Source organism: Carassius carassius, chromosome 41 (assembly GCF_963082965.1).
Source record: "Carassius carassius chromosome 41, fCarCar2.1, whole genome shotgun sequence".
Classification (NCBI taxonomy): Eukaryota; Metazoa; Chordata; class Actinopteri; order Cypriniformes; family Cyprinidae; genus Carassius; species Carassius carassius.
In genome coordinates, this window is record NC_081795.1 from 14,312,571 (window position 1) to 14,514,576 (window position 202,006).

At 37.2% G+C, this 202,006-nt stretch overlaps 7 protein-coding genes across 19 annotated transcripts; 4 read left to right on the forward strand and 3 right to left on the reverse strand.

Annotated features, from left to right (window-relative positions):
• The first annotated feature begins 11,226 nt into the window (after nt 1-11,226).
• LOC132122816 (endothelial cell-selective adhesion molecule-like) lies at nt 11,227-48,145 on the forward strand. Of its 4 annotated transcripts, none has more exons than XM_059533243.1 (8): nt 11,227-11,525; nt 36,975-37,158; nt 40,810-41,011; nt 41,093-41,248; nt 44,017-44,061; nt 46,226-46,348; nt 46,858-46,987; nt 47,113-48,145. In XM_059533243.1, exons 1-8 carry the CDS (start codon nt 11,422-11,424, stop codon nt 47,573-47,575), a joined length of 1,407 nt encoding a protein of 468 aa, XP_059389226.1. In that variant the 5' UTR covers nt 11,227-11,421; the 3' UTR covers nt 47,576-48,145. The 4 variants fall into 4 exon arrangements, with proteins under 4 accessions (XP_059389226.1, XP_059389230.1, XP_059389227.1 ...); XM_059533247.1 differs by having other exon boundaries at nt 37,013-37,158; XM_059533246.1 differs by lacking the exon at nt 11,227-11,525 and adding an exon at nt 36,165-36,445.
• Nucleotides 48,146-53,723: 5,578 nt separating this feature from the next.
• On the reverse strand, nt 53,724-58,166 carry acad8 (acyl-CoA dehydrogenase family, member 8). Of its 2 annotated transcripts, XR_009426436.1 has the most exons (12): nt 57,978-58,166; nt 57,127-57,227; nt 56,872-57,041; nt 56,556-56,665; nt 56,224-56,300; nt 56,015-56,152; nt 55,720-55,855; nt 55,407-55,504; nt 55,153-55,305; nt 54,956-55,058; nt 54,285-54,406; nt 53,724-54,239 (listed from the first exon to the last, which is right to left on the reverse strand). XR_009426436.1 is itself a non-coding variant. In XM_059533248.1 (11 exons), the coding sequence occupies exons 1-11, from the start codon at nt 58,099-58,101 to the stop codon at nt 54,351-54,353; spliced, it is 1,266 nt and encodes a 421-aa protein (XP_059389231.1). In that variant the 5' UTR covers nt 58,102-58,166; the 3' UTR covers nt 53,724-54,350. The 2 variants fall into 2 exon arrangements, 1 of the variants encoding a protein (XP_059389231.1); XM_059533248.1 differs by having other exon boundaries at nt 53,724-54,406.
• A 93-nt stretch (nt 58,167-58,259) lies between these two features.
• Nucleotides 58,260-60,689, forward strand: thyn1 (thymocyte nuclear protein 1). Its single transcript, XM_059533251.1, has 7 exons — nt 58,260-58,483; nt 58,574-58,767; nt 59,179-59,247; nt 59,707-59,799; nt 59,889-59,984; nt 60,073-60,223; nt 60,469-60,689. Exons 1-7 carry the CDS (start codon nt 58,435-58,437, stop codon nt 60,513-60,515), a joined length of 699 nt encoding a protein of 232 aa, XP_059389234.1. The 5' UTR covers nt 58,260-58,434; the 3' UTR covers nt 60,516-60,689.
• Nucleotides 60,690-60,793: 104 nt separating this feature from the next.
• Nucleotides 60,794-63,932, reverse strand: vps26b (VPS26, retromer complex component B). Of its 2 annotated transcripts, XM_059533250.1 has the most exons (7): nt 63,829-63,932; nt 63,348-63,703; nt 63,108-63,264; nt 62,753-62,917; nt 62,145-62,320; nt 61,886-62,028; nt 60,794-61,801 (listed from the first exon to the last, which is right to left on the reverse strand). In XM_059533250.1, exons 2-7 carry the CDS (start codon nt 63,568-63,570, stop codon nt 61,670-61,672), a joined length of 996 nt encoding a protein of 331 aa, XP_059389233.1. In that variant the 5' UTR covers nt 63,571-63,703; nt 63,829-63,932; the 3' UTR covers nt 60,794-61,669. The 2 variants fall into 2 exon arrangements, with proteins under 2 accessions (XP_059389233.1, XP_059389232.1); XM_059533249.1 differs by having other exon boundaries at nt 63,348-63,883.
• A 1,266-nt stretch (nt 63,933-65,198) lies between these two features.
• On the reverse strand, nt 65,199-73,620 carry LOC132122820 (junctional adhesion molecule 3B-like). The gene is made up of 9 exons (XM_059533252.1): nt 73,467-73,620; nt 68,874-68,942; nt 68,677-68,790; nt 68,435-68,587; nt 67,833-68,035; nt 67,229-67,328; nt 66,670-66,799; nt 66,524-66,575; nt 65,199-66,204 (listed from the first exon to the last, which is right to left on the reverse strand). The coding sequence occupies exons 1-9, from the start codon at nt 73,516-73,518 to the stop codon at nt 66,169-66,171; spliced, it is 909 nt and encodes a 302-aa protein (XP_059389235.1). The 5' UTR covers nt 73,519-73,620; the 3' UTR covers nt 65,199-66,168.
• Nucleotides 73,621-84,058: 10,438 nt separating this feature from the next.
• LOC132122821 (protein turtle homolog B-like) lies at nt 84,059-145,991 on the forward strand. 7 transcript variants are annotated; one of them, XR_009426437.1, is made up of 22 exons: nt 84,059-84,358; nt 102,158-102,355; nt 108,846-108,992; nt 115,751-115,902; nt 124,009-124,126; nt 127,619-127,760; nt 129,299-129,444; nt 131,154-131,296; nt 131,396-131,536; nt 135,448-135,567; nt 135,660-135,810; nt 137,560-137,683; nt 137,954-138,129; nt 138,225-138,451; nt 138,938-139,022; nt 139,604-139,765; nt 139,994-140,039; nt 140,663-140,749; nt 141,294-142,940; nt 143,521-143,566; nt 144,149-145,021; nt 145,262-145,278. XR_009426437.1 is itself a non-coding variant. In XM_059533254.1 (21 exons), exons 1-21 carry the CDS (start codon nt 84,295-84,297, stop codon nt 145,480-145,482), a joined length of 4,428 nt encoding a protein of 1,475 aa, XP_059389237.1. In that variant the 5' UTR covers nt 84,059-84,294; the 3' UTR covers nt 145,483-145,991. The 7 variants fall into 7 exon arrangements, 6 of the variants coding, with proteins under 6 accessions (XP_059389237.1, XP_059389238.1, XP_059389240.1 ...); XM_059533254.1 differs by lacking the exon at nt 143,521-143,566 and having other exon boundaries at nt 144,891-145,021; nt 145,262-145,991; XM_059533255.1 differs by lacking the exon at nt 143,521-143,566 and having other exon boundaries at nt 139,622-139,765; nt 144,891-145,021; nt 145,262-145,991.
• Nucleotides 145,992-150,854: 4,863 nt separating this feature from the next.
• On the forward strand, nt 150,855-180,599 carry arhgap32a (Rho GTPase activating protein 32a). 2 transcript variants are annotated; one of them, XM_059533260.1, is made up of 22 exons: nt 150,855-151,046; nt 153,098-153,215; nt 161,202-161,289; nt 161,391-161,485; nt 161,589-161,673; nt 170,143-170,229; nt 171,291-171,428; nt 172,446-172,538; nt 173,027-173,149; nt 173,237-173,314; nt 173,681-173,762; nt 174,094-174,243; nt 174,338-174,440; nt 174,649-174,793; nt 174,872-174,954; nt 175,280-175,387; nt 175,499-175,644; nt 175,758-175,959; nt 176,059-176,204; nt 176,629-176,703; nt 177,001-177,651; nt 178,159-180,599. In XM_059533260.1, exons 2-22 carry the CDS (start codon nt 153,127-153,129, stop codon nt 180,426-180,428), a joined length of 5,037 nt encoding a protein of 1,678 aa, XP_059389243.1. In that variant the 5' UTR covers nt 150,855-151,046; nt 153,098-153,126; the 3' UTR covers nt 180,429-180,599. The 2 variants fall into 2 exon arrangements, with proteins under 2 accessions (XP_059389243.1, XP_059389244.1); XM_059533261.1 differs by lacking the exons at nt 150,855-151,046; nt 153,098-153,215; nt 161,202-161,289; nt 161,391-161,485; nt 161,589-161,673 and adding an exon at nt 167,598-167,903.
• The last annotated feature ends 21,407 nt before the right edge of the window (nt 180,600-202,006 follow it).

Here is a 202,006-nt window from a genome sequence, read left to right on the forward strand (position 1 = left end):
CAACAAATTGAAATTCCTCTCACCTTGGCCGAGAAATTGCTCTGAGTAATAGCAAACAATGTCTGAGAGGTCCAACACTGAGATCTCAAGTCTCAACAAGATCTCACTGCATCAATAACAAATATTTTAAAAGCATGAATTTACTGTCCACACACGTTGGATTCACATTTCTTTGCTCAAATCAGAAACAATGGGCCTGTCAATATTCTAAAAGCAATGTTTTATCTGGTAACCTTATATAAAAACTAATTAACATAATACCTCTCTCAGACTGAGACGAGATGCAAAAATGCTCATTTACTTTAAGCCATTTCTCTGATACTTTCAATGGCATGTTTGTCATCAACATCCACCTACATGTCAAAGGAGATGTCAGCTATGATTGCCTTGCAGATGACACACAATGATGTGTTTAGACATATTCAGACCACTGCTGTCACAAACAAATTATCATCCTGCTATCCTGTAATCAAAAACGGATGAGTCATAATTTCTTTCTGCCACAGAAACTATATGGACTAACAATGTGGGGCACATTAAAAAAAAAAAAAACCTGTGTGTCATCAAACCCTATACTTGTTACTTTTAAACAAAACCTACACTCCCTTTCCCCCTCCCATCTTTCCTATGTAGTATCCTCCTCTCTTACCTCACCCTCCCATTTCTCATCTTTGGATGTGAATGCAGCAACTGACACTTCATGCTCTACTTAAATTTTACTTACTTTCACCTTGTCTAGACAATATTTTTCCTCTCTCCTTTAGGTCAGCATGGGCTGCCCCTTCTAACCCATGGTTATCCAATGTTCTTCGTGAGCATAGACCAAACTCAGGGCAGCAGAGAGAAAATGGTGCAAATCATAAGATCTGTCAGATTTGAATATTTATCATTCTTTGCTTTCATCTTTCTCTGCTGAAGTCCATTCTGCCAAATCTTCACACTTACACAACAATATCAACTTCACTCCAGACCCACATAATCTCTTCAAAACATTCAATTCTCTCCTCTGTCCCCCTTCACCACCTAACAGCCGATGATTTTGCCACATTCTATACAGAAAAAAACAGAAATAGTAGTCATTTATCAGCCCCACACACACAGGATCTCAAACCAACCACACCCACTGCTAAAATTCCCATTTTCTCATTCTGTCCCCTCACTGAGGCAGAAATATCAAAACTTCTCCTCTCCAGCCATCTTACAACATGACCTCTAGATCCAATCCCCTCACACCTTCTCCAAGCAATCTCTCCCACACTCTTACCAGCACTCAAACACATCATCAGCACATCTCTGCTCATAGGCAGCTTCTCCAATGCATTTAAGCAGGCTTGGGTAACCCCGCTGCTCAAAAAACCTAAATTAAACACTTCTCTTATAGACAGCTGCAGACCTATCTCTGCTTCCATTCATGGCAAAAACCCTCGAACAAGTTATTTTCAACCAGGTATCATTGTTTCTTTCACAGAACAGCAAACTGGATGCTAACCAGTTAGGTTTCAGCAGTGGCCATTCAACTGAGACTGCGCTACTGTCAGTCACAGAAACCCTGCGGATTGCAAAAGCAAATTCCAAATCATCAGTTCTTATTCTGCTGGATCTATCGGCTGCTTTTGACACCATCAGTCATCAGATCCTCCTGTCTGCCCTCTCATCACTGGGCATCACAGAGATTCCATCTTGCTGGTTCAATCCTATATCACTTATAGTTCTTTCAGGGGGGCTTGGAGGAGGGGAGATATCCAAAGCACATCAAATGGTCAGTGGGGTTCCTCAGGGATCAGTTCTTGGACCCCCTCCTTGTCTCCATATGCACTACATCACTAGGTCCCATCAGACAGGCACATTGCTTCTCCTTCCATTGCTATGCTGATGACACACAGCTCTATCTCTCATTTCAACCAGATGATTCAACAGTAGCTGCATGGATCTCAGGCTGCCTGCAGGACATCTCGGCATGGATGAAAGAACATCAACACCAGCTCAACCTAGCAAAGACTAAGCTTCTTGTCTTTCCTGCCACTACAACTCTACAGCATGAATTCACCATCCAGCTTCTTTTACAATTACCCCATCAACTTCGGTTAGAAATCTTGGTGTAATCTTTGATGACCAGCTGACCTTCAAAGACCACATTGCAAAGACTGCTTAATCTTGCAAGTTTGCACTGCACAACATCAGAAAGATCAGGCCCTTTCTTAAGGAGCATGCTGCACAACTTCTCATCCAGGTCTTTATCATTGCTAGGCTGGACTACTGCAATGCTCTTCTGGGTGGACTTCCATCAAGCACAGTCAAACCTCTACAAATGATTCAGAATGCAGCGGCACGACTGATCTTCAGCGAGTGCATGTTACACCTCTCTTTATCTTCTTAGTGCTAGTGAAACTATCTGCTAGTGAACGACGCCTCGTGGTACCATCACAGAGAGGCTCAAAATCACTTTCCAGAACATTCTCGTTTACCATTCCTGGCTGGTGGAATGATCTTCCCACCCCTATCCGGAATGCTAAATCCCTGAGAATTTTTAAGCGACAGCTGAAAACTCATCTCTATCGATGCTACTTGAATATTTAAAAAAAACTTTGGATTTCTCTATTTATTCCTTCCCTTTCTAGCTTGTACTTATTTGAACAATGCCTGAATCTTGGTATTACGAGCACTTCCTGTGTCTGTCTGTGTTTTGAACTACAATTCTGGACTTTCTTTTAGTGTGGTTCTGTAACATGCTAGTTTTTAGTGAACAAACGTATATTTTTTCCATTGGAAACTACACATTAACATATGCTGTCTCAAAGGAACACTGAGGAAGTCAACTTTTCTTGGAAAAAGAATGGCGATGCATCACCAGTTTTCTTTCACTGTAAATACTGTTTAGATTCACACAAGACTTTGCCAAAGTGATGCATGGTACACATATATATAAAGAAAAGAAAAAACAAAGCTCAAAGGAGACCCAGGTTATCGTCTGCCTCCTTCAGTGGCTTCCTGTTCTTTCAACACAACAGCACTTGAAGGTGAACATTGACTCATCAGTGCTCTTTTACAAAAACACTAGTTGATGCTAGTAGAACTCTTGATGCAAATGCATTTGAGTGTTTTTGATTAGGCCGAGCACCTGCAGATAGGCTTCCGTGTATTCCATGTAAACACACAGCGAATGAACAATAACAGCACAATGCTAAAAATAACATAACTGCTGCACTACACACACATATGTGGGTTCTTGATGGCCTAAGTTGGCCTATAGCCCAGGTTTCTGTTTTTGCTGTCTACAGTTCCTGTCAGTGGAATGGCAGTGCCATATGGCCCTGGCTCTGAGTTTCTCCCAGATTTAGGAAAGGGATGGGAGAGGGGGGCCGGAGGCACAGACTGCAGGTCACTTCGGGGCAGGTTAAGCTCTTCATAACAAAGGGCCTGATCCCGGGACGTGTGCTCAAGTAGACATGCGTACTGTGAGGACACAATAGACTTGTGATGATTCCTGTGGTGTGGCACAATCACATAACAGCTCTGACAGAAGTGAGGGCATTCATCTGAGTATAAGCATGGAGGATGATAAATGCAGGGGAATTGGATGAGGATGGTGACAAGTGGTGTATTTTTGGGGAGGGGTACTGGGGTCAGTTGGGATAAAAGACTAGACTGTACACCTGCCTGGCAACATAAATAAAACTTCACAGCTGGTAGACACAATTGTGACCTCATCTGGGTAGAGCACAGATGCTTTTATTTATTAATTCACTTGAGGGTGGTGTGGTTTGTCACTAGGGCACAAACTCTTGAGGTTTTCTGTGCAAAATTATGATTAAAATGGCCTTAGAAACTAACAGTTACTGACTCTACTGTAAGAATTGACAGTGGTGCCGCTAATATATACATATATATATATATATATATATATATATATATATATTTTTTTTTTTTTTACTGCCACCTTCTGGAGATATCAATACCTTGAGTGAATAAAAGGTTTGGGAAATACAATTGGGGGCTTGTTGGGTTATTTTAATTAGGCAACTGATATGAGCGTAAAAAGTAGGCTTACTGGATAACATCTTAATTAAACCTGCCAGATCCAACAAAAACCAAGATGCAAGTTCAAGATGCACTGAATCCTGTAAAACACATTTAACTGAGTACCAACTGAGCTGGTCACCATTAACAAAACTTTTTGGCAATTTAAAATGTTATCATCCAACCATTGAGATAAACCTGGTAAAAGGCCTGGTAAACCTGGTAAAAAGGCTTTACAACTAATGTAAATCAATAATTACATAGAATAAGTGGGAAGTTGTGGCCTAGTGGTTAGAGAGTTTGACTCCCAACCCTAGGGTAGTGGGTTCAAGTCTTGGGCTGGCAAGACCACGACTGAGGTGCCCTTGAGCAAGGCACCGAACCCCCAACTGCTCCCCGGGCGCTGCAGCATAAATGGCTGCCCACTGCTCCGTGTGTGTGTGTGTGTGTGTGTGCGCGCACTTTGGATGGGTTAAATGCAGAGCATGAATTCTGAGGATGAGTCTTTTATTTATTTATTTATTATATATTTATAAATTCTTTTAACCTAGCCTTAATTTTTAAACAACCATGTTGGAAGTTGTATTCATTTACATATTCCAGGATATGTAAATGGGTACATCTTCCTACATGGTTGTTTAAATATCACTAGATCCAAATTCAATGTCACAACTTAGTTCATGGAGTGTGCACACAAAACCTGTGTACTACTCAAATACAACAACAACATGGCGGAGAACCATCATCCTTATTGTCTTGATGAGATGCCTGTTGGTGGTGGTGAGACTGGTGGAGGGAGGAAGGAGGGAGTAAAAACAGGAAAAGAAAATTCTGGAGGTGGCCACTTTCCACTTTCCTCACCACAGAGCTGGAAAATATGATCTGGCTCAGGCTGAGAAGGAGTACCAAAATGCCTATTGCATATTGTGGGGCCTGCAAGTCCTGGTATCGTCTGGCACCTTGACTTGAAGCAGAAAAACTTGCATCTGGTGGTATTGGGGATGCGTAAATAATAGTTGTTATATATATATATATATATATATATATATATATATATATATATATATATATATATATATATATATATATATATATATATATATATATATATATAATTTAATATGATGAATTTATCTTACACATTTTTTAATACGTTAGACAATTTTGTAAGAATTTATAAGAAATTTTGTTATTGCATTTTTAAGATACATTTTCTTGCAAATTATAATAATGTATAATAAATTGTGTAAAAATATGAGCATTTATAAGAAATTTTGTAAGAAAACTTATATTGATATTGTACTGTTTCTTCATAGAGTTTCATAGCACATTCACACAGTCACTTCTGTGACCCCAGAGCTTTTGGTGAGGCCAGACGTCTACTGCCATCTGCTGTCTCTAACACTTCAAAATAAACACAATTAATGAACTGAGGCAAGATATTTAAAAACTACACAATAGACGCTATTAATGTGGTCGCCATGAGATCAATTGCCCCTTGAGCATCAGAAATGCATGAAATATGTTATGTTTCTTAAGATTGTCTTGTTTTGAATGTTTTGTGAAGTGTGGACATTGCAGTCACAAGATTAGTCATTACGGGTCAAGTTCAAAAATCATCAGCACAACCAGTGCAGTTTTATTCACTCCTTCAGCCGGACTATATTAGTGGACTGTAATGTGGGGAACAGGGCAAGTTCAAAACCAGCCTTTTAGTGCAATCAGTGTAATATGATTCCCGAACAAACAACTCAAATCATTCGGTTATTTTCAGTAAACATACATCTTACAGCTTAATACTTAAATCCTCTTCAGGGATTGATGAGAATACAGAAATAAGCATCAGGGACTGAATGTTCACTGATATTATTTAAACATACACTCTCAGAAAAGAAAGGTACAAAAGCTGTCACTGGCGCGGTACCTTTTCTTTTTTAATATGTACACTTTAGGTACACATATATATTTTTAAGGTGCCAATATGAACTCTTTAGGTACAAAGGTGTACATTTTGAAAGGGGTACTACCCCATTGACAGCTTTTGTACCTTTTTTTCTGAGAGATATTCAAACTCATTCAGTTCCAGTTCAAAACTTCAGAACATAGTTGGAAAAATCCAAACTTCCACTAAGAGATACAAGTACCCGATGCCTATATTTTACAATATATGTACTTCTCAAAAGTATATATTTATCTATACAAGCACTGAGTAATAACTGAGCACCAATAATAACTAATATTTGAGCACCGACTCAAATGTTACTGTATTTTAATCGAATTAATGCAGCCTTGGTGAGTATAAGAGACTGCTTTCAAAAACATAAAAAAAATCGTAATTATTACAAACTGGTGGTGCATACATAAACATATACATTTATATATAAATAAAAAGTAACAGAGAACCATTGATTTTTGTACCTGGTTGTGACAGAACCACCAGGCGGCGACTGTGTTGAGGAGATCCAGAGGAGGCCAACAGCAAAGCCTTGAACATGATGCTGGCCACTACAGGGTAAACAGAGCATGACCAAACTCTGGAGGCTTCTGCACAGTTTAAAATCATTCTGTACAAGATATCATGTCCTAAAACATTTAACCATTGTCAGCAATGCGTCGACACAGCAATAGTGGGCCCACTGTTTTCCGCTCAGGGGCCGGTTGCGTAAACTGCTTAGACTAGTTAAAAGTTAGTCATCTAATTTTTTTCTACAAGACAGTTAATAACTTTTGATTTTCCATTACAAAAATTATCAACTGTTCTCATTTGAATATGAAACGTAAGACCCCTTGTCTATTGCTAGTTGGTGAAACTAGCTCTTAAGACACAGTCTTTACATAAGATTTTAACTTAGAGATTGCAGAAACTTTTAGGTCCAAGTTGCAAAACATCTTGGGGACGATTTATCAACTCCGGGAGTGAGCTGGCTGTCATAACACAATTCTTTAACATGGTCAACTGCAGACTGACATGGCATATTGTATTAGTATAAAAAATTGTATATACAGTAGCATAACAACAACAATAATAATTATTGATGGAATTCAAAGTATTTACTTAACACAGTCAAGAGCTGATTGTTTAGTGAGCAGAGCTGCCGGGTCAGTTGCTATTCCGGGCTCCTGCTCCATATGTCTATGTGTATATGAGCCGTGCTGGGTCAAAACCTTACAGAGTGAAATGACTGGATTAATGGTTATGTAATACCACTGGCAGCTGAGCTATAGTTTTATATCAGCAGATTGTTCTATGTTATAGAGCTGGTTAAAGGTCAGTAAAGCTGTGTATGCTTGTCTTAGATTTTTAAATGGATTAAAATAACCATTAGCTATAAAGCATTTTACACTGTGTCCTGTCCCAGTTCTGAAGCACTTGTCACAAAGATATCTCTGTGTGAACTGCACTAAATTGACCATATCTTCTTAAAAGACGATGCTTTTTGGAAAATAAATTATTTTAAATGAATGTAATTTGGTTGTATAGTAGTCTTTTTGACCACTAGGTGGCAGAGAAGACTTATATATGATCTTTATTATATATTGAACATATCCTACTTAATTTTTCATTAAAAGCCATTTAGTTCCTTTTTAAATAAATAAACATTAAATCAAAAGTACCACCAGAATAATTTATTGAATTCTATAGAAACCATATATATATATATTCTTATTAATTATATGTATTATAAATTTTTGTCTAAACTACTTTTATATAGAAAACATAAAAATGCCATTTAAATAATTTAAAATGCAATTATTAATGGCTTAATAACAGTGGGCAAACTAGCATACAAATATAGTTCAGTGAAATATCCTCATGCCTAAAACCCTGATCAACAGGGCGTTTATGTAACCTTACTATAGAGGCCTATATAATTCTATATTGAATATATAATTTAGACTCTTAGTGAATTTGCCTTGTTTTCAGAAAGTACAGTACATTTGTATAGAAGAACCTTTGATTGACAATTGGCTTTGACCAAATTATTTCTGAGGTGTCTATGATAAATTACAGACAAGAGAAAAGAAAAGCATAGCATTTGGACTCTCATTCTGATGGCACCCATTCACTGCAGAGGATCTACTGGTAAGCAAGTGATATAAGGCTCAATTTCTTTAAACAGGTACTCCATGAAGTAACAATCTTAATGGCCTTTTCAGCAAATTTTCATGTTTGGTAAACTATTTCTTAAACCATTGTCTTCCCAACATAGCTTTCAATGCCATGGAAATCCAAATGGATATCATAATATTGAATGTGAAGAAAAAGACAAGTCATCTTGCAATATATATATATATATATATTTTTTTTGGCACGCTCATTATGTGCAGGCTTTTATGTCTCCCTCTGTTGCAGACACAACATTGACAGCCTGTAAAATCTTCTTTGCTTCAATTGCTTAAATTTAAAATTGATATTTATAATTGAGTGGTGTGAACGTTGACTGGTGACATTGCAAAAGGTTTTCAATGATAGGATAATGATTAATCCTGACCAGATTGTCGTAGTCAGTTTAATAAATAAGTATAATTTAATATATACTTATGTTGCGGTTTGAAAATCGCTGTCAGGAAATGCAACTCATTTGTAGAGCTGGCTGCAGTAACACTGAATAAATGAAGGGTGGGCCTACAGCACAGGCTTGACTTACCACCAAGACGTCTAGTAGATCATTTTCTCTTAATCATAGTCTTTGTTCCAGACACGTTGTACCTGTAGTTTAAGTTAAGCGGAAAGCTCAGACAAGACAATCAAAGACCTGAGCTCACCAGTTCCCAATAATTGAGCAGCCTTAATACATTAACTTCTGATGTGTTTCTATGGCAACCATCCAGTAAGCTCGGGGTCTGTATGTATATGCTTTCGCCTGTACCCTATTAGCCTAATATCACAGACCAACTCCTGTCACAATGCATATGTGAGACAGTAATAGGTCGTCGAACTCAATCTGATGGAAACTTACACTGAAAATGATTCTTATATGTCAGATATAACCAGTGATTTATCTTTTATAACTTTACCTTGAGGTGGCTTCTATATTTACTCAGATTTCAACAAGCATATCAAATGACAATATTTTTGTAAATTTAAATCAGCCTTCAATAGGAAAGAAATGGTTTCCTAGTTTAGACTCATTCACCATTGTACAACAGGATTCACCATGCATGAGTTATTAATACGCTTTCACTGTGCATGTTTTGTTTTTGGCTTGTTATGTCAGGATGAGTTTGTTCCACTGCTAAAAATGATCAGTTAGTTCATTGTGGGTGTGTGTGTGTTGTTGATTATGTGTTTTCTTAATCTAAAACAAAAACAACATTAAAATAGAAATACTTTTGTAAAAACTATTGTAATCATAGTATTATCAAAGGAAATAAACAGAAAAAAAGAAAAAAATAACCAGGGAATAACTCTTTCAGAGTCTCAATATATTTAACCCTCTGGGCTTCTTCGCCCGAAAACGGGCGAAAACTTGAACGTTTTGAAATGTTTAATTTTTTTGCTTCATCGGATGGGGATGAAACTTGGTGACTTTTGTTGTATTACCTATATGAACACACAAAAAAATCAAGGAGATGATTCTGATATGTTAAAGGGTCGTAAAAAAAAAAGTCACACCTAGCTTCCTCCCGCCCGAAAACGGGCGACATAGGAAATGAATGGGAAATACGAAAAAATAGGAAAACTCAGAGAAACTTTTGGTGGTACAAGCTACAGATCAGCAACTGTGCTGAAAAAAAGTGTACAGCAATGAAGGGGTGACACTCTAGAACATCAAGAGTGCAAATAAGATCCCCCCCCACACACACACACACACACCCACGCACACAAACACACACACACACACACAGATAAACTGGCGACTGCAACAGCAAATTTGTAGAATATTCCACATAAAATCAATAAATGAAAAAAAAAAACTTGCTCAAATGCACACACACACACACACACACACACACACACACACACACACAGAGAGAGAGAGAGAGAGAGAGAGAGAGAGAGAGAGAGAGAGAGAGAAAGAGAGAGAGAGAGAGAAAGAGAGAGACTGGTAAGACTGCAACAGCAAATTTTTAGAATATGCAAAAATAAATAAATAAAAAATACAAAAAGAGACTCTCGCTCAAATGCAACACACACACACACACACACACATTCACTCACACATACACACACACACACACACACACACACACACACACACACACACACACACACACACACACACACACACACACACACACACACACACACATTGTGTTCCCTTTCTAACCAAATGCTATAGTTTGATTCTAATCATAATGCAAAACCTGATACTTATCTAAACATTTTTGTTAAGAAAATAAAGTAATCATCTTTTAGAATATCTAAATGTATATCTAAATAAAAAAAACGAATAAGATAGAGAAATCATGTCTAAAACAACAAAAGGAATCAAAAAGCCTTTCTATATAGGATATATAGGAAGCTATAGACAGCCTACAGGCTGGTACAGGACATTACACAAAAGTGGCTATTTTTTAAAGCCACTAGATGAAGTTCTTCTCCTGGAACATTTTTTTTTAGGCTGGCACTCTATTTTGATGTGAAATGCTGCATTTATTGAATTTTTTTTTTTAAATAAATATAAAATAAAAAATTATATATTAATTCTAATGGAAAAAATAGCTCATAAAAATTATATAATTAATGCAAAGTATCATAAAAAAATCTAAAAATTCTAAATAATAATCAGAAAACATTATAGAACAAAAATATATTTGATTGGTTATCCTGGGAAAAAGTAAAGTACAATTTTAAGGCTTCGCCCGTTTTCGGGCGGGAGGAAGCTAAGTGTGACCCATTTACGAAGAAGCCCAGAGGGTTAAAAAGTTCAAATTTAAACAGTGTGATGTTCCACTGCATGTGATAGGCTATTAATCATTATATTGAATCATTATTTTTTATATACTATGAATAATTTATTCATATTATATATTTAAATTTTTTATTATTATTATTAATTGGCTATTCGTAAAGAATAGTAGCTACAGAGAGGAAATGTTTGAGGAGCGCTCGTGACACCTGTAGGCTGAAAGGGGCGTGGCTTCAGCACACATTGCGAGGGGATTCACGCTCAGATGACAGACGCGACTGGTACCGTCCAACAACAGCCAGAAACTTCACTTATGAGTGTAAATCCTAGCGTAACTAAAAAAAGAACCTCCAAAGAGCCCTTCTCCAGATGCCGTCCGCTGCACGGATGAGAAAAGAGGAGGGAAAGGGATTACATTTAAAAGCTGGAGTCTAGTTCTTCTGTCGGGGTTGAGTGAATTGATACACAAAATATTAATTGTAACAACAGAGGGAAGGCAGGAGACAGCTAAGAATAAGAAGAACGCGGAGTGACTATCACTGGATGCTGTATGAGGTGTCGCCCGAGCGGCGGCTTCATGACGGGCGATGGAGATGCTGATGGACTGGAGACCTCCAACATTTCTGCTCCTCGCCTTTCTGTGCGTGCTTCCAGGTAAGAGAAATTGGAAGAGAAATATCAGCTAACTCTGTGCAATACTGCATTCTCAAAATCCATGTAGGCAACGTATGTTGTGTTGAGCGAACTGTGAGTTAAAAGGGACTGTGTCATAAGTAAAGTCTCAAATCAAATACTTTTGTATATCTTAGATGATGCATTCATTTTATACAGTTAGATAACTGTTTGATATTGTAGCTAAATGTGTTAGCATTCAAGCAAAGTTGGGGGAGGGACCCAATAACAATAGAATCAATAAGAGAATCAGTAATAATTAAATAACCCATGTAGAAGTCCTCATAATTTATTTGTAGTTATTAAATATTATTTAAGAAATTGATATTTATTCCTTACTAACAGATGTTATCCTGATGTACAGCCATTGCCCTTCTTTGCTTAATGGGAAGTCATCACATTAACCCTTACTATCTTGAATCCTGATTTTCCCTTATAGTAAATCAGGTGGTACAATGAAGATTGACACAGTAGAACCATTTGTAGCCAACACCTAAAAGTAGTTGCAGTGTATTCAGGTGTCGTGATATGACTATTGTCCTGATTAATCTCCAACAAGCTTCAAGTCAGAGGATCTTGTAATCCGTTGAATTACTCTGGCATTTTTACAAGCAAGAACAAGGTACGAATACACTCTCAGTGCTGGCTGACAAGTTAAAACTTTGCCAATTTGCTACAGTTTTTCATTCCTTGAGCTTCAAAACTCCCAATTCATCGACAAAGTAGAATATACTAAAATTGCATTCACATGCCCTCATAGCCTCTTGGATGTTGTGAAACGTAGTGAACCTTATTAAACTGGTATTGGTTGCTTTGTCAGGGTTTTGGTCTGTGTTTCCAATATGGCAAGTTGCTGATGTGGTACTGTTTCTGTTCCTCCAGGGAGGCACCGTTATTGCATTATATGGAGAGTGTGCCATATAATGGGGAAACTGGCAGATGACATTGCTGTAGCCTGCAAACATTTAGTTGTTTTGTTTGACCTATCGTGTATGACCCCAAAAGGATATTGCCACCATACATGCCGCCTTGCAAAATTAATACATTGCACAGTTCATTATTATTATTATTATTTATTTTTTTGTGGTAGCCTGTAGAATACTATGCTTGATACTGAACTTATTTATAATTAAATAATTAAATTAAATATTTAATTTTTTGAGAAACATTAAAAAACTAGTTCACCCAATGAAATGAAAATGATTTAACAGTTTACTCACCCATAAGACTTTGATCTTCGAAACGCATATTAAGATATTTTCAAAAAATCCTGAGAGATTTCTATCTTCAGGTAAGATATTACTCAGGCAAGATCCAACAAGGTTATAAAGTCCATGGATGGGTTAAATGCAGAGCACAAATTCTAAGTATGGGACACCATACTCGGACACACGTCACTTCACTTTTACTTTCAACAAATGTCTGAAGTGATAAGAGATATTCTCAAAATGTGTAGAGCTAACTGACTGATCTAAGTAATGTAATGCGATGTGATTGGTTTATATCAGTGGTTCTAAACCTTTTTCAACTCGCGGCCCACACAACCGAACACATATGTTTGCGCCACCCACTACAAAAAAATTAACTGACCCCGCTATTGTTGGGTTAATAACTTAGCACTCAGAAGCTAGATTGTTAACTTATCTTTATTGAATGAACTGGCAATGAACAGAAAATAACTCGGGCTGGCACCGCTTGGCACAACTGCTGTTGTTCTGTAGCATATGCAGTAAAAATATCTAAGATAAATTGGTGATTTATTCTTAAATCAGCGAGCTTGAATAGTGGAAGCAAAGTTACAGTATAATATTTATTTTTTCTTATTTAATTTATATATATATGGAATGATGTTATCATGTTATGACTTAAGACATTTTTACATATATGAACAATATTATTATTTCTTTTAATAGTAATTGGCGGCTCAGCTGCAATACCATAGGCGGCCCACAGGTTGAAAACCACTGGTTTATATGATTTGCAGATTTAATATCTATTCAATCTTTTATTCACATATAGACACACAAACATAGAGCACATTATATACAGTTTGGTAAACATGGAAGATCGTTCACATGCTAGAACAAAACTTATTGGTTTTTGCACATCACGCACCCATGTTTGAGCTTCCATGTTTGGTTCCATGTTGAACCAAACTCTTTTGTTCATTTAAATCATCCCTTTAAGTCTTGAAGGTGGTCTGAAGGTTACGTTCTGTATGTAGACTGTAAATTTAGACACAACCCCTTATTTATTATTAACAATGAAACATCAGTTTGGCTTATTAATTCCTGCTGTGAACTAAAATCTTCTGAAAATGAAAATGCCCAGGTTTTGAATGCCATTTATCAAGCGCTTTTTCATCCATACAAGCTTAAATACACTCCATACCGATTTAAAGGAAAATCCCCTACATCTTCTTGTGTTCCTACAACCTTTGTGCAAATAGTGTTAGTGTAGATCCTTTCCTAGAATGTACAAGATCAATTGTGTTTGTACTTTAGAAAAGATCATAATAAATCTAACATTTAATACTTTGCTAAATTATCATCTTTAGCAATTAAAATCGAATCAAATAATTGGTTACTCCAGGCACTAAATCACCTGTAGCAAATTGCGGCATGTTTAAACAAACTGTTTCATCCTCTGTGATAAGCCAGAGGTGGATAATCAATGGCTGCAATTGAGTGTGGATCACTCGGCCTTCACAACAGAGATCTTTAGAAATGGTAATGCTCACCTACCAGAGGCAATTATGTTTGCCCCCTGCGCAGCAAAGAACATTCAATAGTGGCAAAAATCCATGTTTCAATTCATTAACCCTGCCACTGTTCTATTGTTGAAATCAGTCTTTTGATTTGTACTGGTACAGATATTATACATATGATGAAATAAATAATATTGGACCACAAAACCAGTCATAAGGGTCAATTTCTCTAAATTAAGATTTATACATAATCTGAAAGCTGAATAAATAAGCAATAAGAATTGTTAGGATAGGACGATATTCGACTGAGATACAACTATTTGAATATCTGGAATCTGAGGGTGCAAAAAAATCTAAATATTGAGAAAGTCACCTTTAAAGTTGTCCAGATGAAGTTCTTAGCAATGCATACTACTAATCAAAAATTAAGTTTTTATATATTTACGGTAGGGAATTTACAAAATATCTTAATTGAAGATGATCTTTACTTAATGTCCTAATGATATTTGGCATAAAAGAAAAATCAATAACTTTTGGCTATTGCTACAAATATATCCCAGCGACTTGGTTTTGTGGTCCAAGGTCACATATAGCAAATCTCACCTGGATGACAAATTTCTGCTGTTATACTACCCATCCCTATTTAAATATATCTTGAATTCGCTTTATAGTATATCTATATCTCTATATGTGCAGTCCTTATTATCTCCAGGGTTTACCAGGAAACTATACGGCTGACAACCATTAAGCCCACATTCACCTGTCAAGAAATATACAGACAAATCTGAGACGAGACAGATTCAGCTCTCATTAATGCTTTTGAAGAGATACAGCATCTCAATTAAGTGCTGCTGTATCACACCTGCAGCCCCGTTGCCCTCCCCCTCTCTCTGGCCCCTGCGGGAAGTAATGCAGTGAAAGGACAGACACCCCATCATAGAGTTTTCTCAACATGTATTTTAAATAATTATAATTGCAATCTGTTTATAAACTTGCATGCAATTTCAACAGCAGATCAACATGGCATTATAGTTGCACTTCCCTCGAGAGCCCGCTGTGTGTTCAAAGGTGCCGGTGTGTCTCTTTCTGGAGCGTAGGCGAGGGCGACGCTGTTTTACAGCAGGTGTAAGTTGAGAGAGTGGATACAGTAATGAGGATCTCCGCCATCTAAACGAGGCCATGGCTCCTCTGGGCACAAAGCTGTGCGCCTATGTGGGCTTCAGAGACACCTGGGAAACTGCAAACTAGCTGACCACACACTCCAGCATTTGACAAAATATGTCATAGGTACTTCTATATAGTGTCATTGTATGCTAAGAGTGTGTTTTATGGGGATTATTGGGGAGAAATAGCTATTTCAGCAGGATTAGATACGGAGAAGCTTATCCTTTCATTAGGATGGACGCATCCCTGGCAGTTGGATCAGCTGTCAAGGGCTATATTGATCTAAGTACCACAATAACACGTGTGATATTACATGAGGCAGGCGACCCAGAGCTATTTTTAATGTGAATACCACGAAGTATGTGCTTTATAGTACCAGGGCCATCGCTAGAATTTCTGGGCTTTGTGCACTGAATTTGCTATGGGGCCCCCTCAAAATCACATTCTGTACGGGGTGGGGGTCACGATTGAAAAAAAAAAAAAATTTTTAGAATGCTCGCGATTGTAAGATCATGTTCATTGACAACAAGCCCCCCCTCGCCATGGGCCTCTGTTACTCTGTTCCACTATTACCCCCTGTCCGGCACCCCTGTATAGGACTAATGTACAGTAGTGAAATTGTACAAAAAAGTTACGGTAAAAATGGCACCTGTGGTTCCCAGATTTTTACTGTAGAACTGTAGATGCAGTTTAGATTTATCATACATTTACAGTATGTGTGTATGTATAAATGAATGAATGAATGAATAAATAAATAAATACAGACATACATACATAATAATGCTTAAATACCAAAAACAATGTTGATATACCATATTACTAAAATCTGATCAATAATAATAAAGTAAATATAAAAATTATATAACATTTTTCTTTTTCCATTATAGTATAATATAATAATACTAACTAGCTTACTAGCTTACTAACTGACTGGCTTAAAAACACAAGTGGTAAAGAAAGAGCCACTTTATGAATCAGAGTTCACAAGAAGTTTTTCCACAAGCTGAGGGAAATCCTAATATACAGACATACACACAAATACAAAAAAAAAAAAACAAGAAGAAACAGTTATTTCAGTGAAAAACCATCACATGTGAGCTCACTCAGGACATTTTAGGAAGGTCAATTTATGTTTTTTTCACTGTATATTATGACTTTTACTTTTTAATGTCCTACAACTTTAAATTTCACAGTATTTTGCTGTAAAATTACATTGTCAAATTAGGCTTATTACAATTTTTTTTATAGAGTAAGGAAACATACTATTAACCAATTATCATTACTTTAGCATTTTACTGTTGAAATATGTTCATTTTTAAACCACCTATTATTATAGTGCAATTTTAGATTTTTGGCTAGTAGTCTAAACCATGTTCATGTAACCTGCTAAACATGATACTAGAAAAGGGCAAGATTGGACCTGAAGGCACATAATCCTTTTTACCCTGGATAGTCCGAGGGTACTGACAGAAATCTTGTTTTTTTTTGGGAGTAGTGACCTGGATTTAGGCAGGCCAGACCTGGTCGAGTGAGGCCAATAAGGGCCTAAAGGATCTGATCCGGGCCAGCCACCTCAGAATACACCAGGAGCAGCTGTTGCACCTTGCAGATTAACGCCACTGATTGTTTTAAGCTTTCATCTGCCCCCCTCCTCGCTCTCACTCTTTCTGATCTGCGACAGAGTCGTCCGTTCCCTTCTCACTTATCGTGGCGGAGCATAACATCTCTCCCCCATCTCTCCTGAGCTCTTCTTAAGTCTCCCCCTGCCCTGGCGCTACATCTGTGCAGCTGATCCACATCCGTCTGTCCATCCTTCATCGCACTGATGCTACATGACACACATCTTGTGAGGAGAGCTGTGTGTGTTTAACTCTTATCTAGGAGAGCTTTTTATTACGTCGTCCCTCTGATAGTAGTTACTCTGATGTGCCCGAGGATGAGAAATGGTCATGTGAGATAATATCAAAGGTGGAAGAGGTTGGCCACGCTGTGCACCCATCACCTGCAAATGTAATTAGGTAGAATAATCAGGCATGATGTGGCTGATCTCACAGTAATCTGTGTGGGGCAGCATTTCTGCAGCATGAAGCACAGCAATGATTTCATTCTGAATCCCCAAAATAGTAGTTAAAGATTCAATGACAGTGATTATATCTGAAATTTAGCAATATCACACATGCTTATGTGCTCATATTTATTACAACATCATGTTTGCGAGTGAGATATTGCTTCTAACAGTTATAAACAAAACATTTTCATACTATTGAAGGTTTAGACGAAATATATATTGAAGAATTGGACATAATATCAGTAGGTCAGAAAGATTTTATTTTTTAGAGATACACACACACACAGAATTTAATAATTAAATGAACCGATTAAATACAGTACGTGAAATTGACCAAAATTCAGCTTTGTTATCACTCTGGAATAAATTACAGTTAAAATACAAAGCATTCATTATAACCTGCAAAAATATTTTACATAATTTCTAATTTTACTGTATTTTTAATCAAATAAATTCAGCTTGGTGACCATAAGAGACTTCTTTCAAAAACATTTAAAAAATCTTACTGACCCCAAACAATGTGTAATTTTATAAAGACATTTGTGCAGAATATATATATATATATATATAAATATATACTGTATTTTAAAAAAGGCAGTCTGCAAAAAAAATTACCTCAGGCTCCATAGCCAATGCGTCCAGCTGGAAATTTGTTGTCATCTTTAAAGTTGTGTTACCTTCTGATTTCTATGTCAGGCCTCAATTTTCCCCAGCTTGGTTGCTAAATTGATGTAGTCCCAGTTCCACGCACAGAGCAGCATCTGTGAAACCTGCTTGGACCTGATAAGCTCGGCATCCTAGTCTGTGGAGGTTTGGAGTGCTCTACATTCTGATGTGGAAATTGTGCTATGTACATTGGGCTCAGTGCTGTTTATTAACCATTTGCCCTTTATAATAATGATTGTCAAAGTTTGTAACATAAAGCCTGATAAAAAGCAGTAAAATGCTGCCATCAGTTTCAATAGTTACATGTTCCATAAGCAGAGCAGATAAGAGCTTCTGTTATGGTAAAGAGCGGCTCTCTATTGTGCTTTAGAAATGAGAAGTAAGCAGGCTACTTGGTAGTCATTTTTCTGCCTACAGATTGAATTGCATTTATCTTGCTTATAATATAAATAGCTTCCACATAAACATGAAGTTCACTGGAGTTCTTTATCTTTTCTTCTAACACATGCACAGTTTCTATTGATATCGATTTTGGTGTTTATCTTATTTCAATGATAGTTAGAGTGGAATAGATATATGAGATATCCATACCAAATTAGATCCTTCTGTGGAAAATAACCCATAAAAAACACTTCCTTTTTTGTGCTATTTTGTGCAGTTTTTGCAGTGAAAATTTACCTTTTTATTCTTCTAAATTTTCTAAATTCCTTGTGATTTCCATCCCAAATTGAGTGTGATTTTAGGATTGAAATGCATTTCTCCTCATGCTTCCCTCATAGACTTTCTTTGAGGCAAATGAAGTAGTGTTTGAGCATCTATTATTTCTGAGCAGCAGACTGTTACTGTCAAGTGGAGAAGCATGATGGTAATACTTGGGAAAATGTGTGACTACATTAAATGCTCTCTAGGGCATTCAGTTATAGCAAGACCCCACTTTTATGTTATAGTGTAGGGCTGTAGCTATCAAATATTTTAGTAATCGAGTATTCTACCAAAAATTCCATCGATTATTCGGATAAAATGTGTTTTTGCTTAATTAAAATGCAATATTAATTATGCAAGAGAAAATAAGACTCCTGGGTCTCTTAAAATGAACAACTAAGTTTCCTTTTTTAGAAAAAATATATTTTTATTTTTTAAATGCATAGAATGCAATGCATACATCAAAAATAAACATTTAATTACTACCCATTGTTTCTCTCTTGTACTGTGAACAATGACAATAAAGTTGACAGATGAAAGTGCATTTAAGTGCCATTCAGTTGGGGTTTTAAATAAAGCATTTTCTGAGATGCACATTTAACATTAAACACATAAAACATTAATTTAATTTATCTTTTAATTATTGAAATTGTTTAATTATTGTTTTGGTAAACAAAGGGGATTTACTATTAAAAATAAAACATGGAGGAAATATTGTGTGATTTAACCTTAACAAAAATAATGTTTGATTTTTTTTTAAGTACTATGTACAGGGATGCACATAAGTGGTCCGCTGGTCCGCATGCGCGACCAAAATTAAAAATGCGTAATATAAATAAGTACTGACAGCGCATTTGCGTACCGACATGGTTGACCGCTGTTAATACACAATTACCATTTTAGATCACAAACTGTACTATATAAGTTTTATTTTCAACCTGAAAGCATAAATCTAGGCTATGCCTACCGTTTCAAAGCAGAATAAAAAACTGTGACATTCATCCACTGACGCTCTTTAATCAGCAGTGCTAAATCCGGAAGCGCCACCCGCCAAAATAAAAGCCTGCTTATTTTAAGTTTGTATATAATAAAAACACTTGTTTATTTATTTTTAGACACTTTTTTCCAAAGCGATTTAAAATTGGGGAATAGATAAAGCGATTCTTCTTAAAGAGGCAAACAAAGTACTAGTAAATATTAGCATTTTATTTGTAAGTTTATTTACAGTACTATAAAATAAATGCATTTGTATTTAATGCTAGGACTGCTTTTTATTTTTAATAATATTTTCACACACTATTATTTAGTTTATTTACTATTATTTAATTTTTAAAAAACTAAATAAATTGTAATAATATTATAACTATTATTAATTAATTTTTTATAGTTGCATTTAATGGGTTACGCTATATGCAGTGTGAGGACCAAACCAAATCTCCAGGTTCTCTTATGAGAACCAGGCTGAAAAAATTATGTGAACCCCTGACTATGTACATTCTGCTGAGCAATAATCTTAAACCGGACTTTTATTTTGACGGGTTGGTGTACCTTTACAGTTCTGTGTATGTGATGATGTGACGCTAGTTTTACTCAAATCAAACGGTCAAATGCTCATGAAGTGTCTGACAGAGCAGTTCTGGAGATGTTGTTCATGTGTTCACGTCCTTATTTAGTGAGATAGCAGACGCTGAAATCACCGCGAGCGTCACGCGCGCTTCAGTGTGTGTGATAAAGGAAGATGCGCTTCTGTTCAATTCATTAACAGAGACACGCAGAACATGCAGGATTCATATTTAAATAGACTGTTCCGGCTTAATATTTACAGATATTAGTCTATATCGTGATTTGATGTAAGTGCAATGACATATGTTTGATTAATTCATTCAAAATTTGGCAAATTCTGTGCTATTCCGTGTTGAACTGTAAATTCCGTTTTTATGACTGGATTCCGCGATTCACTCCACGTTTCCTGCATCGCGGAAATCATAGGGTCCTAGTTGTGGTATGCCAGCTCTATCTTGCAATGGAAACACGCCACGACGTTCTCTTTACGTTTGCCCGCGCCCTCAAATCAAAACACTGCTGACTCCTTGCAGTATGCGATTTCGGGCGCAGCGCTTGTGTCTCCTTCCGCTTCGCGGGTGACGTAAACGCGTTGTGTCACATAAAAAAATAATTGCGAAAGAACCTGACGTGAGATTTAAAATAAATTAAAAGAGGCTTCGAGGCAGAGGAATTTGTCCCGATCATTTTTTTGTAATCGAGTTACTCGAGGAATCGTTTCAGCCCTATTTTAGTGACAGTAACCCATAGTGTCATTGTTTAGCTAAGGTGAATATGTCTCATGCAAATATATTGTGAATATTGTACATCTTTCATGCACTAAGGAAACATTGTAGAATTTAAAGTGAACTGATGGTGTGATCAATTATTTAGGGGAACATGTTTTCCTCCTCATCAGACCCCCACATTTAGGCCTGTAAAGAATTTGGTCATTGGAGGGGAAGAATATTATTATTCTTTAAAAAAAAAAAGTTTTCCTGTCCAAAATATATGGCAAAGGATTTCCTTCTGACAAAACAGGATATCTATCCACCATAGCTGGTGTGATGAAGTTCCATTTTTTTCAATACAGATGGCACTTAACGGGTAATTTTTATAGACAGCATGCATCAGACTTGTTTAGTTTAACAACTTCTGTGTTTTCCTCTGATCTATTTTTGCATTTTTATTGTGATAATTCCAGGTAATAGATGTCTTATTTTAAAATGTTGGCTGGTAACCTAGATAACCAAAATTAGATCTGCTGAAATCCTCCTTGTAGCATGTGAAAAGGGGTTTCCACCCACTGAATTAATAGCAATGCCAAATGCAATTGTACTGGGAATTGAAAAGTCACAGATTAAGAAATGTTGTTCGTTAAGGCCAGAATCGGCCTGTCTTTTTCCTCGTAAAGACAGCTTGGGCTGCTAATGGGATTATAGTGTGAAGAGACAGCTTAGCTACATGGACTAAGGAACATTGTCCAATCCCTTAAGGATCCATAGAATGCCCCAGGAAGAAGAAGTCGGGGGAAGGGTCATCGTTTCTGAGCAAACTCTTGCATAATGTAACCCACTTACTGTAATCGTACTGGGCGCTAATTGCAGTATCTTTCACACCACAGAACGACAACAGATCCCCGCTCTAATACTTACGGTAGCAGAGCTGACTCTTGGCAGCTTTATGAAATAATTTGACCAGCATTATTTATGTATTTAGTAATCATTATATATATATATATTAATTATTATATATATTATATATTAATATATATTAATTTCAGATTTTTAATTTTAGTTTAAGCTTTAATGGTAACACTTTAAGGACCAATTCTCACTATAAGGCATGCATATTACTAGCACTAGTTTATTAGTACTTATAAAGCACATATTAATGCCTTGTTCTGCATGACCATATTAGATCCCTTAATCCTACCACATACTTCTATATTTGTATAAATGTATTTTCCTTTTAAGTAATTGTAATACTATATTACATTTCAATTCAATAAAATTCCAATTTATAATTTTGAAGTTTTTCATATAATATTTATATTTTATGTTATTACAGATTTATTTCATTTACTGAAAATGATTTTTAATGGAAGCCATGGAAGGCCATAAATATTCTGAAATCCATACTGGACTAATGCATGTGTGAAATGTTAGCTTGATATAAAGGCTCAGAGAAACCACCAGTTTTGTAGCAGCATTTTTATAGTGAATCATGTAGAGCACAGAAAATGTATGTTTTTTTATGTTTTAAATTTAATTCTTTGCAGCTTTCTTGAAGAATACATGGCAAATGCTCAAAATGGACTGAGCATGTCTAATGAGACAAGGTTAATGAGTCAGAGTTATTGTGTCTGATTTAGTATTTATGGTTTTCAAATCCATGATTCAGTAATGATGCGCATGCATCATTATAAATATTTGCATTCATTTTTAGCCTCCTCGTTTTATTGGCCTTGTGTACTATTGAGGCACTATTTTCATTTTCCTCAAAATATCTACATGTTATGGTCTGTTATACATTTTAGTCAGGAGTAGAAACAATATGTAATTCAACATGAATGAAAACAAGCTCATATAGAAAGGATTGAAAATATTCCTTGCACACATCGGCAGTAAACAAAACACTTTGTGTAGTGAAAAAGTAGACGTGGCCTAGGTCAGTATGTTAAATTGAATGCACTCGACCACCATCCCTCAGAGCGTTGTTCCCTCAAATTTAATTTTGTGCTTCCTGACCAAGGTCTATTGCAGGACATATAAACCTATTGTACATTCATAGCTTTGAATGAGAGTCTAAAAGGAGCTGAGTCTAATGTCCTTGATGTCCATGTGCGTCAGTAAATGAACACCTGCAGATTTCAGCAGATTCCTTCAGTCTGAGACAGTGTTGCATTCAGAGAATAAATAGTCTTGTGTTTGAACATAATGCAGTAATTCATATTTGTAAGGTTATCATTTAAACAGTAACAGGTTCTAATTTGATATCAGTGTTGCAGACATTTTTACATTTGAATAAGCTCAAGGCACTGACCAATATTCAACTCATTTTCTTATCCACACATTGCATACTTTGTTCCCAGTTTTGTTTCCATGTCCTGGCAATGTGCGTGCTTACGAGGAAACCTATTACTGTTGTGCCCTTGAGCAAAGCATTTAACCTCAGGTTTGCTCTAGGGAGACTTTTCTGTGATTGGTGTACAGTGTGTTTGCTGGATATCTTAGTGTACTAACTAAATAATGTGTGTGACACAGTTCGAGGAGGGAAATGTATCCTGTGCCACCCTGTCCTGATTCATTCATTCAACATTCTAATATACTGATTTGATGCTCAAAAACACTGAAAAACATTTCTTATTATTTTGCGCAGCCTAATATTTTTGTGGAAACCATGATACATTTTTTTAAGGATTCTTTGATGATTATAAAGGTCAAAAGAACAGCATTTTTAAGTGCGTAACGCTTTATTAATCCTAATTTGCCGCTTATTTATAGCAAGTAAACTGTTGTAGTTGTTAAGTTTAGGTATTGGGTTGGGTTTAGGGGATCTAGAATATGGTCATGCAGAATAAGTATGTAATCATTGATTTACATTTACATTTATTCATTTATCTGACGCTTTTATCCAAAGCGACTTACAATTGCTATATATGTCAGAGGTCGCACACCTCTGGAGCAACTAGGGGTTAAGTTACTTGCTCAGGGACACATTGGTGTCTCACAGTGGATTCGAACCCGGGTCTCTCACGCCACAGGCATGTGTCTTATCCACTGCGCCAACACCACCCCATATTTGTTTAAGTATTGACAAGCAGTCAATATATACAGTAATAACTCATCATGATAACAGTCATATTTAATCTTAATTGTATTGTCAACAGGCTAGCAGAAGTGATGTGGAATATCGGTCTGTTAGTTTTATACTTTTTTCTTTGTTTGTATAACTGCAAAGCACTTTGACAATATGCCTCGCTCCGGGCATCCTGAACTGTCATTTCAGCACAGTCATAAACATGTCAAGTATTTAATGAGATTCATTCATCTTCCGAACTCATTCCTATAGGAAGCTCATTCCAAGCTCATTCATATATGATTTATCATCAAAAGGCAGTATGTGTCTCCAGAAGAAAAACAAAAGATTTAGGGTCCTCACATTAGTGTGTTTCTCAAGTCCTGTTAAAGCCTCTTCACCTGATTTGCGTCTGTGTTTCCCAGTGCAGTCAAATTGTAACCTGCTTGTTGCTGACCTTTTGAATGATTATTGAACAATTTGTATAGTGTTTGTTGAGAGGTGCACTGCAGCCGTGAGCCGTCACACAAGTCATGAAAGGGCAGTGTGACGAGAGACATTGTGTGCGAAAATGCTATGCTTTGTATACATTATGGTTGACGAGTCCCTTTTAACATAAAACTGTTTATGGTTTATTTTAAAACGTTACAATTTAAACCTTTTGTCACTTTAAACTTAATGGGCCACATGTACAGGTCAGACTAATGATTTTAAAAATCTTTTTATTATACACATATCAGAACAGATGCAAAACCATACAGTCTTTCTTTTTTTTCTTTTTTTTTTTTTTTAATAAATGAATACTTTTATTCAGCTAGGAAGCATTACATTGATCAAAATGGCACATTTATCATATTACAAAAATTATATTTCAAATAAATGCTTCCCTTTGACCTTTTTAATTACGAATCCCGGGAAAAAATGTGTCACAATTTAAAACAAAATTATGAATATCACATAAAATAATATCGCAACAAAAATATTAAGAACTGTTCTCAATAATGATATTAAGAATTTTTTTTTTGCAAATTAGTATGATTTCTGAAGGATCATATGAAACTGAAGACTAAGTAATTGCTGCTGAAAATTCAGTTTTGCCATTACATGGGAAAAAAATATATTATATTAAAATATATTAAAATACAAAACAGTTATTTTAAATTGTAAGTGTTTTTACTTTATAATTGCAGCCTTGCTGAGCATAAGAGACTTCTGTCAAAAACATAAGAAAATCTACCCAAACTTTTAAACAGTATAGTGTGAACTTCTAAGCTTGCTAGCTACTGTTTTGCATTATGTTGATAGTGTTTTATATATCCAAAATTACTAAATGTTCTTTAAATTTGAAATAATCGCATAGGACTGTGTTGCTCACCATATGTTATCTAAATTCCCATCCCTGGAGAGTATTCTAGTAATGGCAACAAATGAAGGCCGATGGTCTGCTGGTTTCAGATTGGGATGGGACCATATTTTTAGAAGTTTTTCCAGCTCTCCACTGGAGCGCATGACGAAACGCTCCATGTTCTGCATGCTAGCTTTGAGCTCCTCAGCTCTCGCTTGGCAAATGTATAAAACACCTGAGCCTCAGCATGGGGTCCACTCTGTCCCACAGCTGTGCGGGGCAGCCCTGTGGGATTTAGGCACAGACGTCTCGCATTCATCCCAGCTCCCAACGGCCCTCCTCTTCTTCTAGGTTAGATCAAGCGTTTTAGTTTTGTTTGTGAGCCATATGTCAAACTTGCATAAACCTTCGCATAATAAGGGAATAATGGCAATAAAATATTTTCTGGCTAAAAGAGTTGAGACATCCCCACCAACAGACTTTGTTATTGATATGGCTGGTGATGAGTATTGACATACTTTTACGCAGAGACGCGGCTCAATGTGCACACAGAACACAGCGCTTGAGTATTAAATGGAGTTGTCTTATGAGTCTTCTTAACTATGGAAAAAAAATACAAAATTTTATAGGTTAAATTTAGGGTTTAGGGTTTGGAACAACCACCACCCAGTTGTAAATATCCAATAAATAATGATTTTATGTATAGTAAGCTTACTATTTAGTTAAATGTGTTCAAAGGTCTGAAAAATCTGTGTGTAACTCTAAGGAACGTCACTACCGAACAACTTTTTTTCTGCAACTAAGCACAGTATGCAAAAATTCTGTAATGTGATGTAGTCGCTACCAAAGCATTATCAAAAAATGGGCATTCACTACCGAAACATGGGATGTTTTGTCAAAAATAAAGTATACTGAAATATCTACTAAGATGTTTTTTTGTTCAATGTATTTTCAAACTAATGAATCCTTAACTCTGAAATCAGCATGATCAACTTTTTGCCTTTTACAAAGAAAAATTGGATTAAAAATACAACAAATCTCATAAATTACACTTGAAATATTGTTAAAAATGTAATTGTTATTGATTTACCTCTGAAAAAAAAGAATAAAATAGCCAAAAAAAACAACGAAAACGAATACACACACACACACACACACACACACACACACACACACACACACACACACACACACACACACACACACACACACACACACATATATATATTTACAATGTACTGTAGATGTAAGCTAAATCTTAATAGGCCAATATAACCCTTCTAATTAAATGATTATTTCTGAGCTTCGGTAGTGACAAATTTGGGGAGAGGACAAATTTTCTAAAACTTTTTTTCAAGACATTTTTAATGACTTTGGACCAATTTTGTAGAAAGGCCCATATACAGTACACCAAGGATAATAAAACAAATATGATTGGAGTATTAGAGTATGTTTTGAAAGAAATTACTTTCTACTTCTACAAAATTTGCCATTTCTTTGTAATTATTAGAAAATTTTCTGGCAATTTTGTAGCAACTTCTGAGTTAAAATGATTTCTTTTTTCAGTATTTAATTGAACAATGGCCTAAATAACCTCCCAAACTTTGAAAGATGATGTCAGCTGTGAGGTTGCCATAGCAGCTGTCGGATCTCCCTGGAAATGATACGTCCAAGAGATGCAAAGAGTGCATCCATTCCCCTCGCTGATATCTAAATATTGATCCCACTCCCCACAATTTCTGTGATTTAGTTTAAGTTTTATTTTTGTTCTTTTTATAATCCAGACAGCCCACCCTGGAGCCAACCTTCACAGACCTGTGTACGATTAGATGACGGACATCTGATAAGTAATACAGATGGAAGGTGTCTAATAAAGCCAATTTCATTACACATGGACACATTCTTTTTTTTTGAAAATTTTATTTAACTTTTTTCAAATACAATAACAAACATCCAACAAAACACTAATGAAGCAACAGTGACAACAAAAACCACAACAAAAAAAAAAAAAAATGAATAAAAAAAAAAAAAAAAAATACAAATAAAAAATTACAAATGGAGATACAATGAAAGACAGTTAGAAAATTAACTATGAAATCAAGACATGTGGTATATTTATATAATTCAAAAAGGGTTTCCAGATTTTATAAAATAATTCATCCTTGTTTCTCATTGAATATGTGATCTTCTCTAAGGGTACACAGCTGCAAATCTCCGACAACCACATTCCAATAGGCACGTCAGTGTCTGCTTTCCATTTCAAAGCAATACATTTTTTAGCTATTATTAACAACATTTCAGTAAGCTTAATAGCTTGTCTGTTTCGGAGATTAGAATTGGTAAAATTGCCTAATAAACATACCTCTGGATCCATTGGAAAGTCAATTCCATGAATCTGTGATATACTATTACATACTTGTACCCAGAACACCTTAACTTTAGGACACAACCAGGTGGAATGCAAAAATGTCCCTTCTTCTGTACCACATCTGAAGCAGAGGGGTGAAATACTGTTATTAAATGTATGTAATCTAGATGGAGTATAGTAAAGCTGGTGTAAAAAATTAAACTGAATTAATCTATACCTAGAATTCAAGGTTGATGTGACCCCATCTTTACATAATTCACCCCACAGGTCTGCATCTATTCTTACCCCCAAATCCTGCTCCCATCTCTTTCTGGATTTATCTAGGTCGTCTAAAGGCTGATTTGAGATAAGAGCTTCATATATTCTAGAGATAGTTTTATATAGTGGTTTATCGGAGTAACAGAGTTGCTCAATAAATGTCAAATCTGGTAATTTAGGATAAGTTTTTGCTTTGACTCTTAAACAATCTCTTAATTGTAGATAACTAAAGAATTCTTTATTACTCAAATTATATCGATTCTTTAACTGTTCAAACGACATTAAAACATCACCATCAAAACAATGCTCTAACAGTGTAATTCCTTTATCTGCCCATATCTTAAAATTTTTGTTTTGATGACACATTGGTAGCAATCTGTTCCCCCATAAAGGTGTTTTAGGGGAAAGAAAATTATCCTGTCCCAGCAGAGACCGCAGTTTTTTCCAAGTCTGAACTGAATGTCTAATCATGGGATTATTAGTTCTTGTTTTAATCAGTCTATCATCCCATGTATATAAAATATTGGCAGGACATTCTTCTTTTATCTCAGATATCTCCATATTCAGCCAAGAGGGAAAGGGGGTATTAGCAAACATCTGAGCTAAGTACCTGGATTGGGCTGCCCAATAATACATCTTAAAATTGGGAAGTCTCAGTCCTCCTTGCTTATAATCCAAAGACAGTTTATCAAGGCTGACCCTAGGTGTTTTACGATGCCAAATAAATGATCTTATTAACTTATTAAGAGAAGTGAAAAATGAATTAGGGATTAATATTGGAAGAGATTGAAACATATATAAGAATTTGGGCAAAATATTCATTTTAACAGCATTTATTCTACCAAGTAATGTGAGTGGTAGATCCATCCAGTTGGTTAAATCTCTACCCACCTTCTCTAAAAGACTGGCCAAATTGAGTTTATAGAGATTCTTTAAGTCACCATCTACCTGAATACCCAAATATTTAATTCCAGTAGGAGAGCACTTAAAGGAAAAGCCGTCCAGTGCAGTAGAGTCGAACCCTGATAATGGCAAAATGACACTCTTGTCAATATTCACTTTGTATCCAGAGAAAGTGCTATATAATTGTAACACACTCTGTAGATTTGACAAAGAGTCTATGGGGTCAGTAAGAAATAAAAGAATATCATCTGCAAATAATGATATTTTATGCATTTCAGGGCCGATTCCAAAGCCTTTTATATCAGAGTTGCATCTAATAGCCTCGGCTAGAGGTTCGATAGCCAGTGCAAAGAGAGCTGGGCTTAGGGGGCATCCTTGCCTACATCCTCTGTACAAGGGAAATGTAGCAGAAGTAATTCCATTAGTAACTATTTTTGCTTTAGGAGATTTATAAAGTGAATAAATTAGGTCAATATATGCAGCTCCAAATCCAAATTTTTTCAGCACTTCAAAAAGATATGACCACTCAACGCGATCAAAAGCCTTTTCGGCATCAAGAGAAACAGCTACTCCCGGTATGCGTTTTTCTTTAGCAGTATGAATGACATTGAATAGTCTCCTCAAGTTGTTTGCTGAAAGTCTCTCCATTACAAAACCAGTTTGGTCTGGGTTAATCAGCAGAGGAAGACGGGTTTCTAACCTCTTGGCTATCATTTTAGTAACTAATTTATAATCCACATTAAGGAGAGAAATTGGCCTATAGGACGCACATTTCAGCGGATCTTTACCTTTTTTATATATTACCGAAATTATTGCATTGGAGAAAGAGTCTGGAAAACACTTGTCCGTCCTAGACTGGTCAAGTACTTCCATCAAGTATGGCACAAGCAAATCTTTAAAAACTTTATAAAATTCGGATGGGAAGCCATCTTCACCCGGAGATTTATTATTAGGCATTATAAGAATGGCTTCAGTCAACTCAGAGGCAGAAAAAGGCTGATCCAAATCAAACCTGTCCTCCTCTGAAAGACATGGTAAGTGGATTGAGGATAAGAAAGAATCCATTTGTGTACTCTCTGTACTTGCCTGAGAAGTATATAACTCTGTGTAATATTGCTTAAATGCATCATTAATCTCTACAGGAATATATGTTTCCGCGTTACCTGTATTTATAGCATTTATCGTTCGTTTCTGTTCATCACGTTTTAATTGCCAGGCCAAAACTTTATGTGCTTTCTCGCCAAGCTCATAATAACGCTGATTAGAACTAATAATAGCCCTCTCTGCCTGGTAGGTGTTCTACATGGACACATTCTGATACCAACACACTCATGTATAACAAGTAGTGTCTGCTGTGGATGTCATCACTGTAGTAATAATATTCACTGATAGAATTCTTATCCATATTTTACTTTACCCCTTATTGTTATGAAGATCCTTCAGGATGTCAGTTGTGGGTATTTTTTTCTGTGTCCAAACCTATGCTTTAACTGTATTCCCAGAATTCAAAAAGATTCAAAAATGGCAATGCTAAGCAAACAATCTTCTCTTCTGACTTTCCTTCACCAGAACCTGATTTTGATGTTATGCGTCAGATGTGCTGCTAGACTTATGGAATAATTCTCCTTGAGCTCACGCTCTATACATAATTCAAGCCCTATCCATCTGCCTGTTGCATGGATTAATATTTTCTGCACAGATTTGTAGGAGGAGATTGTGGCCATATGCTGGAGGCTACGAAGAGAGTAGCTTTGTGGAACGGCATCATTTTCTTCCCGTGGACTTGAGTGGCAGAGATGGAGAGCACTTCAGGACCATCACATTCAGGCTGAGTGATGCTCTCCTCACTCTATCAAATCAAAACAAAGCATGTTTGCCAATTTGAGAGCAGCCAGACATGTAAACAAATATAATGATCTTGGTGCAGCTCCGATTATTTAAAGCAAGACCGTTTGTAATGTTGCTTGAAGGTTTTAGTGAAAATCTATATATCTGGCTGTCTACTCATGTTTTTATGATCAGTTTTTGACTGAACTTGTAGAGTCTATTAACTCTCTGTGTATCTTGGTATTATTTCTGTTGTTTGGGTTTCTCCGAAAGGCCAGCCCATGACAGCTTGGGTCATGATGACTGAGAGCAAAAAATAGTCACATTGATTTAAGACCATATTTACGGCTGATAAGTTTTTCGCCAGCCCTTCAGTCGTACTATTTTAGCTTTTCCCATAATGTCACGATGTCATGTCACAATATATGGCCTCCATTGTACAATGTATTATTTTGAAGATTAATATTAGCTATCATAGTGGTGTGTGAGTGTGTGTGTGAAAAGAGAGATGAAGAAGAGTCTATGAATTGCTGAGAGGAGAAAAGGGGAAAAAGCTCTACTAACAACTTGTGAACTGACCACAGAGCCGGCATTTTAAGTCATCACAGGTGCACTGCTGACCTTAAGGCAGTTTCAGAAGATAGCCAGTGTCTGATATCCCTCATTTTGGTCAAGTTCAGCTGCATGAAATGCATATTTCATGAACAGGGCAATCCCAGAATGCATTGCAATTGACTTACTGAAAAATTCATCTAGGATGTCAGTATGTCAGTTTTTTTTTCTTTCAAGATATTAATACTTTTTTTTTTTTTTGCAAGGATGCATTAAATTGATCAAAAGTGCCATTTATAATTTAAAAACTAAGATTTTAAAGAATACATAAAAGACCTTAGTAGACCCAGGACACTGTTCCTGATTGTCGTCCCCTGATGATATTCCTGTCTGTGGCCATGTATGCATGAAGAATCAATCTAAACTTGCAGGGATTTAGAGGTCCTTTGATGTGAAAATCGCTTAAAATAGCACTAGAGATTAAACTGATGTAATCCTATTTTAAGGAACCTTTACCAAATGTTTATCATTCAATTGCGATCTGCCAGAAAACTCTTGCTTAACCCACAAACTCCTCCTCTATTTGAGATGGCATTTATATTTGCCCATTTCAGCATTTGCAAACTTCACTCAGTGTCACCATATACCGCTGACCTCACTCTCAGCATTCAAAATAAACCCTCTAATAATTAAACCCTGCGTTCCCGTAACAATAGAGTCTGAAATCAAATGGGAAGGGTCGCCCGTACTCATCAGACACGAGTTGCTTGAAGTGCTTCCTGATGTGCAGCTGCCCAAGCAGGTATTTCAAGGCTGGCTCAGATCACTCATGCTAAAGCTTTATCAGACAACCTTGTGAGCCAGAGACAAGCAAAAGAGGAGATTATATTAGGGGTGCTTTCACATCTCTAGTTCGGCTCATTTGGTCCGAACCAAGGGCAAACAATTATACATTGTAGCATTTTTCAGCTTTTTTGGTTCCTTTTCACACCACACTGATTGATTTGGTCCGAACCAGTTGAAACGAACCAAAATGCAGTCATGGAAATGCGGCTTGAAAACAACGTTCTAATGCACTGCAAACGGCGAGCGGACATCGCTCATAACTTCAAGCGGAGGCGTGCATTAATTCTTCTTAACTCTGACATGCTCATGGTCATCTGACCAAATTTCTATGAGGCTCCGCACCTCCTCACTACTCCAAGTTTGTCCACGAGCTGCCATGCTAAAGTGCAAACTGTCAACAAACACTTCCTCATCCCATAATGCACAGCGCAGCTGTCTACGGCAGCTGGTTTAGTCCAAAAATGATCAGTACTTTTTGCAGTTGGGTCTGTTCGAGGTCAGATCACATTCTCACCTCAAACGAACCGCTCCAGAGTTTGTTTGAAAGCGTACCAAGACCACCTCTTCAAGCAGGTCTCGGTATGCTTGTTTGGTCCGCTTTTGGTGTGCACCCGAGTGCGATTGCTGCTTTCACACCTGCCCAAACGTACCGCACCAAACGGGGAAACGAACTCTGGTACGATTCAACTGAACTAAATGAGGCAGGTGTGACAGCACCCTAGAAGACAATGGGTCTCATTTTAATGAGAGTAGACTCCTATCAACACTCAGTTCAAGGTTGTTGTTTTGTGTGTGTGTGTGTGTGTGTGTGTGTCTTTTTTACATTTCAGGAAGGACATTTGATAAAAGCTGCTTGCCCGTTTTTGAGCACCTGTAACGTGCCATGAGATTTAAGTTTTTACTCTTAGAGTAGGCTTATAAATTGACAATGATGAAGTTAGTTACTTGTAGCCTAGTTGTTGCCTATAAATCCACTTGAATCTTGTACTTAATTACTCACCCCTTTGTCATTCAAATCCAAATGCTGCTGTTTTTCTGTGACACACAAAAGAGAATTTAAAAGAATCTTTTGTTTTACTGTATTCTAACATCTGTCCATACCTCTGTATTGCAAATCTATTGAAGCTATTTGATAGGTTTGTGTGAACAGACAGTTGTTTTTATTCCCCTCCGGGGAGCTTTAAACTTGAGAACTCGATCAAATTCTCTTTCAAGATGAATCAGATCAGTCCGATTCGCTGAGGAAAACAAAACAGAAAGACTTACAGAATCAACTGACTCAGTTGTTGTGTTAAATTATATACACTAATAAAATCAGAAATAGGGCATAATGTAATGTAATGTTTTTTTTTTACAGGTGTATTGCCTGTATTTTTAATTTAGCATTGCATTGTTTTTTTACAGTTAGCCGAAATGTCTGTAAAAATTAATTGATAGATAAAATTGGCAGAAAATTACCAGCACATTCTCATTTATTTTTATAGTACAGTTTGTTTAAAGTATGTTATATACAATTTTATGATAAATTGGAGTACACTACACTACAAATAAAACATATTTACTGGCATTGATGGTTCTATGAAGTATCTTTAACATTCATGAAACTGTCCATTGTACAAAAGTTTCTTAAAATATTCTTCACACTAAGAAAAAATGGTTCTTTTAAAAACAGTTTATTGTGGTTTCTTTGGTGAACCCAGAATAGTTCTTCTATGGCATCATTGTGAAAACCTTTATTTTTAAAGACTCTGGATTCAAATCTGCTTAATAGATTGAGATCTGATGTGGATTCTCTTGAATGCACATGAGACTCAGTGGCATTGATATATACCTTGTTAAATCTTTTAATCAAAACTCATCTGTCACCTTTACTTTTAATTCTCATCCTGCAGTATTGTGCTGCCCTCACTAGGAGGAATATTGTAACTGCAATAGTCTGTACTGTAATTTATGATCTCCATTTCTATTTAGTGTTTAATTTTAGGGGGTGAAAATTTCCAAAAGATGTCCCACACCCATTGCTTTTGTGCAGCTTCTCCAGTCTTCAGCTTCTGAATGTCCACAGTACTACTGTGCACTATAAGTTACAGTGCTGGAAATATAAATCCCAGAGCTCATTGTCAGCATCAGTCAACAACAGCTGATTGTTTTAACAGTACATACTGTGCATAGCTTGCTAGCTTCTTCATCAGGATGAAGATCTGAACTTCATCAGATCTGTTCTTGTGTGTATATGTGTGTGTTGAGTGACCATGCGGTAATCTTTGAATCAAGGTGTCCATGTCAGACTTTCCACCTTGGTGCAGCGTGTGTCTGTCTAGAGCAGCACAGATGGAGTCAGGGATAGGATTAGGGAAGATTTTCCCTGATTTAATAAACTAGTATGGCTCAGAAATGTAAGGGATAAACCTGTGGACACATAGACAGTTGCTGAGCGCAGCACATCAGATTCGCCACACATCGGCACGCTGCTTTCATGAGTCCAGGAGACGCATGTCCTACTTACACTCACTCCAAAGTCCCAGGCCAGGACGAAGGGGAACATTGAGCTTTCACCACTAAAAATATTAGAGATTGACAAAGTGCAAAACAAATCTGGTGGACAGAAACGAGCAAAATACTGTTTTTGGATAATAGTAATATGATTGAATCAGACAGTCTGTGAAGTGAATTTTGTTCTTTTAAATACCCAAGGAAAGTTTTAAATACACTTTTTTTTCATCTTAATTAAATATTTATGTTTTATTTTGAGGTCAGTCATATTTAAAAATATTTTCAAAAGTAGTTTATGTTGCTTACTAAGAAAAAATTCTTGAAAAACAGAATTATTATTGTGAAATATTGTTACAATTTCATATAAATTGATGATTCGCATGATAGGTTAAAATTGATAGCCTGAATGCACTGTAAGTCGCTTTGGATAAAAGTGTCTGCTAAATGCATAAATTTACATTTAAATTTTAAATTTAATTTAAATTTTGTATTTGAATATATATTTAAATGTAATTTATTCCTGTGATGCAAAGCTGACTTTTCAGCAGCCGTTGCGCCAGTTTTTAGTGTCATTGAAACATTTCTTACTATTATCAATGTTGAAAATTGTTCTGCTGCTGAATTTTTGTAGAAACCAGGATACAGTTTTTTTCAGGATTCTTTGAATATTAAGTTCAGAATTTACAGAATTTATGTGAAATAGAAATCTTTTGTAATATTATACTAATTTCTTTATTGTCACTTTTGATCAGTTTAATGCATCCTTGCTAAATACAAGTTAATTCTTAAAATATTTTATAAATAATTATTATTGTTTATTATAATTATTATATTTTATTATTGTAATGATATGTAATTAGAATAGGATATTATATAAATATATAAAAAACTATTTGTATAGGTTTTTACTTTAGATTACTTGTTATTTTTATTATTATTATTTATAATTTATTAACATGCAATATCTAGAAGTAATTTAATATAAAATAAAATGATAAAATAAATACAATAATATAATAAATAAAATAAGCTACTTTTAGTTGATTACAAATGATTTTATTATTTATAGAAAGAATAGAAAATATTTTGGTAACTAATGCATAGCTCCCCCTGTGAGGTGAATAAGGATAAATGATGAGGAATGTGGTTGTGTTTTAGATCAGTTTCCCATCGGATCCTTTAATCCTGGAGGTTTATCTTTCTGTGAGAACATGAATGAAGGCAGTTCAGCAGTGAAAGCGCTTGTCGATGTAGGTTATGTCATCTTTAAGTCCAGCTGAGCTTGACTTGTTTCACGTGAGCTTGTGGAATGCGTCACAAGATTGAGATTGACTTGTTGGAGGATTACTTACTCCAGATCCAAAACAGCAATTAATGGAGAGATGGGCGCAGTCTCATGAGCAATAAGAAAGCAGCTTGAGGGCAGCATTCAGCCTAAAGCAAGAAGTCAGTGTCTTTGCGTCACAGGCGGATTCAGTTTAAAGCTGAAAGTAAAGGGAATATCGCAGCAGTGCAGCGCAGCAGCTCAGCTCAGCAGAGCTCCACCAACACGTCTATCTCTGTGAGGGATCCACCGCCAAACTGGCTGACCAGGATAGTTGGGAATGCTGGGATCAGTTGATCCACCTCCAGCTGAGCAGCTCAGGAGACTTCCTTCCCTGTGAGTGATCGCTGACAGCGGGTTACTTAAATTAGTCTTCTCAGGGTAAAAGCTAGCATGTTTCCTTAAGTGGAAGCTTTGTATGCAAGCAATAGATTTCTTTCCCTTATAAACAAGTCAACTTTGTTTTATACTTTTCTATATTTTTTATATTCAGCTTTTCTTGCACTTGACTTCTTGTTGTTTAATTACATCAACTAGTTTTTGAGAAGTACTTTGTACTAAAGCATACATCTATATGTTTGGATAGTTTTTCCTACTGTAAGATTGCATTGTATGCATAGAAAAATATTGTATGGAATGTATGCATTTTTTGCTACAGAACTGTTGAAAGAAATGCCTTGTATCACCTTATTAATTTTTAGTACATGAGTTTTGGGATCAAAAGGGGTTTTAAAAGTTTGAGTGTGTGTGTGTTTGGATGGATTAGGAATTTTGCGTTCGTAGGATTATTATTATGATGATTTTTGGTCAATGTACAATTTAATGATGTCAAGGCCTGATGCCGGATTTCCCCTCTGAACTTCAGGATAAGTGCCATCACTGGCTGTTTCACTGCTGTCACAGGTGATTCTCAGCGGGTCGAGGTGCCACAGAAGGACGTGGAGGTAGTCATGGGACAAATGGTTGTTCTGAAGGCCTGGTACACCCCCACTACCTCCATCGAGAAGAACGCCGTCATCTGGACTTTCATGGCCAATCACTCCAAACAAGTCAGTATGTTTGGGATTAGCATTATAAAATTATTAGCACACTGAATATTTGTGCAAAAAAAGTATTATATTAATAAAATGTATGTGTTTTTATATATATATATATATATATATATATATATATATATATATATATATATATATATATATATATGTACAGTACAGACCAAAAGTTTGGAAACATTACTATTTTTAATGTTTTTGAAAGAAGTTTCTTCTGCTATTTGAATATACTTAAAAAAAAAAACTTATTCCTGTGATGCAAAGCTGAATTTTCAGCATCATTACTCCAGCCTTCAGTGTCACATGTAACATCCAGTCTATCACATGATCATTTAGAAATCATTCTAATATTCTGATTTATTCTGAGTGTTGGAAACAGTTCTGCTGTCTAATATATTTGATGAATAAAAGATTAAAAAGAACTGCATTTATTCAAAATAAAAAAAAATCTAATAATATATATTCTAATAAAATATTTTCTTTACTATCACTTTTTATCAATTGAACACATCCTTGATGAAAAAAAATATTGATTTTATTTAAAAAAAAAAAGAAAGAAAAAAAATTACTGACCCCAAATTACTGACCAGTAGTGTATATTATTACAAAATATTTATATTTTAAAAACATAGCTTCTTTTTTTTTTTAAATACTTTTTATTCATCAAAGTATCCTAAAAAAGTATCACATGTTCTGAAAAAATATTAAGCAGCAGAACTGTTTCCAACTTTGATAATGAATCATCATATTAGAATGATTTCTAAGGGATCATGTGATAATGATCCTAAAAATTCAGCTTTGCATCACAGAAATAAATGATAATTTAAAGTATAATAAATTTAAAAACAATTATTTTAAATTGTAATAATATATCACAATATTACATTTTTTTCTGTATTTTTGATCAAATAAATGCAGGCTTGATGAGCAGAAGAAACTTCTTTCAAAAACATTAAAAATAGTAATGTTTCCAAACTTTTGGTCTGTACTGTGTATATATATATATATATATATATATATATATATATATGCATTTAACTCAAATTCTTAATATATATATATATATATATATATATATATATATATATATATATATATATATTTAACCCAACATCTTTATATTCGATATTCGATTTCAAAATAAGTCCAATTTATATATGTCTTAAATCCTGTTAATAAAATAAAATTAAATGTATACCAAAATCTTGATGTTGAATTTTAAAATAAGTCCATGTTATATATAGATCCAATGTAATATAAAAGTAATTTATTCATAATTAATTAAGTTTATAAATTTTTAACCCATAATCTTGATGTTACATTTTAAAATACAGTAAGTCCATGATATATATGTTATATATAATTAATTTACTACTAATAATAACATTTGTATATATTATATTTAACCCATAATCTTGATGTTGATTTTAGAGGTCTACATTATGTAAAACTCTTAAAGGGTTAGTTCACCCAGATAGCAAAATTATGTAATTAATAACTTACCCTCATGTTGTTTCAAACTCGTAAGACCTCCGTTTATCTTTGGAACACAGTTTAAGATATTTTAGATTTAGTCCGAGAGCTCTCAGTCCCTCCATTGAAGCTGTGTGTACGGTATACTGTCCATGTCCAGAAAGGTAAGAAAAACATCATCAAAGTAGTCCATGTGACATCAGAGGGTCAGTTAGAATATTTTGAAGCATCGAAAATACATTTTGGTCCAAAAATAGCAAAAATTACGACTTTATTCATCATTGTCTTCTCTTCCGTGTCTGTTGTGAGAGAGAGTTCAAAACAAAGCAGTCTGGATATCCGGTTCGCGAACGAATCATTCAGTTCACCAAATCAAACTGAATCGTTTTAAACGATCTTCATCTCTCTCTTCACAGCAGTTCAGTCAGTGTACTGTTTGAGTGCATGCATTACTCCGGGATATTGGTTTGTTTTAACTCAGAGAGAGTGTCAGCCGCATTAAAAAAGTTAACAGTTTAAGTCATTTGTGGATTAATGCGTATTAGAGATGTGAACCGTTTAAAACGATTCAGTTTGATTTGGTGAACTGAATGATTCGTTCGCGAACCGGATATCCAGACTGCTTTGTTTTGAACTCTCTCTCACAACAGACACGGAAGAGAAGACAATGATGAATAAAGTCGTCATTTTTGCTATTTTTGGACCAAAATGTATTTTCGATGCTTCAAAAAATTCTAACTGACCCTCTGATGTCACATGGACTACTTTGATGATGTTTTTCTTACCTTTCTGGACATGGACAGTAGACCGTACACACAGCTTCAATGGAGGGACTGAGAGCTCTCGGACTAAATCTAAAATATCTTAAACTGTGTTCCGAAGATGAACGGAGGTCTTACGAGTTTGGAACGACATGAGGGTAAGTTATTAATTACATAATTTTGCTATCTGGGTGAACTAACCCTTTAAGACCAGGTTATAAATACATTTAATAATAATGAATTTAATTTATATATATTTTAATCCAATCTTACAATTTTTAAATTCATTTTAGTATTTACAATAAGTCAATTTTATTTGCTAGCTGTCCATTTCCTGGGCTCCTTTGCTGTCATTAAAAAAAAAAACAGAAAAAGAGGGATGAATTACATGGTAGAACAATCTGTTGTCCTCCATCAGCAGACTAATAAATAACATGAACCTGACATGTCAGACCCAGCTTCCCTCTGCATCCTCTCAACAGATGGCTTTCACTTTAATGTCACAGGAAGTGTATGGAACATTTGAAAGGTCAAAGACTGCTTATGAAAACACACGTGATGAATTTGATGGATGGGCGAGAAGTGGATTTACTCAAGCCGTTATCACTGAGGGTTTTAGATGCAGATGTAAATGTCAGCTAATACACCCCGAGGCGTGATAATGTGTATACCATGTGTGTGAGCCAGCTATTACATTTAATGTGTATGAATGATATTTGTGCTGCTTATCGTAGTCTGTAGTTTCACTAGTTTCTCTTTGCCTGCTAGCTTATCGTAAATGAATGGAAATTCAGCCTAAAATTGGAACATGACCATCTGCACTTACATCTGAGGCATGACAGTTTAGCTCCATCATTATCATTGGCCACTTTCTCAACAATCTCAGAAGCTTCTCATTTTAATGTGCTTGATCAAATGAATTTGCTAAAATCTACTCGCATATTAGGTTATTTTTCATATTTTTATATTTTTGCTTAGCATGTTTCTTGAGGATCAAACCAGTGTATTAGAATGATTTCTAAAGGACACTGAAGAAGACTGGAGTAATGATGCTGAAAATTCAGCTTTTCCATCACAGGAATAAACTGGATTTTAAAATAAATTGTATTAATATTTTACAACATTACTGTTTTTACTATATTTTACCAAATAATTGAAGCCTTGGTGAGAGAGACATTCAAAACATTTAAAATCTTACTGACCTTACTGGATTTCTTTTTATTTTTTGTATCATGCTTTTCCTTTCAATATCTCACATTATGATAATTTTTTAAGATGTTGCTTCAGATTAAACTTTTCAAAAATGCCTCTAGACCGTTATTGTCTGAGTGCTTTAAGCACACAGTTTGCAAATATGTAGTACTGTACATACATAGTTGTGTCTTACGGTTTCTCTGTTTATTTTTGGCTGCAGGTCATCTCCTACTTCTCTGGACAGATTGGCATCGGTAGCACTGACTTCCGGAGGCGAGTGGGTTTTGCCATGTCTATGCCCTCTGCCAATCTGTCCATCTATATCAACAACACGCAGGAGTCTGACTCTGGGCGCTATCACTGCCACGTGATCATTCCTGGAGCTCCAGGCCTGTCTGGGGAAGTACACCTCAATGTTAAAGGTACATTGGCAAAATGTGTCTATATTAACATATGGAGCATTTAAGTTTCTTTCTCATTATTTCTTTCTCTGTTCGTTCTAGTTCCTCCGTCCACGCCTGTATGCTCTATGACAGGAAACCCTGTACTGAGTGGCAATGTAACATTGAGCTGTAAATCCAGCTATGGCAAACCTGTTCCTCACTACAAATGGACCAAAGCAGCTCCTCTTTCTGAGGTCTTCTTCTCACCCATGCAAAGTGAGTTTCCAGCATGTTTGCCATTGTCTGATTCTCTTTCTTTATCTGAGAAAAATTCAAGAGCTTCCATGTATGCATTAAAAATCATTTATGATACAGAAAGGTGCGGTGTGACAATTTTGTTTAATTTGCTGTATGGATTTATATTTTTTAATGGTTAAAATGTGTTTAAATGAGACGGTACATTACAATTCAAAAGTTGGAGATCTGTGAGATTTTCAACCACTGCTTATTTTAATCATACTGTAAATGAAAAAATATGCAAATACTATGCAGCACTACTGTTCTCAACAGCAAATCAGCACATTTTTCTTGAGCATATCAGAATGATTTCTGAAGGATCATGTGACACTGAAGACTGAAGTAATGATGCTGAAAATTCAGCTGTGCCAGCACAGGAAAAAATTATGTTTTAAAATATATTTAAAATATTTATATATTTTATTAACGTTTTAAATGATAATAATATTTTCCAATATTACAGTTTTTTTTTAATCAAATAAGAGATTTTCTTTTTTCTTTTTTTAAATTGTACAGATCTCAAAGTATATGTGTTAAAAAGGTTTTGTCTTTGTTATTGTTGTATCATTTTAAAGGGCTGTTTTTTCTCTGTGCAAGATCTATTTATTATCTCGATGAGATTGGTTAGATGCTGTGTAGAGAAGAGGAGCACAAGCATCATTTATCACTTATATAGCGTATCTCCCTCTCTTTGTCCTGAGGTGAGGTGTAAATAGCTCCGTTACCCTCAGAGCAGCTATAGAAACACATTCCCATCAGCCTCTAAACACGGCAGTTTTGACCTTGACTGAGTGCCAGGAAAATCTTACAACCAGTGCCGGCCCATCCAACAGTCGCCTAGGGCCCTGCCTTAAGAGGACGACCCCATGGTCACGAGGTTGTCATTTGAATTTCTAGGTGTGTTTGACTTGAAATGGTGCTACGCAGACTGATCAGTGTATATGACATCAAAGTACCGCGAGAGCTATAAAGAGCCAGTAGCGTATGGCTTTGTCCATATTATGGATTTCCTGGAACATCATATGACTTCTATGAGTTTTACTGCGCAAAGGTCCTCTCTGGGTACCAGTATGAATTAAACAGACATTGCATTACTACGTTTTTCTGTCTTAGTGGATGCATAAGATTTCCTCGCAAAAATTTAGTAATTACTGTCAAAAAATTTGAATCATACTTTATTTTAAAATAAATCCTTAGACCCTGCTAAGCTAATATAGCCTGCTATGCTAACATATAATGATAGAGAGATTAAAGCGAAGTTATGGTATAAAATTAGAATCCAAATGGTATCGTTCGAGAGCTGAAAAAAGGATGTTCTGACTGCTATAAATAATATTTATCACTGTAGTATTAGCACTTGTTTTAATTAATGCAATGATGCCCATTCACAGACAGACTTGTCATATGAGGGGAAAACTGAGCACACATTTTTGTGCCATTCATTGCTGTGGCGCAGAGCACTCCTTATAATTGATAAAAAGCTGTCACTCATTTTACTTCATCGGGATTTCACCAAGTTATGTTATATTTAATGAAGTTCTCTACACAGCACAATGAATCTCTTATTTACATTGCCTCTTCACTTTATAATGAGATGATTCGCAAGCATGCAGAACTCAACACTAAACAAAAACTTTGGCGTGTTGAGCTTCTGTTCTAACTTAAACACTTCTGACTGGTCACTGTGTTCAAGAAATCAACAGATATGTCTGTGATTGGCCACACTGCTCAATGCTGCAAAAACACTTTGTAAATAGAAACCTTTAGCGCTCCACAGAGCACAAACACAAGTGTGTGACAGTATCCTATTCTGTTACAGCTATGTCCCATCACAGCTTCAACTGAGGGTGCTCAGCACCTGAATTTATCGATCCCACTCATCCTTCTTGCCAATAATACAGCTGGAGAGAACTGTATTATTGGCAAGAAGGATGAGTCCATCCAATGTCTAAAATGCAATATTTTTTTTGTGATCATCAATCAGACCTTAAAAACAAGCAGAATAGCCTGTATTCCTAGTCATTTGTGCATATTTATATGTTTATTTTATTTATGCTCTGTTTATTTTATTTAGTTTTCATGTAGAATTAATTTATTTTCATTTTATTTATTTGTTTCATGAATATCTGTTTACTCAAGGTCACTTGCACTCCTATTTTCTAATCTGCTTTAAATCTGTTTATGTATGTTGAATGTGCTACAATTAATACAGATTTACGCTTAAATATTGACACTGTAATTTTAGGTGCTTTCTATTCACTTCTCAAATTGCTATGATAGTTTTTACGTTAGTGGGGCCCATTTGCATTATCTTGCCTAGGGTCCCACAACTCTACAGGCGGGCACTGCTTACAACATTTCTATCAGCATGTTCTCTGAAGTCCATATCAAATGATGAAGAAAGCATGACACATTACAGTTACTAAAATATAAAATGTGCATTAGTATCCAATGCATTTTTGTTGCTATGTCATGATGATTTCTGTTGCTATGTTCCTTCTGATCAGCGTAAATCTTTAGTCCAAATAGATAGCTGTGCCAGCTGTTCAGAAAAGCTGGCTTATACATATCAACCATGCAGGACATTTCCTCCTTGATCCCAGGCACGTGGATCTCCCAGTTCTCCTGATGAGAGTCCTGAGGGAGACGAGAGGTTCAGTAATTCTGTCCTCAAGATAAATGAACGTATCGTGTTCTCCTGGTCATCCGTCTTCCTCTCTCTGTCACTCTCATCTGCACATTCACAGAGTGGAGGTCCTGCCCCCAGCCTGTGCTTGTGCTGGGATACCTGGGTAAGGGAATAGACCCTAGGATAGAGAGAACTCCTGTAGATAGACTCTTTAGAGCCACAGTAAATGTGCGGTTTACTCTTACAGTGTTGCTTAGTTTATTCCTCAACCCTTGTTTTCTTGTACATGTATTGAGTACAGGAAGGATAAAGCTGCTTGTTCCACCATTAAAATGTTTGAGGTCAGTAAAAACTTTACTTTTATTCAGCAATGATGCATTAATTTGATCTAAAGTGGCATTTATAATATTACAAAACATTTCTATTTCAAATAAATGCTGTTTGTTTGAACTTTATATTCATCAATCCTTAAAAAATGTATTATGATTTCAGCAAAAAATATTATGCAGCACAATGGTTTTCAACATTGTTAATAATAAGAAATATTTCTTGAGCAGCTAATCAGAATATTAGAATGATTTCTGAAGGATCATGTGACACTGAAGACTGGAGGAATGATGCTGAAAAGTCATCACAGTAATAAATTACATTTTAAAATAGTTTCAAATAGAAAACATTTATTTTAAATCCTAATTCAATTTCACAGTTTTACTATTTTTACTGTTTTTTTTAAGCAAATAAATGCAGAATTTTTTTATTTTTTATTTTACTGACTACAAACTTTTGAATGGATGCATAATTGTTTTTTAAAGCTACGCTCTGTTTTCTAGTTAGAAAGTTAGAAATGTTTAAAAATCTGTTAGCCCTTGTAATGGGACATTTTTACTTGAAGAATAAATGGCTGACTGTGAATACAATGCTGTTGATAAATTAAAAATGAATTTCACTTTTGCGAGATTCTGAGGTGTTAATTCAAAGCTGACTGGTGCCACATCGTCTTTAAAGATAATCTTTGTAACATCATTAATTGTTAAAATATGGTATGATATGAATACAAAGAAATATGTTTGAAATGTGGCCTGGAATGGTTTGAATCTGGCTAGGGTTATTTTCTGATCCCGCCCATCATGTTTTTGGTATCATTCCCCGTCTCCTCCAGTCAAGACAGTGCTGGATCATCATTCTGTGAAAAACATGCAACGTATATATACAGTATATTGAGTCGCACAGCACCTCTAACCTTCAAAGAGTGAGGTTTACCATCCACACAAAATCTCAGTCAACAAATGAATGCAAAATGGACAAAAAAACAACAAGATTAAAGTTTGATAAGCATTTTTAGCAATCAGCCATTTCTATCAATGTGTGTCAGTGAGATTAGAGTCATTCATTATCCCAAGCATATCAGTCTAAAAGCATATTAAATATCATCCTACCCCTTTCATCTTTTTTGTTACATCCCATTGTTGAAATTATGAATCGTGTGATGCTGTACTGTTTGTGAGTCTTATTAGAGAGCTCCTATATCTCATAGTTCATTCAATGCAGAAGCAACTCAAACTGAAGCAGCCATTATAACATGGTTTTTATAAACATACAGTTGAAGTGTTGATTTTATTTAGCCAATCATTTTAAGTGACACTTCATTAGTATAAAAGTGCCTGTGAAATCTGGAAAGCCCAGACTGGGGTCCCTGGGCGTCTGGCCTGAGCTTTGGGTCACTGAGGAATTTGAGTTTGGCTGCTCATCACTGCAGGCCAATCAGTGTGTGGACAGAAGCTACAGCAGCAGATGGTCCCACTGCCATCTCTGCCAACACTCTAATAATGTTTTGCCTTTATGGTTTTCATTTCTCATTCTTCTTATGCAGTGAAAATAGGCATAGTGTTGTCAACATAATTGTGGCCAGATCTTTAACACATATGTCCCATATATGTGTCAGTCATGACAAAGTGCTCTCATGAATAGGGATTTTCAAAGGATTATAAATTATAAATCACAAAATTGTTTTTTATTATTTTTATTGAAAATACAAGATAAGCTTTTTATTATATGAAGGTCTATTACATAAAAACTATTACATAAATGTTTTTTTAATGCCTTGATTTACCTTTACTGTTTTCAAATGCATTTTATGTACAAATTAGATTCATTTAGTTTTTTTAAACCTTTCAAACTTAACAAGAATGAACTTTCAGTTTTCGTGAATAAGCAGCCACGTGCTTCGGTAGGTCACAACAGCCAAAAGACAAATAAAGAAAAGAAAACTCTATTGAAAAGAATTGATGTTCAGTTATGACGTTATGAATGTTTGATTCTATTTTAAGATGAGAGGCAAGGCACCCTTCGACTTAGCAACCTCACCAAAAGCATGTCTGGCAAGTATGTTTGCCGCGCCAGCAACACGGCTGGGACTGACAGCTGCCACATCAATCTAGAGGTCTCCACCCGTAAGTATCATTCAAAGATTGAAGCAACATTTTATGTTGTACATTTTGCCATTTACTAACTGTGACCCTGGACCACAAAACCAGTATTACGTGGCACTTTTTAAAAAATTGAGATTTATTTATCATCTGAAAGCTCAATAAATCGTTCCATTGATGTATGGTTTGTTTGGATAGGACTATATTTGGTCGAGATACAACTATTTGAAAATCTGGAATCTGAGGGTGCAAAAAAAAAAAGACAATTGCCTTAAAAGTTGTCTTAGCAATGCATATTACTAATCAAAAATAATTTTTTAAAACATTTACAGTAGGAAATTTACTAAATGTGTTCATGGAACATGATCTTTACTTAATATCCTAATGATTTTTGGCATAAAAGAAAAATCTTTCATTTTGACCCATACAATGTATTTTTGCCTATTGCTACAAATATACCCCAGCGACTTAAGACTGGTTTTGTGGTTCAGGGTCACATATTTGTAACTGAATTGTTCCTGTTGTGGCTGCAGCTAACAATGCCTGGGTGATCGCTGGGGCGACGGTGGGCTCTGTGGTGGGTCTGATGGCTCTGGTTTTATTCCTGATCTTTATCCTGAGGAGAAACCATGACACAGAGGAGGAGATGGCCAATGAGATCAAGTGAGCATTTGTCTTATATTTCTAATATTTTAATAGGATCTCTGTGCTTAATTTTTGTGCTTCATTCACCTTAATGCTTCTGATTAGATTTGTGTATTACAGTATCTGCTTTCTGTTGCTATAAGGGAAGATGCACAGGCCCCAAAACGTGTCTCGTGGGCTAAAAGCGGCACAGGATCGGACATCATATCAAAGAATGGCACATTGTCCTCCATAGCCACCAGCCCTCCTGCACAGGACCCTCAGCATCCACTCCAAAACAGCCATTACCCATACCCTCCGGGTGCCTCGGACACCGCCTCCATCCGCACCACCTCTGGTAGCACAACCACATCCCGCCTCCGCACAGGGGAGCGCAACCCACTACATGGCCTGCCCGGATACAACAGCAGCAGCACACTAAATCACACACACCTCCATCAGCATCACACTCCCGCAGTCCTCAATCCCAACAGCTGCTCCACACACAGGACTGAGGGGCCGCAGCCGCAGACCCCGCACCCGCTCAACATGCCTATAAACACTGCCACCCTGGGGGCCGTGCCCATCATGGTGCCCACCCAGAACCACATCGGGTCACTGGTGTAACGGCCCTCAAGACAAATAATGTGCTAATGACTAGCCAAATGTGTATGGGAAAGGGTTTTGACAAAGGTGGTGATAAATGACAAATCTGGGAAACGTTCTACACAGAATAAAGTACTATAAATACAGTAAAATGTAGTTCCATGTCAAAAATCACCTTTGATTTGTTTTTTAAAGTATTACATGTTTTTTAATGAGCTTAATCTGTGCTTTGATGCCTAAACACTTGTCGTTTTTTCGAACCGTTACACTGACCAAGAACAGTATTTGTCATTTATTTAGTCAGTTTTACAGTGTGTTATTCATTATTCATTTTTGTAACAGTTGCATTTATGGATTCATATTTGTCCAGTTATTTAGACATTCAGTTACGTTAATGACAGTAATTTTTAGCATAAGCTGTTCTTGTGCCTCTTGTGCCTCCGATTCTCTCAGGAGTTCTCCGTTTTCCTGTCAAGCTGGTTTCTGAAGCAGAGCAGGTTTTTCAGTATTTCAAATGGACCACTTTCTGATCATTCAGATGAGTTTGAGTGATGACTGTAAAGTAGAAAATAAAATGAAACCCCATGAAAATGCTGTCTTAAAACCTGTTATGATGTAGAGTGTAAAAGAGATAAATGCCAGTATCTGCCATGCTTATTTACTTGAGCAGGAAGGACTCTTAATTTGTAAAACATTTGATAATGAAAGTTACATGGAAGTGTCCATTTGTTCATTCATGTATTCATGAAAAAAATAGCCTTGTGGTTTAATGTTATTGTGAATATTCAGGTTGAAGATAGTGTTTACTCTGTAATTAGGACTTTTCCACTCAAATTGGCATTATATGAACTTGAAAGCATTATATCAGGGGTGTGCAAACTCTCAGTCCTGGAGGGCTGGTGTCCTGCAGAGTTTAGCTCCACCTTGCCTCAACACACCTGCCTGGAAGAATCTAGTATGCCCTTGATTAGCTGGTTCAGGTGTGTTTAATTGGGGTTTGAGCTAAACTCTACAGGACAGTGATTGGACACCCTTGCATTATAGAGTAACTGTCCACATGATGGAAGCAGAGAAGTAAGAAACAGGCTCAAAGTGGAAAATTCCTCAGTGAGGTTCAAGTGTTCAAGTGTTGGTACTTGTTTTGATTACTTACCATAATGTTCTGCTTATTAAACAAATACCAAATTGTATTGTAAAACATTGTTTAAATTTGATATTACAGTTTTTATATTACAGTAGAACTAGTGGTCATAAAAGAAATAAAGGTTTTTCTTGATATCTTGTGAACCAAAATTGCTTTAGAAGTATATATACAATTGATATCTAATTTTTTTAATAATAATATTGGTTGAATATGGCTGTTGAATGGGCAACTTTTTCAAATGCGGTTTTATTATATATTAAATTGAAAAGGTTTATAATTTAGAGGTTTATAAATTATTTTCTATAATTTAGAAAATTCTGTTTCATAAATATATGAGTACATGCAGATTTAATTATATAATAACTATTACACTTCTATTACAATTTTATTACAAGATTTTGTAAAAATGTTTTCGAAAGCCTTGCTCACCAAGGCTGCACTTATTTGATCAAAAACAGTAAAAATGATAATATCGTGAAATCTTATTACAATTTAAAATAACTGTTTTCTGTTTTAATATATTTGAAAATGTAATTTATTCCTGTAATGACAAAGCTGAATTTTCATCAGTCATTTCTCCAGTATTCAATGTCACATGATCCTTCAGAAATCACTCGAATGATTATCAATGGAAGAGTTGAAAACAGTCATGCTGCTTAATATTTTTGTGGAAACTGATACATTTTTTCTGAAAACTTAAAAGAACCGCATTTATTTAAAAATAGAAATATTTTGTACCATTCTAAATGCCTTTACTGTCAAAGAGTACAGAGCTCTTCTCTTTGTACAAATGTAGTAAGGTCATGGCAGGACAGGTGGGATGCCCTCAGTGTTTGTTTGGTCGGGGTCATCAGCTGAGCTGACCTGCACGTATGATACACATGCCTCAGAGGGCTTCACCCTGGAGTGGCCTTACGCAGCTCAAAGAACTCCTGCCATCCAAGCCAAGACCAGGGCTGGACTGGGACAAAAAATCGGCCCGGGCATTATAAACACCACCCATCTTTGCACGCCCTTAATTATATGCATACCAACTCCTATTCATTAAAACCACTAATGCCATGTAATGAGTGAGTATAGGAACGAGTGAGAGTTAACAGATGAAATAAGTCAAAATTTTATATTTATTAATACAGTTGAACTATACTCCACAGCGGTGAATCCTAAAACAAGCTATAAGCAGCTCTGGCATAGCAATACCAGTGTTTCTTACAGGATTTTTGTTAAAACTATGGTGGTGTGTCCTCAGTCCTTCTAGGGGGGTTCGTGGGCATGCCCCCCCTGTGAGAACATTTTGTGCATTTTAATGTTAAATTCATTAATCTGGTGCACTTTGAGAGTTTAAAATTAAAAGCTCCAACCCATATTCAGTATGCTAATTAAACAAAGAAAAATTCAAACCTCTTTTAGTTACAGTGTCTATTTACATTACACCTATACATAATAATAGTTATAATATTAATCCAATGACAGTAATAGCCATATTTTGTAAAACAAATGCACAAAAAAATAAAGAAAACTTTCTTAATTAGTTGTACCAATTTCTATACTTGAAAGCACATGATCTTTTATTTTGACGCAAACTGCATCAAGCTTTTATTTTGGTGGAAAACATGGTTTACAAACGCCTCTTATTAAATTTCTAGTGAATTGCGGTAATCGTCAACTATGCAGATGTGGAAATAATCTACACTCATGACATGGCCTAAGTGTTTTGAAAGTAACGTTAGTTATGCTTACCGCAGGCTCTACACTTTCTCATCTCTCTCCTGATCCTCCGTCCTCACTATCATCATCTGCCACAGGAGCTGATGAAGGTCAGAAAACATATATTTTGACACAGTTTACAGTGTCTGCTTTAAGGCCCTGGTTCTATTTTTTCACGCTATTTATCTGCACATTCCTTGCGTTTCTTCTCCATCTTTTTTTACAGATACACACTGACACTGCTGCCGCTCGCTCACTCGTTTAAAGTTGTGATTGGGCCAGCCCAGTGTCAATCAGGAAAAGAGCCAATGGGCCGCTGATCTACGTGTTTCATGGGCTGGTCTGTCATAAAAAAAAACTAACACTGACTTTGACCAATGCATTACACCGACACAAACCCAGCGCCGCCAATTAAGCAAAACAAAACAAAACGAATGGGCCGCCGATATACAAATTTTATGGGCCGTTAAAAAAAAAAAAAAAAAAAAAAAAAAAAAGATTATGAGTATGAGATATCGGCCCAAAAAGCACGTCGGCCCACCGGGTCCGGTATGCACAATGGCCAGTCCAGCCATGGCCAAGAGGGTAAGAACTGCTGTATGCAGAGTCAGCAACAATAAACCACCACATCAGCGTACCTCAGTATCCTGTTTGACACATGTGCTGTACTACAATGGATAGGATGGTTCTAGTGCAGAACCCTCCAGTGTCAGGCATCGCTTCTGTCAGGATCATCAGTGCCAAAACATCTGATACTGGGCTGTATATATGTGAAGTCACGAACATGAACGACTGGTCTGACATTCGATAAGGTCTGATCAACCTCACTGTGCTAGGTAAGATGGCCTATACATATGGGTTTTCAACAGAACCCGAATATAATAATATACAAGTGCTGGTCATATAATTAGAATATCATCAACGTTTTTTTTTAATCAAAGTTGATTTATTTCACTAATTCCATTCAAAAAGTGAAACTTCTGTATTATATTCATTCATTACACACAGACTGATATATTTCAAATGTTTATTACTTTCCCAAATTCATTATCTCAGAAAATTTGAATATTACATAAGACCAATACAATGAAATGATTTTTAGAAATCTTGGCCAACTAAAAAGTATGAAAATGAAAAGTATGATCATGTACAGCACTCAATACTTGGGGTTTGGCATGGAGTCGATCAGTCTGTGGCAATGCTCAGGTGTTATGAGAGCCCAGGTTGCTCTGATAGTGGCCTTCAGCTCTTCTGCATTCTTGGGTCTGGCATATCGCATCTTCCTCTTCCCAATACCCCATAGATTTTCTATGGTGTTAAGGTCAGGCGTGTTTGCTGGCCAATTAACAACAGGGATACTGGAAACTTTGACACTGTGTGCAGGTGCCAAGTCTTGTTGGAAAATGAAATCTGCATCTCCATAAAGTTGCTCAGCAGCAGGAAGCATGAAGTGCTCTAAAACTTCCTGAGATACGGCTCCGTTGACCTTGGACCTCAGAAAACACAGTGGACCAACACCAGCAGATGACATGGCACCCCAAACCATCAGTGACTGTGGAAACTTTACACTGGACCTCAAGCAACGTGGATTGTGTGCCTCTCCTCTCTTCCTTCAGACTCTTTCCAAAGGAAATTCAAAATTTGCTTTCATCAGAGAACATAACTTTGGACCACTCAGCACCAGTCCAGTCCTTTTTGTCTTTAGATGCTTCTGATGCTGTCTGTTGTTCAAGAGTGGATTGACACAAGGAATGCGACAGCTGAAACCCAAGTTTTGCATACATCTGTGCGTAGTGGTTCTTAAAGCACTGATTCCAGCTGCAGTCCACTCTTTGTGAATCTCCCCCACATTTTTGAATGAGTTTTGTTTCACGATCCTCTCCAGGGTGCGGTTATCCCTATTGCTTGTACACTTTTTTCTACCACATATTTTCCTTCCCTTCGCCTCTATTAATGTGCTTGGACAGAGTTTGTGAACAGTCAGCCTCTTTTGCAATGACCTTTTGTGTCAAGCCCTTCTTGTACAAGGTGTCAATGGTCGTCTTTTGGACAACTGTCAATTCAGCAGTCTTCCCCATGATTGTGTAGTCTACAGAACTAGACTGAAAGACCATTTAAAGGCTTTACAGGTGTTTTGAGTTAAGTAGCTGATTAGAGTGTGGCACCAGGTGTCTTCAATATTGAACCTTTTCACAATATTCTAATTTTCTGAGATACTGAATTTGGGATTTTCTTTAGTTGTCAGTTATAATCATCAAAATTAAAAAAAAAAAAACATTTGCAATATATCAGTCTGTGTGTAATGAATGAATATAATTTAAAAGATTCACTTTTTGAATGGATTGATTGAAATAAAATTTTTGATATTCTAATTATATGACCAGCACCTGTATGTGTATATACATATATAAATATATATATACAGCGTAACCCTCAGAATGACCTGTGAGTGCAACATACACAGCTCTTACTAACATCACCGAATACTAGAATCATTTGACATGCTCTTCTTTTGTTAGATGGAGATACCGCAGCTGTGATTGGCAGAGTATTGATGGAAATCTTTCTCGTTCCACTTTTGATTGGTGTAATGATCACCTTTGTCAATTGGAACAGGAAGAAGTATGTCTAGAAAACATATGCAAATGAGCATATTTAAACCACTGTGAACTAGATGATAAATGGACTGCATTTATATAGCGCTTTCAACAGACCACATGGCCATCCAAAGCGCTTTACAAGTTGCCTCACATTCACCCATTCACAAACTCATTCATTCATACACCGACTGCGGTGTCAGCCAAGCCATCCAGCTCGTCGGGAGCAGCTGGGGTTAGGTGTCTTACTCAAGGACACCTCGACACTTGGTCAGGTGGAGCCGGGGATTGAACCACCAACCTTCCGGTTTGTAGACAAACTACATGAGCCACTGCCGCCCCATGTGATGTGATGTTCAGCATTTTTATTCTTCATGTTACGTACAAGTCAAGTGAAAAACAATTCAGCACTTCAACCACAGAGTACAGGGAACCTACTATCCATTCAGTCGGGTACTGAAGACCAATCAGACTTCAGAATGTCTCACTTTAGTCCAGTTGTTAAGCCTCCTCAGATGCTTCTTTTGCATCTGTCTCAGCTGGTTTAATCTCTGAGCTTAATAAATTTACACTTTTTAACATACCTAGAAGCATACCTTTGTACTCGTATCATAATGTCGGATTAAAGAAATTAAGACTTTTATAGTATTATATAGCGTTGTGATTCTTATCTAGGGAGAACATTATAAATGCATGTTGAGAAGACATACAAAAACACAGCTTTCAGTTGAAACCAAAATTGACTTTGTGAAAAGTTTCATCAGTTTTTTATTATTTTATTTTTATATCACAGGGTACACAACAGTTAAAACCACAAGAGTCATTTTAAAAACAACACGAGGATCAGATTAATACACACTCTATAATAAGCACAAACAATGTAATTGGATTTTCTGTGCTTTGAAATCGATCTCACAAAGACAGCTGTCTGTGATAAAAAAAAAGTAAATACTAAACATTGAATTAATCTGATATTTATAGGTACGCAAAATTGTTAGATTTTGGGATAATTTCAACTAAACTAGTGTTTCAGTAACTTTTGTAAATGCTTCATTTTAATGTTGTAGCCAGTGTTTCTCTTTCCATATCATTTTGTAACCTGCCAGTACTTTGACCCTAAACAAAACCAAATTCCTCAGTATGTCATCTAGATTTACTAATTCACAAGTTTAAGGCACAAACTTTCTGAACATTCTGCATAAATACCGTTGACATCTCAAGATCAAAATCAACTGGAGTGTGAAAGATCAGTGATCTCTATAGTCACATGTGATGGACATAGTCATATTTTAGACAAGGAAGACACAAAGACACTGTTTTGTCCCATACAGGAGTCCATTCATGAGCATCATGATTCAGTGAGCAAACTTCTCGCAATGATCATCCTCATCACTTCATTAGTACCTAAAACAAAAGAAAAACTGTTAATTGTAAAATATTATATATGAATCTAATAGTTCTGTAGATCAATTACAAAAAAAAAAAAAAAACTAATTAAATCACAATTTTTTTTTTACTGAAATTAAATCACGATTAACCCCCCCTAAAATCAAAGTTTTTAAACATCCTTTTATATTTGCAATATTTCACATGCAATCTTCAAATGTATTTTTTTTTTTATATATTAGTAAAATGGCATCTTTTTTATGGCTCAAGGAAATATATTTTTTTCACCTAATATTATTTAACTAGATATCAATTTGAACATTTATTTGACTTTATTTGACATCTTCGCAAGTGAATTTAAAACAATCTTCATATAGACCCATTATAATAAATGTCATATTTACCTATGCCCTTCAATTAATAGGAAATATTCGGAAATTGATCAAAGTTATCAAACCTTAATTTCTATGCTGAGCTGATGAGTTGAATCGTGTGTTTTATGTGAGGGAGACTGGGACAGTTTTGACACTGCATTTCAGAGACATGTATGAGACAAAAAATCATTACCCTCCAATATCTGATGTACTCTAATGTCTCTGACGTACTGCTGCACTGCATAGTCCTTTAGGTAACCATAACCTCCATGTATCTGTAAGGACTGGTTACATATCTGAAAGAGATGATCACAAAAACCTTAATGTGTTTATGAAACAACATTAAACAGATCATCACGATCCGACGGAGCAATGTGTATATACACCTACTGAAAAACATTCATCTGTCACGAAGAGTTTGGCCATTGAGCAGAGTGAGACCGCGTCTGGTCGCCCCTCCTGCAGAGCCACCGCCGCCTGACGCACCAGCAGCCGAGACGCTACCAGCTTAGTGGCCATCTCAGCTAGCTTAAACTGCAGGAACTGAACACAGGCGTCAATAATCACTTCCTATTTCTGACTGAAACATGGACCTCAAACTGAACCCTAACAGAGAGATCAGTGATGGACAGTTCAGCTGGTACCTGGCTGTTTGATAGTGTTTCTCCAAACTGTTTCCGCACACACATGTGATCTCGGGCCAGAAGCACAGATGCGTGTGCTGCTCCAAGAGAGCAAGAAGCTGTGGGTACAAAACAACTAGCATTAACTCCTGTGCTGAAAATCCTTTACCTAATTTGGTGAGAAAATTGCTTGTAAATCTCACCATTATGCTTTATTATTACCAAATATTAGATTCAAGCTTTCTTGGATCATTTTAAAATGACCAGAACACAAATCTGTCAAAATGAAATGGTTATCAAAAAGGTTTCAAATCAAAGTTATGAAACAATTCACCAATATTAATTCTGCCTCCATTTAGGCCTTTCATGGCAATGGTGAAGCCCTCCCCCTCTGCTCCAAGCCGATTGGTCACTGGGACAGCGCAGTCCTCAAATATCACGGCTCGGGTTGGCTGCGAGTTCCAACCTACCTGAAAGATGTTTAGTACAGGGATTAGAAATCACAGCAGTGATGATATAACTCAATCGTGCCACCTACTGGAGAATCTTTACCACTCTTAAAAAAAAAAACTGGCACTCCCAGGTGTTCCTGTCCTAAATAATCTACTTATACCAAAGACGTTCATTACCTTCTTCTCTTTTTTGCCAAAGCTGAGTCCCGGGGTTCCTTTTTCAAGCACCAGGCAGGAGATGCCCTTAGGTCCCTTCCCACCAGTCCTGCACATGACCACATAAACATCTGTGTCTCCACCTCCACTGATGAACGCCTGAAACATCAGAAACTGTTGGGAAGCTGTATAGAGATTTGTGTCTATGTCTCAATCACTTCTCAAGGTACCTTGGAGCCATTCAGGATATAATGATCTCCTTGGAGCCTAGCGCTGGTTAGAAGCGAAGCGGCATCACTCCCGCTACCTGAGGTTAGGGAATTTAAAAAGAAATTATTAAAACTATGAAAAGAAGAAAAAAAATAAACATTGTAAGTGTAAAATTAAAATATGTTGTCAAAATATTAAATGCTCTTTCACTCTATATATATCTCAACACACATTTAGTAATTATGTTTCTGTCATTTTTACTAGATTTTTTTTAAATTTTATTTAGAATTAAATACTTTTAGTTAATGAAAACAACACTGATATATCCCACAAAGTGTGATTTTGGACTTACCTGGTTCTGTGAGACAGTATGAAGCAAACTTCCGCATAGAGCAGAGATCAGGACAGAATTTCTCCCTTTGCTCATTGTTTCCGAATGTGTCTATCATCCAGGCACACATGCTGTGTCCAACACAACCATTAAACACCATGTAAACCCAACAAACCATGAAGAATGGAAACAATATGCAAGCACATATACTAGGTTTCATAAAAAAATAAATGTAGTCCAACCGTATGTATTATTTAAATGCAGCAACAACTTTAAAGTATTTCATAAGTAAGCTACTAGGGGCAATTATGAAGTGTAGATGGCAGAGGAGACTCACTTGTGAATACTGATGTATGCGGTAGTGCTGACACAGCCTGTGGATAAAGCCTCAAAAATGATAGAAGTGTCCAGACGAGAGAGTCCCGACCCCCCAACATCAGGGTTCACGTAAATCCCACCAAACCCCAGCTGGGCGGCTTTCCTCATGGCCTCCAATGGGAAAATTTCCTACCAGTGACGATATTAATGCAGATAAATGTCTCAGAATGAAATCTAAACAATAAGCCATTTGTTTTTCAGCTGTTCACATTACCTTTAGGTCCCATTCTGCCATATGTGGAGCCATCTCGTTGGCAGCAAAGTCAAAGGCCACCTTCTGAAACTCTTTCTGCTCATCTGTGAGTCCTATAGAGGCTGTGGAAATATATGCAGAAATGTATTTTATATTAGTTACTAACTAATAAATATTTATTTATCTATTTATTTGCAGTATCGGTATCTGTAGTAATGAGATCCATGGATCCATGACCAACGAGGATCAAAGGAAACGGCGTCTGTTATCGGCCAATCACCTTCACCTGAAGCACACCCCCAAATATGATTGGTTGCGCTCATTAAAGTCCAATCAGTAACATTTGAAGAAGCGCGAACATGCTTAAATTTACGTTGTTAAAATGTAAGATTGTATAATTCAATATAAATAAACAACGTGTATATACATTAAAAAAAGAATAATTAATTAAACGTTCGACTTTGAAACTCCAGTAACACCCAACGGAGTTTAATAAACAAAAATGTAGGTTAAAATGGCATATTATTGTATAACTCAAATACAATTCAAATTTTATTCCAAATACAATTCCTTTTTAACAATGACACCAAACTTTCAGTGTGTGACATGGTCTGAGTCTGGCTCCATTTCCTCAGAGATTACATATGTAAAATCATACATTTACACCAAAAAACATATTATCGAATAAGATACACATTAATTCAAGTCTACATTAGATCTACACTAACTTTACTGAAGCCATAGCATTTGAAACATACATTCATTCTAGTAACGTTAGTCATTAGTGAGTGACTGCTTGCCTTGTCGTTATTTCTCAAGCAACAATGCTATTGTCACCACCACGGTCTTTAATATATAATAATTTGACTTACGATCAATGCAAGCTGCTATACCTCGTCTCTGTACACTGTTAAATATTAAACTGCGATTTCTACCGATGCTATATGACCCCAATCGGACACCTCTAGCCATAGCGAGTGCCTTAACCGCCGCCATGTTGATTCAGTGACGCGTCCAGTCACACCGCGGGGATTATGGGTAATGTAGTTCTACACAGTCAGGACTTGACAACCCTCATGTGAATCATATATGCGCTGCACCAACGCAGCTTTAGCTATTCTTATACCACATGAACATATTGAATTTAAATTGCAAGCAGTTGTAATAATTATAAATGCTCTTATTTGCATACACCCCACATTCGGTGGTTGGGTTTTAAATAAAAGCAGACTAAATCCAGTTATGATAATCCTCCAGACCGCATGCGAGCTGCCTGGGCGCTGTTTTATAAATGCTTCCAGAAACATTTCCTCGCATTTCCCGTGAAACATGCCACCCAAGAAAAGAACACGAAGCAGCGCCAAATCCACTAAACAACGTAAGTAATCTGTGTAATATAAGGGTCACGTTTTTTAGTTTCATGCGAAACAAGTCATATCTTTAAATAATGAACTGCTCCTTGTTTTAGCTACTGCAGACGCCCAGCACTGTGAGGGGTCTGATGATGATGTACAACTCAAAACTGGCAAAAGGAACAGGACAGCAGCAGTAAAAAGTGATGTGGAGAAAAATACAAATGATGACGCGTGCAAATCATCTTACAGCCACTGGCTCATGAAGTCTGAACCTGAGAGTCGCATTGAAAATGGAGTGGACGTGAAGGTAAACCCTCGTGTGTGTTTCCAGGTTTTTTTTTTTTTTTGTTTAATTGCAAAAGTTTAACTTCTGCAAAAATACAACATCACAGAGAACTACAACAAAGTGGCATATGGAAGCTTATTTACACCGCATGCAAAAAAAAAACCATGCTTCCATAAATCAAAATTATATTTATTATATTATATTTTTATTTATTCCACAGTTACGGCTTTCACTTCATAATGATGATTTACTAAGGCGTGATTTTAAAATTTTCATATGAGGAAAAAGTTCAATAATGCTGGAGCTTTTTTATTGAAGGAGATTTTTAAATGTGGTTATTAGGTGAAAGTAAACCTAATTATCCCGATTAATAACTTAAATGTGAAGGGATGCTATATGATATGATAATATTTTGTCATCCTCCAACTGCAGTTTGGAATCGAGGACCTAAAAGCCCTTCCCAGTCAGACGGGATGCTGGGATGGAGTGAGGAATTATCAGGTAGACTATAGCCCCTTACACACAGTAATACCAACAAATTGCCGTAAAATTACCCTGAGTACAGACTTTAATACAAAAATGCTCCATTCATCACACGGGCAACAACGTGCTGTCTTTTTACCGGTAAAGCACCATTCACATATCACTTTCACACACTTTAGACATTTCTTCCATAAACAGTGCAGAGTAAATTTATCATCTGCATCAGTACGTTATGATTTGGTCAGAATAGACATTTTACATCAGCACGTTCTGATCTCATACAAGCTCATACCTTTAATCTCCTTCTGCACTCACACAGAGCACATTACCGGTAATTTACTGATAATGTTACAACTTGAATTGTCAGAAGGGATTTACCGCTCCTGCTCACACATGATCTCGGAACAGTAATTTACCAGTAAAGACTGTACATGCAGATCATTCACTAATACTGACACTTGAGACTTTTCTCCTCAGGCACGTAATTTCATGAGAGATATGAAGGTGGGCCAGCAGGCTTTCTTTTACCACAGTAACTGCAAAGAGCCAGGTATCGCAGGCCTCATGAAGGTGAGGAGGGTGCACAGTAGAAGCTTAACACCTGAAAGTTTTTACCTCATGCATAACAACAGTGAAAAGGATTTTCATTGCGGTTACAGATCGTAAAGGAGGCTTATGTGGACCATACACAATTTGACAAGAAGGACGTGCATTATGATCCCTCCAGCAAAGCAGACAACCCTAAATGGAGTATGGTGTGTCTTTACACACACCCCGAAAAGGTTCATGATCATAACTTTCTAGTTTTGCCATCAGAACTGACCGCCGATTCACTTTGTTTAGGTGGATGTTCAGTTTGAAAGGATGACCAAGCGTTTCATCCCTCTGACTGAGCTGAAGAAATATCACTTGCAGCACAAAGCTAAAGGTGGAGCCTTAAAAGATATGGCCCTATTCACCAGGGCCAGACTCTCAGTTCAGCCCCTTACTGCAGGTTTGTCATATTTAATACACATGTAAATAAAATATATTCTCATGTTCTTGTAGTGTAGCAATATTTAAAATGTGATTATACATATAAAATATATTTATTCTTAAATAACAATTATGTTGAATAAAATCAAGTATATTAGATATATTTTATAATGAATTAAAAATTATTTTTAAATATCAAAATTAAGTCCTGATATTCAGCTGTATGGATTTTTTTTATAACATGTTCTTTTTTCTTGTTTTCAGAGGAATTTGACTTTGTCCTGAGTTTGGAGAATGAAGATCCAATATGAAAATCACCATAAAAGTCGATTTCATCTCATCGTATTATGATTATCTCTCACTTTAAATGTTATGTAGTCAGTCTTTTCTTTATGTAATCTATACTCATGTAAACTTGAAATACCAAAATAGTGATGTTAAATAATTTAAATGTTTTTGTTAATAAAATATGTCTGTGATTCTGACTCCATCATACCACTCAATAATACCAGATTTCTCTATAGCCATGAGAAGTCAGTTCTCACTGGTTATTTTTTTATTTTGAAGAAAAAAAGGAAATCATCATGAATCCAGAGGTTAGTAAATTTTATTACAATAAGGCAGATTAAATGAGCCTTTTGCAGAAGTTTTCACGATTGCATGGCTATTAATAGTCATACCTCATATCACTTGAACAGCTAATAAGCTATTAAAACAAATATTTTGTATGTATTTTGTACAATACAATGACATACACATGTAAGAATGGAAAATTCACCTTAAAAATGAGTCGCAAACAATCACAAAAAGGATTTTCTGTATTGCAGCGTTTAACTGCACTCTTGAGAATACTGGAACCTTGTGTTGCCAATGATACTTAACAGGAAATAAACATTAAGACACCAGATCAAAAGAAAAACGTTAATGATAAAAATATGAATGAAAAGTAAGTTAGTAGTTCCCTTATTAGGCATTTCTGTAGAGGCCTTCATTTGAAATCCCCTAAATGATCGAATGATACTGTGCAGAGCTCTGTGAAGAATACATGAAGTGCTACATTTATAACACAAAAGATCACATTAAATCTCATTCTTGGCTCATTAAACAAAACAAAGTATAGAAGCTAGATTCTGACTTTTCAGTGTACTGGACTTGAGCAAAATTTGAGCACAACAAGAGGAATTTATTGAGGCTTACAGCTTCATGAAGCACAAATCAAACCTATTTTGATGAAAAGAGCTGTTTCTAGCATTTTAAAACTGTTGGCCACTATAAGATAATGGAAATGTACACAGTACTGGAAAGAGAAATAAAAAAATATTTTGTAATCTATACACATTTAAGCTCGATTCTCATTTTTGATCTCGAGAAGTGGCGATTTCACTTTTTCGACAAAAATCACGTGCCAACATTGATCCCTTCGAGATTTAGATGTAACAAGGTTCATTGAAGGAACATAAAGCGTCTAGTTACTCTCCTCTTTGGCTTGTGCTGATGCAGTTTCAGAGTTTGATCCCTCAAATCTCTGGGCAGCAATGCTGGCCTGCTGAGACATACTTCTCCTCACAATATCTCCTTTCCTCCAGAGTGTGATCTCCTGTTGAGATGAACAGCAGTGTGTTTTACTCTGACTTCAGGATGGAGGGAAGTAATCTGTTACATTATACGCTGAATACCGGACCTGTTGTTTGAAGTAGCGTCGCTCTTCTTCATCTATAAGGACTAGGTTTAGGTAGTAACGCACAGAGAACTTCTTGTTGATGTCCCTCATGGTGGGCGTCAACTCATATCCAGCGAGAAACAAGCGAATGGGGATCGACTCGCCTGAAAAGAATAAGAGAGCAAAACCATAACATTAGTGTATATGGAAATAATGCATTTTAATAACTAAAGTGAAATGTGTAGAGTGTAGACTGTGTAATATCAAGGTTTATCTTTACCTCTCACAGGTGCCCCATCCATGATCTCATATTTGGCAATGGTGTCATTTTCATGGTACACACTGGGTCCAGTTCCAGTCGTTTCCCGTTTTATTATATTGATTTCCATGTGTTTGATCTTTATCCTCACAAGGAGGAAGTAAATCTTTCCTACGATAACATCCCTCAGATGGTATCTAAACAGGACACAAGACATTCTATTGTGAATAAAAAACATCCCATTTTAGGACTATTTTTGCATTTTGACATTTAACAAAATATACATATTTATATGTTTGTTTATATTTTGTTTGCAATTTTATTAAGCACATTTTCCTAGCATGTATTTATATATTTATCTATACACACACTAACATCTCTTTATAAAATAAAAAGCAGGTAATTTTTTTTAACCAAGTAATTATAAAAAAATAAAACCATTCCATATATATATATATATATTATAATATATATATATAAGATTGTGTTTAAAAAAAGTGATTATTTTCATGGCACATTATAAAATATAATTTAAGTATAATATACTTCTATTATTTGCGTTAATTGTGTCCAACATTTTGGTGACTCACTGTTTTAATTCATGTTCATGTATCAGCATGCACACTCACTTGGATTTGTTGTATTCAAACTCAATATGGAGACAATCTTCAATGCCAACTTCCATCTTGATGGAGGAGTTGAGCTCTGGATATGTGCACAGTGTCTGCACGACGATATCCATCTCCTTACTGATATCATTCAGCCTTCTGCTGACTGTCGCTCGCAGAAAGTATCTAAACAGATCAGAATGGTGAAACTCAAGTACTTACCAACAGGACATTTTACACAGTGTTCATATATGATTCATACTGCCATATTCTTGTGTATGATAGTATATCTCCCATGATATTGTGTGTTCACTGTCTGAGACTGACCCCGTGGTTTCTGATAGAGCAGTAACCGTAAAGCAATTGGTAGATTTACCTTAGTTTGACATTCTGGCCAGTGTAAGATTCATAGGGCTTTTCCACATGGGTGAACTCAAAGTCAAAGGTCTGGGACTGTGTGAGCTCACCAGGTCGAGCGAGATCCTTCACTAACGACACGAACTCATGGTGGTTCCCTCTGTCATAGTACAGCTCTGTGAACCACACGACATGTTTCTTTATCCATAAACACACCAGGACTGTTTCTAAACGTCTGTTCCCAGACGGATAAACTCACCAATCTGTCCGACAAACTCGATTTTGATGCCGTAGTGCTCCATTCTCTTTCCAGGAGTCTTGAGAGTCACGTTGACTTTCCCACTTACGGTCTCACCGTCGTAGAAAAGGAAATATTTGTCCTTCTTCCCATCCTCGGTTTTGTGCTCGGCTTTCTTCCTGGTCTCGGCGTCATTCAACACGATGTCGATCTCCGCGGTCTGTCCGAAGCCGAAGAAGCTCATGTCTGATGGACGAGTGTCAGTGTCACTGCTGGACGAGTGTAGATCACCTGATTGACAGCTGCTTGCTGCTGCTGCGCTCAGCTACAGGTGGCCCTGCGATACTCTGGCGCTCTACTACCTTTTACCAAGTGGCCTTCAAAAACAAGCGCATAGGTTATTTTTATTGTTTAATATCAGCGATTAAATGGAAAATCAATATATTATGCTCAAAGTATAATGCATATTTCTTTTTGATTTAATTAAAGTAGCTCAATTTACAGCAGGACAAGAAGTCGGGAAGGATATTTGCCCATAAACTCCCGCACTTCCTGGATCTTCCTGCAGGTGTAATTTCAAAATAAAAGTGATTTCATAATAAAAGTTCCGAGATTGGGAAACAATAACGAGGTGCTTGTTTAATAGAAGTGTTTCTTTATTATTAAATGACAATGATAAAAGAAAACCAGTTACATGGCCACATTAATTGTTTACATACGTGGTCACTTCCTCTGTACCTGAGAATATTTTAATCTAAGCATTATGTAGTGGATCAATTATTGATGGTACAATAGTATATTAGCATTAAGAATCGAATGCCCTGGTGGTATTGCTATTCAGATGGCATTTCACCTCTTATTATGTGTTTTGATTTCACATCACACAAACCACATAGTACAGATAATACAAAAATAACTGGACAACATGGGACATTTTTTTATAATAACACACTGCAGAAAAACTAATCTTAATCAATATTTGACTCTTAATCAAAATTCTTAAGCTTGTTTTACAGTGAAACGTATGCTATCTGAACATCCTTGTAAGACTTCAATTGTTTATTTTTCTTTCACTATTATGCAAATAAATATTTTGTGCATAAACGTCACTAAATATATATATATTATTTTTTATTATATATTTTTATTATTATTATTATTATTATTTATTATTTTTGCAGTGTAACATTAAATATTAAGTATACACATTCAACATTTAACTCTAGCTGGAATGTCAGGTATTTCATTGTCTTGTAGTATAAAGTCAAATACAGATTTTTTTTGGAAACATTGTGGCTGAGCGTCCTCGGCATTCTTGAAAATAAAAGTTCCAGAAGGAGGTTTTCGTCGTGATGCCATTGAGAAACTATTCTGTGTTCCCCAAAGAACCTTTCAGTAATCATTTCTCAAAATAACCATTTTCTTCTCAGTGTGAAAGAAAAAAGAAAAGAAAAAGAATAATCTAAAGATGCCAATAAAGAACCTTTGTCCTTTATTTTTAAGAGTGTGAGTTCATTATTGACTGCTTTACTACACTTATTGGATTCTGTTTGCCCACTGCCTGGCACTCAATAGTATGAAAAGGTTGGTTTAACACTGAGCCTTAAATATAAAAGGTACCATAAAATGTTTTGCCAACAAACAGTTTGAATAATTTTTCTAATAATTTATATTTGTTTATATATTGGAATATACTGGCCCCTGTCTGACTAATATATTTTCAAATTATTAAAAAAGAAGCTAAAAGAAATTCCAGTGTCAAGCTGATAACTCAGTTCCACTGCAAGTGTTTAAAACCAAAGTAAATTTGATGGTCTAATTATATATCTAGCTACAGGTTTTCAAAACAAAATGAAAGGATAGACAATGCCAACTGCTTCCACATAATCAGTTTTATTCTTGTGACACGGCCCACGATCTAACTACTACTCTGGAGTGAACTACAATAGACGTAGATATTATAAATAGATTAAAACAATAACACTGAGTCAGAAAACCCGGACAATATGTCCAAAACGTATAAAACAATTAGAAAGCATTGAAGGTCACTTAAACACAGAAATGGCACTCTGAAAAACCTACAAGTGCGTAATCTGTATCTAGAGGAATATTTCAAAAAAGTAAATGAATCATCTTCTACAACCAAGTCTACTGACTTTACGGAGATGTCTGATTAAATATCAAACTTAAATGCTACAAATGTATAGTTCGTGAACTAAATAACCACGGCTGAAACTCTAACACATAAAATCCTCTTGTCAAAAGTGACCCAGATAAAACAGTCTTGGCAAGGTATTGTACACATTTACACTGAAAGGATTCTTCATATAGTCACACACTATATTTCCAGTGGGAAATGTAATATTTGCCTTGAAGACATGTAAATTCTTGCACTGGTATTATGTGTTGATTACTTTTAGGCAAAAATACAGCAGCACCTGGATGCAATTTCGACCTTGCTACAATTTGACGTCTGCAACTGACATTGTGAAATTCACAATTATTTAAAAATACTTAACAAACGCATCTTTTACAGTATGTTACTTCTTAAGTTCAATCCTTTTTGATTTGTTGAAGCAAATTTCTTTTTTTGTACTTTACAAGATGCATGTAATAGCTATAAATCTTAGTTTTGTTCAGTTGAATGTCATTTTCACATATAAACTGAGTTTTAAGTAAACCTGTGTTTGATTCCTGTCTGTTTAAATCAAAATAAGGGGAGTAAAAATTCCCTGTTTGATAACTTTGGCAAGCCTCAGCATAAAAAGCAGAATTTGACAGTTCAAAAGTCAGCTCACAAGGCATTTGCACGACTGAAGCGCTCGTCTCCTCTTCTTTGATTTTATATGACAAAGGAGGACTTGTGGCGGAAATGTCCCTAAAGAAAAACAGAAATACATAGCAACATAGCAATCAAATGATATGTAGTTAAAATGTGGAACTACAGAAGCAAAACATCAATTTTCCATGTAGAGATTTTACTGAGAGATTATTTTGAGGATTGCTAGTATTAATAAAATTAAACTATCTGCAGTCAGAGAAACGCTTCAGTGTAATCTGAGAAGATAAACACTAACAAAGCTTGGATGATCCTTCACAGAGCATTTCAAAGTGTTGACTATAGCCTCTAAACATGCACTAATACATGAAAATGATATCTGTGATGCTTTATCATGTCACAAACCCACAAGTCTTACCTCATCTGGACTGGCATAGTCCATCCTGTTGTCATGTTGGGGTACTTTGTAACTGTATGAAACAGTGCATCAAATTCCAGAACAAATCAGATCAGCTCTTATGGTAATGCTGTAAGATTCATTTTGTGGTTATAGTTTTTACTCACTTGGTTTCCCTATGATCCTTGCAGGAACAGTAGCCACTTTTCTGAATCTGACAGATCGCCACAATGACAAATATAAACGCTGCCACTCCACCTAACACCTTCAGGAATATTCCCACAACGTCCAGATCATCTAGAAAGAAATGATGTACAAATAAATAAATGGCTCAGCAAAAAAATATATGAAAAATTCCATTATTTACTCACTCTTTGTGTTTATTTATATACTACCAGTGTGTGAGTTATTACCGTGAATTATTACAATTTAGATTTTTTTGAATTTCTCAAAGCTGAATTTTCAGCATTCAGGCTTCAGTGTCACCTGATCCTTCAGAAATCATTCTAATGCTCTGATTTAGTTCTTAAGAAACATTTATTGTTATTAACAAAGAGTCCTGAAAAAAAGCATGAAAGTTTTCAGAAAAATATATGTGTTTGCATTCCACTGAAAAGTAACTGTATTAAGAAAATCATGAAGGTGAATAAATAATTTCAGTATTAAAAGCTGAATCATTATTTCACAGTGCAGCTACTGACCAGAATATTTAAGCACCACACTTACAAACTTCCATGGTCTGAGGACTACATTTTGACCATCCTGCCTCATTCCTGGCCTGGCAAAAGTATTCACCTGCATCCTCTTTCTTCACCGACCGGAATTTCTGTGGATCAAATGTATATCATGCTCTTAATGTTCAACAGTGATATTTATTATATTCTCCAGTTAATGTTAAAACTGCGAAAATACAACATAATTAAAATAACTTTCAAAAATACAATTAATTGGCCCCAAAAAAACAAAAACAAAAAAACGTAATCTAATCCTCTTATTTTTATATAGAAAGTTAATTTAAATGTATGTATTACTTATTAATTATGGTTTATTTTCTTATTATTTCATTTAAAGCCTATGTTTACACTTTTTTCAATATTAAAATACTTTCTCTGTTCCAGTTTGATTCTTTAATTAAATGCAAAATAAATATAATTCATTCACAGGCTGACAAATTGATTTATTTATATTATTATTATTAGTGTAGTGATTATATTATCAGTGTAAACACAGCGAAATTAATAATTTTCGCTATTCCTTACAAAACAATGGTGGCGCAGAATGTAATCCAAGCCTCTGATATTTTACTAGCATGACAGCTCAAAACACTTACCAGCGAACCAGTCTCAGTGTTCATGGTGTATGAAGAATTGTAGAACTTGCTGCTGGTTTTTGGGTCTTCTGGCAGCTCCTCGTTGTTTTTGAACCACTGATACTGTGACTGTGGAAAGCCTTCGTTCTCAATACAGCGCAGTTCAGTGCTTGAGCCCACTGTAACTGCCTCAGGAACACTACACCTGGGCATCACCGGCTTCACTGCAAAACATGAGCATGGATTAATTGTTCACAGTAAGATCTATGCATTTAGAAAATAAACAGGGTGAATTTTCATGTCATACCTTTTAAGTAAATAAGACCTCAAGTAAGGTTTAAGAGAACTGCAAACAGAATTTGGATTACATTTAATGCTGCATGGCATTAAATTCCCTCTCAGCAATTATTATCGGAGACATTTTTGTGCGTCCAGAGGAATCACTATGATCAACTCAACGTATTCTTGCACTCAAGCCCACTGAAACCTTTCTGTCCAGACAGTCTAATCAGTTTTGATCTCATGGGTCATTTCACTGCAACATCACTGAGAGTTATATCTGTGGATTAAAACTCAAAGGATATTCCCCTTGCTGAACCTGGCAGAAACTATTCCAACAGTACCTCTTACAGCGAGACTGATTAGTATTTCATCAAAGGGCTTCTGGTCGTCGATGGCCGCCACCTCACAGCGATACTGAGCTGTGTCCGATCTGCTGGCGTTCAGGATCAGAAGGTTTGCAGGCTCTCTCAGCAAAGCCCTGTGCTCCAAGTCACCTGAGAACATAACGCAGCTTCAGCTGAATTCAGCTTAAATACTGTCATCAATTAAACAGCATTATGTTCTGAGAGAAAGAACATGTTACCAGAAATTTTATTTTGGAAATACACATAGCTGGGTACACCATTTTTAATTTTCTTCCATTCAATTCTGGGATTGTTTGTGGAAATGGACTCTATCAAGCAGGTCAACTCAATTGCTTTAAAGAAATAAGACACAGACGGTTAATTTATACAAACATTAATGTAGTAATCTTATTAAACAACTTCATGTAAGACTTACACTCAAATTCATTTGTCCATACAGATTTTTCAGTTGTTCGGAGTATAACAGCAAAAGCTGCACTCTTGCCTACAACAGATAACAAAGAACAGATTAGAAATCTCTCAAGAACAGTCCAAAAATTTGAAATCATATTTTGCATGAATATAAATTAAGCAATTTTTATACAATTATTTATATCATAATATATTTCCATTGTATGGCAGCTAGACATGTGCCGGTTTTCGGTAATGCGATATATCACGGTAATGAATATGCACAATATTGTTATCGTGGGCACTTCTAAATACCGTGAATAATTATATATAACAAATTATTCAGAATTTGGAATGCATTTTAAGAAAACTTTTCCCACCAACTGGTCAAAATGCACAATACTGCTGTATGCTGCTTGAAAGACTCTGTGCGCTCTGATGTAAACAAGCACGGATGAGCAGCACATGGAGGAACACGTGAGAGACGCACTCAATGAAAGCACATTCACTCTCTGACAGCAGATGGCGCTAAACTGCAGAAAATACAGCCTGGAAACCCTTATAAATAAAGCAGCTGTACTACTTTCTAAAACGTATTTAAATAAATGTAAATAGCCATTCAGATTTGTGTATTCATTATGGTGTTCATCACTTTTTATATATTTTTTTATTTGATTTTTTACATATTTTAATCTGGACAACAACATGCCCTAGATATTGTTTGAAAGTGTTTTGATTCGTTACACTTTCCATTAGGGCTTCATTAGTTAACATTAGTTAATTCATTAGTTAACATAAACTGCCAATGAAAAATTCTTCTGAACATTCATTAACCTTAGGTGTTCCAATATTTAATAACACGTTAAAAAAGAAAATTGCAACGGTGTTATTTAATGAGCTAACATGAACTAAGACTCGTATTTTTTAACAAAGATTAATAACTTCTGTAGCAAATGTAGCTATTGCTGATTGTGAATGTTAATGCATTAACTAAGGTTAACTAATGAGGTCTTTTTGTAAAGTGATACCTATGGGTCTTTATAGTTCTTTTGAACTTTAATCTGTGTAAAACTTTTAACTTATATATTTACAGTATACCGTGATAAAAGCATTAGCAATTAATCGCAACATGAAAATTTCATACCGGCACATCCCTAATGACAGCTAATCATTTATATTATTATGCAAAATTGTATAGTATTTGTAACCAAATGTAGAGTATTCTGATTTATTAATAAAAGTAGACAGCATAAACAAACAGCATATATCTTTAAATAAATAATTTAATAGACATTACTACCTTTACTCTACACTCATTTATTACAATTTATTAAAGTGCCATAAAAATTACATTTAGCCATATTAAACTGTTTCCACTGTAATATTTGTTGTACTAGCTTTAATTTATTATGATTTCAATAAATAACATTGTGAGCAGGCAGGATCATTTATCATTACTGTACTACAGTAATAAGAATATAATGAGTATCACTGTTGAACATTAATATCAGATATAAATACTTTCATGTAAAAAAAAGTTCCTCTACAATGTAATTGTAATAATGGTCTTATTTCAAATATACTTCTTTGATTATTTTCTTATGTTCTTATCATATGAATTTCATAACAAATCATATGAATTTCAGTCTCGGATGACTCAGTTTCTCAGTTTTATTTTTTCAACTTTCTATAATGTTTATGGGCAGCATATTGGAAGAATAAACTTTGTAAGTATCTTGGGGAAACTGTAACCAGACCTGAACAAATTTCTGTTGAAATTCATGGACAGATTTAGAAGAGCTTGTGTGTTTTCAGTGTGAGTCTGTCTGCACCAACTCAAAAAGGCCAGACAGTGTGACATAATGAAAAGGCAAATATGAAACAAATGATTTGGCAAAGCCTGACAGTCCCAATAGGCTTCGCTCATATGAGAAAATAATTTGGGGTTTAGCGCATTTGCTATTTCCAGATGCATTTTCCACTTTCACATAATCTCATGAAATCCACAGAGTGTATTTACAGTGATCCATATGTGATAATCTGTGGCTTTAGCATCAGATTAAAATCTTACCATATGGACTTCTGCAAAGCATGAGACAGACTTCAGTTATCACAAACCAAACATCTGTGGCGTTTTATCATCACCTAGACTTTCAAGCTCGAGGAATAGCTACACAGGGGACAGTTTTGTACTGATGTAGTGAATTCTGCTGCATTTAACCACAGTCAAGAGGTGCATTATGGGAGACTAGAGCAAAGAGTCATATTGCCACAGAAGGAGAACTTCAAGGTTTCTGGTGACGTTTCTAAGGCTGACTTTCCCATCGCATGCATCAGTCTATTTTTACATCTGCTGTTGACATTTCCTGATTAGACAAGCTACAGTATCCATCGCTGGGAAGCATGCGCTCACTGAATGGAAGCGACAATGTTAGAAAGGTCCCTGTTTACATAAAACAAAAGAATGTTTGCATAAATATGAGATTCATTTTACAGCAAACACGTTTTAAGATTAGGAAAAGCTCAATTGGGAATAGTAAGTGTGTGAAAAAAATCTCTGCATTTGACGATCTATCTATCTATCTATCTATCTATCTATCTATCTATCTATCTATCTATCTATCTATAATCTAGATATAGTTTTTTGCATAGTTGTGTGTGTGTGTGTGTGTGTGTGTATAGGTGATGTTTGTTTTTTGTTATTGTAACAGTAAAAAAAAAACATAAATTCTAATATCATCTTTCTGAATTCTACTCTAAACAACATGACAAAAGCCTCCTTTTTAATATTTGTGTTATTTTATATTAATTATGATTCCGAATTACAGATGTTTTGATGGCATAGTTTGTGGATAATTACTGTACAAGACAATAGCTGATTGTTTTAGCATTTCAAATGACAACCATACTTATTAAAAGTGCTATTCCAGACTTTACAAAGAACTGACCTAACAAGTGACGGGAAAAAGAAAGAGTGGGAGAGAAGGAGGCGGTGGTGTGATCTTTGACTTAAGGCATTCTTTATCGCATGATTGTTTACAAAAACTCTCCTCCACAGTACTGACAGCACTTTCTAGTTTACAAAGATCCCATCACTGTTCAAAGTGAAATTAGGCTGAAGTTGAGCCCATTTTAAAGTATTTTGGTATTCAGGACACTTTGAGGCTTTGAGAATGAGTGAATGAAGCTACACCTCTTCACACATCACACAACTTGCACAGAGGCACATTGTGCTGAGAAGAAAATAAAAAGATCTAGTTGAGTCCAATAACACGGCCAGCAATACCTCAAAACATGTCAGCTACAATGAAATAATTCAACAATAAACTTTAATAGCTCATTTTCTACCCTTGTGAAAAAGAAGTGAGCTTAAGTGCACTGAATGTGTACTCACAGTGTACTTCAAATCTTAAAACCATACATTTTCAGAACACTATATTAATAATACAATTTTATTGAAGTAAAAAAAGAGTATTTAAAAAGAGTACACTTAGAAGTTAGAAGTTTGACTTTAAGCTACTTATTTTTTTATATTACATTTTTGTCATGATTTAAGTCCTCTTATTTTAATGTGTTGACACTAAATACTAACATACTAAAGCACATTTAAAGTACTTGATTTTAATTTGAACTGTAGTGTTTTTCAATATTTAAAATTAACATTTTTTTAAATGTACTAAATTGCATCTTCATAATTACAAATGTGAAAATACAAATATATTTAATGACACACACATATATATATATATATATATTTTTTTTTTAAATAGAAATGACATTAGATTCTAGTTCGCCCTAAATTATTAAATGTACTAAATTGCATCTTCATAATTACAAATGTGAAAATACAAATATATTTAATGACACACACACACATATATATATATATATATATATATATATATATATATATATATATTTTTTTTTTTTTTTTTTTTTAAATAGAAATGACATTAGATTCTAGTTCGCCCTAAATTATTACCATTTCATGTGGAAGTACACTTTAACTAAAAGCAATAGAAATGAAACAACACGTAAGAAAACACTCTTAAGTTAAACGAATTATTACATTGAATATACATTTAAACCACAATACCTCTTCAATTAATTGTAAATAACATGCAATTAATTATAGTTTGTTAACTCATTTAAAACAAGTAATTTTTTACTCTTTTTTAAAGTATATGCTAAAGCCTTTTAAAAGGCTATTAATCTGTTTAAAACGACTTTAAGCTATTACTACGCAGAAACACACTGAGGAACATAAACAAGAGCCATGTTCCAACCCCTAGTGAACTCCCTACTAGACAAAATCTTCGAATATATGATGTTCACATTAGAAACGGTCGAAATGCTGTCTAAGCAGGCAGCTCACTGGGGATTGAGACACACTCGTTGTATTCCACTGCAGGGCGACATAAACCAACAGGGTAACATTCCCATCTTACTAGAAACCGCGAGCTGTGTTCACATTAAACTGAGCGTGGCGTTAAATGGCTAACAGTAGTAAAGCAATAGCAGCAGCGGTCAGCGCGAGAATGCCATCACACGGATCCACGACCGCCAATTCAACAAGACCAACTCACTCTTTTACAGCAGGTGAAGAAATATTACTCACACAGCCATGAGAATAGCAACAAGGAAAGCGTTTGACGACGTCCCATCGCCATTTGAACCGATGTTTTACATACAAATTGAGCTTAGCTTTCCAGACGACGGGGTAGACGAACGGGAGGATGCTGCCCGCTGATGAGTTTCCATAGCTACAAGGACATCTGAGCGGAAGACAGAGAGGCGGGGGTGGGGCGGTGCTCGCGCACTTCCGGTGAATGATGAGCATTAACGCGAGGATTAAATTGGAGAAGCAGCTATTAAAATAGAACTCTGGCGTATTTGAGCTCTAAATCGATAATTATGTCAATATGTGGTAATTAGAATTAGGACTAGGCTATTTCTCGCATAAGAGCGATACATGTCAGCTTGGCTGTATATATTTCTTCCGTTTAAAATCGGATTTAAAAGCAAGAGTGAACACAGAAAGAATGTAGCTATATTACATTAAAATGATCAGCTAAATTAATGCGTCTAGCATAATTTCACAATTCAACGCCAGATGGCAGTGTTAGAGAGGATAAAGATAATATCTTGGACCTGTACACGTAAATGCCATTAATTTACACTTTAAATATAGAAAATATTTTCGTTTCATGTTCATATAAACACGTATTTTTTTATTAGTGTAAGACGCTTCGTCTCTTATTCAAGAGGCTAAATCAGTTTCTTTAAACAGATTCTTTCTGAAATGAATTACTAAAAGGTTCATATGTTGTTGTGATGATTAGTGAAGTATGAGAGTATGAGAAGTGTGTGATCTTAAACAGTTAAAAACAATTTTGCAGATAATTGTTTGAGTTGCCAAAAAAGGCAGTAAAAAGTAACAACATAACAGCTTCGGTCTGCAGCTCAGCTGAGCAACTTCACACCTCACACCTGGTTACACATTTTGTTGTTGTTGTTGTTGTTGTTGCCATAAATACAAATGAACAATGTTTGGTTTTTATGGGGACATTCCATAGGCGTAATGGTTTTTATACTGTACAAACTTTATCCCCTTACCCTAATCCTACCCCTAAAAAAGGATTTTGGATATTGCCATCTTTGTAATGAAGGGTATACCTGAACCACACACACACACACACACACACACACACACACACACACACACACACACACACACACACACACACACACACACACACACACACACACACACACACACACACACACACACACACATACACACACACACACACACACACAAAATTGCTTTTAAAATGGAGAGCACAGTCATATAGAATTATGACTACAGGTCAAATGTCACCCTGAAGGATTAAAAATGTCTTTTATGTACAGTACAGACCAAAAGTTGATTTTGGTTACTATTTTTAATGTTTTTGAAAGAAGTTTCTTCTGCTCATCAAGCCTGCATTTATTTGATCAAAAATACAGAAGAAACAGTAATATTGTGAAATATTATTATTATTATTAAAATAATTGTTTTCTATTTGAATATACTTTAAATTTATTATATACTTATTTACTTATTTATATACTATAATTTATTCCTGTGATGCAAAGCTGAATTTTCAGCATCATTACTCCAGCCTTCAGTGTCACATGTAACATCCAGTCTATCACATGATCATTTAGAAATCATTCTAATATTCTGATTTATTCTGAGTGTTGGAAACAGTTCTGCTGTCTAATATATTTGATGAATAAAAGATTAAAAAGAACTGCATTTATTCAAAATAAAAAAAAATCTAATAATATATATTCTAATAAAATATTTTCTTTACTATCACTTTTTATCAATTGAACACATCCTTGCTGAATAAAAGTATTGATTTTATTTAAAAAAAAAAAGAAAGAAAAAAAATTACTGACCCCAAATTACTGACCAGTAGTGTATATTGTTATTACAAAATATTTATATTTTAAAAACATAGCTTCTTTTTTTTTTTAAATACTTTTTATTCATCAAAGTATCCTAAAAAAGTATCACATGTTCTGAAAAAATATTAAGCAGCAGAACAGTTTCCAATTTTGATAATGAATCATCATATTAGAATGATTTCTAAGGGATCATGTGATAATGATCCTAAAAATTCAGCTTTGCATCACAGAAATAAATGATAATTTAAAGTATAATAAATTTAAAAACAATTATTTTAAATTGTAATAATATATCACAATATTACATTTTTTTCTGTATTTTTGATCAAATAAATGCAGGCTTGATGAGCAGAAGAAACTTCTTCCAAAAACATTCAAAATAGTAATGTTTCCAAACTTTTGGTCTGTACTGTATTTGATGTTATGTTAACAATGTCTTTGTGTGCATTATTAGTGTAGCTTATATTAATTCCTGGTAACTGCATTAGTTTTTTTTTTTTGTCATGATTTATGTCATGTTATAACTTGAATGCATTATTCGCTTCTTAGGCTCGAACCACAGCATGCTCAACAAGGGACTTCGCTTATTATGTTGTACAGTACTATTCACAGAAGCAAACTAAGAAAACCAGTTATTAAATGGTACTTTATTTAGGACAATGAAACTTATAAGTCTTCCTTAGAAAACAACATAGGATGTTCATGCATTCAAGCCAAAGTATTTTATACTTAAATGAACCTTTTTTTTTTTGCATTTAGCAACACATTCGTGCGCCTGGAGCACAGCCAGAGAGACAGTCTGCATCACACCTCCTCTCGCCACTGTTACACTGTATTTGCACACACCGCGACCAAACTGTCCAGCTCTATAGGCGCCTGCTGCGTCTGCTTAGAGTGTTTGAACACTAACGCTAGTCCTCTAGAGAAACAATGACACCTTCAGAGCTTCATTCATTCTTGGCCTGGTATATATTTATTTATATATGATGCATTATGTCTGGAATACACATTCACATGCATGTTTGTGCATGCAGTGAAATGCTTTCCTGGATGTAAATCATCCAATGTTGCACATGAATCTGAAGACCATTTCAACAGCTACTTGATCTGCATCATCAGAACATATGTGATCACGAAACCATGGCAACCATCTCAGGTGCTCTGCTTAAGCTGGAAACAAGACCAAAGGAATGTGTTTCACAAGCTTACATTAGTGTTAAATGGTGTTACACCTCACATTAAAGGGAAACACAAGGAGAATATGCCAAGGTCATTGAAATAAATAGAGTTGATAAGTGTTATTTGCTGTATCATTCAGCAAAATGATGAGTTAAATTTATTTGTAAAGTGCATTTCACCATACAAATCATTTCGACACAGTTACAGAAAGTCATACCATGTCTATAATGCTTTTGATGATATATAACACTGATACAAGTGATCCTTCGATTTTATATCTAGCTATATTGGAGCACATTTTTATAAATGTTTAATATTGGTCAATAATGTTCTGTTAAGAGATTTAAATGTTGATTAGTGATTCTCAAAAAGTATTATGATCACTTGTTGCAGAAGTCCAATATTTATTTTGTATCTCTATAATATACTGACAGCCACCAAAAAACAGAAGATGATTAAAAAAACACAATATGAATCAAAGTTCATCACAAATACATTTCTTACAAGCTGAGGTCATTCTAAAATATAAAAGCTGCACACAGTTTTATTCACACAAATACAAAACACCATCATGGTTACACAAGCCACTAAAATAATGCTGTAAACATTCATTTAACAACATAAGATGTAACATAAAGCTCTTATGTACTTAACTAATACGAAAAACCCTCACTTATTTAAATGAAAAATCATCATATTTGAGCTCACACAGGGAATAGTGAAAATGGCAGTTTATGTTTTTTGCGCTTTAAATCATAAAATGACTTGTTATAATCCACTCCAACAGCAGATGTTTGGGGAGTGTGGGAAAAGAAAAAGTGTACCATAAGTGTACCATCAGAATGATTTGAAACTGATATTTCAAGGTAAAGACAGAGATACAGTTGCTTTAATGTGGTTTAAAATTCCTTACATTGAGGTGTTATTATTATATAGATCATATTGTCAAAACAGGGAGGTGCTAGAAAGTCAGCACATAATAAAACTTGTATATGAGAAACAACAAACACCTCATTACTCCGTAGCTCCAGCTTATATTTGGAGACTCACATGCCGGATGCTTTAGCCTGGAGCTCCTGAGCATGTCTGGACAGTACCACTACTATAGCTGGCTTATTATGAGACACATCATTACAGGATAAAGTGGATTAGAGATTTAGTCATGGGTATTTGGGTCTTTTTCTATTCCTGTATGGGAGGATTTTGCAGTGGACAGAATTACACATATGAAAACCTCACAAATTGACATTTTGTATGACTTTTAAGCATGTATCTAATGTTTAAAAATGTGTATAAGCTTTTCATGTGTCAAAAGATGATTTTTGCCTAATGCCATGTCATTAAGCCTCCTCCATCACAGCAATATTACATTAGGCAGTACACACACCTTCCTGACAGTCAGCAGTTTCTTATGTTTCATGGTGTGTTTGGTTGCTTGGTAACAGTGGATTTTCGCCAAGGCTCAACTTATGGTGCTCTCTTTGACTTTAGTGGATATGCAGCAGTTCCCACTTGAGTTCGGTCTCTTACATCATTAGCACGATGCACTCTGTTAATTATGTAATAATCTCCATGTAAACAGCATAAAGTCTGCAATATCAGTTGTAGGTCTTGTTTTAAAATGTTTTAAAGTTTGTGATGTATGTTATATATATCATACAATAATTATGAATACAGTAATAATATGAATAAGAATTATGAATGTATAGGTTTATCACTGATTTAGATTATATATTATAGATGCACAAGGATACACATATCAAATATACATTTAAATAAGTTAAGAAAAAAAATCATTACCTTATAATCACCAAAAACGGTTTCCTTTTTTAATGCAACATCAGAACCAATCCAAAAAAACACACTCTTGATATCTTCAGTGTTTTCAGCACTACATGTGGAACCCTGGTTCATACACACTAGTTTATTTAAGATGCATCATAGTGGTGCACTTTCAGCAGCTAAAATATTCACAGCAAAGTTAATGTAAAACCTTTTTACAGCTGCATGCTTGAAATCATGCATATCTGTCTGACAAAACAGCCGTATTATCGCAATTTCATGCTTGAACTGGGAGCATGAAAACACATGAAAGGGCTCATGCTTCAACAATAAATACTCAAGGGTAAAAAAATAATTAAACAAAATTACTTTCCCATCATATCTTTCCCAAACTCTGAACAGTAGTTATGATTTTACAAACAAAACTGAGAATGTTTTATGGAACTTGACAAAATACAATAAAACTATGACATTTATTGTTACTATTATTATTATTATTATTTAACAGTTTTAGTTATTATTAGTTTTTTTTATATCATCATATTTTTTTTATTTATGACTTTTTTTATTTTATGTTTGTATTTATCATATTAAAACAGTCTATAAAAATTTTAATAAAAAAATAAAAAGCAGTTTTTGTGTTTTTAATTGTATATATATATATATAATAGTATATATATATATATATATATATATATATATATATATATATATATATATATATATATATATATATATATATATATATATATATATATATATATATATATATATATATATGGTAAATTGTTATTACATTTTATCTTATTTCATCACATTAATTCACCACAGTCTATGAATGTATGAAGTGTCCGGAAATAATAATAATGGCAGCTTTTGTGTCTTTATTTAATTTAATAAAACTGTATTTTATTTTATTTTATTACATTTTATTTTAAGATTTTCCTAACAATCTGTGATCCTGTAAATCCTGTAAATATTCTAATATGATCAGACACTTTGGGCCTGTCCAAATCAGGGCTCATACTTATTTATGTTTGTATTTTTAATACGATCAAGTCACTGAGCCCTCCACTTTTAAGCAATACATAATTGATATTTCAATAACTATTTCATGACTTTATTTCAACATAGAGGATTTTATCATGCATGTATTTGCTTGGGACAACAGATGTTTAGAAAAGCATCTGTTGGAAAGGCATCATTGTAAGCATTCAACAAAGGCTGTTCTAATTCAAGCTGTCCTTGTAGGAATCACGTAAGGCAAGGATTACACACATTAGAGCACTTCTTGCATGGCAGATGAAACCCCGAAAACGGATTTGACAGCACTGTCACTGAACAAACATGCAAACATGGTTAAAGATGTCTGTCACCCACGTTTCTGACCTAATTTGATAAACTTGATGAACTTTGCATTATTATTAATTCCTGTTCTATAAGAATGAATTGATTAAATTCAGATATGTTAGTGTCACAGTGAAAATTAGGGCTGCATCTATCAATAATTAGTTTTCTCGATGAGAAAATGCAATGATGAGTCAGCGCTTCTGAAGGTGATGTAAATGAATAGGCTAGGGTGAGAAGTGACACTTTGGCGTTCATGCTGCAAAATCATTGAATGGAAGATCAAATCTTGGAGAGTTATACTTAATAACTTTAAAGATGGGGTTATTAGCTTCAGCAGTCAAAGCCCTTTTGACATCTTTCTTATTTCATGAACCTGCATCTGTCTGAGCTAAGATGATGATAAAAATAATGTTCAATAAAATTAAACATAATATGACTTTTATAAACCCCCTGTATGCCATACATAACCATAACCCTACATTAAACACCTAAAAAGATTTGTCACCAAGGCAAATTCTCTATACACTCTTAAAATGAAAGTTCTAAAAGGTGGTTTTCATAGAAGAAGGTCATCTGGTTCCCCAAAGAACCTTCTTCAAAGATCCATTGTTTTTCTTAGTGTGAAGAACATTGTAATATTCTAAAGAGCCTATTTTGACTAAGAAGGGAGGATTTCACAGATGTTCATGAAATCAGACAGATTTTTAATAAAGAATCTTTTTTTTTAAGTGTTTAATCAGGGACATAAATTGATGTCTTTAAAGAAAAAAAGGTTCTTTATTGGCATCTACGGTTCTATAAAGAACCTTTAACATCCATGGAATCTTTCCATTGCACAAAATCTTTTTTAAAGGTTCTTTAGATCATTAAAATGTTCTCCTTCGCTGTTCACTGAAAGGTTCTTTGGGAAATTCTTCTTCTATGGAATATAAACAGATTTGCATAGTTTTAGTTCAAATGATTCAGTCTTGGCCATCTTCTGACTGAAAACCAATGATACTCGTGTGATACTCTGTGTTTGGAATATAAACTTACAGCAGTCTAAATACCTGACTTTAAAAACACAGAAATCATCTATATTAGGACTAAGAATCATTAATTTTAGGTTATGACAATAAGAGGTGATTAACTTACAAACCAACAGCAAAAGACACAAGCGATAACAGTTAAATATAGATGTGTTATAATGGGGATTTTCTAAAAATTGTTGTTTGTGACATCTATAATCTTCATATTGTGGAATAAACCTAAGCAATTATGAGCGATTAATCTGATATACAGTTAAGATTCACATGCAGATATGTGTGGTGCCTCCAAGCAGAATGATTGTCAAACACAAGCACAGAGTGCTGTTGATAGTCTGTATTTTCTGGTTCAAAGCATTCATTATTCTAGATAATTGTTTTCTCATGGGACAATTTTGTTTCCTTGTGGACTGAGCAGGCCACAAAGGACAACTGTCTCACAAAATAAAGGTTTACAGTCTGTCTGTACATGAAGTTTTATTTCAGCCTAAAAATGAAAAGTGGGTTGTTAACTCTCTGCCTGCAGTCACTGTCCCCTGACAATAGAAAACTTGACATTGGCAAGGACAAGACTGAGATCAGAATTAAAATCTGGGGCCTGATGATAAATGATGTCATGATTTAATGACTGGCATGATTTAGAATTCGAGCTGTTTGACAATGTAGACCATAAATTGTAAAATCGTCTATTTTCTCAGCTTCACATTTTAAGAACACAATTTCAGAGACTGGTATTGGCACTTACCAGGTGACTTTCTTTAAAGCAATGAAAGCAAAAATACCATGCATTTATTTGTTTATTTAGCTTAGTTTTTCACATACAACTGGACAAAACAACCAAAAAATGTATTCAGGAACAAGGCTTTTATTATTATTATTATTACAATTATTTTGTGAAAAAATATTTTAATAATGAACATTTGATGATTTTTTAAACATTTAGTTAAAAGAAAAAAATGATGATCACAGATCACAACAAAGGCATTCCAACACAAACCATATACTGTAGATACAGCATAGATAAATAAATAAACAAATAAATAAATAAGTAAATAAATAAATAAATAGTTTAATAAAAGCCTTGAATCACACTTGAATCAATTTTTGAATTTCAATTTTTTTTGTTATCAACATTTTTATTCAGTTAAATTTCACTTTCAGAAATAAATCACAAGTCAAGGTTCAAAAGAACTATGTACAAACAGATGCCATGAAGCGTCCACTTATACAGAGAAAGAAAAATAAAATTACAAAAAAATCAGTGAAGCATAGTAGGGATGTCAACTTTTCATCCGATCTAGCAACATCTCAGCAACATTTGTCCAAATTCCAATAGAGTTGTCCTTTGCGCCGTTGAGCCTGGCAGTGGTACCTTCCAGCAAGACAATGTCTCTAAAGTATGATAGCCAAGTGAAAGTTAAAGAAGTGGATGGTTCTATCCATAATTTCAAAATAGTCTTTTTGGCAGCAGTACTTGCAGCTGATAAAGTCCTTTTCTGATGAACATTCAACTGGAGACTGGAATCATCTAACAATAGAAAAAGTAGGGGATCTCGAGGTACATGTAAATGCATGGTATCTGAAAGGACGGAACATACAGTTTTCCAAAAAGGAACCACCCCCGGGCATTCCCAAAACATATGCAGGTAGCCTACTGTCGATTTATTACATAAATGGCAGTGGGGATCAGCTCGAACCTTTATCTTATATAGTACACTAGGAGTGAAATAGGCTCTTTTAATACATTTATAATGTATCATCTGATGTGCAAGATTTTTAGAAGTGGTAAAACATCTGGCCCATACCACATCCCAATCAGGTTGAACAAGACCATCCCTTTCCCAGGAGTGGATAGCTGAAATATAAGTATACTGTAGTATGAGAATGGAATTATAAATCTTAGAAACTAAACCACTAGAAGGAGTATCAGTGTTCATCCAGATTTTCAGGTGCATAAACCGTTATTATGCCATAATGGAGTTGTCTTAGTATATATGAAAGGTCCACCCATAATTTTCTCCACCTTTTTCCATACATCAAGTAGATATTCAATAATTGGTCCGTAAGTTTTCTTTAAAGATTTTGAAATACCTGAAAAGGGGAGATCTTGTAATCGAACTGGATGGATAATATTCACTTCCAGAACTCGCCATGGAACCGGAGAATCTGAGTTAAACCAGGTTCTGATTCCTCTTATTTGAAAGAATAAATTATAGAATTCAAAATTAGGTAAAGACAGACCTCCATCTAGTTTCTTACGCTGCATCGTCTTAAGTTTGATTATGTTTTTTTTCTTCATCCATATAAATCTAGAAATGGCTGTATTAATTTTCAGGCGGAGAAGAGGCAAAATGGAGAATAAAAAATTAACCCTGGGGAGCACATTCATTTTAATTGTAGATATTCTACCATGAAGAGCTAAACATAAGGGGGACCATCTATCCAAGTCCTCCTTTATCTTATTTAGGAGAGATTTATAATTACAATTATAAATAAGATGAAATGAGGAAAATATAGTAATACCCAAATATGTAAACTGTTTGACTATGGGGAATAAAATTTTCATTTTAATAAGATGACCAAAATTGTAACATTTAGCTGTTTCCTGCATGCAACATTATTTAATTTCTTTTTGACAATAAAAAGCATTATTTAGACTTTTTCTAGTACATGATGGGAAGACAAATAAATTATATTATCACATTTTGTCTATTTAAATTTCAACGTTCATTACTAAATAATTGCATAATCGCTGAAAACATAATAACATTACATTATAGATTACAAAAAATTAATAGTGTATAAAAAAGTCAAATTAAATTAATAAAAAGGAAAATGGTCTGACCACCTGAAGTTGCCAACAAACACACACACATATATATGTAGGCTATATGTATATATGCTAATTGTAACACATCTAAAACTCTGATGATACTGCAGCCACACCCTTGGCTTTAGTGTGCGCGCGTGGGTGCGCGCGTGTGTATGTAATGTTGATGCATTCTTTCCATCAGAATCAAAATGTCATGCTTGAGAGGAAATGTGCACAAGCAAAGTTTGCAGTCGCATTAAAAACTAAATTTAAACAAAGCTCCTGCAAAACAGCTCATTATAACCCCCTTGCACTTCTGTCTCCTCCATTTCTGCAAAGCTCAACAACATATGTGCCATTCAAAAAGAGACACAACAGAGAATATCCCAAAAGGTGCGGACTTTGGTTTCTGTTAATGCGCATGATACTGCAGCAGTTGTACTACACCAGCACACTCCAACTCACCTTGAATAAGAGCATCTGCCATGCCATTTTACTACCAGGGGGCGGATGATTAACCAATACACGCCCCAAAGCGCCTGGCGCTGGCCAATCAGAGCGCGGCGGGGGCGGACCCAGTGGCTACATTCCCACACTTGGTTTCACTTTGCACTTCGGAACATCTCCGTCTTCCATAAAGGCGCTGGTGCAGGTGCTCTGTCTCATCGGGGGAGGATGCCACAGGAAGGACGGGCAGGGGGAAAGAAATGAAGGAAAGCGCTGAGAGAGGAAAACACAGGATATGATAAGCAGGGTATCAGACTGGAAACGGAGGAAACTGAATATGAAAGATTTATTGCAAGGGGCACTTTGAGCTATTATTCCTGGTTGGCAATAGTACTATGATTTGGTATGTGGCCACTTTGATAGCAAGTGTTTTCAGCACCCGAGGAACGGCAGCTCAAGGTGAGTTGAAGTGCAGTATTTATATTCTGCATCAGTTTGATGAAAACACATAGCCTAAGCGTTTTAATAGATGCGTTAAATGCCACTTTTATTTACACATTCGACGTGCGCTATATATCAAGCCATATACATTTGATCAGAACACGATTGTTTCTTGGGATTGAACCCGAGAGTTTAGCGTTTAGCGCCATGCTTGACCAGTTTAGCTACATGCATACGACAATTATTATTATTTTTTTTAAATATTTTATTAAATGTATTCATTCAATTGGAATAGCACCTAACACCCTGCTATTCAACCTCGCGTGATTTCTGATATTATTTTCATCATCGTCTCATATTAGGGCATGAGCGAGACAATTGAAGGCGTGTGTTGGTCGCTATTACAATCGATTGATGCTCTTTTGATGACAAACGATTTTTGTGTGTGCCGTATGCAAGCATGCATATCATCCATGATGTATGCTGTGATTTGAGATTATAATACAGAACATCACAGATGAGAGATTGTCCAGAATTGCATTTAATGTTGAAAAGGGGCGTGCGGCTCTGAATGGAGACATGCTGCGATTGTCTGGGCTACTACAGTCTGTCGTGCCTGTTTACACAGGGGTAGCCTACATATGCTCAATTTAGTGTATTATGATGATGAAAGCTCAAATGCATAGCCTCAAAACACATATGCATGTATATTTGGGAAGAAACGACGTGCATGGTCTTTTTGTTATCCTGTTCCGTCCTTTTCACTGATTTTATATCCTTTTGTCGTTGATATTTCTTTTATTTGGAGCGCGTATTTGTTGACGAATGGACCGATTTAACCTTGCTTTCCCATCTATGCCCAATAGGAGGAGCTATTTCCTGCACGGTGATTGTCTATTTAAACAAACAGTAATTTATGTTGAAGTTAAACTAGTAATTGATACTAGTTTAAACTAGTAATTGAGGCCTTGATAAGAGCACTACTCATCGCTTTGAGTTTCTCTGATTGACAAAATTATACCACTGCCCAACATGTGCCTGAGTTTCTTGGGTCTGTCGAAGAAGACAAGACAAAAGACAAAAAAAAGACAGCTTCAAGACAAAAAGTCAGTCCATATTTGAGAGTGAATCACAAAAAGTCAAAGACAATGGTTTTGAAAGAATGAGAAGTGCATTTGAGACTCATGAGATGTTGGAAGAGATTAATACGCCAACAAAAGCAGAGGCAGTCAAGGAAAAACCGATCTAATCTGAAGTTCCTGTGAGGAAATATAATGGCAATATACCATCAGTTTAACTACCATCAGTTTTGGTTATCTGAACAATATAATAATGGACTCACTGGAGTACCTTCAAAAAGTATCTGAATTTACAAACTAGGTGTTTAATTTTTTTGCTCTAGTGATCCTACAATACTCCAGTGAATAGATTTGAACATCATTAGAACCTTTAGAAGAGTGTTAAACCATAAAAAATGGAAATCATTTAAACTAGAAAATATGAGCTAAGAGTCCATTTATGGATCATCTGAGCAGAGTTTATCAGAAAACTGATGTAATGGACTTTTGAGACCAAGCATCACCCTCTGCACTGAAGCCACACACAGAGCGTTACAATAGCAGGGTCAGCGACAGTCTCAGTCTTAATAAAGCTGTGAAGAGCAGCTCTTGGCACAGTTTGCAGATTGTCGGTAATGGACACCTCTGGCAAAGTTCCCTTCCCCCTTACCTTGCCAAGCACTATTTGTCTGACCTGCAGCCTTCTGACCGTTGGGTGCAACCACTCTTCCTGAACCATTCCTGGTTCAGGAAGAGTGAAAACTGATACCTTTCTGAGATCTTGGGTTGTGGCTTCACACGTATACTGTGTATCTATATGATCCTAAGGAGAATAACATGGTTTGCAATGGCTCAAAACGTCAGGCTTTAAAAAAAGTTTCAATATAATGTATATAACATATATAGTATTACTTTTTCAATTATCATGATTATGAATGTCTAAAGTGCTAAAGTGGAGATTTTTGGCTCGGTTTAGGAGAAAAATCTCATTTTGAGAAAATGGCTTTTAAAGTCATGGATTTTAATTGAAATCTTCACATGCAAATAGAGAAAGTGCTATAAAAGAAACGTTAAAAAGTGTATGCTTTCATTACACTAGTCTAAATAATACTTTACTAATAATACTTTTTAATGCAAATATCAAGGGTACATTACATGTTATCATTTTGCAAACATTATGGGGGATGTTACTTTTGAATGTTCGCTAAACATTCTGAAACAAGTAAAAACATTTTAAAAAGATGTTAGACGAGCATCCAGGTATTTATTTTTATTTTTTTTAAACATTTCTCCATGAAAGATCTATTAAGGTTTTTGCGCTAATGTTCTTATAGGACATTATTAAAGAGCAGATCAATTTAAATAGATGTTCTATTAAAGGGTTAGTTCACCCAAAAATACACATTTCGTTTATAAACCTTAATCTCTTGCTTCTACTCACTATATTAAACCCCCCGGAGCCATGTGGAGCATTTTTTATGATGGATGGACAGACTTTTTTTGGGCTTCAAAATCTTGACCAACATTTACTGCCATTATGATCCAGGACATTTTTTTATATAATTCAGATTTTATTCGTCTGATAGAAGAAAGTCAAACACGCCCAGGATGGATTGAGGGTGAGTAAATCATGGGGTAATTTTCATTTTGTGTTGAACTATCCCTTTAACCTTAGTGGAAGAACATTTGTTCATAACATCGAGAAGCCTTGCCAGAACATTAGCCAAAGTTCCCTGCTTGCTTGAAATTAGCAGTAATGCAGTTTTGTTATTTATATTAAAAATACAGTTTTTTCCAAAACAATAAAAGCTTATGCCAAACTACTTAAGAATGTCATTCTTTTAACGGATGTTTTTCTTTATTATGGTAATATATTCCAAACTAATTAAATGCAGAAATTTTAAACGATGAATGTTGAAATATTTGATTCAAGATTGCATTTGAAATATATTTTTAAATAAATGTAATAAATGATTAAATATGACAAAATTAGCATAATGTCCTCTTACAAATTTCTAGTTTTACACACTTTTTTAGTTATCAAAAAGTATTGACGCCAGCCAACCACAACTCAAATGTAATAATTTACTGGAAGTCTATTAAACCAACTAGCCATTTCAAATGCAACCAATCACTAAACACTTCACTTTCACTAAACCGGTCACTTTTTTTAGTTGCAGATACCTACATTATTAATAGTGTCGAAAAAGCTGTGAGATATCTACAGGCATCCACTGTCAGCCTGTATGGGTCAATCGGTAAAAGCACAGTGCTGCTGTCAGCCCCTGTGAGGCCGGGGTGAGATGTAGTGGTGTTTTAGGCCGAGCTGAGACACTAGCTCCTGCTAGAGTTGGGCACACTGCCATGGTGCTGCCTACATCCTCTCCCAGTCTCACCTTACAGTCTGTCTCCTTCCAGTCCTCCATCAGCTGGGGCTCCGTCGGTGCGGCTCGTGCCGCTTTCCTCACTGCCATGAAATATTCAACAGTCCACTCAGACATACCGGACTTCACAATGCACTACATCAGAAGACCCCTTTGCACTCAACTGCGCACAGCTATAAGGACTCTCCTCATTAAAATGAGCTCTTTTATACTGATGCATTTAGACAGCTTTTTGTTGTCGGAGGGTGCACTGTGTAGCGATATGCATTGGGCTAATTTTCTGCCACATATCTCTTCGCATTGTTCATGTGAAATATTACACTGATGGCTTTGTGTTAAGGAAATAGCAAGCACAAGAATCTCCCTTCCTCCCTGAGGGATGCTTTGCTATCTTCGAATTTCCCGTTCCCTTAGGCATAGCTACTTTATAGCGGAGAACTCCGCAGTGGAGGTGGTGTATTGTACGCTGGGTTGGCCGGCTTCATTTTTCATCATATTTAAGATTATGTCTTATTAAAAAGATACCTTGCATTGTTCTGTGTGGTGGGTGTGTCGTCATGCTTTCTGATCTTATCGTACCTCAGTGTAATGTGGGAAAAGATGCTGATGCTTATGCTTTTGTTTTGCTCAAGATGGGATTTCCTACTGAGAATGTGCATTTCTTGCTTTGCTGTTCTCAGTTTTCTGTTATCAACATTCCTGGCATCTTCATGTCTGGTGTGGTAAACTTTACGATCTGATACTCTGTGTACCTGCCTCTGTTTGCCTTCCTCCTGCATGTATTTGAACTCTTTATTAGCTGTGATTTACTGAGATTATACCCCATGCTGGTGTTCTGGGACCGGTGTTAGGGAATTTAGGGCCAGTTAATGGAACTGTTATTTGGCCTATTGCACCATTATTGGGTTACATTGACTTGCATGTGTGGTTTTATGCATTGCAAACATACACATTTTCTGTGATGCACTGAACTTTGATATTGAAAATTCTGATTAATTAAATATGTCACCTAGATGGCTATCATTGTTTACCACAGCAGATAGAAATAAAGAAATGAAAAAAATTAACAGTATACTATGTTTGCAATTTAATAATATTATTTGATATTACTTTAATTAAATTGAATGAAATTAAATAGCAGGACAACTATAAATTCATAAACACACTTTTAAAGCGGTTTCCTGCAGCTTTTTAATTTAATTCAATGAAATATGTCTAATATAGTTATATTATATAATATATTGTTATATTATATATAATAATATAATAAAATAGTATTAAATGCAATATGAAAACTGAGGAAAATAAAATCCCATCCTTATCTCTCTCTCTCTCTCTCTCTCTCTCTCTCTCTCTCTTTCTCTTTGTTTTTGTCTTTTCAAGGAAAATGTTGTCAGGACAAATGATTGGGTCAGCGGTTAAGCGAATTCCTTAATCAGATTTCACCTACTCAAGGTCATAGCGTTGTTAATAATCTTCAAAGTATTTCTAAACCAGTGGCTAGATGGAAATCTTTACCACACGGTGCCATCAAATCCATGTTGAGTCTAGGAACAGATCGGTAAGTTCAGAGACACCAGTCTCCAGATGGACCACAGTGATGAGTTTGCGATGCATTCCGTCAGATGGACATCTACGACCCTGTTACAGTGATGGCGGCTTGTGATTCCATTGAGAAAAGCGGCCATCTGGTGTCCCAGAGGTCTCTTATTTCATCTGCTAACTTTTCTTTTGTGCTAGAGCCATAGAGAGGGCACTATTACTTTTAGCATGCAGTATAGAGGGTATTTTGCTACTATAACCACTTCTATTCTTTTGAGAAGGGTTTCTAGTAGATGCTGCAAGAATGTGGATTGAGAACTTTGCTTCCATTCAGACACAAGAGCATCAATGTGGTCAGTTAGAGAAAGCATGTACTCATCCTTACGGCATGTTGCTTTCTTTTTCTTAGCTCTGACACATTGCTCTCCGAGAAATGACCTTTATCATGTTCAGGCTGGCATTCAGTTACAGATTTGTCAGTTGCTTGTGCAGCCGAGTGGGTAAGTGTCCTTGAGAACCCACCTCTGCTCTGTTCTCCATTTGATTGCCTATTCATGATGTGTCCCAGTGGCCCTGTTGGCAGGGAGACTAACGCTGCCTCTCTGTGCATCTAGATTATGCTTGATCCCAGGAACATGGTTTTGATGCTGATGTGCTGAGTAATTGCCATCATATAATCTTAGTTTATAGCATTAGTGAGCATGAAAAAAACTGTACTGTATTGTGAATTGTATAATCAGTATAACTGCAACTAATTGTGATGAATGTAAACAAATTTATTCGTCAGCTTCCAGCATGTTGGCATTAGTTTATTCATCCTGATAGTGGATATTTTCATCTGCTGGTAGAAAGGGATTTTAAGTTCGGAATTGTCTGAGCTTTAGTAACCATTCAGCTGGTTGATTGTGTTTCAGAAAGGGAGGAAGTCACACCACCGAGAGCTCTTCTTTGAGTCGACTCATTCATGAATTAGAGTGGTTTATAGTCGGTTCTGTAATGTTTGATGTTAATGTTTTATGTTGAACCAGCACTGAGTGAATACGATCAGATGATTTAATTAGATGTTACAGAAGATACTGAATAGTGTTACTTAGAGGGTTAAATCACACAAAAATAAAAATTCTGCCATCATTTACTCACCCTCATGTCATTCCAGACCTGTATAATTTTCTTTCTTTTTTTTCTGTAGAACACAAAATTAGATACTTTAACCAGTTTTGGTTTTCGCTGATTTCCATTGTAAAAAAAAAATAAAAATTTCAGTATTTTCCCAAAAACCTGAAACAAATCAGAGAAGTCACAACATTTTTTGTTGTTCTTTATAAACCATATTTGTGCATTTTTGTACATACTGTGTGCATACACACACACACACACACATACATATACAGCGTGTTTTATATATATATATATATATATATATATATATAGATAGATAGATAGATAGATAGATAGATAGATAGATAGATAGATAGATAGATAGATAGATAGATGTCCATGATATAATACTTCAGCAATCATTCTAGGGATTATTTCATTGAAAAAAATATATATATACAGTAGATGACCTCAAACATAACAGATGTGGACTAAATGCCACACAACCCTAATTTTAATTATTTGGTTTCAAGGTAATTTTTATCCTGTAAATATTTGATGTAATTCGACTGTCTTCTGTATAAATGTTACATTACTACAATGAATAATTTATTACTACCCTCATTTGAAAAGGGATGCCACCGAATGCCTGGATTTTCTGGTGAGAATGTTATGAGCAAAAAAGACTGGAAAAGCATTTTGTTTAGTTCCATGCTTTTTTACTTATATTTCAAAACAAAAAGGCTGCATAAATAATGATTTGGATGATATCTTGACACAATCTCCTCTGTGCTCAGCAAGAAATAGGGAATGTGAGCTTGAAGTATATGGATGTTTGGTTTGAACACCTCAGCATATGAACAGACACACACCGACAGTATTAATCTACTGTTCTAACAGAGAAAGCTTCCACTGTTCTTTGATGAACTGACCAGGCCATGTTATTCTTCCCCTTAATATGACCTCAAAAAGGGTAGGGTGGCATGTTAACCTTGGAAGTTCTCCTCATCCAAGCTGCGCAGGTCATCATTTCTCCTACTGACCAGGACCAAATAAACAGAAATAGACAGAGAGAGAGAGAGAAAAACAATTTAGAGTTTAAATGTGTTCTTGATGATCTGTGTAGGAAAAAGGTAAGTTCTAGTCATGGTTCTAAAAATAAAATAAAAATGTACAAAACATTGTTCTGTAGTAAGGTTCTTTGAACCAAAACAGTTGAGCTAAGAGCTCAATCGCTGATATAAAGCTCAAATATACGCCGCATTCGGATCACCAAGAGCCCATATAATGCAGTGTAAATGTGTGGTGTGAGTGATGGGTGTGTTTATATGGGCTGAAAGGGTCATGTGTCTTTGTTGTGCATTTGGGAGTGAACGCAGACACAAGTGGATTAAGGGGTGAGCTGGTACTGGGATCCAGCACCTTTAATCCTCATCCTCATGTTGAGGGAAGTCGTGGCCTGGTGGTTAGAGAGTCGGACTCCCAATCGAAGGGTTGTGGGTTTGAGTCCCGGACGGCAGGAATTGTAGGTGGGGGGAGTGCATGTACAGTGCTCTCTCCACCTTCAATACCACGACTTAGGTGCCCTTGAGCAAGGCATCGAACCCCCAACTGCTCCCCGGGCGCCGCAGCATAAATGGCTGCCCACTGCTCTGGGTGTGTGTTCACAGTGTGTGTGTGTGTTCACTGCTCTGTGTGTGTGCACTTTGGATGGGTTAAATGCAGAGCACAAATTCTGAGTATGGGTCACCATACTTGGCTGAATGTCACTTCACTTTCCCCGCCTGATATACAGTCATTTGCAGTAGTCTGTTTTAGGCCCTTCTTTGAGCTACATGACTGGAGATTTCTTTCTAAACCATACACTCTTAAAAATAAAGGTTGTTTATTTGCATCCATAAGAACCTTTAACTTTCATGGAACCTGTTCATTCCACAAAAGGATCTGTTCCTTTTAAGAAATGTTCTTTTAAGAGCTGTTCACCGAAAGGTTCTTTGGGGAACCAAAATGGTTTCTCGACTTATGCGACATTAAAAAGAAATGACGCCATGAAATTCAGTGTGAAGTGTTAAAAGTGCTACAAAACCCAAATGTCTCTGCTTTAGTTTAAAACTATATGAAATAGTTCTAAAGCTGAATAGGCTTCTTAATTCACAATTCACCACCTTTACAATTAAATTTCGAATTTATGCAATATTAGATTTATATTATATATAGTTAGTCATTTGTTTTCATTGCATTAATTCAGGGAGTAAGTGAATATAATTTCATATTGCTATGATATGGAAGTTTTGTTTTTGTATTTTATTTTATAATTGTGTTTAGACTACTGTTTTTTACAGAGTCCCACACATGGCATGCAGGAAAAAAATAGTAGGCTAAATTGTGTGCACGATTTACTATTTTTTTCCCTCGATTTATAAATTGTGCGCACGATTTACTAAGTCATTCCCTCAATTTGCTAAATTGTGCACATTATTTATAAATCAAGAGGCAAATTATTAACTGTGTGCACGATTTAGCAAATTGAGGGAACTAAATAGTAATCGTAATAGTAGTAATTGTACAGTGTCGTACATTGAGGGAACAAATTATTAAATTGTGCACACAGTTTATTTATTTTTTTCCTACGTCTGTCGGGTCTCGGGGCTAATCACCTGTCTTTTTGGTGTGGGTGTGTGTGTTGGGATGGTGACAGCTCACCACGTCTGCCTGTTTGTGTTTTCCCCGCCTCCCTTGTTCCCCGTTGTTAACCATAATTGCTCGCCACCTGTTCTCTATGTCCTTCTAATTTTTTCCCCTTTATTATTCCCTGTGTTTCTCTGTCTATTGTCAGACTGTTGTTATTCGTTCCAATAGCTCCGATCATCTAGCAGTTCTTTGTACTCACCCTGTCGTGTCTTGTCCTCAGGCTCCAGTGTGTTTGGCTTATTTCTCTGCTCTAGTTCTTACAAGGCCAGAGCTCCTAGTAGCTTCAGCTGTTCATCCCGTCACTACGAGTGAATCCTGTGAAACGTGACTCATCTGCTGTTCATCCTGTCACTACGAGTGAATCCTGTGAAACGTGACTCATCTGCTGTTCATCCTGTCACTGCGAGTGAAACCTGTGGAGCGTGACTCTTTCTTCTCTGTCTCCGCTTTGTGAATAAAGCCTTGAGTTTACCCGCACCTGAATCCAGCCTGCTTTCTCCTGACAGAACAGTCTGACCATATTATGGATTCAGCGGGATCTGGTCCGCTTCGCGCGGCTCTCGCTCAACAGGGAGTGTTGATCGGGCAGCATGCCACTCAGCTCAACACCACCGCGCTGGATGTGGAAGTTCTCAGTGCCCGAGTCTCCGAACTCCTCACACGGGTGGACGATCTTCAGCAAGAGGCAACGAGCCGGGGTCCCGTTCCTCACACCGGTATGTCACACGAGTCTGAACCCCATGCCAACAATCCGCCGGTCTACGATGGCGATCCTAACGCCTGTCAAGCGCTTCTCTCCCAATGCTCGCTGGTGTTTTCTCTGCAGCCCCGGCGTTACGCTAATGAAGAGACCAAGGTGGCTTACGTCCTTACACTCCTCTCGGGCCGTGCCCGCGAATGGGGTATCGCCGTTTGGAGATCGCGGGCTCCCTGTTGTGCCACTTTCGCGGTTTTCAGTCAAGAGATGGCCAAATTGTTTGATCGCTCTGCTCAGGGTGACGAGGCGGCGGCCCAGTTATCACGACTGTCTCAGGGGAGGAGCTCCGTGACTGACTATGCTATCCAGTTCCAGACTTTAGCTGCGGCATGCGGCTGGAATGAGAGCGCGCTGCGCGCTCGTTTTCTTGAGGGGTTGGATTTCGCCATTTCGGATGAGCTCGAGGCCATAGAGCTCCCGCGGGAATTGGATAGGCTCATTAGTCTCGCGCTCCGCATTGAGGGTCGTCTCAGCCGGCGCCGCAAACAACGGCAAACACCCGCCCCGTGGCGCCACCTAGAGTTCTCTTCAGCCAGTTTAGTCAGCCGACAGCCCTCGGAGGAGGAGCCCATGCAGTTGGGTCGTCTACGGCTTACACCACGGCAGAAGCAGGAGCGTCTGTTGTCGGGGGCGTGTCTATACTGCGGCAAGGGAGGCCACTTCGCCCTTCAGTGCCCATTAAAGGGCCAGGGTCCACCAGTGAGGCGGAGCGTCCTGGTGGGCACGGTTCTCAGCTCAAGCTCTCCTGCAACACGCACTCAGCTGCCGTTCCAACTCTCCTTCCAGAGTCATTCACACACTGGACTCGCCCTTGTGGACTCAGGGGCTGAGGGGAACTTCCTTGATGCTGCCTCTGCTCAACGTTGGAAGATCCCGCTTGTTCCTTTGGCTAGCCCCGTTTCAGCATGGTCATTAGCTGGCCGTCCCCTTACCACCATCACCCACGTCACTCCCAAGATAGACCTCCATATTGCTGGCAGTCATCATGAGCGGATTGAACTGTTTATTATTGATTCCCCTAAGGCTCCTTTAGTTCTGGGACACCCATGGTTGCACAAGCACAATCCCCACATTGATTGGGTCTATAATTCTGTTTTAGCCTGGAGTCAGTCTTGTCACGTGTCATGTTTGGGTGCTGCTTTTTGTCCTGTCTCTGTGTCTTGTGTTCCTCAGGAGGATCCCTCTGACCTGACTGGTGTTCCGGCGGAGTACCATGATCTTCGGGCGGTCTTCAGTAGGGCCCGGGCCACCTCGCTACCTCCGCATCGCCCCTACGACTGTGCCATTGATCTCCTCCCGGGCTCTTCTCCGCCTAAGGGTCGTTTATATTCCCTTTCAGGTCCAGAGAGAGAGGCCATGGACAAGTACATACGTGAGTCACTTCAGGCTGGGCTCATCCGCCATTCCTCCTCTCCCGCTGGTGCAGGGTTTTTCTTTGTTCAGAAGAAGGACGGCTCCCTGCGCCCTTGTATTGATTACAGAGGTTTGAATGACATTACTATCAAGAACAGGTACCCCCTACCTTTAATGTCTTCTGCTTTTGAATTGTTACAGGGAGCTCGGGTCTTCACCAAGTTAGACCTGCGCAACGCCTACCACTTGGTGCGCATTCGGGAAGGGGATGAGTGGAAGACGGCATTTAACACCCCTTCGGGACACTACGAGTACTTGGTTCTTCCGTTTGGTCTGACCAATGCTCCAGCCGTTTTCCAGGGACTCGTCAACAGCGTGTTGGGTGACATGATTAATCAATTTGTCTTTGTGTATTTGGATGATATTTTGATTTTTTCTTCTTCTCTCCAATTACACACCCAGCATGTCAGACGGGTTCTCCAGCGGTTACTAGAGAACCAGTTGTTTGTCAAGGCGGAGAAGTGCGAATTCCACGCTGAGTCTGTTACGTTCCTTGGCCATATTATTTCTACGGAGGGGATCAAGCCTGATCCCGCTAAGATTGAAGCTGTTGCCCAGTGGCCGGTCCCTGACTCCCGGAAGGCTCTGCAGCGTTTCCTGGGTTTTGCCAACTTCTACCGGCGTTACATCCGGAATTTTGGTCAGATCGCTGCACCGCTGACAGCCTTAACCTCCACTAAGGTGTCTTTCAGGTGGAACCGGGAAGCGCAGGTAGCCTTTGACATTTTAAAGTCCCGTTTTGTCTCTGCACCTATTCTGATGGTTCCAGATCCGGAGGCCCAGTTCATTGTCGAGGTTGATGCTTCTGACGTTGGGGTTGGCGCAGTTCTATCTCAGCGTTCCCTCCATGATGGGAAGGTTCATCCTTGTGCATTCTTCTCTCGTCGTCTCAGCCCTGCAGAACGTAACTATGACATCGGCAACAGAGAGCTGCTGGCGGTACGATTGGCCTTGGGTGAGTGGCGTCATTGGTTGGAGGGGTCAGCGCAGCCCTTCTTGGTCTGGACGGATCACAAGAACCTTGAATACATCCGTTCGGCCAAGAGGCTGAGCTCGCGTCAGGCCCGCTGGGCGCTCTTCTTTGCCAGATTCAATTTCACCCTCTCGTACCAGCCGGGATCAAAGAACACCAAGCCTGATGCCCTCTCTCGCCTGTTCGGTGCTCCGGGGGGGGAGTTTGCGGCCGAGGCCATCCTTCCTGAGGGGGTGGTGGTCGGGGCTCTTTCGTGGGGTATCGAGCAGCGAGTTGAGGAGGCCGGTCGAGGGGTGCAGGTGCCGGGAGAGTGTCCGGCGGGCAGGTTGCTGGTGCCGGCTGCGCTGCGCTCTGAGGTCCTTGAGTGGGGTCACTCATCCAGGTTAGTCTGCCATCCAGGTATTCGGAGAACGTTGTCTGCCATCCGACAGCGTTTTTGGTGGCCTACTATGGCCGCAGATGTTAGACAGTTTGTGTTGGCCTGCCCCACATGTGCCCAAAGTAAGCCTGTCAATCGCCCTCCTGATGGTCTACTGCATCCTCTCCCTATCCCTTCCCGTCCTTGGTCACACATTGCCCTTGATTTCGTCTCTGGGCTTCCTCCGTCGAAGGGAAACACTGTAATTCTCACGGTGGTGGATCGCTTTTCCAAAGCGGTTCATTTTATTCCCCTGCCCAAGCTACCCTCCGCCCGGGAGACCGCCCAACTGGTGGTGGATCACGTCTTCCGTCTCCACGGGTTACCGGTGGATGTGGTTTCTGATAGGGGTCCCCAGTTCGTCTCCCGGTTCTGGAGGGAATTTTGTAGACAGATTGGGGCCTCTGCTAGTCTGTCATCTGGTTTTCATCCTCAGACCAATGGGCAGTGTGAGCGGGCCAACCAGGACCTAGGAAGAATGCTCCGCTGTCTAGCATCCAACAATCCGAGTTCCTGGTGTCAGCAGCTCTCCTGGGCAGAATACGCCCACAACACCCTTCCTGCGGCGCGTCAGGTATGTCCCCTTTTGAGTGTGCTCTTGGTTATAATCCACCTCTGTTCCCATCACAGGAACCCGACGCAGCGGTTCCATCCGCCCTGGCTTTCGTCCAGCGCTGCCGTCGCACCTGGGAGAGAGTCAGGAGGATTTTGGTCCAAGCCTCTGACAGAACCAAGGCTGCAGCTGATCGTCGCCGGTCCTCTCCTCCTACCTATGTGTGTGGTCAACGGGTTTGGCTCTCTACCAAGGATCTGCCTCTCCGGGCGCCTTCTCGTAAGCTGGCACCCAGATTCATTGGGCCTTTCCGCATCACCAAGGTGGTTAGTCCGGTGGCGATCAGGCTCAAGCTCCCTCCTACTCTTGGTCGGGTTCACCCGGTGTTTCATGTTTCCAGGGTCAAGCCTGTGTTCTCTTCCCCCCTTAATCCTGCTTGCAATCGCCCCACCCCCCCACCCCCTCGTCTTGTGGATGGATCTCCTACCTATACGGTTAAGAGATTACTCGATGAGCGGCGCCGCGGCAGGGGGTTTCAGTATCTTGTGGACTGGGAGGGGTATGGTCCAGAGGAGAGGTGTTGGGTGCCGTCCCGGGACATTCTGGACCGTTCGTTGATTGAGGACTTCCGGCGGCATCGAGGTAGGCCCCTTCCTAGAGCGCCAGGTGACGCTCCTGGGAGGGGGGGTACTGTCGGGTCTCGGGGCTAATCACCTGTCTTTTTGGTGTGGGTGTGTGTGTTGGGATGGTGACAGCTCACCACGTCTGCCTGTTTGTGTTTTCCCCGCCTCCCTTGTTCCCCGTTGTTAACCATAATTGCTCGCCACCTGTTCTCTATGTCCTTCTAATTTTTTCCCCTTTATTATTCCCTGTGTTTCTCTGTCTATTGTCAGACTGTTGTTATTCGTTCCAATAGCTCCGATCATCTAGCAGTTCTTTGTACTCACCCTGTCGTGTCTTGTCCTCAGGCTCCAGTGTGTTTGGCTTATTTCTCTGCTCTAGTTCTTACAAGGCCAGAGCTCCTAGTAGCTTCAGCTGTTCATCCCGTCACTACGAGTGAATCCTGTGAAACGTGACTCATCTGCTGTTCATCCTGTCACTACGAGTGAATCCTGTGAAACGTGACTCATCTGCTGTTCATCCTGTCACTGCGAGTGAAACCTGTGGAGCGTGACTCTTCTCTGTCTCCGCTTTGTGAATAAAGCCTTGAGTTTACCCGCACCTGAATCCAGCCTGCTTTCTCCTGACAACGTCATGTGTGGGGTTCCTTAGTTTTTCAACACAAATAACATAATAATCATAAAGACAGAATCCATAGTTAAATCTAATTATTGTTGTGGGAAGTCATGCATGGTTGTGGATGCAAAAGTCTATTAATATAGAAGAGGACACTCTACACTTTTCGTTCCATTTATTTCCATTTAGGAAACGCAAGTTCATGCGAATTTAGCTGCATTCCAAAGTTTGTTTGGTGAGCTCTGACCTGTGAATTCTGTGAACCTGTGAATCAAGATGGATTCGTTGCATTATGTGGCCTCTTAACTGAATATAAAGAAAGTAACGTGTAAATCTGCAGGATAACAACATTATAAATTGGAGCAGATTAAATGTTTCAGATATTTTATGTTTTTTTTTGGATATTTCTTCGATTTTGCATTATACATTAAATTATAGTTTTAAAAGATGCACAGAGTCAAGTAACTTTTATTTTTCTAGCACATTATACAATGCAGATTGTGTCAAAGTGGCTCCACAGAGATAAGAGTGTGACGCCAGATAACAAAGTGTCTGTAAAAATTGTGTGCTCAAAATCCATAGTGTGACCATGGCATATTGTTGTTAGAAGTATAGATACTGTAGACAAACTATGGTTTATTTTTAAATTAGTATCAAATTAGAATCATGCACTGCAGAGCTTGGACATTTGTGAGTTATGGTGATTTACGGTTGAATGTGCTTTTTGAATGAGCATAACTCTGTAATATTACTGGTAACTGCTCTTACACGTCAAATACAATATATCACCATTGTTATTGGTCTCTGTCCCTTCATTTTTCATTTTATAGGCCCTCACTCCTCTACTAGTTCTATCATATCAGGTGCTGGTGCCACCATATGCAGAATATAACATATGTAAGTCTGAAGCCCTGAAGTGAGGTTATAAGGAGGAAGTGGGTTAGATAAATATTTATAAATTACGAGAACTAACAATAAAGTACAGAAAAAGTATTCCAATCCTGATTCAAAGGGTCAGAGTGCGACTAAAATTACAAGTGGATCTCAGTAGGAAAAAATAAACTGTAGAAATAAGTATGTAGCAGCTATTAAAATAAGCCATCTAAATATAGCTGTATTGCTTGTTAGCAGAATAAGTGGAGTGTTAATTATGTGAGATTTTTTTTTGTTGCAACATTTTTAATACAGTATATACTGTATGCTTCCAACCATGCAGAAGTGTTAAAAGATGACAATTAGCCCATTCTATCCAGGCTAAACGTGAGGCTCCCTGACCCACATTCACGGCTTGCTGAAAAGCTCTTTGTGAACCTGCTCTGTACTGGTCATGTGCAGATTGTAGTGAGTTTATGCTTATGCATGCACCCTGTTGGTCTCTCATTAAAGTTAAGCTGCTCTCTTTTTCAGGTACTTTGCAATCTTCTGCACTTACAATAGTAGAGCGGATTTCAAAGCCCAGGCCCGTGACTGGAGGGTCCAAGCTTTACTTTAGGAAAGGAGTAATTTGGTTAAATCTGCACTGTTTCTGACCAAAAAACTTTAGCTAAATCTAAATCGGTAAAGTGGATTAACACTTCCACTGGATAAAACTGATAAAACTGGTAAACAAAATCACAGTTGCATATGAGTTTGGTTAAAAGTTGAGAGACGGTTGTTACTTTTTTGAAACTTACTGAAAGTTAATGATTTCCATAATGTGAGTTGCATTTTTCTATCAGAAGTGCGGATCGAAGCTCCATACTAAAATATTTCTGCCAGTGTTTCCTGCACTGAAGTTATTTAATTGAATCTACTGAATCAATGCTTTTACATATTCAATATTACAGTCTGACAGTGTGATGAGAGAGAAAGACTGGACAATGTGACAATACAAAGTAATTAAAACAGACACAAATCAAAAAAAGTGTTTGAATTGGCGTGTATTGTTTAATGTTTCGCTCAATTTGGTATTGTAAACAGCTCATCATATGCGTTTATTTTGGGAGAAACTGAAGTTTGGGGGAAAAGGAGTCTTATACTCAGCAAAGTGACATTTATTTGATCAAAAATATAGAAAAAAGTATATATATATATTTTTATATATTTATGAGTTTGAATTTTCAGCATCATTACTGTCTTCATGTCACATGATCCTTCAGAAATAATTCTAACATGCTGATTTGCTCCTCAAGAAACATTTCTTATCCTTATCAATGCTGAAAACAACTGAATAGTTTTCTTTTTCTGTAAATGTCTAAACTGTCACTTTTAATCAAATTAATGCATCATTTCTGAATAAAAGTATATATTTCTTTAAAAGTAAACATTTATTTTGTCTAGTTGTTAAGTTGTTAAGTTGTATACTGTCATGTATGTAAGTTATACTTCAGTGTTAAATTGGTCTTACGTGGTAGTTTAATGCTCTGAAAGTAGTATTTTATTAGTGTATAGTAAGCAGGGGAAGACAGAGAGTTACATTTTACTGTTACTGAATGACTTAGTTTTCCACACAGTGTCTCCTGGTGGAGAATGCACCGTCAGCAGGTCCTTTGATCCCGGAGGTGATTTTCCCCTTCATTGAGGTGCTGAAGCCATGCTAACTCTGATAGAGGAGAGAGTGCTCAGTGGCTGTGGTGGAGCTAGCTGAAGAAAATCCATTCCTCCAATATATTTTTTTTTGCTGAGGCAGGTACAATGACTTTTAGCGTTCTGATAGGTCATCCACAGGCATGTGACATTCTTGTGCATTGATTGCTAAAACTCTGGCCCCTCTATTGTCAAAGCCATCCAAGTGTGAATTAGCTGAGATCAGTGAGGTGCGTGAAGAAGCCTCTTGTCATCTCATTATCTGCTTGGCTGTTCCTTTTAAGTAATAATTACCTGAGAACTTTCACAAGTCCAGTATTTGGGAAAATATCCAAGTCTTAACAACAAATGTTTGTTTAATAGGACAATGAGCTTTTTGACACCTCACTTATTTGGCAAACATGCACTTAAATCTGCAATTTTTGGTGCTATGGTGTGGCACATGTGTTAGAGCTGTAGTGCTTCTGAGGATGCAGATTCAAGTCTGGCCTGCTAAAGTTTCTGATCCCACTCCCTATTTTTTCCTTGTTTTTAATTAGTAAAAAGTATTTAAATTAGTATATATATATATATATATATATATATATATATATATATATATATATATATATCTCAAAGGAGCACCAGGACAAGACCACAGGAAACAGATGATTCTTCTGCACAATCTGACTTTGCTGCAGCCTGAAATTGAACTACTGGTTTCGTCTGGTCAGAGGAGAACTGGCCCCCCAACTGAGCCTGGTTTCTCTCAAGGTTTTTTTCTCCATTCTGTCACCGATGGAGTTTCGGTTCCTTGTCGCTGTCGCCTCTGGCTTGCTTAGTTGGGGACACTTCATCTACAGCGATATCGTTGACTTGATTGCAAATAAATGCACAGACACTATTTAATTGAACAGAGATGACATAACTGAATTCAATAATGAACTGCCTTTAACTATCATCTTTTCATTATTGACACTGTTTTCCTAATGAATGTTGTTCAGTTGCTTTGACGCAATGTATTTTGTTTAAAGCGCTATATAAATAAAGGTGACTTTGACTTTGACTTTGACTATATATATATATATATATATATAATTTAACTTTATTTTTTTACACTGTGCTGAATATGTGTGTTTTTTGTGTCCAGGTGCCCACGGAGTGAGAGAGGAGCCCCAGTTTGTGACGGCCCGTGCAGGAGAGAGTGTTGTTTTGGGATGTGACGTGAGCCACCCCCTAAACGGCCAGCAGACTCCCTATGTGGTGGAGTGGTTTAAATTCGGTGTGCCTATTCCCTTCTTCATCAACTTCCGTTTCTATCCTCCTCATGTGGACCCTGAGTACGCCGGTAAGCACCAGCATCTTTGTAATGTCCACAGTTTCAATACCTATTAATTATTGTGTACAGTAGACAATTAATTGTATGCCAACTAAGTGTAGAAAGTACATACTGCTCTTCCGATAGTAAATTACAGTCTGAGACAATGTTGTTCTTGTTTACTAAAAATATTAAAAATAATTTTCGGTAACTGAAATAAAAATGAAATAAAAAAAGGAAATGAAAATTCAGGAAAATCCTAAAGTTGAAATAAAAAGCCTGAAATAAAAAAAAAACAAATAAAATGATATTACTAGCATTCCATCTTAAATTGAAAAAAGAAGATGAATTTCAGAGTATCTTTCAGGTTATTTACAGTTTGAAATTAGATTTTAAATTAAGGTTTTTCAGACTTTTGAATCCCTTATTAACCAAGAATTCAAACATGAATGTACATCATAGCATCAAAACCATGATAAACCAGCCTGAACCAGGATAGAAATTCACAGCAGGCTTTGTAGCAGGAATAGTATGTGAATTTGGACTGAGCTAGGGCTTTAGGTTGGGTTTGATTAAATTTATCTGCTCATGACAGATTTACAGAAAGCTGTTAAACTGTAAGCAAACCATTAAAAGTTCCAGACACACCATCAGTCTTCCTTTTGAATTCAGAAGTGTTGCACTTGATATAATGTGCTCATTTTGAGTGAGACTGAGCGAAAGCACAGTTTTTCTATGTTTACTACTTAATGCGAAAGCGAGCCCTTTGTCCGACGCAGAGAAAAAGAGAGTGTGAGCAGTCCTTGACATGGATTGGGAAAAGCTTTAGTAATGGCTGCCTGCTAGCATGGCACTCATTCTCATTTGAGGTGAATTACAGAACCTTAATTACCGCAGATCTGGTGGCCATCTGGGTGAAAAATCACCTATTGTCAGCACTTCTCAAAGCACACACACTCCACGACACAGGATGCACAGCTGCATGACTAGGGTGACCAGATTTCTCAAGGTTCAAAGGGGGATGGGGGTGGGTTTTATATATATATATATATATATATATACATACTATCAATAAATTTAGGTGCAAGGAGAACTGATTGCAGAACTGGGATTGTGCAGTTGCACGGGGTGAGAGAGCTGTTCTGTTCTGTTGTGTCATTCAGCATGATTCCACCTGTCCCGCCTTCACTTACTACTTACAACAAGTTCATCGATAACGAATTGAGATTGGATGGTAATTTTGTTCTACAACAAGCTTAGTTACCTATGATTAGTCCGTTCTCGTGTGACAGAACAGTACTAGTACTTACTCTGATCACTCAGTCGTAAAGAAATTTTTAAATAAAGGACAAAACATGATTTTTTCAAAATAAGTCGGAACAATAGAGTTGAAATATGGGACTGTCCTGACTCCTGGGAAAACAGGACGTCTGGTCACCCTATGCATGACATTCTTCTCTGTGATTGTTGAGATAATTTGATAATTTGACTGCTATGTCTCACCTTATTCAATTGGAAACTTCTTTTGCTTTCTACATCGAGAGAGCTCTGTTCGAAAACCTATTTAGCTGCAGTGCTGTCTGTGGCCTAAATAGACTGCTACATTCTAAGGGAGCATTCTAACTTCACTGGAATCATTAGTTTAATGATTCGGAACACAGTTTATGGACAGAGACTCAACTCACAACAAGCTAACAATATATACTCTAAAATACATTACAAATGCAAATATAAGTAGTCACTATGTTAAACTTATATTTATATTATATAAACATATAAACAATTTTGAAAAAATTTATTTTATTGTTTTCATAAAAAAAAAATATATATACACGTATATTATAATAAAATAAAACTTTTTGATATGAAAAATAATATATATACACATTATAAATTATATACAACTTTTATTTTGCTTGGCATATTTAACATTTAAGAATTGAATGATACATAGCAAACATAAATGTTGGGTAGAGTAGTCAGTACAGGTAAACTTTGCGCACACACACACACACACACACACACACACACACACACACGGACACACGGACACACACACACACACACACACACGGACACATTTCATAATATTTAATATTCATAACATTTTATTAGAATAATTTTCATATTTTCAGATATTGAGTTTTTGAACACTTTGAAAAATGTAAATATTTAAAATTCATAGCTAACACAAATATTAGGTAAAATAGTAATTAAGTTTCCATATTTAAAATATAAATTATAAATATATTATAAATATAAACATGATGCCTTTAAATGTTGTTTAGTTAGGCAGCTCATTATTGAGAACAGAGCTACTATGGTGGCTTATCAGAAGTGGGGTTTTAATTGAACGGTTCCCTCTCTGAATGAGAGGTCGACGCTCAAGAGGAGGTCAGGAAAGAACTGACTTGTAAATCACATCTTTATACTGCAATTTGTCATCAGTTCTCTTCAACCATAAAATAAATAATTTATTTTACTAAGAAAGGGGAAGGTGGAAGTGAATTATCATTCCAGTATTTGGTTGTGGCCTCATTGCATTTTAAATTACATATGAGACCTAATGTATAGTTCCAGGCTTCCATCGGTGTGACTGTAAATCATTGTCTCATGTGGGTACTATAGCGTCACCATGGCAGCTCATTTCATATTGTTCTTTTAAGCCACAAGGCTTTAGTCTCACAGTTTGGCTGGACCCGCGCACAATTACCATTGAACTCCAAAAGGCTATTACTATAACTCACAATGCAATTTTCTGCTGCAGAAACTCCCAAACTCTCTCCCTGTTGCCAGAGCTCTGGGTCTGATTCCTCGACCAATTTAGTGTATTAGAGTCCTCATTGTCTTGCAGACGGACAATCTATGCGGCAATCATTGCAGCAGTTTAGATGTGATTCACACAGGCTCTCCTAAAGTGATTCTTAGCTAGAGGCAGATTGTATTCATTCAGGACGGGCCTGTTTATGTGCCCCTAAAACGCAGTGCACAAATCTATCCGCAGTCATTGCTGACGAGAGGCCTGCAGGAGGATTTTGGTAATTAAGCGCCTAACAAGTTTGTTTAATGAATGGCCCTGTGTGCAGTGTTTAGAACATGATCTTCTTAAACCTCTGCTGGTATGAAGCTCATATGTACAGTAAATACAGTACTGTAATTATTCATTTTTAAAAGAATTGTGTTCTAAAATGTATTCTTGTGAATTTTCAGCGTCATTACTCTAGAGTGTCACATGATCCTTCAGAAATCATTCTAATATGCTGGTTTGCAGCTCAAGAAACATTTCTTCTTATTATCAGTGTTGAAAACTGTTGTGCTGCTTCATATTATTGTGGAAATGTTTAATATAATGCTAAATAAAAGTACTACATATTTATTACATATACATGTTATTGTTTATGATTCAAGATTTTAACCCTAACCCTATAACTTTGCATAACATATTGTGTGTGTGTGTGTGTGTATATATATATATATATATATATATATATATATATATATATATATATATATATATTGTATATAATTTTTTTTAATATAACATTTATTTTTCTAATTAATATTAACAAATAGTGGACAAATTTGACATAATCATTAAACTTGGCATATTTAATGTTAATTGATAATGTTTTTATTCAGAAATATGTTTAACTGATTAGTTTTTATTTTATTTTATCACCTTAATGTATTTTGTGATTTTTGTCTTATATTAAACTTCAATGTTTGATATAGTTTTTTTTTGTTAAATTTTTATCTCATTTACTTTGTTCTCATGATGAAGATATCCTTGCTTCTGTTTATATGAATTGCAAGAAACACTTTTCCGGTTTAGTATTAATAAACAGGAAAATTTATATTTGGATACATGTGCTAAGTACTAAAACACACACACAAAAAAGTGGTGGTTAAAATGGCTAAAATTGTGTTATCATAGGCATAAACTCTTTGTTTGGGGTTCCCAAAGCTCCGTATCCTAATGAAGATCCATTTGGGAGGAAGTCTCTGAATGTTGCATGAACAACTGTCAAATCCGACTAGTCTAACTACTGATTAGTTATTAGTTACATATTAAAACATGGTAAAATACAATGACACAGGACTACATTTAAGCCTGCAGTGGGAAAGATAATGCAGTCCTGTTAGCAGTGGGCTCAGTGTTGTTAGCAGTGTTGCTAAGCCTCTCAGTACAGAATGTGTAACACTCAGATATGAGCTGTGATACTTTGCTCTTTTCTATTTCAAGTAAAGCACACATTTGTGACCCTGCCTGTGAAAACCCAGTTAAAGTCATTTTTTTGTGATTTACTGTTTTCTAAATAAAATCATCCTTCATAAAGATGTAGAAAATTCTGTGAAAGTATATCCTTCATATCTTTAATATTGATTGAGTATGGCCATGTCAAAGATTGATATATATATATATATATATATCATATACTGTATATATCATATATAACATTCATAGAGTTACTATTGTAACATTTCAGTATTTTTTTTTCTCTTTATATGCTGGAGTGATTAACTGTAATCATAATGTCAATACTGGGACTTAATTCATGGAGATAACAACTAATAATAATCTCTAAAAACCAATATTACACAAGACAACTAGTTAAAACATACATGTCCTGTTTCAGCAGAGCGCAGTATGCAGTGACAGCAGAGGAAGAATAGTTTTAAACGAGGCAGATTAGACCCTGAAATTCATCTAGCTTGTTTGTTATCGTCAGTGCATTTGTCACATTGTCATTAACTGGTGCCGCTGTCTGTAATGTCAGTTTTTTTGGATGCAACATTCTTTACATTAGTACAATGTGTGACACATTGCAGTGAGCCTTTTTCATGCAACACAAGAATGAATTTCAGTGTTAAATGTTTTTAAAACCATTTTTACTTAAATTGTCACTTCTAACTGAATGTGATAGTTTATGCAAGAATGGTATTATGTACAATTCACACTGAAATTCTCTTCATGGTTTAATAAATGAGGTGTTTTGTGGTTTAATTTAAAGTCTTTGTGTCTTACCTATATACAATATGTCAATTAGCACTGCATCATTCACAAATGTTATTTATTTATTGTGTTTATTGTCTTAACGTTTCAGTTCATGTTGCTTTTTATTCAGCTAAGCTGCAGATATAGCCTGGCACGTCTTAAGTTCTTTGCGCACTAGATCACTTCTCTTTCAGTGCGGAAACTTATTTTTCTCATTTTCATAAAATAAAATGCTATATTATTTAACTTTTTCTCTCCATCAGCTAATGAATGATGATTCTGGAAGAAAATGTGCCCGATGTCTGTTTGCTATAGCAACAAACGCTACTTTCCTGCATCTGATTATCAGATAAACTTTTGTTAATGCTGTGGTTATTTTAACAGTTTCCTTCATACATTCAGTTCAACGTCATTGTTAAAACACATGTATTATTCAGTGGAGCTGTGCGTATGCTGTAGACGCTTACATTTTTGCTCCGTCCATGCAATAAATTTGCAACCTTCGATTGCTCAGGTAATGTCATCGCATGACAAGAGCCATTGAAAAACTACAGAAAAGTAAAACTACTTCACTGTAGCATTACTGGCCACGAATAGGCTACTAAGGAGAGATCACACATCAGCTGCTCAAAAAAGTGTTAGTGAGACGAACGGAGCCCAAGCTGAATCCTGTGACAGTCATAGGCGGTAAACAGTGGAGCGCGTGAAGGAGAGTTCAAGGTCTCCATTAATTCCTGCTGGAAGTAATTTAATCTGTTTATTTTTTGAAAGCATTGAATCGCTATAGAAATCACGATTCATGCGATTCTTAGCGTTTTAAATCAATTACTGTCCGAAATCGGTGATACACGATTCAAAAATCCATGATTCAGGATCAATGCATTGTATCATCAGGATTGTAATCAGTGCATCGAGAAAATAAGTGAATCGTTACACCCCTAAATGACACTAATTCAAGTGCCCCCAAAAAGGCTGATTGTCCATGTAAGACAAATGCAGGAGAGGACAGGATAATGTGGAGACTCACAATGGGGAAAGGGCTCAACACTAAACACGGAATTGCTTGGCAGTTTAGCAATGAACAGGGTATGGATCTGTCTCTGCATGTTTAAGAGATGATAAGTCGACTTAAAAAGCACACTCTGCTCTCTAATTTTGACCTCTTATTTCACTTAGTTGCTAATTTTACATTTCTAATTTTATCTAATATGGTTTATTTCATTTCAGCTTTATTCCAATCATTAAAAAAGTTTTAATAATTGGTTTACGTTGACAATAATAACCCTGTTCTGTATGCAAAAAAAAAGGTTCTTGCACAAATACTGTCTTTTTGTCAGATTCACAGACACATGCACACATAAATTAGTTCATACTATCTTTCTAATGTTTATGAATACATGTCATTTTAAATGAGATATGAGATTTGTGTGAATGCATGCTTAGTGAACACGAGCCTGACTTTCACTGCAGTGTGTCTATTGTAGCAGTCCCACTCATCTCTCCTCTGTTCCTGTACACTTTCAGGTAGAGCCAGTCTGCATGGCAAAGCGTCTCTGCAGATCGACCATGTGCGCTCGGAAGACCAGGGCTGGTACGAGTGCAGGGTCCTCATGCTGGAACAACAATACGACACCTTTCACAACGGCAGCTGGGTTCACCTCACAGTCAATGGTGAGACCCTCGCCACTCTCACCACACTAGTACTGTGAAAGACACACACACACCTATTTCTGCTTGATATTCCTTTCTAATATCAGCAGTAAATCAGAGCTGTGAGAAATGGAGGAGGATGTGACTGTCTCTTACCACTCATGACTGGCTGCTGCTGTGACTAATATGTGTGGTAGATCCAACAAGAAAACAGCCTTAATGCTCATGCCACAGAAATGAGCAATGAAAACCCTTGTGGTCTAGAGTCGGCTGTCATTTTTTCCATCAGAAATCCTCATTGCCATCTCCCTTGTTTGAGCCAATATTGTGTTCTTGTCATACAGAGGACAGTTATGGGCAATAAAGAGATTTTTGGTTAATCATTAACTCCATGTCTGTAATCTTTAAAGACTTCCATATGTTAGTTAACTCCTAAATGTTTAGTAAAAGGAAAATGAATACAAAATACCGATACTGCTCATTCTGCACTACACAGATGTTTGTCCATTTTTATCAAAATCTCTCCAATCCCACCTGAAACAGACTAGCAAGTAAACCCAAATCCAAAGACCTGCTCTGAGATCTGAATGCCCTTATGTCTCATAAACGGAGTAATATTTCACCAGGCAGCAGAGCCCTCATCATTTCCATTACACTAATGGAGATGTCTTCCATGGTGCCAAACTACAGAGACAAATTTGGGGTAGCTCAAGGCTTTGGTCATGTCATGTTCCTCCCTCTCATTCCATATGAACATCACATTTTGCCTGATCTATTATTTATGGGCATGACTCACCGCCGCTGGAAATATATCGTCACCTCCAGTGTTTGCATTTTATTAGATGATGAATTTAATACGATCCATTAAAGACAATATGTAAACTATCATGATTCACAGCTCAGTAATCATTGCCTGCGGGTCAATATCCAAAAGGCCCTCGGTCGGATATTAATTAATAGTATCGTAAAGCAACTGTAGGTTTAAATCAAGTGCTGAAGAAGCAGATTAATTCCAAGACTGGAGCCATTTGTATTTGGCTGCACTGCATTCTGATTATCACTGTACATCACTTAACGTATGAGCTGCAGTGGCAGAGGAATTAAAGACAATTATGGACGCCATTAAGGAACCAGTGTCTCTTCTCATGTTGGCGAAAAATCGTTAGAGTATGCTGTGTTGGTACGTTGGTGATAAGCAACTCTGTTGGTCCTTTATAGTGTCCATTTATTGAATCACATCCCCAAGTGAGATATGTGTCCATTCAGTGAATAGCAGCAGAGAGGAAATGATGAAAGTGTGCAGTCAAAGATCATGGTCGTCCTGGATGAAGTTGCACAGGAGGGATTGAGTTATTCAGTTAAACCTTTCCACAGACCCCCAGCCCACTTTTGCACTGCTTAGCAAGAAATATTTCTACCAGCACAACCAGATGTTTCCTTTGGTACAGTTTGAAGTAAAAATGGAAAAGAAGTTAGGAAGCTGTTTTCACCTGTTACATAGTGTTTCACTTCCAATCCTGTACAAGTCAGATATATGGAAATGAGTGCACGTTTGCTGCAGTGACGTTTCCTCTGCGTTCAGTTATGTTGATTATTCATTGTGAAATGAAGCAGCACCTGATATTGATTTGGCTGCTGTCAGACGTTGAGGTGTCATCCACAGGAATGGTATAATTAGAACACTGCTGTCTGCTCTGCGTAAGCACAGGCTTTTTGTATATTTAACATATGCTTGTGAGGTGAGACTCATGCATATTCCAAACTTCAAACAATGACACCAGCGAGGGTAACAGTCTGCTGCACCTTGCGTCCATGTTAAATGTCCACAGCCATTCCCTTGCAGAAACCACTGTGACTTATTTGGAAAGTGCACGGTAGCCGTTTCTCCATTTCAGAGCTGCGGCGGGAGAGCGAGTGAGCGAAAGGCACGAGTTGAAGGGTGTATTATTGCATGTGGGGTGCGTGTTTGTGTATGTGTGTGTTTTTGGCCCAGGGTAAATGAGTTCAGTGTCTGCCTCGTCTTTTTTCAGCCGGAGAAATGTCACCTGTGCAGCTGCGGCGGTTTGCGCTTGTGTGAACATCTGCGAGGGTTTATTTCACAGCATCCTATTTCCTCTTTACTGCTGCAGTGGCCATTCATGCCCTCCCTCATTTGCATTCACGGTCAGTTCAGAGGTTCACTCAGTCACGTCCGCTCACACGCACACACACTCCTGGCCCTTAGGTGCTTTCCGAAATGTCAGTATCAGTGATTATGGTGTGTAGATGGTGTGTGGTTTTTTTATATGTCGTCAGGACGTTTTACAATAAAGTGCATATAATAGCTAAAGGGCTCATGGTCGGATTTGCAAGCAATGCAGCTTTGAATCTAAACGACATACTGCCTGCTTGAAATTCACCACATTTGCTTTGATTGCGGATGTGTGAGTGACCTGCAGTCATGGCAGTCTTTGAAAAAGGTTTAGTAGGATTTGGATTTGGTGTGGAGTTTTTATATCATATACCCGTTTTATGACTTTTAATAAGCATGCATTGTCATGGCTTTAAAGATGATCCTCTAAGGAATAGTCAATTGGCTGACTTGGTCAGTTTATAATCAAATGCTTTATGTGCATTTATTATCTGGATACTTGAAAGTCTTGCTGTTGGAAATAATAAGTAAATAACTAAAAAAATCTGTTTTATAATCTCCAACCTTTTGCTTGCTCTTATTGTTTGATATTCCTTTTCCACCAAAATGGTCCATCCCCCATTTTCACCGACTGAATAACAATGTTACACTTTGTATGCCAAAATAACTGGTCAAAACTTGTAAAGGTATATTTTGTTTAGTTATCAATTCACTCATATTAAATGTGTATAGGCTAAGTCTAACAAAAATATAAGTTAAGGTGTTTTTCATATTTAAATAATTTTTTTGTTAAAATGCAAGATTTATCTCTCATTTGAAAATGTATTAATTAATTTATGTACATTTTTGAATGTTAAATTAAGATATTTTATGAATAAAGTCAAAAGTCAAAGATGGGTGTAATTAGTACTTTGGGACAAAATAAGCCCACGTAATGATTTATTCACAAATTATTAAGAAATATTGATTTTAAAGAAGTAAAACAGTAATATATTTATTCAGTAACAGGAAAGTATATATCAAATAAAACAAAATAAAATAAAAGTGTTAGCGCTGATCACCTGTACCAATACAGTATGGAAAGCACAACAATTTTACTGTGGCAACATAATAAAGGGGAAATGCCTCTATGATTTTTGGACAGGTGCAGTAGTTTTCTCTCTCTCTCTCTCTTTGTTGTAATTTTCTCATCTAAATATAGTTGTAAATTAATGTAGTAAGTAAGATAAGATAAAAGTAAGTAAGTTAAGTGTTCCACAGTGAGTTCCACAATGGTTCCACAGTGAGTAATGGTAAAAAAAGTTAATTTATTAAAATAATTTGCTCTACAAAACAATTTATTCTTTATTTATTTATAAATGAATGTAAAATGAATCCTAAAACATTTAATGTTTCCAGTTCACATGCTTAATTCTTCGGCAGTCTATCTTTCAGGAAGGCTAGTGGTTTTACCTTGAGATTAGCTTTGTGCGCAAGTCAATAAAACTGATAGAAAATGATAAAGTACTATTTGTTCATACACAAAAAACAATACATGAAATCTCTGATTTCCCGAAACACCAAAGTTTTTGGGAGTCTTCATGTGAGAAAACTGAATTGTATTTTAATTGCATTTTCAATTGTGTTATCTTGTTGTGGGTCACACTTTATTTTAAGGTCCAATTCTCGATATTAACAAGCTATCAACTAAAACTTTTGCCTCAACAGACTCTGAATTTGCTGCTTATTAAATAGTAATGTAATTGTTAAGTTTAGGTACTGGTAGGATTAGGGATGTAGAATATGATCATGCAGAATGTATGCTTATATAAGTACTAATAAACAGCCAAAATGTTAATAATAGGCATGCTATTAATAGTGAGAATTGTTCCCTTTACTAAAGTGTGATTGAGTTTTGTTTTGTTCATTTTAGCTTTGTTTAGCTTTTTGTTTTTCACTGCCTAGTTTTGGTTTTTGAAATATTGTTTTGTTTTGCACATTCCAGCTTATGAAGTAGCTTTGTGCAGTCAAATTTTGTTTTGCACAATATGGTTTTGTTTTGCACAGTTTTGTTTTGTACATTCTGTTTTTGTTTGAAACAGTCAGATTTTGTTTTTGGAATATCATTTTGTTTTGCACCATGATGTTTTGGCTCAATCGATTTAGTTTTGTTATGAGCAGCCTAGCTTTGTTTTATATCAGTCACTGTCCATCACTATTCAGTGTATATCACTATGCACCATTCAATGGACAGATTCTAGTTGCATCCCAGATATGAACACTGTGTAAGCTTATCTTAAAAGTTTTGTAAGAATCACTGGTGTTCATTGGTATTCAGACTGCCCCACTTGTCCAAAAGCGTCTTTGTTGGGGCAGGTGCTGTCTGGCCTCACAAGGGCAGAAAGTCTGACAGCCCTGGCTTCCTTTAGCTGAGATATTAGCATCCTCTTGTGTATGGATCTTATGTGGTCAGTGGTTGTTCTTCCTGCCCGTGTGTACCCAGCAGGTGTCAGCTGGGCAGATGTACCCATTCGGAGAACAGTAATGGCACTGTGGAGACGCTCAGGTCATCACACAGCCCTCCTTCATCAGTGCGGTCATCACACTCGTCTCTCTGAGAACATCCTGCCCATCCCCACAGATCATTAGCTTCTGATACTAAACACCAATCCAAACCACATGCAATGAATATCAGTGGGGTACAAAGTTATTAGTCCCCATTGAATTTCATTATATGGACATTTATTTTTCCGTTTATTTGTAATTTTGCAGAAGAAAGAATGTCAGGTTTTGAAATCACATGAGGATCAATTATTTGGTTGTTTTCTGTAATTTGGTACCTTGAACTTTACTGTAGTATGTTTTTAATAAGTAATTTTAGTCTTATTTACCAGTAAAAATATCTAAACACTGTTAATAATGAGAAATGTTCTTTGCTGGAGGTAACAGCAATGAGAAACTGTATATCTACATCAGTGTCCATGTGTTTGTGGTTTTCTAGATAGATCTGTGTTTCAGAGTGTGATGTGTTCATTGAAGATTTTTGAAAAAAAGTTATTTTACAAAAACAAATTAGTTAAAAAAACTTTTATCCAAAGCAACTTACAGAGCATTCAGGCTATCAATTTTTACCTATCATGTGTTCCCGGGGAATCGAACCCCCAACCTTGCGCTTCATAGCACAATGCTCTACCAATTGAGCTACAGGAACACTTTTTCTTGCTAGAAGTTAAAGTTTGCTGTGAATCACAGAGAAAAGTTGAGGTGCTGAGCATCTATTCACTGAGCTCTGTCCAGACCATCTGTTCACGTGGAAAGACCTTCAGACAGTTGCCTTCTGAAATATGTCTCCTGGTTGTCATTCGCAGTGTGAGCCTAAGATTTCCCAAAAACACATGGTGAGATGAGTCCAGAAACTAGGGCAGGTGTGTGATGGAGTTTGTTTGTCCCTTAAAGTACCTTCAAGTGTTTATCAAAAAGTATTCATAAGAGAGAAACGGAGATGGAAAGGGTGAAAATTAAGAAAAAAAAATCAACTTTTAGTCAATATCTGGGATATGGAAAACAACACAGTGACAGAATAGACTTGGTGGGTTGCCTTAACAACTACTATAGATTTTTTTTAGGATTCGCTCACATAAGACGCATTCAAAAACATATAGAACATGTTGGAATGGAAGAGAAAGTTTAGAATTTTTAGAATTTCGATTCGTTATAACTCAAATAATGTAAGATATGAAATATGAGACTATAGTGTAGGTGCTTTAAAGGCAATGCATATAAACATGACTTTCCAGAAAAGGTTTTTACTGTGAAAATGTATTTAATTAGCACTGCCTCTAAAAATATCAAAACTAAAAAGAGATGCATGAAAAAAAATCTAATGAATTAGTCAACCTCATCAGCAGACTAGTCTGTGATTGGATTAGCTGAGTATTGTGACCCATCCTTAGGGAATATATATTTTTAGAGATTTGATGCTGATATCAGCAAGATGTTTTGGGCTATAAATTCTTCTCCCTTGTGTTTAGCCTGCAACAGATTGCAGTGAGAATGCAAAAGCTCATGGTAGGCACAGATGGACAGATGTTCAGAGGCATTAATTGCTTGCTTTGTTTGTTTTTCACCAACCAGGTGTTTGTGCTGTTGAAAGCAAAACTGCTATAGGCTAATGATGACCCACATGCAGAGGAAGTTAGGATTTCACTGCTGAAAGTGTGCAATGCCTATTTCTACAGACTTGTATTATGACTTGATAGATAGGTACACATAAGAATGATTATGCATAATTATGCTGAAATGGAATGATTATCATTCACAAAGTTCTACACAATCAGTGTTATCAGATGTGATTTTTGGTGGCAAAACTATGACTTTCATTATAAAAGAGGCCTGACTCACATCATAAAGACTTGACGTTGGGTGACTAAACAACCACTTAGCAATCACGTAGAATACCTTGCAACTGCATCATGTGTAAAAATGTTAAAAAAGGTGTGCAGATTGCGTTGACATGTTGCATGGATGTTCTGGATGAATGTGACACTACAGAGATACTGGTAGTTCTTGTCTTCTGTTTCTGCAGCTGCTGCCGTCTCACACGCTCACCATAGGAATTAAATATAAAAGAATCTGGACTCAATTTGTCCTGTCTTTGTTTCTGTCCCAGCGCCCCCTACGTTCACGGATACGCCACCGCAGTACGTGGAGGCGAGGGAGGGGGGCAGCATTACTCTGACCTGCACTGCCTTCGGAAACCCCAAGCCAGTGGTCACCTGGCTGAGAGACGGGGATCAGCTGACCAACAGCAAGAAATACACGGTAACTGTGTTGTGGTTAAATATTTTTTTTCTTAATCAGTGTTTTTGACTTGTTTTTCCATTAAAAATATCTGAGAACAAGATAAATTTACTCTAGCGAACTACATACATGTTAAGACTAGTATTCCCAAAATAAACTACTGTTCATAAGTTTAGGGGTCAGTAAGATTTTTTTATTTTCATTAATTAATGCTTTTATTTAGCAAGTATGCATTACATTTTATAAAAGTGACAAGAATGTTAAATTTCTTTTTAAAATGAAAATAACTTTCTATTCATCAGAGAATCCTGAAAAACAGGATTTTTACATTTTCCACAAAAATAATAAGCAGCACAATGTTTCTGGGATACAAAAAAGGTAACTGCAACTTTATATATCACAATCTATGCATTTTTTTTTCTTTCTCAGAACTGCAGGATATAAACTCCAGATTAAAAATTGCGAGAAAAAGTTATTATATTTATAATTACCTGTTTTATTTTTATTCTTTGAATTAATTAAGAGATATAAAGTATAAAGTAGTTTGTGAGAAAAAAGTTAGAATTGTGAGATTATTCTTTTTTTTATTATCTGAAATAAAAAAACCTAGGTAGACCTAGAGTTCCTTATTACCTAGGTAGAAATGGGCTTTCATAGTTTTCAGCACTGATCATATTTTGAGCATGTAATCTGCATATTAGAATAATTTCTGAAGGATCATGTGACACTGAAGACTGGAATAATGACTGCTCATAATTCAGCTTTGAAATACAGGAATACATTGTAATAAATTGCATTTTAAAATTTATTCAAATAGAAAACAGCTACTTTTAATTGTAATAATAGATATATTCACAATATAACTGTGTGCCTAGGTGAGCATAAGAAATTAAATGTAAAATATTTAAAATTGTTAAAAATGCACACACCAAGCAAATAAAATTAGATGAAACTTAATTATATGAATTCTATTCTATTCTATTCTATAATTAGGTAAACTGAGCTTGTTTTAAAAATGTTTACTGGATAATAAGTCAAAACTAAATGTGTATTGCACTTTGGTTTTGGTTAACTGCTGTGCTGCCTTGATTAAGTAGAAAAATTGACAATGTCATTTTTGGCTCCAAAAATAGCCAGTATGAATTTAGCCTAGCCATGAATTTGATCCGCAGTGAATTGTAAGGTCTAATTTTTTTGGGGGAAATGGAAGCATGAATCATCACTAGCTATTTGTAAGAAAAGGCTCTGTCAGTCAGGGCCCGCGTCAGGGGTCTGACAGTTGAAGAGCACACGCCTGCAGTGGGAATGGAGAAAAAACCTGACAAGCGTGTTTCCACCTTACACTGCATGCAGGCTGCGAGGGAGGAGGCGGCGAGGATTTGACAGAACAGGCAGTCAGTCTGGCTCCAGTAGGCATTGCCTCTCAGCACATCAGAGGAGCCATCCCTGAGGAAACAGACAAATAAAAGACAAGAGAGACAGTGTAGCGGCTTCTGTCTTATATCTGAATGTTCACTTTCATCTGTTTTAGACTAGCCATCTGGACCGCCTTTGTTAGCCACATTTGTCTTGTTCCGCATTTCCAAATGTGTTTTGGTCACAGCTAGCATTTACACAAGGCGAGTTTGAGTGCCATTTGCCGTATTCTGCCTGCCACTCTTGCTCACTGGAGATTGATGAACAGGAAGTGATGGCTGGCTGCTGTTTTTCTTTCATGACCGCTCTTAGCAAGGTTACTCTTCAGCCCTGTGTCTGCTCTTATCCTTCTTCATTCCACGGCATTGCAGTGTATTCCCTAAAAGGTCACGTTTGTGATGTCTTGGAGATGGTGTAGAGCCTGTCAAATTCCATATAAAAGTGTTTGCATGTCTTTCACATGTGCTTGCATTATATAACAAAATAGCAAACACACTGGTATTTATTAAACTATATTATATTATAAACTTTTTAAGTAAAATATTCAAAATTATTATTTAATTATGAATTAAACTGATTATTTGTGAAATTATTTAAAATATGAATCTAAAAAATATATATGTTCCCTTTCAGTCGGTCACTCTCGACGCAACGACAGTGACCAACGAAAATGGGATATCCCTTCGATAGACCAATCTTCTTTGAGTGTAAAGTAAAAGAGCCAATGCACATTGGCATGCAATTATTGCATCCAGCTGCCGCTGATCACAGCGTGAGTATAAGAAGGCAGCAGGTGCAATGCATACCAGCTTTTCACTTTGGAGCCGAGCGTTAGTATCATTCTGCTCAACCGTGTCTGCTGTGAACCACGAGTTCAGCACGCTCTCGGAAGCTTCGTGTGTTGGCGAGATGGCGCTTCAGCGGTGGTCGTTCCTGTGTCGAGTGGGTTGCGCACTTCAGGCTGCGCTACCCCCTGTCGTATTGCAAGTGGCCAATTCTCCTGTGCGCCTCAGCACTAAAAAAGCATTTCCTAAAGAGCAAATTTCTCTAAAAGGGCTTCACGGGTGCGTCTTTGTAAAGACGATGGATTGTCCTTATAAGGATGCCATTTCACCTGTGCGTTTCTGGGTGCGGTTGTTACCTGGCAACGGGTGATGGTCACGATTGCTGCCTCACGTGTCTGGGCATTGAGCACGCTGAGGTGGCCTTTGTGGATGAGTCATGTTCCCACTGCGGGAAGATGACCATCTAGGAGCTGCGAACCAGACTCTGCAACCTTCAGGGGGACGGAGTCCCATTGCTGCTGCCACGATCTAGGGCTCGTTCTGGCGGCCGACAGATGAGAACCACTTCCGGCAGTAGCGCGGGTGGTTTGAGGATTACAGTGGTGGCAAACCTTGCAGGGAACCAACCCTCTGGGGACCATCACTCATCTTGCACCTCCGATCTAGTGGAGCAACCCACGGAATGTAAAAGAGCATACCAGCTGTATCCAGTGGGTCTCCTCCTGATCAGATGTTGATCTCAGCATCGGAGGGAGAGCTGTCGGATGAAGATCCAGCCGTGCTGCTGCCCTCCGTGATGGTGGCAATGCCTGAGTCGGAAATGGCAGCTATGGTTTCCCGGGCTACTGGAACAAGGTGAGCCCTGCACCCCACACTCGCACCACACTCCGGCCTGCTCACAAGCCGCCCGAGTTGGGTCCCTGTGTTCCAAAGGGTTACAGTGGATTACGACCGATCTTGGATCTGCGAGTCCTGAATCCGGCCCTTCATTGGCTACTGTTCAAGATGCTGATGCCGAAACGCATTTTCGGGTGTGTCCATCCCCAACATTGGTTTGCAGTGATCTACCTGAAGAACACATACTTTCATGCATCCATCCTTCCACGCCACAGACCTTTTCTGTGGTTTGCATTCAAAGGATGGGCAGATCAGTACAAGGTCATGCCCTTCGGGCTGTCCCTGTCTCCCTGTGTCTTCACAAAAGTCTCGGAGGTGACTCTTCCCCTCAGAGAGCAGGGTGATTGCATTCTCAACTATCTAGACGATTGGCTGATACTAGCACAATCTCGGGATCACTTGCCTTGAACCATCTCAAAGGTCGCTTACAAGGCAAGCATGTGCTTTTCCGAATGGACAACACAGCGACCGTTGCGTACATCAACCTACAAGGTGGTCTGCACTCCCTTTGCATGTCGCAACTCGCCCGCCACCTCCTCCTTTGGAGTCGGAAGGTTCTGAGGTCACTTCGTGCTGTTCACATTCCAGGCCTGCTCAATCGTATAGCCGAGGAGCTGTCTCGATCAATGCTCCCCGGTAGAATGGCGACTCCATCCACTGACGGTCCAGCTGATTTAGAGATGGTTCGGAGCCGCTCTGGTAGACCCGTTTGCTTCTCCAGAGACCTCTCACTGCCAGTTGTTCGAACTTTCGGCACAGATGCACTGGCACACAGCTGGCTGCGGGGCCTACACAAAATTGCATTTCCCCCAGTGAGCCTTCTCGCACAGACACTGTGAAAAATCCGGGAGGACAAGGAGCAAGTCTTGCTAGTGGCACCGCATTGGCCCAATCGGACCTGGTTCCCCGAACTAGTGTTCCTTGCGACAGCCCCTCCTAGGCCGATTCCTCTGAGGAAGGATCTACTGACTCAGAGACAGGTCACCGTTTGGCACCCGCGTCCAGATCTTGAAACTCCATGTCTGGTCCCTGGATGGGATGCGGAGGTTCTAGGTGACCTTCTGCAGGAGGTAGTGAACACCATCACTTTGGCAAGAGCAACGTCTACAAAACACGCTTATGCCTTGAAGTGGAACCTGTTCGTCGTTTGGTGTTCTTCTCGCCGAGAAGACCCCCGAAGATGCCCGATTGCGGTCATGCTTTACTTTCTGCAGCAAGGGCTGGAGCGAAGCCTGTCTCCCTCCACCCTTAATGTCCAGGTAGCCGCTATTGCTGTGTGCCATGACCCCGTGAATGGGAAGTCTTTGGGTTAGCATGACCTCATCATCAGGTTCCTTAGAGGGGCCAGGAGGTTAAATCCTTTCCGGCCCCCCTCTATTCCCTCTTGGGACCTGACTCTAGTGCTTAAATCACTACAGCAGGGCCCATTCGAGCCTTTGCATTCAGTTGAGCTAAAGTTTCTTTCATTAAAAACTCTGCTCCTGTTTGCACTGGCCACCATCAAGAGGGTAGGGGACCTGCATGCATTTTCGGTCGACGATTCGTGCCTAGAGTTTGAGCCGGCTGACTCCCAGGTAATCCTGAGGCCCCGGTCTGGCTACGTGCCCAAGGTTCCCACTACACCCTTCAAAGACCAAGTGGTGAACCTGCAAGCGCTGCCTCTGGAGGAGGCAGACCCAGCCCTGGCTTTGTTCTGTCCCGTCCGAACATTGAGATGCTATGTAGACCGGACACAAAGCTTCCAGACCTCATACCAGCTTTTTGTCTGTTACGGAGGCCGGCAGAAGGGGAATGCCATCTCTAAGCCGAGGATGGCCCACTGGATTATGGATGCCATAACCCTGGCTTATCAGGCACAGGTTGCGAGCTCACTCAACTAGAAGTGTTGCATTCTCCTGGGCAAAAACAAATCGCAGTTTGAACAAACAAAAAGATGTGAAAGAGCCCAATTCAGTACTCGCAGTGTTCTGGGCTTACAAAGAGAAAGGCGTCTCAAAACACTTGAACATCGAATTTGCTTATTTTTGCTCTTGTGCCGACAAATACATACAAAATATGTCAAAATATCCACTTTGGGAAATTATGCTAAAAAAACTGTCAGTTATTTCTTAAGTGAAAGTAAACAGTTGAGGAAAAAAATGTGATGTGTATTATATTGGATGCGTTCATCGTCTCTTAAAGTGACCGCGCCTAATTTAGCTACTGGCTGCTGTAATGAAAATGAAAATCACTCACTGCTCTTGACTGAATTACTTTGTAGTTTTAACAGTCAAACAAAAATGTTTTCAGACACCAGATATAATTTTTGATATATATATATATATATATATATATATATATATATATATATATAGCAAAACTGTAATAATGTGAGAAATGTTGAAGGTGTCTGAATAAATGTAGGTTTGATTGTATATTTCATTTTTACATTGAAGACTATCCAGTGCTATTTTACATTTAATTATTTGGTTTCTGTACCTTGACACCTTCAAACTTGAAAAAAAATTAAATATTGTGTAAATAGCACAAATATATAAAAATAAACGAACATACAAATTAAACAATTTCAAACAGGGCCCCTGCTGACCCCAGCTACGGCCCTGTTCACGCCTGTTTCACACATACTCCCTCTGCAGTGCGTATGCTGTCCATGTGGGTTACGTATGTGGTGCTGCACGGACTCGATGTGCTTTCACACAGGACTCGTTTGCAGTTGGCTACTCGGTACGTAAACGATCGCTGCACTGCTGCAGACGCAACGCTCCTGGAATGCAACTGGAATCCGTTAACATGGGTGCGTAAAAAAATATGCAACGCATACGCACTGCAGACGGAGTATGTGTAAAACGTTGTAAGGTTGTTTGCACCTTGTGCAATGTGGAATTAGTTTACAGCTTTTTCAAGCCTTTTGTGATGCCTTTTGGAAATAGGAGATTAGCCCCTTTTCTAATGCACCACCTAGCTTGATAAACCCCTTCTCAAAGACTTACTGTTTGTCAATTTTATTTGGGTAACACACATATTCTGAATGCCTTCGGCAGAATTCAAATGAGCCATTTTAATCTAGATTAATCTAGATTAATTTCAAGATCAGAGTGAGATTAATCTAGATTAAAAAAATTAATCTATGCCCACCACTAATATATATATATAGTGGTGGGCATAGATAATTTTTTTTAAATCTAGATTAATCTCACTGTAATCTTGGAATTAATCTAGATTAATCTAGATTAAAATGGCTCATTTGAATTCTGCCGAAGGCATTCAGAATATGTGTGTTACCCAAATAAAATAATGTCTAAAAGTAACGTTAAGTCTCTGAGAATGGGTTTTTCAAGACAGGTGGTGCATTAGACCAGGCTCATGTCTTTGCATTATGTAACAACATGTCAAACTCAGTTACATGATTATGTAAATGTTGTTAATGAGCATTTATCACACACACACACACACACACACACACACACACACACACACACACACACACACACACACACACACACACACACACAAACCATGTGGCATTTATTTTAATAAACTGACTTTTCAAACTAAATAGGAATGAAAATTACACATTTTTAAATGTCAAAAAGTGTTATACGAATTGACAAAACAAAAGATGTGTTGTCCAAAATTATAAAATAACATTATTTTGACTTAAGCTAAAAATTGCTTTTTATGAGTGGCTTAAATCTGCAAAAGATACTTTTGATGCTTAATCCCAGGATGTCAGTGAATGTGAATGCTGCAGAAGGCTAGGCAATTCCACATCACATTTAGTAAATGGCCCCATGCGCTGTGATTAATCTTGATTTGGCTGCAATTAGATTGTATCAAATCTATATTTAATTATTTCTTCTGTAGGGAGAAAGCACTTAGCTTCAGTTCTTGGCTCATACTTTTAAAAGCTGTTCCCACTGCTAACCAGCCACAGTCCCAGACATTTATTCCAAAGAAGTGTGTCTTGACCTCACCTTTGAGAACAGTGCTGAGGAGGCTGGTGGTCCTCCATTAGTTTCCCTGCTTCCATGGCTAGAAGTTAGAGAAATGGAGGAATGCACTGAAGGAATACACACACTAAAGAGCAAGAGGCACAGATGTCTCATCTCGATGCACAGAGCTTGTTTCTCACCCTGCCCTCCTCCACAGCAGTGTGTGTTTAAATGAAGCTCTCTGCACACACACTGTGTTTGAGAGAGTTTATTACCTGCTCTCGTCTGGGTCATCAGTGTGATGTGACTGTCAGTGACAGGATGGTGATGGAACAGCCCGGGAGGATTGTGTCAACCTTCCAGTGGGACTTGACACACCTTGGGATATTGTGTGGGAGGAACAATAAGGCCAGTCTCCTCTGGCTAAAGCAATAGACGCACAGGGAATAAGATTCAACCCACTCCTTAAAAAAAAAAAGTCCTGTCCGGAACCTATGCAGTATTTCATGTCATCCATGTGTTCAGGAAGATACAGCTGCACTTTCAAGCTCAGATGGGGATGCAGATCTATATTGATTGGTTTGTTACAAAGCACACAAGCAAAACAATGCTTTGTTTCTTTTTACACTTGGTTTGAAATCAGATTTTTTTTAAATGCACTTTTAAAATTCCATTGAAATGTTCATTTGAAACATTTTTATGAATTGCTAAAAATGTGCTACTGTATAACGTTCAATTAAAATATACATTTTAAACTATTTTATAAATTTAAAAAGAAATTGCGCACCACTTTTCAGTATTGAATAAAGATTTTATATTTCAGTAATACAATTCCCATATATATTATTATATTTATTTAATAGTTTATAATAATTTGAATATTTATTATATTATTCAATTTTACTTTGTTTAGAAAAATTATCTAAAATTTTCTTTGGATGCTTTTTGGCCCCTTATGTCCTCATGAGATGAAAATGAGGTGTAAAGAATACAATGCATATTAGCGAGAGCTAAATCAACTAGTTACCACACTGATTTTTGACCATTTTGATTATTTTTTGTGTAACCCATGTTTAATACTTCGACTGTCTCAACAGGTGAGTGACGGCAGTCTGACGGTGCAGGCCATCACGCGGGAGGACCGGGGGGCCTACAGCTGTCGTGCCCACAGTGACCAGGGGGAGGCACTACACACCACCCGCCTTCTGGTGCAAGGTGAGCGTCCAAGATTTGGATGTCTGTGTAGTAACACATATCCATTTACTTTCCTTTTCCAGCAATAGATAGCAAACGTCCTTCACTATCAATATTTGTCCTTTTACTCGCTACTGTGGTCATCGCGTCACATCAATACTAAGTGCAAAGATGCAACGCCTTCGCTGATCTCTGGTTAATAAGTCTCTTTCAGTGAATACTGTGTATGGACACATCCGTGTGGTCAAAGTCTGGCCTTTACGTCTCGTCACTCTAAACACATCTGCCGCAGTCAATATGCTCAGACCACTCCATGTGCATAGATCACTTCCTGTCACTCAGCTCCTGATGGAGCCTTCCAGTAGAAACTGTTTACAGCCTGCCGGAGCGATGGTAGTGATATACCTCAGGTTTACAGTTACGGCTCATGCCTTGTACACTCTCCCTCTCCTTCAGAGTGGGTGAAACATATTTTTGTAAATCATATTTGTGAAATAAAAATGTATAGTTATGACAAAAGGTAAAAACTGAGAGACTGTGTCTTATTATGAGATATAGAAGTAGACATTTAGAAATTATGAGATACGTATGATGACATAAAATGTCAAAAGTATACTATGAATAATAATTATGAATTTTTTATCTCAATTTTTACTTTTTATACCGTGACTTAAAAAGCCTTAATTAAGACGTAGTAGTTGGGACATCTCATAATTTTGATATAAATGTTGAAAATTGAAGTTAAAATAATGACATAACTGACTTATCTCAATTTTGACTTTTTGTTATGATTTTTACTTTTTATCTCATAATTATGACTTAGTTTGTTGTAGACTTTGATCTTATAATTATTACTTAGTATGTCATAGTTTTGACTTTTTATGTTATAATTTAGACTATCTCATAATTACGACCCGGTATCTCATAATTTATATATGAATAATAATCTCATCATTTTGACATTTTATCTAATAACTGACTTTTTATATCATGATTATGTTTTACCAAGGCATTTGTTCTTGTCAGTGTCAGAAATGGGCTTCCATACCTTTTGGCCTGGCTGTTGAAAGTTAAAATATCATTAATTAAAGAGAAAAAATGCCGCCATCGACAAGCTGGTCCATTTAAGCCATGGATCAATTGCCACCTGGAAAAGATCTGCCTGTTTAGTCTCCTTAATGATGGGATCTATTTGATAGTGTGTGAAATTCATGCACAAGCAAACAGAATAATCGTTGTTCGCTTTGATTCAGCACCTGGTACTGGTAACACAGTCTCTCCCCATATGGCCTCCGTGTTAGTACAGAATGATGAAGTGGTTCAGTTTATTATCCATGGACTGTGTACAGTATGACAGCAAACATGAGCAAGCTGCCTGTCACTGGCTTTGTGGCTTTCACTGCAATCAGATTTATGGCAGTGGAGCATGGCTGTGAATACAGAGCAGCACTGCCTGCACCGGGAAACAGAATTTAGAGGATGCATGTGATCACAGAGCACCAGGAAACAAACAGGATACATAGAGCTTCTTGTCCATGATCCCTACATTATCTGCTAGGGCTGGCTGATATGTACTGATATATAAACAGTATATTTGTGATGATTTGCCAGTGATCTAAAGCAATGCCTTGAATATCACAATAATTTTAATGTAGGGCTTTAAAAACAATTAAATATTCCCCCCCCCCTGATTAGTGAAGGCTATATAATTTCATGCATATAGACCAAGATTTATGCTGTGTGTACAATAATACGTTTGAAATTATAAAGAGATCTTTCTTCTGCCTATCATTAAAGTAGTGTTTTTTTGTTTGTTAGTATTTAAAATAAGGCTGTCAATAGAATGATAAAAGTGATTTTATCTCATGATCTCATAAATATTGTGATAGCTTTGATAACTCTATACACTATATATTTTGCTTATATCATCTGCCCTACCTGAAGGTTGGAGTGATTTAGAAGAGGATTGTCTGCTCTTGTCTGAGTACCAACGAGTCAGATGGAGACACATATGAACTGTGCCGAGCCAAAATTGCCTTGGCCATGGGCTGTTTTGTTTAGTAAACTAGCAATATTGTTTTTACAAAAAGCAATATTCTCATGAAGCCTCTGGAGAGGCACTCTAGTTGAAACCTGCTTCAATAACATGAGTGCAAGCCATGCCAGGGATATTTTTAGACACGTTCAAGTGATGCCTTTTGCGATTTCATTTTAATAAGCAAAGCTGCGCTACTGTCAGTAATCCCCTTAGATGCCGTGTCATTTACTGCACATTAAGGAAACATCCAGGAAGCTCTCAGCATAGTCCACACATTAAGATTAGAAGATATTTCACGGCTAGTCATGGGTTTGTTTGTGCTAAGAGCAGCATTCATGCTGTATCTTTCTGCAGAGCAGCCAGAAATCTCACAGCGGTCCGAGTTCACGACAGTATTCCTGTCTACCCACACGTCTAATTAAAAGTCTATTGGCTATTTCAGTGACAGCCTCATGTGGGAAGGATAATATTCTCTGTGGGAAGGCCTGACAGTAGTATCCTTGCTGTCTCTATTAGATAGGTTTACATACATGGAGGAGAATTAGGATAATTGTGAGTAATACCACATCCGTGGCATGCAGTTTATTACCACAAACAATAATTAATTTATCTTGTGTACATAAACAAAACTGAAATTTATTTGCAGTAAATACGCCAAGAAACAAAAAGTTAGCAGGCGGAAGGCTGACTTAGCTTGTTAGCATTGAGTTTTCACAAAAAAATTTGTAAACCAAAAGATGAAACAAGTAAATAATCCCACAAACCCGTAACAACTAGCTTCACATTTCTGATTTAAAATGCTCAGTCCTGTGTTCGTAAAAAAAAAAAAAAAAAACTATTTTAGATGTAGAGTATTTGTAAGCATTCAAATGGTCTGTTAATCGTGCTCGCTAAAGCTAGTTAAATTTGAGCTGAATGCTAGTTAGTTGCCATCAGTTTACAAATGTAATAATGTAAGAAAGCATGTTTCCGCCTTAGAGAAATCTCACAAATGTGTCTTTATTTTTGAGAACTGTTACTTTATATATCATCATTGTGACTTTATGTCACAAATATGTCCATATCTCATAAACATCACCATTTTATCTTACAGATGTGTCTTTCTCATACTGTAAATCTCATGAATGCAAATTTATATATCACAAATGTAAATGTACTTGCAACTATATCTTGTAATTTCACATTTTTATATCTTCCGAATGTGTTTATTTCTCATACTGCAGTTATGACTGTACAATTGCGGTTTTCTCGTCATTGTGACTTTATATCTAACAGTTGCAATTTTATTTCTTATAATTGCGACTTTATATCTCAGAACTAGCACTTTTTATCTCAAACAAATCTCAGAATTGCTTCCCTCACAATTTGAACTTTACATACAGCTTTTATTAGTTAAAACAATAACTCTAATTTTCCTGTTTTGATATTTTCTTACTCGTCTGTCTATAACTCTTGTCACTGTTTGCCTCCACCAGGTCCTCCATATATTGTGTCACCACCTGAGAACATCACTGTTAACATATCCCAGAATGCCCAATTTACATGCCAAGCAGAGGCGTATCCTGGTAACCTGACCTACACCTGGTACTGGGAAGAGGACAACGTCTACTTCAAGAAGTAAAGTTATGATCGAGTTCACTACTGTGCCAAGTTTCAGAGTCTTGAATACAGAAGCTGCTGTGTGTGTGTGTGTGTGTGTATCTGTCGGTTAAAGATTAGAGCCACATATATTTTTAGACCCAGAATCCCTGAATCTCAAGCCCTCTACAGCTGCATTAAGGCAAATGCTAGCGCAGTTACGCGGAGGCGCACACAGCAGGTTTTTATGCCGGGATGGGAACATCTTGTGACACTATGCTTGTGTCATCACATGCCTAAAAAAGCATGCTGATCATCTAAAGCCGAGCCAGAAGCTGTTCTGACTCCCCCAAGCGTGGCCGTATTGACCCTCTATACGCAGGGCTGTAGTCTGTTCCTCTCTGTGGAAACAGGCCAGAATAATGGTTCGAAATACCGTATTTTTTTTTTCTCTGTACTATTGAACTGTTAGGGTTGGACCGATGTTCATGGGAATATTCAGACTACTGGCTAACTTACCACTTTGTGTAAAAACACTTTAGTTGACACTGACATTTGTCAAATTAACCATAAGAATCAGCATTTTATTTACTTAGAAGTGATTATTTTTATCTGCAGACAGATTATAAAACAAGGGTCTTCAAGCAGGGGGTTTGCCACATATCATCTGATCTCAAATTATTTATTTATTTATTAGTTTTTTTTATTCATTCATTCATTTATTGATTTATAAATATTTTTCCTGTGTGAAACTAAAGTTATAAAAATATATGAATGATGAATTCCATTTCCCATCAATTATAACATTCTTATAGATGTCATTATTTTTCCTAACTGACTTTATATCTCAGAATTTGACTTTATACTCACAAATTTGACTTTATTTCATAATTGCAATTTTATATCGCAAAAATGTATATAGCAACTATATTATGCAATTGAAACTTTTTATTTCTTACAAATGCATACATTTTTTATTATTTAGATTTTCTCTCATAATTTCTCTCATATCTCATAATTAAGACTTTCTCATAATTGTGTTTTTTATTTAACAATTGCCACTCTTATAACTTTGACTTTGTCTAACAATTGCAATTTTATTAATCACAGTTGCAATTATATATCACATTTTTCAAAATGTCAGACTTTTTCCTCAATTGCACCCTTTTGAGCTGTTTTAACTTAAAGAAACTTGCGTTGACATATTTTAAAATGTCTCAAGATGCACACTAATAATGTTTTTTTTTTTCTAAGGAACATTTATAAAAAATACTTAAATGTCCTTATTGAACTATGGCCTAAACCTTTCTTAGTCTAAGCCCTGACTGTGAAACCAGTCCCTAATCTTACAAGTGTAGCTTTAATTATTGTATGTGTGTTTTGGTGTTTATTTTTTCACAAAAAAAAGTATAAAGTTCATTTAAAACTTTCTCACAATTACCTTTTTTATTATTCACTCTAAGGCAAAAACAGACTGCCATAACAATGAGACATTGTATCAGCTTCAATTCTTGTCTGTGTACAAACACATTTAATAATTTTTTTCAAACAGATCATCTCTCTTTTCTTCCCTGCAGTGATCTGAAGCTCCGAGTTCGCATCTTTATTGACGGAACCCTCATTATCTACAGAGTGAAGCCAGAGGATGCTGGGAAATACACCTGCAGCCCTAGTAACAGCCTGGGCATCTCCCCTTCAGCTTCAGCTTACCTGACCGTGCAATGTGAGTTTCACCTTCAACCTCTTAAAGAGCCTGCAGCACCAGGCCTGCGTTTCAAAACTCAGTTTATGTCCTGTGTGCCTTTGAGGTGTTTTATGTCAAGTATACTATCATCAGAGCGGGTAATTGGTGTCTGTCACATGCAGGGACAGAACTATTTACACCCTTTGAGATGCAGTGGTGGCTGCCAGGCATCTCAGATGTTCTAGTTGCTGCTTCTCTCTCATTAATCGCTCGCTTCCATCTGCAGCAGGACTCTTGTGGTGCTGCAGGAAGTGGCGGATAAGCAAGAGTCTGAGCTGCCTCTGTGTCTGTCTGTCTGTCTGTTTGTCGTGGATAGAAAGAGAGAGTGGAGAAGGCTTACTTCAATTAAAAAGTGGAATCATGATTACAGTTATAAATGACAGCCAATAGTTATCACTGAAGCAAATTTAATTTTATTCTAAAACAAATAGTTCCAAATCTGAATTCTGATTGAAAGCAGATGTGCAGATATGAATGCACATCAATGTTCCAAGCCTACAGTATTACCTACAGTTAAGCTACTAATAATATATATATATATATATATATATATATATAATATATATATTGATAAGGGTTTTAGCTAAACTCTGCAGGAAAGTGGATCTTGTGGGCCAGATTTGAGGATCCCTGAGCTATATCATCACAGCAGTGGCTGACTGAGTCTTATTAGCAGCCGCGTCTCTGCACCGCTGGGGTTGTGCTACATCAGTCAGTGACACCCCAGGGCTGCTGCAGGTGAGAGAACTTCACAGTAAGGGCTTTAAATAACACTTAAATGTTCTGTTACAACACATCACTTACACAGGCCCCTGAACACTGTGATTTTGCAGTGAAAATTTGGGAGATGTGTTGATTTAGATTTTTATATGTATAGCTGCTATGAACTGTAAACTGAGTTTGTTGTAACATAAAATATTTCACATTTTAAACCCAGGACTCAAACCAACCAGCTATGAGGTGAATCACATTACAAACACCATGAAAAACATTTTTGAAAATCAGACAAAAAGACAAAAATACAAGACTATGTACTGAGAACTACAATACCATAAAGCATTGTGAATGACATAAACAAATGAAAAACTATAGATAAATATAAAACTATTCATCATAAGTCAGTCTTGCTATGCTGTGAAAATACTTAAAGAAATCTCTTTTGAAATAATTTGTTCACCACAGTCCTCGGATTGGTGGATTTTCTGTAAAGCATCAAATATAATTGTAATTTTTTTTACAAATACAGCTGTAAAACATGATTATTCTAAAAAGTTAAAATTCGTGCAGCAACGATTCAACAAAAGCATATTGATTATTGATTTGCTGTGTTTACCAGAAAAAAATTGCTTGGTTTTTAAAGTGACTTTTTGTCACTTTATGACTTTTATGCATGAGTTTTGCTAGACACAGTACATCACTACACTGTTGACATTAGACAATTATGTTGTCACAAAAAGTTGCCATATTTTTGCCAGTGTTACCATAATAGTGACAAGGCCTGATTTTTACAGGGAAATGTAAGTGGATGAAAAGTTTAAGTCCTCCCAGTAAATTCATTTGCAGTTCCATTCCATGTTGACTTTTCAGTTCTTTCAGATATTTTCATAATGTATTCTATTCTGCGGTACCATAGTTAAACATGATTACCCATGTTTCTGATTCCTGTTTGGACCGTGTCCTCTCCGCAGACCCTGCCCGTGTTGTGAACATGCCACCTGTCATCTACGCCCCAAGAAAGTTGCCGGGAATCATTCGCTGCCCAGTGGATGCCAACCCCCCAGTTACGTCAGTCCGATGGGAAAAAGATGGCTACCCCCTTAGAATCGAGAAGGTCTATAATGCATGGACTTCTGACGTCTCAAATATCAAGACTCTTGACTGTTTGACAACAGTCCAGTTCACTGATTGGGCTCCTCTCTTCCTCTCACAGTATCCTGGATGGAGCCAGATGGCGGACGGAAGTATTCGGGTGGCAGAGGTCACTGAAGACTCCCTTGGCACCTACACCTGTGTGCCTTACAATGTCCTAGGTACCATGGGACAGTCCCCTCCGGCCACTCTGGTGCTAAAGGTGAGTCAGTGCATCTTAAAAAGCAGGTCATATGTTATTTTAAAGTGTCCTAATATTGTGTTGGAGTCCCCTACAACAGGTTTAAATGCATTAAGGTCAGAAAACATTGTAATTTTCTCAGAATATGCATTTAATATTAGAAAAAATTTTCAATGATTTTGAAACAATTGTTCGAAGCAGTTCTGAGTCTGTAAACTCCTCCCTTCCGTAATCCTACTCTGCTCTGATTGGTCAGCTGGCTTAGTCTGTTGTGATTGGTCTTTCCGTATACAATGCGTGTCGGAAACTAAATGTTCATTACTACAATTAAGGGTTACTTGTAAAAAAAGATGCTATAAGATTACAAAAATTGCATCGATATCAATTCGAGCCTGAGTCTGAGGGTGATACTGATGCAGTCACTAAACCGCAAACTCCATCGCAAGCACGACTTGATCATGACATTTGTCCATGGTAAATTTAAACTTTGTTTGTGGTACTTTAATTGATGTGACAGCATTTTTTTCATTTATTATTATTTACTTATTTGAGGTGCACATGTGGGAACTGTGTTAGAATGCCCAGTGAGGCTGAAAACACTGTGTCTTTTCTACATAATGTAAACACACTAACCAGTTGAAGTTTTTGTGGGCAGATCAGAGTGTTCGTATTTCACGGGCAGTCGGGTATTATGCAAATGTGTTACCTTGTGACGTATGCAGGTAACAGGCAAAAGATTCGAATATATGACGATTTACAAATAATAATAAATAATAAATTACTATTTAATTAATAAATAGTAAATAATAATAATGAATAAAATAACTGCTGTCAAATAAAGTAAAGTATCATAAACAAAGTTTAAACTTACCACTAAGAAATGTCCGATCAATCATCATCAACTGATGATGATATTATTAGATTCCTGGAACCGCTGGGTCTCCCTAAACTTTCAAATGAACAGAAGCAACTTCTTGATTCAGATATAACTCTGGAGGAAGTGATGGAGGTGATCAAAGCTTTGCCCACAGGAAAAGCACCTGGTCCGGATGGCTTCCCCGCAGAATTTTTTAGAGATAATATCAAAGAACTTGCTCCATTAATGCTAGAAGTTTTTATGGAGGCATTTCAGAGGGAGGAATTACCACCAACAATGTCTCAAGCTCTAATTAGTCTTATACTTAAGAAGGATAAGGATTCAAGTGAGTGCAAGAGCTACCGCCCAATATCGCTGATCCAATTGGATATAAAAATTTTGTCAAAAATCCTAACTAATCGTTTAAATAAAGTTATATCATCACTTATACACGAAGATCAAGTAGGATTTATTACTGGCCGTAGTTCTTCTGATAACATTCGACGGTTTATTGACATTTGGTGGTCAGTAAGGGAGGAACAGACACCGATTGCCGCCGTCGCACTAGATGCGGAGAAGGCATTCGACATGGTGGAGTGGAAGTATCTTTTTTAAAATTTTAGAAGCTTATGGGTTTGGAAACATATTTATAAGATGGATCAAATTATTGTATAAACAACCGGTAGCAGCGGTTCAAACCAACGGTCTAATCTCAGAATTTTTTCCACTGGGTAGGGGGACCCGACAAGGCTCTCCACTTTCCCCGTTGCTGTTCTGTCTTGCTTTGGAACCTTTAGCGGCCGCAATAAGAAAAGATGATGATTTTCCTGGTATTGTAGCGGGGGGAGAAGTTCATAAGCTTCTGCTTTATGCTGATGACATTTTATTATTTGTTTCTGACCCTTGCAGGTCTATACCCTGTCTCCTTGGAATAATTGATACCTTCTCTAAGTTTTCAGGTTATAGGGTGAATTGGTCTAAATCAGAAGCTCTTGCATTGACTGCATTTTGCCCTGCCTCAGCGTTTCACCCTGGCACATTCCAATGGCCTATGTTAGGCATTAAATATTTAGGCATTTTATTCCCTCCAAATTTGAACGATTTAGTGAGAGTTAATTTTGACCCCTTAATGAAAAAGATTTCCTGCGATATGAACAGATGGGCTCCCCTCCATATGTCAATGGCTGGAAAAGTCAATGTAATCAAAATGAGCTGTTCGCCAAAACTGAATTATCTCTTACAGTCTCTCCCATTACAAATACCTCTCTCCTACTTTAAACAGTTTGACAGATTGTGTAAGGCTTTTATTTGGAATGGTAAGCGACCTCGAATGCATTCTAATAAGCTACAGAGACCTGTCGAGAAAGGTGGTCTAGGCCTGCCTAATATTTTGTTTTATTATTATGCTTTTAGTCTTAGACACCTGGCTCATTGGTCACTTCCTCCGGAGCGCGCCCCCCCCTGGTATAAGATAGAACAATCTATCTTGCCTTCCATTTCATTGTTACAGAGTCTGTCTATTAAACTGGAAGGAGAGTTGAAAAAACATCCTATTATTTCACACTTGCAGACAGTATGGTTAAAAGTGTCCCGTATGCGAAGCTGTGACCCTTACCTAAATACTTGCTCAAGCATCTGGTTGAACCCTAAATTGCGTATTAATAAAAACCCCTTTTTATGGAAGGAATGGATTAAGAAGGGTATTGTTATATTAAGCGACCTTTATGAAAATGGCAGTCTGAAGTCATTTGGACACATACAACAGCAATATGGTGTATCTAGATCCCAGTTTTTCCAGTATTTACAGTTACGACATTTACTTTGCACTACTTTTGGTTCTAGTTCACAGCTTCCTAAGTCATCAGATGTACACTGCATGGTAATGTCGGCATATGGGAAGAGCCATGAAGCATCAGTGTACTATTCCTGGTTGATTCAAAGTCTTGGTGATGGAGCTTTACAAGCTCTTAAGAAAATATGGGAAAGAGATCTGAATCTGATATTCGATGATGAGGAATGGAATAGAGTTTTAAAGAATGTCAAAACGGCATCTAGGGATGCAAAGATCCGTCTTATACAGTTTAAGATTGTGCACCGTTTTTACTGGACTCCTTCCAGACTGTATAGGCTTGGATTAAAAGATACACCACATTGCTGGAGGTGTAATACTGGGGATGGAGATTTAAATCATGCTCTGTGGTCCTGTACAAAAATTCAGGATTTCTGGGAAAAAGTTCATAAACACATTTGCACAATTTTGGATACTAATATTTCATTATGCCCTCAATTGTTTATTTTAGGGGGATGGTCAGATAATGCAATAAGAGACAAGCACATAATGCACTGGGTACAAACCAGTTTATTGATTGGCAGACAAATAATCCTTAGGAGTTGGAAGTCAGAGGAGGCCCCCTCTTTTCAAGAATGGTTAACAGAACTAGGTAGAGTGTCGGCATTTGAAAAAATGTCTTATAAACAGACTGATAAAGTAAATCAATACTTTAAGAAATGGTCCAGATATATAAATTATTTGGAAAATGGGAAGTAATAATTTTATAAGAAACTTGCTCACACTCAAAAGCCTAACGTGTGGTGGAATATGTATGTATTCTTTTATTTTATTTTTTCCTTATCATTGTATGCCGGGAGTTATCTCAATTGTACTTATTTGTGTTGTTGTGACCGGGGTGGGGGGTGGGGGGGTTACCGAGGAAAAAAGGAAAAAAAGCTGATTCTGTACATATATGTTATGTTGCATTCTGGAAAGTTTGAGAATCAATAAAAAAATGTCAATCTGAAAAAAAAAAGAAATGTCCGATCAAGTTGTGCTTCTAGTTGAGCGACTACATCAGTATCATCCTCAGACTCAGGCTCCTTAAGGCGGTTCAGAGTCGACTCTTTGTATTGAAAGACAATATCTTTATAGCTAGGTTAGCTATGTTACAAATTGCAAAAAATATATTTTATAAAACCCATATGACCTGCTCTTTAATTAAAAATCACATAACCACATTTTCCTTGAATTTTTGAGATACATTGTTCAGTTTGTGAGGTAAACGTCATCATGTGACCCCAGGACCCCCCTTACTTCAACGTGAGCCCCGGGGGGGAGTACCGCCAGGAGGCGGGAAGAGAGCTGGTCATCCCCTGCGCTGCTTCTGGAGACCCTGAGATTCCAACCATCGTATGGAGAAAGGTACCATGACCCACCACAACATTAGGTATATATATTTTCCCTTTCCATAGATATAAGATCATGAACTTTTTATTATTTTGTACTTTGTCAAGGTTGGGAAGCCCAGCAGAAGCAAACATAACATCTTACCAAGTGGTAGCTTGCAATTTGTCTCTCTGAGCAAAGAGGATCATGGGGAGTGGGAATGTGTTGCCACCAACGTAGTAACAAGCATCACTGCCAGCACACGCCTTTTTGTAATAGGTAAATCACTCTTAACTTACAGATTTCAACACACTGATGTTTCCACTTCTCAGAAAAGAAGAGAAGCTGAGAAAAGATCCATCGGTTGCACTTTATTTTACAGTACGTGTACTTACATGTACTTATAGTATACTTACAGTGTATTTAGCTAAGAAAGTTCTGGTAATACAAGGTAACTACATGGGGTAGGGTTAGGTTTAGGAGTAGGTTCAGGTTCAGGTTTAGTACCTAGTTATTACATAGTTATTGTAATTACTATAATAAGTACACTATAAGTTACACTTACAGGACACTGGACAATCACAAAAGTAAATTATTTGCATGTGCTTTAAAGTCTTGACCGGTTAAATATTTAATTAGCATGCTGTTCTGACATTGCTGTTCTGACTTTGTTCTGAAGCGTGCGCACACTAAAAAGCCTTTCAAACAGCACCTGATTACTACTATTGTGTTTAGCATAGTTATTACTATTGTGTTAACACTATGATAAAGTTATCTTCCATGGCTGATTGTGCTAAAACTGTCAAAAAACAAAAGGTTTACATATAAACAGTTGTTACGTGTAAAGTGAAATTAAACAGTTTAGAGAAAAACAGATGCATGCAGGTCTTAAAGTGACAGCAGACTAACAGTACTAACATGCTGCCGCTTGTCATTAAAGAGATAGTTCACCCAAAATTTTAAATCTATCTATCTATATAATCTATATATATAATCTATATATATAATCAGCACAAGTGAGTCATTACAGTGGGGGCCGTGTAGCTCGTGGGAGCTCTAACTCAGCTGTCACGTCTGAGAGTTTGCCCTCGAATAACAAGTGATGTGTCAGCGGGCACACAACCTCACACACACATTATTTGTTTGGTGATGGACTGGTGTCATGACAGTCTAAAGATTATGCTGAATGAGGGAGCAATTAACAGATCCTCCGCAGCTGCTTGGTGCCGATAAGAGATGTGATGGAACTCTTGAATCTATCCTCCACTTCAGTGTTTTCATCGTCCGGCACTCTCCTGCTATTATCAGACTGGGTCAGTCTGTGCATGGAGTTAGTTTATTGTCTGGTCAGAAAACATAAGTGAGAAAAGGTTCAGGTCAGACACATGGGTCTCCTGTACTTTAGTTTTTCAGGAATTCTAGTTGTGTCTGACAAGGCTAAATCCATCTTGGAAAGTTTTATTTTTTTGGGACAAACAGTCTGGCCTAGACCTTAAAGATTTTGGGTTAATCAGTAAGAATGAATTGCAGCCAATAATAGACAACGTTCCCTGATGTCTCTCCTAACAGTGACCTTGCTGCTTGCAAATGTTTAGTGAGTTTGGGGTCAGTACGATTTTTAAAAATAAATAAATTATTTAATTCAGTGAGGAGACATTAAATTGATCAAAAGTGACAGTTCTCCATAAATGGCAATAAAAAAATAAAAAAAAAAATTGTACAAAAAAAAAAAAAAATTCCATGAAACAAAAAGGTGTTAGCCTGCGCAAAACTTGCTAAGGTGTTTCTAGGTGCTTGCTTACTGGCCCAGGTCAAACTATCCCCAAGTCGCTATGGTATTTTGGCTTGTAAAGTCTCAGCTCCACAAGCCACTAGATCTGATGTGTCATTTATCAATTTTATTTAAGAAGAGTTATGTGGCAAATTTAAATACTTATGGTTTGTGGTTAATTCAAATCCATAACATTTAGTATGAGCAATAGTACTAGCATTTGCAGACATTACCAATTAAAAATAACCCTGTTTCAGGCACTAGTCCACATGCGCCAACTAATGTCCACGTGTCAGCATCCACAAGCTCCGCTAACGTTTCCTGGGAACCTGGATATGACGGAGGCTTTGAACAGACGTTCTCGGTCTGGTATGGCCCGGTGTAAGTCATGCCAGCACCCCCTCTAATTATACTTCCTTCCTTCCGCTCCTTTTTTTTTCTTAATGTACTTGTGACTTGTTGTAGTATTATTTCTTCTAATGTGTTAAAGCTATGGATTAATCAATTGATCAATGGGAATGTTTAAGCTCAATTTATTTACATTTCACTGTATTTCAAGAAACAAGTCATATGCAATGTTCTTGTTATTTAAGGTTTCTCAGTGTACTTAATTGAAGTTTTAAAATGGAACTCTTTGGTATAATCCAATAGAAAGTTGAAGAATGATTTAGGGCCACATGACTGGCTGTCCGTACCTGTGCACGGTTCTCAGACGTGGTTGGTGGTCCAGGGGTTGGAGCCAAAGACTGCCTACGAATTTAGTGTGTTGGCCCAGAACAAACTGGGCACCGGCCCCTTCAGTGAGGTAGTCACTGTGACTACAGGAGGTGGGTGACACTTCTACACGAAATAAACCTTGTAATGGACCTCTGAATGACCCTCCACATGAGATACGTTTACAACCTCACTTAATCTTTCCTAGGGTATCCCATAAGTACCCCTGAACCACTGGTGCTTCTAACTCCACCACGGTGCCTCACAGCCAACCGGACACAGCAGGGTGTATTGTTGACATGGCTTCCTCCGGCCAATCACTCTTCACCAATCGACCGTTACATCATCGAGTTTCGTCTGGGGGAAAGGTGGGAGGTTCTGGATGACTTAATTCCTGCAACTGAGACTGAGATCATAGCAAGAGATCTTATTCAGGTAACACTTTTGCTTTAACATCACTTCTAACATACATGGAAATATACAGTGGACTCTGCAAATAAACCAAATAAATGTTGCCTTGAAGAGCATAAGAGGCTTCAAAAACATTTTTAAAAACTTGCCAACCGACCCCATGCTTTTGTATGGTATGTGTATGCGCTTTAAGTTACCCATAATAATATAGGTGAAGTGAAACCCAATTTATTTTTGTTGCACGATGTATTTCTGAGTGAAAATAATGTTTAATTTAAAGAAATTCAATTTAGTGATTTCAGAGCTTTGCAGTTCTGTGACTATTTAGAGAAACGCAGTGAGGGAATGCATTTCCACTGAAAAGCTCAGAGGATGACATTTTAATTCAGTCTGACATACAGCAGAGTCTGCTACAAATGTTCTTGTTACGAATCTGTTGATAGAACTGACACTTCAACCTGCTGGCCTCAGAGGATTTGTGACCCACTGACCTGTTTCTATGTCTCCCAGGATTCTTGGTATGAATTCAGAGCGCTGGCTGTAATGGATGATCTTGTCAGTGAGAGCAGTAATGTGGTGGGAGTGTCAAGTACAGGTGAGAATAAAGGGTGTCACTAAAATGCACCAACTCATTGCTTTAGCCACCTAGAGCTTCACTGCCCTCTGCTGCTCAATGTAGTTAGTGCCCTGCTGCCTATGTTTTTTTTCTGTTGTAGATGTGATACTATTTTTTTGGAGGGGGCACCAGTGGCTGTTTAAGCTTATATATATAAAAAAAGTTAAAGTTAAAAAGCCAATATAGTTGTTTAATAGTTCACAAGGCATTTGTGTTGTATGATAAAGTCAATAGGACTCACTCAATTTAGATGTGCTTGCTGCCACAGGATGTCAGATAAACCTTACCTTACCTACAAAAAAGATCATTATTAAAGATACTAAGTTGTTTTTGGAAGTTGCATTCAAAATCCTCTTGGCTCAAAAATGTTAAAGCCTCATGCCCTTTCGATCAAAATATGCAAGGTGCTTCTTATTGTGTTAACACTATGCTATAGTCTGCTTTATAATGCACACTAACTGAATCACTGTCATTGATCAGGCTAACAAGCTTTTGTGTTTGTATGCTTGCTGCATTCTTCCATCCTAATTTCATGTTCTGGAGTATGTTTCCTCTCTCAGACCCCTTCCCTCCCACAGAGATCTCAGATGAGGGGCTGGCCAAGCCATTGGTGGCTGGCATCGTGGCCACCATCTGTTTCTTGGCGGCTGCCATCCTCTTCAGCACACTTGCTGCATGTTTTGTCAACAAGCAGCATCGTCGCAAGCTCAAACGCAAACGAGGTAAGTCCCTGTTAACTTCAAGACACAGTTATTTGTCTCTCTTGTTTTAAAGCTAAAATGAAGAATTCCTGCACGGATGTTGTGCATATCACAACTGTATTGGAATTGTAAATTTTTTTTACATCTTTTCAGTCTGTTGCATTTTACCAGCTTCAGCATTGCAGTGGTTGAGATAAAGATCTGAAGCATATTGTCATGCTGATGTGGCATTGTGTGATTTGTTCTTAGACCCTCCACTATCGATTACACACACAAGGAAAAGCATTGAATCTCCGTAAGTACCAGTACATAGTGACATCTATCATCCTTTGCACTTCTGCAAATCTGTTGACTATCAGGATCATGGCTTGAGGGAGAGAAAGAGAGAGAAAGAGTATGTACAGTTTGGGAAATCAAACAGCTGACCTTAGCAGCTGCTGTGTTACCATGAGGGATGCATAGAGGAGGATTGGAGTGGTCACTAAAGTGGCTGCTATAAATGCATCTGTGCTTACCTCTGCTCTCAGCAGTGAGATGCATTGATTTGCCATTACAAACAATCTTCTCAAGCTTTTTTCTTTTTTTTTTGCTGTTCAGTCAGGTTGTGATAAAACATTTCAAAAGCACAAGAATATATTATAACATGATGCTTAGCCCCCAGCTCCTCTGAATTGATCAGTGCAGGCATGGCAGCATGTCACTCTTACAATTAACCAGAACTAAAGGAAGGATAACATTAAGCGTAGCACCTCCAACCCAGTTCAAACTAAGACTCACGCTCTTATCCGATTCCATTGTGGTCTTCATAGAGCTGCAGTCTCATGCTCCCATCCCACCCATTTCCACATAGCAGTGTGGAACCATAGTCTGGTTGACGGCCAACTCTGCCCCGTCTCTATTGTGTTTTTGTTACCGCAGGCCTCCTCTTACCCCCTTGCCTGGCATTGAGCCCTACTGGGAAGAGCCAGACAGGAGCAGCTACAGGCCCCCATCCACCAGCCCTCAGTGAGTGCTTGCACCTGCATCTCTCTTTGCAACAGGCACTAGCATGTGCCTGTCTGCTGTAGCTGCATGCTTTCAGTTAGTGGTGCAGAGCTAAAATGCATCTGTGGGGGAATAGACAACTTCAGACCTCTGCTGCTCCTAATTTTGACATTTGTTTACCACTTATTACCAGCAAGATAGATTATTATTGAAGAGTTTGGTGAAGATATAGTTTAGCTGATATTTTTGTTAGCTCACTGGTGCCTATACTGACTTATCTGTTTCTGTGCCCTGTCCCCATTCTGTTGTTCTCCATTATCTGTCAACCTGACATCATCTTTCACTTTATTGTCCTTTAAATGAAGACCAATGTTTAATCTAATTACTATTATAAAAAAAACATGGATAAAGACTAATTACCCTAAATTGTGTTAAATTATAAAAGATGTACATAGTGTTAAACCATGCCATTTTCATTGAATTATATTCCATGTTTTAATGTGGAGTGATAATTTTTTTGATAGTGCTGATTTTAAGTTCTTTATATGTCTTTTTTGATTGATAGGCTGTCCTCTGGAAAGATCAGTCCTGAGAGCATCACTTCCTCCCGGCCCCCATCTCTGGCCAGCCTGGGTGGCCATGGTCTTTACGTTAAGAAGTTGCCAAGCCCCAGGAAAGAGAAAGAGCTTTCCCTCTATAAGAAAACCAAGAGAGCAATAACCAGTAAGAAGTACAGCGTGTCCAAGCACGAGGCTGAGGTCACCACGCCCATCGAGCTGATCAGCCGTGGACCTGATGGCCGATTCGTTATGGATCCCAGTGACATCGACACATCCCTCAAGCCACGACGTATTGAGGGTTTTCCTTTTGTGGAGGAATCAGACTTGTATCCTGAGTTCCGCCAATCAGATGAGGAGAACGATGACCCAGGGCCCCTACCCCCAGTCATGGCCACCCTCAGGCCCCAGATATCCCCTGTGTCCTCCAGCCAGGAGTCCTACATGCAGCCCCCAGCCTACAGCCCCCGGTTCCAGAGGCCTATGGAAGGTATGAGCATCTCGGAGGGTAGTCGGCTTGAGGCCACAGGGCAGAGCCGGGTCTCCCATTTTCACAGGGTCTTCCCTCCAGGCCCCTTCTATGGCTATCTAGGTAGTGGTGCTGAGGTGGAGCTTCACCCTCCTTTTTACATGCCTGATGTTAGTCCACGTAGCTCTGCCATGTCCTCCTCACCTTCATACCCCCCTGAGGGGCCGTTCCGCCATCCCACCATCCCAGAGGAGAGGGAGGAGCTGATGATCCATCAGTATGGAGCCTCCGGCCATGCCCTCCCACTGGTGCATAGCCCTCCCTCCTCTCGCTCGACCGAGATCTGGCAGCCTCCTGACTTCCCCTTTCTAGGTCAGGAGGGTCCCCGTCTCACTCTTCCACCACATCATTCCTCATATCTCCACCGGGACCTCCCAGAGCCCCCGCCATACCCCTCCCATAGTCGTACTCTTAGCACCACCTCTCAGCTCCCTTCAAGCTCTGCTTTTCTCCAACTGGAGGCCCCTAGAGCCCACCTGAGCAGATCTCCCGGCAGGTTTCCGCCTCAGGGCCCTTCAGCAAAGCATATAACTATGCAACAGTCCCAGACTCTGGGGCAGTTGAGACACACTGCCCACGGTATGGGCGTACCAGTGTTGCCTTACTTAGGCGCCACAGCACGCATGGGGAGCCCAAGCACACTGCACAGTGAGAGCTCGGACGGCTGGAGGTCTGAGGCCCAGCCTTGGCTGAGCCCAAGGGCGGCACGAAGGATGGATCTGGGCCTGCAGCAGGTGGTCCTGCAGCCGTCACGACTCTCCCCTCTCACCCAAACCCCTCCCAGCTCACACGCCGGCTCTCCAGACATTCTTGTCCGCCCTCCTCCCCGCCCCAGCATCCTGCGGTCTTCCCGTTCTCAAGAGATGCCCGAGAGTGCCCGTCACCCCGCCAGTGTCTCTTTCTCCCGAAGGTCTCTCTCCTCTTCCCCTGCCACTTCACCTACTCAAGGCCAGAGTGGCCAGCGACCCAGCCTCAGCTACCATGCACACATGGCCTTTGCCACAGCCGCGGCCAGCTACCCCTCCCAGTCCCCTTCACCCCCTGCGGAGAGCAGTGATGCTTTCGGCCAGATGCCATCTCAGAGAAGAACAGATGAGGAGATGCTTCCCTCAGAACCCTCTCCAGGGTAGGTGAACTGTAACATTGGAGGCTCCAAAATGACAAAGGAGATTGTTATTCATCATCTGTACCGCAAAAGCAATGCTTTCATGCTTTTGCAAATTTTGATAAAAATATTTTTACATGTACATCTTACTATGAACTATATATGCAAAAAATTCCATGTCCTCCAGTATAACTCCTTATTCGGTTCACAGGATAAATTTCCATACTTTTTTTTTCTTCAAATCCTATTCTCCTTTAACCTTTGACAGTGTGATTTTGATATAGGAAATTATCATAGTGTATAATGTTTTTCATGATTAAGGATTTTCTAGTGCATCCATGATGATCCCATGGCTCTTCCTTCTTTGTCCTCTTTTGTGGGCTGATCACATCACTCACCCTCTCCAGCTCATTTCCTTCCATTTCTTTCACTTCCTCCAGCTCAGGGCTTCGACCATCACGGTGGCCTTCTTAGGCGGCCTTCGTTGCCAGGGATGAGTGTGCACTCATCTCTTGCAACACTCATCCTCATCTAGAGTAGAGACGCACTTTACTGTGGAGACTCTGGTAGTCTTACCCTCTTTGTTTTTGATTGATCTCAGCTATCTGGGCAGCATTGTTGTGACCAGGTCCTCTACACCACAATAGGTAAGGGTCGAATCCATGTCTGAAAGGGGAGGGGTTTGCAGGCGGGGTCTTATATCATTCTAATTTAAAGGGGAATTACTTTTTTGTAAAAAAAAAATAAAATAAATAAAAAATATTACATGACATCAGTTTTTTTGTTTTTTGCCAGTTTTCTGGCAAATATCCTGAATAGTTTTATTGCTGGAATATAAACAAGGCCTGCGGTTATTAAATGCAGGCATTTTTTTGCAACCTTAAAGAGGCACACTTGGATATTCCCCTTTAAAATTTTGTTTCCATGTACAAAAATATCATGCATGCCTTTTCTAAATACTCTTCCTCGATGCCAAATCAGTAACAACAGTTCTCAAACTAAAATTTCTTGTCACATTTTGTCGTTCTAGTGGTTTGGTTCCTTTCTTTTATGTGACTGTTCTTTACTGGCCATTCTCCCCTCCCTGCCATCTCTTCTCCTGTCAGCATGGTGAAGCCACTGTACAGTGTATTCATGGTAACCAGAGTGTGTTTGATGTGGCGGATTTTAGTGCTCAGTCATGTCTACCACCCCCCTCTATTAATTACTTTCACTTTCTCTTTCCACAGCCTCAGCAGCAGGGGAGTCTGTCTGTAATCGCTTTATGTTTCTGTGCCTTTTGACCCAGTTGACTCTTCAGTATGAAGACATTTGAGTGTCATGATCTCTGCCATTATAGAGGAATGGCATGTGCGATAAAAGACTACACTTTACTAGAAACATGACCTCTGTGGTCAGTTTAATAGGAAAACCAGTGAGCTTACTGGGAAACAGGAGATTTTGGCTAGTTGTTATTTGATTGGACAGTGCTGGCAGCATGGCAGCAGTGTACAACATGAGGTAAAAGGTTTATTCCTGGTAAGTTAGATGTATTCTGAAGTAAATTAATGGGGAAAATGCTCAATTCAACTCACCAGACTAACTGAATTAACTCAACGTGCTTTTAATTTGCAGAATACCCATTTAACGAGGAAGAGTCTTTGTTTTTGTTTTTTTAAATAAATGATTTGGTATTTAATTTTGATTCTGATGAACAAAGAAAAGTTTTCATTATCAAGATTTCATTTTGATAGACAGTATTTTCTACATAATATCTAACAACACTTGCAAATTGCCAAAAGTTGATTAATTGCTACATTGAACAGAACATGATGATGAATGGTACATTTGTCATGAAGGTTTTGCACTTGGCATTGGGGCAGCCAAAGTGTTCCCTGTTGGGGGCTAAAACTCAGTTTGATCTGGCCGGTGGAGGGCAGCGCACGCTGGTGGCGGTGTGAAGTAATGCATCATTGTGTTTGTCTCTCACAGGGAGCATCTAGGTGCAGTGAGAGTCCCTGCAGGGTCTGAGAGCTTTGAAGCATTGATTTATTATTGTATTAATAAAGCCAAGAAATCAACAGCCAACAAGAACAACAACTCCAGATTCAAGAAAAGGACAGGTCAGTTTCACCCATACATTACATACTGGGAGAAATGGTCATGTCATCTCCCCTGATGTCCTGGCTACATGCTTATTTGTTTAATAATTATAAGAAACCACCCAAAAATACAACCACCCACAACACCTTAACATCGTGGCAGTGGCAGTGAGGTTGCATGCACAGGCAACACTCACATTTTCTTCTGAAAATGTACAAATGTATTCTGTTGCTGTGTATCATTTGCTCTGCTGTCTCTAGATGTGTCCACCTCTCAGATCCAGCAGGCGCATGCATCTCAGGCCTCTGAGCAAAGAGAACATCTCAGCTCTCCCTCAAAGAAAAAGTGGAAAAGTACACTTAGAAAGTCCCCCTGTCTTCATCTGTCCTCTCTGCTGCATTGGCTTCACCCCAGAGAAGACAGAAAATCCCTCCTGGCCAGTATGGACATTGTCCCGTCAAACTATGGTTCTCTGCTCTAAGAGCCCCCCCCCCCCCACCTCCACCTTAAAACTTAACCTGTGGGGTGGATCCTCTCCTTGTCCATTAGCAAAAATGTACATTGGACAAGCTCTCAGTACTGTTTTGTAATCAGTCTAAACTAGATATGATTTATTATGTTCTTCGGTTGGCACAATATACTACACATATCTGAATTTTCTGTAAATTTAAACAAAGGAAAAACGTACAGGGGTGCTTTTTTGGAAGAAACAGAAAAGAACAGGACAAAAGCTTTTCGTTTGATAATGGAAAGAAAATAATAGCATACCATTACATGCTACGAAAAATCTCGCAGGCCACTTCAGTTTTTGTCATAACGTTGTCAAAACTGTGTATTTTGTGAAGGATAGAGTTAAATGCTCTGTACAAATATGTCTCTCAAGACGTGATAGTTACTACAGGGTTTCTTTTCTTCCTTCTACAAAATATACCTCAAAAAAAAAAAACAAAAAAAAAAACACGAAAATAAAAAAATAAAAGGAATAAATAATCTGGAACATATTTCAGCACTTCTTCCATATTTTGTGCAAGCTAGATAACATGAGGGAATAAGTATAAGCCCAGAAATGACATCTAAAGCACAGAATATCAGAGCAATTGTAAGTTTGAAAGGAATAACTGCAGTACCGTACTGGTCCTGCGACAATGTTTGAAGTTATTCCGATTTTGTAAATTCCATGCAAAGGCATGTGGAAATGAAAACTTGCTGTCTTTTTCAAAAAAAAATTTTTAAATGCCATTATATTTGCCTAAAATTATTGGACAGCTTTAAGGCACTTTTTATCTGTGTTTGAAGGAAGATTTATATTACCCCCCTGCTGAAAAATGTTCAGATGGCATAAGTGCAAATGTGATATTAAACTGAGTAGAATTACTTGTTCCTTGTCTTGCACAAATGTAGTTAGAAGTGGTGAAATGCATTATTAATATTTTCGTCACTTCCTTGAAGTAAATAATTTGTTATAGGTTTGCTTTGGACATACAGTACACCAAGAAAGTACTGTAGATATTTTGCAGACTAATGAAGACATCAATATAACATAGAACAATAAAATAGTCGAAAAAAGATTACCAGTCTTCGTGGTTACTTACAAAAGTGAACCTCCAAAAGTAGCTTGACTCTTTAAAAAAAAAAAAAAAAAAGGAAATTGTATTGTAATCTTTATTATTTGCCACTCATCACAGCTCATCTGATGACATAGCAAAGTTTGCGTTATTTGAATTAATGATGAGTTTAGTATTTCTAAAGGATGTTAATTGTCTCTAGAGTTCACTAACAGCTGCTGATCTGCTACCTACAGTGAAAGCTAATGGAGCCTGTGTTAGTGTAGTTTATCCGATGGTGAATGTATGATTTGCTCTTAGAAGCTCAGATTTATCTGGATATTTTCAATGTGATGTTTTTTTTCTTTTACGTGCCAATGCGGCAACTCCAAAATTAATCTTCTTCTTCTGCGAATGGAGTTTAATAATGAGGTACGATGGAAAACTGAATGAAATCTCATGCATTACTTGAATAAGGCTGAATATTCAAGCAGGAAACACTGGGGAAAATTCTGTGCGTAGAGATTTGTATCCATTTTGAGTTTAGAGGATTTGACTTGAGTGCCCAAAGGGCTGTTTACTTTGTCTTTCCTTTCTTGCTTTCTTTTTTATACAACTCTTTTAGTCGATGTGAAAACGACTGCTCAGAGATCTCAAAGTAAATCTGAGCTATTCAGTATTAGGTCAGAAGACTCCATTGCTTATTTGTCATTACTAGCGTTTTCCACCCCTAATGGTGCGATTCGTAAGGCTGCTTTAACCGTGTAGTCTCTTGAAAGGAGAAGGGCAGTTTGTTTTTAGATATTCTTGATTACCTGCCTTTAGCTGTCGAGAGAAGTGTTAAACTTAGACTTAACTCTGCTACATGTTTTGTCAAGTTCTGTCAAGAACTCATTGCTAACAAGTCCTACAACAACCACATAATGTTTACATGATCTAGAAATATAACGTGCAAGGATGTAGGCACATTGTACACATTATGACTTGGTGCTATGTCTTTTTGAACTCGTGGTGCTGTGGTTCAGAGGTTAACACACAAACTCACGCACAGTCCTCTGTCTTAAACTAACTAAACTAGCTCCGTCGTGATTTCTGTTGTCGAGTTCTCCTGGTGAGTAGGACCGCAAGCAATAAAACCTCCCTCACAGGGTACGCTCACTATCTTTCAGTATGAAAACGGTTGTTAAAAAGTTGTTAAATAAAGTTCAGCTTTTGACATTCAATATGTGCTAACATCATCTCGTGAACGTTCGCTGTCACCATGAATAAAAACCTGTGTATTTAGACAGATTTATAAAGAAGAACTTGCCAGTCTTGAGGAGGCAACTTATCAATGTATATTCCATGAAATGTACCCACGGTATGATAGTAAATTTTTCATTTAGCATGGAAAGATCCTGGTAACTCAAGTAGGTGGCGGTCTTACGCGTCAAGTGGCGGTATTTGCTTTTTTATAGTTTTTTTTTTTCTTGGACACGATGGAGCGATGCATCCTTGCATTTACGCTGATTTAAGATGCACATGCAGTGTAGCTGTATATCTGTGGATGGTGATTGACGGCATTTTCTTCAGCTCCTCTGGTCTTTGAAGGGAGAACCCGACTGAAACGTTTCTCTTGAATATATAAGATACTGTACAGGTAGATACGCCCCCTTTTGCTTGAGTAAGAGGGCTCATTTGCAGGAAGCCTCATAACTCTTTGATTGCTTGTATTCAGTTGTATGCTTACTTCTTATGGTGCTTCGTGAAACTTTCTTTTCTTTTCTGTGTTGATTGAACATAACTAACCTTGCATAATCAAGATATTTCACTCGTTCGGAATTATCTGTCTTGTTTCAGATAATGCCTACATCTTCTTGTTCTCGATTCTTTTGCTGTTCATATTAACCAGCACTGAAAACGTAGAATGTAATACTGCATTATGCACTAATTTTTGACTGTTTTAACATTAAACCTCATACTTAGAGCTTATTAGAAGCATATTTTAAATTGCATTGTGCTTTTTAACTGCGTTTGAATTTGTGTTGTACATTGTTTACAGATGATATTATCTAAAGATGTGTTCTGGGCAAACATGTTTTTTCATCCTAATCACTTTACATGCAATTTATAAGAGACTGTTTCTAATGTGAAGAAAAAGGTCATAGAATATTTTTCTTTTCTTTCAGATTTTTTTGATTGAATGTCTTGATCGAAGGTTTCTTTTGTTAATTAATCTAATTTATTTCAGGTATTATTCTTAAACAGTATGGTGCTGTACCAAAGCCTTATGTACAATATTATTATAATGCATTGTTTGTTCTTCTGCCACTGATAAGGAACTCTCCAAATTGATAGACAACTCTGAATATGAAATAAGGTGCAGTGTGCCTCTATCTTCTTGTCCCTGATTAGTACTTTACAATGTTTTTCTTGGGCATTTGGTGTCTCCACATACTCAGATGTTAAGATATGGTGCCTGGTGTGTCTTCATGCTGCTAGGAGTAAACGTTAAAGATATTTTGTATCTGTACTACCAACCATTTAAGTATGACATTGACCTCCACAATAACTCAGCTGGACACTTCGATTAAGCATCTTGATATTAAAAGGGAACAACCCTGCAGTGAGCAAAGACATTTTTAAAGAACAAAGGCAATCCCATTGTTATTTTATTTTTACTCTATTGCTTTCATCATTTTTTAATAAGTCTTGGTCTAGAATAATACCCCCATCAAAAAGAATATGCTATCCTGACAAATGAATTGTCCTTATGAGTTACATCAATACCAGACCTGGGAATGAAACATATGGAGTATACAGTGTGTGTTTGTGTGCTGTCTTTAACAGCCCAATAGAAGTTCTGTATAGCGGAGCCGTTCAATTTGCATTGTTTACATCACCAGATATGCCCAGATATGCACATTTTGGCAAGATATGTTAGGTTGACATTTTCCAACGCTTTGGTCCATGTAATAGCCCCGTAAAATTTTTGTATTTTGATATAATAAAGAAAAAAATAAATTATATGTATATATAAGAGTGTGTTTATTTCTTGACGAGTGATTTTTGACTGTTCGTATCTGCAGTGAGCACTAGAGGCCACTGTTGCATATGTTAATCTGATTGACTTTCTTCTGCAAAATGCCTTAAAGGGAAGGTGTTTTCCAAAAGTTTGCCACAATGGCCGATGTTGTCATATAGGTAATGAAGTGTTCATCCAGGTGCAAAGTCCCCAACCAACACAACTCCCTTTCACGCACCTATTTATTTGAGGCAAGTGACTAACACAACAGATAAAACTGTGCCCCTGGCATACTGTAGGTCTTAAGGCCAACGCCTTGGCATTGGCCAGATAATTGAATAATTATCGTGATGATGTTGATGATGATGATTTCCCAAGGTAAAGTTAAGATAGACTCCGCTAAGTTTTAGTTAACCCTTCTATTGTCTTTGGGGCATTTTTGCTTTAATGAAACAGATATGACCTTTCACCTTTGACCATTCAGCATGTTATGAAGTTGTAGATGGTGTTTATATACATACACACGCACACACACACACACACACACACACACACACACACACACACACACACACACACACACACACACACACACACATATATATATATATATATATATATGTATGTATATATATATATATATGTTAACCAAATTAGACCATAAGACACTTATTAAATTTAAAATTGAACATACTGTTCTCAGTGATAGTTTGGTTTAGTTTAAAGGGATAGTTCACCAAGAAATGAACATTTTGTCATCATATACTCATCTTCCCATTGTTCCAAACGAGAAGTCTAACTTTCTTCTGTGAAACACGAAAGAAGATATTTTGATGAATGAAACGGGGGAAAATAAACTTAGTTTTTTCTTTCTTTTAGAAGAAAGAAATTCATAAGATTTGGAACGACATGAAGGTGAGTAAATAATGAATGAATTAGCATTTTATAGGGTGAACTATCATATGATACATGGGACACAAGGACCCATAAAAAACAAAAACAAAAAAAAAACTAATATGTCATTTTATTTATAAACCTTTTTTATGTAAAGCTGTACTCTAGAATTATTTATATGTGTATTTTTTCCATCAGTATTTAATGAAAAACCTGAATCAGCGGGGAGGGAAATAGCCTATTTAGTACCTCTGTAGAACAATCATGAATATTTTAAGGTTTTCGATGTTGGCCAAATCTCAGGTGTTTTCTTTTGAAGGACATACAAGGGTTAAATGGATCCTACTGATATTCACCTTGCTCCTGACCATGCCCTTAGCCACGCCCCCAAACACACATGCGCTCCCTTCACGCAGTTTATCAGGTGACGCGTGAGAACGAACTTTTATGTGTCCTCGCGCACAGACCCCACGTTCACACACACGATGAAGGAGCCATTGGTTTGACTCTTTTTCACACGCATTCACAGTAATGGATCTGTTCTAGAGGGAAGCCACTCTTGGATTTTGTTTGGGAGAGGAACGCTGAGACAGTCGCAGACAGGTGAGTGACTAGTGTTGATCTTACCTCTGTTTGTGGCGATTTCCATCTGTTCTTGAAAATATTACAGTATATTATCTATAATGCTAATCGCGCCTTATTGCTAGTGGTCAAGTCGAATCTAGCTGCGCCGTTATAATTTCCTTAATTACCTCCATTTTATTCCCCCTAAAACTGTTTAGCCCTAGTAAGTAAACATAGACACAACGATTGTTGATTAGAGAAGCGCTAAAGACCCTGAACGGAAGCGCTGAAGTCGCATGCTGTGCCCATGACAACAGTGCTCATTTTATTACTGCCAGCCAAAAGCAAGCTTTCAGCATCACTATAGAATAAGGTTTACTTCTACACCCCCTTAATCACGTAGCAATAAATGCATACTTGTGAAAGAATAGGCCTATTAACCTTTTCCTGTCTGAAAACATTCAAAGTCATATGTTCAGAGATCCAGGACTGACCAATTCCTGAAGGATTTCAAGACCATCTGTTGCTTAGCAACCACATGAATGCACAGCTTTCACACAATCCCATACACAAGTAAATGATGTCTCGTGTCATTATATTATGTTCAGCTGTTCACCGAATTCTAGTGAGGTCCAAAAGTCTGGAACCACGAGTGAAAATGTATTTTTATTTCATATATATTATAATTATTATCTATCTGTCTATACACACACATAATTAATGATATTATGAATGTTATTTTTTTTTAATATTTGTAATATTTTAAAGTAAAATTGCAATAATAAAATTAAGTAAAAATTATATATTCATAATTGTATTTATTATATTTATTCATTTATTATTATTATTATGATATAGATTTAAACAATTTATGATATAAATATAAAAAAGTGTTGATAAAATTGTAATATATATATATATATATATATATATATATAATTATGAAAATATTTAGAATATAATCATATATTTTTATATTATTAATATTGAAAATAAATTGTAAAAATAATACAATTTTAAATAAATTATTATTCACAATTATTTAATTTGAAATATTATTTAAAATAAAATGTCAATTTTTAGACATTCAGACCCTGTTGTATTCTTATGTATGCAAATCAGAGAATACAGACCACAAACTGTGGCTCATATTTTGAGATACTGAATTCCAAAGCGTCTTCTCACAACCTGTTCAGAAGAATTAAATTATTATTTAAGTCGCCACACAGGCTGTGTAAATAGGTTTGCATTAATCACTAGATCACCTGTGTGCTTATGTATTCAAGGTGAATCTAACCCTCATATACACACCTCCCTCCTGTCAGGGAGGGTTCATTCTGCTGAGTCAACATCAAGCTTCTGCCTGTCTACACTTCTGATAGTAGGACTGGAGTGTGAGAGGAATACTTTCTTGTTTTCATATCTCATTACTCTATCAGAACCAATAGTTCATAAATTACGTGCATGTCAGTTTTCATACAGGTGGTTAAACGGTCTCTGTGGGTGTGTCACAATACTTCAGCATTCCTTTTGTTTGTACTTAACACTTGAATTATTGATGGCATATCATCTAGTTGCTTGTGTAAGTCTTGTGCAAGCCCTGTATTCATCACGGTCATGCATCACTGAACATGGCACACACTGTTCTCGTCATTGATTTTCTTTAGGTTCATTTGTATTTCAAGGTCCACAGTTACCATTTAGCCAACTGATTTTTGCATGAATTTTAAGTGCATTCTTTATCAACATGACTGTGATTTAATAGCTATATTTATAATTATCCACCATGTGCAAATATATGTTAATCTTTATTTAATGTTTAATAAGTTTATTGGTAAACATTAACAATTACATTATTTCATGTTTGTAGCTATTTGAATATACATTAACTAATGTGTATCATGTTTGTTTAAGGATTTATTAATTAAACTTATTATAAAGCGATAAGGCTTTGATGCATTTAATAATAAAAAGTAAGTAAATAAATCCACCATGTACGTGCATAACACACTTGTTCATATCACATGCCTTCATCCTTTGCCAAGGTTGGAGGTTTATGTTAAAGTCCGGTCTCCTCCCTCCCCTCACAGACGGGCAGCTGTTGCAGTGACTCAGTATCATGGAGGCGTGCAGTGGGACCGCAGCAGCGACACACGGCAGAGCTCCAACACCTCTGAGAGACGCATGCAGCCATGATCCCTGTGTAGGGTGAGTTACAGCCTGCATACTTCGCTTCGCGTTTGTCTGCCTGCGTGTTTCTCTTGCAAGGTGAGATGAAGCATTTTCTTTACATTTGGCTGAATCTCTGCATAATCCGGTGCAGTGCATGGTTTGGTATCTGCACAACACAGGCGTTTCATGTGTCATGTGACTGGTCACCTTATTCTACATATGAGACAGCATATTTCAGCAGCACTGCATGCAGCAGATGCAAATTTGTCCCCTGAGGAGTAAATTAGAGTGGTGATTTGTGTGCAACTGGTGCCCTACAGAGATGATAACAAGGACAGTCAAGTCATCAATGAACGTGTTGTACCGCCCCAAGGAAGCAGCCATGGTTTAGTGTAATAGTCAGTGACATGACACTTTTTTTATACTATCTGTAATCTTATTCATTAAATATGCAATTCATATAAAAGGAGCAGGGTGTTAACTATTCCGATATCATCATCAAGTAAAAGTTTTATTAAAATAATTTAAGTCTTGAAAGGAAAACCTTTGCATTAAGTACTGCATCGAGTACAGTATTTTATTATTTTTATTGGAAAAAATTTGCTTAAGCTAATATTAGAAATTGTTGTCTGCCAGATCAAAGTCATGTTATGCAACCAATATGCAAAAACTTGCTTTGGGGGAAAAAGCAACACACAGGCTAAAACAGGAAACTATATAAAGACCATTGCAGACACTCAAGTCAAAAAATATCAATAAAAATATTTTTATGGCAAGGTTAGTCAGTGTTATTTTGTAAGGGGAAAAAAAGGTTTTGCATTTTAGTTAAGTTTTTTTTTTAAACTAATGATTAAGATTATTTGCATTAAAGTTAATACTTTTTACTTGACATTTTATATTCATTAAAAGATATTTAATGTCATGAGACAGAAGTTATTATAATGACAAACTCTTAAGGACTTGTTTAATAAGATGGACCAAGACAAAACTTTGACATATTCTTTCAAAAGTAAATTTAAAGTCTTTTAAATAAAAATAAAGTAAAAATAGTTCAATTAAAATAAATAAATAAATAACTATATCTTTTATAGGAATTTGTGTGTAATACTTTATCATTTTTATTCATTTGATCAGGATAAGACTGTAAGGGAAACAGGTCAATTTAGCTCAAAGGGAATTATTTAAGATTTTAAAGGGAATTTGAACAGAATCACTGTTTCATGGCTTATCACTGAGACGCCCTGCGATTCACTGAACGAGCCGTTTAACATCAAATCTGCGCTGGATATTAATATCCAAAGTATAGTGAAAACACTATCAATTAGCACAGTAACAAGATCGGCAGTTTAAGACATTAACTTGTAAGCACAAAACACAAGATACTTCTCTTTTCAATATGAATATAAGGCTTTATTAGATAAATTTAAGACATATAAACTAATCTAACACAAGCACACACACTCACACATTCACACAAGTTGCAGGCAGATAGAAAGTTAGGGAATAATTAGTTTAAGAGAATGAAAATGTGAGATCCCAAGTTTACAGCAATATGTTAAATTGCATAGACATGAACAGCCATCAATCACTTAATTAACCCTCGCATTGAGTTCCTCAATGAGGTTAAAATTATATTAGATACACCAGTATAGATCAGAGTCTGGAGGTACTTGCGTCACCTGTGTAAAGGGGTTCCCTTTGTTGTCGTTGAAAGGGGGTTTCCCGAGGTTGCTGATTGGCTGGAAGTTCAGTAGTCGTTGAAGTGACGTCTTGGGAAGCCCGTGGTTGGGCGTTGGCTGAATACGCGGAGTTGTGGGCCGGTTGAAGTTAAACGGGCACTCGAGGTCAGACTCTGAGACATGGAATTACAAAACTTAACTCAGAACATGAAACTCTCAAACGGAAAAGAAAAGAAACTAAAGTAAAAGAGCATAAGTAATGTTTGACGAGACTAGGTGTAGGGCTGGGTACCAAACTTCGATGCCTTTATGGTATCAAACGAAAAACTTTGATACTATGAGTACTGAAAATTATTTATCTTTCGGTGCCAAATTTTGGTTCCAAAAGTCAAGCGTTTTTTTTGCCAAGCGGCTGTGTCTGTGTGAGCTTGTAGCATACAAGCATGTAAGGACCTAAATTCGCCGTGATTGGCTGTCCACCACCACGTGATGTGACGGGGAGGATTTTTTGAAGATACTCGCAGTTATACAACACAAGTGTAGTTGTTTATTCTCAAAACGTTTCTGTTTTACAATGCCAAAGAGGTCTAAAGTGGGGCTACACTTTATAAAAGTGGATGCCGAGTCGGCAAAGTGCAACATATGCGATAAGAGTATTGCAAACAAAGCCGGCAATACCACCAATTTAATGAAGCATTTGTTTGGATGAGTGTTTTGCCCTCCCTCCCTGTTTAGTTTGGTCTACTCCATTGCGTATCTTGAAACATGCCCCGTTTCACGTCGTCTAAATAACAGAGAGATAGAGAGAGAGAGAGAGAGAGAGAGAGAGAGAGATATTTATCCGGTACAGCAAATTTCTCTGAGCAGCAGGCCACTGTTTACGTTCACTTAAAACATAATAACCGACTGTGTTTACGAGAATACTTGCAGTGACAATTATTTTGATATAACTACGTGTGTATGTGTTCATTCAGAAGTTACGATACGCGAAAGATGAATTCATTCTCTGTATGCGCATTGTCTGAAATGCTGCTCGCAGCGCGTGCTTTGAATGAGTGAGCGCAAGCTCCGAACGCGCGCGAATTGTTTAAAATGCTTGAATCAGCAAGATTTAAAAACAAGTGCAAACGATCAACTACGATCCGTTTCACCCCTTCAAGCGAGTGAACAACGCAAATCAAGTTAGGAATTTTACATCACTTTTCACGATAGCCCATCGGACTGGAAAACACAATAGCCCCGGGATGTGGGACTTACCATTTTGCGAGCCCTGCACCTCAGATCTATCCAGTTTGTGAAACACTGGTTTCCACACTGGTTTCGTTAAACAAAATAAATGATTATTTTAAAAGATTGACTCAAAAGAATCATCGGTTCACTAATCAGATCATGAACTTGTTTTACCGAGCCAAAGATGATCTATTATTGAACATCTCGAATGAATAAAGACTTCAAGTTCATCTGTAAAGCACATAAAGCTATCGTTTGAGTTTATAAACTTCTATTTCATGCATGATTCGTATAGATCTGTTAACTGCATGCAAAGTGTGAGTTCTAGGAGAATGTTTGTGTCTTGATGAGCATGTAATTGCTCACTAGGAGTTGCTAAATGAACAGCTGCTGTTCTTTTTTTTTCAACGGAGGATCAGTTGCCCTATTGGTTAAAATCCCCAAACTGTATACTTAAATATTAAATTAATAAATTGCATCAAAACAGGGGCGTTTGCGTTATGATGTGGCAGGCTGCTGTGGGCCAGAAGTCCAGGGCCACTTTTTGGTCCCAGTCCGCCCCTGAATTTCACTACTTAAACCGAATGCATCCCCATGACATTGACTACCACTTTATGTATGTTAGCTTGTGCTGCTAATCGGTTGCTGTAGCATTAGCGCTGTCATTTCCCCCTTCACATTAGCCTCTGCACCGGTCCACCCTGATGTTAGGAGTAGGAAGACAATACCAGAAGGTGCCAATTCTTTCACACTGGCAACAAGAGGGAAAATGTCTACGCAAAGACGAGATGAGTGCCACAGAGCAGTCACAGGGTTTATTGTTAAAGGTTTGCTACAAATACAGTTTGATTTTGCATTAAAAAGTTTTTTTTTTACATTCCTTTGCATTTTAGTTGGTTCAGTATTAGCCTGTACACAATGTCATTTGTTTATTTATTTATAATATGTTCATGTTGTGGCAAAAATGTTTCTCTTTTTTTTATTAATTTTGGCCAAGTAAGGATTGATACCATTCCTGAGTGTCTGCTGGCGCACCCCTATCCAAAAAGCACAACCAGTTGTATAAATAATGTTATCCTGAGTGTGAAGTGTTACCAGAATTTGTTTTAATTAAGGTGAAATATAAAAGTTTTGTGTTTAATGTATTTGTGTTGATGTTGAAATGGATTTTAAAACATATGGTATCGGAAAAAGTATTGTTAGGAACCAGTTTCGAAACTGAGGTATCGAAATTGGCACCGGATCGAAAGATTTTGAACAATACCCAGCACTAACTAGGTGGTGTTTCTTCTCATCGTGGCTAAGTAGCAGCAGGCATGCAGGCCGAAGCATTCAAACACATACATACTAAACATTCAATTCAATTCAAGTTTATTTGTATAGCGCTTTTTACAATACAAATCGTTACAAAGCAACTTTACAGAAAATTATGTTTCTACAATATTTAGTAGTAGCTTATAAGTGGTGATTGTCAGTTTGTGCACGTATGACAGGATTTTTAGAAAAATTAATACAAGAAGTATTAAACATGAATATGAATCCTTAAGCCATCCAATAGTTATTAAAAGACATACACAATAAGTGATTATAAACATGATAGTCAAATGTGTGGGTTACATGTAAATGAATATGAAGTTAAGCAATGGACTGATATTCATTTATAAGTCATTTTGAGTTCATTTTGGTCCATCCACATCTATAAAAGACAGTTCCTGTGCCATTCTCTGACAACATAAGGATGTTCTGTGGAGATGAGAGGTTAAAAGGTCCCCTTAGGAATTTCAGTCTGGTTCTGCTGGGTGGGGGGGGAAGTCAATCCAAGGATCTTGTTTATTACTCTCTGGGTTTGCATGTGATGGCCAGATGTGCATCTCTTTGACCACCGATCTTGATTACTTGCCCCAAATTTGACAATCTCTTCTCCGAATTGAAATGGTCAATAATTGTTTTAATGGTGTTAATGTTGAAAGCTGTTCCATGAAAGAGTTGGTTGGTTGGTTATCTTGCTTCTGACTTGTGGCACTAGGAATGATTTACAACATCCTGTTGCCTTTCTGAGGAATTCGGCTCGTGTTTCAACCACGGTCCTGACCGACTCTTTAATTTGTCTGGTTTGGGTCTGATATGCTACAAGACTGTGACAATATCATTAAATAATAATAATGTGACCATATCATCACGCAATATTTTTGATGAAAATACAAAACTTATGTAGTTTAAAATGTAAACACTTTCCCAAAAATTGTTCAAAAAAAGAACAGACGATTAAGTTTTTTTTGTTACAATCCAAATATCTTGTTCATTCAATGACATGAGCAGCAGTTTTTCAATTGATAAGTTGTTACTGATAATTGCAATTTTTATAATAACAGTCATGACTGTTTAACCATTATCAAATTTCAATGATTTTCATTAAAAAAGGTTAATATCATTAAATATAATAAAACCTACCATGACTTTATTGTGAACGCTCTTCTAAATAATTGACCAGTAGATTGTAATTTAGAACTGCCTAATCTGTCATTATGTTGCACCTGTGGCTTTAAAATGGCAGTAAACTTTTGCCTCTTTCTTCCATGAACAGGATCAGGCATTGTCATTCAGTCTCACAGTGGTCTAATCTTTTAGAGGAAGGGGGGTGTGGGATGTTCTGGAACAAAATCACTGACTCGGTCTTTTGTCTTCTGAATGAATCGTCAAAACTCTAGCCTTTTATTCCCCTTCTAAAGGCTTCCCAATCCTTAAAGCTGTTCCAGCTCACCTTTCCTTACCCCTGGAGTGCATCATATTTCAAGTTACACTTTAGCCCTGTTCTTTGTTATTTAGGGTGATTCATTTGTGACTGACTGACTGACTGATTGAAAAACATACAATAGTCTGCTTTTTACGGCCACTGATCTGATCTTCTATAATGTCTCCTTGTTTCGACCCTCTCGGCCATGTTCTCAGCTGCAGGGTGAACTGGGTAATACTCTGGAGATTTTCTGAAATGGACAGATCATTTCATGATATGAATGTGAAATGAAGGGTGAGCTTTTACTTTTAGAGACTAGAAATTAATGTAACTTTTGGGTATAATTCATTACGATTGTCTTGCGGAGAGAGTGTTATTTTCTCACATAATAGGTTTGTGTATAATCTGATCGATCAGAAGAGCAGTTTAACTACTGCACATCCTAAACGGCTTTAGTAAGTGACTAAAGGCATTATATAAGGTTTAGTACGCTCATTAACAAAACAGAGTTTGTAATTTTCCTATATATAAGATCCTAAGACCCATTGAAAATGCATTAGGATTGGCATGTTTAATGTGCAGCTTTACTCTTGTGTTATTGACACAGCTTGGCCATGGTCAACTTGTAACTCATTGTTTGGTTATTTCCTCACCCACGGGACATGAGTTCAGTGTAATGAGAGGTGCCCCTCAACTTAGTTAGTTTATTGTCTGCATGTCGTGCTTGATTAGGCAGCCAAAACTGAGTCAGAGGCACTGGGTCAGAAGGAATGTATCATTGGCCTGTGCGCATGCTTGGGACATATAGGAGCTATTTGATCGTGGAGATCTGGGTTTGGGTCCGCAAAAAGCTTAAAAAAAAATGTAACATAAAAAATGGGGGAGGGGGGTTATTAATGATAATGATTAATAATAGGAGTTTATTAATGATAATTCAGAATGTAATCATCATTTTTATTATTTTTTTCAGAAATGTTTATATTGTCATTTAGGGTGCGAAATGGATTATCAAAAAGAAAGAAACATGTATGTAAGGGTTCTTTTCATTGGTTGTTGATCGGATAGAAGCTGATCTGATTGCGAGTTTGCGGTTGGTTTAAGCAGACAAAATGTTTGGAGAAGTCAAGCATCGTTTCACTGGAAGACATAGTTATGATATTTTAATTCAAATGTATCAATTATTATTCATTCACCCTCATGTCGTTCCTTCTGTCAAACACAAAAGATGTTTTTTTTGATAAATGCCTTAGCTGTGGTTGACAAGGACAGAAAAGCATTAAAAAAATTGTTATGTGTTATATTCCAGAGGGATTGTTTTTCACCAAGTAACAATTTAAGGCTGAAATACACTGCACAGCTATTATAACATAAACATATTTTAAAACACCAGGCATTATACACTTGCCGATTTTATAATATAATTATAGAGGAAAATCTTGGCAGAATACACTAAGTAAATGAGGATCAAACACACTAACAGACTTTTCAAGTTGCTCAAAACACAATAAAGACTCATGACAGATGAAAACGATATGTGCTTTAAAATCTGCTAAAAATAAAAGACGCTTGATATTTTTCAAATGGACAGAGTCATAGTCTAAAGCAGGGTTCCTCAAATCTTGTCCTGGAGGGCCAGTGCCCTGCAGAGTTTAGCTCCACCTCTAATCAAACACACCTGAGCAAGCTCATCAAGGTCTTCAGGATCTCTAGAAAACCACAGGTCGGCAAGTTTAATCAGGGTTTGAGCTAAACTCTGCAGGGCAGTGGCCCTCCTAGACTGGATTTGGGTAACATTGGTGTAGAGCTAAAAAAAAAAGATAGCAATTTTCTGTTAAATCTGTCATCTACCTAAAATCTGCAGACTGCCTTTGACTTTCTGCAACTAGTGTAGACTCCTCCAGACTGCAAATCAGGGCAAAAGCCATGTAGTGTATTCCACCCACCTTCTTTATTTATTTATTTATTTTTGTGTGTGCTCCCTGTTGTATGGCTTATAGAAGATCTGGAATATAGTGTACTAGTCATGTGGCTGATTGTGTTATATTCCAGACATTTCAAGACATGTTTTTAATGTCTTTGAAAGGCATTCTCTTATGCTCAACTAGCTAAGTATCCGGTTTTTTTTTTTTTTTTCATTTGACAACCCCTGGTCACTAAATGATTCAGTTTTTTTAAAAATGGGCAGCTTGAACATTCTGCAAAACATCTTATTTTGTGTTCTACAGAAAACTTATTTTTGGAAACTATTCCTTTAAAACAATCCTAGCTCAGGAATTTCATTGGTGTAATTGCTTTGTGCCGAGTGATGCGATGTGGAGGTATGTATGTATGTCATAGCAGAAGCTTATTTCAACATACCCCTCTCTAATTTTCTTTAAGGCCCCACCCAGAGGAGGATGAGGGGGAGGAAGATAGGAGCTCGCAGCCAGCAGAGACTGCAGGCTGGGAGGACGCCATTGCTGTAATGGTGTGTGTGTGTGTGTGTGTACTGTCTTTCTGTATGTCACGCTTCATGCATTTAGAGTGCTGCATAATCGTTTGTTTACATGTGCGTGTTCGTATACGCAGGCACGAGGAGCGCCGATGGTCCCTGAACTGCCTGGTGAATCTTCTCTGCGCTCATGTGCCAGCACGGCCAGCATGAAGGTCAAGAACGTCAAAAAGTAGGTGTTTATACATTTTGTTTATAAGGGAAGAGTTCTGTCTCCGTTTTGTTTATTTCAGACACACAAAGCAGAATACTGATGAGCTGTTTTTGTTTTGCAGATTGTCCCTCACCAAAGGCCATTTTCCCAGGCTGGCAGAATGTGCCCACTTTCATTATGAGATTGTTGACTTCGGCTCTGTGCAGGTGAGGCTTTTATGGTAAATGCAGTTCTGCTGAAGGCCATGATCACTCAGGGTTGACGGGAATGTGTTAATTAGGCTCTTGGCTGTGTTCTTCGTTTCACTGGTGGAAGATTATCCATCATGTTGAAATTAGGCCTGTGGTTTAAGTTACATGCAATACACATTAGTCTCTGTCAGGTTAGTTGCTATCCTGCAAGATCTTCAGGCTGGAAAACATCTTGGCTAGCTGTTTGGATTTCAACGTCATTGTTCCTCCCCAAACTGTTATATTTATAAATGTTTTTAGCATTGCTACTCTCCATCCGGTTTCCATCTGTACACCGATGACTTCTCTATACTACTGTTTGAAAGTTTGGAGTTGGTAAAAATGTTTTTAATGTCTTTGAAAGGCATTCTCTTATGCTCAACTAGCTTAACTGAATTTATCTGATCAAAAATACAGTAGAAACAATTATAACATTAAAAATTATAATTTTAAAATAACTCTTGTCTGTTTTAATACATTTTGCCATTTGTATTCCTGTGATGGCAAAGCTGAAATTTCAGCATCATTACTCCAGTCCTCAGTGACACGCTATTTATTTTTTTTAGAAATCATTGTAATATGCTGGTTTAACATTTTTTCATATGGTAATGAAAATGGTAGTGCACTTTTTTCAGATTAGATTTTTTTAAAAGTTTTGAATGGAAATGTGCATATGCTCAAACATTAATTAACCATATTTATTGTTGTCGTCTGCATTTCCATTACATGTTCTTATATTTCTCTGTGTATAATGTAAGTATATCCTATCATGCTCCAAAATAGCCCAGTTTAGTTTTATATTGCCATTTTAATCTAGCAGTTTTTGCTACAGTGCCTTTAAGACTTATGCAAATGCTCTCTGTTATGGAAACTTGCCCATACTTTATCAGCACAGGCCAGGATAATGCATACTTAACAGACATGTGATGATATGTAAATATGAGCAGTAATATGTTGTTAGTATTAATATGATGTTCATGGGCATAGTAACCATGATGATTAATGCCATGGTGGACTGGAAATGCAGATTTGCATCAGTTCTCTGCAGACATACTCTAATCACACAAAGTCCCTTTAAGGAAAGTCGGTTCATTCAGCAGCCAGCCTGGTCCAGTTATTGTACATATGCATTCTAGAGTAAAAGAAAAGGCAACTGGCACTTCAATTGCCACTTTAGTTTTTATAAATGTTCTTCTACTCCTAATGTCTCTGATCGAACATCAGACTGGACTTCATTTTTATTTCAATGCTGATGGGTTCCAGCAGAGAGCAGTATATACCATTGAGCCCCTCCTCAGTCTTTGCTGTATATACATTATCCTGCTCTGAGAGTCGATCATGATGTGCATCATGAGCAGGGTATGGCGTCATAGCTGAGGAACAGGAAGTTTGCCCTCACATCCCACGGCTCTGTGCTCTGCGCCTCTATCATCCTGCGTTTTTCAGCTCTCAAGGTCACACAGACTCCTGTTCTGTTAGATCACATTGAGTCTCCTGAGCGCATTACACTGACACACTGTGGCCGGGGACTGGTGAAGCCTTGGCAATTAAGAAACTTGACGTTTCAGGAGGAATGTCTTTTAGGGCTACTTCTCTTTTGTTGCCTTCAATGGTCATGTGCATTTCTACAGTTGAACGATACTATGTCAATAAACGTGTATCAGATAGCAGCAATTTCATGCAATGGTGCCTTTTGTTTGTCCGGTGTGAATAATAATAATAATAATAATAAAAATGGTCTTATACAGTATGGACACAAGATAGAAACATTTTCTGTAATGAGGACATCTGAACAAAACTAAAAGTTCAAAATCATAATACGAGTCCAAATCCTGGTCATAATTATTAGCACCAAGATTTACAACAGAATATCTTTGAAAATAAATGCAAATGAACCAATTTTGATTAATTAGCGTATTCTTTCTAATAACACAGTTTCTGTCTGTATTGGTAATTTCACTATACAAATGCCTTTTTTTGTTGTTGTTCAATAACTTTGAATATGCTACTAAAATATTCAGACTGTACAAAATTAGTTTTAAATTCTGTACTTAAACACTTAAATCAAATTGTATAAATGATAAATTAATTGATTATTTTACTGGAAAACAATGCAAAAATATTATTTTTATTTATTTATTTTGGTAGATTTATTTTATGGAAACATAGTTTTTTTAATTTATTTTTTTATATATACGTGTTTCAGGGTTATAATAGTAAACTAAAACTAAAACTACAAAAAAAAAATTGTTGAATCTGTTGTACCTGGAACCAGATTCAGGATCTACGTTTATGAAGTCGGTCAGCGCTGGATTATGATTTATCATATTTTTGACTGAAGTTAAGCCTGATTAACTTTTTCTCTCCGAGACTTTGGGCTCATCTTAAAGACGTGCAGTAAACCTGGCATGTATCTTTAGGGGTAGATGCATCATGTGATTTAATTGCTGACAACCCTTGTGTAATTTACAGCACTGTAGATTAGCCGTGGCTCCAGATGGAGAGTCAACTCATGATGACTAGGTTACTCTTTCTAGCTTTTATATAACTCGAGGAATTTCCTTCAGGATTATTGCTACTAAAAAAGCTTTTGCTGGAATTTATTATACAAGTGGAATTTTAATCCACAGATTGTTGACATAAAGCTGTGGCCATTTACCTTTGGCATCTACTTTTTACCCATTTTTATCACAGTTCCAAATAACAGATTAGGTGTTACAAACTTAAATGCGCTTATGTCTTTTATTCAGTATTACTACAAGGTTTGAGTAGATTGTTGTGCATGATCTGGCATTTCATAGATTCAGCTAAAGGGGGGAAAATCGGCATGTTATTTTCCAGACCAGTGGCTTAGACAGGGCCTGTCATGGTAAGGTTACAAAGGGGCATTTTAACCACAACATTCAGATTTTAACAATTGTTTTGAGGCCAACTTGTGAGTATACTCCTTGAAGTTGTCAAAATAACATGCTGTACACATTTACAAATGTATAGTCTTTCTCTTCTGGGAATATGAACCAAAAATATTGATGACTCATGGGAAGTTCCTACTTGTCTAATCATAATCACACAGTGCATTTCAGAGGTTTTGGTCTGAATAACATGGGCTCATTGGGCAATTTGTATTTCTTATTTCAGTTTGTTTATAACATCCAGACAACATCCAGGAAGCCTTGAAATCATTTTGTAGTAATTCTTAACCCATGATTACAATAAACGATAATACAAAAAAATATATATATATATTTTTTTATTATAGTTCTTATATCTGTGTGTGTGTATAATATATATATATATATATATATATATATATATATATATATATATATATATATATATATATATATATATATATATATATATATATAATATACATACATATACATATACACACATACACACACACACACACACACACACATATATATATATATATATATATATATATATATATATATATATATATATATATACGTATGTGTATATATATATATATATATATATACAACCCGAATTCCGGAAAAGTTGGGACGTTTTTTAAATTTTAATAAAATGAAAACTAAAGGAATTTCAAATCACATGAGCCAATATTTTATTCACAATAGAACATAGATAACGTAGCAAATGTTTAAACTGAGAAATTTTACACTTTTATCCACTTAATTAGCTCATTTAAAATTTAATGCCTGCTACAGGTCTCAAAAAAGTTGGCACGGGGGCAACAAATGGCTAAAAAAGCAAGCAGTTTTGAAAAGATTCAGCTGGGAGAACATCTAGTGATTAATTAAGTTAATTGATATCAGGTCTGTAACATGATTAGCTATAAAAGCTTTGTCTTAGAGAAGCAGAGTCTCTCAGAAGTAAAGATGGGCAGAGGCTCTCCAATCTGTGAAAGACTGCGTAAAAAAAGTTGTGGAAAACTTTAAAAACAATGTTCCTCAACGTCAAATTGCAAAGGCTTTGCAAATCTCATCATCTACAGTGCATAACATCATCAAAAGATTCAGAGAAACTGGAGAAATCTCTGTGCGTAAGGGACAAGGCCGGAGACCTTTATTGGATGCCCGTGGTCTTCGGGCTCTCAGACGACACTGCATCACTCATCGGCATGATTGTGTCAATGACATTACTAAATGGGCCCAGGAATACTTTCAGAAACCACTGTCGGTAAACACAATCCGCCGTGCCATCAGCAGATGCCAACTAAAGCTCTATCATGCAAAAAGGAAGCCATATGTGAACATGGTCCAGAAGCGCCGTTGTGTCCTGTGGGCCAAGGCTCATTTAAAATGGACTATTTCAAAGTGGAATAGTGTTTTATGGTCAGACGAGTCCAAATTTGACATTCTTGTTGGAAATCACGGACGCCGTGTCCTCCGGGCTAAAGAGGAGGGAGACCTTCCAGCATGTTATCAGCGTTCAGTTCAAAAGCCAGCATCTCTGATGGTATGGGGGTGCATAAGTGCATACGGTATGGGCAGCTTGCATGTTTTGGAAGGCTCTGTGAATGCTGAAAGGTATATAAAGGTTTTAGAGCAACATATGCTTCCCTCCAAACAACGTCTATTTCAGGGAAGGCCTTGTTTATTTCAGCAGGACAATGCAAAACCACATACTGCAGCTATAACAACAGCATGGCTTCGTCGTAGAAGAGTCCGGGTGCTAACCTGGCCTGCCTGCAGTCCAGATCTTTCACCTATAGAGAACATTTGGCGCATCATTAAACGAAAAATATGTCAAAGACGAACACGAACTCTTCAGCAGCTGGAAATCTATATAAGGCAAGAATGGGACCAAATTCCAACAGCAAAACTCCAGCAACTCATAGCCTCAATGCCCAGACGTCTTCAAACTGTTTTGAAAAGAAAAGGAGATGCTACACCATGGTAAACATGCCCCGTCCCAACTATTTTGAGACCTGTAGCAGAAATCAAAATTGAAATGAGCTCATTTTGTGCATAAAATTGTAAACTTTCTCAGTTTAAACATTTGCTATGTTATCTATGTTCTATTGTGAATAAAATATTGGCTCATGTGATTTGAAAGTCTTTTAGTTTTCATTTTATTAAAATTAAAAAAACGTCCCAACTTTTCCGGAATTCGGGTTGTATATGTATATGTATATATGTATATGTATATGTATATATGTGTGTGTATCAATGATAATCAAGGCTTTGTGTAGATGGTCATTTATTTTACTAATTTGGTTAACATGACAAAGACAGCTTGTGCTCAAAACGCTACAATTTATTAAATTACATAAAATGTTTTGGGAGAAAAATAGCAGCTTGCCTGCATTCCAACTTGACTTTGTCATGATTTTTTAAAAAGGGCATTTGCTCTTTTATACAGTATGTCCCACCCTAATTTCCTGTTTCAGTAAGAAATATATCAAAATAAATAATAAAAAAGGGGGTTGTCCAACCTTTTTTTTGTTACTGTTAAAATGTGAAATATAAATGTTTTTATTATTGAAAGTTTTAAAATATATTTTTTCTAGACAAATGGGTCTATATTAAAATCTTTATATCATACTGAAAATTGTAATAATTTTGTGTATAACAGAGCATAATAATAATAATACGTGTCAATAATGTTAGTGTTTTGTTTTTAAGGATATTTTTAGTTACTTTTGTAAAATAAAGAATTTCACTCACTAATTATCACCACTGGATGCCTGATGTTAAAAACGCTGAACCACTAAACTACAAAAAACATCAGAGATTGATGTACATGTCCTGTTCTGAGATCAGTATCTGAGAGCGCAGCTCCGTTCTGCATGGATTCAGTGGGAGGGTCAACAATCCAGCACAGGGAGGGGCTAAGATGGTGGAGCAAGGGGGCGCCCCATTTCTATATTTGTCCTCTTCTTCTGTTGTCATTAGACACAGCATAATGCATATCCCTCTGCAGGAGATGAAGAAGGGAAAAGGTCTTTGTTTCAGACAGGACGTGTTTTAACTGCAGCACATTGCTGATTTTCATTCTGATGTCTGATTTTGATGAGCTGAGCTGACTGAGCACAGGCTGCTGGTGTGTGGGGGTGTGTGTGACGGGTAACTGCGTCTGCGTGCAGCAGCCGTGCACAACATCGGCAGAGAGGCTGAATAAGGAAAGGCTCAGGTGCCAGATTATAGGGAACTATCGGGTTGGATCCGTCAGAATGGGCCTGGGCGTGCTGATAAGACGAGACAGACGGAGTATCAGTGAGTATCCATCATGTTTCATGTTTCATTACATCCTCTTTGAGGAAATGGAAATCCTTGGCTGCTTTGTCATGTGGCTACAGCCATGCAGTGCAGTGTAGTGTAGAAACATACACACACACGTGTGTGTGTGTGTGTGTGTGTGTGTGTGTATATATATATATATGTGTGTGTGTGTGTATGTATGTATATATTTATGTATGTATGTATATATATATATATATATATATATGTATGTATGTATATGTCCGTTAACTGAATGTCTTATTGTCTTATTGTTGAGTTGCAGTATTTCTTTTTCTCTGCAGTACTTTAGAACTTGTGTAAGATGACTCTTTTTCTAGATATTTTTTTCTTGTTTTTATTTTTATGTTCTTATATTAAGTTAAATATATATAATTTTTCACCCTTACTGACAAATTCTGATTCAATTTCTTTTTGTCACATTTAGTTTCACAGCAATAAACTTAATTTAAAATATATAATCTCTAAAAATAATCCTTAAAATTTTACACCGTTTTATTTGTTTAATTACTTGCCTAATTTAATTTTCCATTTTTTACTGGAAAATAAAATAGATATTTTAAATATCTATTATGTTTTTTGTTTGTTTGTTTGTTTGTTTGTGATTTAGAAACCAGTTCTGTTGATCCAAAATGTTCAATTAAAGCAAATGCATTAGGATGTAGAAATGCATTAATGTTTACATTGATTTAATGGACTTATGTCCAGTAATTTGTGCTTGGGTGAAAGATTTTGACAGACCTACTGTACATCAAGTGCTTATCCTGCAGTTTGTATTGCTCTACTGAACTGCAGTACTTAAGTAGGTCATTAAAGCTTGTGTAAGTTTTTTTTTTGTTTTATTTTCATTTGGTTAATGCATGTTTGAAATGGCTCAGTGTTGGATCAGCATTTTTTTTTTTATCAGATAAAAGGATGCAGTTCTTGTCTTTGATGTAGAGGTTAATGTGTGTGTGTGTTTGTGTTTAATGATGAATGTGGAGTCTGCATTACTGAGATGATTCAGGGAAGTAAATTACAGTAGACACTACACAGGAGTTTGCCTTACTGGATGTTTAATTTGCATATCGAAACCCCTGAATCACATCAGCTTTTGGGCTCACAGGTTGGCTCATATTTTCAGGGACAAGTAGATGTTGTGATGTTTTATAGAGGAGGATCACATAATGTTGTGCTCAGCCAGTAGCTGTGGAAACCTCAGAGGAAAGTCCTTCATAAAGTTGCACTGGAGCAGCTAGACCAGTGTATTGAGAATATTCTCTGAAGTGTTAGTTTTTGAATCCAGAAAGAAGCAGACACTGTTGAGGGGTGATAAACCTGCAGCTGTTTCTTCTTTCTGTCGTATGTAGATCTTGTCTGTTTGTCACTCATCAGGGCCTGTTGTTTCTTCAGTCTTTATAAAGCCATTGGCGCTACACCACGTTAGGTCTTAGCCTTGAATATTTTACACAGTCTTTGCATTTTGATGAAAGCTTTTCAGTGCAGGCTGAATTTTTGGATATGAAGTGAAGAAGGCAACGTTAATGGTATTTTTGTTTACTTTAGCATATTTATTTTTTCATATTTATTAGATTCTTTTCTTTTTATTTACATTTTAAATGGCCATATACAGTGGCCCAACAAGAGTATTTTAAGATGTTTGAACCTGTTTGAATTGTACATACATACACAACTTATAAATGATGCTACAGTTTTTCTCACAACTAACTTCACTCTTCTTTTTGCAATGACCAACTGGTCTCGAGGTGATTTTTAATAGATGTATGAAGTCACTGATATAGTAAGTGTCACAATGCTTTTTGTTGTTGTTGTTTTATCTACATTTTAAGCAATATCAATAATTTATTATTTGAATCCCAAACTTCCTGAATCCATAATAAGCTGAAGTTATGCTATCTGTCTGTTTCTACTGTGTTGCTTAAATGTCCAGATATTTGTAAGTTAGCTGTATATCAGCATTAATAAACAAAAGTGAACAGAGTAAGCTGAAATTATAATAATATAGCCTTGATTATATTTTTGTTACTTTCCTTCTTTTTGGTGCCACATGGGAGCATTGATGTGTGGTTTGTGATGCACCTTTTTTGTAGTATGTAACCATGTTTATTGCTTTTGTAGTCTCCCTTCGACATTATATTGTTTATTTGCTGTTGAATATATTGTAGGAGTATGGATACTGAAAACTCCGACTCACCCTCTGTGTGTCTCTCCACAGCTGTCTTTATCTGAGGATCAGAATGACCTCACACATAATGGCCTGGACTCAAAGGAGTCAGTGTATCTGGTCCAGATCTGTTGCCAGGTAAGCTTGTTTCACAGAGAAATTTTCACAGAGAAAAAAAATAGAACCTCTGTAGGCCTTTCTGTGTGACAGAGGAGAAGAAATATCATCCCAGGTTCACTGATCTGTTATGGCAACAGAGCGAAAGCTAAGCCTAGGAAAAACGGTGAAGTTATAAAAAGACCTTTAAGAGCTTCAGATCAAACAGGGAGGCCAACCGCATACAGTTTGCACAGCAATTTATCTGTTTCATGGTATGCGTCCGGGTTTAGGAAAAGACAGGATTTTAAAAGAGGATTTTGAGGCCAGGATGAAGACAAAGATGAAAATGTAAACACTTTTGATCCTGGATTTCTTACCATACCAAAACAATGGGGCTATTTTTTATTTATTTTTTTGGCTCTGGGAGGGTTTTACACTCGTCCACAGAACTTCTAAAAATATGAATTCAAAGGCCGTTTTTGTGCTGGGAAGTGTAAGAGCTGAATGGATTTAGAAGAATCCTGCTCTGCTGTTTCTGAACCATTTGCTCGACCACTGGAGCAAATCTCATTGTTTAACAATTGTATGAAATCTACAAACCACAGACACATAAGCTACTGAATTCAGCCTGCTTAACCAAACACTGGGGTGTTATGATGGAAGCATGAAACAATAGAAATGTATAAACCAAAAAAGAGATTATGGTTCTGCTATAGGCAGCACAGTGGGCTTATCCAAGTTGACATAGTTACATATTATGTAACTATGGGCTTATCCAAGTTACATATTATTTACAAAAATGCATAAAAATATATAAATTATTTCTCATTACAAAAATATTTTTTTAATTTTATTTGACAGAGAAGAATATTCTAATATTCCTAATTAAATAATTACATTTTTAATTTATTTTAAAATGCAGTTTATTACAGTGATGGCAGAGCTGAATTTTAAATAATTTTAAAAAGGTCACTTTTTTCTATTGTTATCCATTTTCAATGTTTTCTCAAGGAAATTTGAATGTCAGGCTGACTCTCTCTTCTTTATTCAGAAAGACTGTTCTTCCTATTTTCACTCCTGTTGCTTTTCATGTGTCTTAGGGTCGTAAGTGGATAGTGAGGCGTTCATACGAAGAGTTTCGAGTCCTTGACAAGCATCTCCACCTTTGTATCTATGATAGAAGATTCTCTCAGCTACCTCAGCTGCCCCGTATAGACAGCCTAAAGGACAAAGCTGAGGTAGGTCCACCACACACACACACACACACACACACACACATACACACACACACACACACACACACACACACACGCATATATATATTGAGTATACTGTCTACATGTATCCTTGATGACAATCCCAGTGCAGTCAAAATTAAAAATGGTGGTCGAAAATGGAAGTGTTTGTGTAATTCATCCAATAGTAATAAATATCTGTAAAAAAGTCTAATAAAAAAAAAATCACCATTTGCTCAATGGACTGCAACACTACCCACCCACTATTTCAGCAGCCTTGGTTCAGGAAGTATTCTTCTCATAGGTTTTTTTTTTTTTTTTTAAGTCTTCATTAAAGAGTTTTAACCCAACTATAACTTTAATTTAAAGCAAAATGCATATATACACAACTATATTTCATGAGTGCAAAGAGTTAATTTGGTGCAGTTTGCTTGTTTAAAATCTCTGATTAATGGAGATTTATTTGCAGAATCATGGGTAATGTCGTTTTTCCACCATGCATGACATCGTTAAATATTATTGAAATAACAATGACTGGTGGCTTCAACAAAAGCAAATACCATTAATTAAAAACTTTGTAGCTCACCGTATGTCTTCAAAAGCTTATTATTACTAATATATGAAGAAAATAAATGGGGTTTTTACTTCCGAAGGTCATCTCTTGCAATATTTGTGTGTTGTTTACTTTTTATGCCTATTAGAGTATTGTGTAGTTAGCTTAGTTACATACTAACATCTCACACATGCTTCCTGTAAAGAGGTCTATTTATGTGTCACACTGTGTTGCTGCCCATGTAGATCATATGAAATCAGTCTTTTGAGGCTCATTTCAGTTAGGATGCTCCCTTAGAAGGTGCAGTAGTTGTCTTTGTAGGTAGCAGACAATGAGGACACTCTCTAGGCTAGGTTGGAAGCTATTGTGTTGGAACAAAGGCTTCTTTCTCAAAGGGAGCACATTGAGAGTGTTAAAATGGTCTCTTTGTTTATTATCCTTGCTCTGTTTCTGTTCTTTCTCCACAGACACTTTCCCAGATGCTCACTGCATACATTTCCCGTCTTTCAGCCATCGCTGATAACAAGATCAACTGCGGGCCAGCTCTCACATGGATGGAGGTATAAATGTCACTCCTGATTTTTAACCTAAACTATACCTGAAAGCTTCCTGTGGCTGCCTGCCCAAATCCTGCCTCTTAAATACAGGGGTGATTGCGAGCGAATTGGCCATGGCATGGTGTGTTTAACTTAAAGAGGTGTGTTTAACACCAACAGTGAATTGCTCACAATGTCTCATAAAACACAATCCAATTTTAGGACAGACTTCAGTCTTCAGTGTATAAAACAAGAGTTCACACCCGTTTTTTTAATGCAGTTAGTCATTATCAAGGATAAGAGACACCTGACTTTCCTTGTCTCGACTTGCTCAGTCGCATGAGATGTTTGCTTGCTCTTTCCCAGCATATTGTGAATATTTCACACTGATGTTGCACCTTTGGGATCATCGTAAAAGGAAATATGAAATCACTAAATAAGTTGATGTTTTATTGGTTGCTGATTATATGCATGTGTTCATATATTTGTTTCGTCTTTCTTCACTCTCCTAGATTGATAACAAAGGGAATCACCTGCTGGTTCATGATGAATCCTCTATTAATGTTCCCGCTGTAGCTGCGGCCCATGTCATAAAGCGCTACATCGCCCAAGCAGCAGATGAACTCTCTTTTGAGGTATATGTGCATAAATATATATTTTACATTTTGTTGCATAATATATTTGGAATTGGTATTAACTGAAGTGTAATTTCTCCTCAAAAGGTAGGAGACATAGTATCAGTGATAGATATGCCTCCTAAAGAAGACACTGGCTGGTGGAGGGGCAAACATGGATTTCAAGTGGGTGTAGTATGCTGTGGTTTTATTTTTATTTGTCATCACTTTGCTATACATCTGAAACTTGTTTTTGCAGCGTTTATGTCACATCTGAGTCAAAACATCGACTCATTACAGTCAGTGTTTCTCTGTTGCTGATAAGGGAGAAATTTTAGAGGTGATAAATGTGTCGTAAAGTAATTTCTTCTGATATGCAGGACTATAAATACTCTACTCATATTGTGCTGTAGCAAAACTGTCAATTTTATATACAGAGGGATTCACAGACTTATACACAGCTGTGTCTTTAAGAGACTTCAGAAAAAATGAATGAAATGAGATATGAAGCTTTTTGTTTTATTTTGGATTTATTTGTTTTTTCATTCAAAGGTGGGATTCTTTCCTTCTGAATGTGTGGAACTCATTAGTGAGAAAATCCCTTCAAATGTGACCAACTCTTTGGCCAAACCAGGTACACACTTTTGCCAGAATATTTAATTTCTCTGTGAACATAGAGATAATTATAATACCTTATATTTCATCAGTTAGTGATGACGCGATTATTATTTCATTAGTTCATTAAGATATATTATTGACTCATCAGTTGACCATTGTAATTAAATAAATTGGATTTAAAACCTCACAAATGTTTATTTTTAAAATACTAAGACTTTTGAATCTATACATCAATTTTTATTCAATTTCAAATTAAATTTGAAATCAGCCTTAAAATATTTAGAGGTACAGTTTGTTACTAGCTGGCAGCATTGATTTCAAAGTTTTGTTATTTTCATTGTCTGTAGTGTCTAAGAAGCATGGCAAGCTGATCACATTTCTGCGCACGTTCATGAAGTCGCGTCCCACCAAGCAGAAGCTGAAACAGCGAGGTATCCTGAAAGAGAGAGTGTTCGGCTGTGACCTTGGAGAACATTTGCTTAACTCGGGCCATGATGGTGAGGAGAGAGAGACATTAGAAGATGTTTGTTTGCATCTTAATCTTTCATTGAACAGTAATAAAGTGCAGATTTAATGTTTTTGGTCCAACAGTTCCACAGGTCATCAGAAGCTGCACCGAGTTCATTGAGAGACATGGAGTCGTGGACGGAATTTACCGCTTATCTGGGATTTCGTCTAACATTCAGAAAATGAGGTGAGGTTTATTTATTTTTCAGGCCTGGAAAACTAATAGAAATCAAAATACATTACTGTACTACGGTTTGGGTTGGTATGATTTTTTAAAAAGCTTTTAAAAGGAAGTGTCTTATGTTCACCAAGGCTGCATTTATTTGACCCAAAATACAGTAATATATTTTTATATATTAAACTAAAGAAAATGCATTACTCTCTTGTGACTATAGGCATGAGTTTGACTCGGAGCATGTTCCAGATCTCACTAAGGACAGCTACATCCAGGACATTCACTCAATGGGATCGTTGTGCAAACTCTACTTCCGGGAGCTGCCCAACCCACTGCTGACCTACCAGCTATATGAGAAATTTTCAGTAAGCATCCAACCACTGCTATAGTACATGGCCACATGTATCGGAACAGAGAAGTGATGCTTTGGCATATTTTCCCAGGATGCTGTCTCAGCAGCCACTGATGAGGAGAGGCTGGTCAAAGTCCATGACGTCATACAGCAGCTGCCTCCTCCACACTACAGGTCAAATGAGCGTACAGCATCCTCTACTGATGAAAAAGAGAAGTGCAGATTTCTCTTCATCAGATGATTACATTTGTTCTTTTGTGCTCATTAGGGTGTTGAGTACATGTGTGACCACTATTGTAAAAATACATATTTAAAGTGACAGTTCACCAAAAAATGGAAATTCTGTCATCAAAGAAGATATTTTGAAGAATTATATTTTTTGTTCATATAATTTTGTACAATTAAAAAAAAAAATACAGTCAAAGAACTTTTTTCTTTGGGTGAACTGTGCCTTTAATACCTAATGATATTAATGGCAATTCTTATGCTTTATTTCCAGGACTCTTGAGTTTCTCATGAGACATTTATCACGTATGGGAACTTACAGTGCTGTCACCAACATGCACTGCAAAAACCTTGCAATTGTCTGGGCTCCAAACCTTCTCAGGTGATTTTAGTATTTCTTTAGTATTTAGTAATACCTTAAGGAAAAATTGTCTGTAAAGATGTTATTTGTGTCAAAAAGTTGCATTCATTTATTGTTCCTCAATTGCTGCAGGTCTAAACAGATTGAGTCGGCGTGTTTCAGCGGCACCTCTGCTTTCTTGGAAGTTCGCGTTCAGTCGGTGGTTGTTGAGTTCATCCTTAATCACGTTGATGTTCTGTTCAGTCCCAAACTCAGCACTCTGATGCGCCACAGCACAGGTGAGAAATGAAATGAGCCTCTGCGATTCTACCTCCCACCAGAATTGATTTTTAGATGAAACTCTACTAATGAGGATCTTCAATGAGCTCATAACTCTAACCTGAATCCATAGGGCACATGACTTTAGCTCGACCCAAGTCTCTACTAGTGAGCTCTCCATCCACCAAGCTGCTTTCTCTAGAGGAAGCCCAGGCCCGAACTCAAGCCCAGCTCATCTCTCCTGTGTCTCCGGACAGCAAGTATATTGATGTGGGAGAGGGGCCTGCCGCCCTGCAGGGCAAATTCCACACCGTTATAGACTTCCCTTCTGAGAGGTCTGTCAGTTTGTACTTGTTTTAGTATTGTGGTATTCTCATCTTTTAGGAAAATGCAGATGTGAAATAGTAACTGGTAACTGTTGCTGGTAAACACAGGAAAAAGGGCTCAACCAAGGTGAAGAAGTCTCCTGTGGGAAACTGGTTTTCCTTCTTTAATATGGGAAAGTCCTCTGCTACTGCCAAGCCCAAACTGCACCGTCACCCCAGTGAGCCCAGTGAGACGAAAACCACTCCCCTTCCAGGTGCAGCTTTGCCTCTCTTTTCAGTATCAACCTGTATTCGTTTCAAATCCTAGCGAGCTGCCTAACCTAGAGGGCATTTTAGTCATGATTTTCACACTTTATGCAATGCTCAAAAGTAATGATGGAACTGTTCATTAGAAAGAACTATTTTCTACTATTTAAAATAAGTGTGTAATAATTTAGAATGTAATTTATTCCTGTGGTGGAAAAGCAGAATGTTAAGCACTCATTACTTTAGTTTTCGGTGTCACATGATCCTTTCAGAAATAATTCTAAAATGTTTATTTGGTGCTTAAGTAACAAGGCTGAAAACCGTTGTTCTGCTTAATATTATTCTTTGAAGAATAGAAAGTTCAAAAGAACAGCATTTTTATTTGAAATAGAAATCTTTTATGAAAAAAAAAACTCTGACTTGCCTTTATAGGCGGAAGAGGAGACAGTGGAACACTACGATCTGCTAAAAGTGAAGAATCTCTTTCCTCTTCACATAACTTTGAGGGTAAAAATCATATTTCACTTTTTTTCCCTTTTCCATACTTAAAGGTGTAATAAGCATTTTTTTTTATACCACTCTCTACTGCCTAACACATAACACTGAAATATGCTTCTTGAGCTATCACATCGGTCTGTGTTAATGTGTCTCTGGGGTTTGCTGACATGCTTTTAGTGGTGTGGTTTAGGAGAAAGAGCAACGTTACAGAACCTTTTACTACAGTTGTTTCCAGTGATTTGTCAGCTGTTTTACAGTTCTTTCTATGTATTCATCCATGGGCTGATCTCTGATGTTTTGTCTCAGGTGGATCAAATATCTATCGTCCACGTCGACCGCTCTCCACCAGTGATGCTTTATCAGTCTCCTTCAGTGAGGAGCTGCTGGACAGCAGATTGACTGGAGACTCCCGGTCCAGTCTCAAAGACCACAAGAAGGACACTGTTTCCTCTTCCTCTTGTGTGCCAGCTCTAATATCTCCACCCCACCCTGCAGCAGATTCTCAGTTTATAGGCATAGCCTCCTTAGACATAGACCCACTGGCCTTTCAGTCCACGCAGCTGGTTGATCCCACTCCATCTGAAAGTAAGAAAAGAGGCAGTCGCAAAAAGGTGGGAGGCAGCCACATTGAGTCAAAGACTTCTGACAAAGTCACAAGTCCCTCCCAGCCACCTGATCTTATCCCGCAGCGCTCTGAAGATGCAAATCACAAACCCTCTGAAGTACCAGTCACCTCAAGTAATCTGGAACTGAGCAACTTTAAGACTGGCCATGAGAGCACCGCAAAGAGCTCAGTAGCAAAGAATAGTACTGTGTCCTGTCCTTCTGACACCATGTCCCTTGTGAAAAAGCCCAGTGTGTCCACAAAAGGTGGTGAAGGCCATCAGCGTTCTGCAAGCTTTTGCAAAGCAGAAAGTAGGTCTGCGGATGTCAGGCAGCACAGAAGAGCAGACTCAGGTCAGCACCATTCTTGAGTTCATATAATGACATTATCCAGATATTTGTATAAAGAAACACATGTTCCACTACAAGTGCCATCCACAAAAATTGCCTTAGAAGGTGTTAAGCTGTTAATTACAAAAGTAAATAAATTCTTAAGAGCTTTGTATATTTTTACAACCCTAATGTTTTTATTAGTTTAACAAAGCAAAATCCCCAAAAAACTTTTCCCCCTGGATCCAGCTTTAGGGTATGAATACCTCTCATGGGAATGTTTGCAAGAGAAAACTAAAAATGTTAGCTGTAGCATTTTATCTGAAGGAATATGTTGGGATAGAGACAGCTAATAATGTCAATGAGAGGTAGCTAACAATGTTAGCTCAGCTAGCATTTGACCTAATGGATTATGTGGAAAAGGATATTTAGGACCGCAAGAAAAAGCAAGAAAGTAAAGAAAGTTAGAATTTATTTTAGCCCTGTGTTCCTCTATTTAAAAGGTATGTTGGTTTGTTTTTCTCCATCTAGGTGCAGTGACATTTGAATGCACTCCTGGGTTAGTGAGGTCGGTGTCTCTCATAACTCCCCAGCCTTCAGTAAAGAGTGCTGCTCGTATGCTTGCTCTAGCTCTAGCTGAATCTGCCCAACAGGCCACTCGACTCAGCAAACGTGGAAGCTCTGAACCTCCCACACCTGTTTCTCCAGTTCATCATCAGTACCCACTCTTCACACTTCAATTTCCTCCTCCTCTACAGACATCCTCTGATAGAGAGGAGCGGTATGTGTCTAGCAGGACCTTACCAGATCCATCAAGCACCATGTCTACTGAGAGCCACACCGATGCAGGCAGCCTACGCAGCACCTGCGCCTGCCATGGCAGTGAGAGCGGACACAGCTTTTCTGATGGTTGTGATGCATCAGCTGGTGGCCTGTGCACCCATGTGCCCTGTCAGGATTTCTCTCCTCACAGAGATCCAGATATTCACCAGGCTCCAGAGAGCCAGACAGCTATGAGAGATAACATCCGCCATGTTGGAGTTGGTACAGATGGAGGTGAATCAAACCTTGATGCGGAGATGGAGGTACATGGAAGTTTACAGCCAACTCCTTCAGAGAGATTCTCTTCTTTGGATAGTCATTCAGCCATTGAAGCACTGCACAACAAGCAGGCTGCTAATGCTGCCAACTTTCGAGCTATACTGGCAGAAACGTCCATGCCTGCTTCAGTGCACGAAGTTCTTCCAGAAGCTTCAAGTACTCAACCAAGTGTGGTGTATCAGTACAAACCCAGAGACCAAAGGTCTGCTTTCTCCCAACAGTGGTCAAGTCCAGTTGGGCAAAGCACCCCTTATTATCAGCCTGACGATGGGCATCCTTATCCCAGAGTTCTCTCAAGAAACCACTGCAGTACCCTTGGGCCACGATCCCTGCACCAGTCCATTAAATACAAGGGTCAACAGGAAGACTACTCCTCAGCCGGTCTCTATAAACATAGAGGACCAAGGTATCCACCATTGGATGGAGCCTCCGTCTACCCCACCATCCGCAGGGTGCGTTCAATGCACACTCCACCAGAGGACAAGTTCTTCTACCTCCAGCGTCAAGGCAGCCAGAGCAAAGCTTACCAAAAACCACCACCATCGGACATCCAGCAAGTGCGACCCTACTTTGAAGATGGGAAGGTTCAGTATAGGTACAGCCCCTATTCAGAGGCTCGATACAATCAATACAGAGAGAACAATCATGGATACACTCTCTCTTACACACTCGGCAAACTGCCCTCTCGTTCATCAAAGGTGATGGGTAGTACCGAGAACTACCACAAGCCTCTACGCAACCTTCCAATGAACAATGAGTCTGATTTCATGACCAGAGATGTCAGTCTCCAGCCAAAAGTGAAGAACCCATCTCTCTACAAGGCTTTTAATTCTGCTTTACCTGATCGACATTTCAGTCAGTCCATTAGGCAGGAAAATGCAGCCAAAGAAAGGCTGTTGGGTCCAGTTTTGTCCCAGCCCCATCTTGTAAGAGGCGACCGTCAGTGCCAAGAAACGATGCACACTAGGAGCAGGTCAAACTCTGGGAAGGAGATGCTGATTTCAACTGAAGGGGCTGATGGGAAGTACAGGGTGACCATGGTGTCACATTATTCCCCTGAGGACCCACTTTCCGAGCCTGATACGCCTGTGCCCTCGAAGTCAGACAGGCATGGCAGTGGGCAGAGAGCCAGATCAGCTCTTAAAATGAAGCAGAGTCGATCCATGCACAACTATCCTCAACACAGGCTCGAATCCGTAGCACTGCCCCGCAACCTAACCCTACATAAGGAATACAGCTGCCCTGACTTCAAACATACCGGGTCCAGTGATGGTTTTGGCGTTGCAAACCACAACCAGGACAGGCTGATGTATAAGACTCTCAGCAACTCTAAAGAAGACTACCAGTACATTCGTGCAATAAGCAGGGACCCTCAGAGGTCTAAGAGATCACAGAGTGTTAAAACACGCCATCCAGCTGGTCAAGCAAAAATGACTCTGGAGCGGGACCACAGACTGTCGTTCTCTTCCCAAAGTAGGCCAAGAACTCACAGTATGTTTGTGCCATCTCGCTCTGACTATTCTGAAAGCTATGTATCCATACATCCGAAAGCCCTTAAGACCAGTCGAGCTAGTTCGGGTGTTTTCCCAAACTACGGCTGCATGCCGCTACACAGTAACAGACTTTATTCCACAGCTGTGGGCCACACGGGTTTTCATCAGACAGAGCTCAGACCCGAGATGCAGATTTATGCCGAATGACAGAGTTTTTATAAATAAATAAATACCTAAAATAAATTAACCAGAAATATATGACCTCTGCAGGGCAGTGGTTTCTCTTGTTAATCAGATAAAAATAATATTTAAAAAGATTAAAATGCTTTAATTGTTCACTGAAGGGTTTCGTTTCACTGTATGCACTCCATACTATATATATATATATATATATATATATATATATATATATATTACAGTAAATCTGGAAATTCACTCAAAGAATATGTTAGTGGGTTATTATGGCTACTCTGATTTGTGTGTTGTGTCATTTTGTTACTAGGGTTCAGAGGTTGCAAAAAGTACTCGAAATATGATGTGAGAAAAATTAACAAAGGCTTTTAAAATTTCATAGGTGAAATATATAGGAGCCAGGAGTATACAGGATATTTTTTGCCATAGTACCATGACTGTGGAATCAAACAGTTACATGTCAGTGACATCAGCACATATGGGCTGACTTTTAAAGAGAACAACTATATAGGGTCATAGTTTCCAATTTCATCCCCCCCCCCCCAGTTCCCCAGAAGTTTTTCCCACTGCATTTATAAATCATGCACTTTATAGTTGGTCTGTGCTTTATGTAACAATGGGCACTTTAGACATGGTTTCTTTTTTCTTTTTTTAATCATGTTAACTGAGTTAAAGATGTGGGCGAGCTTTTATCTGAACTGTTCGAGCGGTAGTAATCATTACATGGTTACATATGTAATATAAGATGTTCTGATCAACTGCTGTCTTAGTTATAAACAATCGTACTGTTCTCTAATTTAGTTGATTTTATTCTATTTTATGTTTACTTTGCTTCACTCTCATTAAAGTTATTTATTCAAAATCATGGCATGTACACTTGTTGCACCTAATACAATCAGTGCTTAGACCATCATGTTTGGCAAATAATTGCTGAAATATAATCATATGAAGACACATTGCTTACTTTTATTGACTAGACTGTTGTTCTAAGGTTTGTTGGGCGGTCTTGTCATTACACCAAACACTAGCACCCTAAAGCATTTTAATCTGACTCTTTAAGTCAGGAAGCTACATTACTAACATACTGTGTAGTGCTTTTATTGTTCCGTTTTAATGCATTTTTAATTATTCATTCATTTTAATGACTCTGACACTGGTTTCTATATTTGATCGTCCCCTGCAGGAGTTGCACAATGAACAGCAGAGGGCAATGTAGCACTGGAGAACATCTCTAATGTTGCTTTTGCATTGGAGTTTCCTCCATATGTGTTAACGTGAGGGCACATCAAAGGTTCAGAGGCACTAGGTTTCTGATGCAATACAATTATTATTTCTGCAAGATGACATTTATTGTATATTATCCCAGACATTTTGGTTTTAAGGATGTGAACTGTGAGGATGTTGGCATGAGCATAACTAAGGTGGTGCCTCGATGAAATGCATATTTATATATATATATATATATATACATACACATACATATACACATACATATACACATATATATATATACACATATACATATATATATTTATGTATGTATATACATATATATGCATATATATATACAGTACAGACCAAAAGTTTGGACACACCTTCTCATTCAAAGAGTTTTCTTTATTTTCATGACTATGAAAATTGTAGAGTCACACTGAAGGCATCAAGGGCTATTTGACCAAGAAGGAGAGAGATGGGGTGCTGCGCCAGATGACCTGGCCTCCACAGTCACCGGACCTGAACCCAATCGAGATGGTTTAGGGGTGAGCTGGACCGCAGAGTGAAGGCAAAAGGGCCAACAAGTGCTAAGCATCTCTCGGGGAACTCCTTCAAGACTGTTGGAAGACCATTTCAGGTGACTACCTCTTGAAGCTCATCAAGAGAATGCCAAGAGTGTGCAAAGCAGTAATCAAAGCAAAAGGTGGCTACTTTGAAGAACCTAGAATATGACATATTTTCAGTTGTTTCACACTTTTTTGTTATGTACATAATTCCATATATAATTCCACATGTGTTAATTCATAGTTTTGCATTTACATTTACATTTATTCATTTAGCAGACGGTTTTATCCACAGCGACTTACAGATGAGGACAGTGGAAGCAATCAAAAACAGCAATGATATATAAGTGCTATAACAAGTCTCAGTTAGGTTAACACAGTACACGAAGCATGGGCTTTTAAATAATATAATATAAAGAAAACAGATAGAATAAAAAAAGAATAGAGCAAGCTAGTGTTAGAGGTCTTTACACATACGCACACACACATACAATTGCATAATTAATGAAAAGAAAATAGAATATAAAAAGATTAGAAAGGTAGTTAGATTTTTTTTAAAGAATAGAATTAGAATAGTGAGTGTTAAAGTTAGAGGGTCAAATAAAGATGGAAGAGATGTGTTTTAAGCCGAATCTTGAAGATGGCTAAGGACTCAGCTGTCCGGATTGAGTTCGGGAGGTCATAGGAGGGAACATTTAATTTAAAAGTCCGTAAAAGTGGCTTGATCTTCTTTGATGTTGAATAAAGCAAATCTGCAGGATCGGACAGTTTTAGCAATGTGGTCTGAGAAAGTCAGCTGATCATCAATCATAACTCCAAGGCTTCTAGCTGTTTTTGAAGGAGTTCTATATATGACTATGAATATATATTATATTATATTATTATAATATATATTATTAATATATATTATATTATATTATTATAACATATATTAGTTTTGATGCCTTTAGTGTGAATCTACAATTTTCATAGTCATGAAAATAAAGAAAACTCTTTGAATGAGAAGGTGTGTCCAAACTTTTGGTCTGTACTGTATATGCTTATATATATATATATATATATATATATATATATATATATATATAAGCAATGGTCTACAGTGGAATAAAACATCGAGTCCTAAGAGAATAGGATTCTCTTGCATGAGGAGCACAAGATCTGTTCTTTACATTCAACATACACTTCTGTCCATCAACCATAGCTGCAATTTTTGATGCTTCTGAAGGCTGAATCCAAATAATTCATAGGAGTTTGGAATTGAAGAAAGCAGTTCACCAGCAGTATGGTGGGGAACATAATGGACCATGTTGTGATACGCAGAAGTTGACTGAGTGGATTTGTATTATATAATTTTGAATTAGAACTTAAGTAAACCACCAAACAATGTTACAGTGGCTTTGATTCAGCCCATAGACTCTCCTGTCATTTTCAGCCTAAAGTAATTGCGTTGCATGGGCTGAAACACTTTAAAATCTTTCTTTAAAATCATGTTACGTTCTTTGTGCGTCAAAGTGGCTAAGTGGTGATGAAAAAGACACAATTTAGGAGCAGGAATGTACTATATAACACTAAAGCATCACTACATTGTACGGGTGCCACTAACAGCTGCAGAAATCTGCTATTTGAGGAGATTTAGAGCCAACAGCAGATGCCTATACAAGAGAGCCCGCTGACATACTCTCATATAGTGCACAAGAGCTCCACGACTTACACACATGCATTCTGGGAAGAAATTCTTGGTAAAATCACAGATTAAAGGAAGTGCTTCAGTCAAATAAATATCACTGCCCTCGGGCGGCATGCTTACGTTAGCTTAATTTATATTGAAAATCATATACAGTGGAGTGTGGAAGTATGATCCTAGAAAGTGTCTGCACAAGTTAATGCTTTTAGGAGCCTTTTCAAAGACAAACTGGTCACTAGTAATATAAATCGTAATAAAATGAAATATTTCAGATTGATAAGTTGCTCGCAAAAATTTATTTAATCAGAATACACGGCTACTTCTCAATGGCTGTCAGTGAAGAAAGATGCTTTTTGCCAGCACAATGATAGTTACCTCATCTCCCAGCCAAAGGGAAAAAAACTGTGACCACACCATTCATCAGGCATATAATGCTGGGTAACATCATTATTGTACTAGAGGAAAAATTAAATGATTGTTAATGACCTTTAGATGTCCTTATTGTTGAGAACAAGCTTGACAATGATTAACTTTATTAATCTAGTTGTCAACCTCTGAAAAAATGTATAGTAAGGTCTACCCAGGTTTGTAGAGCCCAATATATCTTACCAGCATAAAAGACTGTAATGGAGCTCGATTCAATTTGTTTTAGTGGTTTTCCCACTCAAATGTCTATAATTTGACAATCATTGACTTTATATGACAGCTAATTAAACAAGTTAACATTGAGTAACTTAAATTTTAGTCACAATATTGATGATTACTTTTCTCCACCAGTGAAAATAGTCCAACAAAGCCTCTAACAATAATGCATGTCCGAGCAACCCACACAACTTGCATTTTCTAAATGAATCAGTTCGTTTAATCAAATCAGCTGAGTTAATGATTCAAATGACTCGCTTTTAAATACATGTTATCCTGCAGAAAAATCCCCAGCTCTAAAGCACAGACTGACAATCTGCTTGGAACATACAAACACAGACAAGTGAAGTGACAAATAGTAAAAAGTCCATATGCTGTGACTGTTCTATCAACAATCCTGCAACATCACTCAGCCAATCAAACGGATTGATTCATTCATGAAGTGTGTGAACAATGAAAACACATACTACATTTCAGACCTTCAAAAAAATAATGTATTTTTAACATGCTAAACATTCAATCTTCAGTCTTGCAAGTGCACATACATATTACATAGCTTATACAGTATATACAGTTGGCCAAGAGCTTGATCATGCATCAGCATAACAAATTATGCGTTTTGACTTTTCTCCTCAATCATCATCACCTTCTGTTCTCATATTGACTTAGACTGACAAACTGTCCACCCTTACCAATAGTCTTTTGAATAATAATGGTGATGGGATGCAGATTGGTCTCAGAAAAAGATGACAGAATGTTTGCCTCATGCTATGTTGGCTTAGCGTTATGACAGCTGATGACTATTTCTTAATACCCATAACTGAGCTACAGAGTTTAATATCAGTACACAAGGAAAATCACCTCGTTTTCAGTTTTCGAATCATCAGATTCATTCAATTCTAATCCAAATAAATCAAATGCATTGGTGGATTAATTTTAATTTTTTTGACAGACCAAATTTTTTAGGAGATGTTTTGTTATTTGAATGTTTAAGTCTAGCTAATTGAATTTTAATTGTGCGAATCTGTGATGACTGTCTAAACTCACCAAATTTACATGCATGGCCTGAACCTTGTTTACTTTGTCAACTCTCCCTTCAATTTATATCATAAATTATCTCATTATGTTTTCTTAATGATACTTGATGATTAAGAAGTTGTTTTCCCTCTGCCAGCATCATTTAGAGTAAATCGAGAATTGGAAAGTTTATATGTTGGGATATTGTCATATCAAGGACTTGCTGAAAATGTGATTTTGTAATGCTTTAGGTCATGGTTAGAATAAATATGCTCTACTGAGAGATGAATGCTGAGATGGCAGCAGGATTTGTGTATTCTGTGCTGTTTTCACACTGCTTGCTGAAGTTCACTTTGAAAATCTCCAAACTTCTTATCTGGCTAATTCTGAAAGCAAACAAAGGATCTTGTGTTTGTGCTTTTGTTAAAACCAAAGTCCACAACACTAAATCAGCCTAAATTTTGCACATATGAGAGTATCAAACAATAAGACAGGGAATCTCATGAAACCTGTCATTGTTCCTGATGGCAAAGCTGAATTTTCAGCATTACTTCAGTTTTGTGTTCAAAAAGCATGCTAATATCCTGATTTGCTTCACAAGAAACATTTTGTATTGTCAATTTTGTAAACCATTTTTACTGCTTAATATTTTTGTAGAAACTGTGATACTACCATTCAAAAATGTCCACAAAAATATTAAGCAGAAGTTTTCAACATTGATAATAACTGAGCAGCAAATCAGCATATCAGAATGATTTCTGAAGGATCATGTGACACTGAAGACTGGAGTAATGATGCTGAAATTCTGCTTTGCCATAACTGGAACAAATACATTTTGAAAATGTATTAATATGTTATTTTAAATCGCAATAATATTTCTCAATATTACCGTTTTACCGTAATGCAAATTTTAATCCTTGGTGACTCTCTCTCTCTCTCTCACACACACACACAGTTTAGTTTTGGGTTGAAATGTGACCTGAACATGTTCTTGACGGCTTTTGTGCGATTAACCCAGATATATTTGATTCCTTTAAAAATTCCTTTAAATGCAGGCCAGGTTTCTTTCTAGAAGAAATCATGTAAATCCATTCTGTTTTATTTCTCAACTCTGATAAAAGAGCACTTGGAATGATTATCCATTTACCTGAAATAACAGAGTTAGCAAAAGACCAGCACCAACGGCCTCAGAGTTCAAATAGTCATTTTATTAATGTGCCCTCAAGTGACCAAATCAGTTAAAGAGACAGATTCCCACCTTTGGCTTTTGCTGCTGTTTTCCGTCATTAGTGTTAAATGCTGCTATTAGAGTGGAGAATAGAATTTGTCTGGCCAAAGTCTGACCAACATCCCTGATGCCCAAGAAGGCACTACGATGGGACTAAAAACATGTAAAAAGCAAGTTCTAGCAGCGAAGTTCAGATACTGTATTACAGTCTGCACTGATCAGCTGTTGCTTGCCTTGAACACACACACACACACACACACACACACACACACATTTCATCCTGATTATACATTTGAGATTGTACCTCTGGCTTTGGCATCTGCATGCTGATGGCTTGATTATCTATGACGAACTGAGCTCTGATTCACATTTTTACCCTTGGTGGAATAACTCAGTTGCAAATGCAGGGGTATGTTTTGCCTTGACACTATGAGTGAAAATCTATCAAGAAAAAAGGATTTAAGTTGACAGACCTCTGAAAACTATTCATCATCACTGTTTATGTAGTTTGTGACAATACAATGAAGAAGGAATGAGAAGACCTGAATATTTATAACTGTGCTGTAGTCCAATTCAGCCATTTAGCCAGATGTCCAGTGATATCTCTGTATGCCAGGGCTGAGCACTGCCTGCCAAAAGGTTAAGGGATAATGGATAAATGATGGCCATTTCTACCACAGGTTTAATATATGGCTAACATTTATAATGGCACTTTGGTATCCAATGATTTTTTATGTATTTTTTTCAAGACATTAGAGGCACAAATAAAAAAAATAACTATTATTTGTTCTACTGTATTTTATTGTCCTATTGCTGGTAACTAGTTTCAAATTCTTATTTTATCACTGACTGTTTATTTTTATTCATTTTTATTTTTATTTTTAGGCTAGAATTCATTCTTTGTGATATTGATTCTGAAAATTCTATGGTATCAACATTTTTGATGTCATAAAGAGCTCATTTAAAGCAAAAATAACTATATTGTGATATTTCGCTACTGTGAAATAAAATGACTCATATTGTAATATAAGATTTTGGTAATATCTCCCACCCCTAACTGAAAGTGCACTCTGCAGTGATGAAGTCTCTTACCAGCAGAAAGAATCAAAAGGCTAGGCTCACCTTTGCTGAGGAGCATGTTGTGTGGAGAGAGGAGAACTGGTCAAAAGTTCACTTTAGTGATGAGAGCAAGTTTCATTTATCTGGGTCAGATGATGTAAAGAAATCAGTGAAAGGTGGAGGAGGAAGTGTCAATGTCAGGAAGTAAATAATTAAGTAAATAATGTAAATTATGTCTATTTGATATGTTTACAAAATCCCAAAATCAAACATAGGAAACCTCACCTAAAAATAGGTGCTTCTTCCCATTTGATGAAAATAAAAATAGGGTCTATTTTGTACTCAGTCCTGAAACGAAAATATGATGTCTTTTGATGTCCATTTTTGCTGTTAAATTTCTCTGTTGTATACATAAATGAACACTCTCAACTTCAGAGTCTCAGAGGTCACAGTGTTATTAGTGCAGTGTTCTTCTATAAACTTCATGTGGTAGATGTTTCAATGAACAAACAACATACTGAAGTGGATGCTCAATTTATGATTCCCAGATGAGACATAAAAATAACTTGTCTGTTTGTCTAGACCCGCTGTGGCAAACAGATCAAAAAAGATGACTCGCACAACTCGGCTGACATCTATCTAAGCAGACCTCTCGGGGCTAAAGCGTTCTATTTTCCTGTCCTGTGATTGTCCGCAGGAAGAAGTGATGTGCAGTGAGAAATGGAGAGAAATATGATTGCCAAAGCAGTAATCACTGTGCACTCAGCTATGGAGAAGCAATAGATGTTTCAGTAACATCTGCTGGAGGAAGTGTTTGCTGTGTGGAGCTCGGTCTTTGGTGTCATATCAAGGACGGTCACAATCTTCTTCACAGAGAGCTGCTCTGTCAGGATGGGTTGAGATAAACCAAAAGCTCTTGGGGGTAAGACACCAGTGCACTTGCAAATGGGTTACAATGTACAAGACCTAAATCCCGATTCCCTTGTGATCATTGAATATCCTAAAGCACTTATTATTAATTGGCAGAATGTCAGACCCGTCTATTAAATGTCAATCGCTTTAAGTATTTTTAAATCATTGTTTGACTGGTAACAGACTGTAGTTGTCACTAGGGAGTTCTGGATTTCTTTGTTATGTTTCTTCATAGTTGCTAATGAGACTAGTTCAGACAAATGTCCTTAACTTGACTGAAATAGCTCTCAGACAGATTCAAAAAATGAACAGATTTGCCGATTTGAATCGCTGCGGCAGTTTAGGTCTTTTCTTTTATATAGTACTTAGATTAAGGTATAGTTCCTAAGAATGAATGAAAATTCTGGCATTAATTACTCACCCTCAGTGACTAAATATTAACACTTTACAATAAGGTTTAATTTCTTAACATTAGTTAACTAGTTAACACAATAATAATGTACAATACTTTTACTTCAATTATTATCTTAATATTCATTTCAACATTTACTAATACAATTTTAAGATCAAAAGTTGTATCTGTTAATATTATTTATGCGCTATGAGCTATCATGAACTTTTTGAACATTTTGAACATGAACATTTTTGACAAAGTTTAATAAATGCTGTAAAATTTAGTATTTTTTGTTTGTTCAGTTACATAATGTACTAAGGTTAATGAGACCTTATTGTAAAGTGTTACTGAGTAAAGAGATGAGGTTACATTTACAGTACAAGAGTAAAGGATGACAGAATGGGCATTTTCTAGGGGTGTAACGATTCACTCGTTTTCTCGATGCATCGATTACAAACCCTGTCGATTCATATGCATCGATCTTGAAACATGATTTTTGAATCGTGAATCGCCGATCTTGGACAGCAATTGATTCAAAATGCTAAGAATCGAATGAATCGCGATTTCTATAGCGATTCAATGCTTTCAAAATGTATACACATTAAATTACTACACGCACGAATTAATGGAGACCTTGAAGAGTGTTCGTGAATCGTGCCTCTTATCTGTCCTTCACGCGCTCCACTGTTTACCGCCTGAGACTGTCACAGGATTGCGCTCGCGCTCCGTTCGTCTCTGACGCAATGGCTCAGTTTGTCAATGGCTCTCTGCATCTTACCGACGGAGTTACCGGAGCCGTCGACAGCTGTGTTTATTGCATGGACGGAGCAGAAATGTAAGTATCTAAATCATACGCACAGTTCCACTGAATGATAAATGTGTTTAAACAATGCGGATGAACCGAATATACGAAGGAAACTTTTAAAATTAACCACAGCATTAACAACGACCTTGAAATAAGAGCACGAGATTTATCTGATAATCAGATGCATGAAAGTAGCGTTTGTTTCATTAGCAAACAGACACCTGGCGCGTTTTCTCTCAGAATCATTCGCTGATGGAGAGGAAAAGTTAAATAGAGATGAAGACGTTTTCACACTGAAAGAGAAGCGATCTCGCTCTCATAGACGTGCCAGGCTATATCTGCAGCTAAACTGAATAAAAGCAGAATGAACTGATGAAACAAAAAAAACCCCACAAACAATTTATGAATGATGCAGTGCTAATTGACATTTATTACAGTACAGAAACTATAAAGTATATTTTCTACCTTATTCTGTGCAGAAAATTTAAATAATTGCTAATTAAATGTAGCCTAGTATATAAAACAATCATAAAATTGCCATTAGGAAAAAAATATATATTACAAATGATTGATTATTGTCCAGCAGTGTATTTGATTTATTACAGCTAATTAAAAGTAATTAAAAAAGTTCCTTGTAAAAAATAATTCCTTGTAAAAATAAATAAATAATAATAATAATTATTATTATTATTATATAGGCTACATACATAAAATGATTGTATTTGACATTTCTGTCACTTCTGAAATTATGGCTATGCCCCTGGTGTGACAAAATGTTAGCTTATACATAATACTCTTTAAGCTCTTTTTTAAAAACTTGGCTTACATACATTTTTACGTATGCCATGTCGCATCATTAAACTAGCATTTAACAATGGACAAAAGTTTTTTTTTTTTTTTTTTAACCTATGGTTCTCTAACCATAAATGCTACTGTAATTTGCCCCCTGACTAAGCATTTAAATAATTTAGTAGAAGCATTTAAATAATCCCGTGAATGCACTTAAAGAATGCAGAATCGAATCGTTATAATCGAATCGAATCGAATTTAATTGTGAATCGAATCGAATTGAATCTAAATTTGCAAAAAATCATTCTTGAATCGAATCGAAAACCTATGAATCATAATCGAATCGAATCGCTGCCTTGCCAAAGATTCACAGCCCTAGCATTTTCCCTTCTGAAAAAGCAGTATTCTTAATTATATTAAATGTGCACTTGTAGTGTACCTTCAATTTGAAAAGTATATTCAAAAACAAATACTTGCATATGAAATAATTTCATTGGCCATTTAAGTGTACTTAAAGAGAATTCACTTTCATGGCTATGTTTCTTAACACACTTAAGCACACTTATAAAAAGTACTTGATTATAATTTGAACTGTAGTGTTATTGAATATTACTTTTTAATTAATATATTTTAAATGTACTACATTGCAGCTGTATCATGGGTAATTATTGTTATATTTTAAATACATGACATACACACTGTAAAACCAGACAAGTAAACTTAACTCAAACCATTTGAGTAAACAGATTGCCTTGATTTAAACCATGTAAGTTTTGAAACTTTGCATTCAAGTAATTAAGTGATTAACTAAGTGCTGATTGAGAATTAGTGATGAACAGCTGCTGTTAACAAACAGAATCACCGAAGAAAAGAGAAACACAAGAACTACTACAACTCACTTCAGACACAGCCTTAGATGAAATCAACTGAAATAAAATACATGAAATCTCTCAAGATCTGATTAAACAACCCCACAAACAGCATCACCAGCTCCACTTATTAATAACCAGACGGACTTTATTTCTGTCAGACGTCTACAGAAGATCTTATTGAGAATGAACTAAGGTTTAGATGTTGATTTATTGTTTCATTTGAAGTAACCATGTTAGAGATCAGTGTTTGTATAGTTGGGCTCTTGACCCTTGACTTCCGTCTTTGTGTTTTCTCTGGCTGTTGTAACCACATGTTTCTGTAACATATTAGTTGCATCTCAAAAGCCCAGAAGAAATGCCATTAGCATTTTTTACTTAACCTATTGATGATAATCATCAATTATTTAACTGTTCAGAGTGTAACCTCTGATGAAAAGGGTGTTGTGTAATTAGTTAAATAATATAGTAAAAGTGATTCTAAGAAGCAGTTGTTCTGTGATTATCAGTTAATATGACGAACTTTCCAAACACTTTGATCTTCTATGGTGTCAATCAGTCACCACAGACATCAACAATCAGCATATGAACCTCAACAATGGTGACCATAATAAAAATAAAATAGAGCAGAGCATGCTGGGAGCCATAGATTAGCTTTGTACTATAATAATACCCAGCATGCATTGCAGCATGTTTTATTTTATTTTATTTGTCACCATTGTTGAGGTTCATATTCTGATTATTGATGTCTGTGTGTGACTAATTGCTGCCATAGAAGAAAGATGTATGTGCATTAGTGATGGGAAGTTCGGATCATTTTACCGACTCGGACTTTTGAGTCTGGTTCAGCAAAATGAACGAATCTTTTTTCGAGTCATTTCGTTCATTTTAGCAAAATTTAATGGAAATGTTATGTGTTACTTCCCCAACACATCTAGTACTTGCGCAAACGTTGATCACACTAAAAACAATACAAAACTAAAATGCTATAAGATACAGAAAAAAAAAATCATTCTTTACCTGGGTCTTCAGTCTGTGATTAGCTCACCCCACCTCTTATCTGACAAGAAGTCCTCGGGTTTAAGTCATTCCTTAATCACGTGACAGCCACATACGCAAAACGAACGCAGTCTTGAGCCGGAAAGAGAATTGATTAGTTCATCTCATGAGTCTTTCGGGTCTCTGGTCGAGTTTGACTCGTTCCTTAATCACGTGACAGCCCCATACGCAAAACGAACGCAGTCTTGAGCCGGCAAGAGATTTGATTAGTTCATCTCATGAGTCTTTCGGGTCTCTGGTCGAGTTTGACTCGTTCCTTAGTGAAGTGAAGTGACATTCAGCCAAGTATGGTGTCCCATACTCAGAATTTGTGCTCTGCATTTAACCCATCCGAAAATGCACACACACAGAGCAGTGAACACACACACACACACTGTGAGCACACACCCGGAGCAGTGGGCAGCCATTTATGCTGCGGCGCCCGGGGAGCAGTTGGGGGTTCGATGCCTTGCTCAAGGGCACCTAAGTCATGGTATTGAAGGTGGAGAGAGAACTTGCACTCCCCCCACCCACAATTCCTGCCGGCCCAGGACTCGAACTCACAACCTTTCGATTGGGAGTCCGACTCTCTAACCATTAGGCCACGACTTCCCCTATAACGTGACAGCCACATACGCAAAACGAACGCAGTCTTGAGCCGGAAAGAGAATTGATTAGTTCATCTCATGAGTCTTTCGGGTCTCTGGTCGAGTTTGACTCGTTCCTTAATCACGTGACAGCCACATACGCAAAACGAACGCAGTCTTGAGCCGGAAAGAGAATTGATTAGTTCATCTCATGAGTCTTTGAGATGAACTAATCATGAGACAGACCCATACGCTATTTCTGACATTTTCTGTCACTGTGTTTTTGTTACTGTTTGTTGAGGATCTGTGGTTTGTTATTATTTTATAAATAAATAAAACCCTGTTATAAATAAAATATTGATTAATTTGTCTTTTTGACTGTCTATCGGTAAATAAACACTAGGCTATATAAAAATATAATAATTCAAGCTTACAATAAAAAGTATTTATACTAGTTTGTTCATTTTTACTCCAATTTTGAGTTTGCTGGTATAATAATTGCTTTTCCTAGGCAGACTTTACATATTGGTGTAATATATGTATAAGAAGATTGCTCAAAAAAGGACATAATGACATATACATTAAAAGCAAATAAAATTTTGAATTTGAATTAATAATGTTAGTTTAAAACATTAAGGTTATGATAACTTCAGCTTTAACAGTTTTAACCCAGCTAAGAGTGAGGAGGATAGTTCAGATCCCGGTGCGACTGCCAGTGCAGGGGCCATGTTTTGGGAAGACTTTGACGAAAGGGTAGCAAGCTTGAGGCCTTCTGCTACCTCTTCTAAGACCTCAGATGCTATAAAGGTGCAGGCCTACCTTGCAGAGCCACTCTTACCCCGCACATCAGACCCTCTGGCCTGGTGGAGGAGATGTTCACCAGTATACAAAAGCCTTTCTGAAGTCACAAAGACAAGACTTTGCATTGTGGCCACATCTGTGCCATCTGAAAGAATTTTTTCTAAAACTGGGCAGATTATCTCAGATAGAAGAAACAGACTCAGCCCATCCAAGGTCAGGGAGCTTGTTTTTTTTTAATGCAAACATGCCTTAAAGCAAGTCCTACAAATATAGCCACAGTGTGTTATTTATTTTAAAGCTTATTTATTTTTATTTATTTAGAAAAAGAATGGACTGCATTTATATTGCGCTTTCAACAGACCACATGGCCATCCAAAGCACTTTACAATTTGCCTCACATTCACCCATTCACACACCGACTGCGGTGTCAGCCATTCAAGGCGCCATCCAGCTCGTCGGGAGCAGCTGAGGTTAGGTGTCTTGCTCAAGGACACCTCGACACTTGGTCAGGGGGAGCTGTGGAACCACCAACCTTCCGGTTTGTAGACAACCTACATGAACCACTGAGCCACTGCCGCCCCTAAAAAGACTAGCTTGTTGTGCAATATTTTTGTTGTTGTTGTTGTTGTGATTTTAAAGGTAATTTGTTATTGTTATAAGGCTCCGTAGCTTTAGTATCTCTTAATTTTCATTTATTTTTATTTAAATGGTTTAAAATTATTTGGGGAATAGTTATCCTCTTTGATATAAAGTTTTTATTTTGGCACAAAAGTGTTATTTATTTTAAAATGTATTCATTTTAAATTATTATATAAAAAAAGCAAAGCTTGTTGTGCAATATTTAGTTTTTCTTTTTTTTTCCCTTTTTTTATATTGTACTTTTAAAGTTCATTTGTTAAGGTTATTAGACCCTGTGGCTTTATTATCTTTTAATTTTAAATTTATTTTTAATTATTTACTTTTATTATTTTGATTTATTTTGGAATAGTTGTCCTCTTTGTTACAAAGCTTTTCTGGCACAAAAATAAACAATAAACAACAATTCAAAAGTATGTACACAGTGTTTTTTAATGTTTATAAAGTGTCATATGTTACAAAAGTATGGTTTATACAGACAATCTGATTTAATAATTACTCTAGCCAATGTTGTCACATCACGGGACAAAAGAACGAACAACCCGAAGAACCGAAAGATTAACTAATCAATTCTCTCTCCGACTCAATACTGCATTCTTTTACTGTCTATGGTTTTAGCGTATGGGTCTGTCACGTGATTAAGGAATGACTCGACCCGACCCGAAGACTCATGAGATGAACTAATCAATTCTCTTTCCGGCTCATATTGCATTGGTTTTAGCGTATGTGGCTGTCACGTGATTAAGGAACGAGTCAAAAACCCGATAGACCCGAACTATGAACTAATCAATTCTCTTTCCGGCTCAGAGACTGCATTGGGTAAGCGTATGGGGCTGTCACGTGATTAAGGAACGAGTCAAAAACCCGATAGACCCGGACTATGAACTAATCAATTCTCTTTCCGGCTCAGAGACTGCATTGGGTAAGCGTATGGGGCTGTCACGTGATTAAGGAACGAGTCAAAAACCCGATAGACCCGGACTATGAACTAATCAATTCTCTTTCCGGCTCAAGACTGCATTGACTGACAGGTGAATCACTACTACTAGAACAGAACCTATAGAATAATGCGCATGCGCGACTGAACGAATCACTCCCCGAGACGACTCGTTCTTCCCGAGTCACATTAAAGATTCGTTCAAAATGAACGAATCGTTCAAGAACGACACATCACTAATGTGCATAAAGTGTTTGATAATTTTATGTAAAAGGATCGCGAGAAAGCCACCAGCTCTTTGAGAGACTTCCATTAAAATAAACTGAACTAATTACGCAGCACCTCTTTATTCAGATTTTGAACTCTGAACAGCTTCATAATTGATGATTGTCATCACCAGTAAGCTGCATAACAACCAATACCTGTTAGTGGTTTCTCAGGGTGTTTGAGTTATAACAAACATGTTTTAGAAACACACAGTTATAACAGCCAGTTAATGTTTGTGGGGTTGTTTAATCAGATCTTGAGAGATTTCATGTATTTTATTTCAGTTGATTTCATCTAAGGCTGTGTCTGAAGTCAGTTGTAGTAGTTCTTGTGTTTCTCTTTTCTTCAGTGATTCTGTTTGTTAACAGCAGCTGTTCATCACTAATTCACAATTATCTCTCAGTTAATCACTTAATGACTTAATTGCAATGTATATCTTCTTTCAGTGAACTCAACTGAATTAAGTTCAGAGTACTCATAACTGTTAGTTTTTTCAACTTAAACGGTTTAAGGCAATCGGTTTCCTCAAATGGTTTGAGTTAACATAACTTGTCAGGTTTGAGTGAGGCTGTGTCTGAAGTCAGCTGTAGTTCCTTTCTCTCTTTCCTTCAGTAATTCTGTTTGTTAACAGCAGGTGTTCATCACTAAAGCTCAATTATCACTCAATTAATCACTTAATTACTTAATTGCAATGTATATCTTCTTTCAGTGAACTCAACTGAATTAAGTTCAGAGTACTGTTAGTTTTTTCAACTTAAATGGTTTAAGGCAATCGGTTTCCTCAAATGGTTTGAGTTAACATAACTTAAGGATATCTGTTTACTCAAACCGTTTGAGTTAAGTTTACTTGTCGGGTATTACAGTCAAGGCAATCGGTTTACTCAAACGGTTTGAGTTAAGTTAACTTGTCGGGTTTTACAGTGCAGGTTTGAAAATAAATTAAATTGAAGTATATTTGACTTTACCATGAATGCTTGTCAGTACATTCAGCAGTACACTTTAACTATACTTCAAAGACAGCAGGTGTAAGAATTAAATTAATTATATATAAACATGTACTTAATCCTAATTAAGTAGGTCAAAAAGGCACTCTATTCTAAGTTCAGCCAGATGTGTCTAATATAAATTTGAAATGTAATACATTTTCATTTAATTGCAATTGACATGCAGATAAGTGACTGAAAACATTACATTCAGTTTGCACATAACTAATGTTTTAAAGAATATTATTTCTCTAGTAAATACTTTTTTTAAGTGTACTTAAGTGTACAAGGGATCAATTTAAATTATGCTGTTTGTTATGTTTTGTAATCTTTCTAGATATTAAGTATTAGTGTAAATTTAATATTTAATGCTGACTGTCAGTCTAATTGAGACGTTTCCTCCTTATGTAGCTTTAAAACAGTTTAGCTACTTTTGTTATGAGCAAGTACAGCTAACTGCTGTTTTTTTTTTTTTCGAGTAGTAGCTTGACTGCAGTTGAACTGCTTTAATTCACAAATAGCTTGTAGCTTGACAAGCTATTTCAAAAAAGCTCCCACAACACTGTTATCAAGTAAAACCCATTAGGTGAAAAACAAGAGAAGAAACTGCTTCGACTGCACAATGAAAATGCTTGACTACAGACTCCAATGATGCTGTCTTTATAGGTGGTAAACCCCGTCTTTGCCTGTGTAGACAAGTATACTTTCATTAAAACCTTAATTAATTTAAAAACCAATTAGACTTTAACAATACCAAATAAGATGGCTTAAAGATAGAGGGTTAATACAAGCGCTGTGAGATTTGATTCTGCCAGTTAGACTTTCACAAAATAGTGGATGTGTCAATCTCAGATAACAGTGCAAGTGACTCAGCTCTTTTAGTTGGAGCTGTTTGTGTGTAGAGAGACATATTGTACTGCCGCTTTCAGCTAAACTGAGTTGCACACAGGGAAGCTGTAGGTAGAGATCGTTTATGAGCTTTTCAATCAAATCAATTCCACATCCTATCGAAACTAGCACTCTCTGAAGGGAACAGATCGCTGATAAACTGCACAGACAAACGTGACATTTACAGCTGAGAAATATTGCCTTGTATCTGAAACATAAAACATGCCTGGGGGGACACTGTCCGAGAGTGATGTATGAGACTAATGCTTGCATTGGTTAATGTCATGTTGGCCATTTATCAAGGACTATTTTTGGTGCCACCGCAATCTTTTGTCGTGCCATTTGACATGTAGCCGGTGCGGAGAAGTTTCCTGTTGTTGCGCCTCAGACATGTTTCTTGTGGTTAACATAAAGGCCAGTGTAGTGTCAGCTCATGTAGCCTCCAGTCCATAACCCCAAGTATCAATTATTGGAATACAGTTTTTGGAGATGTTTACTTTCTTCTCTTCCAGATATTTTGTGGCTCACCACATACTGAGATGACTCACCGGCAAACCTCGTATTCCTACTGAGCCGAGGCAGGCTGCCTCTCCCACTGACAGCAGCCATGAGAAAGATCAAGCTCTCAGACACACAGTCATGACAGCGATGAAGATATTTATTATTGCTGCCTGCTCCGTCTGAGAATGTGGGTCAGGGGCAAGGCAGTAGCAAACCCCCAGTTAAGCTGCCTGCTGCACTCCTCACGCAACTAATAGTAACATTAACCCTCTGTTGCCAAACAGGGCAGGATGCTGCCCTCCTCTGTATGGACACCATTGTCTGGGGAGACATTTGCTTTGGATCTGAACACAATTTGAGATGGTTCACATGTTCTTGGCTGATGAGTCAGTCTTTAAGGGTTAATTCATCCATAAATGAAAATTCTGTCATTAATTCCTCACCCTTATGTCGTTTCAAACCCGTAAGACCTTTGTTCATCTTCGGAACACAATTTAAGATATCTTTGATAAAAGAAAGCTTTCTGACCTTGCAGCAACACAACTACCACATTCAAGACCCAACAAGTTAATAAGGACATTGTTAAAATAGTCCATGTGTCATCAGTGGTTCAACAGTAATTTTATTGAAGCTATACAAGTGTTACGCCCTATTTTATTAGGGTACAAGGCAGATTCCGACTTCAACCAACAGATCACCAAAGGCAAATATAGGTGTTAAATATTTTATTAAAGAAGGGTGAAATAAATGTAAGGAGCATTCGCTTCAGAGAGGCTCATGGCCAAAATAATATATATAATTAGTATTATTAAAATAATAATATAATCAGTATCACCAAGTTTCCGATCCACAGCGTAAGGTCCTGAAAAATTTGTGTGCAAAGCAAAGCCAGGGAGTGGTAACAAAACCAAAACTTGATCTCCCTTCTCAAATGAATGAACAACTGCATCCTAATCAAAGCATTTCTTCATTTTTATCTGAGCATTTGATAGAGCTGACTAAGCCAAATCATGAGCTTTATGAAGGCGTTCTCGAAACGAGCTAACATAATCCAATAGATTACAATTGAACTTCACGTCAGACAACCAATTCTCTTTTAGACGTTTAAGTGGTCCCCACACCATGTGCCCAAAAACTAACTCCATGGGACTAGACCCCAAAGACTCCTGAACAGTTTCTCAGAGGGCAAATAAAAGCAAAGGCAACCCATCGTTCCAATCCTTTTTAGACTCCGTGCAATAAGTTTTCAACATGGACTTCAACATTTGATTGAATCTTTCCAGGGCTCCCTGGGATTCAGGATGGTAAACACTTGAAACAACGTGCCGAATATGCAATTGAGATAAAATCTGATTGAACACTCAGGACATAAAATTTGTTCCCTGATCCGTTTGGATGACCTTTGGGAGTCCAAAAGTAGAAAAGAAAAGAGTCAGGGCTTTCACAATAGCCTTAGCTCTAAGTGAACGAATTGGTATTGCCTCAGGGTAATGAGTTGGTGCACACATAAGCGTAAGCAGATAAATATGGCCCGATTTAGTTTTCAGTAAATGTGCTACACAATCTAAAATAATGCGTTCAAACAGTTTATCGACAATGGGAATTGGTTTAAAAAGGTGCAGAGGGAATCATTTGATTAGGCTTCCCAACCATTTGGCACGTATGACAAGAATGGCAATACTTCATAACATCAGATTTAATTCCAGGCCAAATTACACATTATGCAATAAAATGTTTTAGTGACGCCCATATGACCAGCAACATTATCATGCAACACTCAGCACCTGTTCATGTAATTTCTTAGGGACTACCATCTGATAAAGCGTGTCCCAGCCTGAATTATTTGATGTCGAATGTGTCCATTTTCACATTAAAATTCCATCTACATAAAAATAAACAATTGGTTTACTCACAACATCCTCATTTATGACAGCTGAACCTCGGCAGCATGCTAGCGACAGATCTTGTTTTTGCTCAATAGCAAACGTTGCACAATCGATAGACATTAACAGATCAACCAAATCAGCATCAGCACCACCGACAGGGAACAGCGACATAGACACAGACACCTCAGGGTCAGAATCCTCTTTATCCACAAAGAAACTGTTAGAAAGTTCAACGACATTAGGAAACTTTCGTGACTGGGATCAAGTAATCACACATGCAGGGAACACAGTTAAATCTTCAGCATCTTCTTTACTTACGACAGAAATTGCACTAAACAACTCAATGACTTCAGGAAGAGGAAGTACTTTTCCACCTGCCAAATAATTTCCAACAATCATTGTAACTCCCTTCACAGGTAACTGCGTTCGTACAGCCACTTTTACGAAACCAGTTATTAAATCGGAACGAATATGCAACTTATGCAAGGGAGCCTTCACAACTCCCATCTCAATTCCCTGCACTAAAACATCGGAGCCACAATATGTTTCCTTCGAAAATGCCAAAGCACTTTCTACAATGAAGGACTGAGCAGGTCGTGTATCATGCAGCCAGGTAACAGGGATTTGATCCTCCTCTAGGTACTGGGAAGTCGTGGCCTAATGGTTAGAGAGTCGGCCTCCCAATCGAAAGGTTGTGAGTTCGAGTCCCTGGCCGACAGGAATTGTGGGTGGGGGGAGTGCATGTACAGTTCTCTCTCCACCTTCAATACCATGACTTAGGTGCCCTTGAGCAAGGCATTGAACCCCCAACTGCTCCCTGGGCGCCGCAGCATAAATGGCTGCCCACTGCTCTGGGTGTGTGTTCACAGTGTGTGTGTGTGTTCACTGCTCTGTGTGTGTGTGCACTTTGGATGGGTTAAATGCAGAGCACAAATTCATGAATGTCACTTTCACTTCAAACACATTTTTGTGTATTAAAACAAATTCATCAGAACACACTGTGGCCTCTGCAAGAGTGGAAATCTTTTTCCATTTAAGTACACCACTATTTTATCTGGAAATGAATTCTTGAAATCAAAGAATTATCAAAGAGAACACTCTTTTCATGAGCATACTCAATGAATGTTTGATTGGCAGTTCTCACATGTGAACAGAATATTTGGGGATAAGCCTCGGGGACAAGCTCATAGGCTCTCAACACAGCAGACTTAATCTTATTATAATCTAAATTGTCATTAATAAACAGCGTCGAACAAACTTCCTGAGCCTTTCCTGTTAAACGACATTTCAACGAAAGAGGCCACACTTCTTTTGGCCAACGCAAAGCTGCAGCAATGCACTCGAAAGCGCCGAAATACAAATCCACCTCTGCTTCCCTAAACAGTGGAACGAGTTTAATTTGTTTACAAACATCGAAATCAGAAGAATTTGCAGAAGGCATAGGCAATGAGGAATCAGAGGTGTGATGCAAAGCCTGGCCAATGGGGAAAACAGTGGGTCTTATACTCACCAGGCAACTGGCGACCAACCTGTGTCTCCAACTCACATTGGCTAAAACATAAAAGTTGTGTAGTATGCTCTTGACGCTTAATTTCCAAATTTAGTTGCTTTAATTTAATAGTGTGTTTTAAATCTTCCGTCCCTAACCCACTAAGCGAGGGAAGCACCGGATGGCTACTCGGTACATGCTCCTCATCACCTGAGCTTTCTTCAGTCTCCTTAACCTATCTTTCAGGATTTTGCGCTGCTATCAACACATCCTGTTTAATTAACTCAGTGTAAATTACATCCCGCACTTCTTCCTTACCAGCTGCTTTTACGACAGAAATATCATAATAATTAGCAACCAAAAACAAATCTTCCTTACGACATGATTCCAATGCTTCAAACGA

What these genes read in the sequence shown, in the direction of transcription:
- vps26b (XM_059533250.1), bottom strand. Translation starts at nt 63,570, where the DNA reads ATGAGCTTCTTCGGCTTCGGACAGACCGCGGAGATCGACATCGTGTTG. An exon ending in GGATGGGGCACCTGTGAGAG is followed by an intron (nt 62,029 to 62,144) that starts GTAAAGATAAAC and finishes TATTCTTTTCAG; the next exon opens with GCGAGTCGATCCCCATTCGC. An exon ending in GACGCTACTTCAAACAACAG is followed by an intron (nt 61,802 to 61,885) that starts GTCCGGTATTCA and finishes TCATCTCAACAG; the next exon opens with GAGATCACACTCTGGAGGAA.
- acad8 (XM_059533248.1), bottom strand. Translation starts at nt 58,101, where the DNA reads ATGGCGGCGGTTAAGGCACTCGCTATGGCTAGAGGTGTCCGATTGGGG. An exon ending in GCATACATCAGTATTCACAA is followed by an intron (nt 56,666 to 56,871) that starts GTGAGTCTCCTC and finishes TGTTGGACACAG; the next exon opens with CATGTGTGCCTGGATGATAG. An exon ending in TTGGCAAAAAAGAGAAGAAG is followed by an intron (nt 55,856 to 56,014) that starts GTAATGAACGTC and finishes AACATCTTTCAG; the next exon opens with GTAGGTTGGAACTCGCAGCC.
- LOC132122820 (XM_059533252.1), bottom strand. Translation starts at nt 73,518, where the DNA reads ATGGCGATGGGACGTCGTCAAACGCTTTCCTTGTTGCTATTCTCATGG. An exon ending in GTTGCTATTCTCATGGCTGT is followed by an intron (nt 68,943 to 73,466) that starts GTGAGTAATATT and finishes TATCTGTTGTAG; the next exon opens with GCAAGAGTGCAGCTTTTGCT. An exon ending in AAGGATCATAGGGAAACCAA is followed by an intron (nt 66,576 to 66,669) that starts GTGAGTAAAAAC and finishes TGTTTCATACAG; the next exon opens with TTACAAAGTACCCCAACATG.
- LOC132122821 (XM_059533254.1), top strand. Translation starts at nt 84,295, where the DNA reads ATGATTTGGTATGTGGCCACTTTGATAGCAAGTGTTTTCAGCACCCGA. An exon ending in TGTGGACCCTGAGTACGCCG is followed by an intron (nt 102,356 to 108,845) that starts GTAAGCACCAGC and finishes GTACACTTTCAG; the next exon opens with GTAGAGCCAGTCTGCATGGC. An exon ending in AGCTTACCTGACCGTGCAAT is followed by an intron (nt 129,445 to 131,153) that starts GTGAGTTTCACC and finishes TCCTCTCCGCAG; the next exon opens with ACCCTGCCCGTGTTGTGAAC.
- arhgap32a (XM_059533260.1), top strand. Translation starts at nt 153,127, where the DNA reads ATGGAGGCGTGCAGTGGGACCGCAGCAGCGACACACGGCAGAGCTCCA. An exon ending in GCTTAACTCGGGCCATGATG is followed by an intron (nt 174,244 to 174,337) that starts GTGAGGAGAGAG and finishes TTGGTCCAACAG; the next exon opens with TTCCACAGGTCATCAGAAGC. An exon ending in TGGGCTCCAAACCTTCTCAG is followed by an intron (nt 175,388 to 175,498) that starts GTGATTTTAGTA and finishes CAATTGCTGCAG; the next exon opens with GTCTAAACAGATTGAGTCGG.
- LOC132122816 (XM_059533243.1), top strand. Translation starts at nt 11,422, where the DNA reads ATGAGGTGTCGCCCGAGCGGCGGCTTCATGACGGGCGATGGAGATGCT. An exon ending in CTTTCTGTGCGTGCTTCCAG is followed by an intron (nt 11,526 to 36,974) that starts GTAAGAGAAATT and finishes TCTGAACTTCAG; the next exon opens with GATAAGTGCCATCACTGGCT. An exon ending in GCTTGTGCTGGGATACCTGG is followed by an intron (nt 44,062 to 46,225) that starts GTAAGGGAATAG and finishes TTCTATTTTAAG; the next exon opens with ATGAGAGGCAAGGCACCCTT.
- thyn1 (XM_059533251.1), top strand. Translation starts at nt 58,435, where the DNA reads ATGCCACCCAAGAAAAGAACACGAAGCAGCGCCAAATCCACTAAACAA. An exon ending in ATGGAGTGAGGAATTATCAG is followed by an intron (nt 59,248 to 59,706) that starts GTAGACTATAGC and finishes TTTTCTCCTCAG; the next exon opens with GCACGTAATTTCATGAGAGA. An exon ending in AGTTCAGCCCCTTACTGCAG is followed by an intron (nt 60,224 to 60,468) that starts GTTTGTCATATT and finishes TCTTGTTTTCAG; the next exon opens with AGGAATTTGACTTTGTCCTG.